The sequence below is a fragment of the Musa acuminata genome, chromosome BXJ3-8 (assembly GCF_036884655.1).
Source record: "Musa acuminata AAA Group cultivar baxijiao chromosome BXJ3-8, Cavendish_Baxijiao_AAA, whole genome shotgun sequence".
Lineage (NCBI taxonomy): Eukaryota > Viridiplantae > Streptophyta > Magnoliopsida > Zingiberales > Musaceae > Musa > Musa acuminata.
Window position 1 is genome coordinate 44,664,680 of NC_088356.1, and position 262,188 is coordinate 44,926,867.

The 262,188-nt window shown below is 37.9% G+C and overlaps 34 protein-coding genes, 3 long non-coding RNA genes, 1 other non-coding gene and 2 pseudogenes across 81 annotated transcripts; 14 read left to right on the plus strand and 26 right to left on the minus strand.

The window, feature by feature from the left end:
* Positions 1 to 6,239: 6,239 nt before the first annotated feature.
* LOC135644896 (DNA-directed RNA polymerases IV and V subunit 4-like) lies at positions 6,240 to 13,026 on the minus strand. 3 transcript variants are annotated; one of them, XM_065162853.1, is made up of 10 exons: positions 12,778 to 13,026; positions 11,918 to 11,998; positions 10,312 to 10,452; positions 10,057 to 10,176; positions 8,905 to 9,016; positions 8,722 to 8,799; positions 8,589 to 8,622; positions 8,421 to 8,489; positions 6,823 to 6,925; positions 6,240 to 6,603 (listed from the first exon to the last, which is right to left on the minus strand). In XM_065162853.1, the coding sequence occupies exons 1-9, from the start codon at positions 12,842 to 12,844 to the stop codon at positions 6,851 to 6,853; spliced, it is 777 nt and encodes a 258-aa protein (XP_065018925.1). In that variant the 5' UTR covers positions 12,845 to 13,026; the 3' UTR covers positions 6,240 to 6,603; positions 6,823 to 6,850. The 3 variants fall into 3 exon arrangements, with proteins under 3 accessions (XP_065018925.1, XP_065018924.1, XP_065018923.1); XM_065162852.1 differs by having other exon boundaries at positions 8,589 to 8,628; positions 12,778 to 13,015; XM_065162851.1 differs by having other exon boundaries at positions 8,589 to 8,609; positions 8,697 to 8,799; positions 12,778 to 13,015.
* Positions 13,027 to 15,390: 2,364 nt separating this feature from the next.
* LOC135644016 (KH domain-containing protein At5g56140-like) lies at positions 15,391 to 20,929 on the plus strand. 4 transcript variants are annotated; one of them, XM_065161368.1, is made up of 7 exons: positions 15,391 to 15,650; positions 16,164 to 16,249; positions 18,153 to 18,304; positions 19,122 to 19,241; positions 19,327 to 19,443; positions 20,128 to 20,271; positions 20,366 to 20,929. In XM_065161368.1, the coding sequence occupies exons 1-7, from the start codon at positions 15,541 to 15,543 to the stop codon at positions 20,513 to 20,515; spliced, it is 879 nt and encodes a 292-aa protein (XP_065017440.1). In that variant the 5' UTR covers positions 15,391 to 15,540; the 3' UTR covers positions 20,516 to 20,929. The 4 variants fall into 4 exon arrangements, with proteins under 4 accessions (XP_065017440.1, XP_065017441.1, XP_065017442.1 ...); XM_065161369.1 differs by having other exon boundaries at positions 18,156 to 18,304; XM_065161370.1 differs by lacking the exons at positions 15,391 to 15,650; positions 16,164 to 16,249 and adding an exon at positions 16,988 to 17,221.
* A 788-nt stretch (positions 20,930 to 21,717) lies between these two features.
* On the plus strand, positions 21,718 to 25,730 carry LOC103996365 (small nuclear ribonucleoprotein SmD1a). Its single transcript, XM_009417276.3, has 4 exons — positions 21,718 to 21,857; positions 21,940 to 22,016; positions 25,069 to 25,260; positions 25,356 to 25,730. The coding sequence occupies exons 1-4, from the start codon at positions 21,844 to 21,846 to the stop codon at positions 25,415 to 25,417; spliced, it is 345 nt and encodes a 114-aa protein (XP_009415551.2). The 5' UTR covers positions 21,718 to 21,843; the 3' UTR covers positions 25,418 to 25,730.
* A 1,068-nt stretch (positions 25,731 to 26,798) lies between these two features.
* On the minus strand, positions 26,799 to 36,615 carry LOC135645492 (uncharacterized). The gene is made up of 8 exons (XM_065163897.1): positions 36,269 to 36,615; positions 32,560 to 35,309; positions 30,730 to 32,083; positions 28,741 to 29,075; positions 28,540 to 28,659; positions 27,878 to 28,047; positions 27,115 to 27,206; positions 26,799 to 27,013 (listed from the first exon to the last, which is right to left on the minus strand). The coding sequence occupies exons 1-8, from the start codon at positions 36,447 to 36,449 to the stop codon at positions 26,976 to 26,978; spliced, it is 5,040 nt and encodes a 1,679-aa protein (XP_065019969.1). The 5' UTR covers positions 36,450 to 36,615; the 3' UTR covers positions 26,799 to 26,975.
* Positions 36,616 to 37,256: 641 nt separating this feature from the next.
* On the minus strand, positions 37,257 to 57,331 carry LOC103996363 (NAD-dependent protein deacetylase SRT1). The gene is made up of 14 exons (XM_009417272.2): positions 57,116 to 57,331; positions 54,611 to 54,640; positions 54,401 to 54,493; positions 47,226 to 47,345; positions 46,945 to 47,045; positions 46,628 to 46,736; positions 45,320 to 45,399; positions 43,963 to 44,041; positions 42,430 to 42,483; positions 41,628 to 41,721; positions 40,326 to 40,408; positions 38,414 to 38,481; positions 38,202 to 38,304; positions 37,257 to 37,845 (listed from the first exon to the last, which is right to left on the minus strand). The coding sequence occupies exons 1-14, from the start codon at positions 57,212 to 57,214 to the stop codon at positions 37,555 to 37,557; spliced, it is 1,404 nt and encodes a 467-aa protein (XP_009415547.1). The 5' UTR covers positions 57,215 to 57,331; the 3' UTR covers positions 37,257 to 37,554.
* A 492-nt stretch (positions 57,332 to 57,823) lies between these two features.
* On the minus strand, positions 57,824 to 61,236 carry LOC103996362 (uncharacterized). Of its 2 annotated transcripts, none has more exons than XM_065163183.1 (4): positions 60,961 to 61,236; positions 60,804 to 60,881; positions 60,082 to 60,140; positions 57,824 to 59,912 (listed from the first exon to the last, which is right to left on the minus strand). In XM_065163183.1, exons 1-4 carry the CDS (start codon positions 61,046 to 61,048, stop codon positions 59,640 to 59,642), a joined length of 498 nt encoding a protein of 165 aa, XP_065019255.1. In that variant the 5' UTR covers positions 61,049 to 61,236; the 3' UTR covers positions 57,824 to 59,639. The 2 variants fall into 2 exon arrangements, with proteins under 2 accessions (XP_065019255.1, XP_009415545.2); XM_009417270.3 differs by having other exon boundaries at positions 60,961 to 61,072.
* A 780-nt stretch (positions 61,237 to 62,016) lies between these two features.
* On the minus strand, positions 62,017 to 65,691 carry LOC135645547 (amino acid transporter AVT6A-like). Its single transcript, XM_065164038.1, has 5 exons — positions 64,696 to 65,691; positions 63,974 to 64,126; positions 63,644 to 63,847; positions 62,949 to 63,414; positions 62,017 to 62,440 (listed from the first exon to the last, which is right to left on the minus strand). Exons 1-5 carry the CDS (start codon positions 65,120 to 65,122, stop codon positions 62,299 to 62,301), a joined length of 1,392 nt encoding a protein of 463 aa, XP_065020110.1. The 5' UTR covers positions 65,123 to 65,691; the 3' UTR covers positions 62,017 to 62,298.
* Positions 65,692 to 67,415: 1,724 nt separating this feature from the next.
* On the minus strand, positions 67,416 to 70,768 carry LOC103996360 (transcription factor bHLH49). Its single transcript, XM_009417268.3, has 7 exons — positions 69,824 to 70,768; positions 69,533 to 69,742; positions 69,350 to 69,415; positions 69,194 to 69,262; positions 69,037 to 69,108; positions 68,803 to 68,955; positions 67,416 to 67,982 (listed from the first exon to the last, which is right to left on the minus strand). The coding sequence occupies exons 1-7, from the start codon at positions 70,409 to 70,411 to the stop codon at positions 67,896 to 67,898; spliced, it is 1,245 nt and encodes a 414-aa protein (XP_009415543.2). The 5' UTR covers positions 70,412 to 70,768; the 3' UTR covers positions 67,416 to 67,895.
* A 220-nt stretch (positions 70,769 to 70,988) lies between these two features.
* On the minus strand, positions 70,989 to 76,387 carry LOC135645548 (uncharacterized). The gene is made up of 3 exons (XR_010498822.1): positions 76,265 to 76,387; positions 75,299 to 75,496; positions 70,989 to 71,367 (listed from the first exon to the last, which is right to left on the minus strand). It is a non-coding gene; the product is annotated as an uncharacterized LOC135645548 (long non-coding RNA).
* Positions 76,388 to 78,484: 2,097 nt separating this feature from the next.
* LOC135645783 (uncharacterized) lies at positions 78,485 to 79,907 on the plus strand. Its single transcript, XM_065164507.1, has one exon. It carries the CDS (start codon positions 78,513 to 78,515, stop codon positions 79,659 to 79,661), a length of 1,149 nt encoding a protein of 382 aa, XP_065020579.1. The 5' UTR covers positions 78,485 to 78,512; the 3' UTR covers positions 79,662 to 79,907.
* Positions 79,908 to 79,974: 67 nt separating this feature from the next.
* LOC103996356 (serine protease SPPA, chloroplastic) lies at positions 79,975 to 94,268 on the minus strand. 3 transcript variants are annotated; one of them, XM_065164503.1, is made up of 14 exons: positions 94,130 to 94,268; positions 92,181 to 92,364; positions 91,255 to 91,324; positions 91,028 to 91,165; positions 90,078 to 90,248; positions 89,886 to 89,989; positions 88,874 to 88,941; positions 85,885 to 86,051; positions 85,131 to 85,200; positions 83,002 to 83,156; positions 81,447 to 81,552; positions 81,050 to 81,137; positions 80,841 to 80,984; positions 79,975 to 80,338 (listed from the first exon to the last, which is right to left on the minus strand). In XM_065164503.1, exons 3-14 carry the CDS (start codon positions 91,256 to 91,258, stop codon positions 80,108 to 80,110), a joined length of 1,446 nt encoding a protein of 481 aa, XP_065020575.1. In that variant the 5' UTR covers positions 91,259 to 91,324; positions 92,181 to 92,364; positions 94,130 to 94,268; the 3' UTR covers positions 79,975 to 80,107. The 3 variants fall into 3 exon arrangements, with proteins under 3 accessions (XP_065020575.1, XP_065020574.1, XP_009415541.2); XM_065164502.1 differs by lacking the exon at positions 91,255 to 91,324; XM_009417266.3 differs by lacking the exons at positions 91,255 to 91,324; positions 94,130 to 94,268 and adding an exon at positions 93,290 to 94,116.
* A 196-nt stretch (positions 94,269 to 94,464) lies between these two features.
* Positions 94,465 to 98,811, minus strand: LOC135645782 (eukaryotic translation initiation factor 5-like). 3 transcript variants are annotated; one of them, XM_065164504.1, is made up of 2 exons: positions 98,660 to 98,811; positions 94,465 to 96,397 (listed from the first exon to the last, which is right to left on the minus strand). In XM_065164504.1, exon 2 carries the CDS (start codon positions 96,018 to 96,020, stop codon positions 94,677 to 94,679), a length of 1,344 nt encoding a protein of 447 aa, XP_065020576.1. In that variant the 5' UTR covers positions 96,021 to 96,397; positions 98,660 to 98,811; the 3' UTR covers positions 94,465 to 94,676. The 3 variants fall into 3 exon arrangements, with proteins under 3 accessions (XP_065020576.1, XP_065020578.1, XP_065020577.1); XM_065164506.1 differs by having other exon boundaries at positions 98,657 to 98,677; XM_065164505.1 differs by lacking the exon at positions 98,660 to 98,811 and adding an exon at positions 98,528 to 98,548.
* A 3,115-nt stretch (positions 98,812 to 101,926) lies between these two features.
* On the minus strand, positions 101,927 to 104,411 carry LOC103996352 (protein CHAPERONE-LIKE PROTEIN OF POR1, chloroplastic). The gene is made up of 5 exons (XM_009417262.3): positions 104,242 to 104,411; positions 104,057 to 104,163; positions 102,599 to 102,981; positions 102,316 to 102,392; positions 101,927 to 102,236 (listed from the first exon to the last, which is right to left on the minus strand). The coding sequence occupies exons 1-5, from the start codon at positions 104,349 to 104,351 to the stop codon at positions 102,086 to 102,088; spliced, it is 828 nt and encodes a 275-aa protein (XP_009415537.2). The 5' UTR covers positions 104,352 to 104,411; the 3' UTR covers positions 101,927 to 102,085.
* Positions 104,412 to 104,753: 342 nt separating this feature from the next.
* On the plus strand, positions 104,754 to 109,199 carry LOC135644926 (uncharacterized). Of its 2 annotated transcripts, XM_065162906.1 has the most exons (5): positions 104,754 to 105,121; positions 106,463 to 107,393; positions 107,599 to 107,694; positions 108,032 to 108,168; positions 108,735 to 109,199. In XM_065162906.1, exons 1-5 carry the CDS (start codon positions 104,883 to 104,885, stop codon positions 108,919 to 108,921), a joined length of 1,590 nt encoding a protein of 529 aa, XP_065018978.1. In that variant the 5' UTR covers positions 104,754 to 104,882; the 3' UTR covers positions 108,922 to 109,199. The 2 variants fall into 2 exon arrangements, with proteins under 2 accessions (XP_065018978.1, XP_065018979.1); XM_065162907.1 differs by lacking the exon at positions 107,599 to 107,694.
* A 729-nt stretch (positions 109,200 to 109,928) lies between these two features.
* LOC135644342 (serine/threonine-protein phosphatase PP1 isozyme 2-like) lies at positions 109,929 to 111,935 on the minus strand. Its single transcript, XM_065161824.1, has 3 exons — positions 111,652 to 111,935; positions 111,004 to 111,563; positions 109,929 to 110,245 (listed from the first exon to the last, which is right to left on the minus strand). Exons 1-3 carry the CDS (start codon positions 111,830 to 111,832, stop codon positions 110,066 to 110,068), a joined length of 921 nt encoding a protein of 306 aa, XP_065017896.1. The 5' UTR covers positions 111,833 to 111,935; the 3' UTR covers positions 109,929 to 110,065.
* Positions 111,936 to 113,555: 1,620 nt separating this feature from the next.
* LOC103996350 (E3 ubiquitin-protein ligase AIP2) lies at positions 113,556 to 118,737 on the plus strand. The gene is made up of 5 exons (XM_009417259.3): positions 113,556 to 113,867; positions 116,281 to 116,494; positions 117,332 to 117,603; positions 118,019 to 118,228; positions 118,335 to 118,737. The coding sequence occupies exons 1-5, from the start codon at positions 113,709 to 113,711 to the stop codon at positions 118,482 to 118,484; spliced, it is 1,005 nt and encodes a 334-aa protein (XP_009415534.2). The 5' UTR covers positions 113,556 to 113,708; the 3' UTR covers positions 118,485 to 118,737.
* Positions 118,738 to 119,330: 593 nt separating this feature from the next.
* On the minus strand, positions 119,331 to 124,387 carry LOC135644065 (protein TIFY 3-like). The gene is made up of 5 exons (XM_065161474.1): positions 124,139 to 124,387; positions 123,701 to 123,806; positions 123,299 to 123,608; positions 123,137 to 123,194; positions 119,331 to 119,665 (listed from the first exon to the last, which is right to left on the minus strand). Exons 1-5 carry the CDS (start codon positions 124,273 to 124,275, stop codon positions 119,590 to 119,592), a joined length of 687 nt encoding a protein of 228 aa, XP_065017546.1. The 5' UTR covers positions 124,276 to 124,387; the 3' UTR covers positions 119,331 to 119,589.
* A 3,087-nt stretch (positions 124,388 to 127,474) lies between these two features.
* Positions 127,475 to 129,860, plus strand: LOC135644229 (glucan endo-1,3-beta-glucosidase 6-like; annotated as a pseudogene).
* A 342-nt stretch (positions 129,861 to 130,202) lies between these two features.
* On the minus strand, positions 130,203 to 130,275 carry TRNAE-CUC (transfer RNA glutamic acid (anticodon CUC)). Its single transcript has one exon. It is a non-coding gene; the product is annotated as a tRNA-Glu (tRNA).
* A 1,124-nt stretch (positions 130,276 to 131,399) lies between these two features.
* LOC135644064 (ranBP2-type zinc finger protein At1g67325-like) lies at positions 131,400 to 136,018 on the minus strand. Of its 2 annotated transcripts, none has more exons than XM_065161472.1 (10): positions 135,897 to 136,018; positions 135,053 to 135,098; positions 134,847 to 134,962; positions 134,054 to 134,327; positions 133,490 to 133,560; positions 133,221 to 133,272; positions 133,027 to 133,136; positions 132,518 to 132,548; positions 132,097 to 132,245; positions 131,400 to 131,666 (listed from the first exon to the last, which is right to left on the minus strand). In XM_065161472.1, exons 1-10 carry the CDS (start codon positions 135,903 to 135,905, stop codon positions 131,655 to 131,657), a joined length of 870 nt encoding a protein of 289 aa, XP_065017544.1. In that variant the 5' UTR covers positions 135,906 to 136,018; the 3' UTR covers positions 131,400 to 131,654. The 2 variants fall into 2 exon arrangements, with proteins under 2 accessions (XP_065017544.1, XP_065017545.1); XM_065161473.1 differs by having other exon boundaries at positions 131,400 to 131,902; positions 135,897 to 136,017.
* Positions 136,019 to 136,620: 602 nt separating this feature from the next.
* Positions 136,621 to 137,437, plus strand: LOC103996345 (molybdopterin synthase catalytic subunit). The gene has a single exon (XM_009417255.3). It carries the CDS (start codon positions 136,712 to 136,714, stop codon positions 137,288 to 137,290), a length of 579 nt encoding a protein of 192 aa, XP_009415530.2. The 5' UTR covers positions 136,621 to 136,711; the 3' UTR covers positions 137,291 to 137,437.
* Positions 137,438 to 137,451: 14 nt separating this feature from the next.
* Positions 137,452 to 138,209, minus strand: LOC103996343 (large ribosomal subunit protein uL11x-like; annotated as a pseudogene).
* Positions 138,210 to 138,540: 331 nt separating this feature from the next.
* On the minus strand, positions 138,541 to 149,190 carry LOC135645137 (biotin carboxylase 1, chloroplastic-like). Of its 2 annotated transcripts, XM_065163233.1 has the most exons (18): positions 149,047 to 149,110; positions 148,857 to 148,913; positions 147,829 to 147,911; positions 147,440 to 147,727; positions 147,119 to 147,260; positions 146,209 to 146,307; positions 146,020 to 146,076; positions 144,864 to 144,935; positions 143,238 to 143,327; positions 142,458 to 142,517; positions 141,281 to 141,466; positions 141,103 to 141,195; positions 140,943 to 141,024; positions 140,692 to 140,798; positions 140,490 to 140,565; positions 139,229 to 139,275; positions 139,030 to 139,092; positions 138,541 to 138,954 (listed from the first exon to the last, which is right to left on the minus strand). In XM_065163233.1, exons 4-18 carry the CDS (start codon positions 147,673 to 147,675, stop codon positions 138,898 to 138,900), a joined length of 1,467 nt encoding a protein of 488 aa, XP_065019305.1. In that variant the 5' UTR covers positions 147,676 to 147,727; positions 147,829 to 147,911; positions 148,857 to 148,913; positions 149,047 to 149,110; the 3' UTR covers positions 138,541 to 138,897. The 2 variants fall into 2 exon arrangements, with proteins under 2 accessions (XP_065019305.1, XP_065019304.1); XM_065163232.1 differs by lacking the exon at positions 147,829 to 147,911 and having other exon boundaries at positions 147,440 to 147,774; positions 149,047 to 149,190.
* Positions 149,191 to 149,565: 375 nt separating this feature from the next.
* LOC103996342 (AIG2-like protein D) lies at positions 149,566 to 153,314 on the plus strand. 2 transcript variants are annotated; one of them, XM_009417252.3, is made up of 5 exons: positions 149,571 to 149,752; positions 150,752 to 150,824; positions 151,098 to 151,190; positions 151,802 to 151,885; positions 152,981 to 153,314. In XM_009417252.3, the coding sequence occupies exons 1-5, from the start codon at positions 149,628 to 149,630 to the stop codon at positions 153,059 to 153,061; spliced, it is 456 nt and encodes a 151-aa protein (XP_009415527.2). In that variant the 5' UTR covers positions 149,571 to 149,627; the 3' UTR covers positions 153,062 to 153,314. The 2 variants fall into 2 exon arrangements, with proteins under 2 accessions (XP_065019307.1, XP_009415527.2); XM_065163235.1 differs by lacking the exon at positions 151,802 to 151,885 and having other exon boundaries at positions 149,566 to 149,752.
* Positions 153,315 to 153,483: 169 nt separating this feature from the next.
* On the minus strand, positions 153,484 to 161,146 carry LOC103996341 (putative inactive cadmium/zinc-transporting ATPase HMA3). Of its 4 annotated transcripts, XM_065163229.1 has the most exons (13): positions 161,031 to 161,146; positions 160,810 to 160,919; positions 160,634 to 160,706; positions 160,295 to 160,555; positions 159,875 to 160,104; positions 159,260 to 159,517; positions 158,324 to 158,421; positions 157,490 to 157,745; positions 157,261 to 157,398; positions 156,617 to 156,944; positions 155,999 to 156,201; positions 155,024 to 155,223; positions 153,484 to 154,868 (listed from the first exon to the last, which is right to left on the minus strand). In XM_065163229.1, the coding sequence occupies exons 5-13, from the start codon at positions 160,083 to 160,085 to the stop codon at positions 153,885 to 153,887; spliced, it is 2,676 nt and encodes an 891-aa protein (XP_065019301.1). In that variant the 5' UTR covers positions 160,086 to 160,104; positions 160,295 to 160,555; positions 160,634 to 160,706; positions 160,810 to 160,919; positions 161,031 to 161,146; the 3' UTR covers positions 153,484 to 153,884. The 4 variants fall into 4 exon arrangements, with proteins under 4 accessions (XP_065019301.1, XP_009415526.2, XP_065019302.1 ...); XM_009417251.3 differs by lacking the exons at positions 160,295 to 160,555; positions 160,634 to 160,706; XM_065163230.1 differs by lacking the exons at positions 160,634 to 160,706; positions 160,810 to 160,919; positions 161,031 to 161,146 and having other exon boundaries at positions 160,295 to 160,597.
* On the plus strand, positions 154,614 to 156,709 carry LOC135645139 (uncharacterized). The gene is made up of 3 exons (XR_010498680.1): positions 154,614 to 154,744; positions 156,425 to 156,466; positions 156,571 to 156,709. It is a non-coding gene; the product is annotated as an uncharacterized LOC135645139 (long non-coding RNA).
* Positions 161,147 to 161,431: 285 nt separating the features above from the next.
* Positions 161,432 to 163,341, plus strand: LOC135645138 (uncharacterized). The gene is made up of 3 exons (XR_010498679.1): positions 161,432 to 161,757; positions 161,843 to 161,938; positions 162,346 to 163,341. It is a non-coding gene; the product is annotated as an uncharacterized LOC135645138 (long non-coding RNA).
* A 2,474-nt stretch (positions 163,342 to 165,815) lies between these two features.
* Positions 165,816 to 173,104, minus strand: LOC135644854 (eukaryotic initiation factor 4A-15). The gene is made up of 5 exons (XM_065162779.1): positions 172,943 to 173,104; positions 169,867 to 169,936; positions 169,608 to 169,714; positions 169,078 to 169,508; positions 165,816 to 166,648 (listed from the first exon to the last, which is right to left on the minus strand). The coding sequence occupies exons 2-5, from the start codon at positions 169,932 to 169,934 to the stop codon at positions 166,013 to 166,015; spliced, it is 1,242 nt and encodes a 413-aa protein (XP_065018851.1). The 5' UTR covers positions 169,935 to 169,936; positions 172,943 to 173,104; the 3' UTR covers positions 165,816 to 166,012.
* A 5,828-nt stretch (positions 173,105 to 178,932) lies between these two features.
* Positions 178,933 to 180,428, minus strand: LOC135644855 (protein CUP-SHAPED COTYLEDON 2-like). Of its 2 annotated transcripts, XM_065162782.1 has the most exons (5): positions 180,274 to 180,428; positions 179,996 to 180,189; positions 179,638 to 179,921; positions 179,515 to 179,564; positions 179,114 to 179,431 (listed from the first exon to the last, which is right to left on the minus strand). In XM_065162782.1, exons 2-5 carry the CDS (start codon positions 180,162 to 180,164, stop codon positions 179,257 to 179,259), a joined length of 678 nt encoding a protein of 225 aa, XP_065018854.1. In that variant the 5' UTR covers positions 180,165 to 180,189; positions 180,274 to 180,428; the 3' UTR covers positions 179,114 to 179,256. The 2 variants fall into 2 exon arrangements, with proteins under 2 accessions (XP_065018853.1, XP_065018854.1); XM_065162781.1 differs by having other exon boundaries at positions 178,933 to 179,564.
* Positions 180,429 to 186,985: 6,557 nt separating this feature from the next.
* On the plus strand, positions 186,986 to 190,497 carry LOC135645994 (probable protein phosphatase 2C 59). The gene is made up of 9 exons (XM_065165022.1): positions 186,986 to 187,048; positions 187,207 to 187,439; positions 188,201 to 188,328; positions 188,543 to 188,641; positions 188,737 to 188,895; positions 189,644 to 189,730; positions 189,804 to 189,895; positions 190,024 to 190,098; positions 190,187 to 190,497. Exons 2-9 carry the CDS (start codon positions 187,372 to 187,374, stop codon positions 190,340 to 190,342), a joined length of 864 nt encoding a protein of 287 aa, XP_065021094.1. The 5' UTR covers positions 186,986 to 187,048; positions 187,207 to 187,371; the 3' UTR covers positions 190,343 to 190,497.
* LOC135645993 (uncharacterized) lies at positions 190,085 to 195,734 on the minus strand. Of its 7 annotated transcripts, none has more exons than XM_065165021.1 (5): positions 195,514 to 195,734; positions 193,338 to 194,921; positions 191,441 to 191,736; positions 191,260 to 191,370; positions 190,085 to 190,393 (listed from the first exon to the last, which is right to left on the minus strand). In XM_065165021.1, exon 2 carries the CDS (start codon positions 194,733 to 194,735, stop codon positions 193,680 to 193,682), a length of 1,056 nt encoding a protein of 351 aa, XP_065021093.1. In that variant the 5' UTR covers positions 194,736 to 194,921; positions 195,514 to 195,734; the 3' UTR covers positions 190,085 to 190,393; positions 191,260 to 191,370; positions 191,441 to 191,736; positions 193,338 to 193,679. The 7 variants fall into 7 exon arrangements, with proteins under 7 accessions (XP_065021093.1, XP_065021090.1, XP_065021087.1 ...); XM_065165018.1 differs by having other exon boundaries at positions 193,338 to 194,943; XM_065165015.1 differs by having other exon boundaries at positions 193,338 to 195,170.
* Positions 195,735 to 199,854: 4,120 nt separating this feature from the next.
* LOC135644503 (proline-rich receptor-like protein kinase PERK9) lies at positions 199,855 to 202,443 on the plus strand. The gene is made up of 4 exons (XM_065162128.1): positions 199,855 to 200,388; positions 200,492 to 200,589; positions 202,006 to 202,074; positions 202,146 to 202,443. Exons 1-3 carry the CDS (start codon positions 200,004 to 200,006, stop codon positions 202,057 to 202,059), a joined length of 537 nt encoding a protein of 178 aa, XP_065018200.1. The 5' UTR covers positions 199,855 to 200,003; the 3' UTR covers positions 202,060 to 202,074; positions 202,146 to 202,443.
* Positions 202,444 to 203,411: 968 nt separating this feature from the next.
* LOC103996333 (G-type lectin S-receptor-like serine/threonine-protein kinase At1g34300) lies at positions 203,412 to 205,976 on the minus strand. Of its 11 annotated transcripts, none has more exons than XM_065165160.1 (4): positions 205,836 to 205,968; positions 205,101 to 205,223; positions 204,948 to 205,019; positions 203,412 to 204,859 (listed from the first exon to the last, which is right to left on the minus strand). In XM_065165160.1, exons 3-4 carry the CDS (start codon positions 205,015 to 205,017, stop codon positions 203,646 to 203,648), a joined length of 1,284 nt encoding a protein of 427 aa, XP_065021232.1. In that variant the 5' UTR covers positions 205,018 to 205,019; positions 205,101 to 205,223; positions 205,836 to 205,968; the 3' UTR covers positions 203,412 to 203,645. The 11 variants fall into 11 exon arrangements, with proteins under 11 accessions (XP_065021232.1, XP_065021229.1, XP_065021226.1 ...); XM_065165157.1 differs by having other exon boundaries at positions 205,620 to 205,968; XM_065165154.1 differs by adding an exon at positions 205,620 to 205,738 and having other exon boundaries at positions 204,948 to 205,223; positions 205,836 to 205,939.
* Positions 205,977 to 207,475: 1,499 nt separating this feature from the next.
* LOC135586540 (transcription factor MYB36-like) lies at positions 207,476 to 215,567 on the plus strand. Of its 3 annotated transcripts, none has more exons than XM_065162612.1 (8): positions 207,476 to 207,613; positions 208,343 to 209,168; positions 209,402 to 209,474; positions 210,739 to 210,843; positions 212,088 to 212,159; positions 213,685 to 213,873; positions 214,361 to 214,490; positions 214,726 to 215,567. In XM_065162612.1, exons 6-8 carry the CDS (start codon positions 213,738 to 213,740, stop codon positions 215,381 to 215,383), a joined length of 924 nt encoding a protein of 307 aa, XP_065018684.1. In that variant the 5' UTR covers positions 207,476 to 207,613; positions 208,343 to 209,168; positions 209,402 to 209,474; positions 210,739 to 210,843; positions 212,088 to 212,159; positions 213,685 to 213,737; the 3' UTR covers positions 215,384 to 215,567. The 3 variants fall into 3 exon arrangements, with proteins under 3 accessions (XP_065018684.1, XP_065018681.1, XP_065018683.1); XM_065162609.1 differs by having other exon boundaries at positions 208,343 to 209,165; XM_065162611.1 differs by having other exon boundaries at positions 207,484 to 207,613; positions 208,431 to 209,165.
* Positions 215,568 to 216,049: 482 nt separating this feature from the next.
* LOC135644739 (uncharacterized) lies at positions 216,050 to 222,544 on the minus strand. Its single transcript, XM_065162608.1, has 11 exons — positions 222,404 to 222,544; positions 220,606 to 222,315; positions 220,416 to 220,537; positions 220,221 to 220,330; positions 219,614 to 219,809; positions 219,450 to 219,542; positions 218,355 to 218,414; positions 218,150 to 218,224; positions 217,445 to 217,525; positions 216,323 to 216,744; positions 216,050 to 216,207 (listed from the first exon to the last, which is right to left on the minus strand). The coding sequence occupies exons 2-11, from the start codon at positions 220,685 to 220,687 to the stop codon at positions 216,054 to 216,056; spliced, it is 1,395 nt and encodes a 464-aa protein (XP_065018680.1). The 5' UTR covers positions 220,688 to 222,315; positions 222,404 to 222,544; the 3' UTR covers positions 216,050 to 216,053.
* A 12-nt stretch (positions 222,545 to 222,556) lies between these two features.
* On the minus strand, positions 222,557 to 228,281 carry LOC135644740 (serine/arginine-rich splicing factor RSZ21A-like). The gene is made up of 6 exons (XM_065162613.1): positions 228,123 to 228,281; positions 227,665 to 227,767; positions 226,457 to 226,545; positions 224,926 to 225,157; positions 223,118 to 223,234; positions 222,557 to 222,855 (listed from the first exon to the last, which is right to left on the minus strand). The coding sequence occupies exons 2-6, from the start codon at positions 227,751 to 227,753 to the stop codon at positions 222,834 to 222,836; spliced, it is 549 nt and encodes a 182-aa protein (XP_065018685.1). The 5' UTR covers positions 227,754 to 227,767; positions 228,123 to 228,281; the 3' UTR covers positions 222,557 to 222,833.
* Positions 228,282 to 231,400: 3,119 nt separating this feature from the next.
* On the minus strand, positions 231,401 to 238,922 carry LOC135585361 (leucine aminopeptidase 2, chloroplastic-like). Of its 3 annotated transcripts, none has more exons than XM_009417231.3 (10): positions 238,605 to 238,922; positions 236,822 to 237,236; positions 236,431 to 236,625; positions 236,083 to 236,308; positions 235,725 to 235,851; positions 235,516 to 235,611; positions 234,349 to 234,426; positions 233,668 to 233,728; positions 232,893 to 233,080; positions 231,401 to 231,802 (listed from the first exon to the last, which is right to left on the minus strand). In XM_009417231.3, exons 1-10 carry the CDS (start codon positions 238,863 to 238,865, stop codon positions 231,674 to 231,676), a joined length of 1,776 nt encoding a protein of 591 aa, XP_009415506.2. In that variant the 5' UTR covers positions 238,866 to 238,922; the 3' UTR covers positions 231,401 to 231,673. The 3 variants fall into 3 exon arrangements, with proteins under 3 accessions (XP_009415506.2, XP_065017661.1, XP_065017660.1); XM_065161589.1 differs by having other exon boundaries at positions 236,822 to 237,260; positions 238,605 to 238,744; XM_065161588.1 differs by lacking the exons at positions 231,401 to 231,802; positions 232,893 to 233,080 and adding an exon at positions 233,137 to 233,431.
* Positions 238,923 to 241,235: 2,313 nt separating this feature from the next.
* On the minus strand, positions 241,236 to 246,197 carry LOC135645070 (tRNA (carboxymethyluridine(34)-5-O)-methyltransferase-like). 2 transcript variants are annotated; one of them, XM_065163130.1, is made up of 3 exons: positions 246,036 to 246,197; positions 244,179 to 245,332; positions 241,236 to 241,650 (listed from the first exon to the last, which is right to left on the minus strand). In XM_065163130.1, exons 1-3 carry the CDS (start codon positions 246,180 to 246,182, stop codon positions 241,566 to 241,568), a joined length of 1,386 nt encoding a protein of 461 aa, XP_065019202.1. In that variant the 5' UTR covers positions 246,183 to 246,197; the 3' UTR covers positions 241,236 to 241,565. The 2 variants fall into 2 exon arrangements, with proteins under 2 accessions (XP_065019202.1, XP_065019203.1); XM_065163131.1 differs by lacking the exon at positions 241,236 to 241,650 and adding an exon at positions 243,274 to 243,419.
* A 190-nt stretch (positions 246,198 to 246,387) lies between these two features.
* Positions 246,388 to 248,672, plus strand: LOC135645983 (short-chain dehydrogenase RED1-like). 2 transcript variants are annotated; one of them, XM_065164986.1, is made up of 5 exons: positions 246,388 to 246,519; positions 246,614 to 246,658; positions 246,755 to 247,110; positions 247,668 to 247,827; positions 248,071 to 248,672. In XM_065164986.1, exons 3-5 carry the CDS (start codon positions 246,774 to 246,776, stop codon positions 248,405 to 248,407), a joined length of 834 nt encoding a protein of 277 aa, XP_065021058.1. In that variant the 5' UTR covers positions 246,388 to 246,519; positions 246,614 to 246,658; positions 246,755 to 246,773; the 3' UTR covers positions 248,408 to 248,672. The 2 variants fall into 2 exon arrangements, with proteins under 2 accessions (XP_065021058.1, XP_065021059.1); XM_065164987.1 differs by lacking the exon at positions 246,388 to 246,519 and having other exon boundaries at positions 246,525 to 246,658.
* A 484-nt stretch (positions 248,673 to 249,156) lies between these two features.
* On the minus strand, positions 249,157 to 254,628 carry LOC135645982 (uncharacterized). Of its 4 annotated transcripts, XM_065164984.1 has the most exons (9): positions 254,445 to 254,605; positions 254,113 to 254,354; positions 252,200 to 252,243; positions 251,996 to 252,112; positions 250,940 to 251,098; positions 250,669 to 250,825; positions 250,426 to 250,568; positions 250,289 to 250,324; positions 249,157 to 250,060 (listed from the first exon to the last, which is right to left on the minus strand). In XM_065164984.1, exons 2-9 carry the CDS (start codon positions 254,186 to 254,188, stop codon positions 249,239 to 249,241), a joined length of 1,554 nt encoding a protein of 517 aa, XP_065021056.1. In that variant the 5' UTR covers positions 254,189 to 254,354; positions 254,445 to 254,605; the 3' UTR covers positions 249,157 to 249,238. The 4 variants fall into 4 exon arrangements, with proteins under 4 accessions (XP_065021056.1, XP_065021055.1, XP_065021054.1 ...); XM_065164983.1 differs by having other exon boundaries at positions 251,996 to 252,243; positions 254,457 to 254,628; XM_065164982.1 differs by having other exon boundaries at positions 251,996 to 252,243.
* Between the last annotated feature and the right edge of the window lie 7,560 nt (positions 254,629 to 262,188).

Genomic DNA, 262,188 nt, shown 5'->3' on the forward strand with positions numbered 1-262,188 from the left:
ATAAAAAGATTTATATTAATTATGTTATTTTAAAAAGACTATAAATAATAGCACGAAGGAACTTCATCGATTATGATAAATAAAAATTATCCTTTCAAAATTATGAAAAAGGAACATTTCTCTAAAAAAAAGATTTTTCCAAAATTATCTCATAAATAAAACTTCCATGAAAAAGCAAATTTAAAATAAAAATAGCCTCCATTTAATGATGTTCGTCATGCTAATTGACATGGTTGGTCTAACCATGTTGACCATATCTACTTCGATTGATTATTATACGTGTATAATATAACATTATATATATATTATATACAATAGACACGTAGGATTCTATGTTGACTATGACATTACGACTATCGCATGATTATTTCGGAGACGTCTGACGTCACGTGATTTGAGAGATTCCATGGTGTACGGTTACGAATACGGTTGTCAATCCTACGAGATATATATATATATATATATATATATATATATATATACATATATCTCGCCTACGTGTCGCGACGTCGGGACCCACTGTTGGATGGACGTGGAGCAAAAGTAAACGCGAGGCATCGACAGAGACGGGATCGTGCTTTGAGATGGTTGATTGGCGTCTCTATGATTCGTGCGAACCTGATGCGGAACGCCCTGTGGATGACACATGGAACAGATCACACCTCCATATCTAATTGTCACCGATGCAGTAATCTCAATTATTCCAAACTAAACAAAAAAGAAATGATTCTTTATTATTATTATAAACTAATTTTGAATCCATTTAAAACATAATTTGAACGAGTATATGTAGTAGCATAAGACATCAAAATGTGTGGGTCCAACTGCTGCATCAAGCACTGGCTTGAGCTCAGAAACGATCCAACCGGCACACAATTAATGCACGCACACCAACTTGTTGGTCTCAGTACTTGCACTGACAAGGACACATCCAGTACGTCGCTGCTGCTACCCGAAGGACACAGAGCGCGAGCATCGTGTTATAGAGATCAAAGAAATGTTACCGATGACACAGTTGGGAGAGAAAGGGAGAGGGGGAAGACATTACAGGGACCACTGGTCCATGGGGGGGGGTGGTGGAGGGATGGGGGAATGATACCAATGATGGAAGGGATTGAATGATGAATCGGGTTGGTGGATTTCTCGTTTGCTGGTGAGTTTGGATGTGTTCCTGACAGAGGAAGGAGGAGGAGGAGGCGTGGGTTTGCCCTGCTGACGCGGTCAGGTCGGTGTGGGGGGTGATTCTGACAGCGACTGTAGCAGTTTTGGTCGATCGACGGAGAGTGTCGGCATGTAACGGAGAGTTGTTGACGGCGGGCCGACGAAGGACGAGCAGGAAGCGATGTATCAGTTTAATTTTCCCTTTTTTTTCTTCTGATAATTATTTTCTTGTGGTCTCTGACGAGTCTTCTTGTCAAGTCATTGGCGTCGAGACAACAAAGAAGAAAATGAAAGTGAAAGATTAATAATTGAAGGACAAAAACCAAGTTTTTTTTTTTCTTCCAACATTTTAATCCAGTTTTGTTGTTCTATTTTAGCCACTTGGGACTCTGAATGATGAACAGATTTTGGTAATACAATTTGACAGAAGAATAATTCAAGATTGAGTTAATAATGCTGTTTTCTATATGATTGACTCAATCTTAATTTTTTACATGAATTTTACTAGATCGAGTCAAAAATCACCTCTTAGGAGGTTAAATTAAGTGAAATTTGAGTAGGAAACTTAGGAAAAAACTGGACTTAATCTTGATCATTTTTCAATAAAAAATTTGTCAACTTCAAAGCCTCCTAAAAAATGAATAAAATTAGATGTGATTTCATAATGTTTGGATATTATTTGGAAAGGGAAAGTATAATGTTTTCTGAAAAAAAATCTAACACACTGAGGTCAGATCTAAGAAGGCTTAGATGCCTGATATTGATGTGAATGATCAACCAAAGTTTATCTACTGAAAGGCCTCCTAACAAAAACTGAATAAAGCTGGATGTTATTTCATACTGTTTTGACATTATTTGGAAAAAGAAGAAAATAATTTGATGGGAGAATACATAGCACACACACAGGTCAAATCTAAGAAGGCTTAGATGCCTGACACTGATGTGAATGATCAAAGAAAGCACTCTACTCTTGATGAAGAGATGTCAAATGCATCTGTCTACCCGAATGAGAAATGGAAAAAGAGAGATGTGGCTCTCAAGAATATTAGGATGAGATTGTGGGACTCTCCCACCAAATTAAAATGATTAGTGCCTTTCATCAGTTGTTTTCCTCAGCAATGGCTTATTTTATGGGTACAAAACTCAAGCACTGCCCAATTTATACATCCATGATTCTTCCATCCATTGTGAAACCAGAGAGGAGAATGTGGAATTTAGCAGTCATTAATAACTTGCTTTTGTGGTACAAAACTCTGTTAATAGCTCATCGATCAAATGGGGGAATTCCAAACAAAACTGTCATGTCCACTGTCCACAATTCTTCCATCCACAGTGAAACCCCAGATGAGAGATCAGAAAGATGGGTCTCTTGTTCCATCAAAAGGTGATCCCTGTCACAACCCAGATGGGTCTCTTGTTCCATCGAAAGGTGATCCCTGTGGGAGACTGGGGAAGGGATGGACGGGCAATGGACAGTGAAAAGGAACAGAGGTTGCAGCAGAAGGTACAAAGGGTGCTGTAAAAAGCAGGGGCAAGTGCTCATTTGTAGGCAGTGTAGGGAATATGGTCTCAAGCCTCTATCTATGAATCAATGAATCCCATCCTTCTACAAAGTAAAAAGAAACTATTCTTGCTTAAACTTGTGTCGACAAGGTTGGTAGCTTGTCAAGGCACAGAGCCAGCACCCCATGGGACCATACAGCAGGTAAGAAATATTGGGTCTCACATGTGTTCTTCCTCTACACTTGCACCATTTAATGGCCACATCTCACAATTTGTTTTATTGTATGTAATGCATTTAAAGCCACATGCAAGAAAACCAGTGGAATTCAAGCTACTTACTTGCACTCAACTTTCTCATTGTAATTGTGAGGGCATGAAGGGGATGTAGATTGGCTCAATCATGTGTCCTGTCATCTTTTCTCCTTGAAGAATCTGTTTATATCAGTCACTGACTTCTCCTAGCAGAAGCAATGGAGATCTACTCCTTTTGACAGAGTCAAAGTTACTATAACTATATGTTGGGATTGGGGAAATTTTGTACTACCTTGTGGCTCTTGGAAACAGTGGGGTATCAGGCCTGGTGCTTGCACAATTTACCCACTTGATGTGACAAATCAGAGAGAAAGCCCCCCACCTGTAAGAAAAAGAGAAGGCAAGTTAAGCTCATGGCTGTTTTGTTTTAGGGTGTTGGGAAATCATACCTTGGTGATTGCCAGGAATGTGGTGTTGGAATGATATATAATTATTATGCCTATGACTTGTGCCTTTGACTGATGGGTAATGTGGTACTAAAGTGTGTAGGCAGATTCCATTATTATGATGGCTAGGACAGACTCTGCACCTTTGGACAACCACCTCATTGTGTGCAGGCCTCAAGTGAGACCCAGTACAGCCCCTCCAGTAAAGATTAGGTCTTGTCTGATATGAAACATATCCATTGTGCATTTAAATTCCCAAATTATAGCATTTGTAACAAGAACAATTACTTTCTAATTACTTTTTTAAAACTAAAAATGCACTAGTAAGTAATGCCTAATACAGAAGATTCCTGGCACAGAAAACTGGTTAGCAACTCAGGCAAAGTGTCACTGCATTAAAAGAAAGAAATATTCTTCTTTTTTCCTTTTCAAAATCAATCGACTATTTTCAGCAACTTTGTTGACCTCCTCATTGATGGACAAAATGCATGTATCTAAGTACATTAAATGTACACCTTTCTGATTCCCTTTTTATGTGTTTGTTTCTCTTTCTGTTTTGGGTAATTATCATGATTTACCATATTATTTTTTTTATTTTATGTCAAACATTTATTGGGATGTAATGAAATATGCAGAAGTGTATCTTCCTAGAATAAGACTGAGAATGTCAGAATTGCACATGAGAGAAGAGGGAAAGGTGGAAAAAATTTTACTTAAGACACAAAAGGATAATAAAGAGGAATTAGCTCCATCAAGGAATCCATTAATCCAACCTCAAAAGACCATCCTGCCAGTAAAAGAGTGTCAAAAAAGTAGATGTAAACACTGCAAAAATGCAACAGATACTCTGTAAAGATTGTCAAAAAGTTTGGTGTACATATTACATATAACAAAAACAACACCATAATGTTGATCTGCTAGATGTACATATTACAAGAATGTAACAAATATTCCGCTTGTCCTTTTCATAGTTTTTATTTATGTTGTCATTTTTTCTTCCCTGCCCTTGTCCTAATTGCTTTGGATCATGAACTAGCACACTCCCAAGGGGACATGATCTATAAAATGTCAAAATCTGTCAACATTCCAGAAACATCTAAGTGACCCATATTTCTACATTGCATGCATATTATACTTAAATTTTGTTGTTGGTTTGTTCATTTTTAATATATTTAAAATTCTATTATACTCATGCAAAACTAGAACCAGGGGTTTCCAAAGTAAAGAATAACTAATCGAGGTTAAAAATGTTGATCAATATTGGTTTCAAATCTTGTCGAACCAATACGATACAAATATATTAAGCGAGTGTTCTGACATAGCTGAAAATCTTGATCAAGTAAATTATGAAGTATTACAAAGAGAAGCCAAAATACTTGCAGAAATAACTTTGCTTGGCAATAGCAGCATAGACAGCAAATGCAAAATGAAACAAAAAACACATTTTGCCAAGAAAAGCCAATGCCAACATGGTCATTCTCCATTACCAAAAGAAGCAAAAAGTTTGCAGAAAAAAATTTGCTCACTAGTAGCAGCATAGACAACACATGCAAAATGGGACACAAAACACACTTTTGACACGAACAGCCAACACTAACAGTCATTCTATATTACAAAGAAAAGCAAAAAAATTTGCAGAAATAACTTTGCTCAGTAATTGCAGCTTGGACAATTGCAGAAGACACTTTTGCAAAGGAGAGCCAATGCCAACACAGTCATTCTCCATACAGAAGCCTACACAACCTTACTATTCCTACCAATAAAGTGCAGAATAGCAACAAAACCTTATCAAAGGATAAGGAATTTATCCCATGGCACATTTCTGGTCCAAGATCAGGTGGTTGTTTCATCAAGATTAGGGTCTGTCAGAAGTGAACTTAAGGGATAGCAGCACATATAATGTATCATCATGCACCAATGAGCTTAGAAACTTAATAATCAGAGTCAATACACAAATTTTAAATGGTAATATTATTTACCAAGATATTGATATAATTACCTCACATCTGTGACTGCTGTATGATGACAACAACATGCACAAGAATCAGATTTGGATCAAATCAGATTTAGAAGTGTAGCCAAGCATCTGATTCAGCTAGGAGACAATGTAGAAATATTGAGAAGAAAAAATAAGTGTGACTAGTATCATATTCTGAGAATGTGAAATACAAGTTCTTTAAAAGACTTAATATCACAAAAAGATTCACGCATCTTATACTGTTATGTCGATTGAGATTGTAACTGCATGATTAAAGAGTTAGATAACTCAACAGTAAGAATCCATGTAACACCATAACCAACCCAATCTATCCTAGCCCAACTCTCAGACCCAATGTAAACAGGCAGGACTCTGAAAGAAAACAAATAGGGGTACTTTTATAGCTTCTTTGTTGTTCTGATAGATTGCTCAAGACCGTCCCAACCTAAAAATCTCCATGCAGATTTAAGTTCTGTGACACTACGAAACATGTATTTCAGAAGGACATTTAGCAAGGAAGATCCTTATTTAGACCTGCCATAGATTACTGCACTATGTTTTCAACACTTGGATTTATAATTTTGAAGATATATAGTCTGCTCTCTTGACTGCTACCTGAATATTCTGAGTGGTATTCTTCGGCGGCACAAGCCTTTCAGTGTACAATTCAATAGCAGCTCAATATGTAAACTAACAAATCAACCTAGTTTCCCAGTTCATAAACAGGTTGCAGATTATAGTTATGAAATTATTGATGTGATTACAGAATATGAACTCAGGCAAGTAGGTGGAATTTAAAGCACCTGTAACAATTGGGAACAAAGGTGATCAATTAGAAGTCCACCATGCATTTCAGAGTCGAACTTGATGGCCCAATTAACCCAGACACAACCAGCACAAACAATCAAATTAGTTAAACTGATGTATAAAATCAGTAACAATTGGGAACAAGCCTACAATGTATAATCACATGCAGTTTCCAGGACTGCAACATCACTGAATTTGAACAACAGTTTTCAATAGAAATCCAGAATTGATGCGGTGCACATGCAAACAGTATGTTACCATTTCACCTTACATCAGATTACAGATCCAGTTGCTTATATGTGTCTCGTGAGTTTCAAGATAGAATTAAGGCGATGGCTTCGGTTGCTACCCTTAAGGGATTCTGCTAGCAGCTAACCTGATTAGTACTTCAGTCGCAGAGAACCACAAATAGCTTCATACAAAATACTGATATCCAGTGCCGAAGAAACCTAATCTCTGAGAAAGAAGCAAGAATTATGTGTAAGCTAGTGTAAATCCTTTGGGATTCTTTTATGGGAAAAATTATGATCTAACAAGATCCTACAATCACTAATTCTTTCAGATACAAATAACTTGTTAGCAACACAGCCAACGAAAAAAAAACTTCCTTTACTAAAAAAGGTAAACTGCTTGGACAAATGAACTTCAATGGTAACTTGAGCAAGAAACACTTACAATATTTACTTGCAACTCGTAGTGAGAGTTACTTTGAAGTTCTGAAGTTTGCCAGACTCGCAAGTACATCTGCAATAGCTCCTTCATTCTTATGCTTATTTGTCTGAAAATATATAAAACAAAAAATTTTCATGTGACATGTTCGAGGGATCTGACGGTTTAAAAGGAGTAACTCCTCGAAAGTAAAACCATGACAAACATACAACTAAATAAAAAAGCGCTAAGCGCTCGCCTAGGTGCCCACCAAAGCGAAGCAAGGCGCTCCCGAGTATTATAATTAAAATCATATACAACTAAATAAAAATATGCTAAGCATGTTTATGAAGATTTGTCTTAAAATTAAACTGCTTTGTACACTTGTCATTAATTCTAAAACCTAATATATAATTTTAAAACAACAAAGATTAGAGATTTAACAATCTATTATTAACAGTATATTATTTAATGTTAACAATAGTTAGAGAGGAGAAAAAAACCATTAATAGTAGCAGAGGGGGGAGAAAAAAACAAGCTAGAGAAAAGTGTCACCAATAGTTGACAGTAGGGAAGGAGAAGACAGCGGTGACAGAGGAAGCTGTGGACGACAGTAGTAGCGGTGGAGGAAGCTGCTGATAATAGTTGCAGCAGCGGAGGAAGCTACTGATGATAGCTGCGACAGCAGCGGAAGCTGTGGACAGCAGCGACGAAAGCTACGGACGACAACGTCGTGGATAAAGGAAGCTTCCGAAGTATATGTCAGTCGTGGAGGAAGCTGCGATCCTCTCCCTCGACGGTAGGAATTGCCAACGGCGGTGGAAGGAAGCTATGGACGAAGGCTAAGCAGTCAGATCTGTTTGTCAGCAACAGAGGAGGCTTCGGTCTACTGCGTCTGCAGCGGAGGCAACGGCAAAAAGCGTTGGCGACGGAGGCACGAGCGCTCTCTAGGGTTGATTGGTCGAGGTCACACGGGCGTGCGAGGTGGCTTTTGCAGGTAAGAAAGTGGTTAGTTGATTCAATCGAACCAAATAACCACTATTGAATCAAACTAGACTTAAAAAGTCTAGTTCGATTCAACTATTTGAACCGAGCGCTCGCCTAAGTCATCCTACGCCTGGGTTTGGGCAAGCACCCAAGCGGCACCTCATTGAAGCGCGCTGCTGGTGCATTGTTGAGGAGCTTGGGCCTCGGCTCACCCAAGCGCCGAGGCGAGCTCCCAAGCGCCCATTTAAATCACTGGTAAGTGGCAAAGGCATAATTTGATCCCAAGATCTTGCTATCAACAATCAAGGTCAGTACTTCTAGCTAAGCTAGTTGACAACTTCTATATATGCCTTTTTGATCATGTGGAATGTGAAGGATATGTATATACTAAATTACCCATGCAACTTCCAAAACCAACTAATTCCTTTTTCCACAAGCAAAGAATAAAAGTTTCACTGTGCAGCAGAAGCTTCAATCATATTTTGTAACATAATATGTTCTTAGAATTCTTATCAAGCATCATGGCTAAATAAACATATATCTATGTTTAGTAGCAACATTAATCTTAGAAAAAACAAAACCATCGATATGATAATCTTAAAAGAAATTCCAATTTACATTAAAAAGACAGATCTGACCTTTAAAGAAGGTATTAGCGCATAAACTTCATCAAGGGTCTCAGGATCAACATTTCCAATCATGCATATCTGTATCAAAATTGAAAAGAAAACCTCAGAGGGCATGACACTGGGTCAAAAAAGGAGGAGAAGAAGAAGGACAAAGAACATTATAGTTGAGCTCCAAACCTCGCCATCAGTAACCCCATTCTGTTTCAAAGTCCTAGAACTTAAGTTAATGGCCAAACAGGCAGTTTGTTCAGTTGGGCAAGTGACAAAGTACACAACATAACTTACTAAAGCAAGTTCAACCAAAGGATACTCTAAAACTTGTCTCACGGACTGAACATTCGTGTAGTGAGCATTGATTTTGGCATACTGCAAAGCTTTGCTAAATGACCTGAAAGAAAAAAAACTGATATTTAAAAAGTTCTTTACCAGTAAGAAAAATTAGGAAGGACGATGCCTGAAGAAGAAAGTTAAAATCTAATTCCTAGACCATTACTCAGGCATTTTTATCTTTGGATCATCTGATAAAACAGTCATGTGTCCCTGGATTTCTTGTAAAACTTCTGCTGCTTCGCAATCCATCAACAATCTAGCCCCCTTTAGAAGTTCTGCAAGTCAATCAACAAATAATCTATATTTCTAGAAGTGTCTAGCTGGGAATAGATGTTTAGAATATCAACAGTAATGACAAAGTTCCAACTTAAAATAAACTATCAGCATATGATTAAGTCTGATGTTCAAACAGAAAAAAAAAGGTTATTATATATCTCTTTTGCCTGATTGATTCAAAATCTTTTTCTAGTCCAATATTGATAAGTTGGATTTGTGGAACCAAAAACTCCAAATTAAGCTTACAAGCATCATTATGTTTTACATCATCAAAAATATATACTAGGTGCATTTATGAAGCAAGGTTACTTCGACACCTACATAACTAATCAGCTTTGGATAATGCCCTATAATGCTTAGTAGGACATAATCTGATTCCATAAATAGAATGTCAACTTCACATTAAAAAAATATTCATGATAGCATATGTTTTGAAGCCAAAGGGAATAATGTAAATCAATTTACCAGTCATGGCATAATATAATGACAACTATGGATGGTAAAACAAACCTAGTATTTTTCTTAATTAAATCATTTTAGTTTCTACTTTAAAAAAGTGAGTTATATATATGTACAAAAAAAACCTCAATATGAAGGAAGATATGCATATACACTGTGGATTGTTCATGGTTTCCTTCACAATATATGTATGTGTACGTATAAAACAAGCCTTGACAAGAAAGGAGGCTACATACATGCTTGTAGATAACAAGCCTCGATATGAATTGTGATGGATCCCTTCCTAAGGTTCTCTTCGACAGACACCTTATAGTTCAGGATTGTGGTAAAAAGAACATAGAGCTGACAATTAGGAAAAAACAATAGCACCTGACCAAATAAGGTTGGGAGTCTGATTGGACCTTGGTTCTATGGTGGCTTAAAATAGAAGATATGGAAAGCACAGAGTATAGGTAAACATGATGTCTAATAACTCCTAAAGTTCCCAATAGCTAGCAGAAATCAAACACACTAAAAGCATTAAAAAAAAGAGATAAGAACTGAAAAAGATAGAACAACTTTGCTGATAACAAGAACCAACCTAGTTCAAGTTTCAATTCCACTTCTGTAACCAGGGGCTTTATTGGTGTTGCTTCTGGTATACTACCCTTTCCACCAGCCTTTCCTACACTAAAACCTTTTCCTCCTTTTCCCAAGTCTCCTGCAAAGTTAAACATGACAAAGAACTTATTTTCACCTGAAATTGTTCAAGGAAAGTAGAACAACACCTCCTGAGATTTTGTCAATATGTGACATGAAAATTTATATAAATAACCAAAGAGGTGCAAAGGCAAACCTTTAGCAGTTGGTGTATCAAACGATGTCTTCCCACTTGATTTCAGACTTCCAAAGGAGACTTTCTTCTTACCGGATTTCTGTTCAGCTGATGATTTTTCATTTGCATTTAAAGAAGTTGGAACTTTTTCTTCAACAAAACCTAAGAATTAATGGCCAAAAGTGAGCAGCAAATAGTTTTAAGTATACATATAAATTGGTCAATGCTATTTGGAAAATTTCCTACTCCTCACTCGGTTGACACGATCTGAGGCACATTACTCATAACCAAAGAGCAAAAACTTTTACAGTTTACATTTTGCCTTGCCTTCTGTTATTTGGCAAACATTCATACAACTTATTTTATCCAAATTGCCACAAGTTGCAACACAAATCAGGCCTATTAATTGAATGAACACTGCTCAGGATGTTTACCCATAAAGCAGATAACGAAATCAGGACATGTACCCAGTGCTGATCAACAAACTAGGAGGCACCAACTTGGTAAGTGTGATGTGAAAACAACAAAGATGGATTACTAGGAACACATCCAACATCACATAATTTTAGTTTCAACTTCCAGCTATAAAATCAGTGGTTAAGTAAATTTATAAATACTTTAACCCAACTGGTTTGCACAAATCTCTCATTTCGGACCATAAAGTATTAATTAGAACCAAGAGGATTTCAATTCCGATGATAGTCTATTCTCCCTTTCCCAATGATGTGGAGATGGTCAAAACCAGAATGTTGTAAGATATATGGCCCTATCAGCACATGCAAGCACATTGCTATGCTGGACATTTAAGATACTGAATAGTTGATTAAAAAATAGCAAATGCATTTTGCACTAAACAAAGAAAAACTTTATATATAAATGCTGTTAATTTCCTTTTATTGGATGTGTCATTTTTTGATATCCAAGAAATGATAAAATGACATCAAAACTATGAACTGTCACGGACAAAACTATAAACAGGGGGTTTAATGTAATGCTCATGTATGTCCGTGTCTTTTGGTTTGTTCACGCTTTGCGCAACATGTAGCGGGACGGTCGAAGGCTTAACAACCCTATTTTAGTTGGGTTTGGTAGTCGTTTTAGGCTTGTAAATAAATATTATGTCATGTGAACATTTGTGAGAGATCTCGGTCTATAATGGATCATTTTGGATCCTTTGTTGTGCGATCGTTCAGAGCTTGTGAAGTCTGTTTGTAATTTGTATTGGTTATGGAGTATTTTCTTGAATGTTTGCTTGTGAATCTCGAGTGAGGCGTTTTCTCTAACCTGTTTTCTTTTTGTAGGTCCTAAGGGACCATGGGAGGTTTCGAGGGGATTGACCTTTGCGGACGGACATGCAAAGGTGCCGCACGACTTAGGCAAAACCAGTTAAGTTCGTGACAGAACGGAAACTTCATCCATCAAATTAGCCCTTCGAAAGGACTAGAGGCAACAGCTTGACGTGTACCTTTAGCTGCAAGGCCCTCATCTTGCTGTTGAGAACAGGAAATTTTCATCCCATTTACTATCGCAACTAACAAACAACATTTGTATTTATCCTAGTTAGAGAAAATCTACATAAAAAATGAAAACTAGAGGACTGGAAAAAGCAAAAAAAAAAGTCATCAACCTTCAAGCTCAGAGTCCGAGGAGTCAATTTCAATATGTGTTGACTCGTCCATAGCACCACTGTTATTTCCTTTGAGTGATCCTGCATGCAAAAGGTTGCTTTAGAAAGTGTCCAAGCACAAGAAGCTCATCTCAATCAAGGCAGAGTCCAAGTTAATGAATATTCTCACAGGTCAAGGATCATAGTACAACTCCAAGTAGAAGGTAGTCATATACGTACAAAGGATCTTCCAGTAAGAGAAACTACACAATACATAATCACGTCATGATAGATTTCATATTAAGGAATTGACCAAAGCATACAGTGACAAGGGCCACAAGGAGGAAGGGGTGTGCATATCTGTACTCCAGACTGTTATTATGCTGGAAAATTTTACTTTTTCTTTAAGAAATATAACAGCACAAAAAGCCAAAGGAAGATTCTTGCAAGGCTACCTTCTCAAGATGACAAGGAATACATTGACTTCTCAGTTAAAGTGGTTTCATTACAGAGATAATAGTTTAATTATATAGAGAAATAAGTAAAACAATTGTATCCTTTCATCAAGAAGACAATGGAACATCAACCCATTATTTAGCTAACAGTGGCTATCAACTTACAAATAACAAGGTACTAACACTGAAGAATGCAGACAGGAAGTCAGCTAGCTTATGAGATATAACAAATCATAGAGATAAAGCACAAGGTTTAATAGTTCTCGACGACCAACCACTGGACGAAAAGGAAATAATAGACTTAGGTTTAATAGTTCTTCCAACATAACCTGATTCGGAAGCAAGCATACGTAAAAATCGGATCGGATTGCTTCAATCTTGCTTCAAAATATGACCAAGAAAAGTACGAAAAGGAAAATGTCCGACCTTGCTTCAAAGGCGCAGCAGCCTTCCCTCTCGGGAGGGGAGACCCATTTCCCCCTTTCTCTGCCATCGATGTAGAAAGAGAAAGGGATTCTTCTCCGGCTAAGAAATAGCGCTCGATCTGATCTCGGAGATGAGGGCTCAACCAATGCGGCGAAGGATCCGAATCGAATCGAAGACCGGTGAAGAGCGACTCCTCAAAACCGTAGGGCTCACTTCCGACACCTGCGTCCACCGTGAGATGAGACAGGCGAGGCTTCCAACGATAACAGAGCGATATATATATATATATATATATATATATATATATATATATATATATATATATATATATATATATATATATATATATATATATATATACACGGTTAAAAATAATTAAAAATACATTCATGTAATTTAAGTTTCACAGTGAAATCAGTCAAACTTGTTAAACCAAATCGGTCAACGAGGCTACAGTATTTCTATCATTAAACTAAAAAAATACTATATCAATATTAATTAACTTAAATTCTCGTAAATATTAATTATTAACATTATTATATGTATTAAATATTCACAAAATATTTCATTCAGATCTTGAACGGAAATTAAGAATATTTTGATATATTTCAAAACAAAAGGATGGCAAATCCTTTTTTTTACATGATAAACAATAATAAAATTCTAATTTTTTCACTTTGTCTTAAATTTAGATGTATATATTTTATAAAAATATTATAATATTAATAATTATTTGTTATGAAGGAATGTTAGTAAAGTCAAATCGTGTCATACTATCAACTATCTTTCATATGCTCATATTCTCGTAACACGTTTGTTAAAATTAATCTTTGTCATCGTTTATAGGACTCTTTTGTCATCGAAGATAAGCGATGAAGCAAAGGAGGCGTGAATTGTAAATTTATGGAACGAGGGCAATCGTCGGTTTAACAGAAATAAAAATAAAATAATATTTTCACACGAATATTATGTGAAAATTTTTAAAAATTAAAAATATTATATAAAAGTTTTTTAAAATTATTTTTTTTCGAAAATTCACCTATAAATCATTCAGTGAAATCATACCAAGCAGTTGTCAGATACCACTGCAGAATTCTCTGCTCTGTGATAAGATTCTTCATGCAACCCAACAACTAAAATATAATATATTGGTTGTCACTGCTACAAGTTTATCTTTCAATCACAGTCTATCTGATAAGGACATATTAACTCCTAATCTCCATCTTTTTTGGTTTCTTGTACTTATTTGTAGCTATCTACCTTATTACATCTTCACTTCATGTGTTATTAATTAGTCTCAAATCTTATCAAACATGCAGTCAAACCACCATAGAAGCATAGATTTCTACTCCCACTAATTTAATCTGCCCTGTAGCAACATTATCTTGTGCTTAATCAAGATATATGAATGTCAAGATGATCAAATTTCAAAAGCAATTATCTCCAACACAAACACATCTGCAAATCTAATTGCCAATGCACACACAGTTGGTAAAATGATGTGCTATTCTGCATGCAGACAAATGGTGCAGTGAACATGAAAAGGAAATCTTTTGACACAATGCACTGAGAGCTTTCTGTCTTGACTTGAACTGCAGGGGAGAAAGCATTCATCACAGGAAAAGAGCCCTGCAACTCTCACTGTCACTGGAAGAAGCTGTGACTTTGCAGGTGCATGGCCACCAAATCACCACCATTCATGGTGCTTTAAGAGCCACATGGATGAAGATCTGAAGCACCTGAGCTCAGGATCATGAGCCATTATGAAGAGGGAGAGGGGAATTAGGTCAGACCATTGGTTGGCATGCTTGCTTCCACATAAGAACATGCCTTTTTGCTGGACTCTTCCATGATCACCATGACCTTTCCTTCACTTCATTTGTATTGAGGCCTCGAGCTGAAGAATGTTGTGTGGCTCAACTGGCAATAAGCATCCCTTGCAAATTAATGTACATAGTAAAGAGAGTTGAATTTTTTGTTTGGTTACTTAAGTGATTAGATTCCAAGTTATATATTAACATTCTTTTAATCTCAATACCATTCAATATTGAATGATTTATCCATACATACGTTGGAGATTATATGTCAGATATTAAAATATTTTATTTTTATAATATTAATTATATATTATCTCATCTAGTTAGTTATTTTTAGCATCTCGATCTGTACACTTAAAAAAAATTATATTGACATCATTATAATTACGAAAGTAAAATATCTAAATATATTTATCATAAATATAATACTTATATAGTTATAATGTTAGGATAAATGGGTTTAAATATTTTATTTTTATAATTATAAGAATATAAATATAATTTTTAAGATATAAAAAATAATTAACTAAAAAATATATATATAATTAGCATCACATAGGATGATCAAAATCTGGAAAGGTGGAGCCCTTGCAATTTAAGGTGGAGTCACATGAATCTTAACCCAAAGCAATGTGGTTGAGTCAACCACAAAAAAAGAAAAGCTTCGAGATTAAGGCTGTGTGCATAGAAGCCAACAAAAGGAGCTCATTTACCTCTTGCGACTGCCCCCACAGTGAACTGTGAATGCTATGCCACTTTGCCTCTCTTTTACCTCGCACTATAAATACCTTCGCTTTCTGTTCCGCCTCCTGTGGTGTCTCCCTGCCCTGCTTGCCCTTCTCCGCCGGCTGATCCTGGATTGCCCTGGGTCATCGAGATCTCGCCGGGATCCGTGTCGCCGACGACCCGAACCTGGCCGGAAATTGCCGTCGATCTCGCCGGAACCATGGCTTCCGGCAGATTCATGGCCTACTCCCCTTCTCCCTCCACCGCACCGCACTCCCCCCACATCCCTGGCATCCGCTCCGCCACCGGAGCCTTCGCCGAGCAGGAGAAGTAGGGCGCCTCCTTTTCCTCTCAAAATCCCGGCTTTTGTTGGAAAATGGTTGCTCCTGACCTTGTTTGGTCTTCGATCGTCTCCTTTTTCTTGTTTCATCGACGATCCATCCATAGCCTCGAACTTCCTCTTTCTTTTGTCCTGATCCTTAAGGGCTCCTCTTATGCGGTTTTTGGACGATCGGATATGTCGCTAACCATCTTCTATATTTCTCCACTCTAAAGCTGAGATCTTTCAGATGCCTTTTACATCCTTGTTTGTGGGTTGGATTCTGGATTATTGTCAAATATGATAAATTTTGTTTATTTCCGTGTCCTAATGTCTATTTACTGAGTTCTACAATTATTTGCATTATTTTCCATGATCCTTCGGATGTCCTTTTTTTGCAAGATCTGTTAATTTCGACTAGGATTATAGTGTAGATTTTCAGTTGACGGGTCATTCTTTTTCTGCATAAAGGAAAGTGTTGAGACTCCCAAGATTGTGACAAAGGGCTAATTGATAATTTGCAGGTATCTCTCAGAGTTACTTGCTGAGCGTCAAAAGCTGAGTCCTTTTGTGCCCGTGCTTCCCCATTGTTATCGTCTACTGAACCAGGGTGAGATTCATAATTTAACTTCAGTAATTTCAGATGCATCAGGATGTTGCTTTTGTTCTTCTTGAGACCTTTCAATCTTCCTTTTCGAAATGCCTTGCTTGTTGCTCTTAAGAGGATTTTGTCTGAACATTCTGATGGTGCATTACCTTATGAGTTTGTTTATTCTGTAGTTCTTTGCATTTCTTTTGGCTTCATTGCATGGAAGGACACAACTGACGAGTCTCGTGTGTTTATCTATTACTAAATTCTCCTTCAAGATCAAAATCAACTAATCAGTAACAAGTTATTGTGTGGTGGTAGATGTCACGCACACACAACCTCACTCGCTCATACGTATTCTTACTTCATTTTGCTTTTAGCATCTTTGTCCTTCTTTCATTGCCTAAAAATGCTTTGTCTTCCTGAAAATTTACTTGTCACTAGATCACTTTGCTAGCCTGTTTATAAGTCACTATAATCATTGGCTGTGAGCTGTGACCAAGTTAAGAAAGCCAAGGTTCATTAAGATAACTTAACCAATGCAGAGAATTATTAGAATTGTCTCTTTCAATCATATTAAGTTGTCAATAATCAGTACCTTTTGCAGCAGTAGAACCTCCAATGGGCAGGCCGAAATTACTTTGGGACCTTGGCATGGAAGCATTGAGGTCAGGGATTACTATCATGTTTGACATAAGAGATACTCCCATAGCTTTTTGGACAGTGGCCTCCAAATTGATATGAGATGGCATGGAAGCTTAAGATTCCTTTTAGAATAAAAGCTGCAAGCGTACTGTCGGTAAAAAAAATCTTGCCATGACTATAATAATTGAAAAAGAGCAGATGATGCCTCTTCTATGCTCAGGTGCTTGGGCATATGTTCTCCCAAGGAGGGCATGAACTTCTCTTGTCCTAACACTACTTTGGGAAGGATGTGTTTTACATTTTTGTGCTGTGTGGTCGAAGATCTGTTGGCAAACATATTTTCTAGAGGTATCTTCCTATTCTTCTAGGTTGTTTGGTTCATTATGTTATGGGTTTGTGATTTTGAATGAGAAAATTTTTGCCCTAACTGATTGTTATTATTAGACTGATGATCTTTATTGTAGCAAATAAACATGAGACATTAAACAGTTAACAGATACAAGCATCAGTCTAATTGTCTAAATATTTATATCTGAACATGCAAAAACATAATAGTTAAGCATTCATTTTTTATAAAAAAAACATGAACTATAGCTGCAAAACAACGATAAAAGAGAAATTATTGAAAACCAGAACTTTTTCACTAAGGGCCATCAAAACTTCTTAAGTTGACTAAAAGCCTAGAAACTTTCTTAAGTTTACTAAAGCCTATGAACTTTTTTTGTAAAGTAGACGATGCCTGCAGATCATCCAATTCTCTAGCTATGTATCTCTAATTCTCAATGGAAGTTCCATACTTCAAAAAGGAAAAAAGCGCCTATGAACTTTCTTAAGTTTACTAAAAGCCCACGGGCATAACTTATGTTATGTTGTTATGATACAAAAATGAATGATCGAAGCATACAAGAAGGCAACCTTAACTATCTACCCTTTGGTCCAATTAATTGAATGACTTTAATCGTCTTAGTTTTTAAGCTCAATAAAAGGTGGAAGTATTAAAAAAAGACCAACTTAATCAACCGTCTGTTCCAACTATTGTGATCATTTCAGCGTCTTAGTTTGTAAATCTTGTCATTGTTTTATGGCTTGCATTGGAATAACTTGTACTCGTTTGATGATTCAATTAAGAATTTGTAGCATGTAACTGACAGTGTTAGTCTGGTTGTATACTGATTGTAAACTAACCATTTGTTTGAGCCATGTCTGTACATTTACTGATTACTAATTTATTAACAAATGCTAACCTATACATTTTATGCTTGAAATTGACATTTTGAAGCAGAGATAATACGTGTTACAATGCTCTTGGGAAATGCATCTCTTTTAGATCAAAGTGGGCTTGAATATGGTAGCCCAATGACTACTGGAGGATTATTTTCAAATGGAGGAGCAAATGATATGAATGGATGGGCATCACCCTTCCAATCTGAAGTATGGATACTAACCATTAACATAATTCCCTTTTTAACTAAATCTGCTGTTTAAAGAAGCATTCTTGATGTTTCATGCTAACTAGAATTGACTTCTTATTTGACTTTTACATCTTGATTTATTTTAACACTTTATTCTAACTTGCTGTTTCCAGTTCTTTGTGTTCTTGAACTAATTTCAGTCTCTATTTCAGAGCTGTATTTATTTATGTTGATTTGGCTGTTACAATCCTGTATGACTACCATAAGTCCATCACATGATGTGTGGACCCTTTTTGTCTTAGGATTGCTAATTCTGGAGGTAGTTAAACTTGTTTGCCTGATGTTGATTTGAATTGTCATTCAATGGTGTTTTGAATTGATCAACAGTCTAATCTCTTCAATAATTATCATGGATTTTATTAATGCATAGTAATTACTCTTGATCGGTGTAGCTTGATCCTCTGGATTCCTCCTGCAAGCCTTGTAGCAAAATATTAGTCTCCAAAATGTGCTTAAGGCTTCTTATTGATTTTGCATAAATGCCATTTCAAACTTGAAAGTCACATAATAAATTAATATTCATTATGGAGAAGCTATTGTCTAAATTTATTTATATTATGCAATATCTTACAGAAATAGATTTTGAAATTTAAATTTGAACTCTTTACCTACTTATTATGTACCGCACTACACTGTTGTCTTTGATCTTCACGCCCATCCAATCTTAAAATCTTTCCACACAAAGGACATATTTTTAATAAACTATGCATCTCCAAATCTGTTATTTCATGTGTATTGTACTTTCTTTCATTTAAACAATTAGATGTAATGTGCAGAGGATGGGACTGGTGCAGCCTTCTTCTGCACATAGTTGGCTTGGCTCTGAAGGTAGCTCCTCAGGTCTTATTGTGAAGAAAACCATCAGGGTTGATATTCCTATAGACAAATTCCCTACCGTAAGTTCTTTCTCTTTGCTCAAGTCTTAGCTTTATTACAACTCAAACCCACAAGGTAGTTCTAGTTTTTTCCTCTTTTTCTCAGTTCAATTTTGTTGGGCGGCTCCTTGGTCCTCGAGGAAACTCCCTAAAGCGAGTGGAGGCAAATACTGATTGTCGTATACTGATTAGAGGGAGAGGAAGCATCAAAGATCCCACCAAGGTAAACCATGGTTACATATTTATGTATCTGATTTTGCAATAATCCATGGTTACGTAGATGTGTATCTGCCTCATCAACTGATCACCACTCCAAGGTTCCAAATATATGGAAAGGAACATTTTATGTATTAGAAAGATAAGTTCCATAGTCAGTTTTGACCTTGATATCATGTTAAATTGTTCTTTTGGATTGTTCGTGTAAATATTATCGTTCAACAAGTTTAGAAGGTATGGTTATATGAGGAGACTGACTGATTCTCTTATCATATCTGATGAATACTACTCAACTGAGTTTTCATAAAAATGGCAAGATTTAACATCCAGAGCTTAGTTGTAAATTTTCATCTTTATACTGTCCCTTTGTTCATGTTCTTTTTCTTGTTTGTGTCATATGAATGAGATGCTACATCATGTTCTGCATCTTATTAACCTGTTCTGGTATCCATTTGAAGTTTATGTCTGTTCTTTATTCTTCTCTGCCTGTGCCAATTACCTTGGGCTCAGTATCCTGTTTGGTCAAGACTGTAACCTTGCAACTTGAATTGTCTATATTTGACTGCTACTATTTCGGTGATAATTTCTGTAAGAGAAGGTTATTAGTGGGAAACCAGCATATGGACATTTGAATGTCTTGCTTAGTATGGAATCTACAAATGTATGACTGTTCTGTTTGTGCTACTTGTAGGAGGATATGATGAGAGGAAAACCAGGATATGAACATTTGAACGAGCCACTTCATATACTGGTAGAGGCTGAACTGCCAGCAGAAATTGTTGACACTCGTCTGATGCAAGCTCGTGAAATCCTTGAAGATTTGTTAAAACCCGTGGTATATTATTTCCCATCCCAAATTTGAGTTTACTTGACATCCTAAGAGTTTTGCATATCCTTTTTCATTTCTCTCTATCTTTTCTTTTATTCAGGAGGAGTCACAAGATTTCTTTAAGAAGCAGCAGCTTCGAGAGCTTGCCATGATCAATGGCACACTACGCGAGGAAGGGGGGCACATGTCCGGTTCCGTCTCCCCCTTCCACAGTAGTCTCAGTATGAAGAGAGCAAAGACAAGGGAGTAACATGTTTGCCGATTGGTAGGTCCTCTATGTGGGGCCATATTCTACCTGCCTGCGGCAGCTAGTTTATGTTGGGATTGCTTGCCAGCAAGCAATGCATCCCCATCGGAGGCGCTGGCACCAAGGTCGGTTCTAGCTCACTTCGTCGGTGTGTTTTTCTTCAGTTGGTGGGTTTGGTGATAATTATGCAATACCTAATGTGAGAATGTGTCGCTTAGCAAGTTGGGAAACTAGGGTATGTCATTGCATGTGCTTTACTGCCATGCATGAATTAAGGGGAAATCATAGATGAGTACATTGGTTCTGAATAATCTGAGTGTGTCCTCAAAATGCTTTTGTAGTATTCTGTATGCATGGTTTTATCTTATCGAAGACTCTGGTAACGGCAATATATAAATTATTTCGTTAGCTACAAAACCTGATTTAGTTCGAACTTGTCCCATTCTAGATTCTGGTGACATGATCTATTATGGATGCCATAGATAAAGTTTACACCAAGAATCTCTCAGGAGTAGTTTGTTATGCTTAATTGTTGGTGATCCATAATCTGCCTTTGGTATCTGGAGATTATTGTTGTAATCGTACAGTCAGGAATTCTATGAATCTGATGCCATTGAGATCTCCATTGTTTGACTTGCCTTTGTGATTAACATTATATCATCACACCATTGTCCAACAAATGGAATGTGCCTGTGGATGCTACTATAGTTGGATTATTCTTTACATGTTGTTGATTCAAAGATTAACGATTGTGTGTGCTACATTTGGTTCATATTTATCATGGAATGCAATCCAATATTGCTTCTAGCAGTTGGTAGAGATTTTGATTTTATAATAGCAAGATGTTGGAGTCGAAGTTCAAAGAATTTTTTTAGGTTGATTCAAATTTATGCTTATATTTAAAAATAAAAAATAATATTATTAATATTTTATTCTAACTTATTATGATAATTTTGATTATAATTTTAGGTAAAAATAATGGAAGCATTTTAGAAGGGAAATTCGGTTAATGCGAATAAAAAATTGAGTTTTAAGGGATAAATGCGAATAAAAGAAAATAAAAAAAACACATTTATGGAATATTAGAAAAAGAACAGAAAGTCCAGCTCGCAAAATAATCAACGGTTCTGATGCATCCACAACGATCAATCTTTTGCTCTGCTAAATCGGACGGCGCAAAAGGAGAGGAAGTGAGCAGTAGTACACCATAGACGGGTTTAAGCGCTCGTCTCCACGAGTGCCCAACCTTTCGGTTTTGGAACCCTAACGGGGAGCTGTTGTCGTCCGCCTCCTCTTCTGCCACCGTTGCCTCGCCACCTTCCCGATCCAGGATGAAGCTCGTTAGGTGATCGATCTGCTCGTCTTCCTCTTCGCTGTGGTGCTTTTATGATCTTTGATGTATCTGTTTGTGATAAATCTTTTGCTAGGTTCTTGATGAAGCTCAACAACGAGACCGTCTCGATCGAGCTCAAGAACGGTACCGTTGTCCACGGAACCATCATAGGTACGGTTATCTCCTTTCTGGTTCGAACTAGGGTTTTGGGTGAAAACCAACCAACTTGCTCATGGATCTCTGCTCTCGGTTTAAGGTCTTGAATCTTATCTCGCTAATGAAGGAAAATGCCTTTTTTTCTGGTTTGATTGCATCATTTGGTTCATTAGGAGCATTTTGTCATAGATTACTAGTTTCTGTCGCCTTTAGATCTGAGATGCATAAGGACGGCTTGTTAAATCTTTGCTGTGGCGGTCCAGTATGTCCAAAGTTTTAGAAGTTCTTTTGACTTTGACGGTGATGGACTAACTTATTACTGATGTAAGAGTAGATGATGAAAAGGGTTATTATTGAAGTAGATGTTGGAAATGTGGTTTCTGGTTGTAATGCTATTTGACTTGAAAACTCAAAATTGATTATGTTCTTGCTCAGTAGCTTATTTTCATTTTTTTTTCTAACTTGTCATCTTTTATCTAAGGAATCCAGTGAGTGCTAGGTTATGGGGAATTTTCTATTTGGGGAATTTCCCACTTGAGGACTAGAAGTTATATATACGCTTTTTATATTAATTCACGATTTTTTTTCCTGGAATTGATTCATCAGTTACTTTCCCTTTAATCTGCATAGTGGTTTGCTTTGACATTCAAACTGTTATTCAATAATCATGAAATATTTAATTTAAATGGGGGATTATGGAGGGACAATAAAAGAATCAAGATTTCTTTAAGATTAGATGTACTGACTTACGAGTGATTGGAGATGGATGTAGCAGGAAAAATGAAGGGGCAATCTATGATTATCGTTGAGATGGTGAGTGAAATTAACTTTTCGTATCCATCTATGCTTCTAAAAGCGAACCATTCTTTGATGCTCATTTCCCTTATTTTCCTGCAGTTGTTATGAAAAATATTGTATATTTTGTTAAAGTAATTAAGCCCTAGAAAGTGGATCAATTTATGAGTCCAATAACTAGATATTTAAACATGTCATCACTTTCAAATTTCACTTTTTCAATTTTATTAAAAGAGCTACTTCCAGGCAAGTGTTATACTTCTTTTGAGCTTGTACTGTTATCATAAGATATGGGAGTAAGTTACCGTGTGGAAGCTTTTATCTGATACTAAATTCTCCTTTTGCTACTAATTTCATGTGCAAGTCTCTTCCTCTACACACTCTTTGATCTCTCTCAACCAACCTATTCAGAGTCATTATTTTCCAATTCAAGATACTTGAAGCCCCAAAGTTTTCTTTTGACAATGTGCTTTGTTGCTTGATGAGGACAAGTGATTTACCTTATATGGTTGGAGGTGGAGGCAAGAAGCTCCAAGTCTCTACCAGATCTCCCTTTCTATTTTTGTCACTATTCATATTTTAAATGCATTAACACTCCAGTAATAGCCTTTAAACCACTACATGAGTCAATTATTTCTGGAAGTCAAGACTGGACTTACAACCTTAATGGTTTACTAAGATTCTTCTGATTATAAAAGGCTTCTTAGAACTCTCTTTTGAACTGGCTGGTTCATCCTTAAGGAGTGATAGGTGTACTGAATGATTTTGGAGAATTTTAATTATAAAAAAAGGAATTTAAACAATTGACATGGATATCAAAGGTAATTACAAAATCTTGAAGGATTAGTTGTGCTGTTTATCTATTGTTGTATGTGTTTTTTGGAATGAGTCTACTTTATTAAATCTACTGAAGATGGATGTGTATGCTAGAGGATGGCATTTTCATTTTAAAGAATAGCTCTGAGGATAGTAGTTAGAAGGGTTACTAATATGCTAAACATGCATGGCATTTATCATAATGGGTATATGAGGCATGCATGTTATTCATGCCCGGTAGATGGGAATGAATTCCAAGAAGACTTATCACTGTGATCATAAATGAATGACTGCAGCGGTTTGGTGGACCTGTAATAGGAGAAATATCCTGTATTGGATGTCTTTGTCAATGTAACACTTAGATTGCTAGTTGTTTTGGTGCATCTGATGTATGATCTGATAATATTTTCATATGATGTTTTATTTGGTCGATCTTATTATTGATGTACAACATTGTTGGCCCAAAGTTAAAGAATAAGCTCCAAATTTGTGAAGTGCACGTTAGGTTGTTTGACATTGATCTTCATTTTCCAAGACTTTTCTTGGAAGGGATTTTACATTTGTATACTTTCGAAGTTTGGAAATAGTGCATTTGCCCATACGACTTTTGATATAGCACATTCTACAAGAGAAATAGATATTTTAAGAATATATATAAAAAATTGGAAGAAAGTTGAAGGCTTGAAGCTGATAAGCCTACATCATGGTTGGAGCCACAGAGAGAGCTATCTGATCTGATGGGTATTATTGTCAGTTGGAGTTCCAACGTCATTGTGCTAACCACCAACTAATGGATATCAACACAATGAAAGTTGCAAGTTCTGATTTTTGTAGGGATATACATGTTAAAACTAAAATTTAGAGGAGTAAATGCAAATTCACTTACTTTGGGAGGATATATATGCAATTTTGTCTTTTCCTCAGAGATTGATAGGGAACAACAAAAAGCATGGTAAACATGTCTAGTAGCTAAGCATAATATGTTGTGAATAAATTTGTATTTAATTGTTTTCAGTTCAACAGTAGCTCTTGAAAAGTCACTTCTAGGTGCTGTTAACATGTCGCAGGCACCACAAGCTGCATCTCATTTCCATATTCGCAGCAGTGCCTTTATAGGTTTTTTATAGTAAGATATTCAATCCCTTTCCCTAGTTGCCATCCTTTCCTCGAGAATTGGTTTCTGGTGACTCTTGTTTTAGCTTTGTTGATCTTCCAAAATTTACATACAAGGATATATTTTGGGTGTGAGGCATGAAGTTTAGTTGCATTTCCTTGTTCCAGAGTAAGCCATGAACCTTACAGTTGTCACTTAAGTTCAAATGGTTGAGGTATGACAGATGGTATTGCTTGACGACCCATTAAATGCCAATTCCTAATTGGTTGCTTCATTGTATTCACTGTTGATTTCATTCATGTTTGCAATCCGGCATATCTGATCCCTTCATGGTTCTTTCAGGTGTGGATATTAGCATGAATACTCACTTGAAAACTGTGAAACTCACAGTGAAAGGGAAAAATCCAGTCACTCTTGATCACCTAAGTGTGAGAGGCAACAATATCCGCTACTACATCCTGCCTGACAGTCTGAACCTCGAGACACTATTGGTCGAGGAGACACCTCGGGTCAAGCCCAAAAAGCCAACTGCAGGTATACGTTAAATTCGACTCATTCCCTACGCTTAAGCAATTATACAACCCATAGACGAACTTTTGTCTTACTGTGTTTTGTTAATCTCAAATCAGGGAGATCCTTGGGACGTGGTCGTGGCCGCGGCCGTGGCCGGGGACGAGGTCGGGGCCGTTAACAGCATCACTCTCTTCATAATTTTTTGCATCATCATCTGTCCGTGTACAAATAGCCTGCTCTTTATTGAGAAGTATCATTTGGAAGCTTCTCTTCACAAAATTGCAAGCAGGACTATCTGTTTTAGCTCTAAATAGCAGTTAAGTTTTATCCAGTAGGACCAAACTTTAGAATCAAGTGAAAAGAAAGAAGAAAACAAGAACTATGTGCTGTAAGATTGTTCTGTATTTGTGGGCTGCACTAGAATTGTTGTATTCCTGCTTGTTTGGTTCATATACGTTGTTGGTTATCAGAGACAAATCTGAGTTCTTGCAGCTGTAGTTTTGCTTCTCGCTTCAATTCTCTTGCATCGACCAATCGAAGATGATGTGTTATTGGCTGTTCATATTATTTTCTGCTGTTGTCTCATCTACGGTTGCTGCTTCTTTAAGTTGATTATCATTTGGGAAATAGCAAATATGATTTAGAGAGGAAGCCCGTTTTGGAGCAAAATTTGATCAAGAAAGTTGACACATTAGCCCCATCGGTGCTGAAGATTTCTTGCGTTTGAGATGGGATTTGACTGTACGATATTTTTGTTCCCATGGTTTGGTTTTTACAAGACTGACTCCCCCAACGAGGTTCAGTTTTGATGGTCAATTAGGAGAACAGTTTAGAAGTATGGGTTTTGATGGTCAATTAGGAGAACAGTTCAGAAGTATCAGTTATGGAACACATATGAAGACGACAAACATCATGTATGATTCTAAGTGTATTAGCAAAAGCTTATCATTTTAGGACTAATTAGGAGAATAGTTGTCACATCAAAAGTCTTTGAATTCTTTTTTTGTTTTTTGCTAGAAATCTATCTAGGAACAAACAAGAACTAAACAAATCAGTCTCGATCAGGAGAGTGTTAACAAACAGAGTCTTATCTCCAGTTTTGGATATGCTTATAGATTTTATATGGCTTTCATAATATTGTTTGTAACAAGAGGAATTAATAATTGTCATAAAGGTGTCCTTCAAAGTTCAAACCCATTTACAAAGGATGTTCTTACTAAGATAGCTTATCATTACCAATGTTATATTGATTCTAATATCAGTTATCACAGTTTAATGGGATGATCGACTAATTAATCTGATTGAACCCGAAGTATCAAACAAATATACTTAAACACAAGTTAATGGTAGTAAAATACATTTTACTCTTATAAATATTATATTCAAGTCTAATCTCATTTTTGATACGAGCCTAAATCATACGTTGAAAAATAGTCAAAAGATAACCTTTCGTGAGTATCGAGCGACATGTGAGTATCGAGCGACAAAGTTTTCTAAGAGGAATCAAGACAAAAGATAACCTTTCGTATTAGAGACACACACACACACACACAAAAAAAGGAAGAATTCAATGATTCATTGAAATGGATTCTCATTCTACCTTCAGTTAATTTGCTACAACATTTCTTTATAAAAGCTCACAAAAAATGGATTAGTATCGTAAGTAGAACACACAAACCATCAAGGCACTGCTTCTGGTTTGTCGTTGGCTGCTGATAAACCAAATGACACCACACTTACAATGGCCACCGCCGAGCAGCAGAAGAGTATAGAACTGCAAAGAAGTAGTATTTATTAGATTAGATAGAGAACCAGGTAGATAAATTGACATGATAAGCCTTTTGGTCAGAAAAAAAAATGCCTTTTATCAATTACCTTCGCTTAGGTTGAAATTACTCTTACGGCAAAAGATCTCCAAAGGGTCTAAATGTTGCTGTGAAAGTAGGATTTTGCCCAAGCATTCTTTTCTGCGATAAATGATGTAATCGTTTGCAGCCACATGAGCGAGGCAATTGGATAAATAAAATGATGGAAAATGCAAAATCAATAAAATTAAAAAGAGATGCAAAAATAGACCAAGTAGTTAAAGATGACATGCAGATTTGGCATTTGCAACAGGATAAAATAGCAGCTGCAGAAACCACCGCATAATCTATCAGGTTGACTTTGCAGAGACTACAAGGTCCAAAGGGAATCTCATCTTGTTAGTAATAGTTATTGAAGATGCGTATGATTTAATGAGATATGACCATTTATTATATCCACTTAACAGAGATGGCATGTGCATCAGCTAGCAGTAGAAACATCAAGTAAATAAAATAGCATTTGCAAAAAAAAAAAAAAAAAGAGAATATGTAAATCCACTTCATATCTATAAGGCTGATCTATTATCGCAGAGACCACAATATCATACCCAATGGAATCTCATCTTGTTAGTAACTGTTATCCAAGACAAATTACGATTAAATGAAATATGACCATTGTATCATATCCACTAATTGAAATGGCATATTTCACAAGCTAGCAGTAGAAACATCAAGTAACCATTCTTTCTGTATATTTGGTTGCTTTCATGGGATCATTTCCAACATTTGGTGTATTATCTGCATGCATTAAAGCCTTATCAAAGAATACTCACTCAGCCCAAGAAGGACCATGCTTCCTTCTGCGCATGTTTTCTTCCTCTCCATCCTCATCATCGGAGTCTTTGTATGGAGATATCTCATATGATTGAGAATTCAGATTTTCTTTAGTGGTAGACATCCTACCTTGAATTATTCCTTTCAGACAATCCGAGCTGATAACCACCTTCAATAACACAATTAAAATAAAAAATCAGGAAAAAAATAAAAATAATTGGTAAAAAGACTAATTTCAGAAGTCAAGAAACCAGAGACGACACAATCAGGTGCTAGAAACTTTATTTTGAATGTAATAGCTGGAATGGCCTGTGTATATGTATATATATGCATCATGCATATATATATATAAAGAATCATACAAAGACTCTGATTTTTTATGTACACAAAAATCTTCATGGCCATTAATTTGCTAAAACCTTATGAAGAAATTCATCATGTAAAAAAGCCATCGAACTCTCAGAAAAGATTCAAGTGAAATAAAAGTTTTACTAAAAAAGTACAAACAAGTTCACTAAAACATATAGGTCAACATCCTCTAGATAATTAGTAATTAGCATGGCATTCGAAAAAAGCATGTTAATCTTGGGATACAAAATTATCATTTCACAGTTGTTTAATAAAAAATGATGATGGCACAAAGCCTCTATCCAGGGACTACCTTGGTGGCTACCGGTTCCACTTCCATTGTGTTTCTAGACCCAGCAACCTCCCCTCCTTTTTCTGATTTCAGTTGCTGCTTTGCTTCTAACACTAGACCTTTCTTCCTTCCCTCATCATCCTATGTCCATGATCATGTCAATGAAGGAACAAAATGTCCAGAAGATCTAGATATAGTAATGTATACCAAATTAGAACTTACTGCAGCTTTACATCGAAGTTCTTTTTCCTCTTTCTTTGTATGTAACCTTTCATCCTGTTCTCTTTGCAACTTCCGAGTTTCTTCAATGCATCTTCTTTTTCGTTCCTTCTCCTTCCGTTCTTCTTCTCTCTGCCTCTTCCTAGCAGCAATATCTGCTTCCTTTCTTCTCTTTTGCTCCTCCAACTGTTTTTGCTTAAGTTGTTTCTCCTGCTCTAACCTTTCACGCTCAAGCTTTGCTGCTGCTTTCCGCATCTCACGTTCATTTTGTTTCTTTTCTTCAAGATGTTTCGCAGCCTCCGCTGCCTCTAGTGCTTTTACTTTAATATCTTTCTTTCCTACAGGGTAACATCATCATCATGCTAAAGGACTAATGCAATCACGAGCAGTGAGCCAGTATCACACCGATCTGGGTGATATCAGCTACAACTGGAGAAAACTACTAATATATGCAAATGTATATGAACATAGAACATATGTATGGAAATATTTTTAACATTATAGAATCATAGCACATAATTTACCAAATATACAAGATTCATTAACATCTATACTGACACAATCTAGTATGAGTCTTTCTTAGGGCCCATCATGAACATAGCATTGCTCTTTCTGACTCTGAAACAATATTACAGCAGTGACTCATGAAAGAAGTCTGCAAAACAGTAGCCACTGAAAATAGCCACAATATCTTGAAGAAAAATAGCCACAATATTACAATTTCTAAGCAAGACTACAAAATTCAAAATGCAAATTTGAAGATTAGTATATTAGCATAAGAAGCTCCACAGTATATTGAGGGAAAATTAAAACAAGACATCATGTTCAGAGAACTTTGTAACAGTACTTGCAGGGCCTTGAACACAAATGCCATATGCACAGAAAAAGTAATTATTAGATCAACATCAACATGCTTTAGTATACAATGTGTACTTAGCAGGACAAGGACTCCATACTTATAGGACAAAATTTATTAGTGGTTCAATAAAATTAATAAAAAAAAACAGATTACTCGATAAACTAGAGATCACAACCTTCCACAATCAGAGCTCACCATTACACATTCAAGGCTCAGAAAACTAGAGTTAATGGATAAATTGAACAAGGTAGTCTCAATGTGCTGCATGATCTAAATTTATTTGAGACTATCTGGATTGTTCCAAGAGATAAATTCAAGACCAAGTATATGGGCATCATATAAGAGTAATGTATGTACCTCCAGCACTCTTTGTTATAAATTGGAAAGCAAGCTAAGAGATTCATTGCACAGGTGTTTACCATTATTATGCCAATAGATACATGCCGACAGACACAGCCATCCTTGCCAAATAGCATGGGCTCTTCACCAAGTTGATTCTGGCACAACATTGGCGTGGCAGTAAATGACGTTATGATACTACGCAGGCAAACTAGCTAGCACAGCATGGTATCAAATCAAACCCATAAGTTGCTTAATTTCCAATAACCTAAGCAAACACCCATGTAGAACAATGTCACAAGGGAAAATTCATATATGCACAATCAAGGTACAGGGCAGAAAAAAGAAGGAAGCAACCAAGAATGCAAGAGATCAACAATTTGCAGATGTTCTTATCTTCTTATCTCTGGCAGCAAATTTAGGTTTAGTTATTTCATATAGAGTTGACAAGCGATGAGATGACATTTAGATACGTACTCAACATATGTTTTGAAACCTAAGTAAATTTCACACTAGCGTTAATAGTACCAAATTTTCTAGTGCAGGAAAAATAAACAGAGAGAAAAAAGTTTTAAAGGAAGTTGACGAGCGACGAGCAAGGAAGTATAAAGGACCTTCTAGATAGGTGTCATAAAATTTTCCCATGATCATAAGATAGATCTTTATACCAATCAATAAGATGACATTTAGATAGGTACTCAACATATGTTCTAAAAGCTAAGCAAATTTAAAACTAGCATTAATAGTACCAAAATTCTAGTGCAGGAAAAATAAACAGAGAGAAAATGGATCACCTTTTGTAGTTGTTGCTTGCTGCTTTTTCTGAAGCATTGGGATGAAAGAAGATATATTGGAGATGATATTGCTTGGCTTACAGCCTTTCAGAATACTTGCTTGGCTTCTATTCCTTTCAACTGCTTTCACATTTATTTCTGGCTTGTTACATAAGGATTTAACCACTTTCCCCTCTTTCTTTCCATTAATTGAAAGACATTGATTCTCCTTATCTGCTGTCAGATCTTTATTGCCAGTATAAGCAGTTGCCAATAGCGAATCAAAACTAGTCTGAGTTCCTGAGTGGGATTTCGCATTTGAAAATTCTAGACTGCCACTTTCAAGGAGCATCTTGGTAAAAGGAACAAAAGTTGATGCATTTTCGTATACTGAAGTGACATCTTTAAGTGATTCCCTATTATTCAGAACTTGGTTTCCTCTTGAGCAAATCCCCTCTTTGGAGGTGCTTAATTTATCCTGACGCTCAATATCTTCTGTGGTGCTAGAATTTTCATCAATTCGAAAGCACACAAGTTCAGGGTTAGTACCCACTGTCTGTGAACTGGCACCACTTCTACTTGAAGCCTTTCTCAAGGCGGAATTTTCAATTGGAGGTGTCTGAGGAGCTTTACTACTTGCCCATGCAAATCTAGCACTGAAAGGCGTGCTATTGGAAGAAGACCTTTCCACAAACGAACAGTCAAAAGATGAGCCCAAGCTGTTGTAAAGATCAGAAATTTTGTCATGTTCGCTTCTAAATTGTCTTGTGTAATCACCATAAAAACATAGAGAATCATTGTGCAGGCGCTCCAAGAGGCCATTAGGTAACAACTGAAGAAGATCAGGAATGTTGTTGATTTTATAGTTTCCTGAAGGACGGGCCGTGGGTGTAACCAAATGTGTAGAATTGCCTTGCTGCACATCCAAAGGAATATTTTCTTCCTTGAAACATGGATAATCAACATCATAGCAGATATCATTTTTCTTAACAGGAGATACACCAATACTGAAACCCTCGAACTCTGGCATGGAATCATCACAGTTCATGGCCAAATCATTCTGAAAGTTCGACAATACAGATGCACCATATTTGCTCAAACTTTTCCCTGCATCAAAAACTGTCCCCTCCTCTATAGACTGTAAATTGTGGCAATAAACTTCAGATACTACATGACTCAATTTTCCATCAGCATCGTTTCCAGAGGAGCCAGGTTCTTTTGGTTCAGAAAGAGTAAACTCAGTGCCACCAATTTCAATCATTAGAGAGGGCCTGGAGTTTCCATGGGCCAGACTGGGAGAAGTCACATCTTTTGTGCATTGAGTTGGCAAGGGAATATCCATGACTTGGTCTTTACTTTTCAAGCAAGAGTCATCCTACCAAGTAAGACAATTATTAATCTAAAAAATAAGACAAAGATAAACCAAATCAGCAAGCAGAAAAGCTTCATATAGGCTTGCAGATCATGGAAAGAAATTCATAACAACATAAACTTGCAACAAGATGCTTCTAAGGACTATTAGACACAGTCTGCCTATAAAAAACACAGGAAATTCATTGTGAGAACATGGAGAGAGGGAAAGGGAGTGATGGATAAAGCAATTTCAATAAAGCTTAATAATAGAACACAACGTACTTCCAAGTGATTCTAAATCTTTCTAATTTGCTTTAAGGTACAGAACTACATACTGCATCAACTAAATTGCAGAACTACATATATCTTTACTACTTAGACATCTCTATAAATGAACAAGTGTAAACATAGACATATCAACATAGCAAACTAGACTACTATAATATTAGTCCAAGTAATTTCTTTTAGTATAACAAAATAAAATGACCTTTTCGATACCTCTTTCAGACATTGCCTTTTGCTTTGTTGATGAAATTCTGAATTGCTCCTGAACTCTGCATTTTCTATATCCATATTCAATATATTTTCAGAGGGAGATGGTGTGATCTGCATTTCTTCCAATGGAACAGTTTCTGAGCTCACTTTGCTGCTACAGAAAGTGTCTTCTTGAGTATGCAGGAGCTGATGAAGTGTTATTCTTGAAGTAGCAAGAACACCATCTGAGTAACAAATCAACTTTCTCCTCTTAGGCCATGATATTTCACATGCATCAGTCATTAGTTCACTTGATCGTTTTGAACTAGTTGTATTACCAGTTAAATTTAGTTCTGAATAAGAGTAAGTCTTCCCATGCCTGTTCAAGCTTCTTAAAAAGTACCGAGATTCCGATGAATGATTCTGAGTTCTAACATTGTATGATAACTGAGTGATACTCTTTTCCATTGCATCCATTATATTTTCACTGTTCTTGTCCTTCTTGGTTACTGACAAAAATTTCTCTAGTGAAGGTGAAATATAAGCATTCCCTTTACTAAGACCAACATCCTTTGGAACACTAGTAAAGTTCCTCAGAGAATAGCTAGCTCTTGTAAATTTACTCTCCATTTTAGCAGCATTTGGTGATTTCCTGCTGAGGATTGTCTCACGAACATCTCCAGTTGTGGTGTCAATCAAGTTTTCGTTGGCTGACAAAGACATGTAGTCATCTGAACAAGGCAAATCAGAACCATCAGATATATAAACATCAAAATTTGCAGACGAACTTCTTAAATGTTGACATCCAAGTCCTGCAGAATCATTTTCGGCAGTATCTACAATCAGAGTGGATTGGGAAACTTCTGCACTACTGTTTTCCACTGTAACGACCTCAACCGCTTCAGTTTCTAGGCTAACTTCATCTATCAATGACACTGAACGAGCACTCTGAACATCATCTGTCAGTTGGTCTTGGCTGCAAACCGATCTTTTTACAAGCTTTCCCTTGCAACTGCCTTTTGTTCTGTGATCCACTAAGCTTCCATCAGACTGTTTCTTAGAAGAATCAGTTGCACTTACCATCTCCAATGATCTTACAGCAGGAACATGTGGAGATATCTTTGCACATAATCTAGATCCAACCGTATCGACAATGTTAAGTAATTCATCTCTCTCCACATGATCTTTACCACTAGTTCTTTCAGCTTCCTTTCTTATAACTTCCGTAGCAGCCAAAACACTCTCATGTTGGAGCTGCTTTTTCCCTGATAAAACGAGCATTGTTTTAGAATTTCTATGGAGTTCTTCATCTTTAATACACTGAAGAGATTCTGAAAAAGAAAACTCAAAGCAACTGCCCTCAGTTTCTCCTGCAAAAGTAGTGGTACGGTCCTTGTTTATATCATAAGGCTTAATATTGTCAGACGAGTATTGAATTTGTTTGACATCAGAAATTATCTGAGGTTGTCTGGTGGCTACAATGCTTGCCTGTCCACTTGTTGTAGGTTCACCACTTCGCTGCATCGTTGACTGCTCTGTCAGGCTTCTTGATGGACTTCCTTGACAGACATTATACTGAAAATTTTGATGATCTGAAAAGTTCAAACAGGATCTTAACATTGAGGTAGAAGATGTCGGTGCATTGGTCAAATTCAAGTTTTTAGTTTCCTCAGACAATGATGAATGCTTTTGATGATTCATATCATATGTTGTAGAGAGGGGACAACAGTGTGATTCTATTTCCTTTGCAGTTGAATCTCTAACAGCTACCACTGCACTTTGCACAACTTTAGCATTCGAGGCATCCTCTCCAGGCTGAAATGCTCCAAAGTCAGGTGCAGAATCCTTGCATAGCGGATCCTCTTTTAATGACGGTGCTGATTGAAACTTCCTAAGTGCACCTGAAGTACAAAAAAGATTATTTTTCTGAGAAAAGGAACCATAAAATTTTTTATCCTGATGGCAAGCTTTTATACCATCAAAACTAAGTTTCTTCACAACAGCCAATAATTGATTGTGAGAATGATGAGAATTTTCAGAGGGTACTGCTTCCAGTCCAGGAACAACAGAATTCGATCCATTTAAGACAAACTCCTTTGCAAGGGCCCCTGTACACTGTTCCTTGGCTGAAGCATCATGATGAGAGTTGGCTATAAGATCAGGTGCCTCTCGTGATACTGTTTGCATAAAACTTGCTTGGTTTGCAGTTGCTTTACTAGTGATGAACCCTGAAGGACTTAATGGTTTTGATATGTTGTCAAGAGATGGAAGACAATCAACTGTTTGAGTAGCTATACCATTAGGAACCATTGAGTTCTTCATATCTGATGTTTCTTCATCATGTTCGGGCATCAAAGACGCAGCCATGGTGCGAGTTGCTCTACGAGCATATTGTTTTACGGTACACTCATTTCCAGAATTTGCAGCATTCAATTTTTGGTTAAGATGACTCTCAGGTTTCCTTTGCATTGACCTGTAGCATTGAGCACTTGCAATCTGGTCAAAGACAGGTGAATCCTTAACATCTTCAGAGCATGCAATATAACACTCTTTTTCATGATCTTTGTAAATACCATCACTTGTGTCTCCATCATTGTGCTCTGGATAGATACATTCATTAGAAATGCACATTTCACTTGCAAAGCTACTATATTGACACATATTGGTACTCTTGAGTGCAGGCAGGGTGTGGAGAGTGTTGTGATTTGTCGAAGGAGTGGTGGCCCATGGAAGAGGAAATATGATCCCTTGAACAAGCTGCTCCCTGATTAACTCTGCATAAAAATAAATATACTATAAAAAAAATATACGCTGAGTACTGTATTGCAAATCCAGTAGCTCATTGAATGTGAGGCTCTTTTAAAATTTCCATAGGGTTAGATAAAAGTTGCCATGGCTCTTATTAGAAGTATACATTTGATAAACACCAATCCCCATACCCAGCATGCACATGACAACGGAAAAAATCAAACAACAAAATAGTTAGGAAATAATTCACTAAGTTCTTCCAATCACCCACATAATACCCACAAAGATCACCTTCAAACCGCCATATATTTCCCTCCAAAAATGAAAGACATGCGAAAAGTCCTTATCTACTCTCTTACTAAATAGGACAGAAATCAAATTCTTACCTTTTTTAACATTCTTGTCTCTCCTTCCTTACCGCGCACCACACAGAATGCAGAGCTTAAAGGTTCCAATCTCTCTACTGCTTCATATTCCAAATTCACAGGCATCCTTTAGTGTAAATGCAAATCTTTCAGCTTAACTTGAGTTGTGTCTTAAATTGTAGATTTGCAACTGCCACTGGCTTCTCAGAGACACAGAGGTCCGAGCAGCCTGCCAACCAGCTCCTAGAGAAAAGGAATTGGAAAGCTGTTGCCCAATTCAATGTCATCCCAGATTGTCTGCCTAAGACATTTGAAGACTTAATTTGCATTCTACGATATTGTTGCATATACCTAGCTGATTTCCCAAAATTTCCATCCCAAACAACACATAGGAATCGCTATTGCAATTCTAGAACCCAAATTGGACTGGATAATTCACAGATTTCATAGAACAACTTTCGGATTTGTCAAGGCCAATGAGAAAAAACGACGAACAATCGCTCGATTCAGCGACAAGTACGAAAAGAAAGAATAGTTATTGCAATTCTAGGACCCAAAACACAAAGAACCCGAAACCAAGTGAAAGATCCAAGAAACCCAGGGCAAGGAAGACGGCAAACCTTTCGGGCGAAGGGCGTCGGATCCGGTGTCCCAGAGCCAGGGAGGGGGCCGTCTGCCGTCGGCAAGAAGGTTGTAAGCAAGGGATTGGCCGTACGACTCGATCTGCTCCCTCAGCTGGCCCTCGATCCAGGCTTTCCGGTCGAAGACTTGCATGAAGAGGTGCTCCAGCGTCGTCGTCATCCCGGTCCTAGTCCGGTCCGATCAAGAACAAGAACGACGGATTTCGGAACCCTAACGGCAAGAAACCCAAATCGAGGAGAAAGCCATTAGGTTTAATCGATACCTCGGCGAGAGAGACCGAGAGAGAGAGGTCGGTGAGCGGGGAACGATTTGAAATGTTCGAAGGTGAAGAGGGGGGAGAGGTTTGAGGTTAACGTGTACCGAAGGAGAAACTTATGCACACAACATTAATTGAAGTTGGCCACCCGGAAAATGAAAATAGTAAATAAATATAATAATAATAATAATAATAAATAAATAAATAAATAAATAAATAATAATAAATAGATATTTAGATATTTATCATTTCAAAGTTCAAAAGTTGCCACATATTTTATTTAAAATTTTAAATATGAATTTCTTATATATATGTTAGAGTTAATTACTAGTAATCATAGTTATTATTATATTTTAAAATAATAGAAACTTTTGATATCTTAAAATGTGTTTCATTACTTTTATCAATTATCTGATCCCTTATAATTTCTAATATTTTTTAAAGGAATTATTGCAGAAAGATCAATCTATGCTTCTTCAAGAGTGAGTGATGCATTTTATTGCAGCAGTCATATTAAACTCCACTTATCAAACCTATGTAAAACTCATTATAACATGTTTTGTAATGCTTGTACCGATCATTCTTTCAAGAAATGTCACAGCATACCTTACCATAATATAAAAGGTCACAATGATTACATATAACTCTTCATCACATGAATGGATGGAAATGGTTGATCGGATGAGTTGCATAAGGATGATTCTGACATCTCACAAGCATGCAATATATGCATTAAGAAGGCATACAGTAACAAATAAGCTGTGAAGAACATGTTAATATAAGCACACTTGATACACAAAATTTGGCACAAAAAGATTGGACGTCTCTCTATCTGAGACTCGTAAATGGAAACTCGGCGCGACATTCAAAATTCACCCAGCCTTTCCATCTGCATACTGCTACTCTTGTGCAAAATGTCTAGTAAGGAAGTTGTGTGGTACTAATGTTAGACATCAGTATATATTGCTAAATGAAGCCTGGAACCACATGTCAAAGAAACCCTGGTGGTCAGGTCCGCTTGAATCTCTTCTCGGATGTTGTGTTGCCATTGGTGCCTTCGTTGCACCTTTTAATCAAAGGAAAGCAGTTGTTAGATATCATGTCCAGCCGCCTGTTCACATCTGCCAAGCCGTCGAATCTGCAAATGCTTGTTGCTATGGCAATAGTTGTAACTTCAGACCTAGGAAGGAACTTCGCCTCCAAAGCAGCATATTGACCACCATGGGATTCTTCCCCTGCTGCATTCTTCAGACTGCGAAGGACCTCATCCTTATCTTGAACAAAGCTTCCTTTAGTAACCTGTAAATTTTATAATGAGTTTAAAGCTTCCTCTAGTAATTTCCTTTTTCAGGATTTTTCTTAGGCTAAAATCACAATTGCTTGTTTTTAAATGCAAGTACTTTGATAAGATGCCATTGGGTTAGCTCCTGACAGAATGGTTAGCATTTCAATTTTTATTCTTATGAGCACAGAGGTCCAAATTGCTCTAATCAACATCACAGATGTGCAAGTGTGTTTGTATTTTTAATACTAAAAAGGAAAGATGCAAGATGTTCAAAGAAGTACAGCTACTGAAAAGCACAGTTCATGTTTTCAGTTCTATAATTGGAGAAAGTATAAAAGAAATTTTAGCTAGAAAACTGATGGTTTCATACCTGAAAATCAATTGGCCACTCAATGGAAGTGGATGGACAGCTACAACCATCACAAAAGTGAAAAGTTAACAACATCTTGAAGGGCCTTTTTCTTGCTGTTTCCCTGGAAGATACAATATTGTCTTAAGAGGAAAAGGAAGTAATAGATCTAAGGCAAATAAATAAAATCTTTTACAGGAGGAACAGTCTATACATTAACTTAATGACGGCACCTTTTCAGATGAAATGGCTGCTTATCTAGGAAGGCAGCCTTTAAGTCCGGTCTCTCAGGAAATGATATCTGATGGCAAAAGAGGAAATTTGAGTGTCTTTATGGAATAACTGTGAGATTCCAATACTAATAAGCAAACAAGTGGAGATGCATTAATGACAACAAAAAGAGATAATGAGATGACAAGGTTGGTGTTTAGAAAGCATGATAAGACAACTTTAAATTAGGCACTGCCCACAGGATCCAAGTCATTTTAAAAGTTTGTTTATTAACTTATTGGGCACTCTACAACGTCAATCTACCTCCATCTAGCTGACTCCACTGGCAAGGTGCCTGGCACTTCTTGAATTTTTGAGCCAAACAACAGCCCAGACACCTAGATGGGGCCTGGCAGCTAACTAGGTCCTTATGGTCCTCCACTTAATTTTAGAGGCCACTTACTACAAATAATTATTAGTAAAGGATACCAGAATTTGATTTCAAGGGGGATAAAAAAACACGATATTTATCATTTCAAGTAATTCAACAAGTGCAACTTTTTTTGTAACTAATTAGCAAAAGATAAAATCATTTTATGTGCATTGTGCAACCAATAACAACAATAAATATGTGACTTGTTGAACATTGATTTTTATGCTTGTTTTTTAGCCATGATGCATATTATTGTACCTTATTTTTAAGATGTGCTAATTTTTTTAACTACTTTTGCTTATCTAAATATTTTGCATCTTCTACCAATACACATGTCGAAGGCACATAAGTGAAAAGCTATCGCGTCGAAGAGTGAATATGATGTATTGTTTGCTTTTTCAAAATTATGAATCGTGAAAAATGCTAGAACTTAATTTGTAGTAAAATTTTGTCTACGTGCTCACCAGTGTGCCTAGGCCTCTCATCTTAATTTATGGTAAAATTTTGGTAGCTTGCTTTCTATTTTGGATTCCATTCCCTCCTTTCCTCACTCCATGTCGCTTGTTACATCATGCCACATGATCTCCCCTTTGCTTCCTAAAAATTTGCTTTAATAGATTTCGTAAAGTTTTGTCGTCTCTACAATCTACATCAGATTGTCCGTAACACTTGTTGTTTGTGGAAGATTTATATTCTCTTGAAACTTCTCAGAATATGCATGCTGTGAGTTTCTCGATACCAACCATACAATTACTATACATGCATTATATTCTTAATAAGTCAATTACACAAGCCCAGATTATAGTAGCCTAGTCACTAAGATACAAGAAAAAAGCACACTGAGATACAACTTGACATAAGCCACAAATTTTTTATTGTTTTACAACCCTGTACCAGGGTATAAGGTCCTACAAAGCTAGCTGCAAAATATTTCAATCCATGATAAACATCTTAGTATCAAGTCTTCATGCCAGGGCTGACAATTATATCTTTTTCACATCTTTTGAAAATAACTTTTTCCATTATGGCTGTCAATTCAATTGAGAACTTAGAATCCCACTCGTGTTTGGCTGTAATTCTATCTTGATTAAACTCGAAAATAAAGCTCAGAATTAATATATATGGGTATATATTAGGCTCAAAATTTAATTCTAGACAAGCCTATATAACACGAGTTGCTTTAGAAGATGTCATATATTGGTCATTGACCACTCAAACCAGCAATTCCCCATTCATGACACGTTTTCTCCTACCTTATTATCGGTTAAGTTTCTCAGGATAAAAATGCATGTCAACTGTCCACTAGCCTATCCATCTTGACAACAGATGGGGATTGGTGCTCCAAGATTAGTCATGAATAGCAGCTATATAAAGTTATTTATCCATCGATATGAAAGCAAAAAACAAATTAGCAGTATACAATAGAATATTTGAGAGAATCAAATTTGATAGAATACTTGGGAGAACTGAAATCTGGTTGACTAATGAATATAATTTTTTACCTCAACTGACTTCAGAAATGCTAATGGAGCTCTGGGTCCATGGATACTTGTAATCCTCAGAGTCCATTTCACGTAAGTGTTCTCTGGATTGTCAAAGCACAAAATAGAGAGTAAGATGACCAAAACCCAGAACTTCCTTATGCAAAAGCACAAATCTGATGTTTTCCTTGGTATTATACAATATGCTGAAGTATCCTCAAGCCTATAAGCTTTCCATGCATGCAGTGAAAGGAAATGACATAATAAATTTATTGTTGTGCTGTAATTTCAGTTTTTTTGGCATCGTAATCTTTTAAACATGAACTGCTTTGAATGCAGCCTAAACTTCAACTTTCACTATTGATATCATTGTACCAATCCAAGGCTATTTCAAGGATAAATTTTATTGTGAAGGATGAAGAAAAATAAGAAAAACATAGTAGGTGAATTTAGCTGAATAATACCATAACTTTATGCATAGACTGACATTTTGCCTGGATCGGTACAAAACAGGCAGTATGTACCGGGCCGGGCATGAACTGATAAGTAAAATGCCCCCATTTCGAATTGTCCAATCCAACCTATTAGAAAAACAAAAAAAGAAAAAGAAGAAACTTATTTAATGCTGCTGGTTTAGGGCTTGCGTTTGTGAGCCTTCCTTGCTGTAGATGCAAAGCTTGCTGCTGCCTGTTGCTGCCCACTGCCTGCCTTGCGTCGCTAATTTCAGGTATGCTTCCTCCTCCTTCATTGCTTCCTCTTCTTCTTTCCTCTTCCTCCTCCATCCTCCTCTTCCTCCACCGCCTCCTCTTGTTACTTCTTCTTCCTCTTTTTCCCTCCAGTTCCTCCACCACCTCCACTTCTTCCTTTCCCTCCTTTCTCTTCCTCCACTGCCTCCTCTACTTCCGTTCTCTTCCCTCCTTCATCCTCTTCCTCCACTAACAGTCCATCCTCTTCCAACGGTATCGATATGTATCGGTACAAGATGACAAACCTTGACTTTAGGAATATGTCATACATTGTTGTAAATCCATATCAATTGTCTTATGCATGTGTACTCAATAAACCCATATGTGGCATATAAGATGATTCTCTCTAATGTATTATATGAAGCATCTGTTTTCCATGTTATGTCTACTGACATAATTCTATATCTAGTGCTCCTTGCTACCAAAGAAAGGAGGCAATTTACATAGAATGCAATTTGCATTGATTAAATTCTTCTTAATGAGCCTTTTTATCTCAAATGAAATACTGTTGAGTGTTGACATTCTAGATGAAGAGGAAATTGCAGCAAGAAAATATCAATTTGTGATTAAATCTTACTTTTTGGTGAATGAGACAGACTAAGTTGAGCAAAGTCAATGCGGATATATGGAGGAATGCACAGGCTAAGAAAGTTCATGACGCCTGCAATAACCTGTTCTGGATTTATCAGATGATTAGCATAGGGTACAAAAACAAGGAAATCCAAATATGTCAAGAGTTTTAAAGTTCAGGGAAATATTCAACATGTTAGATTAATATAGCCTTGTGCAGCTAACCAATCTGTAAAAAAAAATATTCAGAGAATGGTTAAAGCCACATGGTGCAAGTTTACAGATGTGGGATCTTCAAAGGGAGATACTAGGAAATGCATCCCCATCAATCAACTAGCATAGTTGCTTATATTACCAACCTGAATACAAATACCATAATTCAAATTAATCATTAGTGATTAAAATTTGTGTGTTTGCTCTCCAATACATAACGACATCTGCATCGACTCCAGAAACACAAACACTAAGAGAGCAAAGGTTATAGAATATTTATCCAGTGCAGTTGTTTTCAGTTATAGCATAATATCTTTGAACAATATATCTGTCCAAGTATGATGAAACTTGCTCTTTCACAGGTTCCTTGAGCCAACTATAACTTGAGTTCGAATGCAGAAGCATCCTCCTTACAGTTGCAAAATTGTAAACACATTTCAGATTGGAATTTATTAAATTATTATCAATAAGGAGCGAGCTCTACACTGGAAAAGATCTTCCAACAACTTAAGTCAAAATTAACCACATAATGACCAGGGATCAAGCATAGAGGGAAACATCCCGAAGTAACGTCTCAACATTGGAAAAGACACTACCTTATCAACAAGCCCATGGATCACCAGACTAGCCTTTTTGTCCTTTGGGGTTGGCTGTCAAAACTCAGATACAGGAGGCAACATCAGCGATCTCAAGTATTCATATGACTGCAGAATGCTTAACTAATAATTGAATTAACTATACATAATAGCAATTATCATCTATTTGGAGTATGGCACCTTAAATTATTTTCATGTTATTTCTTTCAATAGTTGAAATGAAAATGGTTATCCAACTAGAAGACAGAATAATTAACTTATGGAGAAAAATTTTAAACAGTACCCCATTGAACAAAAGTTGATCCTAAAAATAGCATTTCCTTTCAGTCTGTACTATACTTGTAACATTTTTGCGCTTTCCCTGTTTCTAGTAATTAGCAGCATGTAACATTCCAAATCTCCTTAATGGTTACCCCTGAGCATTTCTACAGACTTCTTTGACATTGATAATTTGATGAGTCGAATACAATGTAATCTACAAACAGGAATATTAAAATTTTCACCTAAAATCAAGGGGTTATAAGATATAGTATATAGATTAAGTTGAAAAGAGCAATATTTGCTGTTCCTGGTCATCAATTCTAATAACTGCTAATATCAGATAAGCAACTGTCAAGTAAATGGACAGGTGTCCCAAATTAAGTCCTTCAGAATTTAAATATGGTACAAATGGGCATAAAGGAAAAGCATGTACACTCAGAATATTCAACTTAGCTTTGGGTTGCAAGGGTATAATAGATTCCTATGAGACAATGATAAACATCTTTCATACAACAAAACCGTTGTTCCCCTTATTTCAGAAAGTTGCATATTTCTTTAACTTGGAGAACATGTGGAGTGTGGAATTGTACCATGTCATAATAGGAATACCACGAGGTACATACTTGTGGCTCACACTATGGTAATGTTCTCTTCTTTTTCTTGGCTTTTATTTGTTTGTTTATTTTCTTTTGTGGATGGATTGGAGTGGGCTGTTGGAGCTAAAACCAGGTCACTAGTTAACCAATCAATGATCGACAAGCACAGATATCTTTCCTTTTCTTTATTTTAAATTACATTTATAAATATTATTTATATTCTTGTTCTTGAAAGGATATAAAGGAACTCATACGAGTCATGATTGATTGAACTTAACTCTCACATGTTTTATAATATGACCCCAACCCTGACAGCATTTGCAACCAAATGCTTACATAGTCTTCCTAACTGATTCACACCAAGAAAACTGTTATTATTAGAAGCAATATCATATAAGCTAAAAAACACAAGTTCTTATGGAATGTTGATATGCATTACTCTTAGTGAAGTAGAACAAATATTCCAAATTAAATAAAAAGGTTACTATTGCCTTCACACCATTAGAAAAATAGCATTCTTTTTTCAATATTATCCTTTAATTCAGCAACTCAGATTACCACAACTGCATGTACAACCATCTAACTTTTGGACAAGCTATACATATAAATAGTACTAGTTCAAAATGATATAGGTACATATATCCAGGACCGAAGCATAACTAAATGCAATGCATACCTGAAGATTTACAATAACAATCTTCCCACCATTTCGGATACACTTTAAAGGTAAGTTGCACGCAGGTGTTATCTGCAAACTGCAAACAGCAAGGTAGTAAGTTGGAAACCATAACTAGGAAATCATGAAAAGAAAAGATAGAAAATGGGTACATGTCTATACATCATTCAAAAAATCCATATCACTAACAAAAAGAAATTAGAATGCACAGAACATGCAAAACACTGATATCTAAATGGCCAAAACTGAATTTGAGAAGATGTTGATCCATCTAGTAAGGACTTCAAAATTGCTTTCAACCTGTGTCCTTAGTTCCTAGTACAAAAAGAAAATATTCATTTTTTTCGGAAACCATACAACTAGGTGATTCAGGTCATCTGTTCTGTTGGTAAAAAAAAAGGAATACTTTGATCCTTTCTCTCGGCATCCAGGATTTAATACCATCTGACTAATATTTATGGGTCCAACCAAGGTCCAAAGTGGATCATATAAGTTGGTATCAGTCGGTAACATGGTTTGCAATACTGTACCGTACCGCTCGGTATGAGCGGTACATACCGATCCGATAGAGGACCGGCATGGATAGTACATTGGTACATCTTAGTGTACCGTATGTCAGTATGCTCAGTACAACTCGGTACATACCGTACCGACCGTACCGACAGCTGAACGGTATATCAGTACGGTACGATATTCAGAACCTTAGTCGGCGTATATATTTTTCATTATTTTTTCTGGTTCACAACGGAAGGGTACAAGTTGGGTGTTACTTGGTATAGATCTGATCATTTGCCAAAATCTGTACTGAACCAGGAAATTGAAATCCTGGCATAGAAGCATCATTAAGATCTCCATATCTTTGCAAATTGGTGAAGAAACATAAAGATTAGTTAATGCCGAACAACAACTAGCTAATCAAGTTAATAACATTATGTCAGAAAACTATGATTAAGAAGTCCAGCATGAGAATTTCAACAACAGAAAAATGGGGAATAATTTACAAAAAACTGCAAAAGAAAAATGTATATACAAGATTTTGTGATTTCCATTTTCAGAATGTCTCCATTTACATAAGGTTAATGTCATCCTGCACCTGACAGCAAGTGTTTACACATTCTAATTTGTGAATGGTTCTGCTTTTAAATTTTCTGCCCAAACTTTTGCATTTAAATATAACTTCATATATCACAAATATAATAATCCAAAGCAGAGGTGTTTCTTGGCTAATTTTATATGCAAACTTTTAAGGAAATTTTGGAAGATTTACCACAAAAATATTAATAATATAAATACCTCAGCTAAAAAATCAGGATTATGGAATCTGAGTTCCTTAGTTGTTCACAAAGTAATACATTACCTAGTCCCTAAACATAATACAAGGTCAGCAGTTCTGCAGTGCTTCTCAGCAGAGTTCATCTCTTTAGGAGGTAAAGCATCCTGCAGGTTGTGTAAGCAATGTTATAAACTCAAGTTTATCATACAAACTAAAAAATGGAAGGTTATAAGGCAATTAAGTTTGATATACATTTTGTAAGAATATTTTTGACAAATGCATGGCATGGTGTATGTACATCCATACAGCATTTTTTTCTCAAAAAAGTACTGACAATTGAATGTTGGGCTACATGTAAGGGATTTTGCTTCATCTATTCTATTTCTTTGGCTTGTGTATTCCTTGGAAATGGATGTGCACCTTCATACAACAGATCTGCCGTTCCTGTAACCATATTTCATCACCACGATGAGGCATGTCTGTACAGGCCAATTGGGAATCCCAGTTTAGTCAGATACCTATCTTGACTTAGTTTGCCAATAATGAGATTTTTGAACCTGTTAAGGAGGTTTGTCAAAAGGAGGTAGGTAGGCCACAAATTTTCTCCTAAAATATCCAAATTTGTTTATCCATGCACTGGTAGGAAATATATTTTAACCATTTTGAACACATTATTGGAATCTTACTTACAGTTGCTTTCTACATTAGCATAAAAGTTTTTATCCATCTATCTGACAGAGTGACAGCCAGACAGGCATATACAACTTCATCACTAGGTTAAGATCAATTTAATTAATCAAAGTCTCAGCGACTACAATCTCCATGAGACCAAAGACCAACATATTCTCTATTGTGGCTTATATCCAAGTGCCTTTTCTTTTCTCTTTACTTACACCTTGTAGCATCTCTGACATGAATCAGATCACCTCTACTTATAATTGTACTATATAATAATTTGGACTAGCATAAAGCAAATTCCAGTCATTCTCAGTCTCAGCTATTCTGAATTTATAGAGAAGCATAGGAATATTTAGGATACATAATACATATCCCAGAAGTCATTTATGCTGCATCATATCAAAACTTGGTCAATGCTTCGATTAGCCAACTAAATTTATTAGGCATATCACAGTATATGTAAACATGTGCACAAGAAAATTTTGAATTTAAATTTGTTCTCAAATAACTCAAAAAAGTTTTAAGAAAAGAAAGTCAAGAATTAGAAGACAACAAGTAAATTTAGGCAAAGAAAATGCAAAAATATTAATGATTTGCAGATTTGCAGGTATGAATAAGCATACTACTTAAGTGAATAGCCCTGTCAATAACCATGTCCACTGCTAAAAATGTTTGTCAACAATCACGCAACCAAATAGTGTCAAAGCTTTTTACCTCCCAATCAAGAACACTGTCCTTAAGTTTTGCACCACACTTTGTGTCAGAACAACGCCTTGATGTCTCTTTCATCCCAATGGTTTCAACCTCAAAATCTCGAATATATCTTGAAGGGTTAACATATTAGCATCTATCAGTGGATATATGTATGTCAATATGAATATTTATACTCGCAATTGAAAAAAGATAAAACATGTAAATAACCTTAAGGAAACAACACCAGTTTTGCACAAGTAAAAAAATTCCAAAGTATTATGGAGCTTAGAAATTAGCTTGTACAAGTAATATATGAGAAAAAGTTGTCAACAACATACTCGATCCCACATGCAGGGCAAACTTCCCTGAAAGAATTTCCATGCAATTCAGCAAGCTTCTCCCTTGGTATGCCAGATCGAAGATGAAGACTATCAACGTTCTAGTAAATACAAGTTCACAAAAGATTTTTCAAACTAGAACTTAAAATTTAAGAAATAGGACAATTGTCTTGGGTAAACTATAAGCAATTACTATCATCATCATTGCCCAAAAAGAAAATCAAGGGTTAAACTGACTCCTCAAACCACACCCAAGGAATCAACAAAATTTTTTTGAGTACCTGACTAATAACAAACTTCAGGATATCAGCTCTCTCCAATTCCACTAAAGCCATATGAGTAAGACTTGGCATTGCACGGTGAAAAGGAAGTGATGCTTCAGGCAATCCCATGCCTGCTCGCTGCACATAAAATCCTTGAATTAGTAAATTATGTATAATATGCATTTAGTGTCATAAAAGCGTTACTAAAATCAATTCATTTGCATATGTCATAGAATGAAAATATTAACGTTTTTCATTGCAGTGGAAATTACATTCATCGACAATCTAACATTGGCTCCTCTCACAAGAATTAAAAGTGATATTCATGATGTTTACCTATAGAAAATATCTGTAATTCGACTTAGAAAGATCAGTGATTTAAAAAGGCGCTCGGGCGCTCGCCTAGGCGCTCGGGCGAGGCGAGGCCCGAGCGCCTCGCTTCATTTCCAGGCAGCGCGCTTCAAAGAGGCGCCGCCTAGGCGCTCGCCCGAGCCCAGGCGTCAGGCGCTTCGGGCGAGCGCCTGGGTTAAACCAGGCGACCGAACCAGCGGTTTAGGTCTGATTCGGTCTCCTGTGTTTTAGTTGGTTCAATCGAACCAACTAAAGGACCGATATCAGCGTGACTTCCCCAACCCTAACCCTGCTCGCCATTCACGCTGCTCGCTGCCACTGCCGCTGCCACTGTCGCCACTCACCGCTCCCCCTCCCACTGCTCGCTGCTGTCGTTACCACTGTTGTCGCTCGCCGCTCTCGCTGTCGCTGCTCGCTTTTACCGCTACTGCTGCCACTGTCGCCGCTCGTCGCTCCCGCTCCCGCTCCCGCTCCCGCAGCCGCTGCTCGCCGCTGTCGCTGCCTCTGTCGCCGCTCTCGCTCCCGCTGCTCGCTACTACCGCTGTCGCTGCCGCTCCCGCTTTTCTCAGCACCCTTGGTCTTCCCTTATACTCTTCTCTTCTCTTTCGCTTATCCTCTTTCAAAATCGAAAGTATACTGTTAACAGTATACAGTATACTGTTAACTGTATACAGTATAACACTATTATTTTGATTTTAATACTATTAATTTTAATATTATTAATTTTTAGCGCCTCACTTCGCTCGAGCGACCGCTTAGCGCCATGAGCGTTTTTGGACCGTGACGCCTTTTGGCGCCAAGCGCTTTTTAAATCACTGAGAAAGATGACCAGCTTCTATCTGAAGAGCAGCACAAGAATTTATAGGTAATCTTTGATGACTTTCATGTACCTATATGCTACATAGTGGAGAAGATTCAGGTTACAGGCAAGGTTTATTTGTGCAAAACTCCAAAAGAGTTATCCAATTGATCCTCTAGAATTTGGACATAATCTGCCAACGCTCTTTAAAAGATTAGATTATCTGAGGCTGGGATGGTTCTAACTTCTAAATGGTCATTTGCCTATAAGAAACCAAAAAAAGATACCGAATGGAGAAAAAGTTTGTGAGCTTTACATATTTAATTGGCATGAAAAGAGATTTAAAGCATCATTGAAATTTAAGAGATGAAAAAAGCTTGGAGAAAAATTATCTTGATGACATTTATAAAGGATGTCATTCTAGTCAGATTAATTTCAGTCATATGTCCATGGACATGATTAATATCGATGTACTAAAGAACTCCGAAACACCAAACTTTCAAATTTCAAATGTCTTTATTGCAATAACAAATGAAGAGTGTTCTAGCATTTGCATTTTCTTTGGATTTACTTCTTGGTGAGAAGGCATGCCAATTATTGACAAGGTATGGCACGGACATAAACCAAGTCCAAAATTGGTGGGCATGGACAATGGTATAGAACTGCTGTGCAGTTCTACTTAATAGTGCAAGTAAGTAAATGAGTGCAAAATAGGAAACACAGTGTTGCTTAAACCAAGGTATGCAATTTCGAATAATACCGTCATGTCACGGACAAACTTCTCAACAAGACGTTGGATGTAATGCTTATGTGTGTCCGTGTCTTTTGGCATGTTCATGCCCTGTACAGAATGTAAAGGGGCGGCCGAAGGCTTATAAGTCCCATTTTAGTTGGGTTGGTGGCCTCTTTAGGCTTGTAAATAAAGGTTGTGTCATGTGGACACGTGAGAGAGCTTTTCGGTCTGTAATGGACCATTTTACCCTTTGTTGTGCCACTGTTCAGAGCTTGTAAAGTCTGTTTGTAATTTGCATTGTCTATGAAGTGTTTTTCGGACATGTTTGCTTGTGGATCCCAATTGAGGCGTTCTCTTTTGCCTGTTCTCTCTTTTGTTGGTCCTAAGGGACAATGGGAGTCTTCGGGGAGGCTGACCTTTGCGGACGGACACGCAAGGGTGCCGCACGACTTAGGCAAAACCAGCTAAGTCCGTGTCATTTGGTATCAGAGCGGGACAAGCACTCATAGAAACACTTAGCATGCAAACGTGGGGGACCTAGCGGGGCTGCGTTGAGGGCAGTCAGCACACGCGCGACCGTTTGGGGGAAAACGGGCATGGAGATGTAGGGAAAAGAGTCGCTCAGAGGAGCGGGCATCTGAGATTGGCATTCACAGGAATGGCCAACCCTTCGCGCAAGAGGCACCACGAGAACAGGCAAGCTTGGAAGAATTTGGAGCGCACAAAGGTTGGGATGGCTGAGTTTGAGCTACGGCTCAACGTTGACAACTATACTTGATGGTGCTCTAGGCAAGCGAGGCGCTTGGCAAGAATGAGACCATCCAAGGTGGAATGAGTTGCTCAACGACCAAAAGAGTTATGCAAAGCTCACAGAGGTGAGGGGAATTGCTAACTCGAAGAATTTAGTACTCATGCATGGGCTTGTATGCGGACGACGGAATGTTCGTGGCCATCCCAAGGCGGCCGAGACTCGGCGCCATGGAGCATTGAAACTTTCTCTTCGGCATGTGAAGGTTACGTCCGTAGGAGGCTGAAGTGTGCAACGAGTTCAGCATGTTGCTAGGCCTTGAGGGGTGCAGTGGGGGCTGTATTGACGGGGAGTCGCAATCTAGCAAGTGCGTTTGCAGGAGGCAGAACAATGCACAGTTTGTTCAGCAGATCGGAGTAGTCCAAGGGGATGGTGGTCTCCGAAACGAAGAGAGATGTTGCTCCAACGGGATAGTTATCCAGGAGGGATAAGTCTCGGTGCTCCAAAGGGAGAATCATGTGAGATGGACTTCACATGTTGAGGATGAGTACCTCACAAACAACAACTCCACGAAGCTCGATGGACTGAGCAAGCGGCGAGGAGTCATCGCATGATCCCGCTCGAGAGAATGCATTGGTGGATGCATTTCGAGATCAAGTGGGGGAGCGACCTAAAGCAACTTAAATGAAGGCACACTTGGAGTCGATGTGGAGATCGGACTCAAGGGAGGGCTGACCCGTGGAATGGTGGGCACGAGGGCCACCATCGACTCAATGCAAAAACGAGGAGCGGAGCAACTTGGGTGTAACTTGGCAAAGTTCCCAAGCCGCATGAAGGGAGCCAGCAGAGAAGTTGGAACATGGAGCAGAGGCACAGTGCTTTTCTTAGACAGAGGTCAAGGACATGAGCTCTTGCAGAGGCAAGAGCAGGATCATGTTGTTCCATGGGTCCTTCATTCTGACGGAGTGGACTCATCTTACATGGTGCCAAAGACGAAGGGAGCTTCGGGGCACATGCACCTTATCTCGGAGTAGCATTTGATGGAGGAACTAAGGCGACTCAATTTGCGGAGGCGAAGTTGGGTTCAGAAGGCCTTAGCACGGGGCAAGAGGACGCAGAGGCAGGTACTCTTGAAGAATATGCCACAGTGTTGCTATTCAAGTTGCTATGAAGGAAGCAGTGTGCAGCGGAGATTGTGCTGGTAGGGGCAGAGGCCCAGGATCCAAACAATGGTGCACAAATCACAGTGAAGTCGGTGGACTTCGGGAGCTTCTAGGCGACGGACTGTCCTAGAGCGGTGCTTCATCTAGGTGTGGCCCAAGAGTGGGTGGATGAAGGTCGATTGCCAAAGGAGCGAACAAAACCGAAGGTGGATGAGACCCTGCGATGTATTGGCAGAGGCCACACATTGAGGGTTCACAATTCGAGTTTATTCCCCAAGGATCAGAATGCAATGGAGATGTCACCAGGAGGTGACATGGTGCAGCGGATCGTGGTGGAACAGTTCGTGGCAATGCGATACACACAACTTGGTCCCGTGAGGGATGTGATCATATGGAGGTATGATCGGGAGCTACTGGGAGCTCCGCTTCGGTGAACAACACGACGGCAAGAAGGGCTATGGATTCAAGGAGTGAAGGCCATGGTACCGCAGAGGCGGGTCTTCCGGGCGTGCACCGAATTTTGCATCGGATGAAAACCTTGGTCATCAGCATATGGGGGCTGGGTTCCACCAAGGGAAAAGTTCGAATGCAAGTACCAGTGAGTTCCATGGGAGGGACTTGATCATGCAGAGGTATGATCGAAGCAGCTGGAGAGTTGGACTGCTCCAGAGCTCATATTCGCTTAAGGGAGCCCGGCAAGTCAGAGGACAAGGCCGAGTAAGCGAACGTTGCTACCAAGGAAGCTATGGAGAACAGAATCGGTGCAAACCCTACAATGCGATGGCAGAGGCCATGCATGGGAGTGCAGTCTGTCTTTCCATCGACCAGAAGGAGCTGCTTGGAGAACACAGAGGTGTTGAAGCAGGGGGTCGAAAGGGGCGAGGAAGCGACGACGAGTCCAGAGGGACTTAGCTACCCAAAATCAAGCATCAGTTAGAATGGAGGTGGACTCAGAGGAGTGCCACAGAGACATGTCTACTGATCGTGAAGAAAAGGGATGCAGATGCGAGGCGACGGATAGTAGGGCCATGGGCATTGCAGCGCCATGGTACCGCAGAGGCGGGACTTCCGTGCAAGTCATTGATCCCTTGCTCTCACGGAGGGAGAGCGTTTGGTCGTGAAAGGGGCCGAGGAGGTGGAGCATGCCGAGGAACTTCGTAAGACCGGTGTCAGTGTGCTTCTCATCAAGACAGCCGTAAGTGAAGGACTTCGGGTCATGCAAGAGTGCACGACCAAGGAACGAAGCTGGCAGTACGCGGTGCTGTACCTTTGCTACTCAGTGGAGTAGGCGGCAGGGTTGATGGAGAAGACGGTACAATCCCAGAGGCGACCTCATCTATCAGAGAATTACTCCAAGTTGGGGTGGAAACTTCCTGCATTCCAGAAGTTCAATGGCTTTGAGAAGGTGAATCACAGTAACTAACTCAATGCAAGGAGTGCAAACACTTCAAGTGCTTCAGAAGTGTGAGCAAAGAGCAGGCGAAGACTAGTAACCAGCTCGATGCGTGAAGTACAACCTCGAGGAGGCGGGCGAAGTCAAGTAACCTTTGCCTTCTCAACTCTTAAGAGGATGGGCGAAACCGAGTACCCCAATTCTCTTATCTATCCAGCAGAGGAGCTCTGCACAAGTTCAAAGACCCTTCGAAGATAATGGAAGACAATAGTTGTCAAATCCTCACCAACGGTGATCAGTGCTACTGAGAGTAGATTGTCCGCTTCATTTCCCAACGAAATGCCAATCGAAAGCGGAAGTGATGCGAACCTACTTGGATATGACAACTAACTGAAAGAAGAGTCAATGAGCAGATTTTGTGGAGGAAGGACCCAAAACTTCAGAAGTTTGCGAGACGATGCTCGTTAAAGCTCCAACAAGCATCCACCCAGTTCAAGCAGCATGTGGAATTTCTGAGAGACTGGCGCAGTAAGGATGGTCTTTTCCTTCATCCGGGAGATCCGCAGGAATCAACGAGGATCAACACAACTCCGCCAACCCCACACCAGAGTCAGAGTCATTGGCGAGTTGAAGCAGCATGGCGGATCAAAGGTTCGACTACTCAAAAACAGCAGCGGAGAGCAGCTGGGAGCCAGGAGGCGCATTGCAGCTGGAGTAGAAGATTGAAGACTCAGCAAAGGCGAAGAGTTGCAGTGTTCACAAAGGCTTCGACGAGGACGTCGAAGGGATAAGTGGGGGAGAATGTCACGGACAAACTTCTCAACAAGACGTTGGATGTAATGCTTATGTGTGTCCGTGTCTTTTGGCATGTTCATGCCCTGTACAGAATGTAAAGGGGCGGCCGAAGGCTTATAAGTCCCATTTTAGTTGGGTTGGTGGCCTCTTTAGGCTTGTAAATAAAGGTTGTGTCATGTGGACACGTGAGAGAGCTTTTCGGTCTGTAATGGACCATTTTACCCTTTGTTGTGCCACTGTTCAGAGCTTGTAAAGTCTGTTTGTAATTTGCATTGTCTATGAAGTGTTTTTCGGACATGTTTGCTTGTGGATCCCAATTGAGGCGTTCTCTTTTGCCTGTTCTCTCTTTTGTTGGTCCTAAGGGACAATGGGAGTCTTCGGGGAGGCTGACCTTTGCGGACGGACACGCAAGGGTGCCGCACGACTTAGGCAAAACCAGCTAAGTCCGTGTCAGTCAGGTACGGGCGGTACGTACTGGTTCGTCAGCTGATTGGTACACGGACCGCTTGTTACCAGACGGAACGGAATATATATATATATATATATATATATATATATATATATATATATATAAGGCGACGTCGCGTCGTCTTTTTCAGCGACGTCGCCGAGGCGACGCGACATCGCTTTTTATAAGAATATATATATATAAATATTTATATATAAGTATATATAATCTTTTATATATATATATATATATATATATATATATATATATATATATATATATATATATATATATATATATATATATATATAAACGAGGTGGCATTGCGTCGCCTCGGCGACGTCGCCCCACGTGGGAGAAAGTTAACCACTTTAGCTTGGCAAAGAAGCTTTATTCTAGCCTTTACTTAATACCCTCATCTAATTTGACCGGACATAATCAACTGGCAATATTACATAGAAATTAGCAGCTGCATGTCGATTATAAGTATGGTATTGAATACAATATTCAATACCAATCCAATACTGATTTTGACAACCTGTAGAACTGGTAAGATACCAAAATAATGAGCATTATAATGACGTGCACTGTTCGATATCACTCACATAAAGAGAAAAAAGGGAAATTATCTTGTAAGAGACTAGCTTTCACCAGCTTCATAAAATGAATAGCAAACACAACAAAGAAGATCCACACCTGCTGGAAAAAAAAGGAGGAGGTACAAATCCTCATGATATACTCTTGTGAAATTCAAATGAATTACCTGAAGAGTCCAAACACCCTTCGGTCCTCGAAAATCTGGTATGCCACTTGAAGTTGAAATCCCAGCCCCTGTAAATGCCACCAGATGTTTGCTCTGCAACAATGGAGACAAACACTAAATAAGAAATATGGTATTCCAGAATCCTTAAGCTACGCATCCTCCCAGTTATAAGAAAATAGAACTGCCAAAAAAGATACTGCATGTTCCAACCTTTTTAATCATTAGGGCAAGTTCTTCAATCTGCAATTAACAAATCAATCCAAAATATTTTAGCATGTTGGTAAAAAGTAAATTGACTAAATAATGAAAATTAATTTGTATATTGCCAACTGCTTAAAAATAGACCATCTTAAGTCATTCTCAGCAAGCATCAGAAAAAAAAGGAGATTCTAATGTCACTAAAACTAACTATATAGTAATTAAATTTTAGAATAGAATTATAACGCTATAGAAGATAAAACAAAATAAAGTTTATTCCTCTAAAGCAAGAGAGACAGTCGGCATGAAGAACATATTACCATATTAGGAACTAATAAACAAAACATGTTGAGAACAAGGCACTGCCTATAACCACCATTACAATAAGAAGCTGTCAAAAAACCAGCCCAATAGTACTATTGATCCAATAATATGGAATGCCTGAAACCACATGGCCTAAAGATGCTTAAAATCAAGTTCATGTTAGTAAGCTTGTTTAGCCCTACAAAGGGCCACAGTCTCTCTCCCATTTTTAATACAAGAATAATCAAAGCATCACAATCTCCCTTGCTGAAAGGCTTACTGTCCTCATCAAGACCCAAGGCCCAACAAATAGTCTACAATCATTCTTGATAGGTAGCATATGAGACCAACAATCTAACCTAGTGATGGTTCCACCAGGTGATGTGTTTGTAGTCCTATCCACGGATAGCCCTTTGCGACTGAGACTTAATCACCACCAGATAGCCCAAGATCATTCATAACAAAAAGCATATGAGACCTACAACCCAGCCAGTGGAGCATGGGTATTCCATCACTACTTGGATCCAGTCACCACAAGTAGCCCAGTCATTCCTACAGATGAGGCCTACAGATGAGCTTGTAGTAGCTCCAGGCAGTGCTTTTCTATTTGGATGAGGTTGTAGTAGCTCCAGGCAGTGCTTTTCTACACGGTATAACGTGAGGCCTGCAGATGAGCTTGTAGTAGCTCCAGGCAATGATGTACTTCTAACCTCATCCATGACAGTGCTTTTCTATTTGGATCTAATTATCACACATAGGGATCTAATCATCACACATAGCTATGACTGGTATCATTTATCACAACCTAGCCCAATGTAGGCTTGAAACATGTGGAACAAAAATCCCTAGCCTAAAGATATAGATAGTGCTCATCTAACCTTATATACCATCACAACCCTCTCCCACCTCCAATATGGGACTAATAGGGGCATCAGAGAAACCCTTTATCAAGGAAACTGGATATGAATTATCATTTCACTAGCACAATCCAAATAAACTTAACATCTAAAAATTTCAACCCTAAATGCATAAGTGATCAAGTTCAACCACAAGAACAAGTAGGCCTATGCATTGTGTTGCAAACAGTGTTTCTACAGATACGAAGAATTATAGAGTTCGACAGACATCACTGTGAAACAGAGATAGCAGTGCATCGAACAGGTTTCTCAAACTAAATGGCAGCAAAGCATTCAGGTTCAAAAACAATGAACGAGAAAGGTCCATCCAACTCCTCAGTTCAAGTTGTCCTTTGCCATCAATTTTTGCCTACCTAATTTGAAGAGCTTCGTATTGCAATGAACTTTCAGATCAACACGGTGCTGGAATAGGTGAATTTGAGTTTCCATCATAGACAAAGTAACACAAGAAAAAAAGATGTAACTAGACTGTCTGCCTTTAAGATTTACCATTCTGGAGTTGCACTAACAATATTAGGATAAAAATGACGCTTAACAATCAACTATGACTTGTAATCTTTGTTAGTCAACAATATTTAAAGGTTTAAGTTCTCGAACTGGACAGTTGTTTACCCCAACAAATCTTGTAACCTATAGAGAGATCAACATTTATTGAAAGCATCTTCTCAGACTTAAATCTGGCCAATTTCATGATCAAGTTATATCTCTACTGCTTTTCTATCGAGGCATCTGATGGATGGGAACATTTTCCAGATGAAAATCCAATTTAGAGAGAGATAAAAAAAATGAAGATATCCATTCAGGAAGCCAATTAAAGTTGCTATGCTATAAAAAGAAAAAATTCCTTCAAGAACAACGATAGCCTCTGTCGAGTGTACCGCTAAGCACCCATCACCAAACACGATTCAGAGTTGATATACCCGGACTATACATTTAAAATGACTCCAAATAGCTAGGTAAAGACCTCATTGTTCTTGTTGTTTCATCCCAGGACAACTCAGGGAACTAAATATTTCTCGGATCATGAAAGTTTGATGCTTACTGATGTCCTTATGCCACAATCACATCCACTCACCACTTTTTTGCACCAAGAAACATTGAGATAGAGCAAATCTTTGCTCTTAAATGACACCCTCGTTGCCCACAAGTCACAATTTTTTTTTTCTGCTATCAACAGAAGAGAAATCAAATGCGGTCACCAAATGAAAAGAAAAACATCAAAAGAGATACACAAAATCGAAAGGAAACAAAAGAAAAAAAAAAGGATACAGTAACAAGAGAGGGCAAAAAAAGAGACCTTTTGCTGGAGGAGGTCGGGTGGGTCGAAGATCTCAGACATGCCCACGGTGCCGACGTCCTCCCTGTAGGAGAGCTTCTGCGCGTACCCCAAAGACATGGCTTCCCCCCTTTTCTCTTTCCCAACTAGCAGAGAACTTTGGATCCTCCCAGAAATATACACAGAGGAAAGTCTAAGGAGGCATCAGCAAACGGGAGCGGTGCAAAACAAGCTTTTTAGATTACCTCAGAAATATATACATATATATGTATTAATTCAAAGTTTCCCCTGTGAAACGGGCTGTTGTAGAGGGTGAAACAAGGTACTTTCCCTACGCGCGTATCCGTTACTCGCATCGCTTACTCACATACAGTTGGACGCGGTTGGCCCCAAAAGTGGGTCCCAACAGTACCTGGTAGCTTATTTATGGATATATAAAACGGGTTAACAACCGTCGTTCTTTGTCATGAGGGTGCCGTCACTGGCAGTGAGAATAGACACGACGAAACGGGGCCAATGTTGCGCGTGCAAGCTTGGGAATCGTGAAACCAAGCGACGTTGCCGGTGTTCCTTCTAGAAGCCACCGGGATGAGCTTGGGACGTGCACGGCACGTGGCGTGTGTGTTCTACTGTTGTCAAGTGAGAGATGTTATGGGATTGGATTCGGATCAAAAAAGACGATCCGTATGATCCGAATCCAGCAGTTTAAACCAGTTTTACGAACAGTGATGATGCATACCCGATCCGATATGATTAATGGATCTAAGTCCAGATAGTGTCAGGAATTAAATCCAATATATAATAAATGAAATCAATTATTCAGTGGACCCCATTCACAATATAACGAATCTAAAGGCAAAATGATGAATCTTAGATCAATATGGTCGAGGCCGGCCTTTAGAAAGCGAAGACGGCAGCCACAGCGGCGGAGAGAGCGGCGAAGGCAGCACCAGCTGCGATAGGCGCCCCTGCTCCGCTAGGCGACGTCGTGGGGCTCAGCGCGTCTTCCTCCTCCGGTGCAGGCGCAGCAGCCAAGGATGGCTCCGGAGGGCTGCCGGAGATCGGACCCTCAGCTGGGATATCGTCGTCGCTGTCGTCGTCCAAGTCGGCGTCGGGGGTCGGCGCCGCGGCAGGGGAGTTCGAGGGCGATGTGGCGGCCTCCGGAGAGAGAGCCTTCGCTGGGGCGTGGGCGGAGGCGGGGGATGTGGCCGGGGAATGGGCGGCGGCGGGGGCGGTGGCGGGAACGGTGGCCGGGGCGGTGGAGGTGGAGGTGGAAGGGGCGGTGGCGGAGGCGGAGGCGGGGGATTTCGCCGGAGACTGGGCCGATTCCGGTTGCTCGGGCTTGGAGCTGGGCCCAGGAGCGGGTGCCTCGGCGGCTGCGGCGAGGCCGGCCGCAGCCAGGAAGAGGACGACCAACACGGTGGCGCGATACATTTTCCGGCGAAATCGAGGGACTAGGAGGAGGAAGAGGAAAATTAAGGATTGGTGAATGGGGCGATGGGAAGGAAGGAGGAGAGGAGCGCTCGATTTATAGGGATGGAAGGGGAAAACGTTCGAATCTGGGGAGGAGGAAGAGGGCCGAGGTCGGCGGCGGAGCCAGCAACGCGTCCGCTGATGCGAACGGCGCCGCGGGTGAAGCGGCGGGTGAAGCGGAGCGCAGGGAGGGGCCCGTATCGCTTCAGAACGAATGGCGATGCGGGAAGGGAAACGAAGAGGAATCGTTGATCAGACGGTCGAAATTGTGCCGATCTACGTCATTCAAGCTCAATCTAACGGTGCTCATGATGGGGACTCAAATAGGTCGAGCCGAAACATGAAGAGACTTGGGCCGTTATTGAGCCCACGTCATGCCGACTGCGAAGCATATAATAAGTCTTTTTATTTTTCTTTTTCCAATATTTCTTTCCAAAAAAAATAGTTTTACACTGAAATTAATCTAATGAATCCAATAATAAATAAACAATATTTTGCACTGATGAAATAGATTTAGTTAAATTATGAGTTATGACCACCTGCAAATGATCTCAAAGAACAGTCATAATATGTGAATGAGATTTAGAGGGACTCCTGTTCAATCATCTCAAGTTTATATTTCCAAATATTACTGAGAAATATTTTCTAGGAAAAATTAGTATATGAATCAAGATGAGATAATGAGCTTCTCTTTTTGTCTCTGGAATGCAGAAAAGGTAAAATCTGGCTTCTCCTGATGAAAAATGTCAATCTGCAGCTCTCTTCATATCTATGAAACATGCTGCTGCTCAAAAGGATCAGTAGCACTTGGAGAAGCAAATGTGAAAGGTATATTATACTGCAAGATTGAAGTTGAAGATCTGGTACAAGCCTCAAGCTCATTTTATGGCCAAAATGTCCAACTCCAATGGTGATTTGAGATAACCACTCAGAGAAGGGCTGAAGAGGCTTGGAGGCATTACTGAAGATTACTATATCCAAACATCTATTGTTCTCTAACAGATATCCAAGAAGAAAAGGCTCGAGTTAGTAGTAGAAGAGTTCATCTCCTGTCCAAATTTTGCTGATCTGTCTAGTGTTTGACATGGGGATCTTTCAAAGGCATGCTGTTGTTGATCGGAGGCCGGCGGCGGCCCGTTGTGTGGTAGTCCTTGTGCAGCATGTTGAACATTTCAGTGACTGCATCTGCTGGTTTTTTGGTTCCAATTCTCTGGAATGGATCATGAGATCCACGGTAGAATGGTTCAGCTGCTTTTGGCTTCAGTGTCTCAGCTGAATTCCCTCTTGTGCTCTTCTTGATGGTGGTTGTTGGTCTTGTCCTCAGTGCACTGTTGCTTCTGGATGTCTGAATCAGAAAACAAGTAGGCAATCATGTAGATTCTTGATGATGGTTTCATGTAGACCTAAACACATTGTGCTAAAGGTCTTGTATGTCAACTAACTTCAACTGTATGTGTGCGTGTGTGTGTGTGTGTGTGTGTGAGAGAGAGAGAGAGAGAGAGAGAGAGAGGGACCTTGTCATTCAGTTTTGTTGTTGAGCCCAATGACTTCTTTGGGGTGATATTTGGCAGTCCTGCATCAAGAAATCCAGGAACTTTCAATGAAATAAGAAATCTTTTGTGATCAGTGCAATTATAGCCATATAATCAAATTATATTCTAGCTACAGGATTGACTAACCAGTCAACTAGAGTGTGGTAATTATTACTTTTTTTCTTAGGCAAAAGGAGTGTATCTGTTACACTGATTCCATAATAAAAGATAGATAAAGGTAGAAAGATGTGGAGAAAGTATGTGCCAACACTCAAATTATTTGATATACTGAAACAATGCTCTCAATAAATTAAATGTTCTCTATGCAATCCTAGATTCCAAACCTTTTCAGATGAATGAGAGAAAAGACATCTTTGGTGGACACAAAGATAGATAATAATTTAACCATTTCATACAGGCACAAACTCATAAGATTGAGTGCATTGAGATAGTGAGGAGGAATAAAAGGACTGCCATAGTCACACTTCACAGTCTTCCCCTTCCCTCCATAAGCAGAGTTTCCTGCAGAAGTTTCTGCACCTGTTCCAACTGTGCTCATTACTTGCAAGCCTTCTGCACTCATCTTCCTTCCCCTTGGCCACTTGCTCCTGGTTATCCTCACTGCCATGGTGCATCTAAGTTCCTGTGGAACAAACCTTGCTCAAGAGACTCATGCTAACTCTGGGTAGAAAGTTTGAACTTACTGTGAGCAGCTGTGATCTCGAGTCCAACCTTTTTGGCACCCTTTGCATCATCATCATTCTTCTCAATCATCCCAACCACTAGAAAAGAGCATCTCAATAAGCAAATATGATTCCAATCAATCATGGCAAGTCAAAGATAAGGGAAGAGATGACCTACCTCTGTGGGCAGTAGCAAGGGAGTCACCAAGAGAAACCAAGTAGATCACAAGCACAAGGGAAAGGAATCTGAACCTTGTGCACCACATGACCAGAGAGAGTAGAGGAGAAGAGGTTACACAGAGAGGGATGTAAGTTTTTTATGGTGATGGAAGGAGAGTATCCAAAGCAGTAAAACAAAGGCAGGATTCCCCAACACACACTCAGCTTTCAAAGATCTGACTCTGCTCAGTAGTCCTTTTTTAACTACTCCCTAGCACTATAATACATCTTTCTCCCAGTTGGTGCTTTGGGTAACTCAAAAACATGAGGTTGAATCTGATTCTTTGCAGTGTTGGACTTTAGTCTCCTGCTGTTCATATTTTTTTTTTGCAAGATTGCTCTGAGCACAACTTAGCTTAATTATTCTTGCACTTCCATGGGAATATTTCCATCATCATGCAAGGCAAAGATTAACTGGTTTACATCAAACCAAGCAACACAACATTCTCTTCTTTTTTGTTAATCCAAAGCCTAGAGTTCAATCTTCTTGAAACCTTGTTTTCTGCCTATAGACAGAAGAAGGAGCTTGAGGACAGTAAGGATCAGAGCCACAAGTTACTGTACTTTAGAGCTTACTGAACAGAAAAAAGATGGCTACATCTAGCCACCAACCTTGTTCTCTCAAGGCCAAAGTGATCAAAGCAGAAGCAGAAGACTTCTACTGAACTGAAACATCAGAAATTGCAGCAAGGTTTCTTGGAGGAAAATGCATATCTGTTGTATCATTATTGATTGCTATGCTGTCAATGCCTACTGATGAATCAAAAGGGTATTGCAAAAGTTAGTGAAAGCATATCGGTTAGGCTCAGCCGACAATTTACTGCAACAGGGAATTGGGGTTAAGGCTCAGCATATGAATACAGGGGCAGAATTGGACTTGGTTATAACTAGAATGATTGAATGATCAACAAGCAAACAAAGCTTTTGATAAGAGCTCAATGGGATGTTTCAACGAAATTGCCATGACAAATAGGTTTCAGAGGTGAACTCTGCAAATGAATCAAATAACTGAATCTAAAACACAACATCCAAGTCCAGTTTCATATTTATTACAAACATTTGCAGGGCACAGGGTCCTGCTCATGCTGAAGGAAGCATAGAACTTCCTTCAGGCAATTGTTCATATATTACATACAGCACATGATTCAACCTAGATGTTGAGTTCTGTCTACTACTGATAGAAAACAAATTTACACAAGATTGCAGCATTGCAGTCGTTGCTTCAGAACAATTTTAATCATCCCACATATACAAGAACCGCCAATACCACCATCGCTCTTATGGAAACAAGAAGATCTCAGGACTGTGGGGAGGCTTTGCTCTCATTAAAGAGAGCATATGCATCGCTGTATATAGCAATGACATTCGACAGTACTGCAAGGCTGATCATGAAGATGGCCACGATCTTATCCCACTTTGTTGCGATGCCATGAGGGTCCCTGAAATAGGAGAAGCAAAGATAAGAAAACTTAAAGAGTTCAGGAGGTAGTAAATATTATGAAGGCACAAGAGTTAAGAAAGCATAAAATGAATCATGCTCTGTTGAATATCTAATAGGATCAAGTGCAAACTTGTTATTGTATACCTCATGCATGCAAACTGTATTTAGGATCCACATCAACTTTATGTCTGGAGCCACATGCCTACTCGATGCACACAATTATTATGAGGCCATTAGCAGAACTTGCTTATCAGCTCACCTCTCATTAGCAGAACTTGTTTATCTAACAGTACGATATTAACTAATTATATAGAAGTTCATCAATTTCCCATGACTTCTTTTAGATGCCAAGAGGCCATGCCCATGTGTGATTGAAGCTGTCTTCAAGACCCGCAACTCAATAAAAACCAGCAAAAGATATACATTTCAAGAAACAACAATCATACTGGAACACGACAATGCCACCAGCCAAAGAGACGTTGCCACTATGAATTGCTAGGACTCACCTGAGAGTAATGGCAGCAGGAAAAATGAACCCAATACAAACTGCGGCAGTTGCACCGGTAAATTGAAAGGCATCCCATATGCTGGGAATAAAATTTGCAGCCAAGAAAACAACTGACAGAAGCACCGCCGTAATTATAGCAAATCTCTGATTGTCAGAAGACAAAGGCCTGGCTGATGGAAAAAGTAGGCCATCCACATTGAGACGGAGGGCATGGAAGATCATAGGGAACACAAGCATGAGGTGCACAGCATAGCTAACTCTGACCGCATCATTGAGGACAGAGCTGTATGGAATACCGAGATTGGAGTCAAAGTTGGCCAGCACGTCATCAAGTGTGGCTTCACCAAAGAGTAGAAAACCAAAGAAGCTCGTGGTTAAGTAGACTGTGGAACAAAGTGCTAGTGATGTCCGCACCACGGGCTTTATCTGGGAAGGATCCTCAAGTTCGTTTTCTATAGGGTGAACTGCAGTATAAGAGAGAAAACATTTCTTAGTCTATACAAGAATACAATTCTTTAATGAGCAAAAGGAACCAGTAACCTTTTAAGTAGGAAACATAGTCCTGATAAATGATAATATCATGTAGATAGGAAAGAAATAGTTAATGCTGAGCATGGGATAGCTACAGTTTCACATGACAGATAATAAAAGACCTTTCTTGAACAGTTTTAGATGCAATTTCAGTGTCCATACCATTGTAATGGCAGATATAAGCAGTCACAATAACTGGGACAACTGTGAAGAAGTTCCAGACAGATGCCAAATCCGGGATATTTGGAAACAACTTGGGCATTGCAATGCTTCCAGCCAACAATTTCACAATAGCAATTCCTGCTGTAATTATGACAAATACAACTGCAAGGGCAACTGATACGGCAGATGTGAACCTCAGTGAATCTGCCAGAAGAGAGATAGTACAGTCAGCTTCATTCTGAATATAAAAAAAATTAAAAAAGCAGAAATGCAAAAGGAAATGACAATTTGACTTTCTGAGAAATCTCCTTGATTAGTATAAGAGCTAACCCACACGCTTGAAGCATGCCAAAGGAGCAAACACTGCCAGCATAGAAACCAGAAGAATGAAAAACCGGCCAGTCCACCAGTGTTGTCCAAACCATCCTTCCAACACACCAAAGTGGTGGTTGCCACCAGAAGATGTTCCAGAAAGCACATCACCTTGCAACATAATCACATTTGAGATTCAAGCTTACAGGGCAAACAACAAATGGATGAAGCAAGTTATGCAAACACATATTAGAGCAAATTATCTGAAAGCATTTGAAGTGAATGAAACCGTAACAGAAACTGGCACCTACAAACTTCAATGATTTGTTCAGCTATGTTTTTCAAGACAATGGCATCGAGGAAAAGAGGGTTGCCAAGGAAAATTTAAGACATGAAACCTTTGACATAGCTCTCATACTTGATGAGACCTAAAGAAAAAGCGAGCATTCTTATACAAAATTCTGTGTATACACTGGCAAAACCATTTCACTCTTTACCTCAGTATATGAAAGTAAATCAATTAACTTAAACTACGATATCTGTAACAGCTACCGCCCACGAAAACACAAAATAACATTAAAGGTGGCCAAGAATTGAAGGTCTTGAGATCTAGCTTCTTCTAGAGCTTATCAAAACTGGTCTTATGACAGGTAATTGGAAACTGAAACTTAATCAAGAAGCCTGCCAATACCAATATGTTGAACAATACACTAAGAGAATCTATGTGGCAGATAGCATACCGATAATAATCATGTATACAATCAACACGCCGACATTGTTCACGATAATACATAACTGAGTCAGCACCTTGCCGGTCCTTCCAAATGCATCTCCCATAACTCCTCCATATGAAACTGTTTTTCCAGCTCGGCTGAACCTGGTCAACATGTCGATCGATGCCTCCGTGAAGAAAGCAAAGAATATGATAAGGAGGATCCCAGGAACCAGCCCCAGGACTTTCATGGTGGCGGGCAGGGACATAATCCCGGCTCCAACTATGGTAGTAGACAGGTTAAAGACAGCCCCAGCAAAGGAAGCTCCATTGAACTCATCAGACTCCCCAGTTTCCTCCTGCTTGCTTGGTAACAGGGGAGCCTCCTCTTCGAGGATCCTTTTGCCCCTCCGCTGCCCATTGTTACCAACGGGAGAAAAGTTCCCAATAGTCATTGTTATCGCAATATCAGATTTTTTATGAGTCGAGATCAAATGCTTCGGTAAGTTTTATTCATGCGATGGAACGGTTTCAATCGAAGAGCCGAAAAAGATCACTTTTTTAGAACGAAAACAACAACCCGACGGGTTTCCAGCAGCGATTTTGTGCTGGAACGATTGACAACCTACACAAGACCGCAATTCACACTGCGTTCTATGGAGCAATTATCACCAGAAGAAATTGTACAGAAAGGATAGAACCTAACAAATCCCAGAACCTCGCAGCCCAAAGCCAAGAAGAAAAATAAGGGCTTTCCTATCTCCTTCCCAGTCTACAGAGGGACCTCAGGTGGATGTTTCGTAATTGCTCGACTCTGATTTGACTAAGAAATGGGGAGAAAATACTGAGGAAGCGAAAAGATGATATTTTCACAGCTCGGAGACCGGGACTGTCGTGAATCGTGCTGTCTCAAAGAAGAGCTCCCGAGATCCGTGGATTTCCCGTCGCTCTAAGGCCGTCGGAGAGGAAAAGGAGGCAGCTTTCTCTCCTCCCGTCGTAGGAACCCGTCGAGGGGAAGAGAATTCAGCGATGGATCTTTCTTTTTCACCCGTAATTATTCCTATTTATTGTAGGAATGCAGTTTTAATGAATTGACATTTAAACCCTTCTTTTAATGGCATGTTTTCCTCTATTTATGTAACGATTTACGACCCATGCGAAGGCTAATATCGTCATTCCACGTCCCAATATGGCAAGATGAGTTCGAGTTGGCTGGACATGAACACCAAAAAGTCCTTGAAAATTCCTTCTCTCACATGCATACAACCCACCCACTCACTACCTTGATGACGTAGATGGCTCGTCAGATGGGCCCATTGACGACCCCGAGATATTCCTACAGGTAGATTAGGCGGGTAACCGTAAACGAGTATCAGAAGTGCTCCACTAGGGCAATTTATTGGGCAAGAGTAATTTCGAGAATTACGTTTCTCACATGGACACTTTATACCCATTTTGCTACCTTGAAGAGGTAGATTGCTCGTCAGATGGGCCCACGCACAACCCTGAGATGCCTCTACACGTAGACAAGGCGGGTAACGTATAAACGGGTACGGAAAGTGTTGCTCTAGAGGGATTTATATGGACAAGAGTAATTGCAGCAAAAAAGCCTTTCACCAATAAAATGAATTTTTTAGACTTTTATTGTTAATCATAAGAGTATATTCCCGGAAATAAAAAATATTGTATTTATGTACGTTAAATATAAGAAGATCAAATAAATGTGAAATATGATGATGTAATTTTATTATAATAAAACTATAAAATCATAAAAATAAAAGGAACAAAAAAAATCTAATTTTATCACTTTCTATTTTCTATTTTAGAAAAAAGAGTTCTAATTAGTTTACTTTGAATCTCATGAGTTTGAATTAGAGAAATAGTCATAGTCTCCCACACAGAAACATTACTTTTCCAATCATTAGATTAGATTTGATACATGCAAATGATTTTTATTGATAAATAGTATGAACAATATTTAATATTTTTATCTATACGCTAATTCGATAAAAAAAATTTATTTAATCTCGAATTATTAGTAATTATATATTTTTTATCAATTGCAGAAAACACACAAAATTATAATACTACTTTCCACTACAAATTAAAATTCTAACTTGGAGATTACAATTTTATTGTTATTATTACTATTACATATTGAAAAATCTCTAAAAAAAATTGATGGACATCAATAAATCACATAAGTATGACAATAAAGAAGGATAAAAATAATCAAAAAATCAAATTCATATAACCTTATAATCTCTCTTAACTCTGGATCTCACACCTCAAACTTAAAACTCATATTAAATATAATAATAATTTGTCTCATGTGATTTTACTATTTTGAAATGGATCCAAAAAAGATACTATTAAAATAATTCAACCTCTATGAGATTAAATTTGGATTGTAACTTATATAAATAATAATTTATTTATGTAAAATAATAATAATTTGAGAGGCTAATTAATTACATTTAATACTTTCAAATTTGAGAGGCTAATTAATTACTTTCAAAGTTGTTAATTAAAATATAAAAATCTTAAGATAATTTTTAAAAATATAAAAAATTAAAGATAACTAATTACAAAGAATAATCTATCTTCTTCCTCTTTTTATATGTCTCTTTTTAACTTCTTCCACTCATCATCTTCGTTATAGACCCCCTTTTGTATAAACTTGCCTTTGGTGTCAAAAAGATAACTTCTAAAAACCACAAAGATTAGCTTCTACAGACAACCGATCACTAAAGTCATTTAGAACATGGATGCATAATGCAAAGATTTTAAGGTCTGCTTACAGTTCCCATCTCCCACCATTAATTTCAAGAACAAGAAAGTGAAGACTCACTTCAAGGCCGATGTCACAGACCTTCAAATGAACTCTCTTCTGCTCCATTTCTCTGCCAATGCAAGCTTCCAATTTCCCCATGATTTAATTATCTCTGTGCAGTCTGATTTGAGACCCTTCAATGACACTTGCTATGGGTTCAAATCTGCCAGCAAGGAATCCATCTTCTGCTCCAAGTGTTGATCGTGGTCAATCTTGTAGCTTCCAAGCATCTGAACTCTGCCATGTTCTTAGAACAGCATCAGATTCCAACATCTCCAACACAGTTGTCAAGGCTCAGCTTTACAGGGATTCTGTGCTCATTTTGGGGCAACACGAGGACATGCAGTGCAAACATCAACTATATTTATATAGCTTCATGGTTATGATGGGATGCATCATTGAGTTCTTGGCTGCTGAGAGTTGCTGCTGAAAGCAGCCATTTGCATGACATTTTGTAGCTGTTCATCCCATGCATTGGGCATCTGCAAACAGAAGCAGAGAGATGAGTCCTGCTAGGTAATGCTGGAGCAAACAAGTATCATTCATACTGGACTATGGAAATGACCAGTTCTATTCATCACTGGTCGATGCGACTTCTTCTGTTGACATCAGAAAGCATATTTAGCTACTTATCATTTTCGACGGAATCAGCAACTCAGAAAACTTTCCACGGTATTTGATTTGATCATGTTCTACCAGTTTCTAATGAATAAAAATGTCATGGATCCATTTTTACTGTGCAGGAGCAAGAAAAGCTAGTATGTGATGTCCAAAACCTGATAGATCATAGAACATCAGGAAAACTCTCCTAGATAAAATCCAAGAAATTTTATTGAAATGCATATCAATCAATTTATCTTTCTAAATGTATACATGTATACATCTTAACACTAACAGGGATCAGAGCAGCATGAAGTTGAGCAAGTCACAGTAAAATAGCTGAATTAAATGAGATTAAGCCGATGCAGCTTGAGATGCCATGATCTGCCGTCTTATAAGGTTAGGAAATTATAACCACATTAAGCAAGGTTTGTCACAGATTACGTTTCCAAGTGAATGCTAAGCAGTTTCACACAATTACTGGGAATTCATGCTAGAAATTATTATTTCTTACCAATGTTTGTATGAGAATATTTTTTTTAGAGAGAGAGAGAGAGAGAGTTCTCAAAGAATCATTAGCTATCTCAGCCTAATGGAAACTAAAATGGACAGCCATCTGAATTGTCCATTGTTTCTGATTTAATATAACCAAACATATTCAAGGAATGATAAGCAAGAATTATCTGAAGACAACACACTCACCGAGTTCACTGCTCTTCTGAATGCATTTGGATGGTTTAGATTGCCAGATATTTCAGCTTGCACCAGTCCTTGTTGAGATAGATGCATTTGAGGATGAACCGCATCAGGCGAGAAACCAATCGCGGATGAAGTCCCGCCATGAGACTGAAGAAACTGTCACAGAAACAAGAACATGAGTGCAGATGACTAAACATGCATGTTGATGTGATTCTGATTAGTTCTTGTGCTACATACATCCTTCGAGAGAAGTGATTCTATGTTGAAGTCCAGCCTTGGATTCACAGCTGCAAGCTTCATCGACAGGAACTGTTGCAAGGAGGAACACACACAAACAAACAAGCTATCAATTGTCTGATGAAATTAAGAGTTTACATCACCATGGAAATCATACCTCAACCTGCTGCTGCAGTGATTGAACATAGTTGATGATCTCATCAAGCATTACTGCCTTTCCTGTGACCTAAGCCAAACATTATACTGCAGTAAGAATCTTTTACAGGGTTCAGAAACCTCAACTCTTGAGAGAGAGTCAGGTTGAGAGACCTACTTTGCTGCAACCAGGAACAAGTTCCTGAAGGAGCTTCATCCTCTGGCTAATCTTCTCCCTTCTCACCTGAAAATAAACATTCAATCCGTGTGCAGTGAGTGAGGGCATTTCTCGTGCTGAAAGATCAAACGAGTGTGTTCATCCCAAGACACATGCATCCTTCAATGGTGTCAAGAACCTTACTCTCTCTGCAAGACTGTGGCTGTTCGTTGCCTGGCCGCGCCGAGCTCGAACATGGATGTAGTCTTCCTTTGGTGCTTCTGAGGCATCCTTGTCATGCTTCCCGTTAGGCTTAGCAGTGGAGCTGCTCTGCTCAGCCTTGTGATCAGTGTCCACACTCTCCGTCTTGGCTTCAGCAGCCATTTGTGGGTCTCCTCGCTCCGCTTCTAACTCCTGTAATCAGTTGCAGGCAAAACAAAGAAAGGTAAGATCAAAGAACAGATGAAAACTCGATGGAAATTGGATGACAAGTACCTCGCTGGATCTTCTTCTTTTCTTAGCAGCAAGGTCTTTGGAGGAAGAATCTGCATTCTCATGCCCACCCCCAACCCCACTGGGAACAGCAGCTTCGCCAGGCTCAACATCATGCAACGAGGCATCTTTTGCCATGTTGATATCGATGTTGTGAATCTGAGCACCGGCCAAATGAGATGCGCCAAAAGGAGTCGCCATGCCGCCCAAGCTTGCGGCACTGAAGCAAGAGAACCTCGCAGCTCGCTTGATGAAAGCCGAATCAGCCGGGAAGTGAGACAGGGTTGGGGTGAGGATCGGAGGGCCACTCGGGAGGAAGGTTCCTCCTCGGGACGATGAATCTGAAGGAGTCCAGCCGTCGTCGAACCTTGAAGTCGCAGGAACTGGTTTGGCAATGGCAGGCATATCACTCTCACACAGCTTCCAGAGGCTGGGATTGAAGGAGTCCTCCATGGAACCTCTCTGGTCACCGGGAACGATGCCTACCGATGGGTTCCGGAATTGCCAACCAGAAGAAAACCCAGCATTGCTGTAAGTCAAATGGTGCTCATTCTTCTCCGAGCTGCATTCATCCCTTTCGTTCATGTCCATTTCACCGCTCCTCCCCGCAACAGCTGGATCGATCAAGCTCAGAACACCAGACCTCGATTCATCGAGGCAGTCCAAGGAGACGAACAATTAGGACAAGATCATGTGTTCGATCAAAGAAGGTGGTGGATTAATGGGTGACAGTGGTGAGAGCAAAGACCCCAAGACACAAAAAGGAATTGAACAAAGGACACAGACACACAGCTGTAAGCAGGGTTGAAAAGACAAAAGGCAGGCGCAGAGAATCCCCTCCCCTCCTCGCCCCTCTCCTCTCCTCTCCTCTCCTCAGAGGAAAATTAAGTAAAGGTGCATTGGGTGAAGAGAGATCACTGTAGCAGAGCCAACCCAGCGCACACTAACCACCACACCTCTCCTTGAGTCAGTGCAAGGTAAAAATCCAGCTCAAGATTCCTTTCTACTCATCTCACCCTCCCTGTCCACCACCATAACCAATTGAAAAGATTTTGTTCTTGCTGTCATCAACTGGTCAAGAACAACTCTCTGGAGGCTGATGCTGTCATGTCTCAGGCACTTAATAAACAGTGAACAGGAAAGAGAGAAAGTGATGGAGGGGAATTGATGGACAAAAGAGAGCTTATTTGCATTGTTTATTGCAACTCTGACATACTCTGCATTCTTTTTTGCCATTTCAACTCTGCGGAGCTTTGTTTCTTAACTTGACATGCCACAATCTTTCAGCTTGCCAACCATTACAGTGTTATCATATTAGGATCTTCTCAATGATTTGGGTTACAATAATAACAGGTGTAATGGTTCTTTTTCTCTGGACACAGCAAGATGCCACCACCATCACCAACAATTCCATGGTTTCAAGATCTGTTCGAGACAAGGCTCACTCACAGCTCCACTTCCATGACTTCCTCAGTCTTCAGCTTGATCTCTCCTCCGCAGCTGGAACCAAGAGGTGGTGAATCAAATCCACATTGTGCTCGCAATACCTGGTCAAAATATGCAGGATTAATCAAGATGATAAGATTGCATAAATATATGACAAAGAAATTGGATCTGTCACTGGCCACTATGGATTGTTTAAGAGCTACATAACAGTGTTGGGTGGTGCACAGTGCATAAACTATGAGTGATAGATAAAGATGATGAATGATAAGACATAGGACTTCGTGGGAAGAAGTCTTAAATTGGCATAAAATAAATAAAGTCGGTTGTTTTATGGTCAAAGATTCGACAGATATAAGAAAAATACTTATCATGAGAACATATTATTATTCAACAGTGAGATCTTTGAGGATATTGTGATGAACACATAACAACAGTTATTTAGTGTTTACACAATGTACAAATAGGGGTATGTTTTCAATGGTAGAATTAAATTTCATCAAGCATAGAATGCAATATTGTTTGCAACAATAATTTATCAAACTGTGAGATGCTCTGTGGAAGTGCCAACCCTAAAATATTTATGGACATGGCCATAAATTTTGATTGCTTAAAAATCAACTATTACTAATTTCAAACAACTGCTAATATTTAATTGATTTAGAGGTTAGGAATTGCTATCATGTTTGATGTTGATATTTCTTGTTGTCTTGAACACTCAACAAGCATATCAATCACACAAGAAATAGAGAAAGAAACATCAATACACCTCATACCTACAGAATATCCATCCATTCTAGCTTCTCAAAGTTAAGCCATTTAGGTAGGTTTTGCAAGATCATCTCAATGAGCTCTAGGAATAGATTCTTCTGTGACATAATTTGATCCTACCACCGCATGTGAGGCTCTGATCCCTAGCATATTATAATCAAATTCATCGTGATTATATATCGCATTTCGGGAACCGAGCTTGCTTAGAGCCACCAATAAATTAATCAAATTTTCCTTATACTCTTCTTCATCATTGATATAAACACTACAATAGATATAAAAAAACACTAATTGATTACATGGGTCCAAACAAGAAGGCTTCTTTGGCTTTTGATTTCACCTAGCATTTTTACTCCTCAAATGTAATGGTCTGTCAATGGAAAAAAGATGACTGACTCAAAGCATAAAGCCAATGGAGCTCAACCTTACTCACGTAGGGAAAAGGGCAGTAGATTCCTTAGATGCCTCACTGGGGATTAGAGTATGTGAGACTTTGTCATCACCCAATGGGCATCTCCCATGTGTCCCAATCCTTTTATATGATTTGGGGCCCTACATGTCAAAAGCTTGGGAAGGTTGTGTGTAGGCTACATATTTAATGTGGCCAACCCCCCCAGCATGACTGTAAAAGAAGAGACTAGTATGCATGGGATTAGTTGGCATGGCACTCCTTTTGGGAAAAGCTCAAACAAAGGAGCAAACATGGACAGGGTGGGGATTCCAGATCTGTCAGGGTTTGGTCCACCCTAAGTTTTCCACCAAGGACCCCACCATAGATATAGGAACAATTTGTGATACCCCATTTCATCAATTCATTCCCCAGTCCAAGTACATTGCAAAAAGTCTCACCTTGCATGAATGATTAATGTTATGCAATCTTATTTCTATAAAGAGAGATTATTTTGGTGTCTTGAATCCTAATTATTTAGAGGCATGTGATTATCGAGAAGTTGACATCACTTGTGAATCATTCCTTATAAATTTTTTTTTCTAACCCTAAGCATAAATTATATAGCACACACTACTAGTTAGTTTAATCATAGGATTAAAATAGTCATACCCAAGTCCAAGTCCAAGCCATGACATAATGTTTGAGGTTTCAATACCCATTCCTTATATGATAATGCCATTAGTGACTAAATAATTATATTACTACATCAATCAACCACAAGGACTCCATAACATGAACCCAAATGTTATAAATGGAATTAAGAATGCTCATAATTTACACATAATGGATCAGCTCAAGAATTAAATGCAGAAGGAACAAGAAAAAGAGAAACAGGAATGTGAAAGAAAAACTCAATTAGGCACATCAAACTTCACATAAGAGAAAGTGCTCGTCACTATGGGCAAAAATGAAAATAGATGCACAAGATGTTAAGCAAGGTTTCGAACCCTCGATCTACAGATGCACATGTTAAACAAGATTTCGAACCCTCGATCTAGAGATGCACAAGATGTTAAACAAGGTTTCGAACCCTCGATCTAGAGATGCACAAGATGTTAAGCAAGGATTCAAACCCTTGATCTAAAAGAATGAGACCTGAATATACATCATCAAACTAACTGGTTGATTGTTCCTATAATGTGTTGAATGAGAGAAGATGTGGTTGGGATTGGGTGATAAATGCATTTCCTCCAATGAACACAACATCATGATGCCATGGGATTCAGCAGGTGCTCCCTTCCCTTACAAACATTTCTTGTAACATTTACCTCAGGACCATTTCTAGACCTCATCCTATTCCCACAAAGGTTTTGTTACCTTCTCCAACATGATATGATCCCATCTACCTTGTATTGGACCTACCCTATTCCCCTTGATCTACAAGAACCCTTATAATTGTAGTTCCTTCTTTCCTGGTAAGGTTGAAAGAGACTTTTAAAGCCATTACCAAGAGTACCATGAATGCACCCACTATCTATGTGAAAGTCCCTTCACAGATATCTGTTACTAGGAGGGAAAAAAGGATAAGGTTGTAAAGTTATGATAAAAGAATTAACATTGAGAAGGGCCGGACAGAGAATTAGAAGTCCAGATATAATGACCAATAGAAAATGGAGTTAATGAACATGCCATTAATTTATCATGGTGAAGAAAGAAAGCATGGGTAAGATAGTGGCAGTACATCTCAACTGCATTTGAAGACCTAACAATGCCATGTGACAACTATTTAAAATCTAAGAGTTTGGTTGTAAGAGTAGGTGGATAGAGTGACAACAATAGTGATGATCTTTTGGGGTCATCAGTATCCTCTCTATTGCAATATGAATCCATTTCAAGATCCCTCAATGTATTTGACTTCAATAATGGAAAGAAGTAAAGACAGATCTTGACTCAAAATATTTTTGCCAGAAACTGGATTTTACTAGTAATTTTGAGCGGTTCTCTCTCAAGTTTTTGATACAGAAGGACAAGAAAGTATTAGAGCTATCTTAGACTCCATTTCATGGATCGCCTCTTTCAGGCATTTCCTTAGATAGAAAACTGCCTTGAAGAAAGTAAATAACAAAACCTAATCAATGTACATTTTGCACACCTACATCCAATAGGAAACATGCTATGGGTAGGGTGGTTAGAAAAATAAAGGTTCTTTGGTGATAATCTATGAACCATATCAAAATAATATAGAAATGGTTACAAACAATATGAACAAGAAATTATATTATATCTTGTAGCTAACCTTGACCTTGAGCCTTTGAGAAATAATCCAACCTACTTGAATTATATCCATGCAACAACAGTTGTTGCATGCTTGATCTTCTCTCTCCTTACTCTTGTTTACATTTGTTCAATAGAGATGAGAACAAACAAACTAGTAGTCTAAAAGTAGAGTGAGGAAGGGGGGCCACCAACCATTTTATGTTACCCAGGATGATTCCCACCTATCAAAGAGTCATAACAATTAATTCTAGCTATCAAAAAGTCTGAATGTTTCTTTTTATTTTTCCAAGATGACTTGAATACAAGAAAGATATATGCATTATATTTTTGGAGAAAATAAGCTTGAGTCACATTAATTTCAGAGTTATGAGAAGATAAATAATTTCTCTCACCTAAATTTTGCATATGTTACAACTCCAAAAGTCTAATCTTCATCGAAGTCAAATTTAAGAAAGCATGTGTGTGATTGTGAAGGAGACATTTGAGAAAATATTTTTACAAGGATAACACACCTAGTACCTTGTAACTTCCTTTCTATATTTATCAAGATCACATTACCTTTAATGCTATTAAACAATTTCCATCCAATAAATCACCTTATCAATGGATAGGCAGACGTGTTTAAAGGATCCTTTGCTTCTTAAACCACACCATTTCCTTTACGATTGTCAGTCATACTGGATGAGTGTTGTAGCACAAATCAACCTGATGGAATTTCATGGCCACGAAACTGAGAATCCTTATCATAGGATGCTTCTTTTACCAAATGCTTTTGCTTTCAACAATACATATACCTGCCAAAGGAAAGAGCAAGTGAGTCCTTCATAAGCACACAGAAAGAGACACAGTAGTACTCAACAAAGGATGATAGCAATAAAAAGGCCAGTAGAAGAGTCAAACAACAAGTTAAACTTTGTACAAGGAGTTAAACAACAAGCACCACAGTTAACTCTTCCACAATCAACTTGAAAAGATTAAGTTCCTTAACATATGTGGAATCACGATTAAAAGATTTAGTTCACTACTCAAGCAAGAGACACAGATTTAAGATCAAGAAAAGAAAAAAAGGATCATGCTGAGACTTCGATGAATGTTCAAACAAATCAGCTTCCCCTTCATTGGTTCAAACTAAGATGATCAGTCCCGATATGGTAGCGACCGAAGGTCGAACTGAGGGAGCTTCAGGACCAACAAATAGAAAGCCTGTGAATCCAAAGAATATCCCCTGGTAGCAATTCGAACAAATTTGATGGATAAAGCACAAGGAAACCCATCATTCCATCACCAAATCACGACATATCAAGCATAAAAATTTTCTAATCGTCTACCATTAATCGACAAAGTTAACGCTCAATACAAACTCGTCGAATCCGTTCCAAGTACACCACGAACTTCTCTTTCCTTATCAACTCCCCTCACAAAATCACATTTTTGGCCCCGAAATCGTCGTGTGAATCAGCAATGACTACAAGGACCATTAAATTGAAGACAATCAAGATTACCCTAAGTCAAAATCGCAACGAGATGAAACCAAACAGAAAAAATTATGGATGATATCCCACCGAGCAGTTCGACTGGGGCACCGAACTCCGCTGGAAACGGCGAGAGGGATGATGAGGTGAAACCCTACCCTCCTTTTGCCGCCGGAAGGAGGGAGAAACAACGGAGATTGACATATTTCTTTCTTGAATTACTAGAAAAATAAATAAATAATAAACAAAAATTATATATATATATATATATAATCGTACTTAATCAGATTACATTTGAAATTAAAATAAGCTACATTTGATCACAAAACCTATTAAAAATTTATTTTTAATAATTAATTTGTTATAAAATCTTAAAAATAGAAAAAAAAAGAAGATATTAATTAATTTAGAACTATGCCTTGGAAGTTTAAGTTGGTTTGGTGGAAACTAATTAAGCTATACTTGAAATTTAATTAAGTTATACTCGATTACAATATCGACTTAAAAAATCTAAAATTGTAATAATTAATTATTGTAAAACTATCAAAAAATATAAAAAAGTACTAATCGTCTTATTTGTTATAAGAAAGTATGCATTAGTTTAGTAGAACTTGATCAAGTTACACTCGATCACAATATTGATTCAAAAATTCTAAATTTTGATAAAATATTATAAAGCTAAAAAGCATTAATTATCTTAAAATTATACTTAATTAGTTTGGTAGAAGTTTAGATTGCTTTAGTGAAAATTGATTAAGTTACGCTCGATAAAAATCTTTAATTTTGATCATTAATTATAATAAAATAAAAACAAATACTAATCTGACTTACTATAATGCCCTAATGGTTCTGTGGATGTTTAGATTAGTTGAGTAGAAGGTGATCAAGTCACACACCTCCAAATTGAATTAAGTTATATTTGATCATAAAATCGATTCAAGAAATCCTAATTATTATAATTAATTAGAATATTAAAAGAAATCCTAATGGTTCTTATGTGAAACTTTTTGTTGATTTAGTGGAGGTTAACTCAATTATCCTGAAATTAAAATAAGTCACACAATCAATATAAAAAAATCATCAATTTCAATTAGTTTTTTTTATCATTTATAATAAAAAAAAAGATGCCCCTAAATATAAACCAAGTGCTACTCAAAAGGACAACCACAGGTTCAAAACAAACATTTATAGTCCACATAAAAGATAGTAAATGTGTATATCATATGAATGAAGTTATTGTGCATGCTAGGTTTGATTGATTCAATAGTGTTTCATTAATAATCCCTACATAAAAAAAGGTAGTTGTTGCTACATTAGAATGTGAATGGTTGTATTATCAATAAATATTCTCATTGAGAAAAATAAAATTTGCATCATTTCTCAAAGATGTGGATCTATTATTTTACTTGTTTTAATCACTTGTAATTCCTATGTCATATTGGTATTAAATAAATAGATTCATAGCTTTTTAAATTTGGAAAAAAGGACTGATTTCAGTATAAAATAAAATCCTCTTTAGTGGCAAGAAAACAAGACAAAAAAAAAAAAAAACAAAAACAAAAGAGAGAGAACAAAAGGATCTGTTTGAATGTTGGCATCAAATCTGTCCAAAAGTCACCATCCCACCTCTTCTTTTTTCCTTTTTCTGTCTTTCCTCTTGCTTAAATTCTTCTCCATTTATTTTACTTGCTCTCATTTCCACCACATCTCCTCCCATTGCTAACCCACAATTAAAAGAAAAAGAAATTAAAATATTGAATCATATAACTATTTTAATGCACGTTGCACTCACCAAAAGATTCCCTGCCACCGTCCGGCTTGGATCGGCTGTAACTCGCCAGACAGCTGCTTTCCACGTGGCCAGTGACAGTTTCCCAAGTGGAAATGAGCTGTCTTAGCACTGAAGTCTCGAATACACGGTGTGACGGCTCCCCTCCGCACCGTCGGCTGACTTCCCAGAACAGCTTACGCGTGTCACGTCGTCCTCTCTCCACCGACGTGTATTGTCCAATATATAGTTGCCGCGTTGCAAGAAACTTCAGAAGCTTGCCCAGTGTCGGACAGCAGATCCGTATCGTATCAACTCATCAGGGATCGGCTGCACTCTCCCGAACAGCTTCTGAACCCGTTCTTCCCACACGACAATCTAAAGGCAAGAGTAGAAGTCATCATCCAATGATGCAATGCCACGTGCAACAAGGGTTACGAGAGTTGCTTCGAAACGAACAGCTGATCCGGACCCACATGTCAATCACGTGCTTCGCGCGTGCGGACCTTCCTCTTCACCTCAAAATAGATGCTTTGCGTCCCCCTCGAGATCTGGAAGACGGGGCCAGCTATGGCGAACGCCTCCGACCTCTTCCTCGTCGACCGCGTGCCCCATCGCCCCGCCCCTCCGCCGATCCCCCGCCCCACCGCAGCCTCCATCGTCTCGCACGCCTTCCCAGACCCCCTCGATTTCTCCGGCTTTCGGTTTTTCGAGGAGACCTCGGAGGGGATCGCCTCCTCCGGTGACTATGCCTCGCGACTGGGGTTGGGATTCGAGAAGGATGACGACGGGGGGCATGTCGACCGCGAGGCGGACTGGGCCGCGGACGACTTCTTTGTCGGCCGGAGGATGAGCTCCCCGTCCGCGTCGATCGAGTTCTCCAGGGCTCGCCCCGTCGATTCGGACGGCCTGCGCGTCGTCGGCTACGAATCAGACTCCGACTCCGACGAGCAGCAGATCGTGGCGATCGGCGCGGATCTTGACGATGGCGAAGGACGGGATCAGGCCGTGTCCGACGACCTGGGTCTTCCCCTTCGCTGGGACTGCCTCCGGTTCGGCGAGAACAGGAGGGATCCGAACGAGGATTTCGAATGGGAGGAGATCGACGGCCGCATCGAGGAAAGGGATGCGATCAGTGTCACGATCGTCGGCGATGAGGAGAGATCTGAGGAGATTAGAGACCTCGATCACAACGAAGACGGGGGTGGAGATGTCGAATGGGAGTTTCTCTTGGCCGTCAATAACTCGGGTAGAAACCCGATGGACCCCGAGGACGTCGGGGTATACTTCGTCGACGAACAAGAGGGCTTGGGCGATGCTTCCGACTATGAGGCGTACGAGGTCTTGTTCGGGCAATTCGTCGAGCACGATAGCAACTTCAAGGGAAGCCCGCCTGCAGCCAAATCGGTGATAGAAAGCCTTCCGTCGGTTCTCCTCACGGAGGAGGATGTTGCCAAGGCGAACGCGCTGTGCGCGGTTTGCAAAGACGGGATCTTGGTGGGGGAAAGAGTCAAGCAGCTGCCTTGCTGCCACCTCTACCATGAGGACTGCATCTTGCCGTGGCTGGGGATCCGGAACACCTGCCCCGTCTGCCGGTTCGAGCTGCCGACCGACGATCCCGAGTACGAGAAGTGGAAGGCAAGGAGGGCAGGTGGCGTCGTGTCCGACGACGATGACTCGCAGCTCAGGGTTGATTTTGAAGTGTTACCTGAAGCTTAATGCCGGTAAACCAAGCAATTTCTACGTCTCTTCAATTACATAGCTTTCAGTTCTGATATGTTGTACTGAGGTAACCACAATTCATTGTTCTTTTCTTGGACATTGTTGTTAGTGGTAATCAAACCTTTTTCTACCTTTTTTTCCTCCATAAGAGATGTTTCAAGATATGTTATTGTACACCAATACGGATATGAATTGTTGTGGCTTGTAAGATAGTTTTTGATTGATGCATAAAAAGGTTTCTTCCGGATTGGATTAGTATGTACTAATACCATATCTAATGCTACATCATGACATAATGTACAGCTTGTAATTCATAATTTGCACTGTCATTATAAATCATAATTTAGGAATTGATAAAGACAGAGAGGGGATGTATCCATACCATAATCTGTCTGCCGGACACATTTGCATTATTCGAGGTCTGGACTCCGGTCATCCTCAGCCTATGATGAGCTTAAACAGTCCTTTATTAGGTGAAGGACATGGTTATCTTGTGATATATTTCCTGCTATGTCAAGCAAGATGCCATCACTTCTTGCTTGAACTCCATCAGAGAACGTTAGATCCTGCAATACTTCCTTCACAGCCATGTCCAGCCCAAACAGAGAATTCCCAATACCACCTAATCTTTCTGGTAAAGTTGGTGAAGGTCTTGACACCTCAACTAACTTAACCTAGAACATTAATAAAGAAGAGTCGAAGAACAAATCCAATGATCAGTAGTTAAACAAAGCTTCCATTTGCAGTGTATTAAAATGATCATTTGAGATAATGAACGAAAGGATTCTCAATACAGTTTCCTGCAAGTTCCAAATTACAAATTCACTCCTCGTATATCGAAATATATCACCAAATAACATCATATTCCCTTGGAAAAGAACATATTAGAATGCATATATATGTACAGAAGCAAAGTATGCAGGGTTATGGCAATAAATGGACACAGAATCCTAACATTAACAAACAAAATTGCGAGCAAAACAGACCTTAATATATAGAGGCTGTTTTCCTGAACTTTAGACACTCAGGTCACAAGGGAGCAACTTGATAATAAACCAATATACATATAGCCATGCAAAATAGCAGGGGATCATATTCTCAGTGACTTAATAAAGCTGGTCTTGTTTTAGATATAGGCATGGCATTTGATCGAAAAAAAAGCTGAAGAAACCTAACCTGTTTATCATGTGGTATCTTAGCTTTGTATTTTGCAATGGCGACTGCTCGCGAGAATCCACCGATAGCATCAACCAATCCTTTAGAAGCTGCCTCTTTGCCGGTCCATACCCTCCCTTGAGCAACCTCCTCCATCTGATCTACCTGGAAGGTAATGATGCGATGAGATACATGCTATCTTTCTTGATGGTGGATGTGCAAAACCTTACAGTCATCGATCGCGACAAAGCAGCTTTGTCTCGAAACTGTGTGTAAGCATACTGTGTAGACTTGGCAAACAGTTCCGATTCATGTGGTCTGTACCAACAAGAACACCCTCGTTAGATTTTAGCTGGATGCAGAACAGTAATGCCTATTAGAACTTTCAGAAGAAGGGGAAGACCAGTCAACTACTTATTAAAAGATATTATATTCGAAACATTTCTTAAACCAACCATAAGACCCACATTCTGAATCCTATCTGATGAATAAAGGTTTCATTATATAATTTCTTAAACCAACCATAAGACCAGTAAAAGATGCTGGACAATCTAGTAAAATGTTTCTTTAGATAATTTCTCATCAGTTACAAGCTATACAAACTTTTGAAAAACAACAGATACTCACTTAAGAGGACGCTGTTCAGCAACATTAAGCTCAGCATATTGACCCCGTGACAGAATCTCCTTGTTGAGATCAATCGTCCCGTATAACTTGTTTAAGCTGAACCTTCCTGCAAGTACTAGGGATCAGAACCCAATAATTTACAGAAAGCTCTTTTTTTGGTAGTAGCATAGAATCTAATTCAAATATGAGGCTTGAACACAAATAGTTGATTGTGTACTATGCACAAGAACAAAATGTTCCAGTTATCTGCATTTAACTATGTGCTTACAAAAGTGGACAACAACATCCAATTTCTTTTGGCACATTATCAAGAACAAAAAGGAGTGACCTTGGATCTAACAGCCACTGGGCAGTACTATTGAAAAAAGGTTGGTACAATTTATAGGAGTAATTTTAACTACTTTTTTTTTATATGTACTGCTTAATGTGTCTGGTCTAGCATAGAAGAAATGATGAAGCTAACCACAGAATTCATGTATGTTATCCTATAATGTTTCATTTATGACCTTAGTTGACTATCCACTATCATAACTAATGAATAAAAGAGAAATTCCAAACCTTAGTTGAATAAAAGAGAAATTCTAAGTAATTATATCGCCAGATCCTTAAAACTCACTAATTGTATGTATTCTTTTTATTTTGAGGCAAATATAGTGATTGAATATTAATCTCTAGAAAGAGAGTCTGCCATGATTCATATTGCAAAAAGATGTGCTATTGCTTCCCATACCGGATTTTTTTATCATCCACTCAAGCACCACCCGCGATGTCATAAGATATAAAATCAAAAATTAATGGGAGGGGCTGTAAGGGCTATTTGAGCACATCAAATAGCATAAAGCATTTGACTGTTCTTGACAATGTGGGTGTATAAAGCATTTCTCTGTGAAACATAACTTAAAGCATTAAAAGGCAAATGAATGAGATCAAATGAATAATAATTCTATTCATAGCATAAGAAATGGTATCTCATTGTAATATAATACAACTAGAAGGTGAATAATATTTGCAATGAACTAATAGTCTTAAATTAGTAAAGAAAAAGGAATTGGCTCATATCTGAAAGTTGAGTTACGTATTTGTGGTTTGAGCATTTTCACCCATGTTGGCAGTAGCAAAAACCACCAAAGCAGACCCAGTCCATCTCAGTATCAAACTACAGGATACTACATTATGAGATCATTGGAGGCAACCACAGGTTGACCACAAGGCTCGTGATTTGTTTTCTGTTTTGTGGGCTAAATATAAGCTGATCATGGTAATTAGATAACACAAACAGGTCTGTCACAGGGTTGACTCTGATTATATGTTAGAATCTTGACAGGGATGACAAAGGCTTAAAAGAGAGTTTATGAGGACCAGCATTAGTCTGTGATCTACATGAGTTAAATTGACCAGACTAAATTAGATATTATAAGAACATGGAATCACAATAACTTGAAGCCTTGATGTGAGGAGTGAGGACTTGCATTGTTGCAGTACTATTCAAAAGATCCATTATGCTATTGCAGTAATTTCCACGCAAATATAAAAAGGAGTAAACCACTATAATCACCTCTGACAACACCAATTGAACCAGTTAAAGTGAGCTTCTCGGCTAGGATAGTTCCTGCTGCCATAGCCAAGTAGTATCCTCCACTTGCTGCAACATCAGACATTGATGCAATCACAGGTTTAGAGGCAGCAAGAAGCTTGATCTCCCTCCAAATTCTGTATGAACAGAATCATCATTGTTGACACAAAGAACACCACACGACATCTGGCAAAACTTAATACCAGACATATGATGATTTATTAGAGACAATCAACAAATCAAATTGGCCTACCATTACACCACATTGCATACCATCAATATAATATCTTATGTATTCATCCAGATGAAACTACTTCCACCTCCTAAATTTGTTGCATGTGTATTATAGCTTGGGCAATAGTGTAGTGAAGAATGTTGAACCACTCACTAGAGCATTTTATTAAGATTTAAATGGTCTTTGTTATTTCGGTCAACAGAAACACTGAAATGTATTCCTTACCATCTTTCTCTGGTATCCGCAGGAGCTTATAGGTCACTCATTTTCCATCTATGATCCCTTTCAGGTGCATCTGACCTCAACTTGATCTAAGCATCATTTTTTCGTCCAAGCCTTGCTGCTTCCTCCAGGCCACCGTTGTTTGAAAACAAGCCATCCAATTAAAAAAACATGTTTTATTTTCAAATAAGGCTGATAATTCATTATTCATCTATTGTTTGATTAAAAAAATCTTTCTACCTACTTTTGTGCATCACACTAATGCAAGAATATTATCTATCATCATGTGACATTAGCAGATAACAAATTAATCATTGAAGAAAAAGTAAGATATGGTTTCTAGATGTAATAAAATCTATTGAAAAATTTTCTTCTATTACTTTTATTTCTTTAAGTGGAAACCCTAGGGAAAGATCATTTGGATAGCCCTGAGCATGATTCCGAAACTGCCGATTCTGGTCCTACCAAATTTGGAACCGGATTCAAACTGGTTCCAGGCAGTTGTTCCGGTTCTGGAAGTGTCAGTTCCGATTCTAGAAATGGAACTGCCGATTGATAGAAAAAGAAAAAAAATAAATTGTTCCGCCAAAATTTAAACTCAAATCATTATGCTTTAAATTTAAACTTAAAGTACTAACCACTACACCATGAAACTTATTGTTGTTCTACTTCCTTTTTTTTTTCATTTTTAGTCAATTCCAGTTTCAATTTCTAGGAACTGAAACCGAATGGTATGGCCTCGATTTTGGTTAAGTTCGAAACCGCCAAACCATTGAGCCGAGGTCAAGGCTACATTTGGATATATGAAGCAGTCATGTAAGTCCCTTTAAGGTGAGCCACGAGGAAAAGTGGGATAGAATAATAAGTCTGATTAATAACTGAGAAAATTACTTTATCACAAATAACGAAATAAAGAGTTATAAAGATTACTCGAAGCATAAACTAGGAAAATATCATAATTGCCCTGGATCCTAGCCCAAAGATGCCACAAATAAGGTGTTCATAGCATTTATCTATAGTAATCACGAGTAAGTATGTTACATGAGTCCAATAAAAGTACATGAGAGACTCCATCATAGAATTTACATATAAACACATTAAATATAAATATCCATATATAAAAACCATTAAATTTGCAATAAGCAAAAGCATTTTAGAAACAAAACATATGAGAAGGTACACTCAGGACATCATGGAATTAATGATGGTTAAGAGATAGAGATCAATACATTGTTGCAAGACAAACGTGTGTTTGTGGCAAAAGGGAAAGTCAGTTTATGGTGGAGAATAAGAAAAGAAAAAGGGAAAAAATATATATCTTAGTGATATGAGAAAATTGTCAGTTAGCATCACTTTTGAACAATAAAAATGGAATTACAAACAATCTTTCTCATAATAAGGACTGCTTGGAACTGTTAATCCTTATTTGTTCAATTAATTCTTGAATTCTTTGGTTGGCATAAGGGCTTTTAGATGGTTTATTTCAGCCTTACACCGGAACCAAACAGGCTAATAATGAATTTTTATTGTTTGCAGGACTATTGTCTTTTAATTTTTGTGGTTCTGACAAACATAATAGGGTAAGAAGAATTTTCTTGTTAGTGAGAGCGCCACGCATAATTACTAAAATGAAGTTTAAGCTATAAGCACTTACAGATCAGAGGCGAGAGCATCACCACCAGGACTGTCAATTCTCAAGATAACAGCTTTATACCTATCTGAGTCTGTAAGAAGAAATTGCTTTCACTTAAAGTTCAATACAAATTTTTCCAGGCAAAATCTTTAATATATGATTAACAAATTCCAAAGAAAGAAACTAAGATTTACTCTTTAAAGCCAACAACATCAATGATCAGTTTCATCAATGCAGAACAAACAACTAAATAAAAGAAAAGTGTCACATGAATACATGGTACAAGAAACATAATAATGATGGATGTCAAACTCAAGCACTGAAGCTAATGAGCACTGACTAAAGACAAACTTGATCGAATGTTTTTAATTGGTGAAACTCAATTACAGGCAAAAATCTACACTACTTGCAAGGGATGTTTGGTTGGTAGGCTCATTCAGCTCAACTTTTTAAGTCTATACTGGGCATAAATATCTTTTAGCAATGTATATCAACTGAAAATGAGGAAAAAGTGAAAACAAGTGTACTACTACTAGTATGGGCATCTACAAGAAATCAGCATAAATAGAATGATGAATATCTTCATAAGCTAATAATATTCAGTGCAAAAAGAAGCTACACAACTGGATCAGTATGATTATCCCCTTGCTTTCTATATCCATTAGATCAATAAACATATTAATGTTTCAAAACAAAATTTCTAACAACATCTCAATATTTATCACACAGAATGGTTACAGTTTTAGACAAAAGAACACTCAGCTAGGAAACCAACCTCTGATACTGCGGATCTTCTCTATCAGCTGTTCGGCCATGATGCCAGAACCAGCAACACTTAATGGTCCTCGAGTACGGGTGATGTTTCCAGAGGCTCTAATTATGGCAATTTGTTCTCTACCGCCATCTAAACCAAGAGTTGATTTTCTTACTCTTGAGTATTTACTGTTGAAGCAAAGCACGAAACTTTAGTAAGAGCAATAAACTAATACAAAATGTTCTAGTGGGAATCTGTAATACTCTTATCTAATATTTCATGTAGTACAGCCACAACAAACATATTAGTTAATTTGCTCTAATATAAGCAACACTAGTAAACACAAAAAGAAAAATACCTACTTTCACTATAAAACTGAAGCACAAAAAAGAACTGGAATTTTTAAGCAACATATGAATTTGAATTTGCTAGGCCTGTGACAAGTTAAATAATAGCAATATATTAACTAACTAATCACTTATACTATCTCTAAGGGTACTTTTTGCTAGTTATGATGATTCAGAATTAGCAACCTAGAATCAACAACTTTTAGCTTGTTCATAATCTTAGTTTTCATGATTAATGTTCTAATTGTGATATGAGACAGGTTTATAACCTATGAACTTTTAGGGCTTCCAAATCGGTTTTTTCCTTGTAAGCTAATGCATCTCACAGTATTTTCAAATTCTAATTATAGACTAAACAATAGCATTCATAGAATTCAATGCACTGCTTATCATTGTTCCTTATGAAAATGAATATCAAACCCAAAGTTCATGATGCAGAAGAACAACTGTTGCAAATTGCACTTGAAGAAGTTCAACACCAAGCCAATTGTGTTAAGATCAAGATTGGAATTACAAGTTTGCAAGTTCAAATTTTTGAATGACACAAACGGCGAGACCAGTTTTCATTGTGACCAGCTATGTTGGAAAAGGTTACAAGTGTTATTCCCAAACAATTATTTGCATAATTAACAAAAGGATACTTTTGAGTACAGGTGCTTTGCTCGCTATCATACAGCAGAAGATTAGCTATGAGCTCTGAATTCAATAAGAATTATAAATAGCAAATGAGGACTTTAATGCTCTATAGCAACAGCCTATTTTTCAGAGCCAAAAAAAAAAGCAAGGCAGTATCTGAGAAACTCGTCAAAGTAAAAGCAGACTTTATAGTAACAAATTCAAAGGAAACCTCACATCATATTAGTTAATAAGAAAAGGAAAACAAAGAGTTTCAAGCAAGGAATGCCTCATCACCCGAAATAATATGAAACGAGCTGTACGTACTGGTCTGGGCATAGATCGATATACGGACCACCCTATTTGCCACCCGATCCAACTTAGGAAAAATAAAAATAACTAAAATAGCAATGGGGCCCATCCAACTCAGCATTAAAAAAAAGATTAAAAAAAACCTAAAACAAAAACTACGGCTCATGAACAAGAGCCCTCTTATTGCAACACCGCTGCCATCATTGCTTTGTGACGTCATTGCTGCCAATGCGTTCCTTCTTCTTCCCAGGTACGCTCGCAATACTTCTCTTCTTCCTTCTTCTCTTCCACCGCTTCTTCTTCCTACTGCAACACTTCCTCTCTTCCTCCTATTCATCCATCCGTCCTTCCTCTTCTTCTTTCTCTTCCTCTCTGAAATGCCAATATGTACCGGTGTACCATGTGGTACCTTGATATTGACCGGTATACTGGTCCGACCAAATCACGGATCCAATAAAATGGTGACTAAAGCTTTCAAAAACTAATAAAAAAACAATGATGACTAAAGCTTTAAATGATGCAACGTAGAAGAAACAGGCCCGATAAAATAGTTATAAAGATCAAGTAAATATCATTTGCATATTTTGCTCGTTAATTTCCTCAAGACCATGAAATAAAGTACTGCAGTATACCAGCTATTGTTATATACCGGTTGTCCTTGCCAATGATGGTCCACCAATACCAATAAATATTGACGTTTTAAATAAGTCTTTATTGAGACATGCAAATTGGTTAGTGCATTTGTTGCATGAATAAAAGTTCTCATGTTCGAGTCCACGTGGGAGCGTTATATACACTCTTTAATGTAATGAAAACACCTATTTAAACAAAAAGTTTTTGATAACTTTAGCAGCATAATAGAGGTACATCATATTGTACTGATTGGTACAGATTGATCAAACAAGTTTCCACTATGGATTATGGTGCTTAAATCCATGCTTGAAGACACCTAAAATCACAATGCTTATATATCTTCCATATCTGAAATGTCTTGCTTGTTCATTAATGGACAGGCAATTTACCTAACAAAACCTCATACTTTTTTACTTTTCCACTGAGCGTTCCTGTTTCCATTTTTTACACCAAGTTTCCCCTTCTTTTACAAGTCTCAATTTTGCCCCTGAAAGGTGACCAGTTTGGTTCAATGGGAGAACAGTGGACCAAACAAAACTGCAGCAGTGAAATGTGAAGCAATCACTTATCGAGGTCAAGATTGAAATTTGAGAATAAGATATGCTTTGCCATAAAAGATGGTAACAAAGGGACATGAAATATCCGAATTGGTATATATCAGTCCAACCAAGAACCAGCACCCCGATCGGGTAATTTGCCCTGTTCAGTTCAAAATAAATATAATATTTATTTGGTTTTGGTGGTGACAGTTGTCTTTTTAACTTTACCCCACTCTCTATCTCTAACTTCCCCCCCATATTGGCGCCGACCAGTATGCCAACATACCATGTGTCAGTATGCCACCATGTACCGCTGCCATGCTAGTCCAATCAAGGAGATTTAAAACCATGGTTTCATTCATTTTAAGTAGTTAAGGCTAATTACTCGACACTTCCAACTCAATACATCAAGAGAAAAAATAATTTATTTAAGTATATGCACAAATAGTATCATGAGTTCATGATGGTGCGCTTTCAAACCTTCAAAAGTGATTTCCACGTAACACTGATTTGTTGCAATTCCAACCAGTCAATACATTTATGATAATTTTGAGATTGTATTACCTGTAATCAACCATAAGAAGCTTCTTCTTATTCTTTTGGCCCAACCTCTCCTTCAGCATTGACATGACCTGCCTTATAGCACCAGAAATCATATAAGACTCTAATTAAGTTACATTCTTCTATTTAAAGAAACGAAAGGAAAAACTAAACTATTATAACTTAAAAGGTCTATTATGTTGCTGGTATGAAACTAACTTTTTATTGTTGTATATCAAAATATAGAGAAAATAACAGCAGACACATAAAGATTCTTCTGTATAGGTTAAATTGGAATAGGTCTCACAACCGGTTGGATTCAACTAAAGCTTTTGTGTATATGTTAAATGTCAAACCATGATTATTCCTGTACTTTCAACCAGATCAAGATGGTCTAGAATCCACTCTCTCTTCTATACCTTGTCTTCTCATTCGCACTGAATTAAATGCTTAGCATTTATCATGCATTTCATCATTTCACTCGAGCAGAAACATTAAGTTTGCTTTCTGCATACCCAAGTAAAAGCTTGTCACAATGAATTCTTATGCCAGAGGCTATAAGATCCAATGATGCCCAGCCATCCTAGGAGCACCATAGCTCAGCCTAATTATTTCTCCATAATCAATCAAACCTACTTAATAGTTTTTGAAGTTTTACTTCCTTTTTCCCCACCTGATATTGATATCTTGGTTTGAAGTTTGAACAAGGATTCCCTGTACATACTACAGCTGCCACAGAGTGCTATTACCATAATCAACTACTTCATGCAAGCTTAAAGTTCAAATTCCCAAAATCATATTATTTTCAACCTCATGATTTGCCTGATGGTTACGTTCAGCTGTCCAAGAACATGATCAAAATGCTTGCATCCTTACATGATTGATAACTCCATTGTTTTGTAAACTGAATTCTAAAGCAAAGACCAATTTTCAAGCTCTACGTCAACTTTTTTTCAATAACAGCAAAAACTTTTTTTTGTAAATATTGTTTCATGCGCCTCATATGTCATTTAATGGTCCAGTCAGAAACTTGCACCTCATCATCATACATTACATTCGTTATCCAACCTTCTTCTTTAAGCTTTTCAACTTGGTAAATTCCTGAGTTAAGAAAGTCCTCAATTTCTTCCCTTCTCTTTCCTGGAAAAGAAAATATTAGAATTCCAGAATATTAATTTTGAAGTAGACAGCACAACATTCAATCACTAAATAAGATGTGTAAGAATACCTTGACTTGAAGATACTGTTTCAAGCCAATTTTCATAAATATTATCAAGCAAAGAACTCAGCATTTCACGAACTTCATTAGACATGCCTTTACATGCAAGCTGGTCCCCAAAACTTTTGTATTTACCAATCCTGTGAACTTCTGGATGAACTCCTGCTTTCTCAAGAACACCTGCAAAAATGAGATGCAAGTAATATTAAAGCATAGCTAAATCTAATCTAGGGTTGCTATAACTTAGGACTTCATTAAATGGAAAGACAAGCCGTGTTCAGTAATATATGGGCTTACACTCCCAGCTACTACACTAACAGAATGCTAAACCCATCTAAACTGATTCATACAAGGACTCAAGAACAATCTAAGAGGAATCATGCAAATATTATCATTAGTAACAAAAATTCAAACATGACTGTGATGCATAGCAGAGAAGAAACATGTTGCACAGATGACCATAGCCAAGAAAAACACAGGAAACACTAATAAAATGGAATTCTTTTGTATTATGACTAGTACTTCCTCCTTCAGAAAGAATAAGTTTCATGCAGTTGCATCATATACATCAGATGTTAAGTGAACAGCTCATTTATGTCATTTTCAGAAATACTTCAAAAAATCGAAGCATTGATGATGAGGCTGTGACAACGCATGAGAATTTCATAATGGACCATTTTGAAGGCCATCATGACAATTTTAAGAAGGCAACATTCAAATCAAATCATTAACTGCTCCAATGTGTTAGGCAGGTTGCAAAAAGTCATTATTTCTGTGTATCCTGGAGTAAGCAATACCTGCTGATAATTGGACCAAGAAGAAAAGCAAAATAGGTTGTTACCTAGCACCCTGAGCATGCCGTTCTAAACTAGAAAACAAAAGTACATATTTAACACATTACAAAAAGTATGGAAACCATAAAAGAAGATAACCATGCACAATATTGATAGAATGCATACCGCCAAGAAATGCTGATTGAACTGTCAAACCATACAATGCAACATAAGCACTTGGAGGAGCATAAAACTCTCCACAAGCACATGCAAGGTAGTACTCCTTCTCTCGACATTCAGGCAAATAACTGATGATGAACTTACCTATATAGGATGCAAATCCACGTTAATGGGAAAAATGACTTGATTGCAGGATTTGGAGTAAATGAAAAACAAGTTCCAACTATACATACTCATGTAATTGATCAGATTAACAAAGATATACAGAACTCAAATGTGTCATCTATCCACTTTGTTGCCAATCTACACAAGCATAAAATATGAGTTTTTATCAAGAATCTGACTAATGATTGGTATTTGATATTCTAAATGCATAATATATTTTAAAATTCTGCACTCGATCATGATCCACAGATTATGAAATATATATATATATATATATATATATATATATATATATATATATATATATATATATATATATATATATATATATCACATTCAACATTTGTAAATTATGAAAAAAAAAGGAAAAATAAGTTTCATCTTCAAGTTGACTCAGATAAGTTTAATCATGATTTTTGGATTTTAAGGAATTTGAAGATTGTAAATGGCCCACCAGTGATTTGAGTAATTAAATTTTAAATAAACATACTAGTATAGTGCATGTTTCTATCGCATGTCTCTATCAAGGCATAAATATAAATATCGCTAGTAGATCACCAAAATAAATTAAGGTTCTGCATCACTTATTATATGCATTCTATGCATGTCCACACACACAAAAGACAATTAATACAAATATATTTTATTCTCCAAAAGCATGATGCTCCATTCCATGCTTCTCTTGCTGAAAATAACATCTTCTATGCAGACATAATTGGGTCAATAACCTTAACTTAGAAGCACTTAAAGTCCATCTCTACATTCAATTCATGATTATCATTCCTAAATATATGTCAAAATAATGAAAACCAAATTAATATACTCAATCTAAACTTGTGTACCCCTTGGTGCTCTATATTAAAGTTCATATATATATATATATATATATGTATATAAAAAGATTAAAAGCACAGCATATCAACATCGACATTCGACACTTTAAGTGAAGATCAAGTTTTGATATAAGATTCATAAATGCATTATGTATCTTTACCTGACTTCTTAAAATTCATTATATGCCTCCGTATTTCATCAAGTTTGCCCCATCCACAATTAAGTGGTTCTATATGAAGATAAATACCAGATATTCGAGGATCATATGCCGCTTTCATAAAATTTTCACATATTTGTGGTAGAGACAGCCCAGAAGAGAAGCGTGTCGTCAACTGATCAGATATCTGCATCAAGGTAAATACAAGATCCCAATGGATTGAAGCGATTGAAGATCCACTTAAAATGCATTTAAGATTATAATGAACTGAAGCAGTCAATAGGCCACTTATTATACTAATTGCCTTGATCTGCCTGCCATGGTCTCAAGGACACACAAGTCCTAATTACCAATAATAGTTATCAGATTTTTGTAACAATAGGCTCTTTAACTGAAGAAACCAACTTTAGTGTTAAACAGTTAAAAGAGCTTCGTCAAACATTAGGCATGACCTGGAAGTTAGTCATCATGCTCTAATACTACAAGATACATCATTGATACTTGTGTATGCCATATGATACATCTTACTTATTCATATAGTGACTCAATCATTCGCATGATTGCACAATGTTACATTATAATAGTAAACTCAGAGCAGTTCACAATTACCCTCCTCAGACGACAATGGCATATGCTGGACTAACTAGATCAACTATTGATAACCTCTCTTCATTAATTCAGCATCTTACATTTTAAATCACACAAAGAAGGGCATGGTGATGTAATTCGTCAGACCTAACAAGCTTGATTGTCTTTCCACCAATGACACAGTTCATGCTTTCTCAATAGCTGCCTAATTCAGCAGCTCCCTAATCACTGCTAGATGCGGCTCCACTAGATGAAGGCCATCGTTGTGATCAAAATATAGGGACACATATACTATCACGGTATGTCATGATTGGTTTGGTCCATTGATCTTCCATTACGCCAGTTTGAGTGACTCCCATTCCTCGATGATCCTTCATGGCTACTTGACCGGCAGTAGGTATGTAGTACTCTGTACTAATATTGTTGCTCTCAACCCTAATTGCTTCATCTAATCCGATCTTTGTTTCTAATATTGTAAAATATTTAGGAGTTACAGGGCTGTGACAAGAACATAAGAATCGGACCTTGCCGCGGAGCTGCATCTTGAGCACGCTCCCCTTCTCCACGCGCACCCAAGGCAAAGCAAAGAACAACCTGAGTTTGACGACCAATCTCCTCCACCAACCGAACTCCTCCATCTCAAACTCCCCCGTCGGGTAGCCCAGACCTAAGTCGGAAGGCGGCGGCGGAGGAGAATTCGGGGGATTTCCATCGTTTCCGATTCTCTCGGACCGCCCTGCATCCTTCACTCCGTCGGCGGTCGAGGCGAGGGATCGGAACGGGGAGCAACAAAGGCGATCGGAGGTGGAGGGGAAGAGGAGAGGGGGAGGAGGAGGAGAGCGGCGTAGGAGCGCGGACAAGGGCGGTTGGAGACCGAGCATGGAGCAAAGGGATTGCCTACAACGTTGAGATAGTTTCAAGAGGGGAATTCTAGAAGACATCTCTCTTCTCTCTCGTTGTTGTGAGGAGGAAATGGAGGGAGGGAGTGGAATGAGGAAGAAAAGAAAGCTTCTCTCGTCTCTCTCGGTGTCACGAGGAGGAAACGAAGGGAGGGAGCGGCAAAAGGAACGGAGGAAGAAAAGATTGCTTTGGTACTACGTCTACTGAAACCTCTAAATGAGCTATAAAATGGGCTCCGATTGCCATATTTCAAATGATTTAAAATCAAATAAGTTAAATTTATTTCTCCCATAATAGTTAGCTCTTTCTGTTTGGACCCAAAAAACAAAAAAACCAAAAACATACAACAAACAAATCCTAAATCATTTATGACACAATTGTTAGTAATTTATAACAATATTAACTCTTATTATATTTGATTAGAATGACGATGAAAGTTAACTTGATATTTGTTTGTCACCAACCTAATTTTTTTTATGTTCAAATCCTTATCGAACTATATGAGATTATGGAGAGCTGCTCCTGTCGGATTGAAGACTCATTTCAAGCTATTATCACTGTACACGGGAGTCCCCTTGAAACATGTTCTATCTGCACTTGGATGATCAGCAAACCTGTAAGAGACAACACATTTGGATTAGAATCCAGCAAGACATCTTCAGCTAGAAAGGAGAGGCGTAGCCTATAAAGTTCATGGAGAGACACCCAAATCTCACCACAGGATGATGAAACTGCGGAACATGAACAGCCAGTAGCTTGCACATGATGTCCTCCCAGAATCTGAGCAACACAATTTAGCTGACTGGAACAACGAAAATACAAGTTCTTTATTTCGACACGAACCAAGTCTGCACACCAGAAACACAGTAATAACTAAGCATTACCAAGTTTAAGACTCCAAATTCATGAAATAGCCATCACACAACTACATACTGCTTTCAAAGGTAATAAGCCCAACATCGGTATCATCCTTGAGATGATTATCAATACTAAGCAGAAGAGGACACTTTATCACTCGTCCTCTGACTCTGACTCGGCATTCTGAAGCCATTCTATGAAAGGCTTAATATTCTTCCAAACTGCGGAGCTCTTACTGGCACCGGTCAGACCTTCTTTGTACCACTTCATTATGCACTCTTCCTCCAATACATCTCCATCGTAAAGAGATTTAGCCACCAGAGCAACTTCCTTCACTGCATCCCCACCAAACTTCCCACAGAATGCTTCCATAGCCCGCAGCAGACACATCTGAGATTCCTCATCCTGCACTGCAGCTGCAAGGTACTTTTTCTTCTTGTCAACCTCTTTTGCGAACCCTTTACCTGCACCTTCACCTTCAAAGAGGGCTTCGAATAGTGCATTCATTATCTCTTGATGGGACCCAGGCAGAGACGAGCTAAGCTCGCTAGGTATGGACCCCTTCAGCATAGCTTTGATTTCAATAATTAACTGATTATGAGTGCTAGGCTTCTCCACTACTTCAGGTCCAATTTTGGGAGCTTCCTCTTTCTTCTCTTGATTTACTTTCTTCTCTTCCTCGTCAGGCACATTACCAGTGGAAAGCATCACCATTTCAGCAGTAACAGCATTCAGTTGTTCCTGTATGCGCTGGCGAGCTGCTTCAGCAGATGTGTCAGTCTGCCACTGCACACCATCATCATCATTATCATCAGCTACCTCATTGTCATCAGCCTGACTATCAGGTGGGGAGGAGCGTTCCTCATCTGAGCCTGTTGGCTTCTTCTTAGAAGCAACACGTTTAGAACTTGCTCCATCTTTAGATGATACAGTACCCTTCTTCTTTGTCTCTTTCTTCAGCTTCTTCAGTTCCTCATCAGCAGCTTCCCCTTCCTTGAGTCTTTCCTTCTCTGCTCGTCTCATTCCCTTCTTGTCTTTTGATGCCTTTTTCTGTTCTGGTGGGTTCTTCAGGATAAAAGTAGTGAGCTTGTCCCTCATGTCTACATCAGACACAAAACCACAAGCAGCACATTTGAGGGTGATCATCTGGGTTTTTGTGATTATTATTTCAGTCTCAGGATTACCACATCCATAGCACTGCACATACTTCTTGATGAAGTTCTCTAGAAGCCCTGCTAATTTGGCAGTGTCGTGAGCTCCATTAACAAGTGAAGTGCAAGTTTTCTCATCAAACTTGGATTGGGCACCAAGCTCACAGCCAAAGTACTTTGTCGTGTAGGTGGCTGGTCTGTGCAAGGCCTTTGCAATGTCCACCATGTTCACTACGTTTGTCTTGATGCCATTCCCACGACCTTCTATTTTGGTTATCATCTTCGGCATCTTATACCGATAGAAAGCATCATCGCTGTTTGAAGCACCAATATTCTGCAAAGCCATGTTTGCCCAAGGAAATATGACAAAGTGGCACTCTTTAACAGTAATATCAGACAATAGAAGCAGGCACTAAGAATCTTTTTTGTTCAATGCCCCAATAATCTGTCACTATAAAGAAAAGTTGCTCCCAGCTGCAACTTCCTATAAGTGTAGTCTCTCGAAAAGGCTCAAGATGCAGACAACTGGCTCTTTCCAAAGAGCATATGTACTTTTTTCTGGATGTAGGGCAATATTCTCCAAGTAACCCAATCGATCCCAAGTAGAAAGAATCGCGTTCAGACATAAAAAACACCCTGCACTTAACGCCCTCCACTTTGACAGCTACAAGAGGTCCAAAGCAATGCTGAGTGCTGACAACTTCAGTTTAAAATTAAGAGGTCCTGCATCACATGAAACAAAACCACTTTGACCACCAGTATGATAAGCAACAACTGTTTGTTCATTTTAAGAAAACCTCAAAAAATAACCTAATCCAAATATAACTGGTGGGAGAATAAACTTCTGTCCAAGAAAGCCTATGGCAAAGTATCTGTATCAAATGTGGATTTAAGGAGATCAAAAATATATATACTTAACAAGCATGGTTTACATAGTTTAAAACTGCTTAAAGGAATAATGTTCTGCTGTTCCATGTGCTATCAACCCATGAGAGTGGATGACTGAAAATCATAGCATTGAATTTCACATAATTATAAGATTATGGAGTCAGTTAAGGTACAACTTTATCTAGAAATGTCAACTAGCCAATGAATGAAAACAAAGAAGAGTCAAATTAGGAACAACAATGACAAAATTGGTTGGAAGGGATTGTGAACAGCTTAAGTAAATATTGTTCATGATTCAATGGAAAACCAATATACAATTATCAAGCTCGCTACCTAGTTCCACAAAAATCTAACATTTAACCAGCTTCATGCATCAAGGAAGGTGGCATAGCCTAATAGTAATTGATATTTCTGCTTGTGATAGTCAATTTTCCAATTTTGGTCTCCACATATTAGCTGGCAGCACTCTTCACCTCTTTCACGGTTACTTTATCTGCTAACCACTATCTACTATGTATTATTATACATTGTCCCGGTACCTTCAATAAATTTGTTGTTGAATAAAAAATCATGGGAAAAGTTACTAGCCAAATATCTAGTGTAGCACAAGGCTGAACCATGTCAGAATCACCCTTGTTCAAAGGCTTCATGTGCTTGTGAGTGCATGGTAGTGAACCACAATTCTCAAAATAGGATTTCAATGTAAGCTTAACCTGCGTACACCATCTCCGTATGTGTAAGGTACAATACTTGGTATACATTAATCTAAACAAATAGATCCAAAGTAGCTTTGGCACCATTCAACATGACCCAAGTAACCCAAAGCCTACGAACTCCAGTCAAGGGAACTCAACCATACAGCCCAATATGCCTAAGATCAACTTATCAGTGATAGATATATCAAACGTTAGACCAAATTGAACACAACCTCACACACTGAGGTGGGACTATTGGAGTGTGATAGGGTGAAATTCAATGAAAAAAATTCCATGAATGCATTAAATGAGAAAAAAATGCTATATTTTGATTCATGATTTAAAATTTCGGTTAACAGACCCATATTCATGACACTGATTGTACCAACTATAATAATCTAAGCAACAAACATAGAGCAACATCGTTTTTGATATTGCAAATAATGGCTCAGAAAGATAACATCTAACAATCAGCCATCCAGGCTCTATACAAGTTCCATTTTATTGAATTACAGCAGAAGCAACATATAAAAAGCTCAATCTGTAAATACATATTATTACAGTGTCCACGATATAAATGAAGCATATTCATATCCTAAACCTAAGTTACTCCTTACCATGCTTTTAAATTAGTTCACTTCAAACCTTAATGACTGACCACTATCTTCTAAAAATAATTAATTTCCATAAATTTTCAGTGAAACCAAGTCCTGAACTCATCACCGAATAAAGATATTAAGCATTTATTGACATCCGACAAATAAAAAAGGAACTTTCAGGTAATAAGGAAACCAGGGAAAGGATAATTAAACATTTGCACCTATCTTGTCTTAATATAGTATTTCACCAGTACTCAATATCAGCACGGTGCATGGGGTAGGGCAGGTGCTTGAATCCGTGCTTTAATATTGTAGCTATGGCCAGAAAAATTAAACCCTAGAGACATACTTATGTCAAAACCCATTTAACATATCAAAGTTAAGTTTTAGAGCCATAGCATACAAGTCAAACATCAAATTACAAGCTTTAATCATCAATCGAAAATAAGACATACAAATTTCCCAAGCACGTGCTGCCATGACGAAGGAACCAAATAAAAGCGTGTTACAACTACAAAAACACTATCAGAAAATGGAATTAACTTTCTCAAATAGCTAAATCAGGCTGAATTTCCCAAAAAGGAAGCAACAGTAACATAAGATATCAAAATGCCCCGACAAATTCGCGGATCCATAACAGCAGGCAATCAACCCACGGCAAAAGAGCGAACCGGATCCAAGTCTTAGAAGGAACCCACTTAGAACAGACACAGTCGTCAAGCATACTGAGAAATCAATCGAAGTACTCGAACGAACAAGGAGATCCGAGCAACAATAACGAAGAAAGGAAGGAAGCCGACCACCTTGACGACGCCACCGCACTTCTCCCCGAGCCGAATTGGGAAGTACAGAAGGGGTAAGGGAAGCGGAGAGCTTTATAGAGGGCGAAAACAGAAGGCGAAGGGACGAAGAAACCCTAAGGTCTACAGATACGTGGATGCGGAGCTCTCTTTAACACATAGAAACTTCTATGCGGATACATCAGCTGCCGGTGGCTTGTCTATAGGTCAAAGATTGCACAGGTGAGGACGAATGCGAATTAGCTCTAACTGGTCAACCAACGAACAGGGAACAACACCAGTATGCGCCCGTGTGCGCACGAGAAGAGGCAGACTGACGGACAAAGTTGTTGGATTTTCCTGTAGTTTGAACCACGTCAGACAGCGATCCTAACCCACTTCCAGTGCTGGACAGCACGCGCCGCAGCGGGAGACGAGAACATGACATCTGTGTCTTTGAGATTAGGGGCCGACGTGACCGACTATGGTTTTATTCGAGATATTATTATGTAGCCCATCTCCGCCGTTGGATCGGCTTGTAAACTAGAACGAATCTTGGGCACTTCGTGTCTGGAGTGCACGTCATTGTCATGTATGCACAAAACATGGATAACTGATGGGCGCTACTATTTCGATGGGGACTTGAAATAATATATGAATCAGATATGTCAATATTCAATATTTTTATGATCAATTATGATTACAAAACAAATATTACGTTAAGTGATATCTTCAAACATATTTTTAATATAAAATTAATCATACGAGTGATATATGATTGATATATTATAGCTTTAGCGATCATATAAACAATACATGATCGAGTGATATGTAGAGGTTAGATAGACAACATGTGATCGATACCTCGATATTTGGACTAAATCATATTAATGTCTCATATTTGATATGGCTTCCAATTCCGACAACAAATCATTTGATTTGATTGATATTGAGATATGACGAGGCATTTCAATTGCCGCAATGGGTGGCATATGATGAGTCAATGAGGTAACAGTTCTATCACACACTGATAAATCCTGAGAACATATACAAGTCTGATGCTAAAGTTTGATATATTTAAGGAGCAATTAACATAAGCCACTAAATTGCAGGGTGATTACCACAAACTAATCTATACTTTTTCTTTCTTTGACTTCATTCATGCATTCTTATCAAGCATGATCACAATCCAAACATCCTAAAGTGAGTTACAAAGCAGCACATTCCATCTAATTTATGGATCTAAAGCACAGCAAGATGCAAAGATCTGCTCTTTACTTGGATCACCATGTATCGCTCTTCTCTGCCATGAACACTCTGCTTCATTCACGCGAAGGATACTGGCTGCAAGTCTCCTCCTCATCTACCTCGAGTTGATCTGTGACTTCACTTCCATGAGTAACTGATCCTGAGGAAGCATCAGAAGCCAAGGAATCGTCGTCGTCGTGCTCACCGTCGGCAACCACTTGGCCACCATCATGCATGGGTGTTGCAAGGTACATGGTCCAACCAGACTGGCTGCTGTCACACTCTTCTCCCTCTGCAGTTACCTCAGAAGAAGACTCCATGTTCATGCTGATCAGGTGTAGAGCACACAACCTGCAGAAAGAATCCTGCCGAAGGAATGTTAGCTGCAGCTGCAAATGTCAGAGAGAAGGAAATGAACTCACACACACCTCTTTTATGTTCTTCAGCTGTGTGTCTTAAGAACATTGAAGCTATCACAACTCAACAAGTACAGAGAGGTCACAGCATCAGATGAGCTATCAATGGAGATCTTTTGACAGCCCATCAAGCCAAGTAGGAGGAGATGCAGCAGCAACTGGAAGCCATGTTCTAAGGCTTGATCCACATTCTTCCTCCATGGAGAGAGCTGGATTCATGGCTATTAACTAAGCAAGACAGCCTATCCTCACAACTGTCCATCACACACCAGCAACCTTTTTAGCACTGTCTTGTCATCAACCCAGAAGGTAGAGATCTTAAATGCACAGTGTGGGGATCCCATGTGGACTCCATGGGGCTTCTTTAGAGATCATTGTGGGGTAGATGAGGCTGTCATGAGAGCAATCAATACTGCTGCTTCATCTACTCTGCCCTTTCTTTCTTCCTTGTTCACCCCAAAAAATGAAACAAAGGTGCTAATGCAATGCCTCCTCAGAGAAAAGGGAACATGGAACTTATGGTGTACAGTCCTAGTGCATCAACAAGTTCTGGTGAACCCTAAGTGTGTGATGACAGAATGCTATTGTTATTAACTTCATAATAAGCACAAATGTACATTGGTTGTACCTTTTGGCATCTCATGAGCTTTCACAAAACCACAACTAGGTTCAGTATAAATGGCAACAGCCACAGGTTTGATACACATGTAATTGAGAACAAACTGAAGGGACCACATATGTCAATTCTCTACACTGATGTTTTGGGACTACATATGGAGTGTTGTTCTCTTCCTCATCATCAAAGTCATTCATGACTGTAGCCAAGTCTTACTTCTAGTTCATTGTTCTTTATCTTTAATGCAAAAAAAACTTGTCATCCATGAAAGATGTTGATGCTCCACACATGTTTCTCTCTTTAATCTCTTGTGAGGAGATATTTTTGGGGCTCCTCCAACTTCATTTGAAGATCATGAAATGAAAAGACAGCTTGACCTTTTAGAAGATAAATACTCTTTTGGCACAATGTTGTCTTACATAAGAGAGCATTTTAGAGAAAATGTAATACAGAAATGCCCACTATCATGCTTCTACAACCACACTTATTGATACACATACACATATATACCTTCTATGAGATCTATAAATTATATTGTAAACATTGTCAACACCACAAAGGGCAGTTTTCACTTCTCAGGCAATACAAATAATAGTAAAAATACATACTGACAAGAGATTGTTCCCGACATAGAAACAGCAATTTCCAAAGCATAATTGATTACTTCAAACAAATGTCAAACATGCCAACATTGTACATAACACACAAAATTTCAGCACTTAAACCAGAATACATGAGAAAACAAAAGATGATTCAGGAAGGCAATATAGATTTGCCAGCATACCAGGACAGTAGCTTAAGCTCACAACTTGTATCTACAGAAAATAAAACTATATCCACCATTTCAAAAAGATCAAACATTTGAAGCCCCATATATAGGTTTGCATATTCATATAACAATACTTCTACCAGTGTTTTGCTATAGTTTGATATAGTATAGTGCATCATAAACAATATTGGAAATTCACTTTTGGAAGGGTGAACATGAGACATGAATATGGATCTTTCAGCTGTAAAAAGAGTTTAGGCAATTATTATGGGGTGTGACAAAAATTATTATGGTTCACAAAACTTTGCTCATCACAGGAAGGCTGTCCGGTTGCTGAATTACAATCAAATTCTGCGGAGAACAAATTTATCCTACACTGTGAAGAAGGAAGTAGAAGAGATTTACTTGAGAAAAGTACAAGCTAAAAATAAGAAAATATAGGATATCAAAGACGTTAAGAGTTCAAGTGTCCAAGTTGGCTGGAGAAGAACTGATGGAATCATAGGAACCACAATGGAACCAACGATCCAACCAATCACAAGAGCTGCAAATCTGGAGACAGGAAAATGGCTAATCAGCAAAAATAGCATCTTTACAACTATTAAGTTTTTACATAATTAAAATCACTTACCCAGTTAATGAGGCTCTCAAAACATTCTTCATTTTGTCATTTAGGAAATAGACACATGACAGAAGTGAGAGTGCAACCTGTACAAGAACAGGAAATAATAAAAATTCAATCAGTAAGTTATAATTTGCCACTAATTAATAATATTACATCAATGCAAATGAAAAAACATAAATCCCGATTATAAATGAAACTGTAAATACACAAAAACATACTAGATGACTCAGAGTATGGTACTGCCTAAAATGTTAGGATCACATAAAAAACATATAGATCACGAGCATACTTGAAATGCAGGTCCCGTCTCAGCAGAGTTTATTAGACTCCATGCCCCCATGAAACCAAAGAGGAATAGTCTTCTAAGGATCACATCAGTTGGAGGCATTTCAACATAATCCAGCAATCTTTTTATCCATGGTGGTGATTCCTCTACTTTATTTTTTAGCCTGCTTTTCAGATTTATTTTTGACTTCTTACGCTTCCAGAAACTGGCCATAAGTATCTTCTCGTAAGCAGCTTCAATTGACTCGACACTACTCTCATGCCCAGCATATTGATTCAAAAGAAAATTTCGAGCATCTAAGATTTCTTCTTCTGAAGCATCATGAGTCACACCAAGACGTTTATATGGATCCCAGACATTCATTCTAGGAAATTTAGGTATATTTCCTGCAGGAAAATACAACATATTGTGAATGATTGCATATGGAAATTGCAATACAGGTAAAGTAACAATAATTACCTAAGAAAACCATCATTTTCAGCTCAGGTAACATACTATACAAGACAAAGACAAGATAGTATTTTGTCCAAGGTTTGGTCAATGCTATCATGGTAACAAAAAAATATGTGCAGATAATCTATTTATGAAGGGATAGAGGCGACACAATTTCAACATTTGGAGCCTAAACAAAGCAATGAGTGCCGCAAATAACAGCTTATCATACTATTAAATCACTTATTATCCAGAATGTTAACGAAGGTCAAAAATAAAGTACGGCCAACAGATTGTATCTGGGGGAATTCAATAGATGCAATTGAAGAAGCAAAAATATAATTCAGTAATAAAGTACCATCAGAAGCTATGAAGCATAGACACTTCAAAATACTTGCTGTGTCCATGTTGGACACCAATTCTTGCCAGATATTTATAGACATGTCGGATACTTCAAATAGTATATGGAACACATAGAGAATCTACAGCCATCATGCCCAGTATCCATTATTTATAGATTAAAAAGGTGGGATAAAAAATAACTCAAAAGTTCCTACTTTTATGCCATCAATACCTCACTACACGTCTAAATGCAGACAAATATTTTATATGTTATTTTATAACTTATCCACACTACCAATACATCTGAATTTGTGGTTCAAACAAATTGCTATTGCTCAACTGACACTCCCAAGAGCCCACTACTCGTTCATTTTCTTTTTTTGTATAATAATTTTGGTTTTTTGAGATATTTACTTGAGCCTTTTGTTCATGCCAAAGGTGGCAATTTTCACAATATGATGATTTACAAGAATAGGGAATCATAAATCAATTTCTTATAACAAAAACAATCATGACACCGAAACCAAAACGTTATGCGAATGAATGCTAGCCAATAAGAGACTTAAGCTTTTAGGGATTCTTTCATTTCCTTTGTTCAGCAAATAGAAAGTACACGGACACTTGTTTTACTCAGACTAACAAAGATGTTTCTCGCTGGAAATCATGGAAAAGTTCCACTTTTCTTACTGAAATCATAGCTCCCGCCGTCGGCAACACCGCCGAGCGCGACGTCCATGGAGCAACTGGGGCTTCTGGGAGCCACAACGCGCGTCCTCCTCGGCACTTTAGGTTTCCTGCAAAACACCCCACGTGAGTCCAAAATCCGCCTCAAGTACCGGAAGTCTCATAGCATAGAAGAGCGAGTTAGGCACCATGCGGAAAGGAGATCGAGATTTCTAGGGCACGGGTGGCGACGATGGCTCGGGCGAAGCGAGAGGCGAGACCAGCAGCTCGGAGGATTGAAGAGGAAAAGAGCGGACATCTCCCTCACCGCCTCTCTTCCTCTCTCTCCTCGAAAAGGAAGAGCCGATCGCTGCGGCGATGGATGTTTATGATAAGACGCTCTCTCGTCGGGCCCCTAAAGCTTTGGGTTTGGGCCGGACGAGGGGTAAGTAGGATCAATTAGGCCCAATCGAGGACCATTGATTTGGGTCCGGTTTAGAATAACGGGCTCACATAAGAACGTCTCTGGATCCGACAAATTAACTCGACTTTCCTACCCATGTGTTTATCCTAAGAGATATTGGTTTTATTAGGGTCCCACATCTGACTCCGTTGCTGCTTGTCAGTGAAAGTAATGCCGGTAATTCTGTTGGTGAGTAGAAGAAGTATAATTTGTGTCGGAAGGAAGCCCGTCTCTCATTAAAGAGTCCAAACAGCCGACATAACGCCATTAGCAGCGGTGGCAGAAGCAGTGAGGGATCTCTCTCTCTCTCTCTCGCTCTCGCGCACACACTTCCCTTCGAGGGTAGTGAGGGAGCCATTTCGATCTTGATTCGATCTCCATCCTCCAATGCCGCGTGTCGATCCCTCCACTGTTGCTCTTCCTCGTCGTCTCCTTAATTTCGGTGGTTTCTTCTTCGTCGTCTGCTTCTTCTCATCGTCATCCGTCAACGCCTCGGTGCACAGCTACATTGGCAAGAAGTTCGCGCCCAAGGGCAATGCGTTCGTCCTCCATGGCGGCAGCGAGGGCCTCTTCGCCTCCCTCCCCGATCCCAATGCCACCGCCGGCCTCGGGGACGCCTTCATCCGGTAATTCCCCGCGCCCTCGATTCTTTGCTAGATCTGGAGCGTTCTTGATGTGGATTTGCGGGTTTAAAGGAATTGGGTATCGTAATATGAGAAGCTGTGGTCCTTGAAGGAGGTTCGAGGGCTTGTCGCTGGAATGGTGCTTGGATCCGGGCATCATGAGGATTTTTATATTTAAAATCAATTGCCTGTTCGATCGGTCAAAAATTCAATTTTGTTGCTGTAAAATCACTTTCTGGATTGATTCTATTAGTACCAGTTTTAGTTCAGCAATTTTCAAATGCAATTGCATGTTTTGTTTGGTATAACTATCATTGTAGCATGGTTTTGGTGTGAACAAATTATACAGATTAAGAGAAGGGAATTGGATGCAGTCAAACATGCGCCATCAAATTTCCATGATGTCCAACTTTTTGCATAAATTTCAATCTTTAGTCAGTTTAGATGCCCTGGAAATGCCTCTTCTAGCTCTCTAGTGACATTCCAAAGCTTTCAGTTGTCATATTTGGTTCCAAGTTGTTGATTATTTAGGGGAAACCATTACAAATTTTAGTAATTTGTAGTCTTATTTCTATTTAGTTTGTTAGGAAATCCAAAAGTGTGAGATATAGTAAGGACCTTTGTTATCTTATTAAGTTTCTAGAATTTTTGGGTTTTCTACTAATGCAACTTTTAGGGGGTAGTCTTTATAAAGGCCCTAGAGAGAGTGAGAAGAAACGTTATTTTGGTGACCCTTAGTTGTTTACAAACAGGAGTTAAGGGAGAAATATCAATATTTCTGAATAACAATGTTGCATTCTATCTTCTTCTTTTTTTTTCTATTCTTCTTCTTTTTCGTTTCTCTTTCACTTTTCTTTGTTATATTGCATAAAAAATTATCTTCTTTATACCATTTCTATGGTCCTCTGCCCCATTCCATTTGCATCACAATCATTAAAAAGTAATTAAGTGTAGATAATTAAATGCATGAATATTGCAACTCCTAAATGGTGACCAGATGATCTTTGATTAGTTCGTTAGTGAGAGTTTAGGATGTTTTCTGCTACCTTGATCACTTGTTGGTGCAATTTATTTCTTGGATATGTAGCGTGTTTTTTCTTTTTATTTGGGGCTTAAAGATTTATATGTATATATTTATATGTATGTCTCTGTAAGTATAAATTGACACAGAGAAATAAAATGTTTTACATCTGAGTTTTAGTCTGAAAGGACAATTAGTTTGCAAGATTTTCTTCTCAAAATCAAACTAAAAATATGAATAGTATTTCTTGTGCCATATAAAGGGAAACCTGTTATGATAATACTATACAAGATTTCTCATGGTTTTCCATCCTTTATTTTCAGCTTCGAGAAGATCACTTTCACACGGATGGAGCAATCTGTAGAAAATAGTAAAAGTACTGATCCCATTGTGGTGCAAGCCATCATATTTGAAGTAGAAGATCGGGAGACAATTGGTGGTTCAGCTTATGGTGGTCAGCGAGCTGTTTGCTGCACACCAGATCTGGCAAAATTAGGTGCTTGCACTCAGGGCAAAGTCATCTACCGACCCTCCTCTCGAAACCCTAACTGGCCTCAAGTGCTTGCTGCTACTTTTAATGGAAAGGATCTTGTTGCAACATTGCCATCCCAGAGCATACCCATCACAAGAACTGGGATGTATAACCTGTATTTTATATATTGTGATCCAGCACTCAATGGGTTGGTCATAGATGGGAATACCGTGTGGAAAAATCCCACTGGATACCTTCCAGGAAGAATGGCTCCTCTCATGAACTTTTATGGATTCATGTCTCTTGCATTCGTGATACTTGGAATATTTTGGTTTTCCCAGTATGTGAGATTTTGGAGGGAGGTTCTTCCACTTCAGAACTGTATAACATTTGTCATCGCATTGGGAATGTTTGAAATGACATTGTGGTATTTTGAGTATGCTAAATTTAATGAAACTGGATTCAGACCAATGGGGATCACCTTTTGGGCAGTAACCTTTGGTACAGTTAAAAGAACAGTGTCACGGATAATTATTCTTGTTGTTTCAATGGGGTTCGGAGTTGTCAGGCCTACTCTGGGAGGTCTCACTTCTAAGGTGATTATGCTTGGAGCAACATTTTTTCTAGCATCTGAGATACTTGAGTTGGTAGAGAATGTTGGTGCTGTAAGCGATCTTGCCGGAAAAGCAAGATTGATTTTGGTTCTTCCTGTGGCATTCTTGGATGCATTTTTTATTCTTTGGATATTTACTTCTCTTTCCAAGACTCTGGACAAACTCCAGGTACTTGCACATTTCTGATTTACCCTAATGGCTGTCACTCATAAACTTATACATAACTGATTTGTTTCTGTCCAGTTGCTAAGACATGTTGCTTCTCCTTAGGATCAATTTTATTTAGCACAATTTATGCCATAAACATCTTTTGCCAAAAGTTGTCTAAAAAATTAGCCTAATAATTGCTCTTTTTTTTAATATATTTCTACAGGCAAGACGATTGATGGCCAAGTTAGATATTTATAGGAAATTCACGAATGCATTGGTTGTAGCTGTTGTTGTATCTGTTTGTTGGATTGGCTATGAGGTAATGACCATCTATTTTTCATCATCGTGAAAACAGTTAGTTTGCTCAGGCAACCTTGCAGTGTGCAGTATACAAGACTAGTGGCAGTAAATTTTATGCCCTGGATACCTGAATTGATTCTTTGATGGTGCCGAAAGTTAGTACTATGAAATTAAGAACATAATATCTCTTGCTCGTTGGTGTACTTACTTCATATGGTAGAGTAATCTGGGATCACTCTTTGCTTGCATATTTATACATTGACACAGTTGGTTTTCTTGGTACCACACTAGATGATTTTATCTCCTTGCATATTTTATCTACTGCCTTGCACGTTAATGTGCTCTTCTTTTTGCAGCTTTATTTCAAGTCAACTGATGTATATAACGAGCAGTGGCAGAATGCCTGGATTATTTCTGCCTTTTGGCAGGTCCTCTCCTTTGCTCTTCTCTGTGTGATTGCAGCTCTTTGGGCACCCTCTCAAAACTCAATGAGGTGATAGTCCTGGATCTCAAGGATCCTGCACTTAACTTTCTTCTTTCCAATTTTATGTCTACTTTTTCTGGATGGTACTCCAAATAATTTAAGCATTGACATGACAGAAATACCATTGCTACCAAAAACAAATGGGGTTTATATGGCATGAATTTTGTGGCTATTTATTGTTTTAAGTTGTTACTATCTCACTATTTTATCATTTAAAATTGTCACCATCTCACAACTATTCTATGAAAAAGTAGTATTTATAAACTCTATTGAAAGAGCAGTAAATTTCTAAAATTAATGCAGGCAGTCCATGTGGTTGCGTGTATAGAACTCATATGCTTTTACCATTTTTTGTTATAGCATGAGAACTTCTTTTGGCCTGAATGTAGGCTGACTAAATTTATTGTTCCATTCTCCTAAATAATGCAAGCTCAAAGATATGTTATGATTGTGGTTTGAATGTTGACGGCAGTGCATTGTTGCTTTTCCTGATTTCTTACACTAGCATCTTTTAAATATCTATTTTCGTTCTGTTAGTGCTATCTGGATTTATGACTTGCACCTTTATCTTTCAGATATGCTTACTCAGATGATGGAACTGAAGATTTTGAGCGAGAGGATTCACTTTTTCTAATAAAGCCAGGACCAATTCCTTCGAAGGATGCTCGTAGTTCTGCCAGTCTGATGGAGGCTAAAGTAACTGTGAGCACCAATGCTACTGCCTCACACGATGAGGACCGCGAAGAAGATAAAAGGGAGTAGCGACAATTAGCTTCTACCTGCTTGTGGTTGCCAATATCTGTCTTAGTGAATTTGGTAAACTTGTATGAACCAGCAGTATCTTACTTAAATGGATATAATGATATCTTCCATTCTTCGCAGGTATAAAATTTTGTACTAATTTCTGCTTTTATAGAAACTGGCATTTAGTAATCTTCCACTTCCCCTTTTCTTGGTCTTTTTTTTTCATTTCTTTGTGCTGAGTTGGTCTATTCTATGTTGAGCCAGATTCTTCAAAAATATGTGCTCTGATTTCTTCACTTGCAATCTTGAGATGACTTCTTGTAGTGTTGCACTCTGAAAGCAGACTTGAGGGAAGCCTTTGATTCAGCAGATTGATGCTTCATTATAGAAATGTTGCTTGTCCTTCTCACTAGTAGAATCTTCACTTGTATCATGAATTATCTGACATTCTTTTTATTCTGTCCATAGTTTCAACTTGCTAATCTCAGGCAATAACTATAAATAAGATGAAGATGAGGTTTTAATTATTTTTTGGATATTATAAAATCAGCTTGATCTAGTTGCACCGCGATTAAAAATAATTCAGTTGGACTTGTTTAGGTCTTTTACCTTTTTCTTTGTCCATTGAATACTGATTTTTTTTTTTTCTCTCATCCAACTTATTTGGACTTGTAACAATATTGTCTCCCATTTTTTATAAGAAGAAAGGAAAACAAAGGAGGATTGGATAAAATTGACCAATGAATCATGATCAAACTTTCAAGACAGCATTGTTTTGATAGGATCATGAGCAATGATAATTCACCAATGAATCATAGAGAATGCCACACCAAGCTACCATAAACACTTTCTCATTTATTTTTCTTTTCAATTATAAGATCATAGTTTCTTGCTTGAGATGAAAAAATCCAAATCATTCTCAACCTCATTACTGTTTCTGTATCAAACAGCAAATTGAGATGCTAGCAAGATCTACTCTCAATTCAAAGATTTTGAGATTACACACTAGGAAAGATGAATGAAAAATGAAATCTACTTTGGCATGTTTATATACACAGATTGAGTACTACATTTGGTGTGCAAAGTGAGAGCAAACAGCTTGATGCAATGCTGCCATCTATTCTTTCTTCTTCCTCTGTTGCTGAGGAGCATAGTTGGTTGATCAGCCACTCACTCCCCCTGGCTTTCCTCTGTAAGGCTTGAGGATTTGGAATGAGCAGAGCAAGCTTGCATCCACACTCATTAGTGCTCCAGCATTGTTGAACTCTCCACAGTAGTTTGGAGCTGAGAAGATGGTCACCAGTTGCCTGTCTGCAAAGAATTCATACCCATCTTCCACAACCTGCACCACCACCATCACCTTAGTCCAATGGTGCTTTTATGGACCTAAATATCATACAAGTAAAATATAATGTATAAAAAATATATATATCATTTGATAAAAATTTGAATTGATTATAATAGGCTAAAAAATTTGAAGTTGTTAGAAAAGAATCTAATATATTTATAAGCCTAAAAATATTCTTTGACATGCAAATTGATCTGTCTTACCTCTAACTATAGAGTATTCAGAGAGATTTTTTCATCTAAGCTCAAACAAAAAAAATAGATACTTTATAATTTTTTAATCTCAAGATTTATGATTACTCAATTAAATCTTTGAGATAGTATCATATTTTCCTATAAAAAGAATTCAATATATTTATGAGCTCTAGCATCAGTGAGATAAAACTATTGTCATTAAGAATAATTCGGCTTAGTTCTCATCTCATAATAAAATAGGAGATGGGACAATAATATGCCAAAAAAATCTGTAAATATTATAGTTAGACGACGCGATATAATTAGTATTAATGGTTAAAAAATATAAAATAAAACTTAGAAAGATATTACTTTTAATTTAACCCAAAATATGGTTTTCTTAAATAAAATCGTATAATCTACCTCAAATAGTCATCTTTTTTGCTTCGGTTTCAACTCAATCACAGTAAATAATAATAATAATAATAATAATAATAATAATAATAAGCTCAGAATAATTACCTGCAAAGTTGCTGTTTTGATGCGAAGAATGTGAAGAAGGAAGAACACAGCACTTACTTGATGAGCTCGGCAAATGAGGTCGAGGTCATGCTTCCTCAGGAACTCCGCCACCCTGTCCGCACCAAACGTGTAGGAGACCCCTCGGTCGTTGTCCGCCCACCCCTTGATCTCCCGGTCGGGATCCGACCACAGCAGGTCGCACAGCAGCCCCTGGTCCGGCACGTCCACCGGCCTCTCGATCTCCCTCACCTGGTCCATGCTCTGCAGCTCCGGCGACAGCCCGCCATGCATGCAGAAGATCTTGTCGTCCACGATGGCCGCCACCGGCAGGCAGTTGAAGCAGTCGGTGAAGAGCCTCCAGAGGCGGACGCTGAACCGGCGCTTGCACTCGTCGTAGAAGCCGTAGATGCGGTTGATGGAGGCGCACTCGTGGTTGCCGCGGAGGAGGAAGAAGTTGTCGGGGTACTTGATCTTGTAGGCGAGCAGGAGGCAGATGGTCTCGATGCTCTGCTTCCCCCGGTCGACGTAGTCCCCGAGGAAGAGGTAGTTGGAGGTGGGCGGCACGCCACCGTACTCGAACAGCCGGAGCAGGTCCGAGAACTGCCCATGCACGTCGCCTGAGGTACGGAAACAGAGTCCCACCGAGGCTTACACGAGGAGATGAGGAAGAGAAATTGGAATCCCACGAAGGACGAGGGGTCTCACCGCAGATGTTGATCGGCGCCTCCAGCTCGAGGAGGACGGGCTGGCTGAGGAAGACGCCCTTGGCGGTGGCGCAGAGGCTGCGGATCTCCAGCTCGCTGAGCTGCACCTTCTTCCCGCTGGCCTTGCTCTTCTTGGCGTCCATCAGCCTCTGTATCAGATCATCGAAGCCGCTGCCTTCCATGATGATGATGCTCGTCTCGATTCCCCACGGTGCTCAACGACACGAACACGGATCGAAGCAGGTGGTGAAAGGAACTCTTTCCGCTTCTTGACGAGGAGGAGGAAGAAAGAGAGGAAGAGCGGAGGTTGAGGGGATCAAGTGGCCCGAAAGGGAGAACGGGGCGCCTTGTGCGGGGCGTTGCCACATCGGATATGGCCCACTCCGGGCCCACCAGAAGGCCCAATGACGCCATGGGAAATAACAGTTAGTTTTAACGACATTTTAACTGTTTTTAGAAAGAGATCGAAATAATGTTTATATATATATATATATATATATATATATATATATATATATATATATATATATAAAAGAATTAGAGAGCAAAACCCATAACTTCTTAGATATAAAGGATAAATCGAAATTATCAATGAATGTTTATAAGATTTTCTTTCTTTCTTTTATTCTATTTTGTATTATATACATACATACATATATAAATATATATATATACATATATTTATATATAATCTCTTGAGAGTAAATAAAGATAATAAAGATTAAGTGATTTTAGTATTCATGAAAAGGAAAAAGAAGCTCACTTTACACCTCATTCACAACAACCAAGGTAAGATAAGGATGATGGGTTCCATTATTAATTAGCCACATTAGTGGAGAATGTGATATGACTCCATTAGTATGGCATCAGTCCAGTAAGCCTCTCAGGTCTCTCTTGTCAAATGTCCATTTCTTAATTAATTGCCTTAATTGTTGATACCAATAGTTTTGAATCTAAAATAGATTAATATGTCATATAATGTGTCATGCCAGAGTTATCCTATAGTTTATTTTTTAATATTACTTAGCAATGTTAAGAATTGGAAACTATAATTTGGGTTGAAAGTTTAATATGTTATCAGATAAAATCAGAATTGTGATGTATCAAACTCACCTGTAAAAAGTTGAGGGTTCCAAATGAGTCTTATAAAATGTTGAGGGCTCTAATTTTTTAAAAAATTGATAGTGATATCTTTACATAACAGAGGAGGAGATTTGTAGTTTTTTTTTCTCTTTGGACTAAAAGTTAATGACAATTTATTGAAAACACTACTAATATTGATCTTTTATCATATTGTATACTCATATTTGATTTTTACTAAAGGTTTATTCAAAATCTTGATAATGTCTTTGAATCGGATTGTTTTACGTTCGATCGAAGGTAGCAGTTTATGTAAATAATTTTCTTCTTATAAGTCTTTAGAGATATGATATACCGGTAAGTTCCTCCAAGTTATAATAAGAAAATGATAAGTTTAGTTACTAGTTTAGTGGTCATAGAAGAAGAAGAAGAATTTTAGCAGGTTGGGGTGTGTTTATGCATTACTTAGTATGAGAGATTTGATGAAGATTGGATCTTAAAAAATGAAATATTATGAATTGTGAAAAAATAAATTAGAATTAAAAAATCTTAGATTTAGTTTTGAATTGTAAACTATTAAGTAAAATAACCTAATAATATTAAAATTAAGGAAATATGGTGTTAAAAGAATCAAAACTTATGCCTAAATATTAAAGGGTGGCACAGGCGTCATCTGACCATTGGAAAATCTAGCTGTTCCCTGTTTTGAGCGCCCCATTAACGACCCACGTTCTTACCAGCTAACGTCCAAGAGACGCGTGGGTCCCTTATGTTTTTGTCATCTCATCTCACCCGGTTATACTTTTGGGGATATTTCGAAGGACCCGCGAAAGTGGCGATCTCGTCGGCCAGCCGTCGCCTTCTCCGTGTCGGCTCTTTCCCCTTAACCAAGAAACCGCCCCAGCTTTCTTCTATTAAGCGCGAATTCTAGGGTTCCACTTCTCCTCAAAGGCGAGATCCAGCTTCGATCGGAGGTGGATGAACGAAATCATGGGCTCGGAGCAGGCGGTGATGGAGGAGTTGCAGGCGCTGCAGAGGAAGCTCGGGAAGAAACAATCGTTCGAGGAGGCGGTCTCCTCCATCGCATCCCTCGTCCGCAGTCGATACCCCTCCGCTTCCCCATCCCTCCGCAAATCGGTACCTTTCTTTTTGTCCCTCGTGCTTGCAGTCCTCGATCCTGTTTATTGCTTATGTTGATCTTGTAGTCCGTAAAAAAATTGGAATTTGCGTCGATTCTGTCAATTCCTATGCCCCATTTGCATGCAATTTCTTGTCTGGTCATGTTTTAAAAGGTTTCAATTCCTATCAGATTCTGTTTTTACGTCTTGCAGATAATGATCTTTGTTGAATCATTATCTTCTGGCAGATGATTGCCTTCTTACCAGGGAAGAGGAGGAAATGATGTTGACAATCTAATGATTGCAAAAATCCTGACTTTATGCAATGCTAACTCACAGCCCTATTGCTGGTATCTAAGAACCTTTTCCCACGAAATGCATACGTTGCTTGTAGTTAGGACCCCTTCATAATTTAATATCTCAAACAAAAAGTTAGGTTGTGCTTCTATTTATAATGATCCTAGTATTGGTTCATTGGAGTCACGCATGGTCCAATGGTCCTGATTTATTGAGGTTTCGTTGGATTATTGGCTTTTGCTAATTACATCTTGTGGTTGAGAAGAAAAGCTATGAGGCAACTGCTGCTTAGTCAATTGGCATTTATATAGCAACTGCTTGCCTTCATATCATGCAATATCTAGTGGTAGAAATTATGTTTTAATTAAGGTACTTAGAATGGAGTTGGATGCTTTGCCTAATAGTTTGAATGTGCTTATGCAAAATTACTTGAATGCACTTATGCAAGATTGTTGGATTTTGTTTGAGCACAATGACCGCTATAAGATATCTGACCCAAGTGAAAGCTCTTTGAAGGAACGGTACAGTGATTAAAGATTTTCTGATAATATATCATTATATTTGTAAACTAGAGTAAAAGAAAAGAGCAAATGAACATGGTGATCATGTGATCATTACTGAAGTGATAGTTATTAATAATTAGAGGAAAATCAGAATGACTGTAATTTTGAGATTCCCCAGGAAGTCATGTTATGAGGAAGTTAGGAAGAGCATTTATTGAATTTCAAGTGTGCTGAGATTAAAATCAATGAAACTTTGTGACCTATTTACCGGTGTAGGGATGCAACATAGATTGAAGTAAGCATATTTCAGTAGTCGGCCCATTAAACACCTATTTGTTGGACAAGACCCTTGGTGAATTCAATTCGAATGCCCTCTAAACTCTCTGTTATGGGAAGTATCTGTAATAAACTATGCGACTTGGTGGTCTTGTACATGATAGATTGTCAAACATCATTTGTGTTAGTCATATTTCCTAACATCTTTCTCCATCCCAGGCCAGTAGAAATCTGAGGTGATTCTCTCATATGTTCTCAAATGGCTTCCATGCCATGCTATAGGTCTGTCGTGTAAGTGCACTAAAATATCATCTCAAAGTGAGGAAACCTTGCTAACCATAGCACAACCTTTGTAAAGATAAAAGGAGGTTGGATCGTGTGGAGTGGCATCAAAGAATGGTCATTTTCTATTGGAAAGTTCCACTATCTCAGGGCTGATGTTCTACTCCACCGCATTAAGAAAGGGAAATTAGGTCAAGGAGCTCAAGTTGTCATCCCTAGGTACTTGAAAAGCATGGATACTCAATAATGTTATTGTTGCTAGTACTTGATTACATAGTCATTCCCAAGCACTTCAGTTAGGCACTTTTGATGCTTTAACATTGCTATCTTGGTGATCCAAAATACTTCTTAATATTATTTGGAGGTACTCAGATTTGATGGTAGCCAACATGCAAGTCCAATGACAAAAATAAACAAGTTCCACTTAACTCATCTATTAGTACACTGTATATTGATCTTGTAGCTCCAGTCATCTCAGCCTAACAGGCTTTATAGACTGTTCTCCAGAAATTATGGTTCCTCAAACACTAGAGTATTTTAGATAACTTAGTTCCAGTATTCTTGAAAATGGCAGAGCATGTTACCCGTCTTAGTGAAGGAAAAGGCTCTGTAGTACTCCTTGTGGAAAGGTTTATGGCCAACAGTATCATAATTTTACAGCTCTATGGATTACAATTTCTTGATTTAGGTAACCACAAGATTTTCAAGCAGAAGCTGATATAAGAGGAAATTCACCTACTCTGCACTTAGCTTGGAAGATGATTCGCCTGTCTATGCAGATACAAAGATAGGGACAAAAAAGGGTAATTTTATTCTCAATTTATGCAAATAGAGGACGACATGCTTCATTATAATGACACTGAAATAAGTATGCAAGTTAACACAATCCTGATGCTAAAACTGATTACTTACATCAACAAGCTTTTGAATTTATTTCTAATACAATCGGATGTCCACGATTTGGCTCCCCTGAAACACAATTGCCAGTAGGCACTTGACTGTCTGTGATCCATCTGTAAATTGAATTGAAATTACCATGCTTTTAGATAATCTGTGATCAATCTTCCTTTGCAGATGTATTCTACAGTTTGCCGAGTTGCAACTGTTCTTCAGACTAGGTATACAGCACCTGGATTCTGGCTTCTTGGCCTAAGGCTTTTTGAAGAAGTGGAGAACCTAGTTACTGAGCCGTCTGAAAAGCAAAATATGACAAAATGCATTGCCAGAGCACAGGAGAATCTAAATGAGATGGAAACAGAAGTTACATTGTCAGACAGGAGAACCACTGGTACTATTTCCATTTCTAAGAACTTTTCTCTGTTAAGAAAGTCCCGTCATGGGAATTACACTAGTTAGACCATTTTGCTTGCAGATTTCTTGTTTTATGGTTCTGGAAATAAATGGTTCCAGGAGAATTTGCTATATGCATAGTATTTTATGCTGTTCGTGTAAGATTCAGGTTCCTATCTTTTTTTGTTGATATCGTGATTAGCTTATTGCCAACTAAGTTTGGGTAATTACCTCTGCTTATTTACTTAGATCTCTGGAGTTTCAAATTCTCTGTTACATGGGAATTTATGTATCATATGACTGTAAAAATCACAGAAGCTGTTGTCATATTTCTTGAGAGAAGTAACAGACACATGGATGCTGAAGAGAGCACTGAAGTTCTAGAAGTTTTAGCAAGTTACCAAAACTTGAATACTACATGTATTATGTGAGAGGAGAACTTGAAGAGTTCCATAGCAGATGCAGCACTTTGATATAAAAAAATTATTTATTTTAGTTCCAGATGGCATATCTGTAATCTCCAGTTATAGTAGAAGATGATATCTGTACAGAGTACAATATCCCAATTGATGGGCTGGCCCTAGTTGCGAGGAGAACAAGCTCCTTTACTATCTAATTATTTTGAATTTATTGACCAAGCACATGTGGAATTCACATCCCTGGTATATATGACCTCCATTTCTCCTGATTCTCTCCTTTTGTCTTTGTAAGATTTCATGTATTTTCTCAAGGATAGGGTTGAATGCTTCGACTGTTTTTTTTTTCCTCCAAGCAATGATGTCAAACATTAAGTGTTGATCTGTTTTTAATTCCCTTGTTCCGTCTCTTCTTTCAGAATCTAGATATCTTTTTGAAGGGCATCTGACTGTGGATCCTGAACCAGCACTTCCTGCATGGCTTGTAGCACAGAACTTGCTTACTACTCTTGCTGTTGCTCAAGATTGGGCTTCTGTATCTGAATCTTCTAGAGGTCAGGAGGAAAACAGTAATACAACTGAAAGTGCTAGAGGGGATGAACTTCCTGGTTCTGTCAGAGAGTTAATAAACAATATGCAAGAGATAGGTGGTTTTCTGGACCTCGATAATGCCATTGAAGCTTCTTTACAAGTATGCATCCTTTTCTTTTTCTATGAAGTTCCTTTGGTTTTGATGCAAATAAATCTCATTATACTAGGTTAAGGTACTTGGTTGATTGCACTGTTAAAGCTCATATCACATGCTGTGCAAATATGTATGGAGATGTTGGATTAACACGTTTGATTAATCCATGAAATAGTGCAAGCACAATGGCAATCTTTGGGGGAAACATAAGTGTCAAAATTTCACTCTACTTTGTTAGTTCTTGTGCTTTTGAATTTCAATCATGTTGGGCTTAATTAGGGACTAAAAATATGTCGGGATGAGGCTGTGGATTCTATGATTAGTTCAAAACTTAAGAAACCTAATTACATACTTGTATGTGGTGTTTGCGAAGAACTTTTGTAGGAGCATCAGACCCACACAACTGTTTCCTTTTTTTCAGGAAATTGGTGCTGGGCCGCAGAGACCACCACCTGCTTCAAAAGAAGTCGTTGCTAATCTACCTGTTGTTACTGTGACCGAAGAAATCATGGCTAGGTTAGGCAGCGAAACAGAGTGTGCAGTTTGCCGGGAGAACTTGGCCATAGGGGACAAAATGCAGGAGTTACCTTGCAAGCATCTGTTCCATCCACCTTGTTTGAAACCATGGCTGGTAATTTTCTAATTTTTTGGTACACTATGAAACATTGCCAAATTGGGTTATCATTTTGACTTCATGATCTTACATATATCATTCTTTTGTTTCAATTGATCGGCAGGACGAACACAACTCCTGTCCGATATGTAGACATGAGCTGCGTACGGATGATCATGCATATGAGAGCTGGAAAGAGAGGGAAAGGGAGGCTGAGGAAGAGCGGAAAGGCGCTGCAAATGCTCTACGAGGAGGTGAATTTATGTATGTTTGATTTGTCTTCACCAAAGGAGTACTCTGCTCTTTGTATTAAATGTTTTACGACTTATTTTGGACTTGCAACAGCTTTATTAGTGCAAATAAGAAAATAGAGGGACAAAGTTAGATCGAAATTCAATTAGAGACTTGTATGAGTAGGTTCATGTAATGTTTCTTTCTCTTTCTCCAGTTTACCAACAAGTCAAGATGTGTGAAACATTGATGTTTGTACATGTTATATACTCTGCACCGGTAATAATTGTGTTCAAGAGAGGTTCCAATTGCCAGGCAAAGAGGATGAACATGCCCAAACTGTCCATGGATTGCAAAATCGATCGGTATGGTTCGATAGTCAAACATGATGGTTAGATCCGGTTCATTGTATATATACATGCTTCGTGCTTGGGTCGCGAGATGGGTCGTTCGATCTGGTTCATTGTACATGTACATATGTTCGATCCAGTTCATTGTATATATATGTTTGATCTGGTTCATTGTATATATACATATGTACTTATGTTCGATCCAGTTCATTGTATATATACATATGTATTTCGTGTTTGGGGTCGGCTCCTTCCTCCATCACCTCCTTTTTCTTCTTGTTCTTTCTCCGTTTCTTTTGCAACTGATTCGAGAGCAGAATTATGCCGATTAAAAGAAAGAAAAAAGGAGTACAAATTTGCTGTTTGAAGCATAAGATTGTTTTAGAATTTAATGAAATAGAATGTTGACTCTGAACCTTTTTTTTAAAGATAACAGATAAGTCTTCCACCGAATTATGTTCTTGCTGCTCATCATTGCAAACGAAAAACCAACATATTTCAAACTCAAATCTAATCACTTTGGGTTGTGAAGAAGAGAATTACACAAACAAACACAAAATATATGTCTTGTTGGAGTTCATACTAAGTCCAATGCTAACTTTCTTTCGCAACATTATCCAATCATCGGAATTTGTAACACAAGACAGGTGCAACCATAGAGACACAGTAAGTACATCAGTCACAAGGCTCATGGTCCTACTACCAAGTTTAAACGCAGTCGCTTACAACAACAGACAATTAATAGTTGACAGTCTGAGATTTTGGCCCAAATGATAATACGATGGTGATCGCATGAGTTCAAAGTTGTCCTTCAGAAGCTGCTTTGATGCCGTCTGAAGACTTGTCTGTAGCATAGGGGGCTTTGCTCACCACCCTGCCCAATAAGTCATTAAGTTACATCTCAGTAGGTTGAGGCATACAGAAAGGGATGAACAAATCATAAGAATTACGAAGAGACAATTTATTGATTATAAAAAAGGAGAAAATATGAAGTATTGATGAGTGATCCACAAATACGTGCAACATATCTTGAACTCATTATTTATAACCTGAAATCTAAAGTGTGCTGGTTGTGGAACTTCTTGTGCTGGAGCTATGGCCTGCCGAAGAAGGCTTACTTTTCCAAGCTAGACAAGGATTAAAGAAGTGATTGCAATTGCGCTTGGTTGGGCCCGTACCAATCGATATTTACCGATTTGAGCCCGAACAAAGATGCAGACCGTCCCTATTTCGGATGGTCTTGTATGGTCCATTAAAAAATATTCAAAGAGAACTCGTGATTAGGGTTCAAGACTTCTTTCTCTCCAAGTGAACATTGTGGTCCGTGGCAACCATCGTGTGACGCTAACATGGTTTCAAGTATACTTTCTCCTCCTCTTCCTCTATTGCCTCTTCTTCCTTCCATTTCCTCCTTCCTCCACCACCTCTACTTTTTTCCTCTTCCTCCTTCCTACTCTTCTTCGTTCCTCTTCCTCCACGCCTTATCTTCTTCTTCATCCACTTTGGTACCTGCTGGTGTATCGAGTGTCGATAAACCGATATTAGCCGGTCCGGTATAAGATGATGTTCCTTGTTGCAGGTGCTGATGATTACCTCTACGACCACCAGGCACCAGGAATGCAAACAGGTCAAACTGATCAAAACAGGATTGTCTCCTAACAAAGATGATCCCATGTAACCTGTCATTAGTCTTATATTTAATGATAAATAGAAGATGTAATAGTATGGTTGACAACCCAAATGTGATCTGCCCTGGCCTAGGACATCCAGATAGTACTTGCAACATGGCTCAAATTGTTGCTCAGTGTTGGGAGGGTTCTCGGTTGTTCTTGACAGCCACAAACCGTGGATCTCACATTCAAAGACCAGGATCACTAAAGCCAAGTCTACACATTCTTCATGGTCTAAAAAGACTTAATTTCTTGTAGTTCTCAAATGATATATGGCTACAGTGTCCAGAAGCAGCCACTCGCATCAAGTTAAATTACTTGTAGGCCTGTGTCCAGCACAGGCATGTAATTTGAACTCCTATTTAAAACTTCATATTTTGTATATGTCTAATTATGAACATTGAAACTACTATTAACAAACTTAATAATACTGTGAGATCCATGCCACATTCTTCATACTACAAATTGAAATCGACATAATGGTGCACCTTTTATACGTTAGTTTGGCTCTGATTTTTTCTCTTACTATTACGCAAATGAAAGGTGTTTGGAAAGGGAAAAAGAAACTTTACGCTTGTTTGTCGATAGAGTTTCCAAGTTTTGATAGCAGATAGTCATGAGGCACTAGAAAGAAGGTACATACATGGTGAAATAACATTATGATTAAATTCTTAACAGCTAACATTCATGTTCTTAGTGAAGCAAAGTCCAAATATAAGTTCTAACAATATATAATTAGGTTTTATTCATGAGATATTAGAAAGAAGGTACACACATGATGAAAAACATTATGATTAAATTCTTAACAGCTAACATTCTTGCTCTTAGTGAAGCATAGTCCAAATATAAGTCCTGACAATATATTTAGGTTGAGAAGCATAAACACCATCAAACTATGAGGAAACTGTACAATAACAAAACCGATGCGAATATAGAACAATTACAAAACCTTTAGTATGTGAAATTAATAACTTCATGGTGCATCAAGTTGTGCTAATGACTTGTGTTTTTGGTGATTTTATACAATACTAGTCAAAAGCTCATGACCAAGACCCCAGTATCATGTCTTGGGTTGCCCATTCAAATGAATTACTAGATATCTAATGTTTAAGCTCTTAAGGTGGGCCTAGTTAAAATGATTTCCATGAATGGCTTCTCACAAATAAATTTTGATGATTGTTTGAACATTTAATGACTAAAAAATTCCTTTCACAAAGAAGGCTCACTTCTAAGTATCTGTAAATATAAGTTAAAAAAGATACAAATCTGAAAAGGGCAGAAATTAGAGAAGTGATATTTTTAATGCAAAATTGGCATGCAAGCAGAATTGTCATCACACATACTGTAATATTTCTCTAAGGTAAGAGAGCTCAATAAGAAAGAACAAAAGAATTATTCAGGTCCAGAAGAAAAATTAAAATTAAAAGTTTAACTTCCTAAATCATATCTGTTTCAACAAGCAAAAAGGATATTTACTCCAATCACAGAACCAATCGAAATAGGGAGAAATCTATGATGATATCCACCAATTAGCAACGTAGTAACTTCCAAAGAAAATTTGATTCATAAGTATGCTTTCCTCAAGCAAATATTTTGCCAAATACATCCAACCTAGAATGAGGTATTGCTATATCTACTTTCCACAAGCCAGAAATCCTGGATCCCAGAAAAGATGAAAGCACAGAATTATATTAAGTTCACATGAAAAAATCACAGTTGACTACACATCAACCAATTCATCCAGAGAATGGCATTGAAAAAGCAACAAAGATAATGGAGGCCGTCTAACAACAGTGCCACAACTAGGATTCATCTTAAACCAAAGAGAACAAAGAACTTTAAGAACAGAAAGGAAAGGGAGAGGAGAAAAAAAGGGAAAACATTGGAAAGAGATTTTGTTAAAAAAATGATAAATAATGAAACTAATGCAAGCCAGCAATCAAACAAACTCTGTTTGTAGGAGTAAAGCTGCACATATTGATACCTCCCTATAACCCACATTTACAGAAGCATATACATCGGGCTGCCCTTAATATAAGTAATACAAGCCAGTGCAATGACCAACAGAAGAAAGCTGAAGTCTTAGGTTCAGATCTGGTGTTGCTCAACTTCCTATGATATAATAGAACACTTCTAAAGAACTTTGTTTACTTAATTGGATAAGTTTCACATTGATTTCTTTCTCAATTTTGTCTGTAAGTACTTTCACCACAATCCAACAATTAAAACATCATAAGCACTTTATCATGGTTCAACAACTGCAGACGATTAGTCCAATAGATTTAGAGAACCATATTACTTCTGAATCATCACGATAATATTTCTTAATAGACAGTCTGTTGACCTAGAAGATAACAAAAGAAGATAAAGGTAGGAAGAAAATTTTGAGTTAAAAACTCTCATTTGATTACAAAACATAAGAAAGAAACAGGAGAAAGGGAGAACTGATTTCTTTCAGATTTCCTCTCTTCTTCACCCGAGAAGTGAGATTCGTTTAGAGAGAAGAAAGTTTTATTTCATTCTTTCTTGTCTATCCTATTTATCTAAAGATGAAAAAAGAAATTAGTTTCTCCTTGCCTTTCTTAAAAACTTATTTTCACTTCTCCTACAACTCCTTTTATCATTTATAAGTATCGGGATAGAGCACAAGGAGATGAAACAAGGTAGGGAGTTACCTGTCACGGCGCTTCTCCAAGAAGCGTTGAAGCGAGTGCCTCCTTGCAATCGGAAGCTCTGCATAAAAATGGAATTTCTTACTTCCAGTGAGTAATACAAAGCACAGACACAAACCTCATGCATCAGTATTTAATGAAAACCAAGGAAGAAGGTGGCCTGACCAGCTTGCAGCTTGCAGAGGGAGCTGCCTGGGTTGGGAGCAAGCTGGGGTTGCTTTGGCGAACCGTCTGTCACAGCCGAGGAACTGAGAAATGACAAAGTCCTCGTGAGCGCTGGTGCAGCTGGCGCTGCCACTGCAGTTGTGGCTGCAGCAGCAGCCGGGCCAACTACCACCGGGGAATGGGCGGCAGCAGCTGCGGCAGCAGTTCTAATGGCAGAGGTCCTCGCCGCCACTGCCGTGGCAGCAGTGTTATTGGTGGAGACCCTCGTGGCTACGGCCATTGCCGCAGCGATGAGCATGATGGCCTGCGCCTGCTCCGGTATCCAACAGAACAAATCCGATGAGACCACATTAGATACAAAAAGGCCGCCATGTATGCACATAAATCGATTAAAGGGCTCACCTTTTCAGGGGGGACGGAGTCATAAACGTTGATGGTTCCTCCATAGAACATGATGAGCTGCGGTCCCGCCGTAGAGCTTGGCTTCAGCGTCGGCATCGGCGAGTTCCTCAAAAACCATCCACAGAACAATTAGGCGAACACCATCAACACACGCATCAAACAAGAAACTTTCAGCAATTAAGCAGCAGAAACTTGTCAGATCCAGAGAAGTGGGAGATTATGTGGTCGCAATTTAACCCTACACGTACAGGGAAGAGATTGAATCAACCTAATCTCGCCAATTCCTAAGATTATGATCCGAAACCGATAATCTTAGACCACTATCATTGCTCCAGACCTAGAAGAACAAATCGAACGAAAAAAACCGTTCTTTTCTCTGTAATTTAAAGCAAAATTGGCCCACTGCTCAATTCGCTCGCGAAACGAACCATCTGTTACCTGATGCCGACCTCGGTTGCGACGGAGGAGCCTTTCGGGGCGAGATGGGCTGCCCTCGCGTCTGCCGCTGCCTTCTCGGTGTCGTTCTCGGATCTATCGCCGGAAACCGGCTTGCTCTGCGCCTCGAAGTGATCCATAGGCGCACACCTCTCCGTTCTTCGGAAGCCCGAAGCCGAACAACGAGGAGGCACAGAAGGGGGAAGGAGAGAGCGACGAGACGACGATTGATGGAAGCAATAATAGTATTATATATATATATATATATATATATATGCAGTAGACATATTTCTTTAGGCGGACGTGGGAATTGAGGGATGGATTCAGGGTACGCGGATCCAACATCGGGACTGGATCCGAATCCCAACACACATACGAATCATTAAGCTCGAATCTAATTCCTACAAATCATTGAATCAATCAGTCTCAAATTGAGACTTGACGGACATGTCATATAACATGACATCACAAAGATAGTCGATAATAGATGATCTCTTTTCTCTTGTTGGATTTTGACTTGTGCTTTCCAACTAGATCCGACCCGATAACACTCTTAACCGTCACTTTCGAGGACCGAGACGACGAGGCCATTAGCACACAAATAAAACATGTGTGGAAGAGAAAGGATAAGATGAAGTGAATGGCTCGATTAGATGGGACGAAAAAGAGGTTTGGAAGATGGAAATGGTCAACAACAGACACGATTAACTCACTCAAACAAGGATATAGGAAGAACATGTAGATGCAATAATTGGACATATAAATACTGAATTCATGGATGATATCAGTGGGAATATATCACCAATCATTACAGTAGTTTCAACACAGAGAACCCAAAGCTTAGCTTGTAATTGGTTGGCTCAATCACCTCTGGAGACCAAAGTTGTTGATGTCCCTATAGAAGCATGTGGAACATTCGCATGATCTTGAATTGTCTCTAACATGATTTGATAATGAACCTAAACCAGCTCAAATTCCTGTACCACAAAGTAGGTTCAGATCAGGTAATCATATCATCTCATGTGCATGACAAATGAAACAAATGACCCTTATCACAAAGCAGGTTCAGCTCAAATTCATGTAAAATTCGAATATGAGACTTCATACACCTTAAAGTTCATAGGACAAAAAGAGGTTATTTTGAGACCCTTATACTTATTATGCCTAGCATTGAATGGGTTGGGTATTTACCTTATCAACTATCAAATCAATGGTTCTCTATTTGAAATGAATGCAATATGTTAAAAATACTAACATGAGATGATTCATCTATTGTTAATAGTTAGCAGACCACACAAAGAAAACTAGATCAGGAAGATGGATGTGCTGTCTGAAACATACAAAGTATTGTACAAATTCTTAGATGGTAAACTTTGGAGACAACAAAACAATGAAAGGGAGAGGAGGGGGATTAAGGGACACAGTTCCTGATTAGCATGTTTATGAGCATTAAAAGTTTAGAGTTTCTACAAGCTTTTGATTGTAAGATAATTCAAATTCAGTTCATGAACTTACAAGAAATTCAATTGCAGTCTATATATACATTTTTTGGTAGAGGGTGTAAAGCATAATGGTCATGTGTTGAACAAAATGAAGAGAATCATCATCAAATTTAATTGGTCTTATCAGGGTGTTCTTCAAAATTCTCTTAATGATTGCATAGCCATATATATCATGACCCTCAAGACCATAGGATACCAATTAGAACACCAAAACTGACTCTATTAGACTGGATGCACAATGTCTATGCCAATTTTGAGCCCACTAAATCATGGTATGGGCACTTGATAAAAAAAAAAAGGGTGAAAGAAAACTATTTTCAAATAATTGGTGATTAAAGTAGGCAGATGAACAGTCAGATTTCTACAGCTGCTGAGAACATAGATAATACATATATAATTGTAAGCTCTTGCAGCATGACTTGAGATTGTTATCTTCTTTTATGCAATAGAATTAACTTGTCTTGAATTAGCTCCTCATATCTTGGAGGTTCTTCTCTCTCTTAAAGTAGAGAAGCCTCTCTTCTTTGGAGAGGCCATATCCTAACAGTTACAGTTATAGAATAAAATAACAATACTATCTACCTTAGGAAAAAGAAAAAGCACCAGAGGAGATGGACAGCTTAATAGCTCCCAAATCCCAGCACGCTATCACACAACAAAATCCAATACTTAGAAGTAAGTTTAGATTTCCACCTAAGAACAAAACTAACTCATGCAATGTTTACTCCCAACAAGCAGTCACACAACAAACCATTAGAGATTGAGGTTTCAGATCTTGGAACAAAACAACAACCCTCTATTCCCGAAGCACAAGAATAACACAATGCATACAAGAACAAAGAAGAGGGGAAGCTCACACCAACCTGAAGAGAGCTGTGTCATGTCACCCATGAGTAGCAGCGCAAGAAGAGTCGCAGGATGACAGCGAATTCCAACAGCACCAAGAAGCCGCCTTTATTCTCTCTGGGCAACGAAATGGGCCGTCGAAACCTGGAACAGAGCCACACAGAGAGAGAGACAGAGAGAGGTGACGAGGTGGCGGAGGCGTGGCTCCATTAAGGTTAGTGTCTTGGCGCGCTTGGTGACACGCTTGGCGTCATCCGGTGATCATGACCGTCCGCGTGGAACGTTGCGGTTTCACCTTCGCCAGATGCCCCCGAGCCCGCGCAACAGGGTGCATTCAGATTCGTGCACCTTTCGGGTGTTGACGTCGTCCGATTCGTCGAGAACTTCGTGATTCGTGCCCATCCGTTGTCGTGTTGAACTCGTTGTATGATTAGAGAGTAAGATTACTCATGTAATGCAAAAGCAACAGAGACAGAGTCGAACCTTTTGTCACACCGAGCGAAAGAAGAAGGAAGACGATGTCATGTGGTGCTCTGCGTTACCTTTTGATACTGAGACCTGCCTGTAATGCTAATTTGTACCAGCAATATGCTAAGCTTCGGTTTGTTCTTGATATTGCATTCAGAGGCAGTGTCCTCAGTCTGGATGGTCCTTGTTGCAGCAGTGAGGTGCTTTCGGATTGGCGTTTACGGAAAGAGAGTCTCTTTTCTACTCTCCACTGCCTTGTCCCAGTGAGCTCCTCCATGGCTCCATCCCATCTCTGTTCTTTCTTCCTGTTCTGGAATGGATCTTTAGCACCATCATCAGTTGGGCTTTGAGTTCCCTCTCTCTCTCTCTCTCTCTCTCTCTCTCTCTCTGAAATGATACCTAACTTTTTGCTTCTTATGGATATTGCAAGATTTTCCAGTCTATGAGGCTGATTTGATCTGTGGCATGATGGTTGTGGAATCACAAGTGTTACAGAGATCTGGTAGCCAAATTTCTGGTGAACATGGGTTGGTTCAGAGTGGGGTTTAGGGTGATTTCTGGGCTTTGCTTGGTGGTCTGTGTGGGTGGGATTGGTGCTAAATGGGGGACGCAGGCGAGCCACCCTCTACCACCACAGACAGTGGTTCAAATGCTCAATTACAATCGGTTTCAGAAGGTGAAGCTGTTTGATGCTGGCGAGGGGACTGAGTGCACTGAGAAAGAGTGGGTTGGAGGTGATGGTTGGCATCCCTAATGGCATGCTTGCAATGCTGGCCACCAGCATGAAAGCAGCACAGAACTGGGTATCCAGGAATGTCTCTGAATACATCTATGGTAGAGTGCACATCAGGTACTTCTCCAGTTCTTGTTCTATCATGCTCTATCTCTGTGGTTTATCTAGTTCTTGAACACATTTGTGGAGGTGAAAAGAACAAAAGAATAATAATTCCAATTTCCCTTGAGTTCTTTATAGAAGGATGGGCATTGAGATTATAACTTTGGTGGGTTAAACAAAACACACCTAATTGATGGTTGATCTTCTGTTTGAAAGGCAAATCACCTTGAAATCAATCTCCCTTCCAAGTGAAAATGTGCTTGTTCTTAGAGCTTACTCAGTGTTGTATTTCCTCTAATCTGAGAGTGTTTCCTGCAGCTAGGAAAAATAAATATTAACAGAAAAGACAGTACTTATTATAGACAGCTAAAATATAATCTATGAACAAGTAACTCCTTTTCTTTTTTGGAGCATTCATGCATTACTTGCCATTAACCTATCTTGGTTGGAACAAACATATTCTCTTTTTTTTTATCCCTCTTCATTATCAGGTAATGTATCCCGGTGTTCATTTGACTTGGTGTGCTTCATTCAGATGAAGATATTCCTTCTAAATGTTAACATGTATCACAACATATTACATGTATCATCAAATTTTATATTTGTCCAAAGAGCAATGGTCAGAAAATACATATCTATGGTTCTACCTTTAACTCCTAATCCAAGTCACTAGTTGGAAAATGCACAAATAAGTCTCCACAGCTAGTTTATTATTTTCCTTTTTTTTTGGTCTGTGATTGATGCAATCTTTGTCCAACAATATTTTTTTGTATAATTGAATATAATTGCTTCTACCATGCTAGGTTTCTTTACTGTTTGTTCATTATTTATCTTTTATAAATAATATATTTCTTCAGAAGTAGTTTAACATTGCGATAATCAGATCTAGCAATTAATGATAGTGATCACAGATTCATGGTTCTGACTGTTTTTGCATCTTCAAAATCCTTTGTTTCATAGTTCCCCTGTGGCCTGTAAAGCCTCACCAAATTTCATGCACTTCCATGTCCAGAAATGTGTTCTGAATCAGATCTAGAGTCCTGCTTTTTGGACTGACATTTCTTAAATTTCAATTCTATTTGAATGCTTAAAGCTTTGAACCCAGTATGTTTTAGCATGTAATTTTGGCCTACAACTTGACCTATTCTACTCTCACTGACTAGTAAAACTTCATAAGAAAATCTTATTCTGAATATTGGTAACTATGTTGATGCTTGTTGATTCTTATCTTACCTGAAGAATTGCTCTTATCACAGTTGGAAATGAACCTTTCTCGGAAACATACAATGGGAGCTTTCTGCAAACTACATTCCCAGCCCTCCAAAACATTCAAGGAGCTCTCATCGAGGCTGGTCTGAGTAGCCAGGTCAAAGTCACTATCCCTCTCAATGCTGATGTTTACCAATCATCAAGTAGGAGACCATCCGATGGGGATTTCCGAGCTGACATCCATGATCTCGTGCTTACTATCGCGAAGTTCCTTAGCGACAATGCAGCTCCCTTCACTGTCAACATTTACCCGTTCATCAGCCTCTACGGAGATCCAAACTTTCCAGTGGATTATGGTTTCTTTGAGGCAAATTCTGTGCCTGTTATTGACGGTACAACTAACTACACCAACATGTTCGACGCAAACCATGATACTCTCATTTGGGCCCTGAAGAAGAATGGATACAGAGATCTCCCTATAATTGTTGGTGAGATTGGCTGGCCAACTGATGGTGATATGAATGCAAACACTCAGTATGCTCAACGATTTAATCAGGGATTCATGAACCACATCTTGATCAATGAGGATGAAAAGAGCATCCGGCCAGGAAATTTCGAGCGGCACAGAATGTTCAGTATCTCGACAAGAAATGGTGCGTCCTCAAGCCTTCAGTCAGCCAGCCTCGACGATTCAAGGATGGCTCCAAGTGCAAGCTATGCTTGTGCCAATGCTGACTGCACGAGCCTTGGTGATCTGGATGTATGAGGCAACGTTAAATATGCATTCAATAGCTACTACCAGAAGAATGACCAAGACAGAAAGAAACAAATATCAGCAATACCAAATTACCAAACAAGACGGTGACAATGAGAATTAAGTTTCCAGAGACAGAAACAACTGTGTTCATTATGCTACTTTTAATATCAGCAATAATGTTGTGCAGATGTTTTGCGAGTGATGATTAGTTCACAAAGTAAGTACATGACAGAGGCTTGAGATAACCTCATCACAGCTAATATATGTTCATGCACTAAGATAGGTAGATTCTTCTGTACGTTGTAATACAGACATTAGGATACTAGCAACGTACAGGGATTTAACTACATCTAGAAAAGAGATCAACATCGGCAAGATACCGTTAACAAGGGACGCACCGTCTATTGCCAAGGCTGCAGTAGAAATTTATTAAGCGGGCAAAAAAATAGTTTCCGTTGCCGGGACTCGAACCCGGGTCTCTCGGGTGAGAGCCGAGTATCCTAACCAACTAGACTACAACGGATCTGGTTTTATATTTCAGTAGAAATTTATATAATAATCTAATAGCTATACAATTTCAAGAAGAAAATATGAACAGCGTGTCAAGCAATCTCCACACGCATGACTCAAAATCCGACAAAATCTCCAATTATATCGTGACCTGATAACAGTGGCATCGACGTATAGATTTGTAGATGGAGAGTCCTGCATCGATATCCAACTGTGAAATAAGCATCTGATAATTTGGGGATAAGCTTCGATTTGGTGGTACGTTTATCAAATCAAAGTAATCTGATATGATTCTTCCGGATGGCTACGGGATTAGCTTTGATCTTTTGCCCACATCCGTTCTCTGTGGATATAATATGCATAACAAATAGTACAGGAATTGCAGCAAGATGTACATCTTTTATTCCTCTCAAACAAAAAAAGAGGAGGAAAATAACAACATATGAATTTTTGTATGTACCTTTACTGTTTAAGCTGACCAAGGTTTGCGATGAAAAAAAAAGGGGGGGATTAATGGGTTATAAACTAAACCTGCAATTTATCTTCAGAACAAGGTTTGGAATAATGAGTGATAGAAACAATGGACAGTACTTAATCCACAATTAACAAATGCTTATGAACAGTTTACAATTATTCCAACAGATACTGCTGAAAAAATAAAGGCAACTTCAATTGATCGCCAGGTGTTCTTGGGCCAAATGGTAGAGGTGAAAGCACCCGCCTACACAATATATTCTTGGCACGACATCTAACAGTGTCCCAAGTTCTTTGTTGTTTCTAAAAACGGCTGTAATGGCTAATGAATGAATGAATGAATAGTACAGTGAATAAATAGGCCAAAAACAACAAAACTTAGCTCATTGCATTGGTGCGAAGATTAAAGAAAGAAAGTTTGAAGGAAAATGCAATCCATACAATGATTAGGAAATGAGATGGTTTACGATGCACATGTTAGAGATTTAGTTTATATGGCATGATTACATACTGAAGGGCCAGCATTCTTTAGAGAAGAAGCAGTGTAGACAAGATGATTCAAAAAGTTCGACATCCGACAGACGACTGAATGCCACCACCCTCTATCACCGGAACTGAACTCTCCAGATACACCAAGATGGAAGAGAATGAGAAATAAATAAATAAGCAAAACTAACTTGATCTTAGATTCTGGAAGGTAGAAGCCCTCAGAAGGATCATCTTTCAAGGTACATACATATCACAAATCTAATTAAGACCAAGACCATGACTCCAAATAAGATAGTGAAACCAAGGAGACCATCCACATAGTGTATAACAGTTGCTTGATGATCTAAGAAACAAATAAACACAACTGAACTACTACATAAAAGTCTTCATGACGAAACAGCAACCAACAGAACCAACCTGCAAGTACCATCACAACTGGACCTGGCCAAACATTTGAACATTTCCGTGAAAGAGATGCATAGAGAACCAGTATAAGCCAAGATACCAGATGCATATAACTTAACCTTGCGACACTGACTCAACTTAGATCACATGAAGATGGAGAAACTCATTGATGGCTGCAACTATAGGACACATGACTGACCACAAACAACCAACCGTGCGACGCTGACGACGACTTTGAACCTTCTTGACCCTCACAACAGTCCTAGGACTCACTGTAACATAACCACATATTGTATCAATGCATGATAGAAAATATGGCAAGAGAAGCTAAAGTGGAATTTTTAGGAATACTGATATCTTGTAAAAGAATACAAGGAACTTTTTTCTGTACTTTATATTCACAATAATTACTACTCAAACCCAACATAAGAAACAAGCATAAGTACATGTGTTTACAATAACGAACCTGATCATCCTCACTGGATGTCAACCCATGAGATATTGAGTGAGATGGTTTTTCTGCACCACAGTTCTGCCGGTTACACTTGGTACGGAACGGATAATTTATGTTGTTACACTTTTCGCACTTCCAGCTGCCCTCTGGCATTTTTGGTTCTGCAGTATAGGCAAAAACACAATTAAACCAAAGTGCTGCTGATGGAAAGCTCAAACCAAGATGTCAGGACAAAGAGGATTAGCCAGTGAAGGGCATGAACCAAAGAAGCCCAGAAGTTATTCTCCTCATCATGCATCAACATTAAGAATAAGGTGATAATAAAGACAATCCAATACCACAGATAATTTTTTAAAAGCATTTTTTTGGTTTACGATGTGTTAAAAAAGACCCGTGATGTATGCTCAAAAGGCACAAAGAGAATTGGACTTACTGGAACTTTTTGAATTCTCCGATTTTGAGCCCTGCACAACAGTTGAGAAAAATAAAGGTCAGTAAAGGTTAGCATTTATTATAGATCTGAGCATAAAGCAAGAAGTACAAGCATTCACAAGGAGAAAGGGGAAAAACAGGAAGCATGGAGCTTGAAATTGGCACGAGTGAAAAAATTTCAAGTGTTTCCTGATAGTATATTGGTATTCCATCACAATCCAGATACAAAAAAATTGCTTCAGTATATTATATTATATTATAAAAAAAACTGCACATGTGTGTGTATGTGAGAGAGAGAGAGAGAGAGAGAACAGTTATATGATGACAAATGATGAGATAGGGAAATTACAAAAAAGCAAATACACGTAACAGCATTCAAACATGCGCAGCAGTGATGATTGTTGATAAAAGCTAGCACATTCAAGTACAAAAAGCACATCATATGGCTAAAACACACAACAACAAGTATTTCATCAAGAGAAAAGGGACTGAAATCCAATGTACTCAAACCTGGCTTCCAGGTCTTGGAGTGTTGCACTTCCTCATGTTACAAACAGTTCGAAAAGAGAAATTATTGTTGCCACAATTAGGGCATGTCCAATCATTCTCACGTCCTTCACCTGTAGCATATGAAAAATAAAGAGATAAAACCTTGGTAATTATCTCAATAATTCACTTGAAAATCAAAATATCAGAACAAGAACCTGTGTTCTTGTTTTGAGAACTTTCATCAGAATATGCTCCAGACCTGGCTCCCTGCAGAATTTTCAGCGGACATTATAGAGTTGTGAATTTACAGGAAATATAAACAAATTTGCAACTCTTAAGAAGGTGATGGGTCGAAAATATCAATTAAGGCATTCTTAGGATAACATACATACAGGACACAGTGTTCCTAAATACAACTAGTGAAATTCAAGTATAGGAACAGGCTAAACCATGAGGTATAAAAGCTTACTTTGATAGAACTTACCATTGCACCATGATCCATAGGCATACCCAAGCCATATCTATCCACCATAGGAGGCATACCATACATACCACCTAATAAATAAGAAAAAGTTAGAACAGACATAGACATTAAACTGGCACAGATAAAGGAAGTGAAAAAGAACATCAAATTCGGTATCAACAGGCTTCTAGTCATTTGACTAGAGTCAAAAATAATAATAATTAAGAAAAACAAACACAAATTGATATCCCCTCTCCAAATTGAAGAAAATTGGAGGCCTTGAACATCCATGATATGAAATTGTAATTCTCAACAATTTGTGTATTGTATTAGGCTTTATACCACTAAATTGTAATTCTTCAAATTGTAATCCTTGAACATCCAGTATATTGGTAGATCTTTTATACCACCCAACGGTAAGTGTAATAGGCTTTCCAACTTGCTAAAATTTGTGTATATAATAAAACTTGCAATTTGATAAAATGTGTTCCTATCAGAAAACATTGTCATGATCATCGGAAAAATGAATGGTAAAAGTTACTGGCTTACTTTGAAAAAAATAATTGCATAGGCAAAGGTCACTACCTGTTCCCATCATAGATCCACTAGAATAAGGTGGAGGTCCAGACATATGGAATGGTCCATATGGACTCCCAATAGAAAGGCGACTGCCATACTCATAATGATAAGCAGAGCCTCCAGAGAAAGGCATATCATAAGGAGGCAGTGCTGGACCATTAAAAAAGGAAGACCCGTATGGTGGAGCACGAAGATACATTGAAGATGGAGTACCATAACCCATATAGCCAGCTGCAGAGGAGTAAGGGGGTGGAGCTTGCATAGGCTTCGGTGCAGACTTCTGGACAATAACAATACTAGCACATAAGTATGAAAATACAGATTCTACCCATCAAAAGGAGGAAAACAGAATTGTGACTGAAGAATTATTGTTTCAGTTCCTGCAATGTCAGTGAACATCTTTTACATGCCCAGAGCTTATCAAAAAGGAAAAAACAAAACATAAGCCTTAAGCTTTATGAAAGTGACCGACAAAATGAAGAGAGAGCCACTAAAAGAAAATATGAAAAAAAAAAAAGCATCATGATGACCTCTTGCACAGTTGTCTAAGCATACTAACGAATTCAAGTTTGCAAAAGAGCATACACAACCGGGCATCCAATAGTGCTGCAGCAGACCCATCTCAACCCCCAAACCCCTCTTACCTTCTTCATTCTTCTTCAAGGGGGGCAAAAATACATAAAAAAAGTAATGCATATAAACATGCATGATGCACTAACCTCATTATATCCTTTGAAAACACATTTAATTGTTATGAGTTAAAAAGATCTAGATCCATTGAACCTCAGGCAAGACTTACTCCATTATGATCTGCAGGCCTTGACTGAGCACAGTTCCGCATATTGCATGTGGTTCTGAATGAGAAATTAACATTTCCGCAGCTAGGGCATGTCCAATCATCTTCTCGGCGGCCACCTTTTGAAGAAAATCATTATATTGATCCCTGATTTTCTTCAGTGGGCAATAAACATAATAAATGATGATCATATAAAAGTCTGTTCATACCATCAGTTCTGGCCCGCTTGCCAGCAGATGAGCTTCGATTATCCACCTGCAGAACAAAGCACATAAAGTGGCAGGATAGTGAGCTGTCAAATACAAAACTAAGTACTAAATATCACTCATAGAAAATCATCTAAGTAGCCTCAATTTGGTATCAAAGAACCTGCAAATTAACAGCACACACATTACCATAGTTCTATTGCTGGATTTCTTCTGAAAATAGTGGCGGCTTTTGAGGGTGCTCATTCGGATATAAATGAAATCGCTAAAGCTAAATCGTAGCCTATTCAATACGAGGAGGAATATTGATGATAATGATGGATTCAAAGATTCCTCATAAGCTGCCGCCACTATTTTAATTGATGTGCTAAATTGTGCGGCAATATATAATGAAAACAGCAAAAAGAGTTACAGAAAAGAAAGGTTTAACCTATTTACTGGACATTAAACATAGAAATAAGCATATGTTGAAGACTCTGATACCACTAAACTGATAAAACTTCGATTAAAACGAGTTTATCCTAAATTGAAGTTTAGCAACATCCGAGAATCGTCACGAACAGACGAAGGAACAGATATTAGCTTATGATCAGACTATGAACACTTCACGAACAGACGACGGATCATCTGGAAACGATCTAATAGGGAAACCATAATACGAGAGTAAGCAATAAGACCGGAATCTACAGACGATTACTTAGTGAAACAGAAATCTGAAGGAGAAGATTCATTTGACCACATCAACGAGGAGTTGCGACAGATCAAGGACCGGACACGATCCAACGGGCAAACAATCCATCAAAACAAATCGGTGAAACTATAAACCAAGAGATGAGGAGAGGAATACCTGAGACATTCTTGCGACTCGAGGGTTTCGTTCCCGGCGAGAAAGGAAGAGGCTTTTAGGGTTCCTTTTGCCGGTGTGCTCTGTAATGGGTCTTTGTGACGGCCGAGATGGGGCTTTTTCTCTCTCGGGGAATTTTTCGCCAAAGGCCCAACTTATTTGGCTTTTTCTAAATAAGCCCTTTTTTTTTCCTGTAAATACCTCCTTTTACAAAAATGATGCCAGGTGTCATCATTATCATGAAAGACAGTTGATTTCTCCACACATCATTTTATGATATCTCAGAAACTTATAACACGAATTTATGTGGGAGTCATAAATGTGGATGATTTGAATTAATTAAAATTATTATTGGATAGAGTTACAAAATATGGTTTGATAACAAATATATATATATATATATATATATATATATATATATATATATATATATATATATATTTGTGACGTGAATAACACAGGACATCAATCTTCAACCGTAGACACGTGGATAAGGGCTTTAATTTTTTTTCGTATTCTCCTATTTTTTATGATATAATCATAAAGTATCTCTATCAAAACGTATATTTTCTTCTCACATGCTTTAAGATGCGCAAACGCAGAGATCGCATGGCCATCCGCTGCTTCCCTCTTCCTCGTGGCCCGCCTTCGTGGAAGAAGGATGTCGGGTTGAGGCAGCTGCGGCAATGAACGGTGGATGTAGCTCCCATTTTTATCTTAGTCGGCCGATACCTAACCCTAACCAATCGTACGAAACAAAGAACCGGGTGCGATTTCGGTCCAGATAAGAGACCGACTCTGCCACTTGCAGATTCCCCATGGCAGAGGAGGAGAAGGTAGAGGCGGAGGAGAAGGACCTCATCGAGATCCTGGAGCCGTCTTCCGGCCCGATCGACCTGGCCAGGTACGTTGACTACGTGCGCGACCCGGCGGCGGGGGCCATCGCCACCTTCGAGGGCACGACGCGCGACACCTTCGAGGGGAAGCGCGTGGTGGAGCTCCGGTACGAGGCGTACGTGCCGATGGCGGCGCGGCGGCTGGCGGCCGTGTGCGCGGAGGCCCGCGCGGCCTGGCCGGTCCTCCGCGTGGCGGTGGCGCACCGCCTGGGGACGGTGGGTGTGGGGGAGGCGAGCGTGTTCGTGGCGGCGTCAGCGGTGCACCGGGCGGAGGCGATGGAGGCGTGCCGCTACGTCATCGACGAGGTGAAGGCATCGGTGCCGATATGGAAGAAGGAGGTGTACGAGAACGGGGAGGTGTGGAAGGAGAACCGGGAGTTCTTGGAGAGGAGGGAGGCGGCCGTCGGCCCGGTCCCGGAGCGTAAGAAGGCGGCGTGCTGCTGCGGGAGCAAGGTGAGGGTGGATGAGGCAGCAACGGATGGCAAGATATCAGCCGTTTGATGTGGATTCAACGGCAGGCGGTGAACACATCGGGCTCGTTTTGAGTTGGCTTTCATCATTTTAATGATTTGTCAATCAAATAAAATCCCTTCTCGTCTCTGTAAACACAGCGAGTCTGCCTTTGAAATCAACATTAGATGTTATGAATGTTCCAAGTGAGCTGACAAGAATGAAGCAGCATTTACACTATAAGGTTTCAAACATCAAACTTGTAGAATTCTAGATTTACTTCCTAGCATAAATCAAATCAACAACAGAAAAGCATCATTTGCTAGAAAAAGGTGGCATTTTGATTGAAATGTTACCGTTTGTAACCAGATGAAGAATCGACGATGATACTGCACTGCAATTAAACTGCATCCAGAAACCATGAAGTCTCATGCAACAGCAAGAAAGGGAAGAACTTGAAGCAAAATGATGGGGATGCAAGTGTAACCTGGTGTCACTCGAGCGGCACCTCCACGTCGCTGCCGGAGATCTCTGTCTGGAGATCCTTGGGGTCCTTCCCGTCGACGGTGCAGGCGACGGAGACGCAGGTGCCGAGGATCTTCTTGACGGTGCCGGCGAGGTCCTTGGCCATGGACCTGGGGCGCATGACCCTGGCGATCTCGACGACGTCGTCAAGGGAGATGTTGCCGTTGTGCTTGATGTTCTTGGTCCTCTTGCGGTTCCTTGAGGGCGTTCATTACGAGGGGTCGACGGTGACCTTGGCATGCCGATTCTGGACGGTGAGCTTGACGGTAATGCGGAGGCCCTTCCACTCCTTCGCTGTCTCGTTGGCGATGTCCTCTCTGACTTTCTTCGGGGAGAGCCTCAGGGGCCCGATCTTGGGCGCGAGGGAGCCGGCGGCAACCACCTCGCCACGCGTCATGCGAACGTAGGCATCGACGACCTGGGTCGAATCGAACTTAGGCGGCATCTCGGCGGCCGCTTGCGACGGCTAGAATTTAGGGTTGGCCTTTTCGGACGACGCCTGCTCAGAGACGATACATCGTCACCCTCTTGGCGGACTGGTCCAAATCTACTAATAAAACCGGTTCAATTTGGTGCTACAAGACCGGTCCGCGTTTGATTGAAAACAAATCGGATGCGGATCGGAGAATCAAATCCGCATCTGCTTTTAGTCAGCTGACAGAACCCCCGATAGTACTCGTATTTGTTTGATATCAACATATGAATGCGATTCAGATATAAAATAAGTCAAATAAAAATTTCAGATATAAATATGGGTAAATTCAAACTCAGAAAAGTGGTTTAAAATAGTTTTAGACACAATTAAATTCAAGTAACGAATTAGGCTGTCTTGAGTTCTCAAGCAATACATTTCCAAGTTACTAAGACATGACTAAAACATCGGAGAGTGGTATCATCACAATGCTTAACAAATCATAATTAGTCCAGAAAAAAAAAAACCAATCTGGGAATCCACATCTATAAAAAATCTACAGCTGATACTACGCCGACACAAATTTGCAAGTTATTTTGATTAAAATACCTCGAAGGCAGAATGCCTCGCAAATTCTTGGTAGAAGCTTGAAGAGACGATCAAATGGTTATTCTGGTGACAAAATCTTCTACCAGTAAGAATGTGTGCACCAGACATGAGTTTAATTGCTCAATAGAGAAAGCTCCTTTTCGGATGCAGACAGGATCATTTTATGGGGCTGCATTGAAAGAAAATGGTTCAACTCTCATCAGATAGATGCATCTCAGGAATTAGAAGCGACACAGATACTCACTGCAGCCAACTCATTCTCATGCTTGGGTATGAATGCAGTGTCCACCTTTCCGTTTCTGAAGTCCTGTGTTTCCATAAACATGCATAGATGAGAAAAGTCAGGAACCAAGAATTTCTCAGCATAATTTTCTCGTTGCAAGCAAGAATCTTTGGGAATTATTGAACAAAAGAAAAGCCTTCAGCAAACAGGAATTTAATACCTCGACGTCAAGAATTAGCTTATGGTACTCAATTGTGGTAGGAACCCCTGTCCAGATAAGATACTAATAATCAGTTGTTGGAAACATGTTTAGAACAAAGCATCCTATATGACAAATCAACTAGCATAATTTGTAAATTTATCACATAAAGCATATGCAAGTGGGCTGCTTTTAGAAAATAAACTCTTCAGTGCTCATAGTTATTTAAAGAATCATACTACCTATTCTATAAGAAAAAGAAGGTTCAGATTTTGTGTATCATATGAAAAGACACTTTTTACTTCTATAATGCAACTTAAATAAAGGTATAGCAAACTCAGGTAAATGCCTCTTCCATCAAATCCTTTACAGAAAGCAAAACAAGGCAAAAGTGGCAAGCAAATGTTAAATATTTAATGTAATTAACAAGGGAAGAATTGTTGACATGTTAAAAGATCCCCAAAAAGGGTAATTTAATGTAGCATATATATTATCCACCCTCATAACATTATGAAAGGTATTTTACACATTATCATTTCAAGGTTTGTGAAAAACATGTTGGCTCCCTAAATTTTAACCTCTACCACCCGTTGTTATTAACAAGTTTGAAAATGTAACAAAACTTTTAAAAACCTAAGATGTCCCTTATCATTTCTCACTGATAATTTGACTCTTTTTTCCTAACTTAAATAAAAAGGGAAAATACAAATTTGGAGGGATGTATATGCAATATTTTTTAAAGGTATTTGCTTTGGAGTTTCAGTGTCATTATGCTAGTCTTCAATTGACCACGATTTACTACAATAGTATACTTGCAAGTATTTAAATCTTGAAAGGTTATATATATCATGGTTCGTCTTACCAATCCAAACAAGTGTACCGACCAATCATCGGTATGGTATGTACCGACATACCGACATATGATACGATGGGATGTATCGACATACTAGTATGTACCGCCCATACTAATCTCTTGTCAGATAGGTATATGCCATCTATACCAGGCGGTTGCCACTATACAGCAAACCTTGATATATATCCATACACACTAAACATAAATTTGAAGGGGCAAATACATTTTGGAGGGATACATGCAATTTTGCATAAAAGTGTAGTGTTTGAAATGCAGGAGATGACACACAGATGCAAAGAGATAAGTATAATGCCATGTACTCCTCCATATGTATGTATGACAGTGTCAGTGTTGTCACATGACAAAAGTAACTACCAAAAATAATATCCTAAGTTTTATGATTCACAGTGCCATTAATAGCTCACCAACCTGTGATAACAGTGTCATTCAGGGCTCTTTTCATTCTTTCTATTGCTTTCTCTCTGGTTGGTGCCCAAACGATAAGCTAAACATAAGTGGACAAAAATAGTTCAGAAAGATATGATTGGTTAGGGCAACCTCATAACAGAACAGCAAATGACATGATCATCTGTAACGTACTAAATAGCAAGGAATAAATCAACAAAGGCACCTTTCCAAGTAGAGAGTCATAGCTTGGAGGAACCACATAGCCTGGGTAAACATGACTATCCATTCTCACAAAGGGACCTCCAGATGGCAAGTATGAGGTTATTTTCCCTGCATGTACAGGAAAATAAAAGAACCTTGAATAGAACACTTACGATAAAACTTGAAGACACAAATCAAAGATTTTATAAACTCGTATTATTAGGGGATATTGCTGCTAGAAACTATTCATTAAGATTAAAGAACAGAGAATACCAGGCCCAGGACGAAATCCTTTGAAAGCATCTTCTGCATTAATGCGACACTCAATTGAATGTCCCCTAAGAACAATATCTTCCTGTTGATTGCACATTAACATAGGTTATAGGCCCAATAGAATCAATTACTAAAATAAATTGTAAAACATCCTTTTCACCTGTTTGTACGTCAGCCTCTCTCCAAGAGCCACTCGAATTTGTTCCTCGATCAAATCAGTTGAAGAAATCATTTCCGTGACAGGATGTTCTACCTGGTTTCCATCCGAACTTTTCTTAAAGCATAAAGCAACTTTCCAAGTTTTAAAAGCAAACATGAGCCATAACAACCATCAATACCTGAATCCTGGTGTTCATCTCCATGAAGTAGAAAGAACCTCCTTCATCCAAGAGAAATTCAACAGTTCCAACACCAATGTAACCTATAGACGAAGCAGCTGCTACAGCTGCATCACCCATAGCTTTCCGTAGTTCTGGTGTCAGAGCAGGTGAAGGAGCTTCCTCGAGAAGCTTCTGATTTCTTCTCTGTCAAATCATTTCAGTTCACATGATGAGATTAATTCTCAGGTGTTTTTCTCTGGCTATTTGTTCTTCTTAAAGAAAAATCTTGTACTTCAGGGTTGATAAACAGCATTTTAGCATTTTAGGGATTAAAGAATAACAAAATCAAAATTTTACTTGGGCATAAAGAATCCAAATATGTTAAGTGGTCAATCAAGACATCAGTGGTTGACAATGATAACACAGTATTTGCCACTCGAGATGTCAATTCTATTCAATTCATGAAAAACTCAACATGATATTGTCCTTTTCAATTAATTTTCTGTGTTTGTATTTAGCAGCCAGAATAGCTCCCAAAATCAATTATGATTTTGATCAAACAACAAACAATTGCAAACTCATCTAAAAGCACAAAAAATTTAATCAGAAAATATTTTACATATGACACAGTTAGGAAATGTTGCAAATGTCAAAACACTAATTATTACTGAAAAAAATCTCACTAGATAAAGTAAGAAAACATACAGCCATATGTTTCATCCTTTTGGCCCCTTCACCGTAACAAGTATACATTGTACAAGATCAATAATTGGAGTTCATACAGGTCTAGATTCAGCAAGATAGAAAGTTCCAGGAGCACAGACAATAGGATAGAAGGAACCCTAAAACGTAATAACTTGATCATACAATATCAACTTAATGTGAAAAGATAAACCAAATGACGGAATGATTACTGCAAGCTGTGCTGGTAAGGTAGCTGTTCATTCAGCTTAAAGTGCCTCTAGATATAGTAGTTAAATTTCATAAAAGTACTTACAAATAAACAAATATAGCAAGATGAATTGTTAAAAGAGATTAATTTTGACAGTTCAAGGTATTTAAAACAACACAGATCTTTAGATAGAGCCAGAAAACTCTGATCCAGTTAGCTAACTAGGGAGCACCCAGGTAGTTAAAGTTAACAACACAGATTAACTATAAAATTGCGTTGAAAACAGAACATATATTTAAGTACCTGAATGCTGCAATCACGCTCTCCAAAATGCACAACATTTCCAAATTTGTCTGCAAGAACCTATAATGACACAAAAGAAATAGTAATACCGATACATGTGCAGTATCAATCATGCTAAAGTTGATGAATATTTGGGTGAACTTTCTGTAAGGCATTATTTGTCATGCTTACTTACACATGCTGTATCAATACAAGGAAGTAATTGATTTAGAAACAAATAATCATGGTGATACCGAAATGTGGTATCATGGATTTATGACATCATTTAAGAGAATGAAGAATGAGAAAAGATATACTAAGAGATATAGTTAGTGTTCATGAAATATAATGAACAATAGCGTCACATTGGTCTTTCATATTCACTAATCCATCCGTCACCTTATAATAATTATACAGAATGTCATTACAATTTCAGCAAATTCCAGACCTTCGATCTTGCCATATTAAATTGAAATTCAATTGTAAATAGGAATGCATTACACAAGAAAGTTTCTGATAAATTCAATTATTTGTCATAATTTATTACAGTGGCTGAAACAACTTTATTTTAATTAATATTATTTCTTTCATAAAAATTCAAGATAGATTAATAAATTGCAAAATAATGTCCCAATCCAGTCAAGATGTTGAACTTGAAAAACATAGTTAGCAAACTAAAATCTAATGCCTTGAATTTTAGCATATAATTAAGCAAGCTTAGTTTAAGCATATAGAAATAATGAATATTTCTCTCAGTTTACCAGTGTCTTACTATTTATACCATAAACATGGAGGCTTTACCTGAAACTCGATGTGCCTTGGATTCTGGATACACTTCTCCAAATAAACCCCATCATTTCCAAATGCAGCTGCTGCCTCACTCTTAGCTTGCTGCATATAAGAGATAGTACTGTTTAAAGTGCAACTGTGGTAGTGATCGTGTTCCAAAACCAAGAATGGCTCAAACAGAATAATTATGTAGAAACAGAATTCTCAAGATACTGGAACTATAATTTATCATTGTCCAAGTGGAAGCTATAATTGAAAACCATGATCCACATGGAATCATCAGTTAATGGATTCGTTCTAGCTTCAGAGGATAATTTTGGCCTTTATACCAGAACTTCCTAAATATATTCTTTACCTTAACAGAAATCCAAAGTGTCTGAATATAGATGGCTCAGTATTTTAACTAATCTCATATTTCACATATTTTAACTGTTCCATATTGAAGCTCCTTTAACAAAAAAAGTTCTAAATAAAAGAAAGTGCAATATAATCTTTTCAGAAAAAAATCAGATATTCTGGAGTTTCTGCTTTCTAGTCATATTCAACTGTAAAAGAATGGGATTAGTTAATAAGTTCAAATAGGAATTTTTGACAGTACTTGACAGCAAGATTAAGAGGCCCATCTGATCCATCTGCAGAAGGAAACCGTTGATCTTCCCTAGGACTCCAGAAAGATCATGTTACTGTAGCAGCTACACTACCCATGAGCAGTAACTTACTGCCGTAAGACTCTATTTTAACTGAGCTTGGACTCCTATGTTTAACATACTGAACATAAACATGCCAAAATTTTACCCAAATTAAACATACACAGGAAACAAAATGATTTGACCAAATTCATCCAACATACAAACTTAATTAGATTAAAAAATTCAGGTTAACTTAACACCACACAGAAAATCAAACTATATCACAATCTAACAAAGCCTCAATCTTCTAATAGAAAAAAATTGAAATTTGTAAAAGTAAAAAAAATCTGAAAAAAGACATAAAAATGACTCAATCTAACCTAACTAAGACTCAAAGGACCCAGCTATACTCACCTAATACTAAACTACAATCTGTGCTATGTCGAGAGTAGGATGAATCTAAATCTACATGGAGGATAACAAATGATGGAATCACCCACACATTACCAAGGTGACCATTAAATTATTGTTCTGTTATATCTGAAGATGATGACAAATTCATCCACCTATTCAGTTACAGATATTGCTTTCATAGCTAGCACTTACTACAACATGCAAAAGGACAAGCAATTGAATTAGAGTTGCTATAGTGGTCATTATGCATACCATGTAACATCTGCCAAGCAGGATATTTTTAACTTGCTGGACAGTATCAAACAAAGCACATGCACCCGAAAACACATGCACTTGTACAAATCAACCAGTCCTCAGAGAACATGTACCATCTGGTTTACATTAATGTGGAGTGTGTCAAGGAGATCACAGAACAACATATACAAGGGCTACTAACTAGATAAAACACATTTTTCGGTTAAAGTTGAATTTTGAAAAACAGGTAATTCCTTCCTGAACTCAAACCACTTCACGCCCCTTTGCCAAAATGGTGACCTTGAAAAAGGGCATAAATAAGTCATAGCGTTAGGCAGTAGAAATTGGGCATATAGCTTACCTGTAGCAACTTCACAAACTCTTCAGGTTCTTTAGCTAGACGCATTCCACGCCCTCCACCACCAGCAGTTGCCTAAAAGAAAGAGGGAAGAATATAAAGGAAACCAAATCAGATGTTCCAAAAGCCAAGTTAATTCAATCTAAAAAGTTTTGGCAACTTTATGACTCCAGATATAAGAATTGTAAGCAACAAAACCAGACGAGGATGCATTTGATGTCACAAACGAGCCTAAGAATCAATGTAGACAGATTATCAACTTATCTAATATGAAAATCTTGACCCAAAAATTAGCTCAGGGGAAGTTGAGAGAAACTCTATAGCAGTAGCAACAGCATGGGTACCAAACAATTAGTTGATATAAGAGAAATGGTTGATAAGAAAATTAAAACACTCTGTCATAAACAACTTCAAATATAAACAGCATGCCAAAAAGCAATACAGGACCAGGTCAAATTTAGAAATTTCTTAGTGAACAATTCCCATGAACTGTTGTACCAAACCTATTTGAGTATCATTTTTCTCTTTTTCTCAAGAATAAAGTTTTGAGTTTCTCTTGTTCAGACAATTGCTACAGTTTTCATGAAAACAGCAAAAAAGAGGAAGAGCCAGTATCATCTTCTCAGTAAGAGTAACTATTGATGTACATTGTCCTCAACATGCATAGAAATCCGTTTCACCATTCCTCTGCATCATCCATGCCAAAGAAAACTCCCTAGGCTTTTAACAGAAAATTTAAATATCAGGCTTCAAGCTTTTGACGGGATTATGATAAACTACAAATACCAACACTCATTTGATCAAAGTACTTAGGCAATTTGTGACCATAATAAAATCATGAAATCAGTTTGTTGGAATAATAACATCAAAATAATTGGTGAGTCAAATCCATAATCCATGATGCAGTGTAAATTGTGAAGTTGTAAACTTCAAAACCGTGACATGAAGAAAATAATCTTTTTTGTAAACTTCTTTTCTCTGATTCTTTCTTAAACAGTATAAATCTTAAGATGCATGGTTTTATTAAAAAAAAAAGGGGGGGGGTTTCTTTAAGGTAACATAAAGAATCTGTTAGTATATCCTGAGTAATAATAGAGATAAAGGACTAGTAACGTCAATCCATGGTGACATCAATCCATCTCAGAAAAGAAATATGTACCTTGATCATGATAGGAAAGCCAATTTCATGGGCAAGCTTCACTGCCTCCTCTGTTGACTATAAATAACAAAAATTTTAGCCATTAGAGCATGGAATCAAGCATGATATGTGAGTAAATCAAATTCTGAAGATGATACAATCCATGCCATTTGTAAAGAAAATGGATGTCCGAAGGAAGTCTTTCTTTACCTGCAAGAGTCCATCGCTTCCAGGTACGGTAGGGACACCTGCTTTCTTCATTGTTTCCCTAGCTGTAGATTTATCACCCATTACTCGAATGCTGTCAGACTGGCAAAGGATTAAAAGCAGATTACTCTCATGAGTTCATGCCATGCAATAGCAAAAATACCACATATGTATATGATTTTACAATAAATTGATCTGCAAGTTGAGTTCTACATCCATTGGTTGGATTAGGTGATTAACCTTGTGCGCTCAATCAACTAAAAGATGTAGGGTTATTGGGCAAATAAGTTCCCATGTATAAACACTGTTTTCTAAATTTGCATCCTTAAGTACTACTTATACCTCTAGGTACCTTTTTATCGAAATAATAAACAAATGTATCAAAGTGTACTATTTTAGATGCTCTATAGCTTGACTTTGAAATGACTTAATAATACAAACAGAAAGGAATCTAACACCCGAAAAAGTATTTAAGTCAGAGACACATTCCTCGCCTATTTAATTTGTCTGAGCACCATAACAAGGAGCAAAAAATTTTTTAAAGTTCTTTATAAGCAGTGGAGATAATGAAAAGTACATTGATCATTCAATGGATATTTAGAGAATCTTCATATCAAACTAAGACTGCATAACACCACCATTGAACTTAAGATAACAAGTGTGCATGCCAAGAGTATCAAATCTTGTAAGAAAAGCAAAGTTAACACTCTCAAGTTTGAAGCATCGTTGGAACACCGAATATCAGATAAAAGAAAAGAAATTATGATGGCCTTTTGAAATGCATAGGAGACAAGAAAATACATACTTTATATTAAAACTTTTAATCAAATGTCAACGTATTTATATTAAAATTTTCATCAAATGTCTAAATCATAAATTCATGACTCCAGGTATCAGTGTAAAAACTGCTTACATTGGGCCCAATAAAATTTATTCCATGCTCTTTGCATATGTCAACAAAACCAGCATTCTCAGCTAGGAAGCCATAACCAGGATGCAACATGGTACATTTACGACTAACAGCAGCAGATAAAACATTTGGAATGAACAAGTACCTGTCAAAAATGCAAGAACACACACATAAATAAACATCTGTAGAAACATTCTCTTTGAACCAAATAAGCAGCAAAAATTCAAGAATGCACAAGTAGTGGTTGTTTTAATTAGTACTTCTATGACTTGTTTTAACAAAATCGAGTGTTAATCAAAAGTAACAAGAAAAGGCAGCACTTACGACTGACTGCTTGGTGCTTCACCAATGCAGACTGCCTCATCTGCAAGCTGCACATGAAGAGCATCCCGATCTATTGTAGAGTGCACAGCTACACAAGGTATTCCCATTTCATGTGCAGTTCGGATCACCCTAACTGCAATTTCTCCTCTATTTGCCACAAGAATCTTCCTATTCTGGCAAGTCATATTAAGAGCTCCGCCATGATTTTTTGATCTCCAAGTCATACGGTTAGTCATTTTTTTGGGAGTACATACTTTGCAGAAGTTTGGAGAATATCCTACAATAAAGCTGCACTGCAAGCCTTTTATCCCTCCAGCAGGTCTCAATAACAAACCCTATTGACAAAAATATCACAAACTTACGCATCAAAATGAATAAGCCAAACATACTGCGAATAGTGACAGCATCACATATAGGAAAGGTGCATTCAACTTCATTTGATAAGAGTCATAAGACAACCATGAATTGCACCCTGGAGATATTTGAAGAAGAAATAGTAAATGAACAAAGGGGATAGAATGAGTTTTTATTAGGACCCATGAACTGAAATAATTTATATATTTTGAGATAACAATTATTTTGCTATCCTCGTGAAAATCCTACTTCCATGATACAGCTCCAGCAATTACAGAACCTATGAAGAGTTGCACTTCCAATCTGCATAAAATGCAGCAACCAGGGTTGGTCATAAAACCAGAGAGATACTTGACCTGATTAAAAACAAGGTTTTTCCTAGCATGATCAAATAATCACGAACAAATTCCAAGGAATGCAAAGCCTGTTAGTCCTAGTCACCAAGGAGTAGTATTTAGAAGTAACAGATGCCTTGTTTTCAAGTTAAATCATTCAATCACAGACACCTCACAATTGTTAATTTGGATCATTAACCGTCTATTTTTCTTAGAAATAAAATCCCCCTGCACACTGTCAATAACTCTCAGACTTCATCGCTTGGTTTATGACAAACCTATCTATATGTCTTATATGCATATTCACCATGAAATTTATTAATCACTTCGATGGAATGGCTTAGATAACTCAAAAATGCAAGAAAAACCAAATGACCCCTAGATCAAGGAGCTCAAAGCAGCTCAAAACCATGTAACTACTTCCCACAGACGATATTTTCTTGGATATGATATTAAAAGGCGAGTTTTAGAGCTCAATACTGATCATCAATTTGATATAATGACTACTATAATCCGCACCAATAGAGAAGTGGCCGATCATAATAAGAAAAGATACGCTCCTTTTGTTAGAACGACTACCATTAGTGATCTGGATCACGAATCCTCAAATAAAATAAACATTATATCCATTACTAAAGATCATTCAACCAGCACTCATATTTTACTTCAATCGAACGGCTGAATGACGACGACAGAGAAAATAGAACACAAAGTAACCAGTGACTTACAGGAGTTTTGAATGCAGGCTTGCAGACGGAAATGGAATCCATGATCAACCCGAAACCCTGCAATCACGAACAAGAAGCAAAATGAAAGGAAATCCACTCCAAATTCGAACCGGAGAAAAAGAAGAAAGTTCGATCTGTTCACAACCGCGACAAGCTCGGAGGAAAGGGCAGCTCCGGAGAGCGAAATTACCTGAAAACAGAGGATGAAGGACGGGAGAGGATTCGGGGAAGAGAAGGCGATGGGATCGGAGTGGAGCTGCAGAGAGATATCGTGATGCGGCGAGGGAAGGTCGATGAGATCGAGGTGATGCGGAGGCTTGGAAGATCCGAATCCGTTGTTTTAATTCTTGATCCGGTTTATGTTGTATGGGTTTTATCAAACGAATCGCTGATGATTGGGTCGGGTACGGGTTCGTTGAGTCTTTCCCGACTCCGCGTCCGACTTCCGAACTAATGGGCGACTCTCACGTGTCTCGCTCGTGACAATAACCGGGGAGAAAAGGTCGATGAGATGGAGGTGATGCGGAGGGTTAAAAGATCCGAATCCGTCTATTCTCAATCCGGTTTCTGGGTATTAACAATTGTCAATAAGCAGGTTTTATCAAGCCAATTGTTGTTGATTGGGTCGGGTACGGGTTCGTTGAGTCCGAGCCAAATCCGCAATCCGACTAACGGGGAGCCTCTCACGTGTCTTGCTCGTGACGATAACAGAGCGAGGGGGGATCCCCAACTGTGTCAACGAAATCGGTGGTGGTGTGGCGTTGGGGAGCGATGGCCGCCGCTGCCGCTCCTTGTCTCCACAGCGTCTTCGTTTACGGAACTCTATTGGCAGATGAGGTGGTGCGCGTGCTTCTCAAGCGAGTTCCCCCCTCCTCCCCTGCCATCCTCCATAATTAGTATGTCTCCTCCTCCTTTCGACCAGGAACCTGGTCTATGCTGGCATGAGATTTGATCTCCTTTATCAGATATGAGGAGTACTTCTTCTTTTGCAATTCAAGTCACGGTTCATGTTTCAATTGCAATGCTCCAATGCGCTTCCACTCTCAATTGTCTTCATAAGCTTGAAGGTTTTGCGTTGATATACTTAACTTTTGATAAAGATTTGATTGGATGACCAGTAATGCTAAAAGCTCAAATTCCTTATCATGGTACGAGCAGGTCATGCAGACATTTGTCTTTCCCACTGTTTAATTAATAAAACTTATGCAATACAAGTTCTTCATCTGGACTTTCATCATAGTTTCATTCACACGTCCTTGCGCATGAGGGAGGATACTAAAGCTTGTAAATATACTGGGAACTTTTTGAGCATACCGGTTTATCTTGGTATCAAGCTTTTGGGACTTGGGGTAACCTAATCAGATTCTTTATCGCCTTTGTTCGATCCTTATACCAATTTACTGTGCTCAATCTTTAGTTACTTGGTTAACAATGCATGCGACACTTTTGAATTTAACATGGATGAAAAGTGGTTCCTTTGTGCCTCACACTGATAAGATATTACTGGAGAAACTGAGTGGTAATACTGATACTGTCTTGGAAAGTTCGCCACATATAGGATAGTAATCAATTTGTTCTAAGAAATCTGGACAGAAATACAAGACGACTAGTTTTTCCCTGTGCTTACAAGTGGCACAATTGGTCTCAACTGTGACTCCAGTGAACCTGAAAAACAACCTTCAGAAACATTTAGGTGCTCTTCTTGAGAACTTGTAAAGAGTAGTTCCTGGACTCAAGTGTCTATATTTGCAGCAACCATCTAAGATTTTAATTTTAATGTTTGGATTTATCTACTATAGCTTTTTCTGGTTCATCGAAGTGCATATCTCTTGTTTTCATATGTATTGGTTTGCTTGTAGGTCATATTGCTTCTAAATTAAGCTTTCTTCATGTAGCCACAGATTTAGTATAAAGGGCCGTGTTTATCCAGCAATCCTGCCCATAGATTGTAAGAATGTTGCAGGAGAGGTATGCCATGGAAGTCCATTTCATCTAATTTTTTGTGTTGTGGTATTTTTGTACTTCTGTTACATCTTCTTGCTTCTAAAATGCCACCATGGAGGTACTTCTTTTTAAGAGCTTAGTCATTAGAGTTCGTTGATGATGCATAGTATATTTTAACAAAATTTTCATTCATAATTGATTAATAATCTGATACAGGATTATATAAAAGCTGAGTTCTTAAAGTGATTGCTCAAAACTTTCAGATGTGCTAATGCTTGGTTTGATTTTGGCATGCAGGTTTTACGGGGCATCACAGATCAAGAGTTAGATGTCCTAGATTCCTTTGAAGACGTCGAATATGAGAGAAGGGCTGTTGAGGTTTCTTTGGTTGTAAGTGGCTTTGCACAGTGTAGTGTAGCGTGACTTTAATCTGGGTAGCTCATGCCACATGAAACTGGTTTTCAAATTCTGTCAACATTCATTCCATAAAAGTAAGACAATGAGAAAGAAAAAAGGAGGCACCATGAATTCTGATGTTTTTTAATTCTGATTCTCAGTTGTGTGTGGTTTGTCATTGCCTATGAGTACTACCTTTCTATCATTTTAAGCTTTGTTGATTCTTCCTCAACATTCCTTTTGTTAAGTTTTAATAGGGACATCTCTTTTCTTACTCAAGTGTTTCTGGTCCTTTTCTGCCTAGCACACAAAGATGAAGTATATCTTGTTAATTGACTGTTCTCATATCTTCATACCATTCTCATTCCTTTCCTGTGGCGCTCCATCTCTTTTTTTCTTTTCAATTAAATTGATTCCATGTCTCCTCTAATACATTAAGATTTTTCTTAAAATATGTCAGATCAGGATCTATTTCTCTCACTCATTCCAGACAACCGATCTATGCATAAAACTTTTACTTTGAGTAGTAGCATCCATCTTGAAAAATGCAATCTTTTCAGCAAAAGCAAATCTTGGGTCTCAAGGGATGTTGAATTATGTTGTAGGATAATTCTGAGAAACTAATAGTTGATGCATATATCTGGGGTAACAAGGATGATCCAAACTTGTATGGGGAGTGGGATTTTGAGGTATGCTCTTCTTTTTTGTTCACTCTACTATTGGAAGTAGCTTGATTTTCTTGGGCATACAAGTAGAAATTTGTGAGGTTGTTATATACACATATATTCAAGTATAGAATTACATATGCTATATTCTCACTTTACACCATGAGTTTCTCTTTCATGATCTGTAAGAGGCACATTATATCTCTAATCATAATTGCAAAAGTTTTTCTTCTTTGTAAGATGAAACAGCTAAAATTTCATAGAGGCTGTGTAATTTTGATATATTTCTCCTTTTTTGAGAAATAGAACTGTGTAATTTTGATATATTTTAGCATTTAAGAAATATCTAACTTTCCTTTCTCCAGGATAGAACTACTGTAATATTATTTCATGTTTACTGATACTCTTATACCAAATTCATTATGAGTTCTCTTGCTTTCAACATGTTTCGTGTAATGAAATTAGAGGGCTTTATGCTGAACTTTGTTTTCGATGGTTGAGAATAATTAATATTGTCATATAACTTTTGTATTTATTGGGGCGGGAGAGAGAGAGAGAGAGAGAGAGAGAGAGAGAGAGAGGATGTTCAGTAACTATCGTTTGCAACTTGGGGTCAGCTATTGATTGTTGCAATTACAATCTCTTTGCTGTACTCTGTTCAATACTGAAAACTAGTGTACCATTTCAATTCTTTCAATGCCAGTCAGCCTTGTAACTGTCCTCTTATCTTGAATGGTGAAAGTTATTCCTCCTCAGTGGGAGGCATGTCGTCTAATATCCATCCCCTGCAAACCTTTTTTGCCATTTCATATCTCTTCCATTGGACTTGGTTTCAATTGATTAAATGGGTCTTCACCCTACTTGTGGTTTAGGATGCCCTTTTGAAGCATTATGGGTTAAAGGATTAGCTGTCAATCCATCATTGGTCAACCCCATGTAAACTTTCTTTTGCTTACGGTGTCTAGTTAGTATTTATATTTTTCTTCTGTAAAAACATAGTCAGTTTTCTTTCTTGGATAATGAATGATTTATACTAGCTTTTGAATGTTATTTATTTCATGCCAAAGAATGGATAATGACGGATATGTACTAACATTCAGATGTTCTTTTGATGCCAAGGAATGGAAGCGACTGCACTTGGAGGATTATCTTGTCATGACAACAGAATTCATGGAGGAGCTGGAAAAGCCCCAAGACTAGGTTGAAACATGAAATCCACTTTGGAAAGCGAGATGCATTGTTGAAGTCTAAGCATGTCTACAAATAGCTGTTTTGAGCCATTCTACTGTTTATTTCTAGATATACTTAACAGTATGTATGGCATCAGATATATTTTTTCTGTACTAAATAGCAGACAAGCAAGCTGAACATCTGGAATAAATCATTCCACCACATGTAATATATCTTGGATACACTATTCCTGTACCTAATGCATTCTAGTTTTGACGTCCCATTTTCACTTTTGTTCTTCTGAATCATGTTCAGTAGAACTCAAATCATACACTAGTCAGAACAACCTCGAATGTTCTTGATCAATGAAATGCAAGCACCATAAGCTTTAGATCACAACAACAAAGTCTTGTGGTTCAAATTTGTAGCTAAGGCCATGAAGATTTCGAGTATATTCCAGAGTTGATCATCCATTTGAAGGTGAGTATCAATGCTACAATTCTTCACAAACAATGTTCGGTTCCATTCTCAACTCCACTCAGATCTGCAGTATTCATTGGTTGTATTCTTGGCTAATGATCTTTCAGTTCAGTTCCATTATCAGCTCTTCCAATCTTTCAATCAAGCTTTCCAGCATTTCCTATGCCTCAGTAGAAATGATCTTAGAGTCTGTTGTCAAAAAAAAATAAGCATGTTATCATGCTCCTATTCTTGAACAAGATGGCTAGGGTTCATGGCCAGTCTAGTAGATCTCACATGAAGAAGAAACCCACAAAATCAGATCTCCTCATCCTCTCCTTTGTCTTTTATTTTTTCTGATCTTTTTACTGGCCTAATAAGTGCTTTTCTTCTTCTACTCTGTTATGATTTCAGGCAATTGTACTCTCCCACTCGCACAGCAGCTATCTTTACTCCCACATGCCTTTGTGTAGGTCCTGCAGCATCCACCAAGTTCTCTCCTTTCTATTATCAACCCTTGTGAAGAGGAGCAGCCTTTCTGCATCCCACAGTCATTTCTGTTGCCCATGCAACATTCCTCAATCCTTTTCTTCTCTTTGTCATTACAATTGTTGGATGAACACTTCAATGTTTGATTCTCACATGTCATGTTGCTATCAGGACCATCTTGCTGTTTCTGCAGGTCACCACTGTCATGCCTTGCATCAGTTATTGTGATCGAGTGTTCTTGGGATGAATTAGTTGGCTTTGTGGCCAGCTCTTGGCAACAGCGAGCATGAGCTGGTGATTCTTCCGGATGATCATGATTCATGCAATGGCTGTGCCTTCTTTCATCCATGGCCTTCCTGTGATCATGGCAACCATGGTTATCCTGGCATCCGCAGTGCTCTGCATGTTTGGGCTTCTCCATGTGTGCTTTGTGGGACGAGCCACAACATTTCTTCTTCGGAGATGTTTTGGTTTGCAGCAGCGTCATGCTATTTAAGATTACGAGCAAGCATGTACCTACGTCAGCAAGGACAGCTGCCCAAAGAAGTGGGTGACCGGCGAAGGCAATTGCCAGAATGGCAATTTTGGTCACCCCTGAGAAGATGATGTTCATGATGATCATCCGACGCGTCTTTCTTGCCAGCCGGATGGCTCTAGGGATCTTGCAGATGTCGTTCGACATGAGGGTTATGTGGCTAGTCTCCATTGCAACGGCAGAACCTGAAACCCCCATGGAGATCCCGACATCGGCCATGGCTAATGCAGGTGCGTCATTCATCCCATCTCCAACCATTGCTGCAGATCCTTCTCTGGACTTGAGCTTGCCAATTAACTGCACTTTATCTTCTGGTAGTAGCTCGGCATGGACTTCTTCCATGACATGATTTAGCTATTGTAGAAAGGGGGAAAAGGTGTTAGATTATCCATGTTGGCCTATGACTTGAATTTTACAGCATAAATGTTTGAAGAGGTTTAAAAATGATACCAAAACATATTTTCACATGATTTTTGCAAGAGGGAAGGAAGAGGTAACAATGTAAATACCTGTCTTTGTGCATGCAGTGATGCTTCCATGCTATCTCCAGTAAGCATTGCTGTTTTGATCCCTAATGACTTCAACTCCTTGATAGCTTCTGCAGCTCCTATTCGGCAGGTATCGGAAAGGGCATATGTTCCAACTGGTACCATATCCAAGAACACATATCCATAGGTGACACCTTCCTTCATGTCCTCCATGTTTGGAACTGAAAATATCAGGACAAATTGTCATACAAAATTTTCAGAACTAATCATTTTGAAGATTTTGCTCTACTAAATTTGAGAAGTGCGTGCAGTCCTATTTATCTTGCCATTCCAAAAAGTAACCTGCTTTCAGTCATAGAACATAATCCATTGCCACTAGGAAGCAGGAATCAAACAAGTTATGCAGTCTCTTTTGTTAGAGAAAAAAGAATAACATGCTCAGTGAGATATATTCTCTAAATCTGGACTTTTATTCGTTTGCAGAAGTTTATGGAGTTAAGAACTATTCGGCAACTTAAGTTTGTCTCATCCTAAGTTGTATTTGTTCTTTGAACAAGTGCTCGTGGTGTGATTCTTTAGTCATACAAGATCTAACAGAAGAACTAATCTAGGTATTCCAGTAGTCGCAAAATTACAGCCTAAGTGCACTAGATACTTTGTTTGACAAACTAGGACTAGATACTTTGACAAACTAGAACCATATGCGAAAATTTTACAGTTATATTTTACTTTTCTCTGAAACATTTTTGTTTTCTCATCGGCATTATTGTCCATCCCGTGTCCATCTTGAGTTGCAAGCTCGTTAGGACTTGTTTTTCTCCAACATATTCAATTTAGAAATCTTATTCTATCTTATAAGTTGCATTTGTAAGTTTGTCAAAACTTGAATTGCACTGCTAAAAAAGTTCCTGACGTTTAAGAAAACAAAAAAAATGGATATAAGTATGTCATGTTGATATTTCAAGGAATTGAATGATTGAGAACAAATGATAGTACCTGTTTCACACAAAACCCTTGCTGCTATTCGTTTATTCCCAATATGAATGTCTCTTCCATCTACTTCTCCGTATATTCCCTCTCCAGGATAGATGTGGAATTCTTTAACACAGTCTGGTTTTGGTTCAATGGAATGTGACCGGGCATGTTCAACAAGTGCAGCTGCCATTGGATGGCTCGACTTACTCTCGATACTTGAAACCCTGAAGAGACGCCAGACTAGATCAAATTTGCAATATGTTGTGAATATTATGTCTCTATAGTCAAGTTAAAATCAAAAAATCACTTGTTGCAAAGAAGAAACTAAATTGACAGTGAACATGAAATGCATAACAAGCTTGTCAAATGAGCCTTTAATTTCAATTGTGTCACTGATTTATCTTTGATTACGTGAGCTTTTCTGATGCTGTTTTCTAATTTTCCCAGTTACATTTCTCAATGCTTGGAGTATTCTCCACAAAGTAATAAGTAAGAATAATGATCCTTTTTTCCTTGAACAATGAATTAACTAATTCTATTAGTTGTTTTCTTGTGTACCATCATTGATGTTTTCTTGACTTATATGAACATAGGCCAACCATGATTGCTAGCAAAAATCCTACTTCTGCCTACACTCACCAGTAAAGAAGCATCTCCAGAGAAACCTTGCTGCTTTTGGACTGGAACTCCACAACTTTAAACTCTCCTTTCGTTATCGTCCCGGTCTTGTCGAATGCCACTACTCTTATTTTGGCCAGGGCTTCAAGAACATCACCCCCTTTGATGAGGAGTCCTATCCTTGCTGCTTTTAGAAGTGCACAAAAAGTTGCAACAGGTGTGGACAGCACCAGTGCACAAGGGCATGCACTCACAAGAAGGACCAATGCCAACTGGAACCAGATTCTGGGATTGTTTACTCTCATTACCAAAGGAACTAACGCGACTCCTGCTGCTACGATTACGACAGCTGCATAGCAGACAGGTGAAGATGAGAAAGAATATCTTTGATGATTTATCCAAGCAATGCTAAGTTTTTGAAAACATCAAACTGATTGGTTTACAGCTTATAAGAGATTTAAAGTCAAAGTCTTAGCAAAATTTTACTGGTAATTGCAGTAAGTTTTGGTCATAGCATCTCTGACTACATTTAACCATCTAATATTCGATACACTGATGCAGTAAATACATCTCATTTTAAGTTTATTACATGTATTATTAGTTGAAAGTATGATTTGTTTAGAAAAAAGAATATACCACTGAGAATCTGTTAGAGGCTCACTGACCTGGTGTGTAATACTTTGTGCAAGAGTCTATCAATCTCTGTGTGTTTGACCTTCTATTTTGTGCTTCTTCCACCAACCTTTTCATTTTGGCCACAGCAGAGTTCTCTGATAGAGCAGTTGTTCTGAGACTGATATAACCTGCAATTCCTCTTAGAGATCATTATGGAATGTTGTTGAACTTCCCCAATGGAGCAGTGTTTCAGTTTAAGATCTTATGGGAGGATCATACCATCTATGTTGAGTGTGCCAGCCCAAACCAGAGAGTTAACTTGCTTGGTTACAGGCAAAGACTCTCCTGTAAGGCTTCTCTCATCAACTTCACTCTGCCCATCGACTACAATGCCATCAATAGGGATCACTTCTCCAGCTTTGACTTCAATGATGGTATTGATTTCGACATCTTCAATGTCCACAACTTGGCCTGTTTCAGCCAGAACAGCCTTCTGAGGAGCCATGCTCATCAGTGATGACATCCCGGCAGTAGCCTGCAGGCTAGAATTTCTGACTCATTTTGAACTAGTATCATGCAGGGGATAGAAAGGTATGATCTTTTAGTTGTATGAGCTCTAATCAGTTATTCATTTATTAATTCACTGCACAGTTTCCAACATCCAAAATCTTAAAAGAGAGCTTAGATTATGTTCTGTGCAGCCATTATAGGCTGCAAAGGAATGAGTGGGTCAGACCTGAATGATCAGCTTCTGGTGATGGAAATATACTTTGTTATGAATTTGTAAATTTTTGAAATTGTGAATATCTAGGCCCAAATTAGAGATTTCATAGAACCTATGGGTACTTTGGGATAAATTGGTAAGTTCTGTGAACAACTGAGTTGATTCAGCTTCACAGAATTAGTTGGAAGACACTTGGGCTGATAAAAAACTCCTCAAACATTTGTCATTTATCTGTATAATAAGGTCATGACACTTTTGCTATAGGTATGTCAATTTGGTGTGGAATCTATCTGTTCAATTGATCCAACTTTTACTTTTAGGAGTAGTTCATCCATGGAAGCCTTCTTCTTAGTTGAAACTGTGCATCATGCAATCATGGGAGTAATAACCTTGTGGCTGGCCCTTGATTCCAACCATTCAGCAATCGTGAAGAGGAAAACAACAAAGGCTGCTTCTGAATAGTCTCTGAGTGCAACTGCCCCACCAACTGTCAAAAGGCACCAACAGCAGGCCATTGCGGCCATAAATACATATTATTACTTCTTGTGATTTGCATAACTTTCAACAAAAATGATGCAGATAAGTATCAAATTCCAGATTAGAGGAGGAAAAAAGATGTACTGAACAGACGTTCCATCTTGAACATGGGGAACTTCACATGTGAAAGAGATGCTTGATCAAATCACACAAGAATAGCACACCAATGTTCTTTTTTCATATTGGATGGATTAGGTTGGGATTATGCCTTATTTTATGAAATGAGAAGGCATTATCGAAAAACTAGTGTTTACAAAGACTATTGATAGGAAATTTTGTTGGAATGCCTTGTTCTACTACTAGGAGAAATTTCAAACTAGTTCCAGAGCTTTGTAGGTAGTGGAAGCACAAAGATGTTTGTATGATCAAGGGTTCTATGTGAGGGTTTGCATTCCATACTTTGCTGCAAAACTATATGCAAGCGTTCAACAGTAACTTATATCACATCTACCAAACAAAAAGCTTTGATGGAAACTAGTTAGCTAGAATATTTATTTTAAGTTCTAACTGAATAATTAAAACCACAAAAAGTTTGCTCACTTTCTCTATGATTATTATCTGATTGGACCATTTCATGAAGTGTATATACCATGCTGCAAGACATTATATACTGAAACAAGGTTGGGTTAAATTTGATTGTTATCCTTCCTTCATTCTCAAAGTTTCTCAGTGTTTAAGTTTTCCTGCTTTAGCATTTCGCCAAGAAAAAACGTTGGCCTGCCTTAAACTGTCAAATGTTCTGAAAATTTCTTATGTCTTCTCTTCCACAGAGAGAGGGATTGGTGTACCTGCAATTAGCAGAAGGATGTTGATGTCCAGCGTAAGCCTCCGAATGGCTGCAATGCCTCTCAGAATGATCGGATTTATGCCGACAAGAACTGCTGCTATCGCAAACCATCTGAGCGGATGGAAGAACCGCTTGAACAGTGAAACCACAAGTAGCACTCCACAAGCCAGTATGTAGGGGCTGGGCCATTTCTTGGTGATTTCCGCAGAGCCATATGCTCGAACTGTAGCTTCAAGCCTTGCCTGGTTTAATGCCTTGACTGATGAAGCAAAACAAGCCATCAGTTATGGTCCTGTTTTGGAGATGCAATTTTATGCAGAGCATGAAATGTTGTTGATTAAAGGTGCATAGAGATCAGCTTATGTGGTTCTGACTTCTGACAATAACTTTCAGAATTAAACTTGGGGCAGGTGGTAGGATTGTTGAAATCGTAGTCAGTTTCCATAGAGCTGTTTTAGCATCATCATAACTGTGAGGCACAATTTGCAGGAGGAGGACGCTAGATCTCATGTCTCAATCAGTCAACTGAGTGGTTTATAGTAGTATGGAATGTTAAGATGTTGATGTCCTCAGAATGCAGAGATGAATTCATGCAGAGGCAATGGTTTAAACTTACGTATCTCATGCTGCGAAATGAGGAGGCTGTCATGGACTACTATGACCGTCTTTGAGGGAACGATCACCGAGACCTTCTGAACTCCACTCAAAGGCTTCAATATCTTCTCAATCAGGGGGACTTCAGACGAGCAGCAGAGGCCCAACACATCAAAGTAGCTCTTTTGATGCTTTGGTACCTTTCCTATCCTGTCCTTGCTTGGTTCTCCCATCCTTGGGGCCTCTCTTCGCCTGAAAATGAAGTTGTACGTAGCATGAAACCCATGCAAATTGTGATCCAACAAAGAAAAGGTTCCTACAGATTTCAATGCATCTGGTCTGTGTTCCTTGCAAGCAGATGTCAGGGGTTCTCCTTGCTGCTTTTTCTCTCGAAAAAAGGAAAGAATGGTGATAGAACGTCGAAGATCAAGAGTACTCTCACCTCAACACTGGAGAGAGACTCTGTATCAGAGATTGATGAGGGCTTAGTGGAGGATGTATGAGTTAAAAGCCTCTGTGTGTCATCAGCTGGGGAAGGACTTATCTCTTGTTCTTCATGTTGGGTCTGGTAAAGAATAAGAGTTGGCTTCCTGAATGCAGCATTCAGTGAGTGGCAGAAGCGGTGGTACTTGGCTTATATGAAGTGCCACAAGACAACAGGAACTGGGCAGGTGTCCATGACATCATTGGCAAAGGAGAGATCCTATCTCAACACATGAAAAAGAATTGTTTATCGAGAGAGAACAAGAAGGATGTGTGAAAAGAGTGAATGGGGGCTCACTGGACAGATTTAGCTTCCACATTACACATTCGGAACAAAAAGGCTGATCCTCCACACACTGTTTAGATGCAAACTGAACAAAGAAAAAAGAAATCTGAAGTTTTAGTGTGGAAATCTGCAACGCATGAGAAGTTGATTAGATGTGCATACACCAAGAGAAGTTTTAAAGTAAATACCTCTCAAGCACTAAGGATCTCAGTGGCCAAAAAAGGATGGGGTTCCTCTTGCTGCAGGAGAGAAGAGGGTGGAGAGGCAATAAGTAAGCCACTGCCTTGGCTGGCTCTTCCTAGTGGCCATGCAAACAAGTAAAAAAGATCATCATTTGTTTACGGACTTCGTGATGACTGCCATATACAAAGTTCTCAGTGGACTACTGGTAGACACCCAAATCTAGTACCTTTTCCCCTTTCTTTAAGCAAATGGGAGCTCTGCATGCCTTTCTTTATGATTCCACCATTTGGACTGGACTGGTTGAGCTCCTTGTGGACTGGCATTCACCATTTAACTCATTCAGAGTTGCAATGACCGGTATCAGTTCTTATGTGATGAAAGCTGAATCATAAAATGCCCTTCAACTCAACTTTTGACAGCAATTTGCTTGTCTTGATAGACAGAGTCATCTATGTATCTTTACATGGCCAACCTCCACACTGGGTGTCAGTTGGTGTTACTGCTGCTGGTGCCATTGAACATTGAACTCTTTGGTAACTTCCTTGTTTCTTCTCTAGGATTTATTTGAAGTCACATGAAGAACTCATATATTCTTGGCAGAGTGGCCCATGGTGTGAGAGAAGCCATGAGCTTGCTTCTGGTATCTCTTCTCATAAAGAAGACATGAGCTTTAGTCACCTGCAAGACTCATTCACCATTGGCCTTTGGTCGAGCAACAAGAGGCTGAGGCATAAGTCCCCAGGCAAAAGCCTACTAATCCATGTGCATGGCTGAAAGGTATGCTTTAATGGGAAAAAGGTATGTTGGCATTTCCTACAGGAATCTGTCGTGTTTTGGGAGTGTTCCAACACCACCTCCTATTGGCCATTCCACACCTGAAAGAGGGAGAAGACAACATACATAGAAAAGGAGGCAATAATGGAGAATCTGACTTGTCTTGAAACATGAAGAAAGTGGGATTTTTTTCTTCTTATTTTTTCAATTTTTTTTTTGGTCAGATTGAAGGATGAAAGTGGCTTAATTATTATCATATTGCAGGAATGGAGATAAAATAGAAAACCAGTGCTTCTAGACTTAGCCCTACATCAAGGCCAGCCAATGAGACGATAAGGGATATGCTTCATCATAGAAGTGGTAATTATTTTCTCACTTCCTTTCTCCTTTGTTTTTCTTTTATTATTTTCATTTACTTTCTCATTAAGTATCGACTTGATCGTCAAAGGAAAATCTTATCGAGTACATTTTCGACGATCCTCTTCTTTTATGTAGATCATTCATGCTCCTCATTTCTTGAACATCATTATTGCTCATTCTTACCATCAAGTCAACGTTAAAAGAAAATTATGATTTTGGTATGACTAGCGAATAGTATCATAACACAATAGGGGATTGAAAAGGATCAATATACATAATCTTATCTTTACGAATCTTATCGCTACGACGATAAGATTCACAATAGAAAGAAATTCAGGGAATTGATTGATTTGATCGAAGGATCGGAGGAGGCAGATTCCTCACTCAGTTTTTGATGAGGATGCCAGGAAGGATTGCACATCATCAGTGGGATGGACAGGTCAGATGATGGAATGGCATTCAGGTGAAGGGTGGAGTCTGACTACTGCACCATTCCTCCATGTCAACGCATTCATGCATTCATGTGGCGACTTTCTGCATGCAAACTGCATGCGTTTCCCGAAAAGTTACGTGAACTTTTTTAAGGCATCCCCGAGGCATCATAATGTCACTAAAAGCTTTGCATTTGTGCTGCCACTCTTTATGCCAGATTGTATGTGTATAGGTGTCTCTTCACGGAGATATCACGAACAAAGAGATCATCACATATTATTAATTATCAGGTAAATTATTGTTGTCTCATTTTTCTATTATCGTCAGTTCTGCTCATGAGATTTCTTGTTCCTTACTGCTCATGTTTTCCTTTCCTTTCGAAGATGAAAAATCCAATGACCAAACTTTTTTTTTATTTTTTTATTTTTACTTTTAAATGTAAGCGGTGAAGGTCGGATTTGATATTAAAATCCTTATTAGCTATATCAATTTATATTTTCAAGAGTTTGTTTATCGGATGAAAATTTGAGCCCTCGATCTTCAACGATTATCGTCAAATTAATATTTTAGATGAAAAATTTATCGGATAAGAATTTATTTAAACTCTCAACCCCATATTTCTGACTAATGTTTTATCGGATAATTTTTTATTTAATTTTATTATAAATAAATGAATCTAAAACATCACTGTATATGTATATTTTTTTTATTGTTATTGTAAGATTGGCTGCTTGTCTACCTGTCCTTCCATTGAAAGGTCTTCTCAGCTAACACCTGCACAATTATTGACACACACAGAGACACTGAATGGTCCAACAGAGAGAAACTTTGGCACAGAAAGTGGAGCTTCCATATCACACAATCAACAATTAAATTGTGTAAAGCCAAGACATTAACTAGTGGAATCTAACATCATCTTCAGGATAACATATGCATATATGATCAAGCAATGTCCTGAATAAAAGAGAAACATAAGATCCAACCTAAAGACTGCCCAAAAGCTGGCACAAGGCACAAGGAATAGGGAAGAGAAATGGGTGGTGGGTACACAGATTAAAGAAGCATCAGCTGCAAGTGCACACAGTTCATGAGTTCTTAGTATAGTAGATTTTATAGTCCTTTATACATGACATTGCAGGCAAATCTTTAGAGGCCCCATCTTTGAGACAAAGTGACGGTGGCAAGAGATTGGTGCAGGACAAAAGGACATGGTCCTTTACACCTCATGCTGATGCTGCAGGTGGTGGTGGTGGTGGTGATGGGGTGGTATCACTCTGCAAGAATAAGAATATATTGTGCTGGGTGAGAGCTGCAGTGGATGCACTCTGCAATGTAGGTGGAGGACAATATAACAATTTTTAACTGTTAATTTGACATGTACACTGATGCCAGTCCAGCTGATTTGGATAAAATATTTTCTTAGAATTTTAAATTAAATATAAAATGATTAAGTTTTGAGATTATCGATAAATATAAATTACTAGGTGATAACGATTGACATGAGGTAATTTATATGTTGGAATCGGTTTGCTTCGATGTTGATAATCACCGATATATATATCATGATGTTTCACAATAAATCCGTATGCGTCGTGGCTATCGATCGAATCTCTCAACCTGACTTATCATGATTCGTTCACAAGATTGAATTGATAGTTGATTATCGTGATCGTCGTATTTCTCAATTTCATCGATCATAATTTGTTATCAAGATTGAATTGATAATTTACACAGCTCTCCCCGATATAAGAAAAATTCTATAAGTATGCAAAAAAAAAACTCTTAAATTACAAATACCACTCGATAAATTTAGCTTTAATGTTGACAATCACCGATATATATCATGATGTATCATAATAAATTCGTACGCATCGTGACTATCGATCGTATCTCTCAACCTGACTTATCTTGATTCGTTCACAAGATTGAATTGATAATTGATTATCGTGATCGTCGTATTTCTCAATTTGATCGATCATAATTTGTTATCAAGATTAAATTGATAATTGACACGGCTCTCCCCAATACAAGAAAAATTCTATAAGTATGAAAAAAAAACTCTTAAATTACAAATACCACTTGATAAATTTAGCATCGTTGACCAAAATAAATACCCGAAACAATTTTTTTTTTGGCAAGTCAAACATGCTAACTCCAAAGGAACCCAAGTCAACTTGAGGTTTCCTACAGCTATATGAGACATTGGACCAGGTTGGACCCATCTCGATGTCGCCTAAGAGGTAACCTAAAGTGACATTAACAATAAGATAATAATGTTATTGCTTTGTTATTGTTCTCAATAAAATAAAATGGCATAAAATAATAGCTGAAACATCATGACTTGTTATTGTTATTATGATATAACAAGTAGCTACCTCCGACACATAGTAGACACTTCATCACAAACAAGTTAATCATCATTAACTCAATATAAAGGCAATAGAACAGATCAATCAGTGTTACTATGCATTGCATGATAGCCTGTGTGTGTGATGTGCATGTAATTTTTCCTCCCAATTCACTTTAGTTTTGAGTGTTGGGGGATATTTCATATGAAAAGGTCAGTAGGAGGAAAGGCCATACATAATACACTCACTAGTAGCATTCTGTCGGGAAGGGTCTATCGAAGACAGTTCATCTCTGTCGTGTGGACTTTTCTGCCATTAATTTTCATTCTTTTTGAGAACTACTATTCATCTTTTCTAAAGCAGTCAAATCTTTGTGGTCTTTCCCTCTCTTGGGGACCCAAAGCAGTGTTATTTGATTCCCATGTGTTTCCATTGGAGATGAGATGGTCCGAACAATGATTTGCTCTGAAAGGAATTATGGCTATGATCTTAATCACATGGTTTCTTCTTAGACCTCCTCAGGTGCAACTATTAAGGATTACAATCTCGTGCACTGGACACAACAATACTAGTCAAAACCGATATATATTTGAGTCATATCGATGTATCGTGTGAACTGAATAAAAAAGAAAAAGAAAGAGAAGACGAACAAAAAAGAAAAAGAAGACAAAATAAAACAAAGAGGAGAGTAGAAAGAAAAGTCGATGCGTGAGGAAGCACAAGCCCTAAGATTGTGTTGAAAAAATAACATAATTAAGATTACGTTGAAAAAAGAACATATAAATCGGAATGTCCGAAATAGGAATGATCGATCGGGATGGAATCAAAACCATATAAACCACCCACCAATATTGCCTTCCATGCAACATATATTGGCACATGCATAGATAAGAATTACATGGCTTCATATCAATAAGAATCATTCTTGGAAGGCACCAACTTGGTTGACACACAAACCACATGGTTGACACACAAGACCTACTACATTTATCATAATCTTTATCAAAAACAGCATTACACACACCGATATGATCGTGCATTAGTTCTTCATCCTTTTGTAAACATGAACCTTAGGCGAAAAATACCAAAGGTTTCAATTAAAGAAAAAAAATTCCATTTAACTTAAATCTCCAAAAGTCAACAGCTTCAAAATTAGGCATGACAGCATAACAATAAATTGTCTATCAAAGAAAACAGTCCAAGCTCACTGCTGAAAACAGATAAAAGTTTGATGCTGACTCAAAAAGAAAACAGACCTACAAAGCCATAAATATAAAGCATCACATAACACGCTTTAGATGAGATCAGCAACATTGGAAGGCAGCTCCTCTATCACGACATTGTAGAACTTCTGGATGTCAAAAAGCATCCTCTCGTCATCACGTGTGACAAAGTTGATTGCAACACCCTTTCTTCCAAACCGTCCACTTCGTCCAATACGGTGGAGGTAGTTCTCTGGCTGAGTTGGTAGATCATAATTTATGACCAGCGAGACCTGCTGGACATCAATACCACGAGCAAGAAGGTCGGTGGTGATGAGAACACGGGAGGAGCCTGAGCGGAATTCACGCATTATAATGTCCCTGGTGTTCTGGTCCATGTCACCATGAGTGGCTGAGACTGTGTGATCCCTGCTCCTCATCTTGTCGGTGAGCCAGTCCACCTTGCGTCGGGTATTGACAAAGATGACACTTTGAGTGATGGCCAAAGTCTCATAGAGATCACAGAGGGTATCAAGTTTCCACTCTTCCTTCTCAACATTCACATAGAATTGCTTGATACCTTCCAGAGTGAGTTCATCTCGCTTCACAAGGATCCTAACAGGCCTATTCATGAACTTCCTTGTGATCTCAAGGGCCTCAGGAGGCATCGTGGCAGAGAAGACCCCAACCTGAATTTTTGAAGGAAGTAGCTGGAAGATATCATAGATCTGGAAAAAAAAACACGTTGTCAAATTTTATGGAATTCCTCCAATCCATTTCAGTCAAGAGTTAATTACATGAATGGGAGATGATCACTGACGAATAAGCTAGAAACAACAATTTCAGTCACCGATCATATCATGGTCCAAAGTAGCATGCATATGCAGGAGCATTAAAACCAAGCACTCGCATTTAGCATCTTCAACAAAATAACCAACAGATTTTCCACAACAATGGAAAACAGCAAAGAGACCACATTGAACACAAATTTTTAACACTAAATTGTGTGTAGGTGTAAGGTAAGAAGTAGGTGCTAAGACAAATTGCCTAAGACAAATTATTCAAAATTTTGAATTTTCTGCCGACAAAAAAGTGAAGTAGACAAAAACTCTAGTGGTGAAAAAAGGTCTTTGGCATGCATCTGTGACCTTTTGCAATTTTTGTACCATTTGTAGTATAAAACACTGGATCAAAATCAAGGATGATTTTGATGTCTGAGTTCGCAAAAGTAGAGACCATGGACAAACATGCTCTGAACTGTTAACATCTTTCAAAGATCAAGAATCTATGTAGGATTCAGAATCCAATGGCTGGTTAAGAACAGGCCCAATGCTCAAATAGTCGAATAAAATCCAGTGTAGCCATCTTCCAGTCAGCTATCCATGACACATGTTTATGCAATAATTAATGCCAAAGAAGTTTAAGCCTCCATTCATCTAACAATCTTATAAAACTTTAGCCTATAAAAGCCATAATACACACACACACACACACACACACACACACACACACACACACACACACACATACATATATATAGCAGCGATTTCAATAGGCGATCGAACGCTCGCCTAGGCGCTCGGGCGAGGCGAGGCGAGGCACGAGCGCCTCGCTTCCTGTCCAGGCACCTCGCTTCAAAGAGGCACCGCCTAGGCGCTCGCCCGAGCCCAAGCGCCGGGTGCTTCGGGCGAGCGCCCGAGTTAAACCAAGCAATCGAACCGGTGTTTTACGTTTGGTTCGGTCTCCGGTGCTTCAGTTGGTTCGATTGAACCAACTAAAGCACCGATATCAGCCTCCGAACATCCCTCTCGTGACTACCCCAACCCTAACCCTGCTCGTGATTCTGCCGCTGACATTTCCTCTCGACTGTCGCTGCCTCTCTCCGTTATCGTTGCATGTCTTCATTGTCGCTGCTTGTCGTTGTTGTCACTGCTCGTCGTCGCTGCTGTCATTGTCACTATCGCCGCTCCCACACCCGCTACCGTTATTGCTTCTCTTAGTCAGCAGCCTCAATCTTACTCTTACACCGCTGCCGCTGCTAGCTGCTATCGCTGCCACTACCACTGTTGTTGCTACTTGCCACTATCGTCGCTCCGGCTGCCATTGCCGCTACTGTTACTCTTACTCCCTCTACTCACATCGACTCGATAATATATTAACAGTATACTGTTAACTGTATACTAGTAACAATATTTTTTATTTATTAGATTAATAATATATTATTTTGATTTTAAATTTTTATTTATTTGAAATTATTGTTATTGTTTTGAATTTTGAGATTTTCTGTTATTGTGATTCTGTAAGATTTTTTAATTTAATATCATATTTTTATTTAAATAATTATATTTATTAATTAATTTATATATTTTTATATTTTAGCATCTCGTTTCGCTCGGGCGAGCGCCTAACGTCTCGGACATTTTTGCACTTTGGCGCCTAGCACTTTTTAAATCACTGATATATAGTGACATTTTGCTAGGTCCTCAACTTTTGAATTCAAGGATGAATTAATGAGCCACTACAGAATTTCTAACAGATAAGAACATGATATGGGTATCCAATCACAAAATGAGTATCTTTCTACAAAGCTGCTGATGGCTTAAAGTTCTAAAAAAGGATCTGATTCTGTAGGAAGGCTAATACAAACAAGAAGATAATTAGTTGAAATAAAAGCAACAAGCAATAGCTGAGGATCCAATCTACACATATAAATCTAAAACATTCTAGAAAACATCGATCATCTGATGGTTCTAATCAGAAAGCTTTGGTGAAACTTCTAGTGCTACCCACAGAAAAAGACGACAATAGATCAAGATGAAACCTTTTAAGACAATCAGCTGTCAGCTTTTGAACGGATGTAATGGAAACATAAAAAGGTTTGTGCAGCAAAAGATAGTATGATCATTTAGGTTCCTAGACGAACAAAAAATGGATTTGTAGCAAAAATTCATTACTAATTTAGGCTGACCTAAGTGATCCGTAGTGGCAAGGAATCAACAATCCCAAAGAACATAGTCTCAGTATTCTAACCAAGATCATATAGACTAATGAAAATGCAAAGTACCACAAGAAAAACTACTGAAAAGAAAGATGAAGATTTGATATATGATAGAGATAAAAAGGCCAAAAGAACAGAGAGCAATGGCAATGACGGAACCTGGTCCTTGAAGCCACGTGAAAGCATTTCATCAGCCTCATCCAAAACAAACATTTTAATGTGGTCAGGGCGAAGCGATTGCCTCCTTAACATATCAAAGACACGACCTGGAGTACCAACCACAACATGGACCCCACTTGAAAGAATCCTTTGATCCTCACGGACACTAGTTCCTCCAACACAAGCATGAACTTTAACACCTAGATAGTCACCAAGTGCTCGCATGACCTTCTCAATTTGCTGCGCTAGTTCTCTAGTTGGAGCAAGAACCAAGGCCTGGCATTGGACCAAACCATAATCAAGCTGCTGCAAAATGCCTGAACAAAATGTTGCAGTTTTTCCTGTCCCTGACTGCGCTTGCTGAATAACATCTAGTCCCTTGCAGAAGGGTACTATTCCTCTCTGCTGAATTGCTGAGGGTTTCTCAAAGCCTACAAGGAGAAACATCAAGTGTCCAACCTAAATCCATGCATATTATATAAAAATACTGTAACAGAAATGAAAAATTAGTAGTTGTTATGCTGTCTAACCATAGGCATAAATGCCTCTTAAAAGATTTTCTTGAAGTCCCATATCATCAAAACTTTCATAAACCTCATCATATGAAGTGAAGAATTCCTGTCCATCTGCACTTAGCCTGTATCAACCATATGACATGAAACAACAAAAAAAAGTTCATTCATCAATGATAAAGAGAATTACAAAAAGATACAAAGGCTATTTACTGGAAACACATTCACAAAAATGATGAAAATGACAATAGCTAAGGAAAAGATTATAATGAATTACAGATCATTCATTTTAGTATCAAATTGACGAGCATCAAATTGTGATCCTTCTGGTGCCATTCCAGCCATGTCTGCAAAGGAAAGGACAAAAGATAATTCACCAAACTGATTACGAAATTGGAGAAAACTTAATCAATGTGCTATCAAAGTATTGGATGAACCAAGAACCAAAAACCAAACTACTTAATATGTATTATTAGAAAAGATTCAAACAAGGATTTAAACATCTACCCAAAATCAGTTACAACAAACAATCTGACTAGTACAGTATTAGTGCACTAGGCAGTATATTGCCATACCGGCAATTATTATTGAAAAAATAGTAATAAAAAACTAATATGGACCACATCAAGATGTGGTCTGGTACAGGTCCTTAGTTGGACCTGTAAATACCAGTCTGTTTTGATTGGTACAACCAAGATTTGATTCCTTGGATTAAAAAACATAGAACACTTGAGAGTTGAGACAACAGAAGACCATCTGAAAATCAAGTAGGCATGAGATGTATGAGAGAAGGAGATCTGAATATACAAAATGAGCTACAATAACGAAAATTTAGAAAGCAAGATCCAAATATTGGGTTTTTCATTTTGGATGATATGAGTTGGACAAATACAGAAAAACAGGAAGAAAAATGAAGTGATGCTGGAGAGTTGTTTGGAAGATGAGTGGTTAACAAGAAAAGGGGCTAGAGGAGTAAAAGAAAAAGAAAAATAATTGCAGCAAGTTTGGAATAGAGATAGGACCTAATACAATTGTTTCACTAGGTGTGATAAACTATGGATAAAGAAAAAGGTCATGTAGGAAGATTAGTTGCCCTGATATGATTGATGAAATAAACGATCCATTAACTTGTTAACTTGATGCGCTTCCATCAGTGGTCCACAATGCTTAAGTCTGAGATAATAATATTATACCTACTCTAGGCCAGTAAACCATTTCAATTGGCCTCGTACATGCAACACAGCATAGTAATGCCTCCACAGTCCGCATTATGATGTGTCTCTAGTCCCATCCATAGTTAGTCTTTTATCATTAAAATCCTTCATCACATCATTAACATTATCACAAGGTGCTCTGAATGCCTTCATCCAAGATGAAAGCATCAGGCGGCATAAAAGATGCGTTATTTGGTTATGGCACGTTTGGCATCAAACGCTTTAACACTTTGATGTTTACGTCTTCAGCGAATTATTGTTCATAAGGAGATACTTTCCAAGTTATGATGCATTGGGCACTTCGGTGCTTATGTTTTAGGTGGACTTATTGCGTGTAAGGGGACATTTTGACCATTTCATCAACATGGGGAGTGGGAGCTTCAGATCCTTTGTGTTGGGGATGCATCAAACATAAGGACACCACATCTACCGCATTGGTTGGTTCTAAAACTTCTGACATTTTTTCTATCCAAGGTGGATGCATCATGTCAAAGGGAATGCCTAGACCATACAGCCTACGTCAAGTGCTTTGAATGTTTTTTTCTTAAGCGAATGCATCTTACAAAAGAGATCCTTCTATCTTGGATAGACGCATAGCACAAGAAGGATGCTTTGGTCGCATCAATCATGTTAGACACTTAGGATTTTTTTTTTTGTGTTCGATGGGTGCATTATGCACAAGGGACTCTAGCCACATCAATTGTGTTGAGTATGATCATCAAACTAATCTACCCTAAAAGCCATCTAGGTTCATAACACAAAACCACCCTAAAAGCCATCCAAGGTCAGATGAACCCACCATTTGATCAATCAATCATGCTTGTATTGTCCATTTCTTGTGGTTGTTTATGTAAGGTAGGATTTGTCTCCTCGGACAAGTGCACTTTAAATTTAAGTAGGGTTGGATCACTGTCCTCCTAAGGATATTGCATCATTGGGTCGACCATTGGCATGACTAGCTTGGAGTTGGGTTCTCTACAGTTATGCCATTTGTGGGAGGAAGGGGATGATGATCTATATCATCTCAATTAAAATTTAAACTGCAGAGGGAGGTCAATGAAGGTCTAAGTATGAAGTTAAACTCCCCATTGGGAAAACGAATATGTGATCATTGAAGAATTATCATTCATGGTGTGGATTTGGGTCCCCGATCAAAGGTCAATTATAATGGTGAAGGTCAAAAAGATGTCTCAGCATGTTCTTGCATGATTTGGTTCCATCTTCCTATGATACTTTCTCAAATTGCCCTCCTAATGTCAATTCTGGATGTCAGCTCTCCATGGTGAAATTGATCCAATTTAATCCATTTTCCAAGTATAGTGATGCCTTAAAGAGGGCAAGAAGTTCACCGTGAGCATATACAAATCAACAAATGGTCCAAGGAGAATTATTCTTAAGAGTCAAACCCAAAAAAAAAAGGTTGGTACCCAAAGTTTGTCCTTACAAAACTATGCTGGAAGTACGTCCGATCAGAAACCTTTCATGGCTAAATAAGTATCCATTAGTTGCGAGCAAATGGAAGTCTTCGTTTATAAGATTCAGAACGTATTCATATTCGAAAGGACTTCCTTATGTACTGCTTATTCTGTAACCAATAGATGATTAAGCAATTTAATGAGGGAATATTTTCTTTATACGTTATGCAGATGTGATATATACAGTTGATGCGTTATGATATCCTAATTGATCCACCTTCATATCAAGTTCAATTGGCCAAGAATAATGGTCATATCACCAAGGAAAAAAGGCGATTTAATGTCAGTTCGCTAATCTCGTCACCTAAAAGAAGTCATAAAATTCCATCTTTCAGATCTAAAACACGAGAGACATTACTACCAAAAGAGAAGCAAACCCCAGAGAAAAAACATCGATTCCAGCTAACCATATTCACGCAAATGAAACCCCAAAACATCAAGTAATTCCACCTTGATCTAACAAGAAGAATTCCAAGTATGCAAATAAGACATGGTACTTACTGCAATCTCATAGAGATAGATCCGAACCTGACACAGGTTAGCGTCCCAAATCCACACAGAGAAAAACAAAAATAAACACTTTTTACCAAATCAAACTAGACCAAGAAAGGCGACCCGATCTCAATAGCGGATATCAACAAATGCAAAGCAAGATCTAATCCACCTGGTCGCAAAATCGAGAAAGCAGCGAGACGGGATTTGATTCCAAGGAAGAGGCGCTCCGATCGGCAGATGAACCCGAGATTGAGCTCGGATCCAACGACGGCGGGCGCAGTCGCCACCCCCTTTTATAGGAGAAGACAGATCTCGGAGTGTGAGAGAGGAAGACGCGGAGTGGGGGCAGTGCCTCTTTAGGGTTTCCGTCGGACCACCCCGGAACAATTAAGCCGGTCCGGTCCGATCGAACCGGAGTTCGATTCGCTTGGCCCGGATGAATTGATAAGGTTTAGCGGGGTCTCACATTTCTCATACTAATAATATTTTTGGGATTTCTCCCAATAATTTATTAGACTCAAATAAACATAGTAGATTGACATTAATGTCTTCATCAAATTCACTTATCAAATCTAATACTTCAAAAACCAATAACAATAATAATTACTATCCTTTATAGTTTCTATATTAATTTTCTCATTATGTGTTATTAAATCCTTCCTCATTACATAATGATAGTGTATTATATATATCTTAATTATATTTTCTAAATAATCAGTATAAATTTCAAATTAATCATGATTCCTCAAATAAAATAATTTATCAACCATTTTTCTAAGCAAAATAAAAAAAAAATTGGTACTAAAAGACTAACATCATGAGAAAAAAAAACATATAAAATAATGTTTCAGTCAACTTTCAATCATTAATCATCATAAACAAATCAATTATTTCACAACTCTTAATATCAAAATATATCCATACCTCACCACAAGTCTTTAGTAACATATTAAGATTATAATTCCTAAATTAATCACAACTCTTCCCTAATTTATTATGGAATCATAACCTAATCCAAGCATCAACTTCAACTTTTATCTCCATTACATTATTGCTATAGTACTATGGTCCAAGTCACTAGATTAGGCTCTCTTCTAAGTAATGATATAGTTAATGAGGTTTAGCAAATATAAATAACTTTTATGATATTATTGATTGATGAATAAATAATAATAATTTATTTATATTATTACTATAATAATATTATTCAAATATAATATTTCACATAAGATTAACTTATAAGAATTTGATAAATATATTATTATTAATTTTAATTTAAATATTTATTATAATAATTTAAATTAAAAAAATATATTAATATTACGACTAATTAACCTAACATTTGAACATGATATATTAAGAAGGTGTAAATAGAAAAATACTATCTGTGAATGAAAATTATGATTCCATTGTATATGGACATGATATCAACTTGCATCTCTTATGATTTCTTTTGTATATTTGACATAACATATTATAATTATTATGTGAAAAATTATTATTATATTAACATGATTAAGAACTTTGGATCACATCAATGCACTGTCATGGAAATGGCTAATCTTCATACAATTTTTCTCCCTTTTTTTTTACAATTTGGTGAACTCAAGATGTCAATGGCAAAACTCCCTCCATCTCCTAAATTTTATTTTGCTATCTTTTTGTGACAATTTAGAGACCAAATTGTTGCACATAGGATAATTAAATCTATAATAAAATTCATTAATTTGTTCAATGATATTTAGTCTCTTTTTTTTTTCTTCCTCTCCCTTGCTTTTTTCTGTCTTTTCATTCAGTTGCTTTGTTTTCTTTCATATCTTAGCATAAGCCAAAAAAAAAATATTGTCATCCAATTACAGTGAGATTTTATGTATACATACACCTATATAAAACAAAGGGATTAGTACATTAAGATTTGATTATTATATAAATAATTAATATATTTCTAAGTTCTTAATGGTCGAGCATGTTAGAAACTATATTGCATATTTTTAGAATCTTTCTCCAATAAATTCTTGAAGATTTATGTGAGAGAGAGAGAGTTAAAAATATATATATATTTGAATTGGATTAATTCAAGAAACTACAAAAAAAAAAATACTTCCAACAAAGTAATTTGGACATACCATACCGTGAGAATAGAAAGATCAGAACAATGGAGATCCATTTGGGTTGTCACTGTAACAGTGTGGATTGACATTGAACAGAAAAAGTGGGAATGAGGTGACTGATGTCAGTCACATCCTATCCTGAGACAAGTGGGAGAACAGATGGGAGTTGTTGATAACTGGAGAAATGGTCAAGTTTGCTATTATCTGTAAGGAGTTCTAAGTTGGATGGAGATCCAATGAAATAAGTCTGTACTTTTAGAAACTCCAGGATTGATTGGTAAATATATTTGGATAATTTCTATAAAAAAAATAATAAGATTTTTATTCTATGAATTTCCATATTTATAGGAGTATTTTTATTTTCATAAAATATCTTGAATAATATTTACAAAAAGATATCTAATATTTATGACTCAATTGATTTTGATTTATTTAAGTTGAATCGATTTGTGAGGCCCCAATTGAACTAGATTGATTCAATAAAGTTAAGATGGTGGAATGAATGATTCAAATATCTTCAATTTTACACCGAAAAAAAGATATTAGTTACATATAATTGAATAATGATTAATATAAATAATTAAGTTATGATATATATATTATTTGTAATAGCTACTTTGATATACTTTCTTACGTGTAAGTCGAAGGGTTAGCGGATTATTTTGTTTATATATAAAGTTAAATATTATAAATAATGGATATTATATAAAACATTTAAGAAAATACAGGAAAAAAGTGAGAGAAAGTAACTATTCTAAATGTTTAGTATCTATAAATTATTTTCATTAGACAAAATATGTAATAGGTGTTTATCCAATTCCAGAAAAGAATTATAAACCCTATAAGATAATTATAATTATATAAATGATTTGAGAAATATTACTTGTTCTAAGAGAACTATATTTACAATTTCACACTTGATTGTAACTAAAAACAAAAATTAATCAGCTCCAACCTCATCATAAATATAGAAAACTATCAATAATAATCCTAAAAGTGTTGAATATAATTATGCTTCTCCTAAATACCTCATCATTAATATAGAAAACTATCAACAATGATCCAGAGCCAAGATCTTAACATCTCAATAACAAAAATATTCACCAATAAAACCCACTTTTAATTTTAAATCATTAATATTTCCTTGTTTCACCAAAAATCAACAAAACCTTTCAATGGTGTTAAAAATATAAATATCAATAATTAGTAAACAATCATTCATTTTCATCATATAAACACAAAAATTGGACTCTTACAATATCAATTCAATTATACTTAATGGATCAATGAAAAAGATTAGTTTAAAAATACTAATTTTTTTTAAAAAAAGTTTATTATCGAAGAGGAGAGGATGTCGTCGTCACGAAGACATTGCTATTTATAGTCGGAGAGGAGATGAGGTCACTATTAATGCAAAATACTATAGAGGAGTAGAGGAGTTTGTCACCTCCAACAAGGGGAGAATGTCATTGTTATTAATAAATACCAGAGATGAGCGGAGGACTTCGTTGTCACCATTCGTTATCGAAGAAGAACAAAGGAGTTTACTATCGTCGAAGAGGAGAAGCTATTATCGCCATTCGCAAATACTAGAGAAGAGCAAAGGACTTTACCATCGTCCAAGAGAAGTCTATCATTGCCTAAAATGGGAGATTGTTACCATCGTTTATCACCATAAAAAAGTAGAGGAGGGAGAGGTGCTATAGTCTCACCGAGACTAAGGTTATACTAGTTTAGTGTCGTGAAAAACTTTTGCCTTTTGATTCAAATATGATCCAACTTAAAACCTGACCCGATCCACTTCATAAGATTCAATCTGAGTCCATTTGACTCCGACTATGACCACAATCGAATTAAATCAACCCTTGAATTAGTTGAGTTTGAATCAAGTCAATTTATAGTATTTTAAACAAAAGAAACACCACTAGTAAAAGCAAATATGGGGCATCATATGGTAAAACCTTATTATTTGATAATTTTTAGATAAATTACCTAATATTTTTAGGATTTTTTAATTAGAAAGAGGCTTAAGAGTTTAAATATAGTTAATTAAGATATATTTTTATAGATATGGTATATATCTCAAGGTCTTATTCTCAAGAATAAAACTTTATTCTTAATATTTTATTTGATAGATCCGGAGAGAATTGAACGAATTTTTTTTAGAATTTTTATGAAAAAGTGTACAAGACATTTCAGGATGATTAACGCAAGAGAGAGTTATCTCGTATATTTATTTTCTCATATAATAAAAATAATATTTTCTCAACAAAAGCAGATAAAAATTATGGAATCATATAAATTTTGTATCAGTATTCTGATTTAATTTTTAATCTAAAAAAAAATTAAAACCTTCTCCTTCAAGAATGCCATATAGAACTTTTCTCATAGGATTCATAAAAAAATGTGTTTATTTTCCTCCAACAATGCCACACAGCATACGAGTTTATTATTCCAGTAACTTTTCTCCAATATATATTTACATGGGTATTTTTTCTGGTTCTTGATCTGATTAGAAAACCAATTTCATCTTCGTGGTCCTGCATATTGAAAGTACTGTTGGTGTCTCGATTATATCATCATACAGGAGGTTTTTTCTTATAATTGATTATGATATATGACATCTCCTGAGATTCTTCAGATCCTTGCAGAGTTCTATAATGGTTGGAGTTCATGTGCTGTGTTCATAAGTGCACACTGTACATGCACTGAACTATTAGATTTCAGTCAAACAAGTCAAGATTTTTCTAATGCAGTTCCAGGATTCATTGACATTAAATTCCTTGAAACATTAGGCAAGCAGATCTATTTGTCTTTCTCTTTCCTCTTCTTCTGAGGAATGCATCAGTCTGTGTGCCTTCTTGTTCTTGATGAAGCAGAGTTCTTCTCAGGCAGCTAAAGCAGTTGTTAACAAGAAACTGATCAACTTAAGACATTTCCTCTACTTTGTACCATATTACTTGGACTAGATTTGTCTTTCAAATCTTATCATACTTGAGAATCAAGAGAAACCTAACGTAATAAAATTAATTCAACTAGATTTGTTTTTCAAATCTTGTCGCACTTGAGAATATTATATTTGAACTGGAATTGTCGATACTTATTTGAGAGGATTTTCTCTTCACGTCTACCTATAAAAACTTATATCGAGAGAATGCTCGACAAAATTCTTCTGAAGCTTAAGTCAGTAAAAGTATAAGCGAGTTTGATCTTATAAAAAGAGAAAGAGATGATCTGAATTATTCTGAGTTTGAAAATCTATGCCGACATGGCAAGCCTCACTAACTTGTTCTATCGTTTTCTTTCCTACGACACTCCGTGTGTCCAGTTCCGATTGATCGAAAACAGTGATCATTATCTAAGTGTGCCATGTTAGCTAGGGTGACCTAAGAAAGATGATTGGAGAGGTGATCAGAGATAACAAGCCAACCCTTCCTCTGATTAGCATCAGGTAGATCAGTGTTGTCTGCACTGCCTATATATCTTTTGTTTGCTTCTTTCTGCCAAAAGGAGACAACTTCTTTGGAGATGGAGGATGGAACAATCTATCTAAAATTATATTTGCAGAAGATTTTAACTCAGCAAACACAAATTAAGTAGAATTTTTTTCCCTGAGGAAATGGAAGTTGTTTAATGTTCCAGCAAAATAAATGATGTTTACTTCGGCAATCAGTCTCCTTTTATCCATCAATTGCTGCTAAGAGAACATTGTTGACAACCTACAGAGTCTTCATCATAGCACAAAGAGTAAGGGAAACATACATCTTCTATTGAGGACATGAAGGTGATCACATGATAATAAAAGGGCAATCAAAAGAGACCTCATGAATATGCCTAATGTGGATTATCATAGATGTGAAGGTGAAAAGACTATGAATTCTGACAACAAGATATGATAAATATATTCACATTTTATGTTTTGTAATATTTCAAGAACATCCACAATATATTGTTGCCTAAAAGTAGCTTAAAGACATGTAATTTAGAGGAGTTTGCTGCAAGTGCTCATGAAATCAGCATCACCACCATGCCCTTTCTTCGACTCATCTTCACAAACAAGAAACATCTATTTGATTACTGTAAGTATAGTTGCTGTAAAGAAACACAAATGGAGAAGTGTGGAGGAAGAACACAAGACCTTACAAGAAACTCCAACAAGACATCCAATGGTACAGATCTAGAGAAGTAGCTTAAACTTAGTGTCTATAGCTTCTCTCCCTCTCTCTCTTAGTAAGAAGGCCAGTAGCCCTCATCGATTAGCTCCACACAGGAATCCACATTGTGTAGCCCAGTGATCATGGAGCTCACGTCAGTGCCAAATCCTCCATCCGCTCCTCCCATAACACCGTTGGCCAACACCGACGAAGGCAGCTCAGCCACCCCCTGCGGCGCCGGTGTTGGGGCCACCAGGTTTAGGTTTAGACCTGCAAGAGGGAAGCCGCCTCCATGGAAGTTGAGCTGCGGCTGGATCGGCAGGTTTGCTCCATGGCCGCCTCTGGCGAACCTCGAGAGTTCCATCAGCTCCGCGTTGGACAGGTAGCTCCGAGCTGCACCGAGGTGGAAAAGGTCGTTCTGGATCAAGGAATGCATCATGGTGTTGGTGGTGGCTCGCGGCTGGTGAGACGGGTACCTCTTTCCACCGGAGCTCTTCATGAACACACGGCAGACGACCCATTCATCCTGTGGTAAGCGCAAGATCACGGTCGCAGTACCCCATGGGTGCAAAACCTAGCCATGCAGTAGAATCACGTACCTTGTTGTTGCCCCCGAAGGGAGATTTGGAGTGGATGCGGTATTCGTGCATGACCCAGTTGGACTTCTCCCCTCTCGGAGCTCGCCCTTTGTAGAACACCAGCGTCTTCTTCAGTCCCACCAGCTCCGACGTGCTGCTGTTGCTGCTGCTAAAGATCTCCTTGTCCTTCCCGGTGGTCTTCCAGTACCCGGCTTCCGTGGCACGATTGGTACGGACGCCGGTCGGGTACTTGAGGTCGCGCAAGGTGAAGAAGTACCACTCCTTTTCTCCCATCTTCGCTCTCCCTGATGACACCATGCCGGGTTACCAACACTTCATCTCTACCCAGTCACCAACTCGGTCTTTGGGCTTCCTTTACCTGGGAGATCCCAAGGCTCGCACTTGTTGATGTCCACCTCCGCGATTGCTCTCGCACCGAAGTTTGGCTCAGTCATCTTGTTGGTGAGGTAGTGTGCGATGAGCTCCTCGTCAGTGGGATGGAACCTGAACCCCGGCGGCAGTCGATCTTCCTCTTTGCCTTCTTCCATACGGAAGATTTAACAGATCAACACACTGGAAGCGGAAAGATACATGATCAAACAACCAAATAACATAGCTGGCTTCCTCCGATACACATCACTCGATCAATTTGCGTACCTCCGATGCAAGCTGTATACCTAAAACGAGGAGGAGGACGGCAGCTCCTCCAAGTGTCATCCACCAAACGAGCCGAAGTATCTTCTCTCGCAGCCTCAGATTTAAGCTTTAGGGTGGAGGGGTTGTGTTGGTGAAGCTCTTACCAACTAAGCGTCTTCTCTTACAAGCTGCCGAAGCATGTCAACACAAAAAACCATATGGGTTACGATCAATCGAACACCTCTTCGATTTTACTACTTCCTCCATCCATGTTTGATTCATCCACTAGAAGGAGGAGTGGCTCCTCCGGCAAAGATTTAGTCAACACACAAAAAAAATACCCTTAAAGATTTATTAATTGGACTATTTAATTAAGATTTAAAAATAGTAAAATGCACTCAAAGATTTTTTTAAAGGATATTTGATTTTTTATTATAAAAAGTAAAAAAAAATCATATTATATTTAGTATTATTAGAATAAAAAATATAGTCACCGATTTTTCAATGAAAATAAAATTGGACGATATAGGAAACCTTAAAATCCATAAAGGATTATCCAGCTCGGAAAGTCACCACTCATGGAACAATGCCACGTTAGTCGGGCCCACCTTACGTCACGTTTGACCGAGGGAGCGGTAGGGCAGGCGGGCCAGCCGGGACGGGGTCTCCCCATGCACGCACAACCCCGTTGACTATTCCCCCACCCCGCCCAAAACAACAACAGTGATGCAGAATGCCATTAAGCGTCTTTTATGCTCTCCATCGGTTCCATTTCCATGGCCATTAATTGTCAGTGCTTTGTTCTTCGTGTGTTCTTTGTATGTGAATCTGAACCGCATCCTTTGGTGGTATCGGAAGACACTCCAGTTGACGTCAACATCATTTAATGGTGCATGAAAGGGTGTTTAGCTTTGTGTCACTTGAAAGTGAGGAACTCATGGTTTAGTTCTCCTTGTCATGGAGGGGATGAGTTAATATTGTTGATTACTCCTATATGTGTGTATGCTTCAAACAAAATCTTCGGTTTTGTGATCACGAAGAAGAAAAAAACATTCTCCCAGTCTTATCATTTTATGTGATGTATGGGGTCGAACACACAAGTAAGTCTGCTTTGTCTTGAATCTGTACCTAAGATGACTACTTGCTCTAGAAACAGAAGTTGTTTTCTCTTGGCAGCTTGTGTTCTTGGTGTCATGGAGAGATGATAGTGAGCAACACACTTTGCTAAGATGTCAGTGCTGGACACACGTACCTTTCTGCTGGTTACTTATCAAGCACTTCATGACATGCAGATCTTGAGCTGTCCTCGTGATCTTTCTCGAGTCAAATTCTACTGTAATCTGTGTTCAGCTCCTCCTCATCTCCTTGACTCTGTAGTTGTGTCTTTGTCATTTGCATACCTAAAAGGGTTTATGATCATACGTTGAGTTTGATTGATGTGCATGGCATGATAGAGTGGCTTCACAACAATGGGCAAACACCAAATCCATTTCCAAGATTAGGTAGGTTGCATCTATCGTGTAGATATGGATTTTTGTTTGTGTACAGAGATGCAATCCTTCATGAATCATTTGTCACTCCTTGTACTGTTCTCTTGATTGATAGTTTTGAGTCACTCGAGTTGAAATCCATATTAGAGAAACCAACACATCAAGCAAATGGTGATGTTGATTAGTGTCATCGTTGAATGACTCATTGGAAATGTGATGTTATCCCCAGAATATGTTGCCGACATCAGATATGGATCATGTTTGCATGATGTCCTCACTTTCATATTTGCTTGCCAAACACTTTAAATAAGATGCTCATTAAGAAGTAATCCGCTTCCTCATGTTCTTGAGTTGGATTACCAACTTGTCATGCCCAACACACAAGTACCTCATGTTCTTTAGTTCCACTTCTTGGAGTTCTTGGTGGTAGTATGCAAGAAACAAAGCACAACTAATCTTATCTCTGAAGTGAAATCTAAACTCCATTGATCATTAATTACTAAGACATTTCAATCATAATTTATAGCACTTCCAACTGTTAGAAGATTGATCCTGGTCTTATTACACAACTTGTTGATGCTACTTTGAGAAGTTGAGAGTACGCGATCGATGATGGTTATCGACATGTTTAGAACAACTACATGTTAGGGTTGAGAAGAATAAAGTTGAGTTGAGATAGCCCCAAGTGAACCATAGTCCATGGTAGATCATTTACATGTTATTTTCTCTCTCTGAATGCATTTTAAAAGCTATACAGGAGAGATGAAATCATCAGACTGATACCAAGTAGCTGCCTGTTTGAATTGGCTGCTCTCAGGAAAATGTCATCTTTCTTGTGGTTAAGATGTTTGATAGGATAGTGAGAAATGCACTCATTAAGATTGTTCTCAAGTTTAGTATTAGACACGAAATGAGGGTGCAAACCGTATCAGTGTGATCAAGGAGAGTAGGTAAGACTGTCACATTCACATATTAGACTCTTCCATCAATTATATACTTCCTTCATTCTGGTCATCCATGATCAAATCAATTGCCTAAAATTTATGTTTACAACACCACTGGCTGTAGTGAATTTTAGAGTTTGGGTGCATATGATAATGTTAGTCTGAAAGAAGTTGCTTGTCGTTTCAATAAGGGGTAGTACTGTTTGTTTCCTTTTCTCAGTTTACATGCAATGCTTCTTGTTCTGATTGCTTTTGTTGCATTGACATATAGCAAAGGGGCAAATCAACTGGACACAAGGAGGATAGTCAATTCATAATAGTCAATTCATAGTCAATTCATAATATTTCTATCAATTCGGATTTTTTACTAACTTGAGTATCGAAGTGATTTCATGGTATAGAAAAGATAGTTTTTTTTTCCTCCCGAAGATAAGAGTAAGGGTTTGTCGAAACATTTCGGCATAACGATTAGCACTGTTGTGACAATCAACAAGGTCCACTCAGCTTGACTTATCAAGTAGATATCAAGCCAACTATGACATGATTTCAAATATTTATATGTTAGATATATATTTTTTTAATTAAGAATGTCCATGATTAAAGAGACTTAGTAACTTATAGAGTGTAATGATCCAACTTGATAAGCTAGCTCACTCATTAATTTGAACCATTGGCCTACTTAAACCCAAGTTAATAATTATACACCTATCACAGTCTTATAAGTCAACCTAAAATTGTGGACATCAACTGCTCTGAAATTGAAGGCAATTTTCTCAGAACATTAGAAGAATATAATGTATAACACTTAGAATTTAGTTGTATAACTGTACATAGCTTCAAGACTACATTTGTATGTCTGACAGTTGAATTTGTCTATGTAAGAATAGACTTCTCCCACTTTTATTGTTTATTTGCAAGTGCTTGTAGCCCAACTTATACATGGAGAAGTTAGGTCCCATATAAGAAGTCTGGAAGAAGAGACTACTTCAACCTGATTCCTTGAGTTGGTGCCAACCTTCTCCCTGAATGCCAATGCAGTTTCCCTTTAACCTTGATCAGAAAACATCACCATCTTAGGTTAGTACAAATCTCTAAAAGTAGAGACTATGAAGAAACCAGAGACACTTAAAAGACATGATAGCTCATGGGGGGATTTAGTGGCTATCTACTGCTCAAACAAACTCAGTTGGCTTATTTATGGTCCTGGTTTTGATCCTTCTTCAAACAAGTACCATCTACCATTTAACCACCTGATAAAAACAGGAATCATAACCTATGATAACTGGCAAAAACAAAACAAGAAAGTGGGGACAACCCATGTATATTCTTTCTAGAATTACTCGACCGATCGAATAGTCTGCTAAGAGAATATCTTTGCTATAATAACTTAAAGATCTGATGATGCTAAACAAACTCTGTTTGCTATGAAATTACACACTAAACCTACTAGACAATCATTCTGTGACAGTTTGAATATTTGCTTTATCCACTCAGAGAGCAAAATTAATTGTTACACAGGAAAAGGCACTTCAAAAGAGTGAAGACAATCTTTTGCATAGGAAAGCTGCAGTAGCTTTCTTTATTTGAGTTGCATGGTGTCAAAGAAAGGACCTCTCTGTATTCAGCCTCATATCACCATTATGTCTCAAGCCTGTGGACAACAAAACAAGATAAGGAGTTAACAGACAATCTAAAACGGGACAAAAATTACAAGAGAATTGCATTTATCTGCGCTCAAAACATATCAATTAAAAACAGTAGAATATAAAGATGGCAAAAACCAACATCATTCACACATCAACTGATGATGTTCAAAGATTTAAGAACATAGCTCTTCAGTTTCTCCGACAACAATCTTCGGAACTAGACATCTTAAACATCTCTCACAGGACCTCAAAGGGTTTCTCCCTGTAGTTATTACTGAACATATAACTGACTTTAAATTATTGATTCACATCACCCACTACATACAAAGTTAACTCAAAAGTCAAAGCTATCTTCAATAACATTTTTTAGGTACCATCAGATGGTTTTTCACGTCATAGAATTGATGGTGACTTGATATAAATATTATCGGACTTAATTGCTCATAATAAGATTATAAGGGGAACAAAGAGAGTAGACTTGCTCTGAAAATTTTGGCCTTCTGGAAAAGAAGTGAATGTATCAAGAACGTATGAGCGATCTTTAGTAAAGCTGTAATACGTACTTGACATGAAATCCAAAGTAGGTTCTATGAGGAGCATCAGATACCTAAGGCTACAGCTGGTTTGGCAAAAGCTAATGAATATCTCTGGACTAGTTTGGACTTGGATTAGTAATGAGAATAATGTCTTTTTCTGATTTGATGAGTGGCCTCCAGGAGGGCCTTTATTTAGGAGATAGAGATTGTGGCAGATTCCGATAATCTGATTGATGCAAAAGTAACAGACGATACTTTGTTTACCCTACTTCTTCATGAACAGAATCAGCAAATATGAGATGAGACACATCAGAGGGATACCAATGGAAAGCAGGATGATACTACTTCTTAGGTATCTAAAAGGCCAGAAACATTGCATGCAACATGATGTAATAGTGGCTTGGTTTAGTATTGCTTGGGGAAAAAGGATGTGGCAAGACACATTCTCTTTCTGTTGTAGCCACAAAAACTTATTTGGACCAAGTAAATTCTGATAAAAATGGTAATATTTCAAAATCCAGTTTGTGTCTGCTGTCATAATGCATCTTGAAAATAGAGCATCTATTTTACAGTCATGAATATACATGAAGTCTCTAGACAAAGGTCCTTCACAACCACAAGGCTAATAGGGAAGATCATCATTCAAATGAAAGATCGACAAATTCAGAAGAATCTAAACAAATCTTTTGAATTCAAATTCTCAGTAAAGCAGTCTTTGCTGCTGCAAATTATCATGTGTGGCCAGAAAATATTAAAGGGTGCCGAGAAAAGTGATCAACAATTACACAATATTTGATGCGATCAAGGAAGATATGAGGTCCAGACTAGTTGTTGTCGAATCTGATGAGCAGAGTGATGACATCAGACAATTATTTGTTAGCTAACATTAATAAATGCGCTTTAGTGAGTGGTATGTGCGTGTTATCACATTCGAAGGAGATGATGCTTCCTGCTACTGTCAATTGTGCTAAAAAATAAGTTGTATGCCACATACACATGGAAACAAGCATTTGATTACCGAACAAAATACATGTCTACAAGTAACAACATTCAAGAACTATAACTCAAAGGGCAAGTCACACACATACCCATCGTAGTACTACTAAGACCATATGCAGATGTCTACATTGCAAAGAAACCTTAACCAATAACTATGCAATACATTAGGTTAATCAAACGCGCAGCATAAAGCAGAAACATCTCCGACTAGCAAGTAAAGATAAAACATCTCTTCACAAGCTGAAAGATCGATGTTATGAACATCCAATATCTGCAAAAAAAAGGTCACTTTTTTAAGGAAAAGAAGGAACCTTTAGGGGCGATGCAATCGTTCAAAGAGATGAGAAGATCCTTCCTACTGCGTCTTAGTCCGGGGGGGTGGTCTATCGGAGGCCAGCCTGTAGATCCAATAAACCTAGAAACAAGGCACACAAGGGGCGGATCAATCTCCCGCATCCAGTGCACAACGAAAGTGCAATGAATCCAGCGAGAGGAGAGGACGGTCGATTATCGTACCAAAGCGGAAACATGCGCGACCATGAGGACGACCACGAAGAAGGGAGCGGCTTCCAGAATCCACGGCCCGGATGAGGTCTGCGCCATCGCCGAACCCTCGAACAGAGCGGCTCCCCTCAGCTCGCTTGCACCCTAAGAATACCGACGCTTGGCTCTGAGGCGGTGGCCATATTAACCCGGATGTCACACCCCGTCATCCACCTGACCTTTTGTTGGCCTCGTAATGGGACCCACAAAAACCACCAAGCAGTATTTTCACCATTATGCCATTAGGGTATATCTAATATTTATGGGGTCTTTTGCCTTTTCCTTAGACCATTTTCGACGACCAAATCAAAGTCGTCCTCTTTTGCGCCACGTAGTAGTTTGGGATCTTGTCCAAGCACTGCGGTTTATATAATCATCAAATCGTCATTTAACGGTCAGGTTACATACACGTGGTTAGATCTCAGACGTTCTACATCTTTCGACGGTTTTGATGCAGAAATTACAATTGCCAGTAGCAGGTGCGGTTGGACGGGATTAACCAAACTGGAGTCAATTAAATCTTTATAAGTCGTAAAATTGAATTCTATGGATAACTTCATTTAATTTAAATTATTATTATGATTATTTCTCGTTTCTCCACCTTCTTGTCAGCTTCGTCTTTCTCCCACGACCAGAAGGTGAACCACGAAACCCGGCGTTGGTTTCGCCTCCGCCATCGTCTCTCGTCCTCTCTCTCCTTACCCTCCCTCTCTCTTTCTCAAGTCGTTAGGGTTTGTTCTTTCCTTTCACTTTTCCTCCAATCTCTCATTTAGAGGTTCTTTGTCGGGATCTACAGGTGGTGACTGGGGTTAGATTTTGGTTACGGCTTCGTTCGTGAAGGATGTGCAGATTTATGACGTGGTTTAGTTCCCCGATTGGCGGATCAGATCAGCTTCTCTTTGTCGTTCCTTCTGAATTCAATTCTTCCTACTAGTGGAGCTCGTAAAAGAGTCGAATAAGGATGGGTTATATGAACTCCATGAGTGGGCATCTAGCAGATAGCTCTCCAGTTAGCGGTGGAGGACTCAGGTCGCTCTTTTTTCTCATTTCCATTCACAAAAATCATTTCTTTATGTTGTATCTGTTAATTTTCAGCTTTCTATGTGTGGGTGATCTTGACAGAGCAATAGTTAATGTTGTGCAGTGTTTTTTATGCTCGTCCTGAGCTTGTCATTTAGGATTTTTGAAGCTAGCTAACATAGATATGATCAGTGACTTATTACAGAAGATTCATGAAGTATCAAGTCATCTTCTTTTTGGAGAACCTTACACAAAGTTTGTAGCAATGTTCGCCGTACCATAGTATATCGTCGTATGGGTGATATGTATCAGTCCAACAAAAGATCGATATGACAGTACATATGATCGATATGGCAGTACATATGGATTTATTGATATGTCCTGTCATATTGTGTGTCGGTACATTGATATGATTTGGTATGTACCATATCGATGGCCGGTTGGTATGGACCGGTAAAATGAACTATGGTTTGTAGTATAAATGATGATTTGGTATTTCATAAACAAATTGATTAGCTTATCCCTTAGCAAGTTAGTCTATGACTGGTTCACATGAATAAGATGTATGTTCAGAAAATCTTAAGCAATTCTTACAGGATAATTGTGTTTTCTTCCCCATATTTTTGTAAATCTAGGCATGAAGCAAATGAAGAAAATTCGGTAAGACACTATGCTCGTCTCTGCTGTTGAGCATAATTTACATGCAAGACCATTGTGTACGTTAACAATTCAACAAATATTTGTAATAACACTTGTTGTCTTCACCGCAGTCAGAATCGGAAGTTCAGTTATGGGTATGCAAGCTCTCCTGGGAAAAGATCTTCAATGGAAGACTTTTATGAGACAAGAATCGATGGCGTCGATGGAGAAATTGTCGGGTTGTTTGGAGTTTTTGATGGTGGGATTTTTTCCCTGTTAGTTATAGGATGTTTGATCATATATATCTTGGATTATGTTTTCCATAGGTTTAGCAACTCTTTAACCCAATATTGGGCAGAGATTGTCAACTGTGTTGTAGTCAAGTAATTTCACATACTTTTTTTAACTTCCTAAGTCTCTTTAATTGGAAGGCATGTCATATATAATTAACCTAATTATAAGTATATACTCAGGTCATGGTGGTGCTCGAGCAGCAGAGTACGTCAAGGAGCACCTCTTCAGCAATTTGATTAGACACCCCAAGTTTATCAGCGATACGAAGTCAGCTATAGGTGTTTCCTACTTTACTATTTCATTGTCTGTGAATCACGATTTTCTGTCGACACAAAAGTCTATCAAGTCATTGATCAATTCTCTAATCTTGCAGCTGATACATACAGACATACTGACTCAGAGTTTCTGAAATCTGAGATTAGTCAAAATCGTGATGCTGGCTCAACAGCTTCAACCGCCATCCTTGTGGGCGATCGTTTGCTAGTTGCAAATGTCGGGGATTCTAGGGCTGTTATATCTAGGGGAGGGAAGGGTAAGCCCCAGAAGTATGATGTGCTTCTATATCAGTTCGTTGCTAGGGTGCTAATCCAATGTGCATAGATATCTAACGGGTTTGTTTTCTATGAATTCAGACACTTCAAAAATGCTTTTGATGTCTGTATAGTTGTTTATCAGATACTGATACTTGTTTGATTCCTGCAGCATGTGTCGATTAGCACCCTTGTATTATTAACTTCTTTCTGTTAATGTATTGAATATATGTAGGATGTTTATATCATCTATATGAGGCTTCAAGACATGTCAACTATTATCATTAACATGTAGATTCGATTGTCAACATATTCCTTAATGTTCTATATATTTGTTTGATGTATTTTACTATCTCTTTGAATTTTGCTACTTGCATGTATGGTTATTATGCTTTGTATAAATTTTATATGATGATCATAAATTGTTCATATTGCACAAAAGTAAAAAAATATAATAATATATAGAAAATATACAAGTATAAAATGCCATGCCATATCTTTTGTAAGATTTGTCATGTTGTCATGTCTGTAATATGTTGTTATCTCATCTTGGTGTCCATGCTTCATGGTGTGTTTTGGATGGATGTTCTGTGCACTATTTAATACTTCTTAGAACGATTTGCATTATTGACTTACCAAATCTTTGTTGTAAATATCAGTCATTTTACAAATTGTCGTTCTTGAGATTAGTCACCAAGCTTATTTTGAGTTTTTAAACTTACATATGTAGTAGTTTGTTATTTTTTGTAGCTTTTGCTGTCTCAAAGGATCACAAACCAGATCAAACAGATGAAAGACGGCGGATTGAAGATGCCGGAGGCTTTGTTATGTGGGCTGGTACTTCTTCTCTTCTCTACAAAATTTGTTGTTCCTTTAATATTTCAAACCTAGCGAAATTTTATGACCGCAGGGACATGGCGTGTTGGTGGTGTTCTTGCTGTGTCACGTGCGTTTGGCGATAGGCTCTTGAAGCAGTTTGTTGTTGCAGATCCAGAAATACAGGCATGGATGCCAAATCTACAGTATACAATCAGTATATTGATATCATAATTTTATATGTTTATGAAAAGGTTAGAGGCTCTTTTCCTGTAATATTCAAAACTTTTAGTTACTTTAAACTGTAAACACAGGAGGAAGTCGTTGATCATTCTCTGGAGTTTCTTATACTTGCAAGTGATGGATTGTGGGATGTTGTTACAAATGAGGTATTTGACCTGATTTATTATACACAGATCCATGAAATATTTAGCTTGTTCAGTTACATCTCTTTTGTTTCTCACTGAAAATTCTCAGGAGGCTGTGGCCATGATACAGTCCATAGAGGACCCAGAACAAGCGGCAAAGAGACTGTTGCACGAAGCTTATCAAAGAGGAAGCGCTGACAACATCACTTGTGTCGTGGTACGTTTCTTGGTTGGCCATGGAAACACCACAACGGAGCAGAAGTAATGCTCATGTTTTTATCTTGTCGAGTCTTAGTTGTCCGCAGCTAATATATGTCTGAGAAAATGAAAAATCACTACTTCATCCCTTTGCACGAAGTAGGAACATATGGATTTCACATGTTCAAAAGTATCTGCTAAAAGAAGGTTGAATTTTGTTTATGGCACCCTAGTTTTCCGACGGTAACATACTTCGTGAACTGTGTTGTTAGTCTTGAATGGATCCTTAAAGTCATTTTTCAATGTAGCATATAATCAAATGTTTGATTGCATTTACATGAATATTGACTGCAAATGTTATTGTTAAGAATCAAATTCTTGAAATATATGGTCTCATCTAATATGGACAGTATGTGGAAACAGCATGATGGGTATCATATTGTCATTGATAACAGATAAGACCTGATAAAAAGGATGCATTCCGTGTGCAAGGATTTCATTTGACATTTTATGCATCAAGTTCTTGTTCAGAAAAATGTTTGCCCCAGGATCAGCTCACACAGAATCAACTCGAGTTTCTTGTTCAAGTTGTGATGAATAGATTTGGCTTGTTTATCAGTTTCTCACTAAAAAAACCTACTGGACATACTCCACTGTGAGATTATCCCATTTTTATCATATGACCTAGCTGGTGGTGTATAGTTTTCTCCAAGGGTTTAATTGCTGATGTATATACTATATTACAATCTTTCATCAGGGGTTGATATCATAGTGGTAGAATGTGCTAAAATTAGTGAGACAAATTGCAGCTACATGGTTTCCATAGATGTGCAACTGGAAGTGATCTAATTCCTTGTCATACAGTCTAAACAAGGTGGGCTCATTCTATATGATAGCATGCTTCAAACAATGAAGTTAATGGAAAAGCAAGATCTGGTGACCTACTGCAGTGTTCAACATGTTCAGGAGTAACATAATTTTGACCTGTGGATTAGGGGATGCTCGAGCAGTGGAGGGAGGATAAGTGGCTGCATCTTTGTTCTCAATGCATACTGAAGCGAACTTGACTTTTGATTCCTTCATTCTACAAATCAACTGCATCAAATGAATCAGTGTCCTTTTTTTTGCTTCTTGTTGCTTATCAATCGAACAGGATTCAACTTACCAATTCAGGCTGCACTGTTGTTAGGTGCCTGTTGAGAGAGATGAAGTGCCAGCATTAGAACACGAGAGCAGTACACAAAGCCAACTAACCTGAGTGGTCCTGCAAGCGAAGGACCTGAATTCAAGAGAATTTATATGCACCACAGGATTGATGAGATTGAACTCCCAAGAACAATAACAGAAAAACACTTTCTTTATTTTGAGAAGCTTCTCACCAAGGTTTTGTACCACCACTTATCCGCTATAGTTAGCTATCATGCACATCAGTAATGAAAAGATCACGAGCAAGGAATAATCCTATAAATGTGAGAAATTCAATATAGAACTTATATCATCATATCAACAAATTCAGTGACCAAATTCTGATGGGTTTAAAAGGTGACTAATTTGAGTAGCAATTACTTGATGATCAAGAAAATAGGCAATCAACTAGTTTCTTACCATGGAACTTATCTAGTAACTTAAAGCCAACTTCTATTAATGCTTTTTGTTTTACATGTATCGAAGTAAAATGACCTTCATTGAATTACTAATTAATGATATCCATATTTAACTTGGAACTTGTAAAACATGTGCAAATATAGAAACTCAGAAAATAGAGAATTGCTTAAAGAGCACCAATGATTGACTTTGACAATTACGACTTTTTTCCTTCAAATTTATGGGTGAGGATGTATGATCTCATACACAAGGCTAACATGAACATATCCAGAATTTTATAGCTTTCTCTCTAGCTAATTTTCTCAAGAATAACAACTGCTAAACTAAAGAGAGTTTAGCAGTTGTTATTCTTGAGAAAATTGCCACTAGAAACTACTTAAACATGACAAATATCTAACATTAGACACCCAACGGGCAGTTTTTCATAAGTAATGCATGATCATGTACATAAGTCTAACATAAACATATCTAAATTCTAAAGCTCTCTCTCTAGCTAATTTTCCAAGGAATAATAGCAGGCTTGGCAGCTTACCATGAAAATGTTTGTGTTAATGTTTGTCATTTAAACCACTTAAACATGAAAAATGACTAACACTAAACATACATGTAGAGAGGCAGTCTTTCCTGTGTATAAAGCATGTAGCAAAGAATAATACCACAAAACATACCTTGTTGGCTATATTTACCAAAATCAATAAGTTATCTATCCTTGTTGGATATGACAAAAAAGATTTAGCATGGTCAAATTTTTGTTGGACTGGGTACACAGAGAAGCAAGTTGAAAGCTTCGAATAATTCAAATATCAAGTCAGATGGTAACAGAGGCAAGGAACTGAACTTCATGAATTGTTATGCTAAGTAATAAGGAAATTTAAAGGATATACGTATATAAACATGTGAAACTGTACAAAAGCTCACTGCAGTTTCTATGAAGGCCTCTCTTTGGAAACAATTTTGTTGTATCAAATTTGTTACTACGGGTAATTTTAGATGCTTCCTTTAGAGTAATATTCTAGAAATTTTTTCTTAACTATACATTATTCCATAAGGATAGAAAACATGAAACAAATTTGTCAAACTTTATATTGCAACTTAGTTTGGTAACATGTCAAAATTTTCACATTGAAATGGAAAAATCGCAAGGATTGAAATACAATAGAAGAGAGAAGGAGAAGCTCCTACAAGAAAACTGTCTTCATGTTCAAGAAATACTACAGGAAGACATCTCCCAGCAAAAGAGCACCACAAATAATAAATGTACAAGGAAAATGAGCCCCAAACATACAGAAAGTATTCCAGATATGTAGCACCAAATGAATATATTTTGAATGTTAAAATAAAACAGATCAATGAATGATATTCCTAACTGAGCAGAAAGTTTACTAATTGATAATACATAGATCACAATTTGTAGACCCGAGGAAGATGATTGTATAAGATACATAAAAAAATTATACCTGCAAAACTTCCTCCAGAGTCTTCCATGATGTCAATTACATAGCAGCTCGAGACCTCTGGTGTGATATTGTGATGGAGATGCCTCTTCAGGGACAGTAACCTACAATAAATGAGCTGAACAGAGAGAGTTCCTTTTTTTTTCCCCTTAGAATTATTCTTGAGGTGTTCCATGTAAGGATCTAATAGAATTATTCTTATTGAACTCCGAAAGAAGCAGATAAAGCATATCTTTTTCCTGAGGAACTTGAATCTGCCATTGCAGTACCACGTAGTCTTCCTCAAAAGTTGATCCATCCAGGTGCTATGACTTTTGCAAACCTTAAAATAGATTTTGATTTTTCCTATTCCTCAAATGAATGAACACATATTTTCTCAAGAAGTAATGACCAATCTCCACCAAGTTGCTGTGGGTTTAGTTCCATTGCTCTCCTAAAATCCTTCATACTCAACACATGTGTGCCTTCCAAAGACCCAACGGTACCTTGCACTTGGATGTCATTTCTTGCCCAAACACCATTGATGGGCTTTGCATAAGGCACAAGATTGGAAACTGCCTGTTTTGTCAACACATGTCCTGTTCCTGCCCCTACTAGTTCAATGCACAATTTAACCAGCTGCTTCAGATACGCATCCAACCAACTGTTCAGCAAGTTGGCACAGTCCATTGTTACTCCTTCCAAGCCCTGTGATTGAGCCATTTTCTCCATTCGTTTCTTCAATATCTCAGTATCACACAGTTCACTGCAATCATAATTCCTACAAAAACTATCAGTGAGAGCAGTAACCGCTGACAGAATTCTCCTCCTTGCACCCGTGGTGTTTGCCGAACAGAAAAGATTTCCGAGAGGAGCCTGAAGAGGACCTCTGAAGGAGTCCAAATCACCCCTATGGTCCATGTTCTCCCCACATTTCGGGGGAACAACTTCCTTAAGAACCTTGTAATGTACAGATCCCTGGTCAAGCAGAGAAGGCTCCTCTATCCTTGCTCTCTTTGCTGGCAACTCATGAACGCCACCCTGCTGTTGCTGCACTGATCTCTTCAAATAACATGAGCTCAAATCACCATTCTCACCCAGAACAGCTTCAACCTCCACCCTCCTATTCTGTCCAAGGGGGCTGGGGCAGTCTCTGATCCTGTTATTATCACTACCACCTCTAAACTTGTCGTTTGACCATGGCAAGATATCCCCATTGGACCAAGTGTGTGAACATGTCAGGGCTTGTGAAAAACCCAGTCCATCATCTGATTCAGGGGAATTCTTCGACACAATCCCAGTTGGCCTATGTGCAAACCTGCCATGATTGACTGATAGTTGAGCTTTGGCTTGACAGGCATTGAGAAGTATAGAACGAATGAGCTGATTGTGCAAAGGGAGATTCTCATGGCCGAGCGTCATAATGCAGAACTTGTTGAACTCATGCTTGCTCAACTTCTGTGACAACAGACCATTCAGATAGCTGAAATAGCGGTTCGCTTGCTCCTGGTCGAGCTGCTTTGCTATCTGCGACTTTAGCTCACCGAGGTCGATTCGAGAATGCTTTGTCACCGGCGGGGTCAGTGGCGGTGGCAGCGATGGTTGCCGCTGCAGCATTGGTGGGGGCGATCTATATCAGCAAACAGTAGCCATAGAATTAACCACCAAATCAGACGACTACAAACCCTTCTGCTTCTCCTTTTATTATCTTTATAGGTTTCGGGCAAGATTAGGGTTTGCACCTTCTCTTACAGAGAAGGCGAGCTATGCACTATTCCCACCTCAACGGCGGCAACAACGCTAGCGGTAATCCTATCTTCCAAAGAAGAACACCTCGAGCAACACAAGATCAAGAAGCTGCACCCGCGAAGATGCAAATTTGAGACCAGAATTCTCAAACAGAGATCGAAAACCCTAAAGAAGGCGAGAAGCAAGCAGAATCAAAACCCACGCAGAAGAGGACAGCTTGGGAATCTCCTCATTGCGCGACGGAACCCCACGAAATAAACATTGGCGATCTGATCCCCGGTCCGCGATCGAAGATTCCATAGTTGAGAGAACCGGATCGCAATTGCCTTAGCGAGAGGATCAAAGCGAGACAAGTAGACAGAGCAGAGGACGAACAGAAAACAGAAGCCAATCCGAGCGGAGAACGACAGCGCAGGCAGAAGAAGCAGGGTGGGAGGGGATTCGAGCTTACCTCTCCGCAAGCTCCGACCAGCGGGAGCCACCGCCTGGATTCGACGACGAAGGAGCCTCAGCCAGCGGCGAACGTATCTCCAATTACTTTCCCCCTCTTCTCCTCGCTTCCCTCTCTTCCTCCTCTCCTCCGCTTCTTCTTATTTCCTCTGCCGCGCGTTGAATTGGGATGAGATAGAGCGGAAAGAGTCCCCTATTCTGTTTCCGTCCTCGTCGACTCACCTCTCGCCATCGGCGATCTCTCTCTCTCTCTGTCTCTTTTTGTTTCGTTGATTAGTTCCAGGTTTATTACCCGCCATGTACTTGACTTATGATTGGAGACAGCAAAGGAGTCGCGTGGGTCCTACCAGAAACCATGGCGGGTGCGTGGTTCGTAGAGGCGATCAGTTTTGTGGGCTGACTTGGGACTAATCTCGAAGCAATGCGGTACGATGTGGTGGCGGGAGGATCTATGTTTCCGATTGGGGGAGCAGCCACGCCTGTGCTAGTTTGACATTTTGCGTCAAAGTCAACGGGGATTGGTTCTTGCGTTTAGTCCAAAGACCGACGTCGTATGATTGGGTGTGAACTTAGATCGAGTAAATTTGGCCGGCGAATGGTGGCGGCGTGAAGTGTAATAAGCCAAGAGAGAGAGAGAGGTGACATGTGAATTTGACATGAGACGGCTGTAGGAGTTTGAACTTATACCTTAAAAGTCAACGGGGATTGATTCTTGGGTTTGACTTGGGTTTAGTCCAAAGACCGATGTCATATGATTGGGTGTGAACTTGATCGAGTACATTCGGACGGCGAATGGTGGCGGAGTGAAGCGTAATAAGCCAAGAGGGAGAGAGGTGATGTGGGAATTTGACCTCACAAGGTGAAAGTCAACCGATGAGGATTTTGACTTCCACGAAATGCATAACAAGCTGTTTCATTGTCAGCTACTTCACACCAAAGAAAGATATCCAATAAAAGTCTCGCCTAAAACCATCCATCAATATTTACATATTTTTTCTTTATAATTATTTTATTTGTCAATATATACTCAAAAGCAAGTCTCACCCAAAAGATTTGGAACTTTTCTCCAAAAATTCTCAAAGTTTCTATTTAGTGCATTCGTAAATTATTTATACATATAATGTCGTTGACTTGATCTTTCATCAAACACTTGAATGGATCAGCTCATAAGATATAAACAATATAACTATTATAGTATTTTTGTTGAGATAACAAAATAGTGTTAGATTATTTAAAAATATTATAAAAAATATATTTCTTAATGGTATATCTTATAGATCAATCTGTAGAATATGGGTGGAAATTAGTATAGAGTCAAGTAGGAGGTATTACAAATATAAAGGGTTTAAGAGATCCAAAATGTGAAGACTTCTCTCGAAAAATTCTAAAAAGATCGAGTAGGTTTTTTTTTATGAAATCACTCGAAAGTGATAAGGAAAATATGGTTAATAATCATGATAGGCAAAGGAAAAAAAGAAAGAAAATAGTAATAATAATACTAATAATAATGCATGCCAAAAAAAAAAGTTTCATCTTATTTAATATTTCAAGTATATAACATTGTCACACCGGTAAAGAAAATGAAAAGTAATTATAATTTTGACGATACAAACAATTATATTGAATTATAAAATGAGGAGATTGAGACCTTTCTCTATGATCTAATAAGAACGTCACTGATTCGATTTCAACTAAAATATAACATATAAATAATTTATTACATACAGGTTTGGAATCATGAACTAATTCATACATATAATTATGGTGTATTTCTTAAGTAAATAATTCACTTAAAAGGGAAAATTATATCCAATGCTATATATGTAAAGTCATGTAGACAAAATTGTTGTGATCTTCACAGAGTATAAAATTGCATAACTTCCACTGAAAAGAGTTGAATGCTATGTGTTCAAAGTCTCTTCCAGAATCTGCATTCAGTCTTATGATGACTGCTGAATGGAATGATGATTTTGAGGTGAACAAGTGTCTGATTGCTCTACAGTGAGACTGCCTGAGGTTGATTCATCACATCTGAACTAATGACTGGTTGATTCCTTAGTGTCTGTGTTAGATGTCAGCAGACTGCCATTGCTGCAGCCTGCATGCTCACCTAGTCAAACAAACCTTCATGACTTAATTGTTAATCTGAACAAGCTCCATCAAAAGGTAATCCCTCATCTGTGCAAGAACATGAAAGATCAATTGCCAGTTGCATCAGTTTCTATCTGATGTATTTTTTTCATTCTCTCAATCAAGCAAGTCAATTAGCTCAGTGGGGTTTTTTAGATTACATAACAATTTAGTCCAGTGAAAGCAACAAATTTATGTACAGTGATGGATGCTACTACTGATGTGCTGGTGGAGTTCCTTCACAATGACAGATTCAGCAACTTTGTCATGCAGAGGTTTGCTATTGTTTCTTTTCCATAAAAAAGGATTTTATCGAGTGTAAGAATGCATTTTTGAGTCATAATCGGAATCGAATCACTTGAGGAAAAAAATTATGTATGGAAAGAAATCCCATGGAGATTAGGGTTTAATTATCATATAAATACTTTATATATCTCAATATCTTGAAGAGCGAGACGAAGTATAAAAAAAAAAGAATACCTCGATTATTGTTAGAGTTTTCTTCAATAGTGAGATAGAGAGGATGACGAAATTTTTTTTTTTAATGATTTACATGATAAGATATACAAAGAATTTCATACTTTGGATTTTATTGATATCATATAATAAATAAATTTGAGTTTTATATAGGTAGGGATTACCAAATCATATAAATCATATTATCGATTTACGATTTTTTTTTCTTTATATCAAGATTTCTCCCCCTCCCTAATAAAACAATTAGTCCTTACCCTCCAATAATCCTGGTAGGGATTACCAAGATTTCTTTATATGAATGGTTGATTACGTCCAATAATCCTTACCCTCTATTAAAGTTGGCTGAGAGGGAAGAAAGAAAGGTAAAGAAAGTTCAATTTAGCTTTGTGTTATTGTTGGGAAAGCAAAGAAGATATGATTAGCTGATACCAAAAAAGCTGAGCACAAGAAGAGAGATTACCAGTGATTGAAACCTTGTCTCTTTACCAAAGTAGACCAGCTTCCTTGGGTGTCCCCATTCTTTGGCAAAAGCCATGCCATTGTCCTCTAATCCTCATTGATTCAATAAGAAAAAGCCTGTGTCACTCAATAACTTTGAGAATTATGAAATATTTTAGTTCAAGATTTTGATTCATACCGAGTAAGGTTAGTTAGTTTATTACGATCCAAAAAATAATAATCTCTTCAAATATTAGAGAAGATAAAAATAAATGAAAGTAAGAAAAGGGTGAAAACTCTAGGCATAGAGGCTGTGATGTTCTTGAAAAGATTTTAAGAGTAAATGGATGTGATTGTTAGATCCACTTAAAAATATTGGTCTAACTTGATAATTCCAAGTCATAATTGGATATTTAAATCGAATAACACATGTAAATATATTATTATCGATCTATTCGATCGAACATACAACTCGATCGACACTCTATTTTTAATAAAAATATGAGTGAAATATTTTTTTTAATTTTATCCTTTGTCAATCTAATTTATTATTTATTTCTTATTGCTAAATTTAAATTTATAAATTATATGGTAAAATTATTAATTTAAATACATAGTATTTAAATCATCCATAATAAATGGAGCTTCAATGTCATTTAATAAATAATATATATATATATATATATATATATATATATATACATATGAAATAAATAAAAGAGTTACTAATTTTGTAGGAATTATAATTTCGCCTAACAGAATCAACGCCCATGTATTCTCCTCCGCGAGACAACACACCTTCGGTCAAAGACAACACAACACGTCGGTCTTCCTCGTGTCCGAGTCTGACAGTTGGCGCCTTACTCGTGATAATATAAATGCGACAAGCGTCTTATCTATCGTGCTTACCAAATTACCGGAAACCCCTACAGCCAATCTCTAATTTACCAAGCTCTCACCCACTACCTTTACAACGCCAGCGCGAGACCAAGTGTAGATAGTGGCATAATTGGTATTTATTGCAACGCTAAGTCCATTATCCGCCGAAGCGGCCTTGCAGCTTTAGTTTTCGAAACCCGATGTATCCATGGATTAATTATTATGTACTCAGTAAGTACTTACACTAGTGCTACCTCTGTTGCGATTGGTGTGGGATTAATTGAATTGTCTAGTAATGAAACGGTGAGGAACGGGTACAAGGGTGATGGGTGGAATGATCTTAAGATTCGGCGACAGTGGTCTCTCCTTTGGTCGGCACGCAGCAGAAAAGCGAAGGAAGAAAAAGAAAAGCCTCATAGACCGTTTGAAAGCTCGAACGCCTTCTTTGCTACACGAATGGTGACTGGGTTCTGCCAGTCCAATGCCTCATCTTGCCCTTCTCCTCTCCCCCTGAAACCCTAACACCACAAGTCGCTCCTCCATTACTTGCCCTTCTCTTCCTCCGCCATGGCCTCCGCGCTGGTGCGAGAGGCCCCGCCGCCTCCGGTGATCGGCAAGGTCGGGAGGTACACAGTGTTCATCACCCCTCCGCGCACCCCGAAGCCTTCCGAGGCTCTTGAACCCCAGAGCGCCAGCCTTGGAAAGGTGGCTCCTTTCCCGGAGAAAGCTACCTATTCGCCGTCCCCGAAGCTCCCCGAGACTCCCAGGTCCCAGAGCGCCAGCCCTGGAAAAGTCACCCCGTTGCCGGAGAAGTCTGTCCCTTCGCTGTTCACGGTGCCGGCATCAATGCCCCCGGTGCAGGTCCCCCCGCTGCAGTTCGATAAGCCGGCGACCAAGTCGTCCGGGTCCGTGTTCGGATTCTTCTGGGACGCCGTCGCTAAAGTCCAAGATGGTACCTTCTTGTTGAGATTTTAGGTTTTATTTGGTTGTTTTCCGGGAGTTTCTTCGAATGAGGGGTTCTGAAAGTTTGGTGCTTTCATGGTTTTCATTTCTAGTGCATTCAAGCTTCGATGAGCGCTTGGCGGATTGGTTTGGATTGGACCAGTCGAAGTATCAGTGGGCGTTGAACGATTACTACGAGAATAATGGAAAGGTTAGCGCCCTTTTCCTGTGGTCTACAGGTTCCTGGGTTTTATTATTATTTTTATTATTACTTTTACTTCAAGTAGATGACTCTCTGCTTTATTTTTCATTCATCTAGTTTAATATATGGCCCCCTGTTGGGTGTTTAGATCTATGGGAATGTTCAGGTTTGGATGTGAAGAACAACATTTTACTTTATAGACCTTCTCAAATGTCAGATACCTTCAGGAATTGTTGGATCTATAGTTATCTTTAACTTGTCATGTTGCATTTTGTTAACTTTTTTTAGGTTAGTTTATAATACTTCAGGAATTGTTGGATCTATACTTATCTTTAACTTGTCATGTTGCATTTTGTTAACTTTTTGAGGTTAGGTTATAATATTGATGCTGGCAGGAATTTCAGTAGCTAGTAATAAAATTTTTAGATGCTAGTTTGTCCTGTTTCAAGTTACTCTTTTCTTATGTTTCTAGTCTGTGTTTGAAGAGGTGGAGAAAGATGTGGGTTGCCGGGCAGCCGGGATGGATGTTTTGACTTTAGTAGTTCTAAGAATTTTTTATAGAGAGAATTAGGTACAGATGGACATATAATTTGGTATGCTTATGAATGTTTAAGTGGAGACAAATTTGTTATCACAAGTATTTCTAAGCACTGTATTTATTTTTAGAAAAAAGAACAGGCCGGTTTTAATAGTAGGCAAGTTTGACTGTTTCACACTGCATTTTCTGAGACTTTGTGTTTTGCTTGTCATGTTGATTTGCTTTTGGCTGATTTAGAATCACGAGGCAGGAAAAGCTAGGGACAGGCATAGATTTACTGTGCTTTTGCATGGTAAACAAAGCACAGCTGAAGTTAGTACTTTGGTATTAGATCTTATTGGCTATCTGATTTAAACATTGAGTGTTTTAGAGTGATAGAAACTTACGGTGGCTTTGTCATCTTAGAAGGCAATCTGAGAGAGAAATCCTTGTTTGTGACACAAGACGACAATATTATTAGGTTCCTGATATATTAGATGGACACCTCAAGATATAAGATGACCTTAATAAAGGCCTTGGCATAACGAAGAGGTTTTGTTTTACATGTCTTAATTCAAAACGGCTCATAGCTGGACTTAGTGCACATGCTTTAGTGCCACAAATTCAGTGATTGATGCTTGCCCTCTTTTTCATATGTCTTAATTTCTTCAACCTTCTTCATACTCTGTAGCAAATATTATCTTATATAATATTTAAACAAATTACAAAAGATAGTCAAAATGCCTGCTCTTTGTGTTTCTTTGCTTTTGTTCGCCTTGTCATGCATATATTTTTTTTTAAATGAGGCATAATGCAATTTATTTACTTGATCTCTTTTTGAATTGTGATTTGTTTTTGGATAAATAAATTCCGTGGTATGCTGATATTCCACAACTTCTTCATTGCAGGAGAAGAAAGTTGGTAAACCAAAGGAGGTTGTCAGCAAAGAGCTAGCTGCCTGATATTTTAATAATTAGGTGATGTTGGATCTCCATTTCTTCCTTTGTGTCGATGCTTTTCTAAATCTTTCCATCTGCATTTATTGTAGGAAAGCTTCTCCAACATCGATGTGGGAATTATGAAGACCGAAGACGTATATGGTTAAACACCAAGCGTATGACAGTGGCCATGCTCATGTGAGCCTTCCTTAATGACTGTAGTGCTGCTACCATATAATGCCATCATGCAGATTTCTCAGATATAGGGTCCAATCATGGAGGCGAATATTTTTGGCAACTGGATATGTTACCAAGTCTGTACTTTCACCTGGTGGCATTTTTGTGCATGCACTTGGTAAACCAGTCATCAAAATTATTACAATTGCAAGCAATCGTTTTCTCTGCCAATGGCATTACTTGCTGTTCTTGCTAAGTTTAGTTTTATCATCTTAATTACTCCTGGAGTTTGTGGTTTGGATCAATGTCATAAACAATTCAGCTGGAAGCAACAATGTTGCTTGAGCTCTTCCTGCCCACAACTGTTTCAGAATGTCCAAGACATGTCTTGTTTCAAGTAAGTAATATCGTATGACTTCTTGATGATTTTTAGTATCTATGAAGACAAATACACCTCATAAAATTATGCATAATTTGTTTCTCTAAATGCAAGCTTTTTGTTCTAATAAAAATGTGGTAGCAGAGAAATATCATTGGAGAATTATTTGCATTTACCATCAATAGGATACATGTTCTGCAGCTTTTAATTCCCACTACAAAACTAGGCCATGAGTTGTTTCTGATCATAGTACAAGTAAATCCTATAAAAGTGTAAGAACAGATGAATTCTCCTCTGATTGAAGACATGAAATAGTGCAATAGATTTTCATACTTTGGCAAAGAATGTCTGCAGCTGGTTGCTGTTATTACAACACTAACTTGATGACCAGCAGGAAGTCAAGGCAAAGTAATACTGTAACATCAAATCAAAACAAAAGCAAGTCATTCAATCACTCCTAAATACTATGGATATAAAAGGGGGTGATGAGTTCATTCAACTTGCTTTGTGTAGTCTGCCACCCAAATCAGCAAAGGCATGATTACCTTGCTGGTTCCACCTCTTCTTCCTCGGACATGCACATTTTGAACCCTGAGGTCATGCATTTCCATCATCGCTTGGATTCATGCTTGGAATTCGAAGAGGAATCAGCTTTGCTAGCAAATCACATGCTTATATAGAATGCTGGTTGACCTTGTTTAGGTGTTACAAATCATTTATTGGGTACTTCGATTCGATCTAGTTCGTTAATCTTATGGTCAAGTTGTTGCAGAAGATTAACTCACCGTGGTTTTTGAGAGGAATCAACAGGCGCCGAAGCTAATAGATCTTCTTCTGGCAGAAGAGAATCTTGCAGTCAACTGTTGGTATCTTTCCTTGGGTACATTACACATGAAAGAGGACACACAGGAAGAGAATTACATGAACTGGATAAAGAGGTGCATGCAAGCACAGAAGTGTTCTTGGTGCAACCAAGTTATATTCTCATGATCATAGTTACAGAACTACTTCATGATTCTTGGACAGAATCATAATGCTTGGGTGTGTAATCTGATCATGATGAACCGCTCACTTCAGTGTCATCTTTGCCGGTCGCTCTGCTACTCGAGTATGTTGTGCTTGTGATCGAACTCCACAGAGCTGAGCTCGAGCCGTCGGTGTTCATGTGCTCAAACGGGTTATCTACAGCAGGAATCTGTTGCTTCCACTCCAACATCTTGACGACGCAGTTCATCGCAGGCCTGGATTCCGGCTGATACTGGATGCACCTTAACGCCACTTGAAACATCCTCTCTGCTTTCTCTCGGTCTTCCTCTTCGATCCCGCACGCCGACAACATGCTCTCCATCTCACCTTGTTCGTACTTCCGCCACGCCCAGATGGGGAACCACTCCCGGCTCTCAACCTGCTTCGCGTCATAGTTCCTCCGCTTCCCCAGTATCTCAAGCAGAAGCATGCCGAAGCTGTAGACGTCGCACTTGTGAGTCACAGGCAATGGCAACCACATCTCTGGTGCGGCATAGCCCGGAGTTCCCCTGCCTCCTCCTCCTCCTCCTGTCGGCTTAGTGTTCTTCTTCCTGTCGCAGAGCTTTGCCAACCCGAAATCAGCAACCTTGGGGAGGAAATCTGGCGTCAGAAGAATGTTTGCTGGTTTGATGTCGTAGTGCACGATCTTCTGCTGGCATTCCTCATGCAGGTATCTGATTCCCTTTGCCGTCCCGGTCGCGATCTCGTACAGCTTTGCCCACTCGATTCTACATTTGTGGTCGAAGAGGTGTTGGTCTAGTGATCCATTCTCCATGAACTCGTAGACCAGTGCCTTCACTGTTTTATCGAAGCAGAAGCCATAGAGTTTGACCAGGTTGATATGGTACGTTTTGCCTATGGTGCCGATTTCCGCCATGAACTGCTCCTCTTCCTTCTTGCCCGAGGTTCCATGGAGGACTTTTACTGCTACATGTGTGCCATCCGGAAACTGTCCTTTGTAGACTGCTCCATTACCACCAGAACCCAACTTCTCCACATAATTCTGCGTGAAATCCACTAGATTCTGAGGTGTAAACCTCATGGGCTTGTCTTTAAGGATGTTATGGAGGAACTCTTCCATCGGTTCCATTTCAATCCTTGATTCCTTGTACATGGAAGATGGAGTTGAGCCACTGGGTGTCATCACTCTTGAATTGGTCGAAGACCTGATGATCTTTTGCACACATCTTATGATCAAAATAACTACCACAATTTGTACTACTCCACACAATACCACAATTGCTGTCCAACGAAGATTCAGACAAGAAAAAGCTAAGTAGAAGAAGCTCCTTGTTTGATTTCAGGAAAGAAAGATAGAGAGAAAACTCACTTATTATGACAGGAACAGATAGGCCATTCGAATTCGAAGAAGCCGAAGAGTTGGTCGGAGAATTCGGCATATCTGACAAAGTCGACAGGATTGAGCTGTTGAGGTAACTCATTCTGTGAGACACTTGATAAATAGATTAAGATCGATACGTACCTCAGATTTGATGTGCTAATTGTCCCATCCTCAAGAATAAGTATCTATTCATGTAGCCTTGGCAAGTATTATCAGATTCACTTCAGTTAAGTACTGAACTATTAAGCTTATCCTTCCCTTTTGCTAAAAAGAGAAAAGAACATAAAAGAATGACTTTTGGCTGCTTATCTTTATAGTTTAATTTTGAGAATGAATTTATTTGATTCACCAACAAGCTGATTTAACAAGGAGATCATGGCATCAACAAACATGGCATCCTTTTCACCAAGTGAGAAGATTTATAAGAAGTCTTCCTAGAAGATGCCCAAGTATCAATCTATTGTGGTCCAAGCCCTGGAATTTGCATCATGGATCCACAAACACTGCATCTGATCCTGACTAGAGGTAAGTCTCAGTTTTTCTCATTTAGTTCACAAACTCATCCTTCAGTGATCAAGTAGTATTGCCTGGATTCAAGTTCTACTGCTAAAGATTTATTGCTTAGATTCAATTTCTATTGTGACAAAATCTCCTTCATACCTAAAAATAGAGTGTCAGCAACCATTTGAGTTGCAGTTGTGATGAATCAGAAGCCATTACCATGTCAATTGGCAAACTTTTTTCTGCAAGTTTATAGCTCACTATGCTGAAAAAAGTATCTGTTCCATCTGACCAGATTTTAGTTTCTGGTGAAAGAAAGAAATAAGAGAGTTTCTCAAAGGAAAGGAAGTGATGAGGCCAGAAGATAAAACCTACCAGCTTGTTCAGTGTTCAGCTACTGCAGATGCTTCTTCTTCTTCTTCTTCTTCTTCTTCTTCTTCTTCTTCTTCCACTTACTCTTCCTTCATCTTCTGTGTTCCTGCAATAAAACCCAACTTTGAGAAGAAACACAGGTTTGTCTCCCAATAATTGAGGGTCTGTAGATAAATAATTTTCTACATGAAATTTACTTCCAGTCCACATATTTTTCTGTCCTTATGGATTAGGTAAAAAGCATATCAACCAAAGGAAGCAGAGAGCAGCTAAGAGTGCATCATTCAGGTTTGTCTCGTTTACATAATTATTGATGGTATCTGATATAGACAGTTTTCTAAATGAAAGTTACTTTAATCCACAGCAGATTGTTCTCTTCTTCTTGACTATTCAAACAACAACTAGTCAAAGAATGCAACCTCTGGTAGCAGACAAAACCCAACATTTTACAGTAGCCTTGAGACAAAAAATTTGCAACAGTGAGAGATCAGAGATGATGAGAACAGCTGATCATGATTTTAATAGTCCCAAATAAGTCTTAGTTTATGTGGAATGATTAATCATTGAAAAATATCAGACAAAAAAAAAAAGATTCTGTTGCTGATTCTTACCAAAATCCATCTGGTAAAAGAAAATCTATCACATAGATAAGGAAATTATGTATCTTTAACTAAAGCAGATGTATGAGGTCTTCTTACAAACATTAGGAATAAGAATCCATGCTGTTGCTGACTCTTACCAAAATCCATTTGGTAAAAGAAAACTATCTCATTGAAGAGGAAATCATATATCTTTCATCAAAATAGATGTATGAAGACTTCCTACAAACTTTGGAATAAGAGATCCATGTAAAACTAAGTGATCATACTTGTAAATAAACTGATTAATGATAATCCTATACAAGTGAAATGGGTTGGAAACTGTTTATACACCCATGGCAATTCTATTGATGGTTTACACTGGAAGGACTGCCACCAATAATATTTAGGACTCTTGGTGGCTAATGTGCTAATGTATGCTAAATTCATAAAGTTCATATGTTCATTTTAAAGTTCAGTAGTAGTGAATTAATCATTGGATGGTCAGAAATCCAATGTCTATTGGATTAAGTGGTTGAGAAGAGTGTTTAAAGTGATCAAAGATACCTACTTCAAGAAAACAAAAAGAACATGCAATTCAAATGTAGAAGTGTAGCTAATGGGCTACAGTTCAGTTTAATGAGATTTAAAAGAATCAATATATCTTCTTAATGGCACATTGACAAATGATTCAATAATATTTAATCTTCTAATTTAATCTTGTGTGGTAGTATCTCACTGGAAATGAAAATTCTAACATAAATAGGATGTTCCTTGGAAACTACAATTTTTTTTAGCATAAAAATTCATGATCTATAATTTTTTTTTTTGTTCATCAGATAGGATTTTAGCTTGTATATTCTAATAGAGTTAGAAAATTCTAACATCTTTTTTTTTGTTTTTACATCTACTTTTCCCTCAATGTATATTCCTTTCATTAATTGAGATATAAGTTAATGTAGATTAAAAAAAATTACATAAATAAAAGTGTAATGGTTTATCACTTTTTTATTTTGCCAAAAAAAATCATAATATTCAGTGATAAAAGGGCTTCTTTTAATTTTGCAGGCTCTCCTCTCCGTCCTCCGTCCTCCGTCCTCATTACTTGACCTTTTCCCGCACGCAGAAGGGAAGGGATTCAGGTGTTAGGGTTTGAGTTTCTACTTCAACCCCCGCCAACTCTCTGGCGGAATCTTCGACGAGGTCAGTTCTCGCTTTCCTCCGCTTGTTGCCGCTTCTAGGGTTAAACTTATTCTGTTTCTGCTTTATTTTCCTACAACGAATTCGAGAAAAATCTCTCTTTGATATTATTATTCTGTCTGTGACTTTAATTGATATCGGTATTCTTTTTGTACTGTATTGCGCGATCTATTTGGTTGATTACATTTGGTTTGGCTGCGTGAATTGGTGAATTCGATTTCGACCGATGCCTTTATCACGTTTAGCATATGGATTCTCGATGGTCGGTGTTCACTTAAGTTTGTTGACGTTGGTCGCCTCCTAGTTGGACAGTCGGCTCTTATTTTAGGTTTTTGCGGGTTGAGTTTGCAGATGAATTCTTTTAGATAAATAATTGTATATCTGACACCTTTTGATTCGACTATCGGCTCTTATCTTGCATCTGTGTCTTGGTGCGAGGTTGAATGATTGAGGCATGTAGGGGTGTCGGTTTTGTAGATTAAAACCTAGTGGAAGGGAGATTTGGCTATTTGTGATCTCCAGATGGCCAGTTCTTGATGAGTTCTATGTGCATCTATCAATATTTCAATGGCCTGCCTTTTCGATTTTAATACTTTAATGGCTCAGATTATGTTGTTTTTACATTATACATATGCTTTTTCTTTTGGTAAAGCCCAATCTTCCGAATTGTTTCTCTTTTGGATGACATCATTCAGATCCTTAAAGTATACGTTGTCTATGTCCATTGAACAGAAAGATTGTTATAGAAAACATAGGCATGGCTTTTTGTGCACCTCTGACCGGAAGGATTTTGACACCAACCCCTGTTCTTTGAATCTAGAGGGTATATGAGTGGATTGTAACTGGGAAGATGTGGCTTGCACAATCTGCTTGGATTTTCCTCGCCATATTGGGCCTTTCGTGTGTGGTACTGATTAGACTCATTCAAATTGTCTTGACCGGTTCATAAGTGCATATGTGGTGCCTAGTGTTGTGAAAGTTACATCACTACAGATGGGGCTTCAATGGTATGCATTCAAGACACTTTTTCTAACTCCAGCAGCCGATCAGCCTGCCCACTATGTAGAGGAGATGTAACTTGGTGGGCTGTTATCGATGAGTCCCGTCGATGCTGTGAAAAGAAACACTGTTCATAAATTGGCAACTTGACTGAGCTGCAGAAGCATGCTCAGATGAAACAACCCCATTCAGGCCCTTCAGAGATAGATCCTGCACGGCGACTTGATTGGGATAACCTTCAGCAGTCTTCAGAGATGTACATTCAGATGTACCAAATGGAGTGGTTTAGGTGATTGTGTTATCGAGCATGGGGATAGATGACCATGAAGATTTTCCTCATAGCAGGGTCAACTGGTGGTGACCTCCTCCTGTATATCTTGTAATGTACTTCATAGCGGTTCAAGAAACCGGCAGAGCTCAAGAGGAAGCAGAAGAAGAAGCAGTCACCATTGAAGCTCTGATGGTTCAAGTCTACAAGATCTGTAAATACACAAGAGTACAGATTTGTTGAAACCAACAATGAACTTGCAAGACGTCTGATCGCCGGACACTACAGGTAGTAGTAGAACTTTATTTTCTAGTTCTTGGATATTCTAGGGGCTGTATTTTTCAGAGCATGAAGCTTTATCATTTAAATTTCTTTGTCAGTAGATGTTCGTAAAACCAATAAAATACCATTTAACTTTAAAGAATTAGTGAAGCCAAAGATGTATTAGATGGGACTAGGTTACCTCTTCTTGATTGCCTTGGCTTTTATCTTTGTTGACTGTACTATATATACTGATATGGCAGGAACGGATCTCATTTCTATGATGATTGAGCACCAAGAAGCTAGTCCATCATCTAGAGGCAGCTTTGCAGCTTCGTATGTCTCAGTTCTACCTTCTCTATTGAGTTTTCCTGTTGGGAATTTATCTATGGATATTGATCTTATATGTGAATATTGATCGTAAGTGGTACATCATGCATATATTACTGACATGCAATTGGAAGTCAATGTTCTTAATTTCTATCTTGATGTAAGCCTAATATTTGGTTTGTATTTGACAGTAAGGAGTTATGGGCTTAGATCTGCAAAGTGTATGGAACCTATTTGATGCTTGTAACGTGATAGTTATACTTTGCTTCAAAAATAGATTATCACCTGCAACTGATTTGTGTAAATTTGAATCAATGCTTTGTATTATCATCAAATATCAAATATATAGTAATCAACAAAGGAACATCTGTTATGAGTGATTTAGTCTGGAACAAGAATGGGAATGTCTATCATATGCGGTTGGTCCGGTTGGATCTAGGAGATTGAGATAGATGGTTTTATGCTCAAATTAACAAGCGCATTCTCACCCCATGAGTTATTTACCATGAATACCATCTCGTTATTATTGAGATTATCTTTATTGTCTTCATGCTGTTTGACAACATTCAAATTTTACCTTTCGGTAGTGTTATATTATTTTTCCACATAAAAACTGAATTTTTTTTTATTCAGATTGATAATATACATTATTGTTTTTCACTAGCGTTGTTTTACTTTTACATAAAAGCTATGAATTTTTCATTCAGATTGACAAGATCCCATTCTTATCACGGGGAGAGGACAGATTGGTCCTGTTCTCTGTGTCTCTCTAAAGATTCTTGCACTTTCATGAACATTATAGTTCTTGGAAGATTCTTGCACATGCATTTCCTTTATCTCTCTTGCAGTTGTTTGATGCAGGTTTCTGTTCATTTGATATAAATTCTTAGACCTAGACCTTCTTTCTAGTAATTTGTTTGTTTAATTATTAAATAAGAAGTTAGAAGATGACAAATGTAAGATTTAAAAGGATATCTGTCTTCTGGTGCATCAGTTTAACTGTTGCGTTTCTTCTTTCTGAAGTGAATCTTGCCTTTTGGGATATATGATGATCGTCTCCTTTTCAATCCTACTTTTATCTGTTGATAAACATCAGACTTGCTTGTTTACCACTGCAACATTCTTTCAAGAAAAAGCATTATGGTATCCTTTAAATTTATTTAATCTTCATTATATTTTTGCCAGAAAGAATACAATTCAAGCACTAGGCTGAGCTAAGCAAACCCTAATTAAATATGAAATTTATCAGTGTCAGGCTTTGACAATGCAGGAAAACTACTATGATACAGAGAGCCTCAAGCTGCATCATGGGTTTAACATATCAGCTAGCTGAGTTGATTCTTTCTGGGAGACTGCTGGTGGCAAAGTGAAACTGGTATCCTAACTAGTAAATCATCTTGCAACATCTATTCAATTAATTTGTGCATTGATAGGTAAGGGGCAAAGCAGATCATCTTTTAGAATCACTCACTATCACTTACTCAAGCGGAACTAAATAATGAGCTTCACACAAATCTTACAGGTGCCCGACAAGACCACTTGAGCAACCTAGTATTATTAGTCTTCATTGAATCTTTGCCCATTCTTTAAGGAGTTACCCTGAGAGGCTTATAGAGAATTTGTTTAGGTGATTTCTAGAGGTCACAATGTGATGAGTTATTCCTTTCTTCCTATTCTACTTGATTTATATACTTGTCTTAGCATGCCAGGTCTCAAATCTTTTGTCTCCTAGACTCTATATGTGATTGAACATGAAACAAAACAATGCCACACTCTTTGGAGTGGCTTTTTTCTCCTTAGTTTCAGCAAGGAATAAGTAGAAGCTTAAAGAACAGAAATCAAGTTCCTGTATAGTTTTATTGACTTCAGCTAAAAGGCATGGGTTTCTACATATCAGAATCCAACTTAACTATTTTGTTCATAATGGATGTCTTATTTTGTACTTAGACCAACTTCCAATCTGAGAACTATGACCAAAATAAAAGGTTTATGGTCATAGATAGATGAGAAGAACAAGTGGATATATAGCCACCTTGGATGCCTGTTGTGAGAGTTTGGATCGGCTACTCTGTAGCACTTCTCCTGCCCTATAAACAAAGAGAGTCTTATTGCTGATGCCAGAACACACCTAAACGGTTCGAAGTTCAAGGCAAGAACAAAAGGAAGATTATTTGCATCCCCTCCTTTTGGTGGATTGCTTATATCCAAGTCTTCACCTTCAATATAATTAATTCCATCATTACTGCAATGAGGACTGTCTATTGGGGTCTTCTACCCCCTGTATCAAAAAATATGTCAAGGTCAAAAGCTAAAGTTTTTTATTAAAAAAAATTTTAGTACTAAAAAAATGAAAATTTGGCACTCTCAATTACACACACTTTTTAAATGGAGAGGCCCTAATCCACTTGTCCAAAAATTTAAGAAGGAAGGGGAGGAGATGTTTTCTACTTGGGCCTCTTCATTCTTACTCTTTTTGAATGGTAGGAAAAAGCAATCAGAATGGGCATATTTAGTGTTAGTTTCTTCAAAATGATTGTGATGCAAATGGACCATTGGATGATTGGATTGTTGGTCAGACATGATGTTTGTTGATTGATTTGTTTGGTTGTTTGGTTGCAGAGGTTGAATCTTCATGTTGGTGAGCAGGATTCAAGTGATGGAAATAATCTCTTATAGAGATAAGACTACTAGGTTGGTATAACTTGCATGCTTTCAATGGTTATAAAAAATAGATTGGATTTCTAATTTGATATTACAATATGATGTCAATAATTCTTTTAAAGTATCACTTGTATATGATCTGACTATAGGTAGTTTTTCATAAAGATATACATTAACAAAACTTAATGAGAAGAAGAGATCCACATAATCTACCTAATATAGTTAAAGTCATCACAATTTAATGTATATATAAGGAAAAATAGCTTATATAATTAAGGATCCAGATTTTCTTATCATGGTCAATCTATTTTCCAAAATTGGGGAGTTTTGAATACAGCTAAGGATGCATTTTTCATATGTACTCAATTTTTAGAATGAAATATTATCTGTATCTATTGGGAGGGAAATCAGTCAGCAAATTAGCTTTCAAATCATGTAAAAATGCAAGCTGACACTTATTTGGTATGCTGAACTGCCTCCTGTCTTAGAGATGTTGGTTCCTAATGATGCAAACCATAATGGTTGTTTCAGACTTATTTAATATATATATTTTTAATTTTCTTTGGTAAAACAAAACAGCTTACACTCACTTCTGTCTTAGAGATGTTGGTTCCTAATGATGCAAACCATAATGATTGTTTCAGACTTATTTTAAGTTTATATATATATATATATATAATTTTCTTTGGTAAAAGAAAATAGGTTACACTCAGTCCAATGACTAATCAATTAACCAAACTTTAAGTGGGTGATTCTATCTGCATACTTAGCCACTAATATCTATGCATGCATTGATTGAGTAAAGCTCAAGGTAGATGATGTATGTGTCACAAACCCAGACATTTGTCTCATAAACTGGTGATCAACCACAACTCCTCCATCTCCACAAGTCAAAACATAGTACGGTCACAAATAATCTAATCATGAATCTTGATTAGTTAGGAACAGAAATCTTTGGAATGACTTCATAATGAACAACTAAAGTACTGATGTCAAAGTTTTAAGTATATAATTTAGGTGCTAAATATATATAAATAGGCATAATGAGTCATCCAATATATTATCATAAAAATAATGCAGATTATTGTACAGAAGCTTTCAGATCACAAATCAAATGAGAATCTAAATTATTTTTGAGGTGGCCAATCATGCACCCATCACAATGCATTCATTAATAGAACTTTTCTTAGGTTCAGTAGCTCAAGTCAAACTTCTCTTAGTGGGCCATACAACCCATTATTTCCATCAGGTCTTGTATCCAACATTTAAAGAGATATATGATCAAGGCAAGCTTCTGCTGGAGTTGTGTAGATCTCTCTGAAAGCTTAGCATGCATGATGGACTGTGGCAATCTCAATAAGATTTGTGATTCCTTTTTTGGTAGAGGTGGAAAATTTTAAGATATGAAAACTAATTTTAATTTGGAAAGATAGCAAAGAACATTGACTAAATCAGACCCTAGATCTTATGCACTCAGCATCACATTATTCATCTTTCTTTATTAGTGTCTTCCTATAAAGCTTGCCTCACCTTCCTTGGTTGTTCTCCACCCAAGGCAAGAGACAGGTTCCCTTTGGGTTGTTTAGAGAGAGAGAGAGAGAGAGAGAGATGGGCAGAGCCCCATGCTGTGACAAGGCTATTGTGAAGAAGGGACCATGGTCTCCTGAAGAGGATGCAAAGCTCAAGGCTTACATTGAAGAGAATGGAACTGGAGGAAATTGGATTGCACTGCCTCATAAGATTGGTTTGTTACATCCACAAACCCTTATTAACTAGATGCTTTGGCATTTGATTATTTTTCTTCTCTAGGAAAAGATTAAGTCATATGGGGGTGTGTGTGTGTGTATACATATATATATATATAAAAGGAGATGGATCATCTTAGATTCTTAAAGAGGAAAAAACATGGAGAGTTCATATATAGAGTACATGTTATCATGCATGCTGTGTGTGTATGGTTTTCTTGAGATCATGGATGGCCAGTTTATATAGAGTACTGCCAGCTTCTTGTTTAAGGTTTGCATTCATATAATTTCTGATGCAGAGCTGTTCATCCAAGAGAGAATATCATAAGTATGATTACATAGAGATGGAGCCAATCATAGCTAAAGTTGTCTTCTGATCTTATTCATGACTGGGTCTGAGAAATGTTGTAGAGTTTTATGAGAAGAAACCTTCCCAGAACTTTTTTTATGTATATATGTGAATTTTGATGAGTGTTAGTTTTGCAGGATTGAAAAGGTGTGGCAAAAGCTGCAGACTGAGATGGCTAAACTATTTAAGACCAGACATCAAACGTGGTGGTTTTACAGAAGAAGAAGATCAAAGAATCTGTAGCCTCTACATAAGTATTGGGAGCAGGTGATTCATTCATTCATCTCTCTCTCTCTCTCTCTCTCTCTTCCTGCTTCTTCTTTACTTTCTCCTCCAGATTTAGAATACATTATTTTCTTGATAAAGTGATCTTCTTCTTCTTCTTCTTCTCTCTCTCTCTCTCTCTCTCTCTCTCTCTCTCTCTCTCTGCTCAAACTATATTGTTTTGATGATTTGATGATGAAGTGATGTGTCTAATCAAGACTCAGATCTTCTGCTTTAGGTGGTCAATAATTGCAGCCCAACTTCCAGGAAGAACAGACAATGATGTCAAGAACTACTGGAACACCAAGCTACAGAAGAAACTATTCGGCAAGCGAAAAGAACCACCCCTCCGCATCAACCATGTTCCAACCCTACCTGCATCAGCTCTCGAGAGGATGCATCTCCAAGGCCTCCTCAGCTCCCCCTTCTCCTTCTGCAGCAACCCTGAGCCATGGCCCAACCACCAGCCACCAGGAGACAGATCAATTCTCCCAAGCATCTCCACAGACTCTACGCATCAAGCTGGTTTCCAAATGAGATCTGGCATCTTAAAGTCCGAGAGCGCAAGTACACGAGGAGAAGTAGAGCGTTCAGCGCTAGGGTTTCACTCGGCTTCAACCGGAGGAAGCCTCAGCGTGGAGACTTCAACCTCGAGCTTCGATGCTGTGACTGCAGATCTTCAAGCTGATGAGCTCGATGACTTGCTCTACTGCAACCACTCCTCGTCCTTCGCAGGGCATCAAGAGCACGAGCTCGCTGGCTTAGACTGTTGCAGAGAAGTGTACGGTGAAAAGGAGAGCACAGATTGGTGGATTGTCGACGGTTTCGAGGATGAGTCGACGATGGTGTCTTGGGATTCAGCTTCAGCTCTCGGTTCACAAGAGTACGACGTTTAGGGATTTGCAAGAATCTATATGGTGTCCAAGAACGGTGTGCAATCTTCTTGGTAGTGTTGTCCCATTTGCGTGTGAGTTTGTCCATGTTAGGTTGCCTCTCGCATTACATCTGATGGGGAATGGATTCGTTATGAACAGAAGCTGATTCGAGTATTCTGGGACAGAAGAAACCTTTTGCTGCTCACATCCATTTCATAGCTCACATGCACACATAGTGGTGAAGGCTAAACCAACACACATGCATCGTTCCGTTTTCAAAGGATAGTTAGTGCACATCAAGCCATCTTTCTGGTGAAGGTTCTACCAAATTTGAAATCATAATCGAATCGAATTCAGGTGGTTTGGGTTTTTGTTCTGGAATCACAAGCTTCGATTTTGAAACTGAAACTATTGGTTTAGTTTCATTTTTTATTTGACTCACTGATTTTAATTAAAAGAATAAATGACTCTATCGAGATTCAAACCAAAGTCAAATGATCCTCCTCCTGTACGTTGATTCAGTAAATACTGTATGGTAAATATATTTTTCAACTTGAAACTCTCTAACATATCCGATATGATAACTGATTCATCCACTACTTACATTCAATCAAACAAACGGGTCTTATAGGATAAGCAGTGGAATGGTCAACAAAGACATTTGATACATCGAAAAGGAGCCGATACTTGGTCATAAAACACACCAGCTGGGGAACATTTCCGAAGAAAATTTATATAACAATGGGCTATGTCCCCAAGTGATAACAATAAATAGGCAAAAATTGGCATCGAGGACGTTTATTTGTATCGTTCGTATTGAAATACAAGACAACTTGCAGCTCCACCTTTTGATCAAACCGAAAACCAAATCAGGAGCTATAACAGTTAATAGAAACTTTGATTATACTAAGAAACACTAAGAGCACTCGTTACCCAGTCTTTCGGTTAAACTGAACATACCTTCCTTCCTGCATTTCTACTCTTTGAAGGTTTGTTGCAGAATGATCTTGGATGCTCAGCTTATTCTTCCACATTGTGTAGTTGTAGTAGTGACAACTATTTCTGTCATTAGAGAAAACTGATGATGCTTTCTCAACCAAAATGTTCGAGCTATCATCAATTCTATATGAGATGTCAATTTCTTCCACGACAAGGTGATATATTACGTCACCAAGTGAGGATGAGGCAGGCTTCTCAGTAAGAATCTGACAGGTTTCTTCATCACCAATATCTTCTAATCCTCTAGCAACATCGTGGCTCTCATTTTCCATGGACACATTGTGAGGGTGGTTTAGTTGAGACAGTGACCTTATATCCCAAGAAAGAAGCTCCTTGATCAAGTCTTGGAACTCATCCTGAGAAGCGTATAGTGATTGTTTTGCCTGGAACAGAGAAACAAACATCAATGAACAACTATTTAGACGAAACCTAGTTAAGCTTTGGTTTTCCCAGATCATACATATAAGGCTTTCAGGTGGTAAGATGCAAAGAGAAACTCCATAATGAGAACAAGCACATAATTGGTGGCCAATCCAACTACTGTGTTCGATAGACATGCAGCATAACCAGGGTATCATAAGAAAAGGTTCATGTGGTCAAAGACTTTCATTAGACCATTTCAGAAACACGAGACACTTTCAACCAGTATGGATATAGAGCACAAGGACATGTATCGTTAAGAGGTACAGTACAATCTTAGCTTTTAGTTTGCTTTAGCAAAAAGGTCAATTTTCCAGGTTCGAAGCAAAAGTTTCTGATCAAACCACAAGCAGACAACATCTGCAGCATAGCTCTTCACTTATAACTTGCTGCTATCTTTAAAAAAAAAAAAAAAAACTTGCTGCTATAACAATATTCCTCTTAATAGACAAGTTGAAGCCCATAGTTTTCTTAGAGGCCCTCTTGCCCATGGGTTCCATGCACAACCATATGAGACACTAATAAACTGTTTAATTACATGTTTTCAAGCAAATGTTTCTAATGGTAATAAATAGCTTACACCAGGCATCTAGACGGTGGTGAGAAATGAAGATAAATAACACCAAAGAATGAAAAGGTTTTCATTGACTACAGATAACTTACAGCTTGCATCCAGCAACCTGAGAGTGAAGAACTAAAATCTGGAGAGAAGTTAACAGATGCCACAGCTAGCATACTATCTGCCTGCACAAATTGCAAATGATGTAAAAAAATATAGAAAATTGAGAAGTTCTCATCCAAAAAATTCAGTAATAACAAGAATAAGAAGCCCATTATTCATGCATCTAACAGATATCAACATTTAGCTTCATTACATGAATGGAGTACATAATATGACAACAAGACTAAAATTCTGTTAAACCCGGTTTTCTATTTTCTCAATGAAACCTTTGATTACAAAACGTTGCAAACAATTCCCTTAAGTGTGAATGATAATTTCTAAGCGACACATATGGCACTAGGATGGACCAGGAACTCAACTGAACCAGGGTGGTTTGCAATTGATAAACCACATGTTTAAGATTCTCAAAGGCTAATTTCCAATTTGTATGTGATTGCTTTCTTGGATTCTTAGCACAATATGCAATTTGTCAGGTCATCAGAAAAGAACCTAAATTCTGACATTTGTGTGGTGTATACTAAACATTTGAGCTAGATGCAATCTTGTTCAGGAAAGATTGTGCTATGTCAACAAAAACTTTATGATGCACCTTGAGAAAGCCAATAAAAACAATTGCAGCCATTGTATGACATTAAAAAAAGTCATGTTAGCTACTCATAAATCATAACCACATTGCAATGGAGTACCTTTACCCAGTTTGGAACAGTTGCACCTTGTATGCTATCAGAATACGGCAGATAAGGTTTAATATCAAGCACCGGCTGTTGATCAAGGTCAAGCCATAAGCACTAGTTCATAATTAAAACTGCCAAATTAATACCCAAGCAACATCAGTGTACTAAAATAAAAAGGCAAACATATAATGTAGAACGAAAAAGTCCAAATGTATACCGTGCCATCAACCAAATCTACACCAGAAAGCAAAAGTGCATGTCCATCTAAAGCCTCAACCTAGAAAATATCAAGTGAAGCAAGGCACAACTTTAGGCATTAGCCATTTTCTGGTTAAAAACCATAAGGGAAAGAAATTCTATCAATGAACCTAATATCACAGAAAAAACATCAGAAGAAGCATACATTTAAATCATGTTACCTACGGATCTAATAACTATAGATTTCAGATTTCCTAATCAGAATTTTTTTAATTTGGCTCCATGCATGCATACACACACACATACATGCATACACATATACATATATACACACACATACACAACAAGGCACGCTCTAAAGTATCTAAAATCTCAAGTGGCACATGACAAAGTGTGATTCACAAGCATCCCTGGAGGAAAAAAACTTAGACTTGCCTCTTTTAGCACATATCAAGTATCAACAGTATCATAATCTTGACTTACTAAAAATCAGCTTGACTAAATCTTGACTTACTCAAAACCAAGTGAGCACCAAATTCAAAAACATTGACATTTACTTGACACAAGAAATTAAAGTAAACCTAGGAAATATGAAACAAATAGGCTACAGCCATTCATGGGTAATTCCAAAAAGATTTGCAGTAAAAAACACAGGTTAGTTTAACACAGAAAGATACTAAAATGTTAGAAATCTGATTGCAATAGAAAGTCATGCTAAAGCCTTTTGTTTTTGTCATTGTACACCTTGACAAAACCAAGAGTCATCTTAGCACTTATTCATGCTTGGGTGATTATGGTTTGTGGGTCATATAATTGAATCATTACCCTAACAGAGACTATAGCACATACTCCAAGAAAGTAACTCATACATACATATCTTTACCAATTCCGACGGTTAGTTTGAATCTACCATCTACCAATTATTCAAGGAAATCCATTACAAGTAACAGCCATTTTTATGTCTATGAATAATTTGAAATGATTAGTTGTTTGTTATTTTTAGTAACTTCAAAATTATCCATTTGAACAAGCATATCAAGGAAACAGTGAAAATTATAAACATCACTGAAACAGGGAATCGGTAAAAGCCCAATTATTTGCTTTGCTACATTACCTTGGCAACAGTGAGCCCAATAGGACAAGGCCTGTGTGGAGATCTAGTAGCCAAGACACCCATTTTACCGCCTTTTAATCTAGGCACTCTAACCTATCAAATAACATGAAACAACATATGGGGAATGTAGCTAAGGCACAAAACTCTAAAATAGGAAAAGATACCTTTGCCTTGAACTTGGATCTAGATGGTTCCCTCCACAGTTTATCAAGGTCGGTATTCAAATGAAATACATAGAGGATCCAGCAATGAGAGTATTCAGCTAGGCCTTCAAGAGCTTCTTTAGGAACTCGACCTGCGTCAAACACCAAGCATGCTCTAGCAAGTGGAACAAGCAAAGGTTGCCTTGGTGTACCATTTCTGCACAAAGATAGGAAGATTAGTTTCTTATAAATTTCTGGAATCCAAATTCACTTTGCATCTATAAGGATGGACGCCAAATAATACATTCTTGATTTATATATTGGTGAAACTACTATAATACTCCAAGCAGTGCATGTTGTATATGCAGATCACCAAAGAAATGAAGCCTCTTAACTATACTTCAGTCTCTCTCACAACAAGCACTGTCTTTTTTCTAGTACAATGCATGAGAAAAATCGCCCAATAGTGAAATGTTTAAGTTTCTGAAAATTATCGTCAAAGTAATACTACAAAAACCTTTCTTTTCCCACGAAACAAAACCAGACCACAACAAAGAGAACTCACGACAGGACCTCCAACATCCATCCGCTATACTTAAGTCAAAGCTAGTGCATTCAACTTTAGCACCTGGTAGAGAAGCAGGACCGGACAGTGCCGATGGGAGCCATGGGGTAAGCTGAAGCAGCAGCCTGCTTGGATCCATCAGAGCTCTGCTGCGTAAAAGCATTCCGCAATGCCTAATAGGCTCGATCCACACATACGAAGCGCATTACAATTACCATACGATTAGCGGGAAAGCAAGAAGGAATCAACGACGTCAACCTGTTGAGCGCGGGTTCTTCCACGCCTCTCCGAAGCGCTCTTCTCGAGGGCTGCGGCGAGGGAGGCCTCGAGCTCTCGGATTCGGGACGCCAACCGCCGCGCCTTCTGATTGAAGAATGAACCTGAAGGGATCGGGGATCTTAATATTCTTCCAGGGATTCAGCGGAGTGAGAGCGATGGTAGTCTTTACCTGTGACGATGGCCGCCACTGCCGCTATTGCTAAGGCAGTGGCTGATATTTTGACCCACCCAGTTCCTTCCGCGGCGGCCATGAGAGAGACAAAAGAGGGGTTATGCGGATCGTGAAGCACCCCCTCCCCCTCCCTCGCCCCAAAGAGACATGTTATTTATAACAGCCGTCATGATAGATGAACCGTTATAAACAAGATGACGGTTGAGGCGGTGGAGACCAGTAAGAGACATGTTGTTTATAACAATCGGCATGTGGGGCCGACAGATGTAACGTTATAAGCAATACCCGCCTTACGATGAATCATTCATTGTGGATGTAGAAACATACCAACTCTTTCGTGAGGCAACATTGCATATGCATTCCTCCGAAGTCAGTGTGTTTCGTATTTAACCCATTTAATCCAAATTTAGAAATATAAGTATTTTTTTATTACCCACAATTTTGACAGGAATACATACATACCTAAAAACTAAATATAGTTTAATCATCATTCCAATAATAGTCAAAAACTTTCAGCCTATACACGTATATAACCATGAGGGGCATCTTTCAGCAAGTTTTGTTGGTGGTAAACCCCATCTCACTACAAGGTCCAGAATGTGCCCACCAAAGGTTAGTTTTATGAGGCAATTAACCAATGCTTGCGAGAACACCAATTGACCAAAGAGTACAATAAAAAGCACGCATTCGGTGTGAGGTTGCTCAACATAACAGTAGAGAACAAAAGCAACAGATAGAATGGCCTCAGGGGTTGTAAGAATGAAGAAGAATATAGAGGAAAGAATGTGCAATACTTTCATCAAAATTTGTGCCTCTAAACATAAAAAAGCAAACCACAATCCTGAAGCATTGTTGGGAGACAAATCGATTGAGCGAATACGGATATTTTAAACAAGCAAAAACGAAGAACTATGCATATATCATAGCTCACTGCAGGATATTAATATCAAGTAGAAAACCAAATGCAGATTGGATAATTTGACTATCAATTGAAACAAAAATAAAAATTCACAGTAAAAAAAGAAAAAAGAAAAAGTCCCAAGAAGGGTACTCATGTTAGAAAAGAGTAGAAAAAAAAGTCTAAAGAGCAACAAGTCAATACAGGCTAGCAAAAGGCCTTTAGCTTGTTCAGATTTAATGAAAATGAACAAGCAACAGGATTCTTGAAGCATAGGATCTAGAATGAATCCCATATAAACAACAAGGGAGATCGATGAGTCACTCTGTAATGAGTCACTCTGTAGGTCAAAACCCTAGAGCCACATAATGAAAGTTAAAAGTGAGAACTCCTGCCAAGCACCTGACAAGGTGTTCCAGCACAAAATAGCCCAAACAACATTGAACCTGGGGACCTCCACAAAAGGGCACAGCAACAATTTAAATTGTTTCTTAAAGCAAAAATACTTTGCAGACTCAAATTATTTGTGAATAGAAAAAAAAAAAAAAACCTCCCCTATACATCATAGTCCTTTACTTTGACAATGCACAAGCAAACTGAAGGGAAAAAGGACGAATGCAGCTCCAGTTATCTGAAGTTTAAGTTGTCTGACCTTTCATGTTGCAGGTTACTAACCATTCAGCAGACGGCAGATCTAAGTAAAAAATCTCAACCACCTAATTGCTTCAGAGGCATACTGAGGTATGTAGCTCCTCAAACTTTTTATGTCTAGAAGAATGGGCCATACAACTATTGAAGAAGCAGCATCACTGCCAAAGAGTAGCAGGAGAAACATCTAGATCAAGAATGAAGACATTTTCAAATTGTCGAAGATGGTGAGTGAGCAAGGAACAAAACCATGTGGAGTAGCGCCGAAGAGTATCAAGCATGAAGAAGCATCTAGATCAAGAATGAAGATTTTCTCAAATTGTCGTAGATGGCGTAAGTGAGCGAAGAACAAAACCACGTGGAGTAGAACCACAAAAGCAATGAATGCTGAAGACGGGCAAGTTGTTAAAGCAGGATCTCGCCTCCTCGACACACAAAAAAAAGAACATATATAGTTTAGTTGTAATTTACCATCCTAGTAACATCATTGCCTACTACTTAACTAAATACCACATGTCCATGATGTTTGATGAAAGACATGTATAAGGTAGATAAAGTTCAAAGAGACTTATCCAAATTCAAGATGTCAAGTGTTGATCAAATAGAAGACAATTCATTTCGACAAAAGCCCAAAGAGCAACCGCTCACACAGGGAGGCATCTAACCACATAAACCGTTCTCAGCTCCTGCTACGCCTATATCTGAAATCAAAATTTCAAGAGAAAACAATAATCAACACTAAAAGATATGTAGCAACCGACACAATAAAAAAACATCCACACAAGACTCCCACCATTGTGGGGTTGAGGGAGTTAATATACAAATCTTTGTAAGAAAACAAGTTTTTGTGACTCGGACTAGATCATCCAGGTTGCAATGGTGCAACCTTACCATAGTACCAAACCTTTTCTCTGAAAAGATAGCTGCTATGTATTTAAATAAGAAAGAGGATTTGGACCTTACCCATTAGTATGTGGCGATTCAGAACGATGACGATCATCATCAGGAGACTTGCTATAACTACGCCTACGAGGTGATGGACTACGCTGTCTAGGGGAGCGATCACGAGGACTATAACTCCTTTACAAATAAAAATTATCCACATTAGAACAATAGTGAAGTAATTTGAGAATCAACATGTCAACAATAAATAGGATCAGCATCAGATCACAATTTTAAATCATGAACTTGATAACAACTAGTTAAATAGGTCATTTTGTTATCGATAAAATTGCAAAAAAAAAGTTTATGTTTTTGTAAAATTGTTCTCAATATTTTGTAAAGAATTTAGGTAAAACTGCAAAAAAGTTTAAGTTGGAGCAGCAGTCATCGCATTTTTCTGCAATAATGCCTTTGGAGAAACCTTTCAAATTGGCCTAGCTGGCTCAAAAGTTGATCATTCCTTCAATATATATTGAAGCAACAAGAAGTAGAAGCAAAGGCAAATAACTGATACATGCAAAAAGAGTATATATGCAATCTATGTAAAAGAAGAAGTTGTAGATTTCTTTTGAAAATATTGTGTTATCGTATGGTAAGAAACTATAGATAACCAACAGAACAGAAATGAAACATTAAAGGAATTGTGGTGAAAAAGTTAGGGCAATTCAATTGTGCTAGATGAAAATAACACTATGATAGTGAACATCATATGCCTAGTCCAAAAGGAAAGGCCTGATGCTTGAACAAGATTGTTCTGACCAGCACAATTACAAATGGATGTCCCCAAGTTCATTCACTGCCAAGTGGAAAAAGGCAGTTCGATAATATAATGCTTAAGTACCAGAACCATCTTTTCCTTATTTCCCATTAGTAAACTGGATCTGTTATCAACTTGCTATTATGAAGAGACAATTAGCATGCTATTTACTGTTCCCATAAATGATGGTAGGCCTCAGGTGCAAATATAAAATCAACATATAGTAAATTGTGTGTCATGTCATTTTCAACTATACTGTAGTAAATAAAAATAGATATCAGAGATCCTCTTTTTAAAGTCAGATATTCATCAGACTCTTTCTTCCCCATCTCAGTTGATATTCCACACATGAAGCATGATTTCCATATCACAGAACCATTGATCCAATTTCCCAAAATTGACTAGCAACTTCAAAGCTGTCCATCAAGACCTCATCTAAGTTTCACTTCTCTTCTACTCTTCTCCTTATTCACCTCAAAGACTACTGTGTTGGAGAAACCGTGCATAAAGGAGATGCCTCACCATGGGGCAGCAAAAATAGGCCTTGTCTGTCCTCCATCAATGGTGGAAAAGGAGAATGCTTGAATCTGCACGATTTTCCACTACACACATGAAAACCCCCTCCAAGACAATCTTGTACAGAGATTTTGCTGTTTGCACTACAATCTGCAAGGTATTCAGCTTGGTCTTTGAATGTCGTTCTCCTTTATTGATTGATCCATTTTACCATAGTATTTTTGCCTCTTGTTTTTGTACATATCCAAACATCAATGGTTTAAAGGAGCCGTTGTACTTAAATTCCATGGTGATCATTTAATAAAGCTTTAAAGTACTGCAGCTCAGCTGCCTTCTTGGGTTATTCTAGCGTATATAGAAATTGGTATTTAGGAATTCACCATTCCCAAGTTTTGCCTAAAGTAACCTGAAATCCATTAAATCCAATGAACCCAACTTGTCAGGTCAAGCAAACAAAGAAAGCAAAGTGCAGATATCACACAAGGGCAACACTGACAAGTCATATACCCATTTCTAGATAGTATTAATCATGTGGCTGTCTGACATCTTTACTTACCTTCGACCATAGCTTGGGCTTCGACGATATCTGGGACTTCTGCTTCGGCTCCGACTCCGACTCCTACGCCTTCCACTTCCTAATCCTCCAGAACCAATTCGCAAACGGCATTCGCGTGCAAAATGACCAGGCTCTCCACATTCATAGCATTTCATATCTGAACCTCCATGACGGTCACGACCACGGCTGCTGCTAGAGTTATGGGACAGCTCAACTCTCCATCCATGCTTGCCTACGAGAAGGATATAGCAAAGCAAAGTTTGTTGGAACACATGAGGACTAAATATGATTCAATCTTCTTATAAAGTTCTACATAAACAAAGAGGTCAAAATCAGAAATAGAGAACATTGATCCAATTAGACATGGGTAGCATCCTTCATGATCAATAACTGCTTCTTTAATTAAGATGACATAATTATTTCACATCAGAAACCTTCAATGGAATGTTGTTTGTAACTTGTATTAGCCAAAAGAGGAAGATAAGGACAGCAGTGGGACAAGAAGAGAAGGGGAAAAAAATGAGGGAGCTCCTGCTGCAGTTGAAGAGATAGACCATGAAGTGCAATGAAGCAGACATGCAAAGTGGCTACTAACAAAAGACAACACTGGAAACCAGTCGGTCAAGCTCGGGCCTTGATTCTTTGGAATATTCAGATTCAGACAGCCCCAGACTGGAGGTAACCTGAGTAAAACTGGTACATGCCGATCACATTAATCAAGTTGACATGTGATTTAAAATGAAAATATTCAAGATCACTTCTTTCCCAGTTAGCCTGAGTTCAAAAAATAAGAATATTACTAGTAAAATTTATATTGTGAAACATAATCTATGACATCATCATATACACTAGATCTAAGTAGAGAATCCAATCTTCCACCGTATCTCACAACTGAACTGATTATACTATAATTATTTCCTAGACTATACAGCACACAATGTGCTCTGAATAACGAGCAATAATTTATTAAGGCATAAGTCTGAAATGCCTTAATAAACACTCCTTTGTTACCTCATGATGTAACATAACCCTTGCAAGAGGAGCTCCACTAAAAACTGGAAAATATTTTAGAGTGGATAAATGGTACAGATGATTTCTTGCCATTTGGATCATAAAGGGAGCAACTCTAAGAATAGATATAAAACAGGTGCATCAGAGTAATCTGGAAATTATATGTTGAAGATAACTAAGAATGCAATTCAAAAAACTTTAGGTGCCTACTTGTAAGATTGTAGCCACCAATAGCAATTGGTTCAAGTCGCATGTGGCAGGAGAAGCATTAACTTTCGAAAGTCTGACAAACAATTCACACTATCTACAGTTGTTGGTTGTACTCATAAGAAATGCAAGATCAAAAATATATTAAGAAGAAGTATATATGCATAAGATACATAGATGATAATACACATACTTAAACCACCATTTGATATCAAGGTACAAAACCTGCTCTGACGAACTCAAAAATGTTTTGAAAAAATATAAGGTTCGAGGTTTTTTTAGTGACAGTTAATTAGATAAAAATGATACAAACCATCCAGATCACGTATTGCATCCTGAGCATCTCTCCGATCATCAAAATCAATGAAAGCAAAGCCTGGAGGTTTTCTAGCAACCCACACACTGCACCAAAAATAAAAGGTTAGTACTTTTTTCCTTAAAAAATTATTGAAATCATGTTTTACACTCATGTTCAAATGAAAATGCAATGTTGTCGAGAACGAGTATTGAAACTTTAACATTTTCTTTTGGAGAAAACATAGTTCCATAACCAGCAAACAAGTTCCAGAAAGGATAAACAGTTCCAACACGTCACACAGATGAAGCAATAGCAACAGACAACTTTAACGTTACCATGCACCTATTTAGACAAACAGTTCCAAGAGAATCACCCAAGCGCATGATTGTTTTTTGCTTTTATAATTGCATCACGAAGAAGACATTTGGCCTCACTGAACACATTGTAGATGTCTGGAGCTTTTGATACCTCAGTTTGTACAAATATCTAAACGTGAGACATGTTAATTTCAATAAAGGATGCAAACAGATAGAAAAGCAACCACACTGAAAACAAGATATTCTTTTTGCACTGAAAAGTTCAGGTAAAGCAACTAAATGATAGAATAATCAAGATCAACTATTCAAAGTTCAATTAAATAAACTGCAGAAGTTTGTGACTGATAGCATATAACAGAAAGCCAAGTTTTCCACATGCATGCCCAAGGTTTCAATAACTTTATTTTTCTTTAATTATGTAAGACCTAAATCCTCAGAACTAGATTCTTAAATCAAAACAAAGGCAAAACTGTGACCATGGCATATGATTCAAAATTCAAAATTGTGAATCCTGGAGTCCATATTGGTCTTTTTACCTTAAGATTGGGCATATTGGACTAAATCATGACATGAAGTTTCCTCCATCTCCGCCCAGATGCTATTAGCTCATACAAGCAAAGATAGCACATGATGTAGAAACCAAACCAGGAATATAATTGTCAAGTTTCCACATTTAGAAACACAAAACACAGAAAATATGCACAAACAAATAGCTCGGCCAGTACATTTTACACTAAAAAATGGGCTTATTTTGCTTCGTCTTAGTGCTGAATAAACAGGAAAGGTAAATCAAATAAAGAAAGAAACTCATACAATCAGATAGTAACATCATTATATCAAGAAAGAATGCATGCCCTTTTTCATTTGTGAGGTATGAAGATCCCACAATAACCTTTCAGAGTTTACCTTCGAAGAACACCAAACACTCGGAACTCGTCTTCAAGCTCCCGAGCAGTCGTTCGGGGGTCTAAATTGCCAACATAAAGACGAGCCATTACGGACCAGTAATCTGGAACCAAAGTAACAAGTACTATATCATTTCAGCAGCAAGGTCTGATATCTTCAAATATTAATCCTTATAAGCTACTTCTACTTCAGTTATCTTCAAAGTTACAGTAAGAACATGAGATCACGCAACCCAAATACAAAGAGAACAACAACTTAAAGAATCCAAATAGGAACTAGAATACCCTGATGAAGGATCTCGCAAGGAGAATGCCTCTCAAGGGAAAGGCAGATACTAGAAACATTAAATGAAATCGCATTTTTCTGGAAGATTAGGGTTTCCACGCGACGGAAGAAGAATGGATCCGAACGCAAGAGAAAAACCGAACGAAAGGGAAGAGGGACGGATCGGTTCTGACCGGCGATTGGGATGAAGGATCTGCGGGAATCGGCTTCGAGGCTAGTGGAGATCTTTGGCGCCGGCGACGACCCCCGGGCACCCCCAAATCGTTTCCTGGGGAAAAGGTTGGTCTTCTTTAAGAGCCGTGCGGCTTCGAGACGGTGTCCCGGGGAGGCCCAGCGCTCGATCTGGAGCGTCCATCGACGATGGCCCACCGATCACGGGTTCCTCATGACGCTTCGATCGACTCTTGGGAGGGAATCGCGATATGACCGCTTCGAGCGGAGTCTTATAGCCGTCGGTAGATCCGATATGACCGATCCGATCCGATCCAGTTATAACGAGGCGGAGGTCAAGATCAGGATCCGATTTATCCCAAACGTTGACCATGATGTTATTATTCAAACTAAATGGTTGACTTAGCTTGAGGTGAGTCCAAATGAATCTAACGAGTCTAATTGCTCGATTCCGATCTAAATATAAGATTAAAATTTATGCCGAGGGTATGTCGAGTAAGATCTTTCGAATGCTGACCATCTTCGAAAATTGTTCATATATAGATAGTGTTCAATCATTGCCACCATTGATTAAACACATTAGTGGAGAATATTCTATTTTATATATAATATTAAGTAGAGTTCGAGTCAAACATTAATTCGACTTAACTGTAGTTTTAGTCAAATTTCAATTTGATCCCAATCAAATTAAATAAAGTGAAAATGTATTTATAAAATGATCAGCTTCACAAACAGCTCATAACCTTTGTATCTGAACACTGACAGAATCCACTCCATCAATAGAGGGTGGTTGATGTACTTTTTAGGTGAGTTTAGGGATGAAGTACTCTTAGAATCCAATGGTATGATCTAAGGCGTATGAGCACAAAGACACACACTATGCATCTGCTGAAACCACTCGAGAGGAAAAGCTGTGAAGAAGATGAGTTGGTGCGCTGTGCCATCAGATGCAACTGAGAGCTCCACCTCTTTCATTTCTCAGTACAGTCCAACACACAAGGAAGAAGAGAGCCAAGAGAGTTGTATGTTGTCTAAGGTTTTCCAAAGTGATGGCCAAAACAATGGATTCAATCAATAGGAAGAAACAAAAACAGGAGACGATATTCCACAGAAGACGAGCTTACCAAAGCTAATCAACTGTCACCCCGTCCCCCTTCCTTCTCTTTCCCCACCACACACCATTTCTGAACCACCATTGCGTTCATGGCCGGACAATGCAGAGGAGAAGACAAACAACAGCAGCAATAAACAATGTCGAACAGGAGGCAAAGATTAAAGAAGGAAAAAAGAAGTGATTGAGCCTGGTATGCCAATATCGCACACTGCACACACAAAATCTAAGGAAACCTTCACCGGAGTCTCTTCATCTCCATCTTCATCTTCAGCTGCATTGTCTTGCGGCCTTCAGTTGCTGCAGCAGCAGCGGCTACTGCCTGCTTTTCCACTGCAACTCATACCATCTTTCTGCCTCGGTTTGCCTTCCACTAGTAGGTGGAGTGATCCTCCTGGTTTCCTCCTGTGGAAGCACAAGAGACCACCATCTCTTCCCGCAAAGAACCCTTCTCCTCCCTCTTCTACCATCTCCATCACTCTTCCGCTGAGCTTAAAAGGAAGATGCAGAAGAACAGTGACGGTATTTATGTCTTCTGCTCTTTTACTCACGCACACCTACCCCGCACCTCTCTCTCTCTCTCTCCCTCATTGAATCTATTGCCACACAGTTCCCCATCACCAACTCTCCAAATAGGTAATGAAGGCGCTCCCTGTACACCAACGCTTCCTGCAAGGTAAGATGACCTTAGTGTCCCTCTCTCCACCTTTGTGGGCGGGGGGGGGGGGAGAGAGATGGCCACACCGAAGGGTAGTCCGGGAACGCGGGAACCGAAGCAATTGGAAGCTTCGGCCGCCAAACCCACTGCGTTCCAAGGGTTAAGTAAGATGGATAATGGCTCCCTCTTTCTCTCTCTGGTCTTCTCTCGCTTTGACCATCAAAAAAGCTGCAAGGAGAGGTAGCATTTAGTGAGGAAAATGACACGGCCATAGCAAAAATGTTCTGTAGCCATCACCGTGAACAGGTGAGATGAAGAGGCCAAGACATTAAAATGTAGGTCGTGACTCAAAAGTCATCTGATGTATGAGCCGTGTTGGTGCTAATGTTTCTTGCATGAACTGGAAAACGACTTGAGCTGCAGTAGCAGCAGCAGTCTGCTGGCTCTGCGCATGTGGCAGAAACCAGCAAGAGGAGGACTGGAACCATTAGAACACTGAACACCGCCCCCCCCACCCCTACTTCGTCTTCTGTGGGTTAACAGTTGTGTTATGGTGTAATCTCAGCACTTGTGGATTAGGGGTGTGCCGATGTATGATTGACTTCACATGGTAGCAATAATGCCTGCAATGTTGTGTCATGTCAACCATGGATGACTTGCACTGTTTCGCCATCCATGGAAAGCAACTGTGACGCTGAAGATGTTAGAACACAGAAGATGAAGAAGAAAAGTAGAGCGAGTGAGGAAGAAGAAAAGATGAAGCTCAGACAAGGAGTGTCCGAAGCAGAAAAGATGAGCTGAGACAGGATCATCGATTCCACAAATGATCAATCTGTAACACTTGGATTTAATAGGACTCGATTGCCTTGCAGCAATCTGTGGCATTTCTGGAAGAACAAGAGGAACTATTGCTGATGGTGAAAGGAGGAGGAAGACGTGTTGGGAAATTGTGCATCGATACTGTGCTCGCTTGCTGAGACGACAAGACATCGACACTCAGCCATGCTGGTGTCATCTCGGTAAGAGAGAGAAGAGTAGGGTCTTTGTATTGTGGTGGAGCAGATGGTACTTTGATTTGTCTTTGTCTTACTGATGAATCAATTAATTATTGTTAGATGTGCTTAAAATTGAATGGTGTAAAGAAAAAGGATGAATTATTGAGGGGTTAATTTTTTCGTAAAACAATATTGTTTTTTAAAATCCAAAAAATACACCTACTTTATCTTTGCTCTATGTGATTCTTTCTTGCTCTGGTTGAATGAACTAATAAATTGAATTGAATTGATAATATAATGATTTTTCTGAAAAAAATATTTTTTTTACATATAGTATCCATGTTTTCATTTTTTTTTAGATAGTACCCCTAATTTGTATAATTTTAAAAATATTATAGTTTCACATTCTAGTTTCACATTTATGCAAGTCATAGATCAGTAAAGTAGACATTATGTTGTATCATTGTTTCTTTTGGCACAGATGCAGGTAGTGCAATTTTGCCAAATCTTGGGATATTGCACGAATCTTCATCTGCTATTTAGCAACATTTTAATTCAAAAAAACCCAAGTTTAACTTTGAAAAACAAAGGCAATGACCAGATTTGTGAACAAGACTTTGAATCATTAGTACAAATGATGCGGCAATGAGAGACACTTCATTAACTAAGAGCCAAAATTTATCACTTCTTTCCTGCTGACTCTTGTTTTAGTGGATCAACAGAATGCGCAGATCCAAGCTGGTCCTGTTAAGCTGGAAAGCAGTTGCATTGCACCACATCACAACTTGTTTAGAGAGAGTTCTTCAAAACCCATTCGATCAAAGTAGAGACACCAAATCCAGTTGCTGCACGTTTCTTATCGTTCCACACCGGTCCTGCCATGTCGATATGAAGCCACTGGACCTTCTCGTCAACAAACTGCAACAAAGTGGGATTCTAGTTTCACATTGTTGCATGAACATTGTTATTGCCAAAATGAAACCATTATTAAAAAGCGATAAACAAATTAATATATACAGATCCACAACAATGCTTCCTTCCAAAGAAAAGGTGTAGGCTCTTCCTGGTCCAAGTGGTTCTCATTTGACAACCCATTTAAGCATTTGTGGCTTTTATTTCCTTTTAAATTCATGTCATTGAGTTAGAAATTTAGGATTTCAAGAAGTTGGTATGTGATTGCTTGGAGATGCTATAGCAAAAAGGAAAATCAATAGCTCGACTTCAGATAAACAAATCCTATGTCTTACTTTCAAGGTCTAGTTTCTTTGTGGTTTATTTAAATATTGAACCTAAAAAGTCTGATAACACTAAGAACTAGCATGAAATCTAAAAGACCTACATAAAGTAATCTATAAATTCGTAGAAATAATCCAAGCATCTCCTCAATGGTGTCTTAGTCTAATTCTGTCACTCGTGGGACCTTTTTAAAGTAATAAAAAAGATTCATGGCCAAAAATAGTCCAAGTATTTGTTTAATAGCTTCATGTCCATCTTTACGAAACCTAAGAATGCAATAAACATCTTGCTTTCATGAGTCCCTCACTAGTTGTCCTTTTTTTCATTTGTCCTTCCTCACCAGCTTGTGATTTTATTGTAACTACTCCTTAACACCAGTTCATTTTTGTTCTTAATAGGACCCAGACTTAAGCCACATGTCACTTAGGACAACAGTGAAATAAAATATTTATGTCCCACCAATCTAACCATGCATTCAAGTCATTCTACTGATCATTATGAATGTCAAATTTGATATTGTTGATAAATAATGTCAAATCTGAAAAATAACCCAAAGGAACACTACTCAAAAATGGGTTGGGGTGGAGAAACATTCATGGGTTAGGTGTTCATGGGTTTCAAAACATTCCTTGAAGAAGCTCTTGAATCCTATATCCTTGCGAACAATTTAACCTCCAAGAGTATATTGATGCAACATTTGTTGTAACAAGGGCAATTATTATTAGAATTTGCTGGCAGGATATCATAAGAGAAAGGGTAATTTAGTCTAAACCTGTTTCAGGAAAAGGGCAGCTGTAATAGCTCCACCTTGACGACCTCCAGTGTTCACCATATCAGCAACACCTGATTTCATCGACTCCCAGTAGCTATCTTCCAGAGGCATCCTCCAAAACTTCTCTCCTGTGGCTTCAGAAGCTGCAACAATCTCCTTGGCTAGATCATCATTAGGAGAGAAGAACCCTGTGAAAATAAAGAACAGTTGGTTGACTTCATACAGACCACTGGCAATTCTCACTGGCTGATTATATATTGTGACAACATCAAACCACAAGCTGTAACCAACAGGCTTACCCAAACAACTAAAGGCTCTAATCTTTACGTTTCCAATTCAAGGATAGCAAGGTTGTATAAAACCCAAAAAATCAATAGGAAACAACTCTAGTTAACTGCAAATTTCCCTCCATTTGTAGCCAAAAATTGACCAACTGAATGTTAACTATAAATACTTACCAGAACACAAGTAAAGCACCGTTAACAGAAATTAATAGCCTTCAAAATGTAATCACCTCAAAAGCATAAAAGCATATATTCCTGAATCGGGAAGAAATTAGAAGGAAACATGTAAGTACTAATTGCTTGCTCAGAATCACAAAGTAAATGTGTTTCTAGATCACTCTCTGCTTTATGCACTCGTTTACCAGGTACGATGGCAGTTGCATAAAATCAGCAGATTTGAGTAGCCATTTGATGACAATCACTACCAAAAAAATTAAACCAGGGAAAATTACAATTTCAGGTAATCAATTGTGATGATTGAGGATCTTTACCTGCAATGCTGGGCCCAAGGGCAACTACACAGGCACCAGTAAGTGTCGCTAGATCAACCACCTGTGTAAAAGTTTTTTGAGTCAGAATTAGGAGATAATTAATATAAGCCTCAAAAAGAAAATTCCAAGTATCAAGCATAAAAGAAAAACCTTCTGTCTCACATTTTTTATTTTAAAATTTAAAGAAAACACTGATCTTTTATAATCATCAAGAAAAATTTTACTTCAACACTAAGGTAGGAGAAAACATGAAGCAAAGAATTGTTGCACTCATCCTGCTTCATGGGATAGTCAAGATAAAGACCATGACCTTACAGAATATGCAATAAATTTCTCATTCTATTTGTCTAGATACGATGGATGGCATCTGTACACAATTAAGTAAATAATTTAAATGTAACAGTATCTTCAGAAGTCAAATGCTTCAATTATATGTATGACCATCTAGCCACACCTATCAATTCATTCAATTGAACAAGAATTCAATAAATATATGAAGATAGATGTGAATAAATCAGCCTTAGAATAATTTTTAATTCATCATTCTCTCTGCTCAACAAATTTATGAGGCAACCACATAATCAATTTTAGGGAAGCCACCTCTCAAAAGTACATGAGACCTATTAAGATAATGAAAGCAGGGTTCAATGAGAACATAAAACTAATAACATGTTACAGTACCTTTTCAATGCCTTGGTTACAAGCATAAATCAAAGCATCTGCAAGTGTCAGCCTTCCCTCTGCATCTGTATTATTGACCTGGAAAAAAAAGAAGAAAAAGTATAGGAGGTGCCGAGGTGATATTGCTGTATGAAATGTATTAGCCAAGAAGATAATTCATATCTAAGAAATAAGGCAATATTATATGTTGAAACACCATAATTTTTTTTAGACATTGACATATTCATGTAAATTTCTTTGATTTATAAACAGATAAGCCATCAATTATCTCGATGAATGTCACTAGAACAAGAATTTTATGTCACAAATATACGATCAGACAGATCTGGATGTGGCTTAGGCTTACACAATATACCAGGAGAAATTAATTCAATATTTTTCAATTTATTAAGAAGAAAAGATAATCTAATAAAGAAGGCAGTCCAGAGAAACAAAGATCCACAGCCCCAGATCTAACAGATCACGGAGAAGTAGCTAGCTACGCAACCAAATTCCAATTCAAGAGGACTGAGTTCAACCATGTTCAGAAGTGTTACAAATAGGACCAGCTAAAACTACTAATAAAACAAAATATTAGAACATTATGCAAGAAATGAGGGGAAAACTTTAGATGAGAGTCTTCTGCACGAACTCTAATGCATCTTCAAAAAAATCTAGGCCTTTTTTTCCTGAAAACCTAAAACTAAAAACACTCAGATGAGAAAATCTTCTACACTAACACTTATATTTTTATAAAAAGCGATAGGTCCCTTTTGTCTGAATATTAAAACTAATTTTTATCAAAAGCTGTAGGTCCCTTTTGTCTGAAAATTAAAACTAAAGAAACTCTAGCAATGATTACTAATCCACAAAAACACAAAATTCAATGGATTTATAGAGGATTTCACAATCCTCTACTTTCTAGAAAAGACATGGATTGCCACAAGACCAATTGTGCCTAGATGGAAGGTAGAAAAATCTAACTTTCTGGTTGCCTTTCAAGCTCATTAGAGGAAAGCACAAGTAACAAAGTTTTGCTATAACGAGATCTGTTATCTCAAAAACACTAACAAGCCAAAAGTTCAATGGAAAACAATCAGAAAACTACATAAACAATCATATTGACCAGAATAAATTCCTCTAGATGAATAATTAAATACCTCTGTGATGTAAGGGCAGAAGTTATACCTCAATGGTCTTCCCATTGGAAGCAGTGACTATATCACCTGGCCTCATGCCTGTGCCACTAATCATATTTTCACAAGCAGCAACTATGAAATGAACCTGTAAACACAAATAGTTTAGTGTCAGGAACAAGTAACTGCTGAATGTCTAAAATGTTGGATTCTTCATGGAACAATTCCTTTTCATCGAATGTATAAGAGTGATCAACTTACTTCGACTCCTGGAGGTTTAATTTCGCCTAAAGCTTTTGCTGCACCAAGAGTAGCTGCAGCACCTCCCATATCAAATTTCATGAGTTCGATTGAACAACCTGGTCCAGTCTTTATGTTGTAACCACCACTGTGAAAATAAAATGGCATTGAATAAAGATTTTTTGCACTGTTTCAGATAATGCTTTTAATTATATGATTTCTAAACAAGTATAGAATGACAGATATTGTGATGAGAAGTTTACAATTTAAATCAATAATACAGGGAAAAGTGAAAGAAAATAATTGATAGGTTTTTTACTTAGATTTTTGGCAAGTAATGAATAGCTATATCCCTCCTCTCTATGGAATAGACATGTACCTGTCAAATGTTAAACCCTTCCCAACAATTGCCAACTTTCTCTTCACATCACCACTCGAAGGTTTATAGCATAAGTGGATAAAATGAGGGGGATTTGAAGAAGCAGCAGCAACACCTAAATATGATCCCATCTTCAACTCTTTGCACTGTTCAGCATCTAATATGGTAACAGTAAAAACATCACTGTACAATGTGGCAATTTTTGAAGCTTCTTCTGCCATTACCCCTGGAAGTCAGAAAAGTCACTAAGTGTATGACATTCCGTTTCATATCTAAAATAGGGTAAGGAGTGCAAGGGTAGACAGATAAATCACACATATTGACTGTTCAACACCATTTCTCACTAACCAGGTGTAAGCACATTGGCCGGTGCATTTACGAGCTCTTTTCCAAAAATCACTCCAGAGCAGACATCAGTAGCATACTTGAGTTTCTGGTCCACCTGTGATCCCGAACCAAAACCAATGATGTCCACTGTTTTAAGTAGTGGCTTTTTTGACTCTGACTTAAACCTATTATCTTCATAAACTCCTAGCACAGTTCCTACAAAAAAGAAAAAACAAGTCAGATTTTTTTTTCAAAAATGCAACCAACAAATGCTCAGTAACTAAGGAGTGTTTTCTTATTTCTGATTTCAGTTTCACCAGTTGTGTTTCTACTTTCTAGTGATGTTGCACTGTTTCTATATATGAGATCATTACAAGAAAATCATTATAGGTTAAGACAACAGAAAACCTACCTGATGCAATTGCTGAAGCAGCATGTAGTTTTGCCTCTTCTGACATCCCATCGAGTGATGCAAGACAAACAGCGGCATTACTTGCTTGGGCAGCCTTTGCAACTGCTGCAACAGCTTCCCCAATGCCTTGGTAAGCAGTCACACTGGATGAGGGAGACCCAAGCCCAAGTAATCCTAGTCTCTTGAAACCCAAACCAGGTAGCCTGAGAACTGTAGACTGGCCAGATTTTCCAGTAAAATCCTCCTCTGTGGAAGCTTCTGCCAAAATACCACCAAGCTTCTCATCAAGCCTCTTCAAGACTAAATTCTCAAATTTAGAATCCGAGTCCTTTTTCATATCTTTTTCCGATACAGCAACAGCGAGTATGTCCCCTTTCCATTCAACAAAATCTAACTCCCTTGCAGCAAACGCAATCTACAGAATGATGAAAAAGAGACACTGGGCAATTGAGGTCAATTAGTAAAAGAATGAACCTATCAGCATAAATTTTCTGCAAAATTAAAGTACAGGCTTTTGCAAAACTACCAGAAGAATTTCAAAACTGAGATAGCAATAAATTCTAAAATATAATGAAGCAGAAAGATATATAACATTTGTGCATGCAAATAACAGGGCCATTTAACAAAGCAAAAGGCAGCATTTAACAAAATGCCTCAGAGGAAACTAGCTATATGTTGTTGCTGTTTCAGCACTTAACTGGCAACAATAACAAGGGTAAATTTTATTCATAGCAAGGGCCGCATGGAAATTACTCCAGATATAATTTTTATGTGAAGAATACAATTAAGAGAAAGCATTATGCTCCTCGCAACAGGGACATTTAACAAAGCAAAAGGCAGCATTTAACAAAATGCCTCAGAGGAAACTAGCTATATGTTGTTGCTGTTTCAGCACCTAACTGGCAACAATAACAAGGGTAAATTTTATTCATAGGAAGGGCCGCATGGTAATTACTCCAGATTCAATTTTTATGTGAAGAATACAATTAAGATAAAGCATTCTGCTCCTCGTAATAGTATACAACCACCTTATTTTAGGACAAACCAAAAAGCCACTATCACTTGTCGAAGAACAGAATAAGAACATACAGTAAAGTATTAGTTAGTTTGAACACAAAACTAACTACTGCCATGATTTCTAGTTAGTTTGAACAGAATGATGGCCAAATGACAACAGAGTCATAAAAGAAAATGGCAACTTCAACAAGCCCGGAGACAAGCACAGTGGAAGACCCAAGATTTCTAGTTTAGTATGTTCCAAGCAAAAGAAGAGGTGAGATGACTGCAAACTCTTTGTACTGTGAAGAAAGAATTGAGAAGACAAGCTTTTATGTCCTTTATCCAAGATAAAAGCCAAGTGACGGGTACTCAAAACTGACCACCGAGGGGAGGAAGTCACGGGCGAGTCCCAAATGCGCTAATCCATAGATTGGGTAAATGCCTGATGACTAACTATAGCTTATCCTTTTAAAGTTGCCCTTGCTTTGAACAGGAGTTGGAATAGATGAACTCATCCCAGAAATCCATTCCAGAAGAAGACAAATGAACCCATCTATTAAACAAAATATAGAAAGATTGATCTTTTCGGAGAGATAGCAAAGCTCAAAGATTGAAGATCCAAATGAAGGAGCATATCCAACTACAAAGCCGGATAAAAAACATAACTTTTATGTTCAGAAACGCCAGTCATTTCATCGAACATCTGCAATGGGAGACACGCGAAAGAAAACAAATTGCCGAGACTCCGGGTGGGGATCGATAGCGAGAGGCAGAAAGAGAAGACCTGAGGGATCTCAACGGCGGCGGGCTTCGTGAGCCCGAGAGTGGCGCGAGTGGTGGCGGCGGCGGCAGCGGTGGAGTGTCCCATGCGACCGAGCCGCCGCCGGCGGAAGGCGGGGGCGGAGGGGGGACGCCGCAGCCGAGCGAAGCAGAGGACCGCAGCGGAGTAGCGGCGAGGGCAAGCAAAGGTGGAGGAGGAGGAGGAGGCGTAGGAGAGCCGCGATGCAATGAGCGAAGCGGTGATTGCCGCAGCGGCCATTGTCATTTATTGGGTGCGCTCTCCGGTGTGGGAACGGTTGGTTGGATTCAAACCCCATCCGTTTAGCTGCTCTTTTAAGGCAATCGTCGATGTGGTATTTTATTGCTCTCTGTAGTGTGTACGTATGAGTGTGTGTGTGTGTGTATTTGTGTGGTGGCTTTCACTTGCCAAATGGGTGAAGCTGAGCTGTCTTTTTTCTGCTGTTTTCTTATATTTTTGTTTTGAACGATTTTCTCAGAAAATGCTTTTTTTTTTTACATTTCCTAAAAGTATTCCCTTTTTTTTCATATAGTATCTCAAATTTAAAAAATCTTTTAAATACCTCTATTTTTTTTTATCCCTTTTTTTTACCAGATTTAAACTATTACGATAGTTCTATTTAGCTCGTTTATAGTATTTTTAATCATATTTATTATATTTTATTAAGATACTAAAATATTATAAAGGTTATTGAAAAACACTCTGTATGATACCATATTTTTAGGTTTTAAGTTTGTAGTTGGTCTGGTTGATATTAGAAGTTTATTTAGATCATTTACAGTTTTTTCGAGTAGGTCTTATAATATTTTTATTATTATAGCTAAAACATTATAACAAGTTAATTTTTTATTTATTTATATGGTGTTGTTTTGATTCTTCTATTTAACTCATTTACAATGTCTTCAAGTTGACTCAGTAGTATTTTTTGTTGTGGTGGCTAAAATATTATAATAGACCAAAATACTATAATAAACAATTTTTTTTTTTGAATTGTTTGGGTATCTTATAAATTAGAAACATCATTTGAAATAAAAATCAAAATGGGAGTATTGATTGGGAAATACCCAAAATATGAGTATTTTTCTTTAAAATATCATCTTTTATTTTTTTAAAAAAACATTATAAATATATGGATGAAATTTTAGAAAAAGCTCTAAAATTTTAGAGTTTCTAGCAAAGCAATCAAATATGAAAAGATCATTTTGCCCTTAGCAAGTTTAAAAAATTACTCATTTATGTTAGACCCATCATCATCTCTACCTTACAGTGTCGCTTGTAACCCTCGTGCAAGGATTGTCATCGTTTCTGTTGACTCCGTTAGCCCCTCCTCTACAAGGTTAGCTCATAATCTTGTGCGAGAAAGGATGCGGTGTAAGTGTCACTATCGCTCACAACCCTCACGAGGACCTTGTCGCACAAAGCTATTGTTATGCTACCCACAATCTTCACACAAGGGCTTGCTATTATTGCTCGTAACACTAAACCTAGCCACCCATGTAGGACCACCCCCCATTTGCCTTATGGTTGGCCCTCGTCGAACCCTATCATAACCTCATGCACATACAAAGGCAATGCAGTGCAGAGGTGATCGATAAGTGGTGCAAGGTGTTAATGGGTCTTGTAGAGGTTAGGGGCAAAATTATTATTTACGAAAAAAAAATGCTATGTGAGAATTTTTTTTAAAATTGGAGTGCTCTAGATAAATTCTCATATTTAGATTTTTTTTTTCTCGAGAATTCATCCTATAAATTTTATGAAAAAATTATTAACTAAGATATTCGTGTCATTTTAATGGGTCATAGATCCGTGCAGATTGAAAAAATTATCTAAAAGTAATGTCTACTTTCTCACATAGCCTATGGTGGAACCAATTATATAAAACAATAATAAAATAATATTTTATGTATGGATCAAATTTATCATTAATAATATTGATATATTTTAAATTTTAGTGGCTTATATAAAATTAGTATTTATATTTTTTAAAAATAATATATTTTATCAGATGGAAATAGTGGGGAATTTATGGAGCTATTTTTTATCTTGAAGTTCTAATTATTTTATCAGATCTAAGTAAGTACTCACCCTTAATAATAATTGATCTTGAAGATCATTTATTTTAGAATCAAATCACTTATCTTATTATTTATTAATATTATAGCTACAAACACTGTAGTTTGAAAATTCCCTTCGTTGAATTGGCCCTTTTTCTTCCTCAATTTATATCTCATCATGAAATTAACATCTCTTTTGAGTGATTATGAAAGAAATCAATATCTTGTAACCTTACTCTCTTGGATGCAATTATTCTCATGTATACATTTATATTTGATCAAGCGTTGTTTTCCCCTTCATCATTTTAAACAAACCTCAGTGTCATCTTTATCCTTATCATCAATGAAATATTTACCATCATAATCTTTATTAGATAGACAATCTTCTTACCATTAAATTTAGATTATAATATATTTATAATTTAAATTATTAATTGCCTAAAATTTTGAAGGTAGCAAGAAACTTAAATCAATGTTAATTGAAGAGTCTACGCATGGGAAAAGAAAGAGAGCCAAATACTCCTCATAAGTTCATACAAGAACATAAATCAATGAGGGTTCATAAACCATTAAAAGATAAAGATTTACTGCCGGAAATTAAATTCAGCTGACACATATTTCATCTTTCAGATTTCCCATAATTCCAGGAAGTTCATGCCGTGGAGTACAAAATATTCCACCAAAGCTGTGTGATCAAATATCTTTCTCGGACTTGAGGTAGACCAAGTTAAGAAGGATAAACCACTCAGCATTTATCTTACAGAATCTTCAACTATCATGTTTTAGAAATAACTGACATCAAAATCATCTTGAGTTGTACAACTTGGACCAATTCAGGCAGCATGATTAGTTGTTGGATCTTATGAGCACAGCAATTTCATAAAGCAGTGATTTAGGATTTCTCAAGAATAATACACCAGTTGGACTTGTCGTAGAATTGGTCAACAATTGATGCATTATCTATGCCGGAAACCAACCTGCAAAAAAATAATGAGCAAAGATAATTTATTATTGAGAGGACAGCACCACATGAGAAAATAACGATACAAAGGACATGAATCTAATGCACTAAAGAGAAACCACAAACACATGGAATGGAGAAAGTAACATTTAGATTTGCTTCTTCAATTATTGGCATCAGCATATGTTTCACCATATGAAAGTTTTGGCTGCAATCATTTTAGTTAAGCCATCAGGTTTTCTTTCAAATTATATATTAGAAGTACAACAAAGATCCATTTCAAGAAGTGCTTTCAGAATAGACATGCCTAAAATCATTTTAGTTAAGCTGTCAGGTTTTCTTTCAAATTGTATATTAGAAGTATGGCAAAGATCCATTTCAATGACTGCTTTCAAAAGAGACATGACTACTGTAGGGAGGACAAATGCATTTGCCTAGGACTACAAATCCATCATCTATCTTGCTTTTGATTGGGTCGGGGAATAACCAGGTTCTGAACACAATTAGTTTCTCATCAACCATAGCAAAACAGAACAATTAGATCAGCAAATTCTTCTGATTCCACAGAATTGCTGGTACAAGGTATGAAGGCATGTAATTGCCATTCGGTATATCCACTCAACAATACTTGCTGCTTAAGCTACACGAGACATCAAAATTCAGGTAGCGAGGAGAGGCTTGTACAAAGCAAATGGTAAATAAAAGATATCATATACCACCACCACCTACAACATATCACATCAAACTTTCCAACACAAATTGTACACTTAAAAAGTAATTGAAAAAGTATCAGGGTCTTGCTTTAATAATAAAGTTGCTCCAATGCAACTTGGGCTTAGTGGGGATTCAAAGAAAATTTAGGGTTTAGAAAAAGGGCTACGGGTCAGGTCAAGTCCCTAGTGGTGGTACTACCAAACCCAAGCAGTACCACCGCCAGAGACCAGGTGCAGTTGTTGTTTTAGCTACCTAATTTGCTGAACATGATTCAATTTTTTTGTGTGATACCTCTCTTAAGTTTCTATAGAGAGGAGTGTTTCAAATTGTAATGTTACGTAACCTTGAGAAGAAGGAAGGTGCAAGGAATTTGATCTTCAACTTTGAACAAAGATCGTTATTGAAACCCGGTGATCTCAAGCGACGAGGAATCGATAGTCGACAGGTCACAGGTCGAACCACTATAGAAGGCATGTGTATCGCTTTTCTCTAGTGTTCCTTAATTTGTATGCACTAGCTTCCTTAACTTGAAAATTGTTTCAATACACAGTTGCATTAATTCCCTCCCCCTGACATTATCAATCCCAACAAAACATGTCTCAAGTGACAGGGCCATCATAAACTTTGCTTCCCACCGTAGGCGATGACACATGTATTAGTAACACTTGCATCTCACAAATGTATTAGTTAATTTATTACAATATATTTGCATATGTAACAAATGCACTATAATTTGTTGATGATCATGGAACAAGGGTTTTAAATAGAATATACAACTAGGATTAGGATCCTAGGCATTTTCCTATTCCTTGCATGAGCTTATTTTGAATCACTTGAATATGAGCAACATTATATGGAACAATTAAGGTCAATGATTTTACAGCTTATTGTGGTAGTTAGTTATGATTGACAATTCACAATCACCTTGTTGGTATCAAACTAAGGTACAAAATCATGTCTGTGAGTATATCCATTACCTTAAAAAAAAAAGTTTAAGATATCAGAGACAGATTCTAAAGTTGGTACATGCACCAAGATCTTGAAGATTGTATCATTAAAACATATCTTCAACTGCAAATTCAATAGACAAAAATACATTAAAAAAATCTCAAAGAACCTCAACATCAATGCAACATTATGGTGAAAATATGTTCCTAAATAGCATAAACATGAGATTTGTGATAGTTATGATGATTACATATTGTTCCTAAATAACATGGATTTTTCTTTGAGAAAAATAGAATTAAAAATTAGCATATTTATAAACAGAAAAATCTTGATTGTTGCAATCCAAAGAAGTCAAAATATTGTTGTTATTGATCAATAAATTGTGCATTTAATTTGCTATATCTATTATGCAGAGCATGCTGGATGACTACTATACTTCATCTCATTTGTTAGGAAAAAGTATTTTAGTGTTTTTCTATTCCTTTCTGCAGTTATCTCCAGATCCAAAATTATAAATCATTGTTAAATATTTCAAGCATTGCTTTTTTTTGCAGCTTGTCACAGTAGATTTAAAGAAGCACTATTTAAGCTTGCCCTGTAAATAAGTTCCTATTAAAAGTGGCATCTGACCTTTATTTCAAATTTATCTAAGGCTTTTCTCACAAACATTGATCTTTGCCAGCATACATTATAAACAAAATGGAAGAAATTGTTTTTGCATATAACTAACATATGCAGTTTTGTAGAGAAAGCTATAGAATAACCAGCCGTTGCATGTTTTACTACTACATGGAGATAGCAAAACTGGTATATATTAGGAGTCAGATGTGCCCACAATGTTACAAACATTTCACAATAATTGGGTAAACATCAAATACATACCTTTGAAGCTCTCCTTCAACAAAAACATGGTAATAACGATTGTAAACCATAGCCCCTTTCTTATCATCTTTCTTTGCCAGCCCAGTTTCAACTGCTGAAGCCGATGCACCACTAATTTCAGCACGGTGATATGGTAAGTGCCAAGGAACAAAATATTCTTGCTGAGTCTCAGTTTGTCCACTAATGGGGTAAAGATGACTTCCTGTGGTGGCAGAAGAAATAGAAGCATCAACCATGATACTATCCATAGACTCCATTTTATCATCAGATAACTCATTGCATGTTTGTTTTGTGTCCTGACGACAACTTTCATCTAACTCAGGGATACTCTCTAACTTGTTTACTGGATTATTACGAACAGGACTGCTGGGTTTCACCCATTCTTCATCATATTTGTGAAACAGAGGAGTCCATTTAGTAAGCAGTGATTTGTCTTCTTGTTCAACAGCCCACACAGTGATCAAAACCAGTCCACCCTTTCGAACAACCCTAACTAACTCTTCTATTGCTTTTCTCCGCCTCATCTCGGTGCTTAGGTGATGCAACACAGCAATTGAAATTGCAGCATCACCAAAGTTGTTTCTGTAGGGAAGGTTAACAGCATCAGCAACCATTACATCGTGACCCCTCCTCGCACATATTTCAATTAGAGAAGGGCTTATGTCACAACCTATGTAAAAGCAATCAGGATTAAAACCAAGATATTTTCCATTCCCACAACCGGCATCAAGTATGACTGAAGCTTGCCTCAAGGAATTCAAAAAACTAGCAACTTTTGGCCACTTAGCAAATCGAGTTGAGCTGAAATGGGGAGCAATGGCATCATAAACACGATGCACATACTTCTTCTCAATGTCAGGAGTGGACTGAATGCTCAGGGAGCAGGTACTATCATCATGAGGAGATACAGGCTCTGTGGTCTCAGATGATCCATTTGCATTTGCTGATGAAAAGTTTGTAGAAGAATGAGATTCTCTCTGGCACTGTAGTGATTCTGACATACCAAAACAAGTATCACCAACTGGGGTATCTGGATACAGTTGCAATGCTGCTCTCGAGCAGGACAAACTAGTTCGTAGACCTTGATAGTAGTTACTTGCTGAACCCACCGATCGTAGGATCATGAATCTCCACCTATCTTGCTCACTATGTCCCTACGATTACCACAACAAAGATAAGTTAACATTAGTATTCAGCAGCATGCAAACACTTCTATAAAGCAACAGTTGAGACATGAAGAAGCCACGAGCAGAGGAAGCAACGAATCCAACTAATTTTCCTTAAGCCCACAGTTCATAACTCCGCTCAAAACAAGATAGACATTTCTAACTGCAGTACATCGGGGTGCAAAAATCTGTGTGCGGGTCAAGTTTTGATCATAACAGACCATAGAATTGAAAGACCTGAACCTAGTTTGGGACACAACTGAAACAGTTTGACCCAGATTTCACCTCGTCAGCAGCTAAAGCTCGCTCTCTTTCATCCAGCTTCTAAGAACTTTATCTATTGTTTCTTTGGTACAAACACTACAGTCTAACTGAATCCCGCAGTGGAAACAATAAAGTTCTTGGAAACATAAACACAAACACCCGATATGCAAGAATCAATCATTCCCACAAAGAAACAGCAGCATAAGGATCTTAGAGTCACAAACACAAACATCCAACACGGAAGAATCTTTACCGTTTAGATAAATACATGGAATGCTGAACTAGATCATACAAGGACGAACACAAACATCAACGTGGCAAACAAACTGGGGTTGAAACTAATATAACCAACATCTCAAAACCACTGGCAAGAAGAGATAAGAGCGGCTGCAAAGAAAGAAAATGGGGTAGGAATCACGGCCATTACCTGGAGATCGCTAAGGAAACGGGGAGAGGTCGGGGCAGGGAACGGGCGGCCGCCGACGCTGTAACGGACGAGGAGGAAGACACCATCGTCATGGAGGCGGGGCTCAGAAACCCGTAAATACGGTGTTATCGGGTCGGATCTACCCATAACTTGTGTCAGAAACTTCGATCCGCATTTAGAATGCTTGGCTAATTGGATCCAAAATAAGGATCCATGCGTGGGTTATCGGGTTTTGAGGTCCATCAGCACCTTATACTCGTTGAACCGAGCCGGGATCGATGATCTAAATGAACCGGGTTTAATTGGCGCGTTGACGCGCGCGCCATTTAAGAGAGTACAATATCGATGGAAAGGGCAGGGCATCATTTAAGTAGTGAAACAGGAATCAGTAGATCTAGGGTAAACGATAGCTACGTTGGTGGTGTGCGCGCGATCGATCGGGCATCAACTGGCCATTATTGCTGTTCTTCTGTCCTTGTTTTAGGTTTGGTGAAGGACACATCTCATCATTCTTTCTCCACAAATCCTTCCAATCTCGTTTCTTCTGTGTCGATACTTAAAAAGATCGGTTCTTGCAGTTGCATCTGCAGAGGAGCTTGGGTATCTGATCCGGATTTAGTGAGGTTTTCTATCTGTAATTTTTTTTTATCATGTTAGATTTCACCCAGCCCAAATCAGGGAGAAAAACTGTGTCTTTATTTGTTTTCATCTGTGAACAGTACAAAGTTGGGATCTTTAATGGCTGATTCAGAAAAACCAGTGGTTCTGATCACTGGATGTTCGGAGGGGGGCATTGGATACGCGCTCGCACGTGCCTTCGCCTTGGAGGGGTGCTTCGTCGTCGCAACAAGCCGGTCCCTGAGCTCAATGAAGAGCCTTGAGAACGATCCGAGGTTCTTCCTCCAGGAACTGGATGTCGTTTCGGAGGACAGCATCCGGAGGGTTGTGACAAACTCCTTGGATAAGTATGGTCAAATCGATGTGCTCGTCAACAATGCTGGAGTTCACTTGGTCGCACCGCTCGCTGAGGTCCCAATGTCGTCTTTTGAGCATGTCTTCAATACCAATGTCTACGGTAAATGTTCTCATTGGAAACTGGAATTTATCTTTATTTTTATGTCATCCTTAATTCTTTTTCCTACTTTTGAAATCTAGTTTGTTCTAGTGATGGATTGATCCAAATTGTCTGAATTGGTTCTGGTTCTATCAACTCTGTGCTGATTGCATCGAGAAATGGCAATTGGCATGCTTCTCAATGCTGCATGTCATTTTGTACAAACACTTTGAAATTCTAGCATATTATAACTCTGGGGATTCTTTGTCTTAATCTTAGTCTGTCAGAGTTACACAGTAAAGGATACAGTGATTTTAGAACAAAACCATATGTTTTTTGCACATATTTCTATTTTTCATTTGCAAACTAAATTGAGAGCATTAAGCAAACTGGATCGGCTAGATTACCTTTTTAATATAAAATGGCTTTAATCCTTTGGTGATGGCTGCTTCAGTTGATTTGCTGGCTTTGCCCAGAAAGATGCTAAATTTAGTAGCAAGACCTGCATTATGGTGTCTCTTTCATAAATCCTCATTCACGTTGCCTTATTTATCATTTTATTTATGGCTTCTCTGCAGGTCCAATGAGGCTAATTCAATTTGTAGTTCCTCAGATGGTGCTTAGGAAGAAGGGAAAAATCGTAAATATAGGAAGTATTTCTGCATTAGCCCCTGGACCATGGGCAGGAGTTTATTCAGCATCAAAAGCTGCACTTCATGCCTTGACGGACACATTAAGGTCTGAATCGTTTTGCTATGCCCATATTGGGTTGATTAGGGATAAAAAAATTAAAATTATAGTTGGATCCTTGGCCTGGGTGAAATTGCATCGTTGGTATAAAGTATGAATCATAAAACTAGTTGCATCCTCGGCCTCATTGTATCCATCAAATTATTTGTGAACTCTGTTGTCTTTTAAGGTAATTGTTCTCAGCTGCCATACTTATTCAACTCTTGCTATCTTTTGTTGTATGCCTTGCAGATTGGAACTTAGGACCTTTGGCATTAGCGTGATAAACGTAGCTCCTGGAGCTATCAGATCGAACTTTGGAAAATCTTCAACAGCCAGCTATGACCAAATGCCCGAATGGAAGTTCTACAAACCTTTCGAGGCTGCAATTCGTGCAAGGACAGCTTTGTCTCAGGGCCCGAAGTCGACACCAGCGGAGGAGTTTGCAAAGAGGACTGTTACTATGGTACTCTCGAAGCAACCTCCTGCCTGGTTCTCTTATGGGCAACTTTCCACCATTCTAGCTATTCTGTATTACCTTCCACTGTCGATTAGAGACTACATCTATAGGTTGGCTCTCAAGTGTTGACTTGAGTATGTTCACGGCTGCTGCTGATCACTGGCATTCTCTTTCTTCTTCTGTGTTATGTCACACCAGCCATGTTCATGGTGTCCACGAACTTAGGAACAAACTGTGTTATGGCACTCTTTGTTACTCCTATGCCCTGATGAGCAAATTGGCACCAAGCCTTGTGACAGAATGCTGACCTAGTTCATGTTGAAAGATGGAATTCTCTGTTAATCTTGTTGTATTCTAACAAAGTTGAAATGTTTACTAGCACGTAATTTTTTCAGCTTAAATGTTTAAGAGAGAGAGAGAGAGAGAATGCTTGTGCTTGGCACTGAAAATGTAGGCTTTGTTCAATTGTAACATGCTTTGCTTGATCATAAAACACCCAAATGCTTGTGCATTGAGAATCAACATTTATATTCAAACTAAATCCCAAGGTTAATGTAGTGTTGTACATCTTTTCGGCACTTCCCAAGCTTCATACGAGCCGGAAGATGAATTCATACAAACATAAACACCTAGACAGGGAAAAGGCTCCTCATGAACCCTGTATTTTACCCATCATATGCACTTTACATGGCAATTCTTACTGAAACAAATGCAACTTCCATTGGGTATACAGAAAACCAAGTGTGTTCTTGGAGAAGATCAGAACTACACGGTACAGCATAACCAAGAAACTCTTGGCAATTTGGTTATCCTCCTGAGCAAAATATCCTGCAACGACTTGTCACCAGAAAAAGGATCCCACCTCTACAATGAGCTCATTTTGCAAAGAAAAAACATTGCACAGATCCATTAGCTGTGGTAATTACGGAATGAGTACATTGCAGAGAACTCAGAGTCCAGTCATTGTATTTGAGCATGGTAAAATGTTATGCCAGGGGTTTGCAGGGGCCTGTAACTGCGGGGTGCTGGTTGTTGAAGGGCATATTGAGGTGGCTGTTGATTTATCAGCATGGGCTGGTTCATGTTCAGTAGTGGTGGTGGTGGTGGTGCTGCTGCTGCTGCTGGTTGTTGAATCAAAGCCATGGGCTGTTGCTGCTGAACCAAAGGTGATGATGACCTTGCCAGATTTATTACCTGAGGTATAGGTGGTGGCGGTGGAGGTAGGGTGCTGAAGGTGTAAGGCAATCCAATCATTACACCTCCTGAAGGCTGCAGGTACTGTTGTGTTGAAACCGGGTACATGTTGTATTGTGTCTGGGTTGCCGAAGCCTGGCTTTGTACAGGACTCTGCCGCACCAAAACAGCTTGAGGCTGATGCGGCGTCGAAACAACAATCTGCTGAACAGGTACGAAGGCAGTGGTGGTGGTGGTGTCAGAAATTGGCAAGGGCTTCTCAGATATCATCCGCCTATCTGATGTGGCTATGGGAAGAGAATTAGATGGATTAGTTGATGTAGCCAAACCAGCATTCTTGGCCTCCTCTGCAGCAAAGGTGGAAAGAACTGAGGTCATGATTTGCTGGGAATGAGTGGAAGCTGTAAGCTTATCGGCAACCTCAGCGGCAATTGCAGCAGCAGTCTTCTCTGAGATCTTGGCTGGGGGACCAATTGAATCTGGCTTTGGTGATTCCGGTGCAGATAGTGGTTTATTCGGCATCACAATTGGCTCATTGTTGAGCCTCTTCCGCATGTTGACAGCCTCCTCAACCATGGCCTCAGCCAGCTGCCATGGGACAACTCTTTTCATCAGAAAGAAAAGGGAAGTTAAAATTGCAAGTATACAAGAGTGGAAGCATGTACAATAACATTGCTACAACAGGTTCCAATGAATAAGTATTCTTGCTAGATATAGACCACACAGTGCACCATTTAAACAAGACCATTGAGTAAAACAAGATTACATTTTCATTTCCTCTCCGAGGGATTCAAGCAAGTTAAACAGATTACACACCTGTAGCTGAGTACGAACATTCTCCAAGTTGGATTCCTGAACAAATCCACAAAAAATAACCACAAACAAAATTTAAAAGCAGGTCCCTTTTTCAATAGACATGAATGAATAAGAAAATTCCACCTAAATACTCAGACCTGTTCCTGCAGTGCTTCCTTTAAGTGAAACACGAGAACTGCACGATTTGATTCAATTAACTTAAGCTTCTCAACACACTCCTTCAGTGTTGCTTCTTCATCCTGTAGCTCATTAGCCAATGATCCCCTGCGAGGATCCCCATCTGAAGAAAAAAAGAGTCATAAAAAAAACAAAACATTATGAAGTAACTGTGCAGGTACAAAAGAGAAATTTTGCCATGCATGACACTGGCAATTATTTACCATGCTTACAGACACTTTCTACATCCTTTTCCAATTGTGCTGCATGCATGACAGCAGCTTTGCATTTGTTCAAGTCCGACTCCTCTTTGGCGTGCTCACTGAGCACATTGTGCAGTGCAGATATAATTTTTTCTGCTGTGCCTCCCATAGACAATTTCTGGTTTCCAAAGTTCAAAACAATTGTATATTTAGTCATTCCTTCTCAATTAGTTGTGTGTAAATATAACTGCTAATAAAGCAAAATGTACAATACAAGGGACTTTGATCTTACTATCTTTACTGATCGTGAATCTCTCCTTATGATTCTGACAGAACCACGTGAGCGCTTTTTGTTCAATTCCAATGTCGGCAGAGGTTCACTTCCAAGCATCAATTCTTTCAGGCCCCGTGCACGTGACCCAAACACTCTTCTTTGGTCCCAGATGTCAACCTACAATAATCAATGGACTAGCCTGAGTAGCATTTTTTCAATTGATAATATTAAATTACTGCAATTCCTCTAATAACACAAAAATTCATGATATTGGCTCATATTCTAGGCATTAAACCTTTGATTAGTTTATAAATAAGGTCCACTACAGGCCCCAAGTTATACATTTTATTAGATATTACAAGAACGTGAAATTCAATTCCATAAAGTTCTGACGTTACAAGTTTACATAAAAAAACACATGCCATACACTTAGTTCAGTTTCAGGCTACTGCTATATCACAAGGACAGGATATCAAATGGTCAAGCTAGGAAGTATATTCAACTGCTGAAGTTTCAGCATCAAGCTTCATGGCAAAGCTCTAAAAAGCACTTTCTTTCATGCAGTAAAAGAAAGAGTGTGTTTTTTAGAAGCCCACATAGACTATTAAGTGGTCGACATTTAGATGCTTGACCACCTATACAAATGCATGTACCTAGATGTAATCAAAATGCATGAATGGCTGGAACCAAGAAGGACAAGTAGGCACATGCAGACAATGGATTAATTGAATGCATCACTAGCAGAGATGGGAGTAGATGGTAACAGACTAGAAAGTTGGCTATAAAGGATATTATCGTATTATCGAATATACAGACAACTGGAGGAAGTCAAAGGGAAAGGAATGCATCATGTGGAAGATTTTACGCATACTCATTCAGGTGTTCCCTTTTTTACTGCCATGAAGTCAGCTAGTAATGCTCACAAGATTCAGGGCATCACACATGATTTTGCAAATAAATATAATGGAAGATTGCATATTATCAAGGAAAGAATTTTTATTTTAAAGATTTGTCATGCAAATGTAAGAAAACCTTGAAAGTCAAAATTGAAGTAAGTGTTTAACTAAAGCACACCAGTCTGGAGACGACATTCTTTCCATGTTCATCACCATTTTCAAAAACATCCTTAAGTGCTGCTGGAAGAACCTTCCAAAATTCACTGACAAACTCAGTTCCAGTACGCTTGCTGTTCTGTAAAATGTCATTGGCAAGATAAAGAAAAGGAACCTTCTGTTCCCTTTGTGAACTATGGAATTGCTTATCCCAAGTTTGGATAACCTGTTCTGCATGCTTTCGGTGGAAAATACACCAATGCGACAGGGCTATTGACAAAAAAAGTTAAGGTATCTCATTGACTTGCAGCAATCACTAACCAAACAGAAGAATAAGACCGACAAGAAATAACCAAACAACATGAGCAGAAAGAAAAGACACATTTCATCACAGTAAGTACAACTTTGTACCAGACATAAAATGAAAGATTTTAGCCTGTATATACCTTGTTTACCCTCATAAGTAGTTTGAAATTTTGAAATATCCAGAACCCAAGCTCTGTGCACTCCCCCAAACAAAAATACAAAACAAAAAGAAAGAAAAACATAAAAACATACATATCAAAAATAGTTATAGAAAATACAGCCTATATATTTAATCCCAGTACACGACAAGTGTAAGAAGTTTTTAATTGTTTTCTTGTTAGGCACCTTTAAAATGTCATGTTCTGTTTTAGCCTATTTTGACTAGAGAGGGAACATGGCTTGCTTTGAAAGCAGTGTTGCAAATAAGGAACTCATGGTCCTAAAGAACAATATAATCATTTAACTATGACAACAGGCTTCTACTATAATGGACGAGAAAAAAAAAATGTTAAACAAGAAGATAAATGATGCAAAATGTTTATGAAGTGAAGTAGATAAAAAAAACCAACTCAAAGAAACTTCATAGTTAGGGAACGATGTGGCTCAAGGAGATGTTTAACTCTCTTCAGTATGTAAAGCATGAAATTATATTTCAGTTGATAGGAATCATATTATTATAACTAAAGACAATATTACAGTTCAAAATCCAAGAGATATTACTGACTAAAAGAAGTTATCATTTGATCACATTTGCCAGTTCTAATAAATAATTGAGTGCATAAAAGGAAGTACAGACATCATGAAGCATTCACAAACAGACTATACAAGCAAGTTTGCTTAATACTCAACGAGGATGTGCTAAATTCCCTGGATTTACTATAGAAAAACATAACCAACAATAAAAAGCAAAAACCAATAGCAGGCAAAGAACAAGACAACACGATGTTCCAACACTTCATTGGCCTACTTAAGATAACTAAGATGGCCTTAAAAGTCAGTTATCTAGGTCGAACGACAAGTCGAGCTGGAATAGTATTCATCCTGATTAAATAATGCAATTCCAGATAATCATCCTTAAGAGTGTTCAAGAGATAAAACTATTTTTGTAGGATTACTAACCATGCATTATCCCTGATCTTTCACCAACACAAAGTATAGAGATCAATATTGCTAATCGACTCATCAACTTTGATCGTTCATGGTTAAGTCTATCGTCATAGTTAATCTTATTTTCATTGAATTGTAGAATTATAACTTCTTCATTCTCTCTTCATTATTAAAATAAGATCGTACTATTGAGAACTAAGAAAAACTAAGAAGCCAAAGAAGAAAATTTTAAGTAGGTCCTTGAAAATATAGCTAATATTTAACATGCACCTCTTTATGATCCTCTGTCATCTGCTGAAAATATTATGACTGAAGTCTGTTTGTACTCGAACTTCTCCCTTCGCCATCCTCAAAAGTAGATGATAGATGAACAGTGAATAATTTAACTTCAATTTAGCATGGAGGATATGTCTTTGCAAGTGAATTGGAAAACGAATGTGGCCAAGTACTACTAATAGCATGGGGAATGATCATCAGCCTTTAGTACTAATTGTGGATTTGTATTTGCATCTGAGTCAAAACATGGAAAATCACCCATGTTCCTAACTGGCAAGCTACAGTGGGCAATTAAACCATATCTCTACCTTTTCCTTTTCAATCAAATCCCAGGTTCTCAAAATTAAAAGTTAAACTACAACTGGCAAGAGGAAAAGAACGAACAATAGAAGCTGCTGAAGTCAACCTTAAGTTCACTAAAATCTGCACGTAACCAATTGGGAAGGATACTCTCGATACATTGCTGGGTGCTGTTGAGCTTGGAGAGCTTATCGGCCAGTATCTGCTCACTGAAAACACTATTCATCCCAGCACAAGACGGAGCAAACCCGCCCCTCCTTCACGCCCACCAAGAAGCCCTCAACAACACTTAAAATCAGCAGAAACCCCAGAAGTCTCTGCAAACTTGAGCACCGAAAGGGCAACAAAATCCCACCTTTAAGCCACAAACGAAACAGATTCACCAGTTTTAGCTGGTAAAAACAAGAAAGGCGTTAAATTTCCAGTGCAAGCTTAACTCCAGAAAGCAAACAAAGAAAATACTTTCAGAAGTTAGATTAAACCTTGAGGCGGACCTGCTTTTGCTCTCCGGCACTCCCGAGCCCGCGTTATGTTCGGAGAAAGCTTCGGAGATGGGCCGATGTGATGGATCAAAGCTAGGGTTTGGGGAGCGTTCAAACGTGTGTCTCCTCTCCTCAGCTCAAACGAAGTCTTCCCGTTTACGGAACGGAATCGGGGGAATGTATCGGTGGGCGAATCGTAGCAGAAGAGTCTATATCGGCATTCACAAGTAGATCAACGGCCTCCGAGGAGCGAGCTACTCTGATCCTGTTTGATCGGCAATTGTCGACCGTTGGATTACGATCCTAGGGTAGGAAACTCTAGACCACGTTAAGAAAATAGGGAATTTGACATTATGCATATGATTAATAATATGTTAATTATGAAAATAATACATGAATTTTAATTCAATAATTGAACTCAAAACAATTAATCATCTCTTGTTTTGTTATGAAAATTGAAGAAACACTAAAAAAAACAACCTACCAATTGATAATTTTATTTGCTCCTCTTATCTCTCTAATATTAATAGAGCTGCTTTCTAATGAGATTAAAACCACTAGAATTGGATATATTTGCATTGAAGTAGTTTTTTTTCATTTATAAGTTTGATAAATCTAATGTCAAGGAAAAATAAATAAATATGTTGTAAGAAGAAATATTTTAAAGTTAATGAAGCTCCAATAGGGTTCATAATTCTTGAGTCTAAATTGAGTTATTGAGCATAAGCCAAACTATGCTTTAAGATGAATTATAAATATATAAGTTTATTTTTCAGATTTATTTGTAAGATATAAGGTATATATAAAATAATATGATTTTGTGTGGTTGATACCTAATCATTCGTTTATCAATTAGTTTGGACCATCACAAATGTTCTTCTTATGAATGTGACATATATGTTCTTATGAATGGTGAGTTGATGGACCCAATCTCAAATTAGGAGCTATTGGATTTTGAGATAGATAAAATTCTTTTAATCAAAACTAAATTAACTATAGTATCTATTTGTGCTAGGCTCATACTAACAAAGATTTTAGGATCATCCTCGTATGAACGCATGGTGCAAACTATTATAGCACCTTATATCTCCACCTTCACAAAGCTATCAAATTCTAAGCTATATTCTAAGATTCATGCCAAAAAAATATTGATGGTAAAGAAGTTATATAGATATTGTTAATAATTGTCCAACTGAGATGTCGATCCGGAATCAACCGAGATAATATTTCATATTTGTTTCTAGTGTTGGGAAAGTATAGAATCTTCATCATGTAAAATTATGTTAGAGGTGTGCCCGACCAAACATCAAAGTTATTCACAATCCAAAATATTAGAGTTTGTGAATGTTAGAGGAACACAAGTAATGAGACGTTTTATAGTGTGGTTTCAAAGCTATTATGCTCAAAGATGCACATTAATATCGGGAACGATTATGCACTTCTCTCATTTATCGTAAAATTATGGTGTGTGCAAATCTAAAGAACATGAACAATCGTGAATGTAGTTTGCAATATCATGAAACAACACCATATCAATCATGCATTGTCTAAATGTATGGCATCGAGTTATCAGAAATGACACCTAGATGCCACCAAATAGTTTCATGGTGTCGGCTATGTAGTATATCCATCATGCCATCAATCTTATATTGTCACATTCTAGATTTTTTTAAAAAATATTATTTTATTATCTATAATTTATTAAAATTTTATTTTTAAATTCAAATCTCTAATTTTGTAACACTATATGTATTTTAACTAAGAAAAAAAGACTTCTCCACCCAAGCCTCATATTTATTATAAGAAATTACTCTAAAAGTAAATATAAGATAAAATTACATCAGCAGCAGCAGAACCTAAAAAAAATCATAAAAATAATCTTCAATACTTATCAGATATATATAAATGTCAATAATTTAATATAAAATGATAACATATTAATTTAATTAAACTCATATATTAGAATGATAATAATAATTTTTATACAGTAAACAAAATTATACATCAGTAATATGCAATACATCTCACATATATAGCAATCAAATAATAAAAATGTATATTATATATGATAGTTTACTCTCCTGAATGGAGAAACATACTCTACGGGATGATTCCTTCCAAAAACGAATAGAGATAATCTATATCACACTCGTAATAATAGATGAAGTAGTATCTCTTACATGTTTAAGTGAAAACATTTTTCTCCCGATAACGGATGGAGAAACTATATAACTGTCACGTCTAACAATCTGCTACTCCTCAAAGGGAACCGTTATACCTACCCTCGATCGGGATATATAATTAATTATGTTCATTCATTTACATTCGAGAGACACTCATACTTGATTTATGACCTACCATAGGTGGCTTGTGACGAGGTCATAACTCCTTTCACATGTTGCATGCCCAATGCAAATTACTCAATATAGTCACATATACTAGATAACAATTACATCAATATTATTATTTTAATCTTAAAAAAAACTACTAATCATTCTCAAATGATACTTTCGTATAAAACTTTTAGGTCCATTATATTATTAAAATATATAACATCAATCTCTCAATAATCCTCAATCAACGAAAACTCTAATTAGAATAACCCAATTAACTCGAACCAAATTCAATTCAATTAGAACTTAATGAAAGCAATCTCAAATCCTTATAGAACCAATCTAGAATCACCAATAAAAGGAGAGGATGAACTAATTTAGATTTAATTAATTTCAAATAGGTCAAGTCAGCTAGAACTGTAGAACTGATAAAGTTAGCCTAAAATCACCTTGAATTGGTTTGAACTAATCAAACATATATGATTTGACTTGAACTAATCAAACATATATGATTTAATCAACTAATAAGCTAAAACCAATAAAGGAAGAGGATGGACTATGTCACATAATGCGCCGAGTGTTGAATAGGTCACGTGGATTGTGCATGTCTATTCCATATGGTAAGTTTGGTTGAGATATAATGGGCTGGATAGAGGGGTTACGACGTATTTAGCGTCAATCGTATAGTTGTACGAGCATAGCGTCACGGGTTAGATTGAGCCTCACTCATGAGTTAGGCTGAGCCTTATCATTAAATTGGGTCATAGTTGATTCGCGGGTTTAGCTGTATCTAGTCATATGAGTTGGGTCATACTTAACTACAATGATTGGATAATGCTTTGTCACGTGAGTTTGGTTATGCTTAGCTACATGAGATATGTCATATATGGCCACGTGGATTGAGTCGCACCTAGCCCTATGGGCTGGGTCATACATAACTACATAGGTTGGACCATACCAAGCCACATAGATTGGGTGTACATAAGCTAGATCATGTCTAATCATATGGGTTGGATAATGCATAGCCACATGGATCGAGTTATGCTGTACCTAGTCATATGAGTTGAACCATACCTGATCACATGGGTTGAGTTGTACATAGTCATATAGCCTGAGTCATTCCTAACCGTATGATTTGAGTTGTACTTGACCACATGGGCTTAGTCATACATAATCATAAGGGTTAGACAATACATAGCAACATGGGTTGGGTTATGCCTAACCACATGAACTGGGTCATATATGGCCTGAGTCATATAAGTTGAACCATACCTGATCACATGGGTTGAGTTGTACCTAGTCATATGGGCTAAGTCATTCCTGACCATATGAGTTGAGTCGTGCTTGACCATATGGGTTTAGTCATGCCTAATCATAAGGGTTAGACAATACATAGCAACGTGGGTTGGGTTATACCTAACCACATAAACTGGATGATATATGGCCACAAGCGTCGGACTGTACATGACCACATGGGGTTGGGTCATGTTTGGTCATATGGGTTGAGTTATACTTGATCACATTGGCTAGTCTAGCTAGTCAACTTAACTTAGGTCATACCTTAATTTGACCCTTTTTATCAAATTAGATTTTACTATTTTTAGGAATATTATAAAATAATAATTAATCTCAAATTTATTTTTTTTCATAAATTAAATAATTTAGATTTAGATTCTAAACTTAAAACTAGTTAAATAATAGAATCTCACATATAATTTCTTAAAACATAATCATATCTAATTAAATGAATTAGAATTATTATTAAATTAGTTAATCATTCTAACATCATGATTCAATAATTATTATTTTTAATCATAAAATTTAAAAAATAAAATATTTTATACATTAAACAAATTATAATAATTATAATATCAAAGATTTCAAACTATGAATTAAAACTAATAACAAAATACTAGACGATCCTACCCTTCTTGGGATCCTTTTCTTAATCCTTCCCTTTATATAAGAGAAGAGAAGATGAACTCTCTCTGAAAAATAAAAAAATAATTTAATTTTTATTTTAGTTTCAAACACAAAGATAGAATTATAATATTTGTTTCTTATGATTCACTCAAAAAAATAAAATTTAAACTATATACTTTCTAAAAATCCCATCACCAGTTAGAAAATAAGTAAATTAATAATTTATTCGATTGACAAAACCTTTAACTTATCCACATGATTTAAAAATAGTTTTAATTATACTATATAAATAAAAAAAATAAAAAAATAATTTAAATACAAAATAATACATAATTTATGATAATTTGATTTATTTTAATTACACACATCCTTCTAAATCTTGGGTTGCAATTTGCATCCTCTTTGATGTACACGATTAACCTAAGAATTTACATTGTACACCCAAAGATTCTTCACAGTTTAAATTTAAGCTTTTCCCATAATCTTCCAACATGAGAACTTGTGGTCACTTTCTTCTTAACATTACGTCTTACCTACCTCTTGTCGATTTGGTCTATTTCCATTGCAAATTAATGATACTATTCGACTTAGAACAACTGTGCATATTCTCCTCCGATCGTACCTCGCACATGAATGCACGTGCAAATGATGCATCATGTCCTCTAATATTAATCCCCAACGTTTTCGCTGTCCGTAGGTCGATAGATAGAGAAAGAAAAAGGACCAAATTGAGATGGGGACTATGGAATCTTTAATTTTAGATATTATTATTATTAGTATTGTGTTGATGACGGCAACGAGATGGGGCCCAGCTATGGGGTCCACATGTCATGACAGCTCAGTCCACGGTGCGAGAACGAGGTGACAATAAGTCCCCTTCTTATTTATCAAGCTGGTGATGTTACCGCCATCCCTGCCGATTCACTTACAGCGAAGACCTATGCCTGCCAGGTGGAGAAGACGAATCTACTGAACCCATACGGTCTCGACCCAATATTAGTGTATTTCTCTAAGTACCTCTATTTTGCAAAAAGTACCTCTATTTTCAGAATTTTCTAACAATATTTCTTTTACCTAATACCTAAAATATTTTCAGCCACCTATATATTTTTTTTCCCCTCTCTTTTTCGATGAACTGATCCGATTGTAATATTTTATATATTATGATTTTTAATAATATTAAAAAAATATTATAAGTAATATCATAAAAATATGTATCATTATAATATATATATATATATAATAGTATTTTTGTACTACGTTATAATGGTTTTCTTACATTGTTGAAAACAAAGGTAACATAGAAACACTATAAATATAATATTGTTAAAATATTTTTTTGGGAAAGTACATCTATTTTCGGAATTTTCTAACAATGTTTTTCTACTTAATACCTAAAATATTCTCAGCCACCTACTTTTTTTTCCTCTCTTTTTTTTTTATGTGAACTGATCCAATTACACTATTTTTATATTATAAATTTAATAATATTAAAAATATTATAATATAATACAAAAATACTGTGAGCAATACCAGAAAAAAAAATTGTAGCATAGTATAAAAACATTATATTATAGTATTTTTATGTTGCATTATAATATTTTCCTAATATTACTGAAAACAAAGATATTATATTATAATATTTTTTACTATGTTATTTTTTTCTAATTTTACTGAAAATACTGTAATATAATATAAAAATGCTATAAACAAAATATTTAAAATATATATATTTTTTTAGTACTAATAAAAAATTATAATATAGTACAAAAACACTTTCGTTTTATAGATAGATCCATAGAAAAATAAAAGAATATTTTGGATATTAAATATAAAAATACTATTTGAAATTTTATGAGGAATGTGTATATATTATAATGGTTAAGTTGGTTGTAGTCCTAGACTACTTAAGTCATTATGGTTTACTCGTATCTAAAATAACTTCTACATTTTCAAAAACATAACATATAAACCCCTCCGGTCAAGTTTGAGTTAACCAACGTTAGAATTTGCTTACGTGATATGTTAACTCATAATAAATTATTAATATAATAATATATATGATTTAAGTTTAAAAAATAATTAAGATCTATTTTAACCTATATGATTTTGACCATTTAAACCATTTATAGTTTGTTTGTGTATAAAATAATCTCATATTTTAAAAAACATAGCATATAAGCACTTCTCGTGAAATTTGAATTAACATGTATTAGAGTTTGTTTACATACTATGTTGACTCATAATAAATCATTGATATAATGACTTTATGTAATTTAAATTTTTAAAAAAGCTGAGACCACTGGGAGAAAACATCGTCGTAGAAGTGACCAGCAATAGTAGCACCGAGCTGTTATTGCCTAGCAAGGTGTCATACGCACGTAGCCTTTCCCGCACTAACAAAAAGCATAAGAGCTTCTAGTCCTGCCTCAGGTGGATGTGTATCAACCAGTTCGACAGTAAGCATGCAGTGATCTCTTGATCTATCTTTCTTCTTCTAAGTGTTTTCATCCCCACAACCTCCCACTTCATTCTCTCTTACGTCCCCATTCGTCATGCTTACGACGTGATGGTCTAGCTCTCCCTCATCTCCACCTTTGACCTCTCCTATTTCGTTTGTCGCTACGGTATCCGTCGCTTTCTCTTCATCGATAAGATGAATATTAATTATTTTTTAAATTTAGATTATATATAATATTATATAAATAATTTATTATGAGTTAATATGTCAGTAGATTTTTGTTAACTCTTTATGGGAAAGACTTATACGTTATATTTTTTTAATATAAAAATTATTTAATATATGAGTAAATGAACTTTTAGTTTATTACCATAATTATATGAACTAAAATGCATCTTAATCCTATTATAATAGGGTTGTTAAGAGGTCAAGGTCACTGCAGAAAAGGATGTTGATGGCTGATGGCGAGTCTACATCAATACTACCACTCTCCCATGAGCATATTTGTCCTATTCATGCAGCTCAATTAGAAGAACAAACAGCAGTAATAATGTGATGCAGTGGACGACCCCCGGTGGTGCACAGCTCTCTCTATCTATCTCTACTTTTTGGAGGTTGGTGGGAGAAGCTTCGTATGTGCTGTCCGATGACTGATATCTTATTGTCTGATTCCCCTCTCTTCCTGTTCTATCTGGGGTGCTGCCAGCTATTTTTACCTGTATATGAGAGAGAGAGAGAGAGAGAGAGAGAGAGAGAGAGGTTTGCTTCTGCTAGTTATTTGCTTACTTTGCTCCAGCTAACCTGGTAATATAGTCCCACAGTTGACTTGAGATCAAAGCTGAAATCAACCTGCAATTCTATCTTTTATCCATATATTTATGTGGGAGAAGAAGAACCAATGTTCTCATCGAAAGAAAATTATTTCCCAGCTATTTTTGGTTGAGAGAGAGAGAGAGAGAGAGAGAGAGAGAGAGAGAGAGATGTGTGTCTGGTTACTGCATAGCTAATATGTAATAGGAACACTGGT

Coding starts and splice junctions, on each gene's coding strand:
- LOC135585361 (XM_009417231.3), bottom strand. CDS start 238,865: ATGACAATGGCCGCTGCGGCAATCACCGCTTCGCTCATTGCATCGCGG. Junction 236,626..236,821: donor TGCTTCAGCAATTGCATCAG/GTAGGTTTTCTG, acceptor TCTTTTTTGTAG/GAACTGTGCTAGGAGTTTAT. Junction 235,852..236,082: donor AAGGGTTTAACATTTGACAG/GTACATGTCTAT, acceptor TTATTTTCACAG/TGGTGGTTACAACATAAAGA.
- LOC103996342 (XM_009417252.3), top strand. CDS start 149,628: ATGGCCGCCGCTGCCGCTCCTTGTCTCCACAGCGTCTTCGTTTACGGA. Junction 150,825..151,097: donor GTAAGAATGTTGCAGGAGAG/GTATGCCATGGA, acceptor TTTGGCATGCAG/GTTTTACGGGGCATCACAGA. Junction 151,191..151,801: donor CTGTTGAGGTTTCTTTGGTT/GTAAGTGGCTTT, acceptor ATTATGTTGTAG/GATAATTCTGAGAAACTAAT.
- LOC135644855 (XM_065162781.1), bottom strand. CDS start 180,164: ATGGAAGAAGGCAAAGAGGAAGATCGACTGCCGCCGGGGTTCAGGTTC. Junction 179,922..179,995: donor CGAGCCTTGGGATCTCCCAG/GTAAAGGAAGCC, acceptor TGGTGTCATCAG/GGAGAGCGAAGATGGGAGAA. Junction 179,565..179,637: donor CCTTCGGGGGCAACAACAAG/GTACGTGATTCT, acceptor CGCTTACCACAG/GATGAATGGGTCGTCTGCCG.
- LOC135644740 (XM_065162613.1), bottom strand. CDS start 227,753: ATGGCTCGTCTTTATGTTGGCAATTTAGACCCCCGAACGACTGCTCGG. Junction 223,235..224,925: donor AGCCCAAGCTATGGTCGAAG/GTAAGTAAAGAT, acceptor TTATTTGTAAAG/GAGTTATAGTCCTCGTGATC. Junction 222,856..223,117: donor GAATCGCCACATACTAATGG/GTAAGGTCCAAA, acceptor TTTTGATTTCAG/ATATAGGCGTAGCAGGAGCT.
- LOC135644065 (XM_065161474.1), bottom strand. CDS start 124,275: ATGGATCACTTCGAGGCGCAGAGCAAGCCGGTTTCCGGCGATAGATCC. Junction 123,609..123,700: donor ACTCCGTCCCCCCTGAAAAG/GTGAGCCCTTTA, acceptor ATACCGGAGCAG/GCGCAGGCCATCATGCTCAT. Junction 123,195..123,298: donor CCTCTGCAAGCTGCAAGCTG/GTCAGGCCACCT, acceptor ATTTTTATGCAG/AGCTTCCGATTGCAAGGAGG.
- LOC103996356 (XM_009417266.3), bottom strand. CDS start 93,706: ATGTCTTCTAGAATTCCCCTCTTGAAACTATCTCAACGTTGTAGGCAA. Junction 85,201..85,884: donor GAAGATCCGCAGTATCAGAG/GTTGGTTTCCTA, acceptor TTCTTCTTACAG/ACTCAGATAGGTATAAAGCT. Junction 80,339..80,840: donor AGATACCACATGATAAACAG/GTTAGGTTTCTT, acceptor TTAATGTTCTAG/GTTAAGTTAGTTGAGGTGTC.
- LOC135645993 (XM_065165018.1), bottom strand. CDS start 194,930: ATGCTGCAGCGGCAACCATCGCTGCCACCGCCACTGACCCCGCCGGTG.
- LOC135645137 (XM_065163232.1), bottom strand. CDS start 148,898: ATGGATTCCATTTCCGTCTGCAAGCCTGCATTCAAAACTCCT. Junction 146,308..147,118: donor TAAATTTTATTGGGCCCAAT/GTAAGCAGTTTT, acceptor ATCCTTTGCCAG/TCTGACAGCATTCGAGTAAT. Junction 141,467..142,457: donor AGCGTGATTGCAGCATTCAG/GTACTTAAATAT, acceptor ATGATTTGACAG/AGAAGAAATCAGAAGCTTCT.
- LOC135645547 (XM_065164038.1), bottom strand. CDS start 65,122: ATGACTATTGGGAACTTTTCTCCCGTTGGTAACAATGGGCAGCGGAGG. Junction 63,848..63,973: donor GGCATGCTTCAAGCGTGTGG/GTTAGCTCTTAT, acceptor CTCTTCTGGCAG/ATTCACTGAGGTTCACATCT. Junction 62,441..62,948: donor CCTGCTGCCATTACTCTCAG/GTGAGTCCTAGC, acceptor CTCCTATTTCAG/GGACCCTCATGGCATCGCAA.
- LOC135645070 (XM_065163130.1), bottom strand. CDS start 246,182: ATGGGTAGATCCGACCCGATAACACCGTATTTACGGGTTTCTGAGCCC. Junction 245,333..246,035: donor GTTTCCTTAGCGATCTCCAG/GTAATGGCCGTG, acceptor TGGTAATCGTAG/GGACATAGTGAGCAAGATAG. Junction 241,651..244,178: donor GTTGAAGGAGAGCTTCAAAG/GTATGTATTTGA, acceptor ATTTTTTTGCAG/GTTGGTTTCCGGCATAGATA.
- LOC135586540 (XM_065162612.1), top strand. CDS start 213,738: ATGGGCAGAGCCCCATGCTGTGACAAGGCTATTGTGAAGAAGGGACCA. Junction 213,874..214,360: donor TGCACTGCCTCATAAGATTG/GTTTGTTACATC, acceptor TTAGTTTTGCAG/GATTGAAAAGGTGTGGCAAA. Junction 214,491..214,725: donor TACATAAGTATTGGGAGCAG/GTGATTCATTCA, acceptor CTTCTGCTTTAG/GTGGTCAATAATTGCAGCCC.
- LOC103996352 (XM_009417262.3), bottom strand. CDS start 104,351: ATGTCCGCTCTTTTCCTCTTCAATCCTCCGAGCTGCTGGTCTCGCCTC. Junction 104,164..104,241: donor CTCGATCTCCTTTCCGCATG/GTGCCTAACTCG, acceptor GGTGTTTTGCAG/GAAACCTAAAGTGCCGAGGA. Junction 102,982..104,056: donor CGGCGGGAGCTATGATTTCA/GTAAGAAAAGTG, acceptor ATTTTCCTGCAG/GAAATATACCTAAATTTCCT.
- LOC135644016 (XM_065161368.1), top strand. CDS start 15,541: ATGGCTTCCGGCAGATTCATGGCCTACTCCCCTTCTCCCTCCACCGCA. Junction 15,651..16,163: donor GCCTTCGCCGAGCAGGAGAA/GTAGGGCGCCTC, acceptor GATAATTTGCAG/GTATCTCTCAGAGTTACTTG. Junction 20,272..20,365: donor AAGATTTGTTAAAACCCGTG/GTATATTATTTC, acceptor TCTTTTATTCAG/GAGGAGTCACAAGATTTCTT.
- LOC135644503 (XM_065162128.1), top strand. CDS start 200,004: ATGGCCTCCGCGCTGGTGCGAGAGGCCCCGCCGCCTCCGGTGATCGGC. Junction 200,389..200,491: donor CGTCGCTAAAGTCCAAGATG/GTACCTTCTTGT, acceptor TTTCATTTCTAG/TGCATTCAAGCTTCGATGAG. Junction 200,590..202,005: donor ACTACGAGAATAATGGAAAG/GTTAGCGCCCTT, acceptor TCTTCATTGCAG/GAGAAGAAAGTTGGTAAACC.
- LOC103996333 (XM_065165158.1), bottom strand. CDS start 205,059: ATGAGTTACCTCAACAGCTCAATCCTGTCGACTTTGTCAGATATGCCG. Junction 204,860..204,947: donor ATCTGTTCCTGTCATAATAA/GTGAGTTTTCTC, acceptor TTCGTTGGACAG/CAATTGTGGTATTGTGTGGA.
- LOC103996350 (XM_009417259.3), top strand. CDS start 113,709: ATGAACGAAATCATGGGCTCGGAGCAGGCGGTGATGGAGGAGTTGCAG. Junction 113,868..116,280: donor CCCCATCCCTCCGCAAATCG/GTACCTTTCTTT, acceptor CTTCCTTTGCAG/ATGTATTCTACAGTTTGCCG. Junction 118,229..118,334: donor CTTGTTTGAAACCATGGCTG/GTAATTTTCTAA, acceptor ATTGATCGGCAG/GACGAACACAACTCCTGTCC.
- LOC135644896 (XM_065162851.1), bottom strand. CDS start 12,844: ATGGCAGAGAAAGGGGGAAATGGGTCTCCCCTCCCGAGAGGGAAGGCT. Junction 10,453..11,917: donor CTCGGACTCTGAGCTTGAAG/GTTGATGACTTT, acceptor ATTAATTCTTAG/GTTTTGTTGAAGAAAAAGTT. Junction 8,610..8,696: donor CTTTGGTTGAACTTGCTTTA/GTAAGTTATGTT, acceptor ACTTTGAAACAG/AATGGGGTTACTGATGGCGA.
- LOC135644926 (XM_065162906.1), top strand. CDS start 104,883: ATGCCGCGTGTCGATCCCTCCACTGTTGCTCTTCCTCGTCGTCTCCTT. Junction 107,394..107,598: donor AGACTCTGGACAAACTCCAG/GTACTTGCACAT, acceptor ATATTTCTACAG/GCAAGACGATTGATGGCCAA. Junction 108,169..108,734: donor CCCTCTCAAAACTCAATGAG/GTGATAGTCCTG, acceptor TTTATCTTTCAG/ATATGCTTACTCAGATGATG.
- LOC135645783 (XM_065164507.1), top strand. CDS start 78,513: ATGGCGAACGCCTCCGACCTCTTCCTCGTCGACCGCGTGCCCCATCGC.
- LOC135645492 (XM_065163897.1), bottom strand. CDS start 36,449: ATGACGACGACGCTGGAGCACCTCTTCATGCAAGTCTTCGACCGGAAA. Junction 35,310..36,268: donor CGACGCCCTTCGCCCGAAAG/GTTTGCCGTCTT, acceptor ATTTTTATGCAG/AGTTAATCAGGGAGCAGCTT. Junction 28,660..28,740: donor AACTTCGATGTAAAGCTGCA/GTAAGTTCTAAT, acceptor TCATGGACATAG/GATGATGAGGGAAGGAAGAA.
- LOC103996362 (XM_009417270.3), bottom strand. CDS start 58,528: ATGTATCGCGCCACCGTGTTGGTCGTCCTCTTCCTGGCTGCGGCCGGC.
- LOC135645782 (XM_065164504.1), bottom strand. CDS start 96,020: ATGGCTTTGCAGAATATTGGTGCTTCAAACAGCGATGATGCTTTCTAT.
- LOC135644064 (XM_065161472.1), bottom strand. Junction 134,963..135,052: donor CAAGCGGGCCAGAACTGATG/GTATGAACAGAC, acceptor TTTCTTCAAAAG/GTGGCCGCCGAGAAGATGAT. Junction 133,273..133,489: donor CTATGGATCATGGTGCAATG/GTAAGTTCTATC, acceptor AAAATTCTGCAG/GGAGCCAGGTCTGGAGCATA.
- LOC135645994 (XM_065165022.1), top strand. CDS start 187,372: ATGGGTTATATGAACTCCATGAGTGGGCATCTAGCAGATAGCTCTCCA. Junction 188,329..188,542: donor GTTGTTTGGAGTTTTTGATG/GTGGGATTTTTT, acceptor GTATATACTCAG/GTCATGGTGGTGCTCGAGCA. Junction 190,099..190,186: donor GGGATGTTGTTACAAATGAG/GTATTTGACCTG, acceptor GAAAATTCTCAG/GAGGCTGTGGCCATGATACA.
- LOC135645982 (XM_065164983.1), bottom strand. CDS start 254,188: ATGAATAGTGTTTTCAGTGAGCAGATACTGGCCGATAAGCTCTCCAAG. Junction 252,244..254,112: donor CACCCAGCAATGTATCGAGA/GTATCCTTCCCA, acceptor TTTTGTCAATAG/CCCTGTCGCATTGGTGTATT. Junction 250,826..250,939: donor ATTCACGATCAGTAAAGATA/GTAAGATCAAAG, acceptor TTTGGAAACCAG/AAATTGTCTATGGGAGGCAC.
- LOC135644739 (XM_065162608.1), bottom strand. CDS start 220,687: ATGGCCGCCGCGGAAGGAACTGGGTGGGTCAAAATATCAGCCACTGCC. Junction 220,331..220,415: donor GAAGAACCCGCGCTCAACAG/GTTGACGTCGTT, acceptor CGAGCCTATTAG/GCATTGCGGAATGCTTTTAC. Junction 218,415..219,449: donor TTGGGCTCACTGTTGCCAAG/GTAATGTAGCAA, acceptor GATATTTTCTAG/GTTGAGGCTTTAGATGGACA.
- LOC103996365 (XM_009417276.3), top strand. Junction 22,017..25,068: donor TGTCCACGGAACCATCATAG/GTACGGTTATCT, acceptor TGGTTCTTTCAG/GTGTGGATATTAGCATGAAT. Junction 25,261..25,355: donor GCCCAAAAAGCCAACTGCAG/GTATACGTTAAA, acceptor ATCTCAAATCAG/GGAGATCCTTGGGACGTGGT.
- LOC103996360 (XM_009417268.3), bottom strand. CDS start 70,411: ATGGACATGAACGAAAGGGATGAATGCAGCTCGGAGAAGAATGAGCAC. Junction 69,743..69,823: donor AAAGAAGAAGATCCAGCGAG/GTACTTGTCATC, acceptor AACTGATTACAG/GAGTTAGAAGCGGAGCGAGG. Junction 68,956..69,036: donor AATCACTTCTCTCGAAGGAT/GTATGTAGCACA, acceptor TTTCTGTGACAG/TTTCTTCAGTCTCATGGCGG.
- LOC135644342 (XM_065161824.1), bottom strand. CDS start 111,832: ATGGAAGGCAGCGGCTTCGATGATCTGATACAGAGGCTGATGGACGCC. Junction 111,564..111,651: donor GGCGCCGATCAACATCTGCG/GTGAGACCCCTC, acceptor TCCGTACCTCAG/GCGACGTGCATGGGCAGTTC. Junction 110,246..111,003: donor TCATTTGCCGAGCTCATCAA/GTAAGTGCTGTG, acceptor GTGGTGGTGCAG/GTTGTGGAAGATGGGTATGA.
- LOC103996345 (XM_009417255.3), top strand. CDS start 136,712: ATGGCAGAGGAGGAGAAGGTAGAGGCGGAGGAGAAGGACCTCATCGAG.
- LOC135645983 (XM_065164986.1), top strand. CDS start 246,774: ATGGCTGATTCAGAAAAACCAGTGGTTCTGATCACTGGATGTTCGGAG. Junction 247,111..247,667: donor CTTCAATACCAATGTCTACG/GTAAATGTTCTC, acceptor GCTTCTCTGCAG/GTCCAATGAGGCTAATTCAA. Junction 247,828..248,070: donor GCCTTGACGGACACATTAAG/GTCTGAATCGTT, acceptor TATGCCTTGCAG/ATTGGAACTTAGGACCTTTG.
- LOC135644854 (XM_065162779.1), bottom strand. CDS start 169,934: ATGGCTGGAATGGCACCAGAAGGATCACAATTTGATGCTCGTCAATTT. Junction 169,715..169,866: donor GATACTAAAATGAATGATCT/GTAATTCATTAT, acceptor TGGTTGATACAG/GCTAAGTGCAGATGGACAGG. Junction 169,509..169,607: donor AAGAGGCATTTATGCCTATG/GTTAGACAGCAT, acceptor TTCTCCTTGTAG/GCTTTGAGAAACCCTCAGCA.
- LOC103996363 (XM_009417272.2), bottom strand. CDS start 57,214: ATGTCTTTGGGGTACGCGCAGAAGCTCTCCTACAGGGAGGACGTCGGC. Junction 42,484..43,962: donor TTGTTATTGTAAATCTTCAG/GTATGCATTGCA, acceptor GAGTTTTGACAG/CCAACCCCAAAGGACAAAAA. Junction 41,722..42,429: donor TCCATGGGCTTGTTGATAAG/GTAGTGTCTTTT, acceptor AATCCAGAACAG/GTTATTGCAGGCGTCATGAA.
- LOC103996341 (XM_009417251.3), bottom strand. CDS start 160,085: ATGGGAGAACCAAGCAAGGACAGGATAGGAAAGGTACCAAAGCATCAA. Junction 158,422..159,259: donor CATCCTTCTGCTAATTGCAG/GTACACCAATCC, acceptor GCCTTTTGACAG/TTGGTGGGGCAGTTGCACTC. Junction 154,869..155,023: donor CACTGCATGCACAAAGACAG/GTATTTACATTG, acceptor TTTCTACAATAG/CTAAATCATGTCATGGAAGA.